Source organism: Buteo buteo, chromosome Z, assembly GCF_964188355.1.
Source record: "Buteo buteo chromosome Z, bButBut1.hap1.1, whole genome shotgun sequence".
Taxonomy (NCBI): Eukaryota; Metazoa; Chordata; class Aves; order Accipitriformes; family Accipitridae; genus Buteo; species Buteo buteo.
In genome coordinates, this window is record NC_134204.1 from 89,127,574 (window position 1) to 89,367,525 (window position 239,952).

General features: G+C 55.8%; 20 protein-coding genes across 40 annotated transcripts; 9 read left to right on the plus strand and 11 right to left on the minus strand.

The window, feature by feature from the left end:
• Positions 1–21,461: 21,461 nt before the first annotated feature.
• On the plus strand, positions 21,462–77,593 carry LOC142027398 (leucine-rich repeat and fibronectin type III domain-containing protein 1-like protein). 2 transcript variants are annotated; one of them, XM_075021521.1, is made up of 4 exons: positions 57,286–57,375; positions 60,610–60,846; positions 65,155–66,549; positions 76,926–77,593. In XM_075021521.1, exons 2-4 carry the CDS (start codon positions 60,809–60,811, stop codon positions 77,434–77,436), a joined length of 1,944 nt encoding a protein of 647 aa, XP_074877622.1. In that variant the 5' UTR covers positions 57,286–57,375; positions 60,610–60,808; the 3' UTR covers positions 77,437–77,593. The 2 variants fall into 2 exon arrangements, with proteins under 2 accessions (XP_074877623.1, XP_074877622.1); XM_075021522.1 differs by lacking the exons at positions 57,286–57,375; positions 60,610–60,846 and adding an exon at positions 21,462–21,601.
• Positions 77,594–81,702: 4,109 nt separating this feature from the next.
• On the minus strand, positions 81,703–90,414 carry LOC142027174 (maestro heat-like repeat-containing protein family member 7). The gene is made up of 20 exons (XM_075020863.1): positions 90,297–90,414; positions 89,634–89,785; positions 89,376–89,501; positions 89,152–89,231; positions 88,915–89,035; positions 88,505–88,594; positions 87,991–88,095; positions 87,576–87,753; positions 87,021–87,109; positions 86,423–86,569; positions 86,074–86,228; positions 85,572–85,719; positions 85,354–85,491; positions 84,736–84,912; positions 84,155–84,310; positions 83,417–83,518; positions 83,069–83,171; positions 82,750–82,809; positions 82,545–82,662; positions 81,703–81,895 (listed from the first exon to the last, which is right to left on the minus strand). The coding sequence occupies exons 1-20, from the start codon at positions 90,412–90,414 to the stop codon at positions 81,703–81,705; spliced, it is 2,556 nt and encodes an 851-aa protein (XP_074876964.1).
• A 4,399-nt stretch (positions 90,415–94,813) lies between these two features.
• PPP1R13L (protein phosphatase 1 regulatory subunit 13 like) lies at positions 94,814–105,013 on the minus strand. 3 transcript variants are annotated; one of them, XM_075019416.1, is made up of 14 exons: positions 104,961–105,013; positions 104,133–104,204; positions 102,505–102,567; positions 102,303–102,421; positions 101,813–102,209; positions 101,254–101,352; positions 100,269–100,366; positions 99,785–100,148; positions 99,083–99,525; positions 98,196–98,333; positions 97,737–97,870; positions 96,936–97,102; positions 95,546–95,745; positions 94,814–95,099 (listed from the first exon to the last, which is right to left on the minus strand). In XM_075019416.1, exons 3-14 carry the CDS (start codon positions 102,557–102,559, stop codon positions 95,061–95,063), a joined length of 2,253 nt encoding a protein of 750 aa, XP_074875517.1. In that variant the 5' UTR covers positions 102,560–102,567; positions 104,133–104,204; positions 104,961–105,013; the 3' UTR covers positions 94,814–95,060. The 3 variants fall into 3 exon arrangements, with proteins under 3 accessions (XP_074875517.1, XP_074875516.1, XP_074875515.1); XM_075019415.1 differs by having other exon boundaries at positions 104,133–104,224; positions 104,961–105,001; XM_075019414.1 differs by lacking the exon at positions 104,961–105,013 and adding an exon at positions 104,750–104,799 and having other exon boundaries at positions 104,133–104,224.
• Positions 105,014–105,146: 133 nt separating this feature from the next.
• POLR1G (RNA polymerase I subunit G) lies at positions 105,147–106,922 on the plus strand. Its single transcript, XM_075020310.1, has 3 exons — positions 105,147–105,181; positions 105,808–105,946; positions 106,384–106,922. The coding sequence occupies exons 1-3, from the start codon at positions 105,175–105,177 to the stop codon at positions 106,832–106,834; spliced, it is 597 nt and encodes a 198-aa protein (XP_074876411.1). The 5' UTR covers positions 105,147–105,174; the 3' UTR covers positions 106,835–106,922.
• On the minus strand, positions 106,887–110,151 carry ERCC1 (ERCC excision repair 1, endonuclease non-catalytic subunit). Its single transcript, XM_075020307.1, has 9 exons — positions 109,955–110,151; positions 109,453–109,767; positions 108,500–108,603; positions 108,328–108,427; positions 107,658–107,734; positions 107,473–107,572; positions 107,311–107,382; positions 107,110–107,178; positions 106,887–107,000 (listed from the first exon to the last, which is right to left on the minus strand). The coding sequence occupies exons 1-9, from the start codon at positions 110,027–110,029 to the stop codon at positions 106,947–106,949; spliced, it is 966 nt and encodes a 321-aa protein (XP_074876408.1). The 5' UTR covers positions 110,030–110,151; the 3' UTR covers positions 106,887–106,946.
• Positions 110,152–110,669: 518 nt separating this feature from the next.
• Positions 110,670–113,221, minus strand: LOC142026873 (uncharacterized). The gene is made up of 4 exons (XM_075020308.1): positions 112,938–113,221; positions 112,257–112,406; positions 111,977–112,146; positions 110,670–111,182 (listed from the first exon to the last, which is right to left on the minus strand). The coding sequence occupies exons 2-4, from the start codon at positions 112,390–112,392 to the stop codon at positions 110,760–110,762; spliced, it is 729 nt and encodes a 242-aa protein (XP_074876409.1). The 5' UTR covers positions 112,393–112,406; positions 112,938–113,221; the 3' UTR covers positions 110,670–110,759.
• A 762-nt stretch (positions 113,222–113,983) lies between these two features.
• On the minus strand, positions 113,984–122,709 carry CLPTM1 (CLPTM1 regulator of GABA type A receptor forward trafficking). Its single transcript, XM_075020413.1, has 14 exons — positions 122,600–122,709; positions 122,391–122,497; positions 119,887–120,010; positions 119,404–119,562; positions 118,788–118,905; positions 118,006–118,091; positions 117,511–117,631; positions 116,973–117,217; positions 116,499–116,592; positions 115,765–115,955; positions 115,586–115,681; positions 115,135–115,270; positions 114,739–114,906; positions 113,984–114,511 (listed from the first exon to the last, which is right to left on the minus strand). Exons 1-14 carry the CDS (start codon positions 122,663–122,665, stop codon positions 114,309–114,311), a joined length of 1,914 nt encoding a protein of 637 aa, XP_074876514.1. The 5' UTR covers positions 122,666–122,709; the 3' UTR covers positions 113,984–114,308.
• Positions 122,710–122,994: 285 nt separating this feature from the next.
• Positions 122,995–131,169, plus strand: RELB (RELB proto-oncogene, NF-kB subunit). Of its 3 annotated transcripts, none has more exons than XM_075019386.1 (11): positions 122,995–123,063; positions 123,678–123,731; positions 124,387–124,871; positions 125,637–125,794; positions 126,031–126,122; positions 126,231–126,362; positions 126,766–126,870; positions 127,345–127,560; positions 128,149–128,217; positions 128,356–128,433; positions 128,767–129,395. In XM_075019386.1, exons 1-11 carry the CDS (start codon positions 123,048–123,050, stop codon positions 129,048–129,050), a joined length of 1,689 nt encoding a protein of 562 aa, XP_074875487.1. In that variant the 5' UTR covers positions 122,995–123,047; the 3' UTR covers positions 129,051–129,395. The 3 variants fall into 3 exon arrangements, with proteins under 3 accessions (XP_074875487.1, XP_074875488.1, XP_074875486.1); XM_075019387.1 differs by lacking the exon at positions 128,767–129,395 and adding an exon at positions 130,976–131,169 and having other exon boundaries at positions 122,997–123,063; XM_075019385.1 differs by having other exon boundaries at positions 122,997–123,063; positions 128,764–129,395.
• On the plus strand, positions 131,007–140,407 carry CLASRP (CLK4 associating serine/arginine rich protein). Of its 2 annotated transcripts, XM_075019384.1 has the most exons (20): positions 131,007–131,169; positions 132,735–132,832; positions 133,354–133,455; positions 134,291–134,370; positions 134,636–134,720; positions 135,118–135,263; positions 135,368–135,464; positions 135,667–135,745; positions 135,947–136,020; positions 136,201–136,242; positions 136,381–136,608; positions 137,329–137,580; positions 138,023–138,202; positions 138,300–138,339; positions 139,366–139,426; positions 139,532–139,590; positions 139,681–139,727; positions 139,838–139,920; positions 140,139–140,163; positions 140,285–140,404. In XM_075019384.1, the coding sequence occupies exons 1-20, from the start codon at positions 131,071–131,073 to the stop codon at positions 140,325–140,327; spliced, it is 1,920 nt and encodes a 639-aa protein (XP_074875485.1). In that variant the 5' UTR covers positions 131,007–131,070; the 3' UTR covers positions 140,328–140,404. The 2 variants fall into 2 exon arrangements, with proteins under 2 accessions (XP_074875485.1, XP_074875484.1); XM_075019383.1 differs by lacking the exons at positions 131,007–131,169; positions 132,735–132,832; positions 133,354–133,455 and having other exon boundaries at positions 133,533–134,370; positions 140,285–140,407.
• Positions 140,408–140,464: 57 nt separating this feature from the next.
• On the minus strand, positions 140,465–141,407 carry GEMIN7 (gem nuclear organelle associated protein 7). Its single transcript, XM_075019388.1, has 2 exons — positions 141,324–141,407; positions 140,465–140,859 (listed from the first exon to the last, which is right to left on the minus strand). The coding sequence occupies exons 1-2, from the start codon at positions 141,403–141,405 to the stop codon at positions 140,504–140,506; spliced, it is 438 nt and encodes a 145-aa protein (XP_074875489.1). The 5' UTR covers positions 141,406–141,407; the 3' UTR covers positions 140,465–140,503.
• A 343-nt stretch (positions 141,408–141,750) lies between these two features.
• Positions 141,751–165,921, plus strand: PPP1R37 (protein phosphatase 1 regulatory subunit 37). Of its 10 annotated transcripts, XM_075021708.1 has the most exons (16): positions 141,988–142,210; positions 145,983–146,106; positions 146,578–146,815; positions 148,795–149,526; positions 150,262–150,359; positions 151,292–151,337; positions 154,389–154,489; positions 157,196–157,315; positions 158,793–158,943; positions 159,750–159,905; positions 161,335–161,447; positions 161,761–161,902; positions 162,376–162,542; positions 163,105–164,041; positions 164,465–164,553; positions 164,639–165,921. In XM_075021708.1, exons 5-15 carry the CDS (start codon positions 150,288–150,290, stop codon positions 164,545–164,547), a joined length of 2,088 nt encoding a protein of 695 aa, XP_074877809.1. In that variant the 5' UTR covers positions 141,988–142,210; positions 145,983–146,106; positions 146,578–146,815; positions 148,795–149,526; positions 150,262–150,287; the 3' UTR covers positions 164,548–164,553; positions 164,639–165,921. The 10 variants fall into 10 exon arrangements, with proteins under 10 accessions (XP_074877805.1, XP_074877809.1, XP_074877806.1 ...); XM_075021705.1 differs by having other exon boundaries at positions 148,795–150,359; XM_075021710.1 differs by lacking the exon at positions 148,795–149,526.
• Positions 165,922–167,127: 1,206 nt separating this feature from the next.
• NKPD1 (NTPase KAP family P-loop domain containing 1) lies at positions 167,128–171,307 on the minus strand. Its single transcript, XM_075020864.1, has 4 exons — positions 171,284–171,307; positions 170,205–170,349; positions 169,268–169,399; positions 167,128–168,767 (listed from the first exon to the last, which is right to left on the minus strand). Exons 1-4 carry the CDS (start codon positions 171,305–171,307, stop codon positions 167,128–167,130), a joined length of 1,941 nt encoding a protein of 646 aa, XP_074876965.1.
• Positions 171,308–178,680: 7,373 nt separating this feature from the next.
• BLOC1S3 (biogenesis of lysosomal organelles complex 1 subunit 3) lies at positions 178,681–180,196 on the plus strand. Its single transcript, XM_075019577.1, has 2 exons — positions 178,681–178,790; positions 179,055–180,196. The coding sequence occupies exon 2, from the start codon at positions 179,058–179,060 to the stop codon at positions 179,571–179,573; it is 516 nt and encodes a 171-aa protein (XP_074875678.1). The 5' UTR covers positions 178,681–178,790; positions 179,055–179,057; the 3' UTR covers positions 179,574–180,196.
• A 278-nt stretch (positions 180,197–180,474) lies between these two features.
• Positions 180,475–183,920, minus strand: CCDC61 (coiled-coil domain containing 61). Its single transcript, XM_075021523.1, is given in 15 exon segments — positions 180,475–180,733; positions 180,824–180,890; positions 181,024–181,087; positions 181,198–181,276; positions 181,392–181,456; positions 181,573–181,651; positions 181,743–181,882; positions 181,981–182,063; positions 182,155–182,326; positions 182,422–182,574; positions 182,679–182,836; positions 182,927–183,009; positions 183,096–183,247; positions 183,854–183,896; positions 183,899–183,920. Coding segments are annotated over 15 exon segments (1,458 nt in total). The 3' UTR covers positions 180,475–180,635.
• A 4,077-nt stretch (positions 183,921–187,997) lies between these two features.
• On the plus strand, positions 187,998–190,442 carry IRF2BP1 (interferon regulatory factor 2 binding protein 1). The gene is made up of 2 exons (XM_075021524.1): positions 187,998–188,061; positions 188,491–190,442. The coding sequence occupies exon 2, from the start codon at positions 188,587–188,589 to the stop codon at positions 189,727–189,729; it is 1,143 nt and encodes a 380-aa protein (XP_074877625.1). The 5' UTR covers positions 187,998–188,061; positions 188,491–188,586; the 3' UTR covers positions 189,730–190,442.
• A 365-nt stretch (positions 190,443–190,807) lies between these two features.
• Positions 190,808–202,520, plus strand: SYMPK (symplekin scaffold protein). 3 transcript variants are annotated; one of them, XM_075021517.1, is made up of 27 exons: positions 190,808–190,875; positions 192,633–192,743; positions 193,171–193,236; positions 193,324–193,377; positions 193,491–193,564; positions 193,833–193,959; positions 194,045–194,294; positions 194,405–194,575; positions 194,954–195,193; positions 196,366–196,520; positions 196,617–196,767; positions 197,497–197,710; positions 197,813–197,963; positions 198,050–198,285; positions 198,487–198,568; positions 198,665–198,778; positions 198,856–199,003; positions 199,072–199,232; positions 199,323–199,431; positions 199,500–199,600; positions 199,694–199,784; positions 200,376–200,477; positions 200,568–200,755; positions 201,369–201,545; positions 201,776–201,862; positions 201,974–202,207; positions 202,292–202,520. In XM_075021517.1, exons 2-27 carry the CDS (start codon positions 192,642–192,644, stop codon positions 202,451–202,453), a joined length of 3,747 nt encoding a protein of 1,248 aa, XP_074877618.1. In that variant the 5' UTR covers positions 190,808–190,875; positions 192,633–192,641; the 3' UTR covers positions 202,454–202,520. The 3 variants fall into 3 exon arrangements, with proteins under 3 accessions (XP_074877618.1, XP_074877619.1, XP_074877621.1); XM_075021518.1 differs by lacking the exons at positions 190,808–190,875; positions 192,633–192,743; positions 193,171–193,236; positions 193,324–193,377; positions 193,491–193,564 and having other exon boundaries at positions 193,836–193,959; positions 194,045–194,062; positions 194,142–194,294; XM_075021520.1 differs by lacking the exons at positions 190,808–190,875; positions 192,633–192,743; positions 193,171–193,236; positions 193,324–193,377; positions 193,491–193,564 and having other exon boundaries at positions 193,852–193,959; positions 194,142–194,294.
• A 298-nt stretch (positions 202,521–202,818) lies between these two features.
• Positions 202,819–207,288, plus strand: DMWD (DM1 locus, WD repeat containing). The gene is made up of 4 exons (XM_075020525.1): positions 202,819–203,202; positions 203,879–204,061; positions 205,137–206,309; positions 206,936–207,288. The coding sequence occupies exons 1-4, from the start codon at positions 202,837–202,839 to the stop codon at positions 206,981–206,983; spliced, it is 1,770 nt and encodes a 589-aa protein (XP_074876626.1). The 5' UTR covers positions 202,819–202,836; the 3' UTR covers positions 206,984–207,288.
• A 594-nt stretch (positions 207,289–207,882) lies between these two features.
• Positions 207,883–217,395, minus strand: DMPK (DM1 protein kinase). 2 transcript variants are annotated; one of them, XM_075020318.1, is made up of 15 exons: positions 217,188–217,393; positions 215,880–215,971; positions 215,725–215,808; positions 215,260–215,355; positions 214,573–214,721; positions 213,773–213,866; positions 213,155–213,355; positions 212,277–212,591; positions 211,610–211,695; positions 210,782–211,403; positions 210,274–210,470; positions 209,710–209,807; positions 209,130–209,185; positions 208,963–209,043; positions 207,883–208,472 (listed from the first exon to the last, which is right to left on the minus strand). In XM_075020318.1, the coding sequence occupies exons 1-15, from the start codon at positions 217,378–217,380 to the stop codon at positions 208,386–208,388; spliced, it is 2,451 nt and encodes an 816-aa protein (XP_074876419.1). In that variant the 5' UTR covers positions 217,381–217,393; the 3' UTR covers positions 207,883–208,385. The 2 variants fall into 2 exon arrangements, with proteins under 2 accessions (XP_074876419.1, XP_074876420.1); XM_075020319.1 differs by lacking the exon at positions 208,963–209,043 and having other exon boundaries at positions 217,188–217,395.
• Positions 217,396–218,595: 1,200 nt separating this feature from the next.
• On the minus strand, positions 218,596–223,698 carry CAPNS1 (calpain small subunit 1). The gene is made up of 10 exons (XM_075020020.1): positions 223,409–223,698; positions 222,992–223,025; positions 222,756–222,845; positions 221,890–221,947; positions 221,450–221,514; positions 221,286–221,354; positions 220,719–220,797; positions 219,929–220,045; positions 219,603–219,661; positions 218,596–218,790 (listed from the first exon to the last, which is right to left on the minus strand). The coding sequence occupies exons 1-10, from the start codon at positions 223,582–223,584 to the stop codon at positions 218,764–218,766; spliced, it is 774 nt and encodes a 257-aa protein (XP_074876121.1). The 5' UTR covers positions 223,585–223,698; the 3' UTR covers positions 218,596–218,763.
• CLIP3 (CAP-Gly domain containing linker protein 3) lies at positions 223,580–235,936 on the minus strand. Of its 3 annotated transcripts, XM_075020017.1 has the most exons (15): positions 235,884–235,936; positions 234,941–235,082; positions 234,231–234,370; positions 233,767–233,860; positions 232,965–233,126; positions 232,065–232,183; positions 230,487–230,723; positions 229,611–229,746; positions 228,960–229,082; positions 228,282–228,410; positions 227,567–227,690; positions 227,283–227,347; positions 226,586–226,658; positions 224,422–224,707; positions 223,580–223,717 (listed from the first exon to the last, which is right to left on the minus strand). In XM_075020017.1, the coding sequence occupies exons 1-15, from the start codon at positions 235,926–235,928 to the stop codon at positions 223,673–223,675; spliced, it is 1,920 nt and encodes a 639-aa protein (XP_074876118.1). In that variant the 5' UTR covers positions 235,929–235,936; the 3' UTR covers positions 223,580–223,672. The 3 variants fall into 3 exon arrangements, with proteins under 3 accessions (XP_074876118.1, XP_074876119.1, XP_074876120.1); XM_075020018.1 differs by lacking the exon at positions 229,611–229,746; XM_075020019.1 differs by lacking the exons at positions 223,580–223,717; positions 224,422–224,707 and adding an exon at positions 225,448–226,481.
• Positions 235,937–239,952: the final 4,016 nt, after the last annotated feature.

Here is a 239,952-nt window from a genome sequence, read left to right on the forward strand (position 1 = left end):
CTTAGCCTGCCACAGTGGATTAAGATAACTGCCCGAGCTCCTGGCACGTCTAAAAGATGCTCTCAGTTATCCCACTTCCCACACATTTCAGTTGGTGAGGACCACACGTCAAGGGAGATTGAGAAGTGACGTGACCACATCTCCCTGCAGGAATAAGGAGGTCATCTGGCTTTGGCAGTGAACATGTGTATTTGCTGCTCAGCAGAGGATGCTTCTGCAGCTGTGCTAAGCCTGAAGTTTGACAAAAGTGTGCCAGCTCTAGCGATGCTTCCTCTACTCCCCCATAACATCTGGTCCTGAGAAGATCAGTACTTTTAGGGCTGAAAACCCACAGCTTGCAAAAGGCACGGGTCAAACCATTTCTCTTGGGATAAGCCTGCTGACCCTTTTTTTAGGTAGATTTACTGCATTATCAGAGCTCCAGGAATTTTTTTTTTCAATCATTTTTTAGGTTCTCCTCTACAACACACCTCTGCGTAAGCGAAACCAGCACCAAGGCAGAGCATCCCACTTTTGGCACATGGAGAAAAGGGTTGAAGAGGCAGAATAAAGCCGCGTCTATATACCAGGCTTACAAAAAGCCTTTTGCACTTGGACACAAAGAATGTCACCTGCACCATTTATCACTCAGACAACCCAGAGACGACTTGATTACAGTGCGTCATATCTTAAAGAGGAGAAAATACCAGGTATTAAAGGATCTTTAAAACCAGAGGAAGGAGCTGTATTGCAAATCAATGGCTAGAAACTGCAGTCGGCAATTCAGATTAGTACCAAAGCTCATGCTCTTAACTATAAGTAGGATTGAGCTTTGAAGAAAACTACCGTGGGAGGTAGAGGATTTGCCACTTGTGTCTTGATACCAAGACTAGATATTTCTGGAAGAGAAGCTGTACTCCAGTTTATTTTTTGAAGAGGCACCTAGCTGTCATTTAACAATCAAGGGAACAGAAACTGTGACCTAGCAGCCTCTCCTTAACATGCTGACGGTTGGTACTGGATCCAGTAAAAATTTAAGTGGGCTTAGACAAAACGTAAACCCCTGTTTTTAAAGAGCAAGTATGCTATGAAAAGCCATTTAATAAGAACAGTTATATCAGATACCATTCAAATGCAAAGAAATACCGCATAACATGAAGCAAAGCCCTTACCCAGAAGTGTAGTTCAGGTGGGAACTCACTCTGCACACAACACAAATGATGAACATTTTTCTTACCTTCAAAAAAAATGGAGTTCTGACTGAAAACCAGGCACGACAATCTGAAAGGCTGACCAAGGGTAGTAACACAGTATTACCTACTCTTAAATCCCAAAGGAAAATTTCGCTCATGAAGTTAGTGATAAGTAAGCTAGGAGGGAGAACTCTTCATTTTTGCAGTTGTTAATATGGCAGGTACATCATTTGGGTTTAATTATCCTTAGGAAAAGTTAAATCAGCTTATAAGTGCGACCACATGGTCTTTCCTTGTCCTTTAAGTACACTTAATTAAATCCCATTGAAGTTATCAACAAACAATCACTTTTTAACACAAACTTGGAAACGGACATGAACTCACATTCAGCCTTCAACTGAAGACCCAGCAGCCAATTTCCATTTACACCATGAATATTTTGCAGATGCTTAGGTACAGCACAGCATGCAGAACAAAACACGTGCAAAGTCCTCTGTAACTAATGGTTCAGGCTTGAAGTATATCCTTAAGACACTTCTCTTTATCATATGATGGTGCCTGTTGCCTATAACAGTCTCTATTAAGCTATTTAAGCAATAAGCCACCATAACCTGACATGGTAAGAGCTTTTGAATAAGAAATTAATATCCATATCCATGTTTTACCCCTGAATTGGAAATTTATTTCCTTTTACTACCACGACAACCAGAAAACAATTTATTTAGGAGTATAAAAATATGGATTTTCAGCTCCGTATTTGCTGTTTGCAAATATCCTGGACTTAATTCAACTACGTGTAGATGTTCTTCCTGGGAAAAAAGACTGAAGCAAAACAGTTATTTAATACAGACCGTAATTTTATTTCTCAGTCTGTAAAATTGCTTATTTCCCAGGTAGCAGATAGACCAAAGGTTTTTTTATGCCATAAACAGGCTAAAATTGTTCAGGATGACTTTTCTGGTCATTGTTTGCACAGGAATCCAAACTATATTACGATGCTACAATACCAAATATTAAACAGATGAAAGATCAGAAGTCAAATATTTTGATGAAAACCAGCTAAGGGCAAGAAGACAGTAGGATACAAAAAGCCCACTGAGCTTTCATCTATCATTTAAGCCATCATTTATTTGCAGAAAACTATTTTATCCTACAGCGCTGAAGCTCTCTTCGAAATCTCTCATTTTGATCAAGTTTTGCAGCCTTTTTTCCATTCAAAAACTATTACCGGTTGCAGTGTCTTCTACAGACACGGCCATCACCAATGCCACGTAGCAGCACCGCGGGCGGCTAACCTGCCACATCTACAATCATTTCCTAGAGTCAATGAAAATTGACACTTGGCCCTAAATTCTTGCTATTTCCACTTGGCATGAATATTTATGGCACAGCTGATTTTTTGGCTTGTGGGGAATCTCAACTCTGGTAATTATGCCAGAGATTCTATATGTGATGAAAAGTTAAATCAGATTTCCTGCTAGTTCATTTGATGTTTTTACTTTTTAAAAATGTGCTTTGATAAGAAAACATATTCATTAAACTCCTGTCACATGGGGAAAAGTCGTAATTATTCACAGCTACCATGTGCTGTTCAACCCCAAACCCTTTGCAAAGGATCTCTAAGCCTTTAAAATAATTTGTAATGCAGTGGAGCATGGAAAAGGCATAGAGTCCAGCATACAAAGTTAAGCTGAGTAATAATATAAAGGAAATACAGTGGAGGTAAGAATTAGTTTAGGCAGTGAAAATGTCAGGAAGGTGGAAAATCTTCAGAAAAGTTCAATAGGTTCCCTTGCAAAATAATAGATCCTGCTATCCAAGCAATCTAACCCTTTTGTTAGTGTTTTGGAAGAATATTCAACAAAAAAAAGTCAGTATCACTATTTAATGAGGAAGAGCCCTAAGCTTTTAAATATTGACAGTACAAGTTCAGAAATGAAATTAAAAATGTATTTTGCAAAAGGCAGAAGGGGGAGGAGGGGGGGAAAAGAGAGATAAATAGTTCAAAGGCCCTTCTACTTGCAAATTCAGCAACAGCCCAATTCACTTTAAGTAAAGAACATCATACAAATTCCTCACCGACTTCACTCATATACCTTTTCTGTTTTAATTTGGATTTGGAGGATGAGGATGAAAGCAGAGGACCATGAGAAGGTCTTTCAATACTGACCACTACCAGAGAGACCATCAACCCAACATGTACAAACATATGACTTCAAGCCCTATTATAAAGTTTAAGTAAGTGAATTAGGTAAAAATTGTTAGCTGTTAAAAGTAGGGCATGTCATCCCTCAAGTCTTGACGTGGAAGCACCTGGGTTTGTTGGGTATTTGTTTTCAAAAGCAAGTTTGGTATTATATGCAGGACCTTGGCCAAACCTGATGACTGTCCTACCTGTCTCCCACAGCAAGCTGTTCAATCCCTCTGTATGAAAAGTTAATTAGAATAATCAAGTTGGTTATATCAAGAAAACACAATATGGAAACCCCTTCCCAAATAGCACTTTTAATCCTAGTTGTAAATCTAACTTTACTTAAACCCTAGGATGGGCACACTATCCAGCTACCAGAAATAAAGCAAGACAGCTACATAAGTCATGCTTGGTTGATGTAGCTATCTAATTAACCTAAGTGATAAGCAATTGCTGTGTTATTACTGTGAAGCTGCCTCTTTGAAATGTCTCTTTTTTTAAAAACAAAGAAATAAGATTTTTTTTTGTATTTTCAGTTCCTACTGAAACTAAATTGCTTTTAGGTTTATGTAATGCAAACAAAAGGGGCTTTGCCCTGCAGTGGTGCGCTGGGAGGATGCACTAAGTGGGCATTTTCTGTGCATGTGAGAAAGTGGATTAATTTACAAAAAAACGCACTTCTTGACACCCCATGACCCCACCCCCCACCCCCACTGCAGTTCAGTTCAGGACAGGGCATTCTGACAGTTCATAGGATGCTTCTCCATATGCAAGTGGCGCTCAGCAAAAAAAACCACCAAAACCCAGCAATGTACTGAAATGAAAAGATATTCTGTGAAAGCAGGTGGGTGTAGCAGGGATGAGGTTTAGGATGCTTAACATTGTTTTTATGGAAAACCTAGTTTTTACAGAAACAGTGCAAAACAACAACAACAAAAAATAATTTTTCTGATTATTGACAGGAGTTTTACATAAGTTTGACTACTTCATTCCTTTGGGCTGTACTGTCAAGCAGGATTAAGATCCAGGCTGTCAGTACAGTCTCTTCCCAAACTAGACTAGACCATCTAGTCTTTGTAAGACACAGAGGAAAGAAAAAAAACCTAGGAAAATACAGATTCTGCTCACACACACTCATGCCAGCGTCTCAAAGCTGCTCAGAAGCCAACACCACATTTTTTGAGCAAGCAACTCGCAGGAGACAGGATATGCACTTGCTATGCCTGCCCTAGTTTTCATTCCCTTTACGTTCCGCTGCTGCGAACAACGTGAAAAGGTTTTTGGCATCGACGTGTTCTCCATAAACCAGCAAGCAGAGTCCCTTACTCCACCCTCTCGAGGCAGAGCATCTCTCCCCCTTGGCAAGAGCGGCATTAAAACTTCCATCAGCAGCGAAAACTAGATGCAAGGGGTTATTGCCCATGCTCTCCCAGCAAGAGCTACCTTCCTCCTCCTCACTGTAGTTATCTTGGATGAGTTATCAAGCAATAAGATGGAAACACTAAGTAAAACCCTTACAAGGAGCCAGATTTTTGGAAATAGATGATAGAGTAAGTATTCAGAAAAGGGTTGTAAGCGCTGTCAAAATAATGTATGTCAAGAAATACAGCCTGGTCTAGAATATGTATTGCTCCTGTAAGGTTGTTTGTGGTTTGTTTGTTTGTTTGTTTTTAAAAAAAAGCCTTTCTTTTAATTGATATTTGGAAGAAAAATGTTTTGTAGTTTACAGAACTTACCTCTCCTTATTAAAAAAAAAAAAAGTGCAGCAGAAGGGTGTTAAAAATAGAATAACCTTCAGCATCAGAGTGAACGCCTCCTGCATACAAATCGAGTCAGAGGAGACAGATTTTAAAGAAATGGTTTGTGTATACTTCATTTATCAGGAATCTCTTCCTAAAGCTATGGCCTATGCAAGCGCCATAAATTTTCTTTTAGACTCATTTCCTTTAGAGGGAAACTTCACGTTTACCATCTTAAAAATGAAAAACAAACCTCACACACTACTCATTATTTCTTTTAATCATCCTGGTTCTATGCAGACCATAATTAATCCAGGAAAACAAAAGGCTTACTGTTGTATCGCATCACGCAGCAAACCTGCTAACTCAGCAAAAGTATTTATTATTTCCCATGTAATGCATAAAAACCATGATTCAAACCAGGGAGAACTTCAGTGTTCTGGGTCTTGTTATAGGTTCATTGTACTTTTAATTTTAAGCAAATTTTATTTTAAACCTTAGATTTCAGTGGGATGCTGGTTTGAGCTTTGTATGCAGATACACCCAATTCAAAGTTATCTGTAATTAAATTTCTATCCTGCAATTGCACAGGACACCAAGAGAATATATGCCAGCTTCCCCAAAAATGGTGTAAAAATTAAAAGCCAGGAAAAGGGCAGTAAATAGATTTCTTTCCATCCTGACCTCAATATTGGATATATTATTTTTCCACTTATTTGATTGATGGCTTTTACATACTACTTCCAAACTGCATATATGCACATTGTTCACTGACTTTAAATGACGATCCCTGCCACAGAATTAATGCAAACAGCTGCAGCTCTGCAGGTTTTCATGGTCTAAATTTCAAGGACCAACATTACGAACACTGCTCTGGTCATGTGGATGTTTTTATTGTTTTCTGAACTGCTTGAATAAAAGTACATTCCTCCTGCATTTTCAGGTTCAAAGGTTAACATCTGATACTGAGGTTGAAGCATTCTCTCTTTTGTGTACTCAGGGAAAGAAATACATTATTTTTTCATTGCTGCAGAAGGCACCTCCCCCGCCCCAGGTTTTCTCCTTCATTAACATCAAAGAAAGGACCTGGTAGCCCGGATATAATCCAGCCATAGGACTGACATATCAATGAGATATTCTGCAGTCCAGGAAAATTTAGTGATGTTGCTCTCTAATTCAAGGAAAAGAAAAAAAAGTATGTGGGGGGGAATTGATATAGATATTCACCCCACTTTTGATGACTCATGATGAGATAAGCTTGGGAAAGCCACCCTGAAGAACACATATCAACAAGCAAGCCCAAAATCCCTGGACTGCTCCATGCTACTTCAATGCTTCCCCAGAGCAGTCCTATAATATTTGATGCCAGGAGGACACCTGAGAACCAAACGTGTTAGCCAAACACCTCAGTCAAAGCAATAAATCTGTGCTCGAGGCCAGTGACCTGCAGAACCTACTCTGCAAGATGGGGAGCACGTGTCAGTCGCTCAAAGCCCAGGGTGAGAGGTCTCCATCACGAGCCACATCTGGACCAACATCCACTATCAAACCCTGTGAATATGTTTCGTGGGCTTTTATGCCTAAGGTGATCCTGCAATAGCAGATGCCACCATTGCCATAACTCAAGAGTTTCTTTATGCACTAATGACATTTTTTGCAGTAGGGTACTCAACTGGATCTTCACCATGAGTTGTTCTCACCATCAAAAGCATTCACCCTTGCAGACTTGAAAAGGAAGCCTCTTCCACAACGTAGTTATGCACCTCTTCCAAAACGGAGCAAGTCTTTCCCTTCTTCCCACACATATAGGAATACTGTAGATCTGTAGTCAAGCCACAGACCATCTAGCTGTCTGGATTCCCTTCTCCTACATGGGTTATTTTGGAGACATTAATTTAATTTTGTCTTCACAAGGGTGGGCAGTACATTCTTCCTTCACAAGGTATACACAAAGCTCCCTGCTTTGCATAAGCTGCTATTACCAACTATTATACAAATTACTTAAGCTGCAGCTATTAGTCTAAAAATACAAGATGATCCTAACTATAATGATAAAAGAGCAAGGAAAATATCTCTAGGGCATCAGACAGTCGCATGAAAGGAAAGCTTTACAACTCTATTTTCCATTGCTCCTTCAACTAATGCTCATAATTAAGTAAAAAGGGGGAAAGTATTTTTGCTCTGCATTTCTCTCTCTCTCTCCCCCATTAAACTATTTCGTTAATCAAGTTGCTTTCAAAGTCAAACTACAACAAACAACCTCCTCTAGGAAATGCGTGACCCATTACTAGTCCTTGAGTTAACTATACTTACACACTAATCAACCGAAAAGCAGCGCATAAAGACTGTTTGAGGTCAAGTTGTGCATACGCTTACGTAAGCCTGGTCCTCCTTCATTTAAGGACCCTGCTGATGAATACTGGTGAAAAAGCAGAGCAAACCCAAATCTAGATGCAATGGGAGCAAGAAGTCTAATTTGGGTTAGTTATACCCTTTTTACATCATTCTGGCAGCATAAAAAGTAGCTAAACCATTGTGCGTTGCTCTTTTTAAACGTGAGAGCAATATAAAGTCATCTTCACATCCAGATAGTTGTGCATCCCTATGGCCACCAGAAACTCAAGAAAAATGCACCATTTCCTCCAGTAAATTACTCCCCTCCCAGTTTCTCAGGACATCCCTCGGGCTTCCCTTCTGCAGCTGATGCAACTGCAACCAGCATTTTATGTGCAAGTTAGGGTTCCCAGTCCTGCTGACTGAATAATCTGCCACAAAAATCTAGTTTTATCAGGAACACAAAACAGTTCCTCTCACTTCCAGGCTGCAGGTGAGTAACTAAACTGAACAGGAACTGAACTATGAATATCTCTATCACTGAAAAAAAACCAAACACACTTTAAGTTCACATTCAAGGGTTTTACACCTTGTTAATATGAATATTCCATGAAATGAATTAATAGAGCTCATGTTGCTGCTGCTGCAGCCAAGTGAGATGTAACCATCATCCTGACTGCGATTGTCCCAAGATGGTCTTGAGAGACTTGAAGACTGGCGTCCGTGACCATCCCCAGCTCACTTCGACCTTAACGTGGCAAATTTTGGTGTTGCTGAGCATCAGTGGGAGGCAAGGGATGGAGGTGGTTTGTCTCCATTTGCTCTTGCTTGAACTCACAAGACTTCAGAAAGCTGTGTTGGCTGCAGGACGGCGTCCGATCCTTCCCTGTCAACAAGCTCTTACTCCCACTCAAGGCTCTATATTTTTATTGAAGAAAGTAACAGTTAATGCTATTATGCCCATTCCCAAGTAGATGGATAACAAGATCACTAATGGGAGAAAAGATTTCCATAAAGCACCGTTGGCACTGCTAGCTTTTCTCCTTATCAACAGTTGTACAGGTTTTTCCTCATTTTCTACCGATCATCACAGTTTCTTTTCAGCTGTAGCCCCAGGAAAACCATTTTCCAAGACCTCCCTTAGACCAGTCACTGCATGGCTTTGGGACCTGCATAATATGAAAACTAATGATTTGCTTTCTCCCCAGCCGCTGGTTTTCTTTGATAGTTTGGATGAAAGAGAGAGTGAAGAGCAGTAAGAGGTGAGGATGCCCAGCACATACTCATGGGAAACCCTAAAGCCTTAAACCTCGCTCTTCCACACCAGAGCAACCACCACCTCCAATTTTCAAAGGAATTCAAGTTTTCTCCCAAATTCACTGGTTTTGGGGGGTTAAGTTCATGTTGGGGAAAAAAACCCCACCTCCAAAGCAAGCCGTTCTGTATTTCATGGAAGGAAGCCCCGGGGGGGTTTTTCACTTCTGTACAGCAAACTGACAGACCATATTATTAAATGATATTGTGTTACAGAATCCTGAAATTTAACTAGTTGAACATTATTTCAACCCCTCCTAAGTATCCACCACTTCCATTCATGTCAAGTTTTGAGCTCTTTCAATAATGAAACTCATTCTTTCAGCACTTGTTAAAATGTGGTACTTGAAGGTGATGATTGAGGCAGCAAGAAAAGTGGGCAAGAGACAACATACAACTAAGTGACAAAAATAAAAATAAAATAAAAGGGAAGCATCCAGGTAAGGAAGTTAGTGGAACTACAGATTTAGTAGAAAAGAAAAAACAAGTAATTTTAACAAATGGCCCCACAATTTCACTCAACAGGACTTGCCAGTAAGGAAAACAAACTGATCTTTGAAATAATAACAAAAAACCCAACCTGAAGCTGTAGTCCAGCACCTTTTCTGAGCACAAGCCAGTTGGTTATCTTTATGTCTAGGTTCTCTTCTAGCCCCCATCACTGATTAAGACAAAAATTGCAAGCCTACCTCTCCCAAGCTTTTCAATATCACACAGAATTTTTCACTTCAGGATTTTATTTCTTTTGTCCAGGAACAGTCCCCATCTCCTGATCATGGGAAATTACATCCAGAAATATTCAGCTGCTAGCTGGAGTATGTCTGTCCATTCTGCAGTCCTAAAGCGAGTTCTGTCCTGTTGGAAAATAATAACCAGGACTGAATTAGCAATTCCTCCAATTATTCTGGCATACGACTCTTAAGAATGTGAACAGTAGCACAATGCATGCAGCAGTTAATACCTTAAATGCTTACTTGATTGGAATCGCTGGCACAAGCAGTGTTTGCAATTACTTTCCCTGAGTGTTACTTAAATACTGAAGCCACAATATGCCACCACCAGGCCCCCAACCTTGCTTTCTGAAAGAAAAATTAAAACAGCTTCCATTGAGAGGGAAGATTATCACTTCAAAATCCCATTTAAAGACAATTTCGCCTGCTCTAGGGTTGACGCATGAGCCTGTAAATCCTTTCTGACCGCTTCAGGGCAGCATTAGAGAAAAATTCCAATGCACAACTGAATTTATTTTGAGCAGCACATCTGATAATCAAGACAAACTCCATGATATGGCAAATAAAAACCATGAGACTCAGTAAAAATGGCACTGCCCATGCAGGAGCCCATGCTATTTCTTCCACCAGCTTTAAAGCAGTGACTCAGATCAGTGGGGGAATAGGGTGCTTGTATCTTGACCAATGTTGTCTGCAATAGGACACACTGCAGAGGTGACAGAGGCAGGCAACCCCAGTGTATTACTAAAATCCCTGTTTATTCGTACACATACAGCAGAGCCTGATGCTTCAAGACTTGGCCTCAACCACCTGCATTGCAGTCTCTAGGGAGAAGCATTAGATGAGTTTCCACTTCTCAGATATTTCATTGCAGCAGAACAGAACTCCCAAACATCATGTTTGCTGCTTCCCCTGCTCCCTTTGAAATAAAAATCTTGCTGCCAGCCATGATGAACTAACTTCTACCGGCTCCTCCGAGACCACCACAGCATGGAGTGATGTCAGGCTTTTTCACGGCTTACCATGTTGAGCACCTGTCCAAAGTCACCTCCAACACATGTTCAGGTTTGGAGAAGGATGTAATGGTGTTAGAAAATCTAAATATTAATGTTAGGGACATAAACATTGCTAGTAAACATACTACTGTCTTTCTTCATTACAGCCTGGGGAAAATAAACCTGTTAATAGTGGTACAGCTCAGGTATTTTGGAGTGTACTCATAGTCAGCAGCAGCCTAGATGAACATTAAGGAACAGCTGTTAGCAAAGAACCACAAACAGCACAATCCTGTGCTGATTCAGTTCCTGTTAAAGAGAATCTTAAGTCACCAGGTATGATTTTATTATGAAGGACAGGTCTTCGACAATTCAGGCGAGTAGTTTGTTGAGTAAACCGGAGCAGGCAGCATGTAGCAGCACAGGCAGCAAATAGCCTTGCAGCTGGCTTTCAAGGGAATTAAAATCTCAACTTGATGGAAAAAGTGCCCAAAACCTTAACTGCTGGCCAGGGTCAACCCACAACTTGTTCTTGCGTTTCAACAACAAAAGGTCAGAGAACTTAGTCCCATTGCATGGAGTAGCATTATTCATCATGTACAGACTTCATTGCTGTATGCTGGGCTATAAGCAATAATACAAGATTAATCTTGATGCTGCCCATGCAGGTGGAAGTGGCAGGGTTGGGCACATTTGGAATTTAATAGGAAAAAGTTCAGTCAACTCTGCTATTGAATTATTTCATGAGTTTAGAAGAGAGTTAACTAGCAAAGTTCCAGCTGTGAAACAAGAAATCCATGTCAATGTGATTGCAGATGTTTGCTTTGTTACCTACATACTACACAGGCATTGGTACATGAGCATGAAGATGTGACAGATCATGTCTGAGCAAATGCATAAGGAAAATGAACTCAGTTTGTGGATAGTAGGCAAAATTTTTAAAAATGGTTTAAGTTGGGGGGTTTCTTTCGTCTCCAGTATTTGGATTTCAAGTGTTTCAAATAGGCTAGACTGGACAGGCCTTGAAGTGCCAATTACTATTTCTGCAATCATGCTGAAACCAAGAACTACAGCAAGATGAAGTGTGGAAAAAGGTACAGGGTATTTACTCTTAAAACAGATACAGGGTATTTACCCCTGTTCCCATGAACAGTGTCTCCTTGGGTGGAGACACATCTTCTCACGGGTAGCTAGAACAAGGCCAGAACACAACTGAAGAGAATATTTCATTAGCAGACTTACCCAGGTCTTCTCCACCTCCAGTATCTGCATTCCTTCTTCTGTTTGTTTTGCTTCTGCAGTATTAAACACGTTGGGTCACACGGTCACGATAAAAAACCAAACACAGTATGCTTAGTTGTGCTTGCACATGCTGCTCAACAAATTAAATTGAGGGAGATTAATTCAACTGAATTCAATAACGCTAACAAAGGAAGTCAGGCACTTTCTGCTCCTCCTGTCTTCATGGCATATTTTCCATTATCTTGGTGCTGGTTACATGGTAAAAGCCCTTGTAATCAAGCGATATGGGCAAAGAAACCAGACCTTACAAATGAGTTCTGATATGGAGACATCATAGACTGAATGCTCAGTCCATTGCTCTAAGTGGTACTCATCTACCTCAGATATCACTCAGATGAGTATAAGAGACCTAATCTGATTTCTGGAACAAAACCAAAGTGTAATCTTTCCCCAGCAGGTCTTTCCCCCGCTGTCTCAGCAATACACAAAATGCCACGGTGAAGAGGAAACACCCAAGACCTAGTAAAAAAAAAAAAACCAAAAAAAAAACCTGCAGCACTGCTGGCACACAGTTCAAATGCTTCCAGGTGAAAGAAAGAACTGAGCACCCCAGCAAGACAACTTGAAGGTAAAAGCAGTGGGTCTTCTCAATAGACCACACTGTCACTAATAGCTCTACATAAATCCCTGGCAAACCAACCCAAGTCTCATCTAACTCACATTAGACTGTTTTTAAAGCCTCAGGTCCATACTAGACCCTATTTACTACATCACTACCAGCAACAGCTTCTTTAGAAGAGACACAGACAAAGAGGATCACGCACGCATATAGCGATTTCACCAATTTGGTCTTCATATGCCATTGCTTTCCCTTCTGGCGACTACTGCAGTTCCCTACGAAGAAACACGGCAGAGAAGAAATACAGCTCAAAGGTTGGATATAGAAGCAATCCTCCATTAACATCTGAGCATCCCCAGGAAGAAGCAGCCTCAATGCAACGAAAGAGTGGTGGCAGATGAGATCAATGGACTTCATGTACCTACCTTCTCTCCTTTCAATAAAAAAAAAAAAAAAAGAAAAAGAAAAAAGGATCATTCAGAGGTTGACATGGTAACCAACTGCAATGTGGTACGCCTATGGCACTTCACAAAGGGACAGCCGCTATTGAGGCAAAGATACGCTGAAGTCCGCAATGCAGCCTCCGTGCTCCGAGCAGAGTCTGTGTGCAGCAGGATGGCATTAACTTGTAATGTCTTGAAAGTTGAAAATTTTTTTAATTTTTTTTTTTTTTAAGTCTAAGAAGAATTCAGGTAGTTTTCTTGCAATAACCTTATACTGCAAAATATCAAAAAATGCCATAGAAAATACCTCGTTCAAATCAAAAGAATGAAAGATATATAACAAACCTCACTATGAGAGAAACTAAGAAGAAAAATAAAGACAAAGAATAATTAAAAAAAGAGCACCTAATAGCGTGAAACAGGTTGGAGAGAGTGCTAGCAGCAAGGCTAGCAGGGGATCTAAAGTGGTTGGACTGCCTTAGCAACCTTGCGTTATCACTCTTACATACTCCCATCTGGCAGAGCCAGGGGCCAGTTCTCAGATGCAAGAGCTGCCTCCCAAGAGGTGTTTGTGTCTACCTAGCCGCATCCCTAACTTGGAGCAAACATCTCTACTCTTTTTAGCCATTTCATTTACTGAGGAGGCCTCTGACAGCGATGCCAACAAGCAGAGGAGTCTTGTGGAAGAAAATACTGCTGTGCAACCTGAGGAGCTAGCACCATTTCAGGAAGGTGTTGCTTCAGCAGCTCGTTGGGACCTTCAGAATTGACTGGAAACTCAAAGCAGTCATCAGGTTGGGTCTGGAGACCAGTCCATATCAAAAGTCAGTTCCAGCAGGAATGACTCATTGTAGAGGAAAAGAAGAGGCTCAAGAGGTGGTGAACAAGGGAAGGCGTTCTCTGGTAACATTTACTTCTCAGTGTGGATAATCCTGACCTCAGATTTGGCAGCAAATCTTCATTAGCTCATTGCAAAATAACCCAAGATCCTCCACAGAAGGCACAATGTCATCTTTTATGATGGTTTCAATGGTCACCTGGTTATTTCTTCCAATGTACAAAGAACCTTTTCCGATGTCTTCTTGGAAAACAGGAATGAAGAAAAACCACTGGCTACAGAAGATACTCCTCTAGACCAACAGAGCAATTGAATTATTCGACTGAGCTGAAAACAGTCAACATTTCTAAAAGCAAAGACGTGCCCTCACTTAAAAGAAAAACTTTGCATGGAAGTGATATCTTGAACCAGCCCCACACCAACCCCTGCCTCCTCCTAGGAAGAAATAAAACATCAGGGCCATCAGAAAAGTCCTCTCACCTGAAAGAAGAGAGGCTTTACTGAGGCCAGGAGACATGGATGTGATTAGAAAGGAGACACTCGTGGGGACCAAAAGGTTATTTCTTGACCTCCTTATATTCATAAAGAGCCACCAAAGGAAAAAGAGGGGTATGGAATGCTTGGCAATCCATTTGTGCAACATCATTCTGTCTTGGTAATATAGCATAAAGATCACAGGACTCAAGGTAAGAAAGGATTAACCAGAAACAAAGGGAATTGAGATAAGGGGCAGATGACAAGATTAGGACGTGGGCAGGTGCTTTAGAAAATCCCTCAGACTCTGGCATGCAAGCCTGTAACATTTAAAGGCTGCTGGAGCCTAAGCAGAGAACGGTGCTCTGATCTGCGATGATTCATAGCGTGCAGGAACACAGATATGGTATCCAGACATCTCTAGAAGGAGGTGTCACAATGCATTTCCAAAAAGCCACTCTCAGTCTGTTATTAGCTCAAGGAGACAGCCCTGAAGGCATGGCAACAAGTGCTGAAATACAGTATTTCACTGAAAAGACTCGCTAACTCTTCTTTGCTGAGCTTCAAAGAGTTACCAGACAATTGGTTATCACAATGACAGTTCATGCTTGATGGAGAGTGGGTGCCGAGGGGCTGAGTTAAACCTGTTATTCAGACCTGGCTGTTCAGTCTAGACAGGCATCAGAAGAAGTGATGAGGTGCCGATGGTCCTTCCTCAACTCGGCTGTGAAAGCACACATCCCCTTACACAGCAGGGGAAGGTGTATTGCCCCTAAAACTGGCCATGTAAGTCCCTTTTTGCTTTATTTTTATGGATGCAGAACAGAGTTTAAACCAGCTCACGTTCAGCCTTGAGGATTAAAGGCACGAAGTTACTTCCACTGCTGTGCTTCAGAGTTGTGCCTCTGAGGGTCGGATGCCATTGGGTATTGAAATGAGATATCTGAAAAATGGAAGCCACTTACACCCACTCAAAAGCCTTGGGGGAAAAAAACCCAACAAACCAACCCAACCTCCTCCCCCCCCCCCCCAAAAAAAAAAACCAAAAAACACCAAACCAAGAAAAACCCTGTTGTTTTTATTGCAGGTATTCTGGACTCTTTTGTAGCGAGAACGCTGATGTGCTTTTACCTCCCCAGGTCTCTACAGCAGGGTGTCTATTTTGTTTCGAGTGTTACAGCAAGAATACCTTGCTAGTTGTTCCTCCATTAAAGGATTGTTTATTAAACCAAAGGGCCTAATTTGCAGTTTTCCACAGGCAAGAACCAAGCTGACAAGTATTTAAGGTTTATGTTGGATACCTTTCCTGTGCTGATGCCAATGGAATATTTTGGACTGAATAAGGCATTTGAAAACTCTGTGCTGCCTTCCCCCTGTGCAGCAAAAAAACCCACCTTCTCCGCAGACGACAAGCCCCAAATCCATTAATATATAGGAGTCGCAATTGCAATTCTGCAGTCTCTGCTCTCCTCCAGAAAGCCAGATGCCAATAACCGCTTCTAATTTTGAAGTCATCAGTGATGCAAATAAATTCAGATTGCAGCTCTAAGAAACACGGTTATTCCCAATTTTCAAATGCCTCCAGCCTACAGACATTAACAGATACGTATTTTCTTGATCTTATTCTAGGACAACATACAACTGTAGAGGGGAAATAGCTGGCAGCAGTCCCATCAGACAGCAGCTGTAAAGCCAAATCCTGACTACACCAGCTCCAAAACAGGTCAGCTGGGCTGAAATAACCATGGATAGGCAATAAAAGGGGCAAAGCCTGACTCCGAAAGCAACCTGAGCACCTCAAAGCTACGGTTTACCTTTGCTACCTTCAGCTTCAAAGACAATCTGCTGCTGCAAAAAGCTGGTTCAGATTCAACAGAGGGGCTGGCTGTATATTTTATAGAAAAGGTCAGCAGCAGCAGCTAAGAGGGGTTGCTCCTCAGCCTGCAGTAATCAAAGATTTCTAAAAATAAAATAAAATTTAAAAAAAAAACAAAACAAAACAACAAAAAAACCCAACCATAACCAGGAGCTATAAACCGTACTTGGATAGCGATTTGTCTGTGCAATTCATAAGTTGTATTTTTACATCCGTGCTCCATTGTGTCTAGGAGTTGCTTCTGTTTTCTTCCCTTGGCATTTTTCCTACCTGGAGGCTTATCACACAGATGTTTGTGCTGCCTGCTGCCAAGGCCCTGGATTTGACACGCGCTCGCTTTCATCTCCAAATTCATGTGGTTACACCATGGCCAAACAGCAATTGCTGCTGAAGTTCCTAGTGAGCGATTGGCAGGCTAGTAAAAGCAGTTGCAAGCACCTCATGGTAATAACATAACACCTTCCCATATTATTCCAGGAATCAGATTAGCGGATGCCCTTTCTTGCCGTGCAATGCCATATACACTGCCCTAGAAATATCCTCATTCAGAGATTAGTTCTTTGAATCAAGAGAGCCCAAGACCCTGAACGGGGCGGAAACTTGCTGCGCACACTAAAGAAGCCAAAACCCAAATTGCTCTGATAAACCTTGTTCACCAAGGCATTCATAAAACATAGAGGTGGGTAGTTATGTCATTTATTTATACAATTGCATTATAGACGATTTATTACTGATACTCTACCTCTCGTCTAGCACAGATTCCTGATGGATAGAATCCATTCATCATAGCATCAGCCTAGAGCTGAGTATGAAGATCATCAGGGTCCTGCACTCCAGTTTTGGAGGTGAGCTCTACACTAGGACTGCACCAAGCTCTTGGATCCTGCTGGAACCACAGGCACCAGGCTCACGTTGATGTGCTGATCCCATACTCCATGGGACACAGGGGTTGGTCCCACGGCAATTCAGCAACATGTCTCCGCAGCTTTCTGGTCCAGCTTTCATCTGCAGCGTGGGTCCATCATCAGCCTGTACCTCCAATTCAAGCACAGCACCACGGCAGGATGAGCTAAAGACAGCCATGAGCTGCCCCTGGAGAGAGGCTGGTCACCCCCAATTCAGGTACCAAAAGGAAGTGAAACCAGTTGAGGTTTCCATTCCTGCAACCAAGGATATCACAGGCATAGATCTTCCAGATGCCCTTTCAGATCTGCCCCAAGAAGTGGTTGTGTGCTCTCCATATCACAGCATGGGATATATCCTTAGGTTTTCAGAGACTTCTCTGCGCACAGCAATAACACAGGCCTTTCATCTAGTTTTAGCACCTGGAAGCAACATCTAATATGAGCACAAACCTCCTGGGGTTTGCTTGGCAGGAACAGGAAAGAAGTCAAGAGGGTAGAGCTGGTACCCACAGCATTAGGCATCTCGTGATCTTAAAGACAAGGACAAAAGAGAGAAATGCTGATGTAGGAAGACCTCAACATTCTTTTTTTGTTTGTTTGTTTTTTGCTACCACCCATTTCCCAAGGAAGACCAGTGTTCACAAAAGGCAAATCTGGGGCACCAGGAACTCTTATTTGCAGTGAGATATCTGGAATTTTTTTTTATCAAGTCTGCAATAAACCCCCTTGAATATAGGTAAGAGAATGTGACATCAAATGCAAGTGCCAGTGATTAGACTCCTCCAGATAACATTTTCTTGTTATTTTGGGGGTGGAAAATACAATTCCCCCCCCCCATCAGCTTTGGTATTAGCATAAAATGAATTTTCTTCTGGCATGTGACCCCTTCGAATAGCAATGTAGGATCACACCAGCTCATATAGCTACACATGTAACTTTATATACTACAGAATCCTTAATTTTCTTACTTGAAAGTAACTGCTCTTCAGCAACATTTTGTCTCCACGCAGCATTTAATGTTGTCCCTCCCCACTCAGGTCAGAAACACACACAGATGCATGTAGACACATCTACAGGTCAGAAAAGTCTATTCTGATAAAAACAGGGCTCAATTTCTCTCCAAAATACTGTTTCAGTATAAGAACTATGAGAATTAGGAGCTTCTTCTGCAGGGCAGAGAACAGGACCAGAGCTAATCATGGGTACTGCGATGCTGGGAAGCTCAAAACACCTCCCCAGTATCCCCTCTGAGAAGCACCAGTTTGGGCAGTCACCAACTCGTGCTGCTCCTCACCCAACAAGGCACAGAGCGCATGAGCAAGGACTGTCACAGATCAACCATAAACACACTGGCGACCTTCAGCTTCCAGAATAGGTTAGGAAGAAGAGTCATAGAGTCCAAATAAATTTGGCTGCCCCCTAACCCCTTCCAGTTATGCCTTCCATCTTCACTTCCACACTTGCCATCATAATCTAAACAGTCCACTCCACTGAGAAAAAATACCTGGAAGCACTGTCTTAGAGAGAAGGGATTACCAAACTCTACCTGCCTTGTCCCTTCTTTCCTTTCTGCTGCACCTATTGTGGACCCAAAGAGCAGGTCCAAAGGATCAAGACTGGAAACTAGTCCCACTCCCTTCTCTTCCCCACCCCCCAGAGAGATGAATTATTTTTGCTGCTCCTCAACACGTAGCACACTCATTTTCCCCAGCATTTGTATTTGTTATCCCAGCTGACATCATTTAGTTTGTCAGATCCTGCAGAGAGTGATCGAGCCAATGGAAATTGCTCTGGCGTTAATTACATATGAGGTCCTCCACGGCAGTTACTCCTAATGATGAGATGCCCCAACATGGCAGATACACTGCTAATTTAGCAAAACATTTAAAAACTAGAGCAAAGTGCTTAAAAAGGAAGGGCAACTAAGACCCCTGGTTACAGCCAAGCTGTCAGCTGTCGTTGCCCCATACCTGTGGTTAAAGCTGTGTATTAGCAATGAATAAAAATTTCTAGTCACAGATTTGCTGTATTACCACGCACAGCCCTCCTTGAAAAAAATCTGGGGAGAAACTGCCTCACACCTGACATTTGTACTCAACTGAAACCAAGACCAAGCATCCCTGGCCTGAAGTCCCATGGGGTGATCAGGGGCAGAGTCGTGAAAGCCATCTCAGCCTTGGGAGCATGCAATCTCCTCCCCCCAATAAAATTCCCATCCTGGGAGCAAGAAGATGCAGAGAGAAGTGGCTGAAGAGCATCTTTAAAGGATGCCCAGTAAACGATCGCTTTCACAGTAAGTTCACTGCTCTATCATTGATCCTGGCACACAGGGGCAAAATATTCATACCTAGGTGCACTAAAAAAAATCCCCGAGACAGCTGGAGATGAAGCAGTAAAAGGTCTTTGAGTGTTAGAGAGAGATACAGGAAAAGAGAAAGAGAAGACTCCTTACTACTCATTAACACAGGAATAATTCTGCAGAGCAGTGGGCTATTCCCAGAGAAGGCAGAATACAGTCCTAATGCCACAGCTGTTTAAAAAAAAAAAAAATTGACAGGCTGCAAAAGTCTGGTAACCCGGACGTCTCTTACTGGATGGAAAATTTAGCAAGAGACTGGAAACAAAACCCAACAACTTCAACTTCTTCACTCGCCTGCTGCATCCTCACCTGCCTACTGGCAAATTCCTTCCTAAAACTTTGGAATTTATTAGAGAATTGCTAAATAATCCATGAAGTAGCTTAAAACCCACTGTAAAACACTGGATGGAGATGATCAGTGGAAGGTCCCTGCAGGAAGGAGGAGATGGAGGCACAAGCCCCTTCCTGCTTTACATCCTGGAATATTCAAATATGATTTGCAGCCACAACTTAATCAGATACAATAAGTATTCTCCAAACAGAAGAGGACTCAGACCCAGTTTTCTTCCATGCATGCCTGGGGATTTCTCATCTCAGCCCAAAGATGCATTCCCCATGCAGTTATTAACATCATGCATACACAGATTAGAGTCATTAGCATCTCTACGTGGAAAACGTTGACGTGCAAGCACACAGCTACCTCTCATCACGAAGGGGAAGATGCTACTTGCTGTAAATATTATAGCCTGCCCTATTCTGGCCTCCTCAGGAGCATGAATCACATCTCCAGATATTTTTTTATACTTGGTATTATCAAGGCATGAGTCACGGGAGAGTAGCGATATAGCAGCTCTTCTCATTCCCCAAACCTTCCACAGGGCAGGCTGAAATCCGTTTGGATTCCTGTAATGAAGTTATTTAGTAGAGGAGTCTGCTTTGTGGTAAGCCACTATCCATATTAACAGATGAAGTGTTGTCTTAAAACAAAGAAAATCACTCAAGACATGGTCTTTACATCCATTATACTTAAAAATCCCATGGGGTGAAGTAAGGATTTGGAGAGTTCATCATTGCTTTGACTAAAGATTCCTCCAGTGCAACAAGGGGAGGATTTTGCAGGGGTTTTTTTTAGTTGTTGGTTTGGTTTTTTTTTTCCCCTTGCTTCCAGGGAATTCACTACCTACGCCTACATTTTACACCCATGAGAACAGGACCCAGTTTCTCACTACGAGAGGCCACTTCTACAGCAGAGAAAAAGCACAGGGACCCTGTGCACCGGGGGTCTGCTCAGCATCCCACTGCTAACACAGCCAACTGTACAGACAGAGCAACAACATCGCTGCTCCACATTTGTGCTCTTCAAGTTACATAAAATATGACCCAAACCAAAATACTCCACCAAGCCCAGCCTGACTAAATATAAGGTGTGGTCCAAGACCCAAATCAACACAGCCCCTTGAAGCCCCCAAGATGCTCTGCAGCTCTGAACCAGAAGAGAATCATAAAACCATTTGGGTCAGAAAAGACCTTTAAGATCATTGAGTCGAAGCTTTAACCTCACGCACCCAAGTCCACCACGGGATCATGTCCCCAAGCACCACGTCTACCCGTCTTTTAAATCCCTCCAGGGACGGTGACTCCACCACTTCCCTGGCCAGCCTGTCCCAGTGCTCGACAGCCCTTTCCATGAAGGAATATTTCCTAATATCCAACTGAAACCTCCCCAGGTGCAACTTGAGGCTGTTTCCTCTCATCCTATTGCTTCTTACTGGGGGGGGGGGGAAGAAGGAAAAGAAAAAAAAAACCCAGACCCCAAACAACCAACCCCAAGTCCCACTAACCTCACGTAGACATCCCCAGTACCAGATGAAGGCACTTTACCCCGCTTTTACCTTTTATTTCCTTTCTTTTTTTTAATAAAAAATATCTGCACCTGCCAGCGCTTTGTAATTAACAACCAATTAACGGCTGATCCTAATTCCCCAGCTCGCAACCGGTTACCCCTCACTGGGATGCTCCCGGGGGATGCTGCTCCACCCTACCCCGACACCGGACCACCGGGACCGGGATGCTCTTGGCGGGGGGGGACGGGAATACCACGTCTCCCCTCCCCAGTCAGCCGCACCGGGCCTGCGGCCGTAGGGCGGGGCGCGCTTCTTCTTCCTCCTCCTCCTCATCTTCATCCTCCTCCTCCGCTGCGCGGAGCCGGGGCGGGGCGGCCCCTGCGGCAGCGGCTCTGCCCGGCTCCGCCGGTGCGGGTTGCTCCGCCGGGTGAACGGCGGAGCTGGAGGGTAACCGGCCATGGATGGGGGGGACACGACCGGAGCGATGCGGGGTCCGCCGCCCCTCTAGGCTCGCCGGGGGAAGAGGTGAGCTGCGGGGGTGGGAGGGAGGGGGTTTAGGGGTGCTGGGGGGGCGGGGGGGTTGCGGTTGCCCTCCATCCTTTATCCGCCGCCTCACCAGAGCATCGCTGGGGGAGATGGGGTGCTTCTCCCCCCCCGCCCCCCCGAAATGTTCATTCTCCGGACTTTCTGGCTTTTGAGACTCTCGGCATCGTGTAGGGTAGGAATAAATACCCTGGGACCAGCCAGAGCGATGCTTTCATGATTTATTATTATTTTTTTTTATATTTTTTTCTCTCTCCCCCTCCCAGTTCTTGATAAATTGCAGTGTCATTGTCAGATATGCCTTCTGCTGCTGTGCTTGGTTTTAACGCTTCACCCCGAAGAGAGAGGTAGGATCCACCCTTACCGTTGAGAGGCACACGTTGGGTCTGTCAGAATGCAGCTTGAGCCACTGAATTTCAAGCACAAGTGGCTGGAGTGGGTTTTTACAGGGCAGAAGGGTTCCTAGTGGGCAGTTCAGATGGTGGTTACCGATGCTTTCATCTTGCTTTTTGTGCATTTTTGTTCCTTTTCTTCAGTACTTGGATGGCAAGGTACGCCTGTTTGGTTTGCAATCCTATATTTTTGCAGAATCTTGAGTGCAGCGTGTCCTTTACGCGGTGGTACAGCCCGAGGATGGCATGTTGCAGAGGGGTGTAAAAGGCCACGGCAAGCTTGCGATCACAACCGTGTTAACATTGGAGCAAAACAACCCTTTAGGCTCGTTTGCTCTCTGGCGTGGAGTGACTGACACTACAGTTACGGGGAAGCGTGTAGTGTTCGTGTCAGGGGTGATAGCATTGTCATTGAGACCGGCTAAGGTGATTCTCTGCAATCAAAACGGTGAAAAGACTGCATAGACCATGGAGCTGGACTGAGTTTGCTCAAACAGGAGGAAATCTCCTCCGATGGCATGCTGGGGAGCAGAGCAGCATAGGAGCTGGGGTCTCGTTACCCGAAAAATCAGTTTGAGAATGGGGTTGTGTTTTTAGCGAAGGAAGATTTTGTTCTAAAAGAGCCCCAGAATCTCCTATTGTAGCTGAATTTTTTTTTTTTTTTTTGCATTCTGCAGCTGTGAGTGAAAACTCTTGCTATAAAGCAAGTAGGGTATTTAATCTATTTTTAAACCTTAAAAATACCTTCTATAGTCTTAAGAAAAAAAAAAAGCAGCAGTGGACAGTGGTTGTACTTAATGCTCAATTTTTTTATGTGCCTGGATGATCATAATTCACAGGCAACTGGCCATTCCCCACTCAGTCCCCCCCTTTACATAATTTAGGAAGAAATTATATGTTCTTAATCTTCTGTATGATTTTCCAGGTTGGTAACCTGGGCAACTCTGAGATTGCCAGCATCGCCGCAGGCAGTGCAGCATTTTCTCTCTTGCTACCTACTGGCTTGTCTGACGCTGGAGGATTTTTCTCCAGTGCAGTGCTTGCTCACCACGTTTACCGCGAGAGGGCCCATTCTGCGCCTGGTCTTGGTGATGTGCATGTGGGAACGGAGCTGCCTCATGCTGGACCCACACTTTTCCTTGAGGGAGGAATATCTCATCCCCTACTTGAGCTTTGCACTGATCCTCCTAGGGCTGGTAGATCTGTGCTGTTTTCAGAGCTGTCAGGATGTTTTTAGAAGTGGATTGCATTATTGTTATAACCTAATACTTGTAGTGGAGGAAGGAATCGCCGGAAAAAAAATCCCACCCTCCTGTAGTTGGGGTTGTCAATGCTTTTGTTCAAAATGTTCCATGGGAAATAAGTGGTGTGTTTAAGATGCCCCTTGTTGCCATGGGAGGTAACGTCCTACTTGGAGCTGGTGGGTGTGAGCTTAACGGTGAGTTATGGGCATCATTAGGAGGGCATTCCTGCCAGCGGGTTGTCTTGCAGTATTTGCACTTCCAGGTTGCAGGTCAGAGCTGGTGGTTATGCGCGGTGGAGTTCGTTCTTGCTCCAAATGAGGTGTGTAATATGGGTTTGTCGGGGGAAAACCCTTAGGTTAGAAAAAGGATGATTATGCTCATCTCCTCTCCCCTGCTGCCAGAAAACTCCACCAAGCAATTCTTGCATTAAGCTCGTTGCCACTGATGAGGGTGGAGGATTGCTAAAGAGCAATCTAAAGAGAAAGAGATCCACAATCCTGATCTGCAGAGCAAGGGAGAGGTTCCAGCATGTCCTTTGGCATCAGATACTCCTGTAGACCTGACAAAGTGCTTGGATGGCTGCAAGACAAAGGTCTCCAGGGGTGCTGCGCTATGGCTGCCAGGAACTTGGCATGGCAGCTTGTTTGAAGGCTAAATTAGCAAGTTTACAGCCTGAAGCTTCATTGGTGTTGGCTCATGGCAGGCAAGGCAGAAGCAGTGTCTTCAACTCTCTTGTTGGCCTCAAGAGCAAAACTTTCTGCTTGGGTAGAGCAGGTTCTGCTGTTCCTGGTAGTGACATGAATGGGGTGGGTTCATTCTGAGAAACATGCTCCCAAATAAGCACGGACCATTCTCATGTCACAAGTCTCATCAGGTCTTGGCCTTTTTGGTGATGGAAGGTTTTGGTTTCTCTCCAAAACAGGTGTTGGTTTTGGATGTCTGAAATTCAGCTTTGAAGGGGAAGCGATTGTACCCACCCATGTCTCTCCTTTGGAGGGGAGAGTTTGTCTGGAGGGAGCTTTGCTCCAAATCAGCCCTTCTCTACCACTCTGAGAAAAAGGACCTTCATAGCTGAAGTTCCTGGCATGGGGGAAGGGAAGAAATTGCAGACTTCTGTTGTGTTGGTTGTTTGGTTTTGTCCTGCCTCCGTGTCCCCTCCCCCAAAAAAGGGATCTTAATGAAAATTTCCCAGGACTTTTTTTGTCTTTCTTGCAAAAGCTTCTTTTTCATTAGGAGGTTCAAAAACAAGGCAGGGAACTTCAGGCTGTTCTCATCTTTTTCAACCAGCTCTACTCATCTGGTGGTGGGCGTTTGGACTGGGTTTTCCTACAGTCTGTCAATGAAATGCCATGGTGACAACTTCTTGGTCCATCAGTATAATCAGGCTGATCAGGTTACTCCCTCCTTTATAAAAAACCCATATAATTTGCTTGAATTAATTAGGTATTAAATGACTGGATATAGATATCAGTTTTGTTTCCCAGTATTTTCTGCATACCCCAGGTTGGGACATTGCAAGGAGACACTGAACACTCAAATGAGGATGATGCAGGTGGCTTTCCAGGTGGGTCCTTGTTTGGTCAGAGTCTTTGGATGATGTAGAGAATGGATGGACAAAAGCTAAATCCTTCCTACTGCATCTGCAGATACGAGAGCATGTGTGCATGCCTCAACCAATCCCCGGTCCCCACCACAGAAGAGTTTTAGGTCATGACTGAAATGAAGGTGAACCTGGTGTGGGCCAAGTAGGATTTTATTTGCTGCTTCAGCTCCACCTTGTTGCAACTGGATTCCCACTTGTTGCTTCTGCTGTTGCAGTTGACCACTGTCCTGAGAAGGGTTGAGGTGTTAGTTGTCCCTTAGAGGGAATAAAAAAATGAGGCTTCTGGCAGATCATTTCAAGATGAATGCCTCTCCTTGGGGTTCACAGATAGGCCACTCACCAGTCAAAAATTGGGATTTGGGGTTCCCCCCCCACCCCCCAGCAAGTGTTGATTGCCAGCCTGCTTGTAGGCTGCCTAGAGCAGAGGGCATGACTTCACAGCAGACGTTTCTCACTGAAATTCTTTTAGAAAATGGGGGAAAAAAATCGTTGTCATCCACATGAAAGATTTTTCACTAATGTAACAGAGAAAACATTTCTATGGATTGAATAAGGGGAGTTTTGTTGCAGTAGGAAATACTGGCCAAAAGGAAAATTCTTTGTAATCTCAAAAGAGAAGCTGCACTTTTTTTTTTTACTTTAAATTTTTTTGTAACAAAGAGAATCTCCACTTCTCTGATCCAACACTAAGCTCTGTGTCCTTTTCTGGAAGAGCAATTAGTCTGGGAAAACTGGCAACACTTAGCCCCAAAGTGACAGGAGTTCACCACTAAGCAGACTGTCTTTGAAATATGTGCGTATTCTTTTCTAATCAGTAACAATCACACTTCCAGACAGATTTCAAGGATCACTGAACCTCTGCTGAGCCCTGTCATACGCACTGACTGCAATCTGCAAAGACCAAATATCTCCTCCTTTCACTGCTGTTCATGCTTTCGCTTTTCTTATTCAAAGCTGAATTATTAATATTCTTATGGATGCTCTGTGACACCCAACTGGTTTCAGCCAGGCTTTTGTAATGTAAAGTGGGAAGTTTTTGTTAAACTTTAGTCTTGCCTGATGGTCACAGCTTGTTATTGTTTAAGGTGCTTACAATTGTACGCTTCATACGGTATTAAAAAGAAACATTTTGTGGTACCTTTGTATGATTCTTATCTTTAAGTTTAACAAAATAATTGTACGTGACTTCATGACTCTCCTTAGTACTCAAAATCTCAGCAATTTCAGAGCAGCTTGTGGTACTTGTGTACATCATGAGTTTGCTATTTCTTGCTGTGCTGGTCTTTAAACGGTACAAGTAATGTCGACCTCCGCTTGCCTTTGAACTTCATGAGCTGGGAAGTTCTGGAGTTGCGTGGAGGAGTGGAAGGGATGGGAGGTGGGAGGGAGACAGACAGGCAGCTTATAAGAAAAGCTTTTCAATTGCTATACTAAAAGAGTTAACAGCAGCTTGTGCTCATGTCACTGATGGTTTTTTTGGTATCTAATGTGAGGTGGAATCAACTCTTAGATGGATATGCTTTGTATTTTGGAGGTGTATGCGCTTGCCTGTCTTCTGGGATGAATGCTGGGAGCCCCGGCTGTGATGAAAATAATGTGTATTGATTGGAAAATATCTTCCAGGATCCGGTTTAGCAAAGTCAGCAACTTGATTTCAAGCACAGGCAAATCTGCTCACCATGGTGGACAAACAGTAAATGAAATGTGTGTTGGTGCAGAGATGCATGTCTCAGAATGCATCAAGGAGCAATATTTCTCTGGGAATTGGTGGTGTTCTGTTCATAGTGCCTGGAATACATCTTCTGTGTATCACAGTAAAATGGTGATGTAACTTCTGCTTTGACTTTATATATGCAAGGTAGAGCTGGAAGGTGCAGCCTGGCTTTCATATTGGAAGAAGACCTTCCATGTTCATGCTGAAGTCTCTCTATTTGTGTTGCTGGCTTGCTTAGATTATTTTGCCAGATGACCTTTATGTTCAGAAAGGGGGTTTTTTCCTCATTTGACTGTCTCTGAAAACAGTTTGGACTTAGTCTATCGCTTGAGGTCATGACTGAAGCCAGAGAGAAGCATGACTTGGGGGTTGGACTAGATGACCTTTGGAGGTCCCACTCCAACCTAAATTATACTGTGGGTTCATGGGATGTAACAGCTGTTAAAACGGTAGTGTTTTCTCACTGTGCTCTGTGTGAGGCTTTTACATTTCTGCATAATAAATAATGACGGGAAACATTGCTTTTTGCATTGCATTTGCCCATCCATGCTGGTTGCAAGCCAAGTCTGGACAGGAGGTCGTGTAACTACATGACCATATAAACTCAACCTGGTGTGACAAACTGTTGTCCCCAAACATGGCTCTGGCTGAGGCTAGGACTGCCTCAACCACAGCTGGTGGTTCCTGCTGGGAAGCTGGTTCATGTCCTTTAGATGTGGAACATGGGGACCGTGAGCCGAAATCTGTCGGCAAAATACTGTGTGCAGGCATACTTAAAACTATACTTGTTATGAGCATGAACACTGCCCTGAATATTGGTTAGACCTGAAAAAAAGGGTTGAGAAAATTGCATTTAGCACCAGCTGGTAATCTTCTGTAAGCCTTGGATCCACTGCCCTGTTGTGCCTGGAAGTAACAAAGGTTGTTATCCTGGAGAAGACCCTGCAAGGAAAGGTGACTGCCACTTGGCAGGAGGTCTGAGATGGTTGCAAAGCAGTTGAGCATCCTTCGGGAGCTGCAAAGTTCAGTAGCTGAAGGGCAGCAGGCTCCCTCTGCGGTGGGCTCACAGGCATTTCTCTGCTGTGAAAAACAGTGGGGTCGAACAACCACATATTTCCTTTTCTTTGTGGTTTAAAAACACTGATCTATTTAGACTTGTTGCTAGAATTGAACCTATTTCTTTCTACTCCCGCTACTTAACCACCACAAGAGACCTGAGGTACGGAATCGCTCTTTGTTTCCAGCTGGAACGAAGCACGGTTCCTGGCACAAGTTCCCTGGATGACGTTTTCACAAATTTGGAAATAGCCATGCTTGGAGCTGCCGTCTGTCCTGCTCAGCTGCTGCTGAGGCAAAAATATGTGCAAAACCTCTTCTTTTCAGTGTGAAAAGAGCATGGGTTCTCTTCATGCTGAACACGCTGGAAACAGCATGAGCACTTTGAGTGGTTCTTGTTCCCCCGATGGCTTGTCAGGGACATTTTTTTTCTTTTTTATTAGACAAGGGTTCTCAGAGCAATGTAATTTCCATTTTTTTTTTTTCTTTTTTTAATCTGAAAAATGAGATGGGTAGGATGAATGGTGATATGTAGAGCTCCACACTACCCATCAAAGGGATCAGGAGTAATGCTGTCTTGAGGATGGCCATTCCATCCACCAGAGGCTCATTAATTTTGTAGCTTCTAATGATTCATTAAACCAGAGCTTGAATTTAAGAGGAGGTTGTCTGGGGGGGGGGGTTGGGTGATTTGGGGTTTTGGGAGGGTTTGGGGTTTTTTGGTGCTAATAGGAGCTTGCTTGAGGTGTGAAACACCAAGATTCATGCATTCTTCATGCAAAGTGGGTTACAAATGCTTTTAGTCTTCAATATCTGCTGTATAAGATCACTAGGTAACCCAGAAGAGCATAGCTCACTCCTGCCTCCCCATGAAATATGTTTTAAGTGTGTAGAGGATAAGGTGGACACGTTGTTTGGACTTGTCCTTTCAAACTGACCAGGCATGTGGCAGCCTTCAGATGCGAATGGAGCCTCTTAGCACTTACAAAAGAAGCCAGATTATTCAGCTTTTTTTTTTCACAGCCCTTCCTTCTCTCACTGTAATTAGAAGCCATTTCTCTGTCTGAAATTACAGACTCTTAAATTCACCTGAGAGCAGATCCCTTTCGCTGAATTCCCCAGTATTATTTATGCCATCAGCACCAGAGAGAAATCCTAGAATAGTGCTATTGTGTGGCACTCTGGCATTCTTATAGAGCTACTGATTTTGCTGTGATGGCATGTTTTTCTTCTGTTCTTATTTTTCTGTCATGAAATGCAATATGCATAAGCAATGCTAAACCAGGTCATCAGCATTAAATTGTCTGTATTTGTGCCTGCTTAGTGCTGGCTTTCGGTGTTATATTAAGCCCAAAGTGTGTGTTCTTAGTTTCACATGATTGACTTTGTTTTGTTTTTAATCAAAGGTGTGGTCTAGGGTGGCTAAATAATCCTGATTTAAGGTGAATGTCAGGTAGATGCATACAGAGGTTGAATTTGTGGGTGTTTTCTTATCCGGCTGAGCTGCCAGAGTGCCAATGAGCAACTAAATTGTAAGATTTTTATTTTTTTAGGGCCAGTACTTCCTTCTAAAACACATCTCCTTAATCCTTTGAATTCTGTTGAATAGCAGGATGCCCTCAGGCTGGATGTGTATGTACATGGGTTCCCCCTGGTTTTGTATTTCCAAGGGATATTTGCATGAGAATGAGTAACAGCGCAGCATTTTTTGTGTCGGGATTCCTGTGCCAGAATGAATTGGCCTTGTTCATAGAATTAATGCGATGAAAAAGAAGATTTTGGCTGCTTCTGCCTTGCATTGAAGGAAGTCGTTTGACCCTGGTCTTGACCCGTTGTTGGCTGGGATGTGTAGGAGAGGGACCTTTGCCTGCAGCTGCTGTGCAATGCTGGGAAAGCTGTTGCCTTTTCTTGCAACTTCTTTATCTTCTGGCTTTTACTTGCTTTACCTTTTTGAATTCAACCTTCCAAAACTGCCTGTTTTCTTGCTTACAGATGGCCACGAGTGGAGTGCAGCGTAGTGGCACTGTCCTACCGTGCGTAAATATTTGGAGCCGTTCAGGCTGTTCCAAGATACTCATCTTAATGCTTCATCAAACACTCGGGTTACCACAGCACAAGCCTGAGTGTGTGTCTTTAGGTCAAGTTTTGCCCCTGAAATATTTTAGGATGACTGATGTCAGCAGCGTGTGATTCATTGAATTTTGCCTTTTTTTTTTCTGGACATCTGCCTAGGTCAGAGGGTTGCTACGCTGGATGGGTTGCCCCAAAATTACTTGTATTAAGGAAAAAAAGATAAAATGCAAGAAAAAATAGAAGGAAAAGACTTGGCAAGGCTTTGGTTCTCTGTGATGCCACTCTTATTTCAAGGTACCTGAAGAATCTCCTCAACCGGTAGCTTGTAGCACTTGTGGAGGCTTAATTAATTCTCATTTTGAAGCCTTGAATTTGTTTGTTTCCTCCAGTTCTGCTCTTTTTTTAATGAAAATGTTCTTCCTTGAGTCACCGTAACTAAGATCTGAATTGCAAATTATGTTCCATCTGAGAAAAAAGAGGGGGTTCCCCAACCCCCTGACTAATCATACCCAAGCAGTGGAAATCAGTAGTGCTATTAAAGAAGCCAGGATGGGAAAACCAAATGAAACTGGGTGTTTTTCCTGCATTAAGTTAACAGAGAATCGACACTTAGCTTGCTCACTTGCTTTTCTCTGAAATAAAATGCCTCTTCTAGGAATATTTTCATAATAGTGCTGGGCTGTCTGCAGTTTTTGAACTCACTCCTGTTGGCTAATTTCATAATTTTTTCCCCTGAACTTCCAGTTTAGCACCCACAACTTATGAATTAGCAGAGTTATGAGCACTGATGGGGAGTTCTTTGGCAAACTTACAGATTTCAGACAAGTATTTGGCTGAGATGGGCGGAAAAGTGGAGGATGCAGAAAACAGAGGTACTGTGAATTGTTCAAATGGCATTTAGGGGTCCTATTCCTCCTCCTTCACTTAATTAGAAATGAAATCTGCTTTTATGCCACAGATGTTATATATATTACATATATATATATATACACACACACACACACACACACACACACCCCCCACTGAAGTGGTACCTTTCTCTGCCAGTGTTATGTGTTTCTTAGCAAGACACCTTGGTTATTATTTTGAAGCAAAATAAAAATCCCTAAAAATGAGCTAGAGATGACAATGAGTGGCCTTGAGGATGGAGAGAAGAATTCAGAATTGGTGTTTTATTTAGAAGTGGGTGGGAATAGTGGGAGCTGGATGCTCGGCATGGACGAAAAGAGCCTATTGGGAATATCTGCAAGAATCAGTGGCTTGATCTGTTTGAAGTTTTTGGTTTCAAATGTAGATCAGTCCAGTCTGTGAAGAGTGAAAACTACAGTCCTTGTCATGCTTGGGGGTTTTGGTGTTTTTTTAGTGGGGGGAGAGCAGTGGTTTTTTTTGTGGTTTGTTTGTTTTTTTTTTTTTCTTCTTTGAGGATGTGGTTGTGTGTGTGGTGGGTTTTGGAGCTGGTTTTTAGTGGGGTATTTGTGGTTTTGGTTTTTTTTTTTTAGCTATATCTGCAGCTGTCCTACATAAGCTGCTTAACTTTGCAGCTCTGGCAACCAGAGGGTAGGCTGCATCTTTCCCTGGAAGGTCTTGGAAGCTGTCTATGTCCGGGCATGTATCCTTTCTTTTAAGGAGGAATGAGCTAAGATTGACTTTAACAGTTCACACGCTCCCTGAAACTGGTAAAGCCATTCCAGGTATGGTTCCGCTGTGCAATACAGCATGCTGCAAAAACCTCAGATTTATTTCCGAAGCCAGGTTTGGCTGTGTCAGCATGCCACTGGAGGTGAATCAGCCCTGACGGACCCAGAAACAATTAACCTTGGGTGCAGAGCTGTGCTAATGCAGCTGCACTTCAGTGAATTATAGCGTGAGCAGCTCTCTGTCTGAACTAGATACTTTCCCGCTTGCTCAGAGACCCGTTTGGACTTCTGTAATCCTGTGGATGCGGGAGCTGTGCTGATGAAGAAGCATTCCCTGCCTCTGATAATACGAGGTCTTGCAAGAGATCCTATGGGCATGGTGGTGTTGGGTTGGCGGTTGGACTCGATCTTAGAGGTCTTTTCCAAACTTAATGATTCTATTCTATTCTATTACCACTCAGACCTCCCTCCCCCAATTTGCAAGGAACTAATGCTGTTTGGAAAAAGTCTCTGTGTTCTTTGGAAAAAGTCTCTGTGCTCCAGCAAGTGCTGGCTGAAGGGGAATTATTTGGCCTGCTGTTTCCGAGTTGATGGTAGGAGGAGAGGGAAGATTTTTGAAGGCGTTGGTATGATAGTGTCTGAGCAGTGACTATGTGAGGTTGCTGCAGATGGATATATAAGACCTTGCAAACTTGTTTGGGACCTGGGTGGCTTCTACACTTGCCCTGGTGCTAGACAAACACGTCACCTACAGAGTGTCAAAGTGGATCTGCAAAGCTTCATATGTTCACCTGGAGACCTTGGAGCATCCCTGCTTCACTGCCTGGCATGGTTCGTGGGTGTACCAGGGCAAGTGCATGGGCCAAACGAGTGGTGATGCTGGACTGGAAGTGTTTGAAGGTGTATGGGAGTGACTTCCATCACTGCTATGAGGTTAAACGAAGGGAATGATGCTAAATTTGCAGGGAAGGCTCTTGTGGTTGCCTTCTTACTGTTCCATGGAAGCAGAGGGTGGTCTTTAAATTATTTTGCCTGTTTATTCTGCCGTCTATAAAGATGGCTATAGCAAATGAAACACTGTAATGTTTTGTTTTCTCAGCAAAATTAGATACCAAAAGGTAAGCGGCTCTTGGACCATGCACTCAAAGACCCAATTAAACATACAGCTAACAGATTGTATGGCCTGACAGCACACACCATGGGAGGAAACAATAGGCATCAGCAGATGTGGTCAGTTTACAGCTAGATACCCTAAATATTTTCGCACTCTGGAGGAAATCTGGTGATATTTCTTCTGCAGTGTCTGTTTGTTGTTGCTTTTTTGCAGGGGGGTGGTGTGAGGCACGGTCTGAGTCTGGTCTTGCACACAAGGACATGTAGACTTGGACACCAAAAGGACACATATGTTGGTGGCACATGGAGCACACCACTGAGGTGTGCTATATACATATGCAATAAATATGCAAATAACTTGTGTGGGTGTTGTGGAGAAGGGCAGATGGAGATGTGGATAGTTAAAGTGGCTTTTCCTGTGGTTATACAGTATGTAGCTGGAAAATGATTTATTTTATATGAATATATGTTGGCTTGATGAGAGCTGTGGGTCTTGTTGGTGCTTTGTGCTTATTGGATGGATGGTTTTGTCTGTGTTTAGCAGGAAATTTCCTCTGTCCCTGGAGACTGCAAGGACATCTCCCGAGGGAATACACTTGATGGCAGAGTATTCTCAGAAGGAATATACCCCTCCCCTGGAAAGCATGGGGTGTCAATCCTACATAACAGACTTGAGGATAGCAGGGCTTTCTGATGTTTTGCAGGAATGCTTTGAAAAGTATCCGCGTTTGGTAGCGGAAGCACAGAGAAGGAACAGGAGAGGCTTATCTGGACCGGCAGGTTGCAAGCGTGCTGATGTACGTTTCTCCCCCATCTTGCGGCTCTGAGAAATAAATCCAAACACTATTAAGCTGATAACACTAAAGCCCAGAAGTATTAGGACCTGAGGAAGAGGCCAGAGCATTTATCAAAATGCACTTAAATGTTTTCAGCCTCCAGCCTTTCACACCATGGTATTGGAGAGATGCCTGCAGGTAATTCCGCATCTACAGAATTTAGACAGCCCATAGGTGCCATGAGTGATGGGTTAGAGTCTATTAATTACGCAGAAATCAGATTTTTCTCTCTGGGGTTGACTGTCTTCAGGTAAAGCTCATGTAGGAGGAGTTAATTCACAGCTCTTTGGAGTGAACCAGCCGTCTGTGAGCACCAGCAGTGGAGGTGTGGGCTTGGAAATGGCTTCTCTTTGCCTAGTCTGGTGGGCTCAAGGCTTGGGGAAGCCTCTGCATGGTTTGTTGCTTCCTTGGGTTTCCAGTAGCTGTGGGAAAGCTGCTTCAGCTCTCTAGGTTTGCTAATAAGATTTGCCGAAAGCAGGAAAAGTGGAAGATGCTGCGTTGCTTGGCAAAGGCAGTGGTGGGGATCCGTGTCGCGGATGGAGTGACACTCTCACTCATAAGAGAGAAGTAGCAATACCTTTATTGATATGAAACAGTGATTTAACAAAGTTTGACAGTAAATGCAACAGTGGTTTAACAAGATTCAATGGCAAGGTACGCTTGAGTATTTACTGCGTAGAGGACAGGGCCAGACAAAGCTGTCGGGGAGACCCTCCTGTTGAGTTGTGAGGTTCAGAAAGGATCCCCTTGTGTTCCAGACTCCTTCTCAGAGGGGAGTTTAGGTGTGGCTAGATCCTGACTTAGTCAACGGTTTATGCCTAAAGGATTATATGTGCACAATTAATCCTTTTTATATATATCACTTAGTTAGGATTTCAAAGTTCAGCATGCTATTAAACACTTACTGAGAATCTGTTGCGGCAAGGACTTTCTCAACCTTGAGGAGTGACCTTGAGAGGTGTCCCTACTCAAGGGGAGATCCCGGCGTGCAGCCTACTGCCGTGCAGGAGAGCTCAACAGGCCCTGGGCTGTCCACCAGTTATGGAGTAAGATAATTGACTTGTATTTACATATCGACCACAGAAGTTCGTTTCTTCCAAATTTCACCCGAGTAGGATGTTGACCAGCACTGTGGTTAGGTGGGCGCATAGCTCAATTTAGCCCTTGGCTATTGTGCTGTTACTTGTCTCCCCCAAATCCACACAGCCTGATGCGTCTGTTAGGATTGCTACTGGTGGTTGTCATTTAAGCAGGGTTGTGGGAAATACAGGTCAGGCTGGGGAGGCAGGGGGAGCACACTGCCACAGGCTACTGATGCTTAGCAGAAAATCAGGATTAACAATTATACAAGGAGTGTACGGAAAGACTAAAGCAACAAGGCAGTGCTAGGACCAAATAATTTTGATGGGGACCATACTGTGCTGTTGTGCAGCCCTACGAATGCCGCAGAGGAAGCTTTCCATGCACAAGTCTTAACCTGCTGGAAAAGCAGCACAAGTTTTTTTCTTTTTCTTTTTTTTTTTTTTTTTTTTTTTGGCTTAGTACAAGGCTTACCAGCTACAGTCTGGGGAAGATTGCCACTTTGAGAATAAGGTCAGTTCAGGAGGATTCTGGATGTTGAAATGCAGCTAATTCAGTTGGATGCAGCAACCCTGGGGTATCAAGAAGCTTCTGCTCTAGTATGGTAAATCTCAGTGTCACAGTCTTCATTACTTTTTACTCACTGGAATATAATCCTCCCCTAAAACGCTCTGAGAGATAAGATCGTGCCTAGACTTCCAGGTCTGCTTTTACATTTACATTTTCTCTGTGACATACGCTCTATTAGGAGCTATTTGCCTTTGTGTGGGTGCTTTTGGAAAAAAGGCTTTTCTGCATCTCAAAGCATATTTGAATTTAACAAGAGGATGGTAATGCCTTTCCTGATATATGCTGCATCTTTTAAAGTTGCTTTCTTGTGTATATAATAGTCATTATTACTCTATCTCATTTTCTTTCTTTTCAGCTGTTTGCAAAGGTTTTTACAAAAGCTGATTCACCAGTGACTGCCACGTAATACAATAGTTGCTACCTTTTAGATGGTGTTAAAATGAACCTTTAAAATTGTGCCTATAAAACACCAATTTATCAAATCCTCCTGAAAAAGAGACTGTCAAAGCAGGGGTTTTTATATGTTTATTATATTATTATTAAAAGCTTGCAGAATATATGTTTATACTGGATGGTTCTAGCTTGCATCTGCATCCCTCAATGTCTGAGGGAATTTGAGGGATTAAAATGTTTCCTATTTTTTTTCCCTTTTAAAATTTTCACACTTTTTGTTTCCTGCTTTCCAGCATGTTTTCTAATGGCATTTGTGTGGCTAATGCTGCAAAAATTAAGCACTAGGATTCTTCTGTCAAGGTGTTCATTAACCTCTGAAGCAGTATGAATTCTAAGGTGGTGGTGGGGGAAATAAATCACTAGCTGGGACCCAAAAAGACTGTTATTAGTTGCAGAGACTAATGAAGCTTGGCACAAGCTGGATTTGGATTGCAAGCATGCTCCTTTCCCTTCCTCGAAAGGGAGACAAAAAACCACTGATGTCTTCCAGTGGTGCAGCGAAATGTGCTCCCTGCAAGTATTTGAGATATGACTGCAGTAAGTGTAGAGTAAAAGCATGTCTTGGACTCCCTGGAAAAGCAAACGGAAATGGTTGAAGGAGTTAATGGTAATTGTATAGTTGCCTGATACCTGTCAGCTGTGTCAGCTCATCCAGCATGGGACAGTGCAATGCTTGTCAGCTCTCCGAAGAGGATGTTGCCAAAGGACAGGGTAGCTGAGAGGATGACTTTCATCCCCACGATGCAAATCCTTGCCTCGGGGAAGATTTTAAAATAAAGGATGTAGAAGGACTGACGAGTTTCACAAACACTGTGGGGAAGGTGGAGCTGGAACTTGGGCTATGAGAACATCTCAAGGCTAGTAAGGGACTTAGGGACCTGGTGGTTTTCCATGAACCTGGCCAAGAGTTTGGGATGTTGTCCCTTCTGTGGTCTTCTGTTGAGATGCACAGAGCAAGAGGGCAGCTTTTGCCTCTGTAGATGTCCAAGCCAGCTTTCCTGACTGCTGTCCTGCCGGCACGATGGCTCGGTGCCGCACGTAGCTTTGGCAGAAGAGCCATCCAACACCAAGATGCCCAGGTGGCCGAGTCAGGGGATGCGTGGTCTCCGTAGCATGCGGACGTCACCTCTCCTAGCCTTTCTTGCTTCCTGGCTGAATGATGACTTTAGCAAGTGTAGCTGGCTTTAGACATGTCCTGTCTTACTCTTCATGGGATCTCTCTAGGTGTGCACAGTCACTTATCAAAACATGATACAATTTTTCAGAGTGTTCTCCAGTGGTTTGGGAATGACTGAATTATGTCAATCTGCATGCAGGATTATGAATGGAAGTGTTTGGGATTTTAACGGGGTAGGTGGGAATAAAGGTCTTATCTGAGTTAATGCGCCAGGAATTTGGAATATTCGTAGCTTTGACACAAGCGGTGTATGCAAAGCGGAGGCAGGAAGGCAGAGCTGCTTCTCTTGATGCAAACTTATCCTGCTTTACAACGTCAGCTTTCACAGCTAGGCAAATCACAGTGATTCCCATAGAGGTTAGATGTTTTCCTTGGTCATTTTTTTTTTCTCTGTAAGCCAACAGCTTTGTGGCATTAACTAATTGGCTTTAACTTTGAGGGAGTTAAAGCAAAATAAATCCCCAAGTGGATGATTTTGTTCAGAATTAAAATGCATTCATTCGTTGTCTATGAGTGGAGTTGGCTAATCCTGATTTGCAGCTGGGATTAAAAGTGGTCACAAGAGGATTAAGTGCAGTTTAAATAATCTACTAGGAATGTAATTCAGATTAAATAGCTTGTGTTCTTGTAAAGGCAGTGTGGTTTGGATTATGGCACCTCTGTGTGGCGTGCTCTTCCCTTTCCTTTTCCAGAATGAAAAGTAAAACATTGCTGTAAGTCACAAATTGAGCAGTGATTCCCCAGCAGCTTTTTGGGGTTTGTATTTTTTTTTTTTTTACTTTCCTTTTGGATTGTGCTTCGTGATGTGCATTTAATTCATTCCACATTTCCCTACACTGTAAAAATATGAAATTTATAAAGACAATGTTCAACATACTAGATAATCTAAAATCCAGGTTTGGTTGCGGGGGGGATGGACGGGGGGGGCGGGGGGGGACGGGACGGACGGACACGACTAAATAAACCAGAAAAAGAAGGTATTGTTCTGTGTGCTAGAAACTGTATTATTATTCAATAATGGGACATTACTCACCCACACAGATGGTGAAGTAAGATGAGAAAAGCAAGTGTTTTGGGACTGAATGGGGATAGAATTGCCAAAGAAAGATGCCTTCAGTGGATTTGCTGGGAATTCAGACTGAGAGGACCTTCTTAGAAAGAAGACCTTCCTAGAAGGACCATTGTCCTTCTAGCTGGAATGATATCTCCTAGCAGGCTCCAGAATGAATGTCATATGGAAGTATTTGCTTCCATAGGTATGGGCTTTTTTCTTTTCTCTAGTGCAGTGGCTTTTCCCATGCCCCAGAACTCCTCCCCTCCATTTCACATGGAGGGATGCCATGATTGCTGATGCTGACACATACACAGAGAGCCCAAACTTGCCTTGGTGCACATCTAGTATCCTTGGCAGCCTCCTGAATTGTCTTCTGATTCATTTTCTGCTTAAGATGTGCTGGTTTTAAACCAGCTTCAGAGATTTGGGGAGGGGGGCGGAGGGTCTGCAGAACAAGGATAAACCATGATGCGCTACAGTGATGTGTTGAGAGACAGCCAGATGATGCACCAGTTTGTCATCATGTTTATTCAGAGGAAGCTTGCAAGCTTGCCAGATTTATGATGTTTAGCAAAACTGTGCAGTGTCTCCATTTTGAGACAGCCTGTTCAACCCCAGCGGGTAGCACTTGTCACAAGTACATGGGCTTGGAGGAGACCTTGGTTTTACCTTGCCACCCCAGTGCAGGCTTCATTCGGTACCACAAGGGTGATGGTCAAGAACTTAAATGGCTCTCATTCATCATTGTTACAGGCTGTTTGGTAAACTGACATGTCCTTAAATGATAGAGAGAAAGGATTTGGCTTTACCTGATGCACTGTTTTCTCTGCCTGGGAGAACAGAAGAATTTTACTTCAAGGGTTTCGTTAACGTTTCTCAAGGTGATATAATAATTTATGTGAGAGTGGGAGAACTTGCTAAAGGGCTCTTAATGAGGCCTCTCCACTGTAATTTCATAGGACTGCAGCCTGGATAGTGCTTTTCATGTGTTAAAGCAGCACTTGCCATCCCAAATTAGCACCCAGCTGTGAGCTGAGGGGTCATTTTGCACTACAGAAAAATAGCAGAACAGCACCCAGTGCTTTCTGGCAGGGGTTACCTGGGGCATGGGCTCACCTGCTCAGTGTGGGTTCTGTGCCGAGCAGTCAGGTGTGGGTTCGCTATGTTCATTCAGCATATACTGCCCTACAGCTTCATGCCTCTCGCTTCCCATTTCATGAGCATCCTTCAGCTGTAGCACCCTCTGTACGCTCCAGGACTGTTGCTTTGCCCTCTTCATGTGCTTATATCGTCGCCCTCTTCAGCTGCAGTAATTATACACCCCGAATTGCAAATTGTGACCTCCCTGCTTAGTACACATTTTCTTTGTCTTGGTCAAAGGTGTGGCTTGGCTACTTCTCTAAACAGAATGATGAGATAGTGTCTATCTGTCCCACTTTGGCCTTTGAACTACCCTCTGCTTCCAGGATCATTAATCTATTATAGTGTTTAGATAGTTCATCTTGCCCTTGGCAGTATGATATTTAACGTGACACTCTCACAACTGAGGATGTGTAAGCATCGCACAACAGAGGGACGACGATATCTTTGTCACTGCAAGAAAAACATGACTTGCGTGACATTGCAGCGTGTTTGCCATCCAGCTTTGGTTGCATGCTCTGAGTAAAGCCCCACCCAAATGGACCAAAGCTGCACTGGTATCTCTTTCCCAGACAATGTCTGGCTTTTGCATTTTGGAGGCTTGATAGCAATGCGGGTTGCACGTGTAGCAGGCTCTCTGCTTCCAAGCAAACCATCTGAACTTACAGCAGTGTCCATGCAAGAGAGGAGTTTTGTGCAATCTTGAATGACTTCACTTTGGAGATTTTAGCTAGGTCAGCCTTAAACTAGGGTCCACCAGGGATCTCAAGAGTGGACGACTTCTTGTCTTGCTTCTGCTAAGCCTGCAGTTAATTAGATGGTGGTTGCAGTTGCTTTTGCATTTCAGATGAATGCTCCTCCCCAGGCTTTTTAAACATCTGTAGCTTGCAGAGTTGAGCTTAGTTTGTTAGGCCTGAGCTGTCATCTCCTCTCACTTTTAACCACAGGGAGTTGTTTTTATTATTATTGTGCCATGTGCATTTTTTTTGTGAAGGATACTGTTAGAAGATAAATGATGTTTAGGAGATACTTGCTACAATTAAAACTACAGCAATAACCTAGATTTACTGGAGCAATGCAGCCATTTATTAAGTCTAAGTGTGCAGGTCCTTAAATTCATGTTGGGATTTTGTTTGTCTATTGTTCTGTTTGTACTCAGCATAATACCAGGAATGGGTTCTCTGCCAGAAACAATTCAGAAGATAAACTGTTCTATCCATGAAAACTTCAAACAAAGGTTTTTTTTTCCCTTAAGACAGAGTACTTGGTGAAATAGCCCCTGTTTTTCCAAGAGCTGAATTTGAGAGTGTAAAGATGTAATGAAAAGGTCTGATCTTGCTTGATCTTGGAATTACAGCTACTTTATTTTTCCTCATTGAGACACAAGCCTTCAGACTAATTTAGTACAAGTCACTCCCTTAACAAGCTACACTACTATTACTTATTTTGATAGTGCCGCAAGGTTGTGCTTGCATATACACAAAAGGCACAGAAGAGACAGGCATCAAAGATAAAACAAGGCTATTGCAGCACAGAAGATTAACCCAGGCATTCTTCCATCTGAGCAAGGAAGGAGAAATAAATACCTGCACCACATGCAGGACTTGAGCACCTAAGCAGTTGTATAGTTGGAGATCTCTAATTAATCTCAGTGCAAATTTCTACTGGTCGCATCCAGAAAATTTTACCTTGGGGTGTGAGAGAAACGGGGACAGTAAGAGATCCTTAACAAACCTGCTAGCTGTGAAAAACTTGGGTTCCTAATATTAAAAGTTTGGATTCTTATTTCTTTAGCTGTTCCCTAATTTTATCCTTACTTCTCAGGACCATCTAATTTGACAGGCAGATGTTTTCCTCTATGTTTTGAAACCTGGGGGATTATTGCCTACTAAAGTAGAAGACAAGCAAAGAACATGGAATTAGTTGGCTTTGAGAAATGTTTTAGCAGGGCTTCAACAAATAAAGGCTGTAGGTCTAAAGATAGTGCACCAAAGGAGCATTAAGTCTTGAGTGTGCGCAACATTTAGGGGAAGCTTTGTTAGGTGCTGACCATTAATGCTATTTCAGACTTTCTCCACGATCTCTGACTTCTCTGTGTGTGCTTGGGTTGCTGCCTCTCTGAGAGAAGAGTTTTGGAAGGAAATTGTTATTTTGGTTTGAAAGCCCCCTAATTCTGTTGGTTTACTTTAACTGTCTTAAATCTTTTATGGTGCTCACAAAGGATGATGCATTAGTGCAAAGTATTTCTGGATTTGAGTATGACTTTTGGAAAGCAAATCACCTTTAGTGCTACTTAATTCCTCTGTAATCTCATCTCGCTGTGGACCTCAAACCCAGTATATTTTGCTCAAGCTCTTCATGCTTCATTTTAATCCTTCTAACAGAATTGGGGTCCAGGTCCTTTGGATCTACATAGCCATTACGAGCCTAGTGACAGTGCTTATAACCCATGCATCTTGTGAATCCTGCCTAAACAGATACGAGTGGTGGACAGCATAGATCAAATATTAGCAGCAGACACCAGAATAAAACACATCTTTGGAGAATTAGCACAGAGAACATGCAGATGATTTGCCTGTGAGCTGGGAGCCCTAAGGATAAACTCCATTTTGTTGATCAGAGGATAACTCTTTCCCCCTGAATGTGATCTTGGAGATAACCGTCATTTTCTAGGTGACTTGCATTTTTTGTGTCTGCTTAGCTTGTTCACAAGCAGGTTGGGAAATGCTGCACACTGCATTATTTCCTGCTGACTTAATGAGCTGCATCGTTCAAACTGTGAAGCCAAGGTGATTTATTACAAGCTCTGTAGGTTTGAAAATGATCAACAAATATAACATTTGAACTACTGCTGGTAGTAAGGTGAAGTTTCAGTGAGCTCAGCTGGGGTGCTATATGCTCCCCTCTCCAAGAGCTATTGAGATGCAGTGGCATGGTCATGCTCCAGCACTTTCATCCTTGCTGTCGTGGTTTAACCCCAGCCAGCAGCTAAGCACCACTCAGCCGCTCACTTACTCCCCCCCATCCAGTGGGATGGGGGAGAAAATCAGGGAAAAGAAGTAAAACTCGTGGGTTTAGATAAGAACGGTTTAATAGAACTGAAAAGAAGAAACTAATAATGATAATGATAACACTAATAAAATGACAACAGCAATAATAAAAGGATTGGAATGTACAAATGATGCGCAGTGCAATTGCTCACCACCCGCCAATCAACACCCAGTTAGTCCCCAAGTGGCGATTCCCCCCGCCCCCACTCCCCCCAGTTTATACACTAGATGTGGCATCCCATGGTATGGAATACCCTGTTGGCCAGTTTGGGTCAGGTGCCCTGGCTGTGTCCCCTCCCAACTTCTTGTGCCCCTCCAGCTTTCTCGCTGGCTGGGCATGAGAAGCTGAAAAATCCTTGACTTTAGACTAAACACTACTTAGCAACAACTGAAAACATCAGCGGTGTCAACATTCTTCGTATACTGAACTCAAAACATAGCACTGTACCAGCTACTAGGAAGACAGTTAACTCTATCCCAGCTGAAACCAGGACACAACCGAAACAGTCCTGGGATGAAAAGAGGAAATTTCCATTCTAAAAAAACTGCTGACAGCCTCCTGCAATGGTCTAGCATTGGGGATTTTTTGCCCTTTATCTCTTGCTTTGGTTTAGAGTTCTATCAGTAATGCGAGTTCAATTCAAGGTTAATTAGTGTTAAGATGCCACTGCAGGGGATCATTACCATAGATGCATTAAGAGTCACAATTTAGAACTTACTTTTGGCCATATTGCAGCGCCTCGACACTGAACAGCTGGTATATATTTTTTAATTGCAATATAACTTTGACATTTCGCCATTAAGCGGACACAGAAGGAGTTATCATGAGTCAACAGCTGGGTGGCAACACAAACCACCAGCACAGGAAAATGAAGAAATGCTGGGGAATTTTGAAACCTCTTAAAAAACCAAACTTGTCAGTCTCAAAACTCCTGACAAATCTGAACAGAGTGAAATTTCAGCTAAGGCCTTTTTGAAGTCTGATAGACAGTTTAATTGCCTTGATAAGGAAGCCAATAACTGCAGTGGGTTACAACAACTTCCATTATTAGTTTCTTCTTTTCAGTTCTATTAAACCGTTCTTATCTAAACCCACGAGTTTTACTTCTTTTCCCTGATTTTCTCCCCCATCCCACTGGATGGGGGGGAGTGAGTGAGTGGCTGAGTGGTGCTTAGTTGCTGGCTGGGGTTAAACCACGACAGGTTGTCTGGACACCTCTCCAAGAAAACAGAAAGGACCAAGTCATGTATTTTGCCAAACCCTGAACGACCCACAGGAACTGACTCTGCAACCCTTAGGGGTTGGGATGATATTTGCCCATTGCTTCCTGCTTTTGGACAACTTCACCCCACAAAATTTTGTTTATGAATAAATTGTAGATGACTAGAACCAAGATTTCTACCACCTCTGTCCCATAATGATGAAGTATTGGAGTTTATCTTAATATTCCTGGCACAGTTATGTTCTCCTGGAGAACTCTTTATTTCTTTTAGTAGCATAAGACTAATAAAATCACTTAATAAATTGCCAGACTTATATGCAGAATGAGATGAGGCAGTAGGAGAACAATTTCCAGGGTCCGTAAATAAAAGTGTATCTGTCTTGATGTGTTGTAATACAGTAAATGGCTCTGTCTGCTGGTGGTAAGGTGAAGGTTTTGTTGCCTGCCACAAGCACTAAAATCTCATTGCTTGGGATCTCTCTTAGTATTGATTTTAAAAGCAGCACTCAGCAAGCATCAAATTATTAATCCAACCAGTAACTTCACAGTTTATAACTCTTAGGGCTTTTTTTATGTTGCCCTACCAAGACACATGATGTGAAAATAAATAAAGCAAAGGGTGAGTTCTGGTTTTTTGAATAGCTTCAAGGGGAGTGGGAAGGAAAAACTGGAAAGGTGGGAAAGAAATAGGGAAACTGTTGTATGCTGTAAATAGTCTCAAAAATCTGAGTCGCTGTTCCCACCATCAGGTCCAGGTGTGACTACAGCTGCTCACCTGTGCTGAGTGCTTATCACTTAAGGGGAAGGAGCAGGGACAGGCTTGTTTGCATAGAATTGCAGCTAAATGAGGAAATTCCCATCTCGAGGGCCACTGCTTCATTAGAAACCAACTTTGCAGAAATCTCAAGTATGATTTAATTTCTGTTAAATAGGTACAGCATTTTAACTGGGCCAGTACTCCTGGATTTTGGGGATTTTTGGTCCAGATTTGCTATCGAACAGAATGTACTGCTGCTGCACAATACCTGGCGGGATGATGAATTTTGGGCCAGAGATACTCTCGTGTGCGCAAGTTGATGGATTCTTGACAGAAATGTCAGTGTACTGCTTAGTTTGAGCTATAGTCAATCTAATGTGTTTTTGTACAGGCAGGATAAATAGTATAATTCCTGCCAATGGGAATGGGACCTATTAATAGCCTGGCACTTGGAGCTGGTCTATGAGCACTGGGGTGCATGGTGTAGTAGATCTATATTAATTTTATTTCCTTAGCTCTCTCCTTGCGCACCTCGGGTATATTACCTTGTTTTATGCAGTAGATCACAGAATCATAGAATAGTTTGGGTTGGAAGGGACCTTTAAAGGTCATCTAGTCCAATCCCCCTGCAATGAGCAGGGACATCTTCAACTAGATCAGGTTGCCCAGAGCCCTGTCCAACCTGGCCTTGAATGTTTCCAGGGATGGGGCATCTAGAACCTCTCTGAGCAACCTGTTCCAGTCTTTCTTTTACCACCCTCATCGTAAAAAAAACCCTTCTTCCTTGTATCTAGTTGAGATGTTTGAGCCTCTGTTACTCTGTCTACAACTTTTAATTTCTGGAGAAAAACAGTCTCTTAACAATTTTTGGCAGGTTTAGAAGAGGACCTTTAGAAGAGAAGATTATGTTGAGATTGGCTGCCCTTTCTAGGTTGCTGTACCATTTGGTATTCGATCCTTGCAGCTGCTGCCTCTGATGTGATATTGTCACTCCTAATGCTCCTGAAAAAGTGCAATTCTGGAAGAGAACATAACTTAATTTCAGGATGGATGGCCACTTCGTGATGTCCATGATGCTACGTTGTGAATCTGACTGGAGAATCCATTACCTTGAGGACTCCATACTGAAATGAACCATTAATGGAAGTGCAGGAGACTCCCAAAAAGCAGCACAGAGTGGTACAGGTGTGACAATCAACTCGATGGTCACTTTGAAGGAAGAACAGCTTAATCCCCCCTGCTTTTCCATCAGGATAGGGGTCTTTTTATATGTCGTTAAGGCCTTAGAGCTATGTTCTTGTATTTGGTCATCTGCACAAATTAAAATCACAGTAAAATTGCCCTTGAAAAAAAAGGTGGTTGAGCTTCCATTGTTTTTGAACTACCATTTCTTCAGTTTCCAGAGATGGGTGTTTCAGAATTAAGTTCATATGAAAGCAAACAATCTTACTTTAGAGCAAGAAAGCAATTTTTGGAGAACAGGGCATTGACCCAAGTAGCAACTGGAATGGATGAAGTTCTGCAATTAGAAAAGGCAATAGCCACTACAGCCAGTATGAGTAGTCCCCTAGACTAATACTGTGTTAAGGTCATCTACACCTATTTTGTTTGCCATCATGTAATTAGATTTGGTATTTTGTGTTTTAATAATTGTTTTCTGTGCTCTCAGCATTGCTTAGTTTGGCACTGTAGGATTTTGGGAAGTTATTAGTAGGTTTTATGATTCAGAAGATAACTCTAAAACCCCTTCTGTGTTCTCTGCCAGATTTGTTGGGCAAATCTTGTCCAGTGTATGCAGGTCTCCATAGGAAATGCCACTTAGCAGTGAGCAAATGGGCATAGTTGCAAGGGGACTTGGTCAGCAGCAACATAAGGCTGTGTTATATATAGTCCTGTGTGCCTCATCTTGTATACGGATATTGTAATTCTTCAAGGAAAATGGTCCAGGATACTGAGGGTGGATAGAAAAAAGGCTGAGGTCAACTACTGCAACCTGCGGCTGAACTACCAGGAAAAGTTTATGCATCCAATGACTGAAAGGTGGGGTTGATATTGGGACTCTTTCCTATCTTCTGTTTTTACTTGCATTTCTGGGGTTTACATCAAATGGTTTACATGCTTCTCCTGCACACTTGTCAATACCTGGGACCATGTATGTGTTAGATACTGCAAAGAAATTGAATCATGAATAATTCAGTTTCTTATTAATAGCTGACTCCAGTTTGGGATAAGTAATTCACCAGAATGGACTTAATTGTGTAGATTGTTTCAATGAACCACCAGAAAAATGACTACAACAGTCCTGTCTCTGAAGCATCCTGTTAAAAATCTGCAATCCTACAGAATTTGGAGCATCCTACAGAGCATTAATGAAAGAGGAAAAGTTTATGCATGCTTAGCGATTCTGGTCAGATATGGTACCTGCAGGTCACATATTCCCTTGGAGAATAAAGTATATCTACAAGTTTCACACTGACAGTTGTTGCAGAAGTACTGTATCGTTCTTTGGACTTTCATTTCAAAGCAAGATGGATCAAGGAGAAATGAATTAAATGAGAGAAAAAGATAGCGAAGGGTTCATTAGGCTTATTCCCAAATGAGCACCTTGCAATTCACTGCACTCGGCTTTTTTAACTTGCTGCTGCTGCTACTCTTCTGACCCCTTGGGAGTGTGCATTGCTTCAATTCCTGGTTCTTTCTCCAGTTTAATCTCAGCAATTGTGCATTTGTTTGTCACTTGTAATGCATTTTGTATTTCTGCTCTGTAGAGAGGATTAGGAGGGGTTGTAGGAAAGGAAGGTAGCCTCCAAGACCACAGAGCATTTAAGATTAGTTCGGCAGTTGCTTTTTCATAAGCCAAAACTCTTGAGAATATTTAGGAAAATTGCTTAGAAACCTATGAAAAAGCTTAAAGTTTTGAGGTCACCAAGGTAAGGACAGTGTTGGAAATGCTTTAATTTCTAATGTCTGCTAAACTAGAGCAATCTGGAATAGCACAACAAAGTTTTACACAAACACAGTAAAAAGGGGCTGGAGCTTTCTGATTGTTATCTCACAGCAGCGAGCAACTTGGATTTCCATAATGCTTTTCACAAAGTGGAACATCTTGTAGCGCTTTGCAAAGCATTTAATTACTGGTAATGCTGATGCTGCGATTCTCTGGCCTAACATTTAAAGGCAACATCAGAAAAAACAATATTCTTTATGTTTTAAGTAGTAACATTTGGAAATCTTTCAGCTTTCAAGAGCAATCCTCGGCTTCTGGAAGGTCAAAAAATCCCGGAGACAGCCACAGTTAAGTTCAGCCATACCCTTGTATTCCTCAGCTTGCAGAAGCTATTTTAATTAGGGGAGGAAGGTTACGATGAAGTGGGATTTTAATAGCCAGTCTCTGAAGTGCTAAAACATTTCTCCAGGAAAGGGGTTTGTGTTGTGTGGGTTTTTCCCTTTTATGCTTTCCAGTGTGAGGATTAACAAAGTGGTGGTGTAAATATGGCAGTTACTCTGTGCTCCAGAAAAAAGTCTGCAAAGTGTTGTGCTTTAAAGCCTGCTTCCATGGAAAGGAGGAACCTTAATTTGCATTGGAATCATAGAATCGTCAATTGTAGAATAGTTTGGGTTGGAAGGGACCTTTAAAGGTTGTCTATTCCAACCCTCCTGCAATGAGCAGGGACATCTTCAACTAGATCAGGTTGCCCAGAGCCCCAGCCGGAGAGTCATAGAAGGGTTTGGGTTGAAGGGACCTTCAAAGACCATCCAGTCCAACCCCCCTGCCATGGACAGGGACACCTTCAACTAGGTCAGGTTGCTCAGAGCCCTGTCCAACCTGACCTTGAGTGTTCCCAGGGAGGGGGCATTGACCACCGATCTGGGCAACCTGTTCCAGTGTCTCACCACCCTCATTGTAAAAAATTTATTCCTTATATCTAGTCTGAATCTACCCTCTTAATTTAAAACTATTGCCCCTTGTCCTACTGCAACAAGCCCTACTAAAATGTCTGTCCCCATCTTTCTTTGAAGCCCCCTTTAAGTACTGAAAGGCTGCTGTAAGGTCTCCCCAGAGCCTTCTCTTCTCCAGGCTGAACAACCCAAACTCTCCCAGCTTGTCCTCATAGGAGAGGTGCTCCAGTCTTCTGGTCATCTTTGTGGCCCTCCTCTGGAGCCGCTCGAGCAGGTCCATGTCCTTCCTGTAGTGACATCCTGCTCATCTCCACACTGAATATAGTCAAGAGAGGCTGAACATCTCCCTGGAGAAGGCAGAGGGACTGAGCAGAGGGTCTCGCTTGTCTTAATTCAGTTGGTGGAAAGATCTGGTGTGCTGCCGTCAGGTACATGATGGTGTCAAGAGCAGTGCGGAGAGGTTTCCTATGATGGATGAGGATTTGAAGATTAAAACCAATACCTGTCAGGAAAGGTTCAGGCGTAGTTGATCCTTCCCATGCACAAAATGAGACCTTGTCAGTTAAATAAAATATTTATGGGGAAAGGGAGAGAATTTACAAATACCGTGAGAGCCGTACAGCAGCATACTTAACAGCTGAGAGGTATGACATATGTGCTGTGTGTTATATGGAAAGAAAAAACATGTTCCCTAACAAATGCCAGTTCTATGTGTGTGGGAATTGTGCTAAATAGTGATGCCTGTGAAGCTGGACTCCCTTTTGCTTGCCAGATGCTGGATGAAAAATTAGAGCTTTCTGGTGCTCAGTTAGTCTTAGTGTGCTGGAGAATTCTAAATAGTCTTCCATTTTTAATATTAATTCATGTACAGTAGAGTCTTTTGGGAGAATGGGAGTGGTGAGCCCCTTATTTGAGATTTATAGTGGTGCTTGCTCTTGCCCTGAAACACCAGCTCATTTTCCTCTTGAATTAGATACGTTCTTAGTGTTGGAAATCACTTTGTATTATTATTTTTTTAATGTTGTGGGTTTTTTTGGTGGTGTTTCCTATCTGTTCCAATTTAACTGGAATAAGGTGTTTAAAGGAGATTACGTAGATGTACTTATTTATGCACAACATAAACAGCTTGAATGTATAGCTACAGCTAATTTCTAGAACAACCACGTGGGGCATGATATAACCTGGTGATGTTAAGTAAGAGGCACCCTCCACCTCTTTTTCTAGTCACAGGCTTGACCTCAGATGAAGAGAAGAAATATGACGTGTTTAAAAATAAATAAATAAATAAATAAAACCATATTTGGATACAAACATTTCTAAACTCTATTCAGTCAGGCTCACTGAGCACTGATTAAACATTCAGTGGAGATATTCAGCAATACACTTCTCATTTCTAAAAATACTTTGTCTCCAAGCACTGTCATTTAGGGAATTTCTCCAGTGGGGGGAAAAAAAAAACCCAAACTCCTTTTAGCTACACCAGAGCTCTCCAGAAACAGCCACTGTAGATGGTGCGTGATTAATCAACTGCTGGAATCCACACCGTGCTCCTGCTAAGGGTCAAGATCTCTGTGTTAAAGCAAGAGTGTTTCAGTCGGTATTTCTTAGCCCTGTTCTGAAATGGAAGCCTCTTTATTTGTTTATTATTTTTGGGTCATAAAGACAAACTACCTCATCGCGAAGAGGCTGCCATTCTCTGCTGCAGAAATCAAGATAAGCTACAAAACCAGAGTTAATTGGCCCTCGTAAATAGTTTGCCTTTGCTGACAGCTCCTGTGGTGCGTATTATGCGTATCAGCAGCAATAAGACGTTATGTAGTTTTATAATCCAATTCAAAATAGTTTAAAAAACAAACAAACAAAACCACAACCAAAAAATCCCACCAAAACCTAAAATGCAGGCTTTGTTTTCCTTTTTTTTTTTTTTTTTTAAATCCTCTCCTCCTCTGTCATTTTTAATTCTATTAACAAGCAAAACCTGGAGGCTTAGATTGCATGTCAGTGATTTTTTTTTCTTTTTTATTATTATTTTAATTTCCCCCCCCTGGTTTTTTATGTTGTTGGACTCCATTGTCATCTTATCCTATCTGCAGGACGAAAACAAACTTACCATGTGGCAATCTCAACTTTTACATCCATCAGTCTTCACTTCAGTCCTTTTTGGAGGATTACGAGCATTTCACAAATGAGGTGCTCTCTAGGGGCCAAGAGTGAGTCGCTTTTCTAGCCAGTATTGGGTTTTGTCTCCCTTATAGCAGATGCTTATACAATTATAGAGACTTGTTCCCTTTCTGTTGAAGGCTGCAGATCTTGCCAAATGTCTATCCATCTGTCTTGCCAGAGCACTTGAGTCTTCCTGTGTGTAGGAAGACTGCAAAAAACCCACAAAAAAAACAACAAAAAAACCCCACAAAACTCCTAACCCCCCCGAACAACAAAAGAACCCCACCAAACAAAAACCTCTTAAGTCTGCTCTTCAAAGCCAGACTCAGTGTTGTGTCTGAGGGACGCTTAGTGGTCAGGAATTAATTGATACAGAAGTATTGTCTCTTTTGTGGTAGAGGGGTCACTTGCATGACATTCATATTTGAAAAAGGAAAAGAGTAGCCTTTTAAGCATTGCTTGGCAGATTATTTTCTAATTAAATATTTAACATTTATTTCTGAAGGGAATGGTGGTAACTTCTGATGCTCAGTTTGCTAAAAGCTTTGAGGAGCTTGATATTTCTTTTTTTTTTTTTTTTTTGTCCCCCAAATGCTTCTGAATCCTTTATCTACAAAGGTCAAAGAGACACTTAACATGCTAGTTTCTTTTATTTCCCCAGTCTGCTGTATCTTTTGTGTTTTGAATAAAAATGTCAGTCTAGATTAACTTTTGGCATCCTTTTTGTCCTTCAAAGGCAGCGTATCAGCTTTTCAACATGTTCTGGCCAGCAACAAATACAGTTTAAGCTGGAATAAAACTCATGCACACCACCACGTGGTAGTACATTAACAATCTTCTTGAAGAGTTTTGGTTTGTACAGATGTCTGAAGTGTGTGTTAATTGTCTTGATGAATTTTTTGAACTAATATGTCATCTTTGAATATATAACCAGCAAGATCCATTTGGATCAAATTGCTTCTCAGCATATCTTTGCCTTGCTACAAGAATTTTCTATCTGCAGCACAAATATGCTTCTTGAACACCATCCCAGTTATTAAGGCAAATTAAGAATAATGGTAGAGCCTGTTGAGTAAGTTCCATGTGTAGCATGGGCTGATTAATAAGCAGCACACGGGATTATGAACAGTCTCTATAGCTTTACATTAATAAAGGGAAATATTCCATTGCTTCCTTGCACAGTGCAGTTATCTGGTGAGATGCACTTAAATGCAATAATCCTAAAGGCCTTCTTGATATTAGGCTGGTCTGAGGTGAAGGGAAGAGCAGGACTGCTGGGTTGTAGGAGAACCAAAGAAGGTGCATTTTGGTAATGCCAAGGCAATTGCTAGAAGCTATTCACTGACCCTCTGCATTTTGGGGCTGTAAAGCTAAACCATTTGGCAATCAAGGAGAAAATAGATGAGCTGGTAATTATCACAAAGGCTCAGGAATACCTTGCACTTTTTAACGTGTAATTTGGGACCTTTGGGCAAGGCACAGTAAAGTGCCAGCCTTTATAACTGCTGTATATATATGTTTACAGTGGACTTGTTTCTGATTGCTATGCTGACCGAAGTGGCATCCCCTGACAAGTGCGCTCAGCAAGAAGTATTTTCTTACAAACTTCTGATTTTTGGCACCTATGGCTTCCTGATTTTTCTGCATTAATCAGGGAAGGTGGTAGAGAGAGATCCTGCTTCAAGCTAATAGAAGAAATTGCGAGCCAAGAGGAAAGGAACACACAGTAAACTTTGCACAATTGTTCTGAACAACTGCAATTAAAAAAAAAAAAGTCATTAATCTTGATGCCGAGGGGTTTATAAGTCTCTCTGGAAACTGATGCATGCTGGGCAAGAATGCTTGGCTTTGTGATATGGTTTTGTTACTTTGTGCAGCACATGACCGAGACTGGCGTTTTTTTCTTCCTCCCAGCTCTTCTGTGGATTTAAGTCCCAGCAGCAGGGCAGAAGGCAGAGATGATGGGGAAACACTGAAAAAAAGCCCCAAATGTTGAACTTGTGTTGCAAAGCAGAGCCCTATCATGTGTTGATTGCATTTTGTTGGTCGTTCTTCGTCCTGCCTCATTTGCCGTGCTATCTGCAGATGGTGCATTGCCTCGTCATGACGGCAGTAGAGCTTGTGGGGCCCCCCAAATGCATTGGAATTTGGGATGCTGCTTTGATAAAGAAATTACAACGTGCTTGTTCTTAAACAGAAGAGGAAGGTGTCAAGTGGTACAAACCAAATGGTCCTCTGCTTATAGTCAAAATCTTTGTTTATCTCTGGGCTGGTCATGCCTAAGCCCTGTCCCAAAGTGAGGTGTGCATCACATTTCAGAGGAACATGCTTAGCTTTCACCTGATAACCCTTTGCAGCCCAGAATAGTTGTTCTCTTTAGGTGCTACTGCCTTAGAAATACTCAGAGCTGTCAAGAGATAAAGGCAGTTGCATGCTCTTCAGAGATGAAACAGCAATTGAGAGGGAGAGTGAGGAAGTATCACTGCCAGTTTTCAACAAGAGAGACTTCCCAGTGGCTAACAAAATGGCTTTCAGTGATGCATTGCAGAGATCAGCTGATAAAGCACGCTTTACTGCATTACAGAAGAGTCTTTCCATCCCAGTAGACTGATTTGTCTCAAGTATACCTCTGTCAGTGCCAGCAATGAATGAGTTGTTAAAATGCATTCATATTAAACCAATCGGGATGTTCCAATTAATTCCTCAAATACAAATGGGCAGGACTACAGTTTAAGTGTAGAGTACTTTCTTTCCTTTTGAGCAAAGACATTTATTTAAAGTCTTGCTGAAACAGTTTAAAGCAGCCTCCTTGTTATTAGGGACTACATTTTGGGCACCCACAGAGGGGTAACTTGATTTATCTTGCACTGTGTAAAGGTGAAAGGAATTGCATAAAGGGAGGAAAAAAAAATCATGATGTTAAGTTGATCTCAGCTCCCTAGTACAGAGTTAGAAAGGAGGAGAGTGATTAGCTTCATGATGGTTGTGCTGAAATCCATTGCTAAGTGACTAGTCTTCAATGTGCTAACAACTACTAGGAAGAAGGGAAGTTTGAGAAGAATGGAATATTTCTGTAGAAAAAGACATATTTTTCTATGCAACTCACTTTCTTCATATTGAACCAAAGCTGATTTTCATATGAATATTATTCTTTTGTTAACATACTTTCTACAAATACTATCATTTCTTTGTCAAGAGTAATGACATACCTGCCTGCATACATACTGAGCATGCAATTTTATGCTTGTTAGACTTTGAATGGTGGGAACAGTGGTGGCATGGGATTTGTAATGAAATTATTGTCTGCCAGCCTTGTTATAAGTGTCATTAGCTGTCATCAATTGTAAAACATTTTGGGCTAGTTAAAGAGTGGAAACAGTAGAGTTTTAACACTTAGTGTTGAACATCTTCTCATAGCAAATGCCTAATAGTAGTAGGTGGACACTTCATTACTTGTTGTTTCCCTTCATAGAAATCCCACTTTTCCCTCTTTCAGTAATGCAAGAGAGAAGAGCTGAGGCATAATGATTTCTTTTTAAGAAGGCAGCACTGTGACACGTAGTATCACAATCCGACGTTGATTCAACAGTGACTCAAAGCAAAGAATGCTCCAACCTGAGTCATCCACAGCATCTCCTACAGCCGGTCCTTATGTTCATCTCGGTGGGTTCCCGTGCAGGCTTGGCCTGCAGACAGTGCTGTTTGGTTTGAGGTCACAATTCACGTGGGACAGGCACCGTGCTGACATTTTAAGAGGCTGGGAAATGGTCTCTAAGTAGAGGCAGCGGATGGCACTGGGAGAAGTAGATGTTATTCTCTTTCCAGCAGCAATAGCAGTTTGTAGTATCTGTGGTGCGAAACGTGACTGGTGCTTAGGGACGTGGTTTAGTGGTGGAATTGGCAGTGTTAGGTTTATGGTTGGACTCGATGATCTTAAAGGTCTTTTCCAACCTAAATGATTATTCAGGATTTTTAATGCCACTGAAGAAGCCTGCAAGTAAGGTCAATATTTTTTGTGTTCCCTGCTCAGTCTGTCATAGTATGGTTTAGGGCGTCAATCTTCTACAGCTTATTCCATGCAGTTTGCTTAACGTTGCAGCTGAATATATTTCCAAATAATATCAAGTTGCATAATGACTGTGGTCTGGTTAGTGTGAATTAATGGTCCGTAATGATAGCAAGAATGGGAAAGGCTGCAGAATTGGTTTCAGAAAGTAATATTATGTGGGGACAAATTGCTGTAGTGTGTGTGGTAGGTTTTGGTGGTGTTTGTTTAGTTTGCATTTCAATGGTTTGATGTTATTTGCAATATGAATGTTTATACAAGTAGTTAGCAAGTAAAGCCCAACTGCTGGTATTTCATCTGCTTTATCCTAGAGCAGTTTCCTACTGGGGACTGTGCATGTATTGTTGTACAACCGTAGCTGCGCACCCAAGATTTCATTTTACAGCCTTGTAACAGAGACCCAGTGCACAGGCACAGCACTGCCACTTCCAGTCGCGATGCCAAAGCTCTTTCCCATGCAAGAGGTTTTATTAATTCATAAAGTTAGTAAATAATTGTGCAGAACTCTGGATTCTTCTCCGCAGAGAAAACTCTGCAGTTTTCCAGGTACTTCCCAAACATCTGCCTTCCAGTTTTGAACTCAGAAGAATTTTCACAGTTCTGCTAGGAAAGCTCATGTAACAGCCGTGCAATTAGGGGTTGCCATTGCAGGTGGATCCCCAGCTAATAGCAACGGGGATTCTGCTCCTCAAGGCATTGGGAAAGGGCTGCATTGTCCCTTCCTACTGCCTGTTGCCAACAGCAAACACCTCACTCTAAGGTATACAAATACATGTCAAACGTGAGAGTTCATGAATCATCGCTGGAAAGGAATAATAATTGATAGAGGACTTAGTGTGATGAAATCGGTCTTTTAAATAGCTTGCAGAAGGGCTAAGTGCTATCAAAATCCCGCAATTAATGTCAGTCCTTTGAGCATGGTTTGGTGAACAGTAAACGCATTTTTCCATTTGTTTTGCAGAGAAAGTGGGTGAGTTCTTGTGGTTTGAAGAACTGTCTTGTATTCAAAGACTGAGTAATAAATTTCTAATTTGTTTTCCCCTTACTCATGTCTGACATTCGCTTGACCTCCTGCCACCGCTTGTTTCCACTCTTTCATTAAGACTGCTTTAAGAGAGTCTGTGAGTCTTTTTAACAGCATAATAGAGCTGTCTCAATATATTTCCTCCTACAGAATCATAGAACAGTTTGGGTTGGAAGCGACCTTAAAGATCGTCTAGTTCCACCTCCCCTGACATGGGCAGGGACACCTTCCACCAGACCAGGTTGCTCAAAGCCCCATCCAACCTGGCCTTGAACACTTCCATGGATGGGGCATCCACAGCTTCTCTGGGCAACCTGTTCCAGTGTCTCACCACTCTCACCGTGACAAATTTCTTCCTTACATCTGATCTAAATCTACTCTCTTTCAGTTTAAAGCCATTACCCCTTGTCCTATCACTACATGACCTTCTAAAAAGTCCCTCTCGAGCTTTCTCGTAGGCCCCCTTTACGTACTGGAAGGCTGTTATAAGGTGTTCCCGGAGCCTTCTCTTCTCCAGGCTGAACAACCCCAGCTCTTTCAGACCCCAGCCCCAACTGTCTTCATAGGAGAGGTGCTCCAGCCCTCTGATCATGTTCATGGCCCTCCTCTGGACCCACTCGCACAGGTCCACGTCTTTCTTATGCTGGGGGCCCTACAGCTGAACACAGTACTTCAGGTGGGGGTCTCATGAGAGTGGAGTAGAGGGGGAGAATCACCTCCTGCGACTCTTCTTTTGATGCAGCCGAGGATACAGTTGGCTTTCTGGCTTGCGAGCGCACATTGCCAGGTCATGTTGAGCTTCTTGTCAGCCAACACCCCCAAATCCTTCTCAGGGCTGCTCTCAATCCATTCTCTGCCCAGCCTGTATTTGTGCTTGGGATTGCCCTGACCCATGTGCAGGACCTTGCACTTGGCCTTGTTGAACTTCATGAATATTTATGAAAATGTGTAGTGCTTTAATGGCAATACTGTAATTCCTTTGGGGTTGCTATGCAGTGATAAAATGCGATTCCAGCAGTCTTGACCGATAAGTCAAGATCATCCAAGAGGTGCCACGAAACTTAAGTGCTGGGACAATTTCTTCTTGCAGCCAAGACTGGAGTCAGAAGAGCTTTTGCAGTGAGCTGTAGAATACTTGGTTTTAATTCTTCATACAAAATTCTCCCTAGGTTCTTTTGGCATAGACTGGTGCAGGGGGTTGATCCTCCCCAGGTGTGGGACTTTGCACTTCTTCCCCTTGTTGAACTGCATGAGAACTGCCAGCCTATTTCTGCAGCCTGTCAAGATAAACAGCTAGTTGCACTGAATTAGTCAAAAGAAATACCAGAACTTGCTTGTGTTCTGTAATCATTGTTTGGAATGGAGTGGGTAATTTCATAAAGGGAAAAATCATAAATAAATTTGTTAATTCTTTTGGAAACACTACAATAGCTAATATAGTAAACACACAGTGAATTGTCCTTGCTGATAATTGTGTGAGAGCTTTCACTGAAAAAATGCACTAATATCAGACTTTGGTAGTCTGTAGGTATCCCTCTGTGTCAGATCATAGAGTGCAGCACAATTTGCATTGTGTGTGCTGTTTGTAAACCTAAATGTGGAAGGTCACAGGTGTGATCTCAGGGGAGTTTCATGCAGGTTTGGCTGAAGTGGTCATGAGGTGTTGTAAGCCCTTGCAATGGTTTCACACCCCTCTTGAAAGCTGCCTTGTGATGAAAGAAAGTGGCTATCACCTCTATGTTACACCAGTGTAAGTAGAATCATAGAATCATCATAGAATGTTCATAGACCTTGAGTGTTTCCAGGGAGGGGGCATTGACCACCGATCTGGGCAACCTGTTCCAGTGTCTCACCACCCTCATCGTAAAAAATTTATTCCTTATATCTAGTCTGAATCTACCCTCTTAATTTAAAACTATTGCCCCTTGTCCTATCGCAACAAGCCCTACTAAAAAATTTGTCCCCATCTTTCTTCTAAGCCTCCTTTAAGTATTGAAAGACGGCAATGAGGTCTCCCTCGAGCCTTCTCTTCTCCAAGCTGAACAACCCCAACTGTCTCAGCTTGTCCTCACAAGAGAGGTGTTCCAGCCCTCGGATCATCTTCGTGGCCTCCTCTGGACCCGCTCAAGCAGGTCCATGTCTTTCCTGTACCAAGGACCCCAGAGCTGGGATCTCATCAGAGCGGAGTAAAGGGGCAGAATCCCCTCCCTCAACCTGTTGGCCACAAGAAGGAAATGCAAATTCAGTGCTAAGAGTTTTGTCGCAAAGTCCTTTGTCTGAGGGCTGCCACAAAGTTGAGTTTGTTGTATTTCATGCAGCTGCCGTGTGAGCATCGCTTCAGTGGAAGTCAGACAACCCTGTCGCTTGTCTTTTATGCAAAGCAGCGGTATCTGTCTCTGAAGCCTGCAGGGAGATGTGCCGTCTTTCGCAGGTACGTTTATCGGGATGCCGCAGCTCCCAGCACTGCGGCACTTCGGCAGTATGCCATTCGTAATTGACCCCTTTTTGCTATTTTTAGCATCGGTGCCTTAGATCGCTGGCTTCTACACAGAGACTCGTGGAGCTTTGGGCAATCCCTTCTCCCTCAGTGTTAACAGCAATTGCACTAACAAAGCTTCATGTCAAGGGTTTTACATAGGCATGTGTCGGGGTTTAACCCCAGCCAGCAACTAAGCACCCCAGCTGAAACCAGGACAGCATGCAAGACTGCATACCTCTTTTTTTTTTTTTTTTTCTTTTTTTTCTTCTCTTTTTTTTTCTGCCTTTCTTCCTTTTTTCTGCCTTTCTTCCTTTTCTGCCTTCCTTTTTTCTGCCTTCCTTTTTTCTGCCTTCCTTTTTTCTGCCTTCCTTTTTTCTGCCTTTTTTCTTCCTTCCTTTTTTTCTTCCTTCCTTTTCTATTTCCTTCCTTTTTTTCTTCCTTCCTTTTCTATTCACTTCCTTTTTTTCTTCCTTCCTTGTTGTTCAGAAAACTGTTTTAGAAGGCATCACAGTTTGTTGTGATGACAGGAAACTAAACTCACCTTAGAAATTAGGACCATGCCGGAGTGACTGGATTAGGCAAGACTGCAGAATGCGCAGGGATGCTTCATTGCGTATCCAAATACTTGATGTTAAATGAGTGAGGGGCAATTAACCCTACTCCAAATATTAACTGTCCATATCAGAATGAAGTTATACACTATGGAGACTTAAGACCCTTGACTCATCTTCCCATCCTCTTTACCCAGAGAGGGATATTTTATGGCATTTTATGTTACAGTGGTTAAAGTATGTCTAGAAACTATCCACGAAAGGTCTACCCAGGCCCTTCTAATAAGATGATTTTGGTTTAAGCAGCAAAAGTTTCCCTTTTCAGTGTCATAAAGAGCCATTTGTGGTTTTTATTGTCTTGTAAAATATGTCACCAAATTGCTTCAAGACTATCCTAAAATAAAAACTCCAACAATCTCTTTGAGGAGTTGAGAGAGTCTTAAAGCTGGAGCTGTGATTTTCTTTGGAGGTTGGTGCATGGTGTTTTACACAGTCCTCTGCTTCTATCATGCCTCTTTTCCTAAATTTCGAGACACTCAAAGAGCAGTATTTTTGCTTTGATAAAAGGCTTCAACTTTTCCACCTCCTGGTGGGGAAGTTCTGACTTGCCATTTCTGACATGGAGCTACAAACTTTTCATGATTTTGCTGGCATTAATCCACCAGACCCAATGGGGCTAAGGACCTGTTCCATCAGGGATCTAACTTGCCTTTCCTGAGTAAGAAGGTGTGATCTAAACTGTACAGCATTTTTCTACTATGATCATTATGTCCTTCCCTCGGAAGGAATATTTTTGAGCAGTTGTCTTGGTTGTTTAACATTAATTATGCTTGTTTGTTTATCTTAAGAATTGAAAGAATCGATGTCCCAAAAAAATGCATGTTCATCTGAAATTCACTGTCCATCAGAACAACATGCTTTATGTATTTCCAAGAGTTTTGTTGTCAAATAGGGGCTGTTAAGAGTCAGATAATCTCAAACAGTCCTTGCTCTAGTGGGAATGATAGGAAAACTCTCTGTGATTCTCCCAGATTTTCAGCGGTCCCCAGGGAGGTGCTGCTCTTGCTAACAGAGCATCGCCTGCAGCGTGACATTCAGATCAGCCGAAGGTGGAACTGTTTGTCCACCAAATTCCCCAGTACAAGCAGCAGGTGGTGAAGCCAGGGAGATAAAAACCAATACGATTTTATGTGTACTGAAACACTTTGCTAGGTACAATGTGCTAGGACTTGGCGGTGGGATGTGTTGCAATTCATAATAGATCTTCCAATAAAGAATGAATGCTTCTAATTGCTAATATTGGCTGTGTCTGAGTGTAGCCTCTGTGAAAGACATAGAGCGTGGCTAAGAATAGCTCGTTTATCAGTGTGGCCACTCTGAAGTAGCATTACCTCCAGACTCTCTGCACCAGAAGCTGCTCTACCCTTAAATAAAACATCAATACATAATTCACTCCCCGCTTTTCATCAGGTACATCTTCAGGAGACCTTGGACCATTCATCAAAACCCACAGGAGCTATTTCTGTTCCCTAATTTACATTGGTGTCCTGGCTACCTCAACCACAGATTTAATGGCTCCAGTTCAGGATTTTCGGGGGCGGGGTGGGGAAGATCAGCACAGCTCATCATGAGCTCTCTGGCCCTTAGAGAAAGGAAAGAGAGAGACAGAGACAGAGGGAGTGCAGATACTCACACAATAAATCCATAAAGCACTTAACCTTTTGTTGGTAATTCCTTCTATACCTTCCTCAGTATATGGTATGCACTAAAGTTTAGGAAATGGGACAGAAACTAGTTGGGGGGGGGGGAGGCAATGGGATGACAAAACCAACAACAACTACAAAACCACAAAACAAACAAACAGAAAAAATTATTTTCAGGTTCGCTAACACACTTGACGGATGACTGAAGTAGGTAAGGCAAAAATGAATGTGGAGATGAAAGTTATTGCTATGCTTTTACTTCTGGTTTTCTTATTCTGCACCTCTATAGTGGGGATTGGAAAAGTGATTTTTGTGCATTATAAATACACTTCCCCAGTGCCATCCACCTGAGGAGTGGCAGGCAATAACCGTGCACAGGTGGATGTTATTTGTGCCACGTTCTGGTGAAAAAGGAAAACGCAAATGAGTTCACCTGCATAGTTGATGTGTCTGAAGAATAATGCCAGGAAAAAGAATAAATATTCTATATTTTGTTATTTTTAACATTAGATGGTTTGGTTTTCCTTTTATGCTGTGAACTAGATTTAAAAAAAAAATTACAAAAAAAATCCTAGGATTAATATTAATTATGGTATTAATATTAATTATGGTAATTTGGGGTTGGACAAATGCTGGCTACCAGATTTGCAGCTAATCTGCTCTGTGCTCAAGTGTGTCTGGAGATTTACTTCCAGTGGTCTTGGAAAAGAAAAAAAAAAAAAAGAAGGAAAATTAACAAGATACTTCTTAAACACTTACTGGAAGTGTTTCTTGCTCACCTACAGGTAAGGCAAGTAACACTAAATTAAGCACATTATTAATTGTTGGTAAATTAAAAAGACTTTTTTTCCAATGTAGTGGTTAACTCTGGATCAGAAAAGGATAATCATAAAGCTTCCCTCAAGAAAAAGCTTTTGTTTTTTTCTTCTAAGGATGCTGATGGCGAGCCCCTGTCTTGTGCAGCAACCAGGTCGTCACAGCAGTCTGACAGTCAAACAATCTGCGTTTGAAATATGTCAGAGCACAGTCTGCTCATCTCGGCCAGACTCAACAGTGGATAGCCTCTGCTGAAATATCTCCTGTATCAGATTTAATTTTGTTTGTTGGAAAAGCAATGCTTGGGTGGATGAAATGTCTCGGACTGTGTTTCTCTGTGATGAGGGTGCAAGGTATGAAATAGCTATTTCTAATACCTAGTCTCTATTTGCCACGCTCTCTATATCAAAATTTCTGTGCCGTAGGGAGCCAAGGTCTCTCTCGGACAGACCTGAGTATGATCAGAAGCTGATGCAGCTGCAGCTTTTGTATTCAGGGTACTGTGTGAGGCCAGTGCCGAGCAATTAAATGGTGTAGATAAGAGAATAACAGATTTAGCAAGCCTTTAGTGCATGCTCAAAAATAGCAGGAAGACGTTTCTTTGAACAGGCAAAGGCGGAGGTGATGACGGTATTAGACATGGCATACATCTGGGCGTAGAATAGTTGGCAATGATGTTCAACACGTGAGTCAGGAACCCCATTCACTGGAGAATGAACCAAAAAAACAGACGTAGGTACACCCCTTAAACCCCACGGAAAGATGCAGATGAATGCCAAATAGATGCAGCTTAAACAAGTATAGGCTGGAAACCATGTGCTTGAATATATGTTGCTAATAATTCCAGTAAAATGAATAGCTAGGTGCAAGAAAAGGAAACAGATTACACTGAAATAAGTATGCTTTGTGTTGGAGAAAGGTGCCATTCCCCAGTAAAGGCACTTGACAAAGGACCATTTTTTGGAAGATGGAGTTTCTTCCTTAAAGCTGGTTAAACAGTGTCTTTACGCATCATTATTCACACAGTGTGTGTTTTGCAGAGTGTAAGAAATCTCTATACCACGGTATCAATTTAAAGCTGTTGAAAATGTTATATTTACAGCAGAGGCAACCTGAATTCCTTCCAACAGAACAAAGTTAATAGGCCAATAGCTGCGAATTGCTGGAATTAAATATCCCTTCCTTTAAATGCCATTTCGACTACAAATGATAGGTAGTGGTCACCTAGTAATGTTTTGCTGTAGGAAAACAGAAAAAAAACCTGTCTCTGCACATATTTTTAACATGACCCCCCTGTTGCAGGTCCCTCCCAACTGGAAGTATTCTATTCTATAGGTCTTCATTACTTTGCAATTAAATGACTACCTCAACCGATTTTTTTTTTTTTTTTGCATGAACTTTAAGCTGCAACCGTGCAGATGGTAATTGAGGAAATGAGTCAATAAGCAACAGTTCAGAGAAATTTTTTTTCCTGCATGTCCTACATCCGTGGGTAGTCTTATAAGCATGAAATTTATTTCTTTTACTGCCTTCTGTTGAGGTGGTGTGGATTAAACTGTCTTTAAAAATACTACTGTATTACCATGCAGTCAGGTATGTTCCTGATGCAGTTTTTAGGTGATAGTGCCAAACCTGCTTTTACCAAGAATCCAGAGCAACAGCAGTAATTCACTTATATGCAGTTTTTCTTTACAAGTCACCCTTTCTTTGCGATGGTTATATAGTTTGTAAGAGTAGTTGTACTATGTTCATTGTTGGCTTTAAAATCATTCATTTTAGTGCCATGGTTTCACATTAGTAACATTTAATTTTTTTTTTTTTAACAGAATAATGGTTTAAGTGAGGTGGTTTTGTCCTGGTTTCTTACAACCCAGATGGCAGTTAATCCATTAATGTTGCATTAATATTTGCTAATGACAAAACAAGGGAATTACAATATTGCACAGCAGCCTGGTTTTGGATAGTTGTGCATCCATTAATCATTTGTACCTAGCAGAAGTGAAAAGATGGAGCCATTAGAGGCAAGAAGGGTTCAGAGCATAGGACAGAGTGACAGTGGAAATCGGTTTCTTAAAAAAGGAAATACTTGGAAGATAAAGCTTGTAGTGGACTATATTAAATATTATAAAAGCTGTTGAGAAAAAATTAATCAGGAAGCAAGACATTACTAAGAGGATGTTTATTAGAAAAAAATTGTAAGTATAAAGTGAACTTGCTTTGTGCAAACTCTACTGTAGTATTTGTTTTCCTAGCTCTGTTGTTCTTAACAGAAAATGTATCATTTTCTGCATAGAACTGACAGTCTTAAATATAAAAAGCGACATTTGGAATTGGAGTTTGAAACCAGCACTAAAAATCAGACAGGCAGAGGCTACAGTTTGTAGAGCTACAGCTGAAATGTGAAAAACGTGGAGGTTCTCATGGTTATTAGGTCACAGGATAACAGAGGTGGGAAGAAGTCCGAGGGTCTGTAGTCCCATCTCCTGCTGAAAGCAGGGTCAGCTCTGGCATCACGGCTTTGTCCAGTCACCTCATCCCAAAATGGAGGTCCCACAACCTTTCCAGACAAACTGCTTCCAGAAGATTTTTTTTCCTCATCTCCAGCTTCAACCTTAATTGTATTAATTTCTGCCCCTTGTCTTTTGATCTCCCATCATGAACCGCTGTGATGAGCCTGGCTCCATCTTCCTGATAAACTCCTCGGAGGTACAAGAAGGTTCCTACGACAGGGTCCACCAAAGCCTTCTCTTCTCCAGGCTGATTAAGCCCTGTCCTCTCCGCCTCTCATAGTGTCTGTGCTCTAACCATTCAGAGGTTTTGGAGAGGGTTTGGTTGATTGGGTTGTCTCTTTTTTGTTTACTTTTTACAAAATACTTTGCAGTTGCAGAGACTTGGTCAGAATTGCATACGACTAAAGATTAACCTCTAACAAATGAATATGTAGCAATGGTTAAGAGGTTTAGACTGAGTTTCATGCTCTCTGAATTGAAGTAATAATACTGTATAAGCAATGGATTGATTTTAATAACTTTTTTCCCCTCTGTCGAGCTTTAAATTTGATCTAACCAAACTGATTTCCAGACTCTGCAACTGTGATACTGTAATTCTGTATCTCAAAGATCTGTTGCCCTGTAGAGGTGCTCTAGCTCGTGGAAATCATTAAAGTGAAACAAACCAAGCCAACAAAAAACAAATAAACAAACAAAAAAACCCCACTAAACCCACAAACCTACCGTAAGATTCTGCTGACTTAGAGCAAATTGTGTTCTTGTAACCAAAAGCTTTGGTAGTCTCTTTTACAGATAGCTGACTCAGCAGATTATGTTGTCCCCAACTTTGTGCTAAACTGAGGATGATGTCTTGTGTTGCATTGCTTGTGCTCAAAGGCAGGGGTTGATTATTTTTACACTGCATTTACCCACTATATGAAGGAATTGTCACGTGGAACTAACTTTAATCAGCTGTGATCTCTAGTGTGCTAGAACTTAGATGTGAAGTACAACTACATGGGCTCATTTGCAAAACGACCACTGCCCTTCTTTTGGAGTAGGATTCGCCAGCTAGAGTTTGGAATTGGGTTGTACCAGGGCACTCTCACAAAACACATAGTTTGAGTCCTTTACATTGCAGATTGGGAGTTTTCGCCTTTGTTGTTTCTTGAGTCACTACACTTAGCAATTTTCCAGCCAGCTGGAGGTAAAGTAGAAATGAAAATCTACCCTTGGTATAGGAGGCAAGCACTTCAAGTACAATGGGAAATAACCTGGCATACATGAGATTTCACAGAGATAATTTCATTGACCAAACGCATGTGCAATTACGAAATTTATTTTTCTAAAGCTGCTACCTGTGCTGCACAGAAAAAAAAATATATACCTGCTTCTGTGATTGAACACAGCCTTGCTTTTCAGAAGTGCCTTTGAATGTATTTCTCCTTCTTATTCGCTGTAGAAGTTTTAGACCCCTGCCACCTCCTGGGGAAAAAAACCCTTGTCCTTAAAACATGCGTTTCTACAAAAAGCTCACTGCTCGGTACAGGTCAAACTGAGGAGGGGCATAGATGAGCTTGAGGTGTAAGACAAAAAAGTTGTTGGACATCTATAATGGCAAGAAAGTGAGGGGAGCATAATCACAAAGTGAGGAAGTGATATGCAGGTTGAAATGAGGTTCTAGCCCCAGCAAATAGTCAGATGTGTGTAGAGAAAGTTATGTAGATGGTATTTTTAACCTAAAAAATCTTGTATATTTATTTGCTTCCCCCCCACACACATTCCTCTCACCAAGTATCAGCTTCACATCTTGCTTTGTTCCACCTATTAAAGTACAACTGTCAACACTGTTGGTTGGGAAGAGCTGCTAGTAGGTAGATAACCCTGTTAGTGCATCCTGGAGAAGCAGTAGTGATGGACTGTTGCCTCACAGTCAATCTAAGTGTTGCTGTCAGGAAGAAAGTGGAGCCAAACTAGCACAAAACTAGAAGCTCTTAGCTCTAAAAACATCCAAGTTAATATTACCAGTAATTTTATTATTGTCTTGGAAGGTGTTTCCAGTTTGCATGGGCAGACTTGTAATGAAAACTTCAATGTAAACCTATTTCTAATGCCCAATTAAAATACATTTACATGGATTTTTTCTTTTTCCCCCCCCCCCCCCCTCTTTAGGTCTGTTATTTTTCTTACGATGGAAAGGCTGGTTGTCTATCTACTGGTTATTAGCACAGCCGTGAAGGCCATGATGTGTCCCAAAAGATGCATGTGTCAAAACCTGTCTCCATCCTTCACAATTCTCTGTACGAAGACGGGGCTTCTCTTTGTGCCCCCCAGTATTGACAGGAGAACAGCCGAACTAAGGTTAATGGATAACTTTATCACTACACTTAGGAGAAAAGATTTTGCAAACATGACTAATCTAATTCATTTGACACTATCAAGGAATACAATAAGTCAAATCATGCCTTATGCATTTTTTGATCTTAAAGGCCTTCACGCCTTACACTTGGATAGTAATAGACTGACCTACATCAATGAAGATCATTTCAAAGGTTTAATTAACCTTCGACATTTAATACTCAGTAACAATCAATTAAACTATATCTCTCCTGGGTCGTTGGATGACTTTATTGAAACAATTGAAGACCTGGATCTGTCCTACAACAATCTTGTTAACGTTCCTTGGGAAACAATTGCCAAACTTTCTAATGTCAATACAGTCAGTTTGGATCATAATCTCATTGAGTTTGTGCCAGAGGGAATCTTCTCAAACCTTCACAAACTTGCCCGTCTAGACATGACCTCCAACAAGTTGAAAAAGATCCCTCCTGACCCTTTGTTTTCCAGAATACCAGTGTACGCCAAGTCTAAAGGATCTCCGCTCTCATCCCTTGTGCTTAGCTTTGGAGGGAATCCTTTGCACTGCAACTGTGAACTTGTGTGGCTGAGACGTCTCACCAGAGAAGATGATCTAGAAACCTGCGCCTCTCCACCAGAACTGATGGGCAAATACTTTTGGTCTATTAAAGAGGAGGAATTTGTCTGTGAACCCCCAATGATAACGCATCGAACCCCAAAACTAACAGTGACGGAAGGCCAAAGCGTCTCTTTGAAATGCAAAGCTGTTGGCGACCCAGATCCCTACGTTCGCTGGATCTCACCTGATGGGAAGCTGGTCTCTAACACGACTAGGACGATTTCTTATGAGAATGGTACTCTGGATATTTTGGTTACTTCTTTGACTGACAAGGGCACGTTCACCTGCATAGCATCAAATGCTGCGGGAGAGTCGACGGCTCCAGTTGAACTCCTTGTTACCCCATACCCTAACCTTGCTAACAGTACCAACTGCGATAAAGATGCAGAGCCTGGCCCCTCAGATATTCTCATATCTGCCAAGTCCAGCTTTCCAAACGAAACGAAGGCTCAGCAAGAGAAGGTGGTCATGGTTGCTGAGCTGACATCATCTTCTGCTCTTATCCAGTGGCCTTCTCAGCACCACCTCCCTGGGATTCGAATGTACCAGATTCAGTATAACAGTTCTGCTGACGACATACTAGTGTACAGGTAATGCTGCTCACATTCCCATGCTCATACCTCTGTGAAGTAGGCAGTGGAAGTAAGAAAACAGGAGAGCATAGTTTGACATATTCTGTGTAATAAGAGCTATCCTGCAAAGAGTAACTGTAAATGGGGGGATGAGGAGGCAATGGCTGCCTTAGTCTTTGCTCATTAAACTCCTGTTGTTGAGGAGTTACACTATTAAAACTAATAATACATCTGCTTCTGTGCTGCCTCTTGAGGATCTCTAAACTCTTTACAGACATAATTAAGTTTCATAGTCCGGTTTAATGGACCAAGTGATGCTGATGAGCAATATCTTAGTTGTTAACATTTAAGGAAATTGAGAGGGAGATTTTAGTTACCTTTTATGCTGATTAAGTGTAATTATTTTACTTAAAAATATGGGGAAGAGAAAAGAAATCAAGATGCCCAAAGTTGCGAGATGCCCAAAGCAATGTTCTGCCTATATAGCTATGGCCTTACCATGTTAAGCCAAACCTTCAGCCTGTATCAGTTGCTGCGCATTTCCTTTTCTCCACTTTTGTGGTGTCATGTGCATAAAACTCACTGGTATGAATTGGACATCGCATGGAAAGTTTTAGGTTATGTATTTGTGTGGTTTTCACATTTGTCCGCTGGAGTAAAATTTACTTGGGAATAACTATTTAAGTCTCCATGGACAGCATGCAGATTACGTTTATAGCTGTTCCCTCATGCAGGGCTGGTTGACTTTCTGATTATATGCCTTTCTGTTTATAGGCTTTTGTTTGGGATTAACCAGGGGTGGAAGGGATAAGGAGGGGTAGAATGACTTGAAAGTGGGAGCTAGCATTTGATTTGGATTTAGTGTTTCATAATTGTGTGCTTCATAAGGATGATAGCTTCTCTAAACAGAGTGATAATGATTTTTCTAATGAGTGATAATGATTATTTCTAATGTAATGCCACCGGTTGCACTAAAGTTTGGAGTGGAGTAAGTGAAAGGAGAATGATATCTAATAGCTTCAGTAATATACCTGAAAGTCTGGGTTCAAATCTAGTGCTTTGGTAAGCAGTCCCCTAAGGAAAGGAATGCAGGATAGTCATTCTGCTGCGATTCCTATTTCAAATACCTACCATTGCAAGCAAATTATTGTAAAAAAAAAAAAAAAAAGGAACTGTGTATGAAAATGGCATGAAGTCCTTGAAACAGACGTTTCACTTTACAGTCACTTGGGATTTTCAGAAGTCTCGTGTTAAAACGCCCATCCCCAGAGCCTCTTTGAGGAAGGATGCCATCCATCCTCCCGTTGTCACAGCTACGAGCTAGAAAGGAAGCAGGAGGTCTCAGGGTAAGCAAGGGTCTCTTAAGAGGGGGTAGGAGGATGCCTTGTTGGGATCTGACAGGGATGGCGAGGAGCCGGCTGGAAGATGAAGCCTCATTTAATTGTCAGCTGTGACAACGTTTGTGACATTGCTGTTTGAGAGAAGCACAAAGTTGCGAAATGAAGGGAAATGTGAAGCAGAGATGCCTCGATAGCTGTGACTGGGGTTTCTAAAGGGATTTTATTCAGTTCTCCCACTAGAAAGTGAAGTGAAGCAAGCAAAGTGAGAAGCAGCTAGAGCTGGTAGGTGCATCGCAGGCATGGCCAGTAGTTTAAGAGAGGTGTTTAATGGGATTTTTCATCCTTTGCCATAACGGCTGGTCAGCCAATTTGGCAGCCTTCACACAATTGCAGCTATTCATTCTCAGTGAGTTTTAAACTTCCCAAAGTCTCTAAAAATAAATCAGTGACTAGCGTGGTAGCTTGTTAATGAATCTATAGACTTGAATACTGCTGCTGCTGAACGGCCTCGTTCCTAAAGAAGAAATGGGGAAGAATACTATATTTCCATGCCCCTTTCTTAGCCCAGATTCCTGTGAACTGAAACACTCAGGTTGGTAACAAAACCATAAAATACTTGACGCTTCAAATCACAGAGCAGCTATTTCAAATAATACAATGTAATAGACTGTAGCATAATGGGCATCTCAAAGATGAAAATTTGTGCGTTCTCATTCAGTTCCCACAGTGAGTAATCATCAAATATAGATCCTTAAAGGAAGTTTTGTGCTAAAGTGAGAGGAATCATAATTGGGCAGCAATTCTGCATTTGCAGTTATCTGAACAACTGCTACGTCAAGTTATGCTATAGATGTCGGAATTTTTTAAGTTGAGCGTGTTAATGTGCACTGGAGAAACAGGAGCTCCCTGGTTTGTTTGCTGACCCTTTGCATGGTCAAGACGCCTCTCAGACTCCATGTTTCTAGTAAGGTATACAAACATGTCTTTCACGGAGTCAGTCTGTTGATATACGAAGATGTAAATAGATGTGCAGTAGTGTACCCAGCAGTGGCCGTGCTTCAGTGCTGCCAAAGGAGTTTTACAGAAGGTGAAAAGCTTCCTTCTGCCTAGAGGACACTGTGTAATTTATTTCTGGCAGGCGATAGCTTGCTGCCTGGAAAAAGTATTAAGCGGTGCAGGATGCATCAGAAACCTGTCGCTTCTGTCAAGTTGAGCTGTACCATGGGAAAAGCAGTTGCTATGGCAACTTTGCTTTATCTTGCAAATTTAAGTTGCTCCTTTGACTCCTTTATTTTTCCTCATCTTTCCCTTTCCTTCTCCCTCTGGATAGGTAAGTGTGGGTAAGTGTGTGTTAATCTGTGCCCATGCTAGGAGCCTATGGAGGTGAAGGGAGGGAGACGATATTCTTCCTAATTTTACCTTTGGACTGCAATCAAACTATCCGTTGGTGTATGTGAGAATAACGTACATGCCCTGCACATGGTTACACTGCCTGTGTACACTTGCACATAAGTGCACCATAATTGCTCCTTGTTGTTCCCAGTTTGGGAGATTCACAACATATGGCCACACAGCGATTTTCCCAGTGGTGAATGTGGAAAAGAAAATAGGAGTTGTGCTTCTGGCTCTGCCAGTTACTGTTGCCTCAGGTGAGTCACTTAACTCCTCTCTTTCTGTGAAATGGAAACTATCACACTGACCCATCTCCTGGGACAGGGGTTACCAAAATTGAAGGCAGACATTAGCTCTGAAGAAAGAAAATTGCATCAGAGTGAAGCATCTGGCAAGATGAGTAGCAACAATCCACAGTTGGTAAATTAAGGTGCAGGTAGCAATTTGCAGAAAGCATCAGTATTGAAAGTAAGAGCCTTGTTTGGTTTTGGAAGAAAGGTCAGAAACTGTTGTACAGCCATGTATAGAGTGAATCAAGAATTGTAATAGCCACTTTGTGCAGCTTTTCCTTCTCTGAGATATAAACGGATCTGTGTTCTTTAAACAGCTTACAGTCTTGATGCCGATTACAGTTCCTGCGCAATTTGGACTTCACAATGCTATAATTTTAGTTTAACTGTCATTGCTCAAGTGTCCTGCCCAGGTTTCTAGTGCTAGTCTTGGGGAAGAGATATCAGCAGAACTGACCTTTCGATACTAAAATAGTAATGACAAATATTATACAAGCTTTAGAAAGCAATAATTAATCTCGGAGAGAAACCATGCTATTTTATTGCTGCTTTGTCATGATGCGCACACGTGTTTGTGTGTACGTATAGATGAAAATGCTCCTCTTTTGTATGCTGATAGAGTTCATATGTATCTTTATGAAGATGAATCCTTGCGTTAGGTTATGGGATAAAAGGCTCATCTCCACAGGACCCTGGGTGACCTCTCTCTTGTAGCCTTGTTTGCTATGCAAAAGAGAAGTGGGGCAGCAACTGATGCTCAAAATGCCCTGAAGGGAACTGCAGGTGCTCCTATTTTGTCTACCAGTGTTTCCTCAAATGGCCAGCAAATTAAAGATAAAAAAGTGATTTTGTATGTCTGAGCTAGGCTGGCTAAACTTCAATTTTTACCGCAGTTGATATAAGCAGCAGATTACTAATGCTTCATAACAATCTGATTGATGCCCTAGTCAATTAGAAGCTGGATCTCATAACATCAAAGGCAACAGTCTCCTAAGCATTGAATTTAATCTTTAACAGCTAGTGATCATCTAACTTTAATTAGCTGCAACTACATGCTATAAAATAGAAGATGAGTATTTAATAGTGATGCTTCTCTATAGATAATTGAGAGACTATATATTGCATAAAACTGCTGATAATATGTCCTTGTTTTCTCTGTTGAGAGGAAAACTTAGAAATTGAGAGGCAGACCACTTTTAAGATGGAGTACAAAGTACTGTTGTTTAAAGGGCAGAGCTGTCACTCTTGGGGAAAAGGTGATATATTGCCAGATCAATATAGCAATGATTACATCTGTTGCGTGAAAAGCAGTTGGAATCAGCCACGCTACGTCTGCTCAAAAATTCTTAAATTAGTTCAGTGCAGTGCAATGGAAAGCCTCAGGACCATGCTAGATTTCAAAGAGTGAAGTTTGAAAGAGGTTTTATAGCTCCTCATGTCAGGCACATGCCATAAGACTTTGTGTTTCCCTTCTGCATGCCCTTGGCACGCTGAACCCTGCACGTGCACTGCAGGGATGGACTCAGTTTTGCAGGGGGTGCAACATGCCTCTCAACCGGTGGGGCTGCTGCGTGCGCGTGCAGTAACTGTAGTGATTTGGGAGTACGTCAGGATTGCCGTGGTTATCCAGCAAGCCTGCACATCAGCGGTGGCTGTTTGTCAGGAGGAAATCTTGGACCAAATGGTCATGTTTGCATTTCTTCACCTAGCCAGCAGGCATTCCTCAAAAAGGTGGATATAGCGATGGAAGTCCAGAAATATAGGAGCCATCTGACATCTGTAAATATCACGACTTGTCACTCTTTGGCTTTAATTTTGGTATCTTTTTTTCCTTATCTTGCAATGTAGCAGTTGTCATGGCAGTTTTCAGGGTGTTTCTCCTTGGAAACCTCTTCTTTAGGTTTCCCTTTCTGAGGAAAAACCTTACATTCTCATAGTTGACTGCATGCTCAGTTAATCAGGATTACCCTTACAAAGTTGGTTTCCTCAAACCGCAGAGTCACTTCTGCATTTTCATTCCCCTCCTTCCCATGCCCCGTGATCTTTGTTAATGGGGCTGCCCACCTGATTGCTGCTGGAGCTGCATCATGGTTTATCAAAGACCCTGCAGATCCAAATGATGGATGGTAGTTGTTGCATTATGGAGAGATCTTTCAAACGTGAAATATCAATGTCTTGTTTCGCAAACATTTAAGATGCTGTGCTTTTTTTTGAGGTGGAAAACATCCCTGTTTCCTTTCGTACTGTTGATGCAGAAGTATGGGGTTTTTTTAAGAATAGTATGAATAAGAATCAATTGCTGTCATTGCTTCTATCAAAAATTTTGGCATGATTTTTGTGAAAGTTCGATAAATAAGAAACCTGCCATCAATGCTTCATAACTGTCTGTATCTTCTGGTGCACGATCATTTTGTTTCCAGACTGTAGCATGAACCATGTGAAAATAATTCTTTTGAAAAATGCAGCCAGCAGCCTAGGTTCAGTAACGGTCTAGGATTTTATGCTATCTTAGGATGGTGGTTGTTGTTGTTGTTGTTTTTACTTCCACAGATGTCATAGATTGTATTTGGGTCTCAGTGGGTGTTTCTGTGAAAAAAACAGTCTCTATACTGATTGCTTTTTAATCCCTTTAATCAGCTGAGTAAACTGGGTGCTCAGGAGTTTGTTGACAGAATCAGTTCAAAAAGACCTCCTGTCACTGGGGTCCCTCCCACACATCAAATTCCCCATCCCTTCCTTTCATCCCCATCCTTCCCTTCCCAACTGAACAGTTGAAATGGCAGAAAAGAAATTCTGGTTTTCAAACCTTCAAAATGGTTGTGTTGGATTGGGGACTGGCCAAAGTAAAAGTGATTAAGTTGAGGCACTCTGGCCACAGTATTACACTTTCCTATGGGCAGTATCATTGATCAATTAGAGTCCAAACAAAAGACTCCATCTCGATTTTGAGCTGCTCAGTTTATTTTGTTGTTGTTGACAAAGTTGCTAGGAAATATTTCCAATCTCACAAAATGATGTTTTGTCAGAAGTTTTGTGAGCAGGTTTTACGGTTGAGCTTTTACCAAAGGGCTTTACTTGTTACTGGCTGACTACAGATGGCAGGGGAAATGCTGGCACGGATTATGGTTTATAGATGTTAGTGCTCTTAAACCAGTTACGTTAGCACTCTTCATTTAAATCTGACAGTTACTGTTCTGCTATTGATCCATTTGAAAGATGGTGCTTGTGGGCCAACATGGAGAGTCTGTGGTACTAGAGATGTAAGAGAAAAGGTAGTATACTTTCAGCTAAAAAAAAAAAAAAAAAAAAAAAAGATTTGGCGGAATTGTGTTTAAAAACCACAGTTTTGGCAGCTTTTATAGGTAATAGGAAGCGAGCTCCTGATGAAACTCTAATGTAAATGAAGAGGTTTTTTAGAGCAAAAAACTCATGGGTAGTAATTGTGAAACAACATAATAACATCTCTTGAAGAATTAAAAAAAAGACCAAAAAAACCCCCCAAAGAATAGCCAAGTAAAAGGTTTTTGCGTCCCCGGAGATTTGAGAATCTCCTGGCATGCGTGGGTTTGGGGTTTCTGTATCGCTATTGTGAAATGTCTTTCATGCAAACTAATTATTTAAGTAAATGACTTTGATTGCTGCAAGCTCTTAGTTTGAGATGGAACAATTCCACTGAGAGGTTGATAAGCTTTACCCCACTTAGAATCACAATGCCTCTATATCCCAGTCATTTGGGGTATGTTTCGTAACAAACCTACAAACTAGTCAATGGTGCTTAAATTGTTATTGGGTCAAACTGAGTGCTAATGGAGATGTTTGTTCTGAAGATGCCATTCTCTAAACTGTAGTCTGTGGGTTCTGATAGAATGATAAAGCTTTCAGATGATACGCTTGCTCCCAGTATCTACCCACATGCTTTCTGGCCTTTCCTACAAGTCCTCGCCATTCACCACAGCCTGGCGCTAAAGACCTGCCTTTGTTACAACCGCTATACTCAAGCTTGTGCTAATTTGTCAAGCTGATTGAATTTAACTGCTATTTGATCATTTATAGCATTACTGAAATGAAGTAAATATGGTAAAGGGAACACTATACTGCAGAAGTAAATGCTCTGCAGGCTTAAGCGGGAAAACATGCAGAGGTTAACTACTGACATGGCTGTAGGCAGATTGCCTACTCAGTTGTGAGCTGTCCTTACTCATTTGTAGAGGTTACCTTGAAACTTCCTAAATATGCCAAAATAGCTACCTTTCCCAGGAGACGTGTCTGTGAATAACTGCTTAGCCAGTGAAGAAACCTTATCAAGACTACATTGTTCTCCTTATTCATGGAGCTGAAAATAGCCTTGTATTACCAGAAAAGCCAATAGAAACCAAATATATATTTGGTCTTATTGAACATTTGTACAGAAGATTTGCACAGGAGATCAGGAAGACTTAGAACATCCTCTTTTGGGTGACAGCTACTATAAAAGTATTTCAGCAATAGCTGGGCACACTGTAATACAGCATATTCTGTTCATAGCTTTCCATGGAAATTAGTAAAATTTCAATACAGAACTCTTCATTGAATAATCCTGACAATAAGGCACTGCAGAAAGTTGTTTGAAAGAAGAAAAGTGAGCATCAAAGGCTGCTGAATAAGGCAAATAATATGGACGTTAAGCTAGAAAACTGTACTTTGCATAATTTTTGCAGTGACACCTCCCTCTCACAGATGGGCAGACTCCTAAAGACTAGAAAGATGCCTCCTGTGTGGTGTTTCCTTTCCTGTTGCTTAGCTGGTCTTTTTAATGGTGTCTTCTTCTCCAGAGGTTATCTATGACATCCCTCAATTTTTTACATATTGTGGCCTGAGGTTCAGTGACGGTTTTGATGATGACAAGTGATTTTAGACTTTGTGCCATGGTTGGATGTAGTTGCCAGAAGTATTTTTCTGGGAGGCATGACTGATTTCAAAGCCTTTTAGTGTTTGAAGGCAAGCAACTAAATTCTCCATCTTCTCAGTCACATCCCTTTGTATGACAAGCAAGAATCTTCTGCTTAGTTTCAGTGTAACTTGGTGTTTGAACTGAGGGAGGAATGCAGTCCAGTCTGAGCCACGGTGTTCTCTTGTTGTGTCTGGTCACTGTGAAATGTGGCTGAACAGAAGACTGAAAAGTTATTAGATATTTGTCTGGTAATTGGTGATGGTATATGTTTTAGGAAGGTGAATGTCAAGGCAACCAAGTGGTGCTCTGTGAAGCACCAGCCACACCTAAGCATCGAGGGCCACGTTCACGTGGTGAGTGTGGGAGAATCGCCGGCTACAAACTACCAGACATTGTACCTGGAAAAGCAAAGGATCAATGAATTACTTTCCAGAGTCCTAGTCCAGTGAGAAAACATAACCTTGGTGTTTTCTTTGACATGGTATAACGTTAGATAATGACACCACTGAATTAAATTTGTGGAAGACAGGAAAGAGCAAGGAGCACGACGTACTTTGAGGATTTAGTGGTCAGCAGGTATAAGAGATGTATAACTGCAGAGCAGCAATCATGACAAAAGGCTTGTTCCATAAAGTAATGCTTGCAGGGCAGAGAAGGGAGGAGTCTGTTGCTAATGCTTGCAGCTGGGAGACCTCATTCTGCATTGCCTGCACTCTGAATGAGTAACAGCGGCCATGAGGAATTTCAAGGGCTTGTTCCACTGGTCTGAAGCAGTTGCTAGCTTTGCACGTTTCCTCCTACATTAATGTTGGATTAAATATCTCATTATGTACACGCTAGGAGTTGTTTGAGTGTTTCAGTTTGACAAATGAATCTTTGTGTAGTTTCCTCTCAAACCCTGTTTTTTCCTGCAGTAAAAATCTCATTAGCCTTAAAACCTAGCACGTGGTCACATTCTTTGGAGGCTGTGAAGCTGCTGCTATAAATTAAGGCTGGGGCAATGGTTATGAGTTATGGTTTGGGAAATTCAAATCAGACATTTGGGGAAAAATATCTACTAGGAGGGTAGTTTAATGCTGGAGTGATGCCTGGAATGCTCATGGAAGGTTTTCAAGTGTTGGCTAGGCAGAAGTGTGGTTGACCTGATCTACTGTTTGTGATAGTACTGCTCTGCATGGGAAGCTGGGCTAGAGAGCTCTGGGGGTCTCCTCCTTTAATGTTTCTATGAATCTGTGATGGCACATGTACATTGACAAGGGAGTGGTTTTGTTTTTTCATAGTCACAGAAATTTAGTTGTTAAAAATGAAGTGGTAGCAGCCATGTGTTTGGAGAATGGTTTTTCGAAGGTATAGCTCTTCTTTCTTTCCAGTCTAAGCACTGTAGAGTGCTTAGTCCCATGGAAGACTACTTGGAAAAGACTGTATGACAAGCAGTTAGTCTTCTCCACCACCACCACGACCACCACCTTTGTGGCCAGAAGACGGCCATGTGCCCGCCCACTATAAATGCATGTAGTTTCACCAATTCCTCTCCAACAGTGTTACTTTACTCCAGAGAGGAATCTGAGCCAAACATCTGGAGAGCTGGTCTGCAATGAGATACTGTGATTTGTATGCTCATGACTAGGGTCTGTGGGAATTTGTAATATAGCATATACTCTTCTTTGGGGATCCTTCTCATACGTCGATTTAGTACCAGTGCTACTTTGTGGTAAGGGAATATTTGGAATTGACATAGAACAATCTCAGTGGTAGGGTTGCATCAAGGTAAGGAATTCAGTAGATGCTGTTATTGGGCTACAGATGATACCACTTAGTTGCAAGTGCTTACATTTTGCTCTGATTGTTCTTACCGGTCACCTGATTATGAGACACTGAGCATCACAGAGCTGTTAGAAGATGGAAATAAGGTTAATCTGTAGACCACAAGTTTGATTTTCCCTTTTTCCCTCAATGTTCACAATGTGCTTCCTGTGTATATAAAATTACTAAAATACATTTTACAGTGTTTAGTTTTATCCTTTTCTGTCATTTAAGTCCTTAAGTACGTTGCTTCAGTTCCTTTACGTTTTTTTGAAAGGCTGACCATATTCCATTCTGCATAGGGCATGTTATGCCCTATTATGCTGAAACTGTGGAAATTTAACATAATGCAAATCAAAACAATACATCAAGTGTGACTTCTCCTCTAGCCATTGGTGAGCGTGTGCACTCTAGTCCATGTTTGTTTGAAATAGCCAAGGTAAAGATATTGCCATCACTAAAATCTGTATCTTCCACCTCTACTGAGAAACCTAGGGAATGCTAGATTTTTGCTGCTTGGTCCAGTTGCCATGCTCATCTTCTGCTCTGTTAGTTTCTTCACAGCGGCATTGATAGTCAAAAGAGCTCTCCTTAGGCTCGATAAACTTGGATGTTTACTGTACTCATTTTCTCTTCCAGGATGATTCCAGCTGCTAGTAAATCCTTCTTCTTGACTGATCTGGTTGCAGGACGTGAGTACGACCTCTGTGTTCTTGCTGTTTATGATGACGGATTGACATCTTTGACCGCAACCAGAGTGATCGGATGCGTGCAGTTTACAACCCAGGAAGAATACAAACAGTGCCGATCCCTTCACGCGCAGTTTCTTGGAGGAACCATGATCATCATTATTGGGGGTATCATTGTGGCTTCGGTTCTTGTTTTCATCTTCATTCTCCTCATGAAATATAAAGTCTACAACAACCACCACAAAAATAAAACTACTAAAGTTAATAATGTCTGCTCTCAAACCAATGGAAGCCAAAGTGGCTCGATGGCTCGATCCACTTCTAAACTTGCAGAGAGGCGGGAAAGTTTGCACCAAGAATGCTCGGGCTCTTCCATCAAAGGAAAAACTGTTGTAGATTTGGATTGTGAAAAAGTGACTCCAACCAACACAACCTTTTTAACAACTGATCCATTATCTTAATGGCCATTTGATGGAACAGGACACACCAAGGTGGTATTGCTTGAAACATTTTAATGCGAGTGGTTGTATTTTAAGCTTCACTACTATTGTCTATTTTTAAGATCAGATGGTTTAAAAAATATTTTTTTAATCTGTATACAGTTCTTGCATTCTTAACTATTTTGTTTCAATATATTAAATATAAGTGTGTGATTTACAAGATTTTTTTACTGGTTCTTTTATAGCGTACACCTCTGGTATCAAGGCAGCAGCATAGCTAAATTCTACTAGGTTTGACTTTGGTGAAATGCACTATTTTTTCATTTGGTTACCAACCAGCAGCAAAATTGTACTCTCAGGATCCTCAGACTTCCTTTCTCACAGCAGAGTCACTTAGCAGCTTAAACTACTCATCTCTTCAAGGAATGATTTGTTCTAAGAAGTTACTAGTTTCTCAATACTGAGTTATTTTTTGCCATAGGTATGTTGTATATGTGCTGCTCACAAAACAAGTAAAATTAGCAGAGGTTGCCCACAGTAGAAAAAAAAAATAATATATATATACATATACTTTTAAAAAAGGAGACAGAAAATTGAAGTACTTTAAGTACTTTAGCATATTCTCTCAATTATTCAGTGGCACAGAAATACGAACTCATATTGTTTGCTTTGTAACAGCTGTTATCTGTTGAGACTGTGCCTTTGAGAAACCTCCTCTTGTTCTTGGTAGTCAGATTTAGCTTTGTTTGGGCAGGAAGATGACCTGGTTTTGTTCTTTCTAAATTGTAAAACTTCACAAACCAGTTGAAATTAGATGTGTTTCACTGTGCACGTTTTTGCTATGCTGAAAACCATGCCATAGTCTCCCCCTCTGAAAGTGTACTGGTGAAGGTCTTTTTTTTTCTTTTTTGTTGGTAAAGTTGTTGATTGAGGACCCACAGATTAAAGCTTCTGTGTCCTGAGGCACATTGCACTATCTCACTGTGACACTGCATCTTCAGATGGCTTTTATATCAGTCTCTTATTTCTGTAATAATGCATGAAGTGTAATGTAAGTGGCTGATAGATGAATTATGTGAATGTGTCTGGTCAAGTAATTTTAACAAATCATATTGAATAATGAAATGTTCCTTTCGTTTCAAGGGATACTGTCAGATCAAGATGGGCCTGAAGTTTAGGTTTTGAAATAACTTTTACAAAGCCTACGAGGAGCCAGTGACCTCAACTAAACAAAATGTCCCTTCTGCCATCCTCATTGGTTGGTGATTTTTTTTGGCGTTGTTTTGATATTTGGCTTTGAAAGCAAAACAAGAGAAAACATGAATACCTTTTATTTATTAAACCTCAAGAAATGGAATGTGAAAGCAATTGACAGGAGAGGCTTGCAAGCTGAGGGACTGGCTTGTATCTTTTAAGGTGATTGTGTCGCAACTTAGCAATTAACGGAAAGAAAAGTATTTCTCCTAAGATTGTCCCTTTAACAGACTTGAAATATTTCTCCTGTTTGGATATGAAAGAATGGACCAAGAAAAGTTACCTGGCAGACAGCCAAATGCTGTTTAACCACACAGGAATTAAGTACTAAATTTTAATAGTTAGTCTTACAAACTACCAAAGTATGAGGCATTTTTTGATGTTTCTGTGATGCACAGGTTTGCTGAGGCCTGTGTTTTGTTTTGATACTCAAGCATAAATGGAGGAAAAAGTAATTTGAAGGGATTCTCTTATCAGGCATATTTGTGACAGTGAGGTAAGACTATGCAGCTACACTCATGTTAGTTTTCTTAAAAAAAAAAACAAACTATATGTACAACTGTGCAAATGGATGCTTCTTGTTATGTAGATGATGATGACTGTGTCTGTGCTTTCCTGGATTTTCTTCTGGCTTCTGTCTGCCTTCCAGGGCCGCAGACTCATCACTGGCACTCCTGAGGTACAACCACCTGAACCTGCCTATGGTCACTGATTTGAAATGCTCTTGTAATCCCCATCTATCCCAGAGAGCAAATTTAACTCGTCTTTGGCCAGACACAAAATTCAATGCTGGAATTTGAACATGGTTTTCTTAATTACTGCAGCCTGATTGCTATGAGTATCATGAGTGGCTCAACCCACCTGTACATTAAATCTGTTTATTGGTAATATCCTGCCATTTTCTGCCAGTAGCAATTTCTGTCATGCCCTTTTATTTGGTTCCTACTTGTTAAACATGAAAATGCTGCGTGGCTGAGCAGCATCAGGTGGGGTTCAGGGACTGTAGCTGCAAATGCTGTATTTTGACACTTCATAGCATGTATGTACCTAACACAGGTATCACAGCAGCCAAGCCTACCCCTTTTGCTGGCTCTTGGACTGCAGGCAGAGACGGCGTGTTAGTCCATTCTGTAACTGCTGTTCTCTCTTGCTCCCAGGTTTTCCATCTTATCGTTAGAAGAGCGTCAAACCAGTATGAGCTGTGCTAGCATCATCCTTCTCTGCATGCAGTAGCAGGGGCATACTGGATTTAAGTCTTTCTCCCTTGGAAATGGAATTGGGGTTTGGTGTGTTTCTCCAGGTTGTTTTAAGAGGTTGAGGCTATTGGAGAATGACTCTTAACTCCTGACGTCTCTATAATAGAAGCATAAAAATGTGGAAAGCAGCAGGAAGCTGCTTCTGAAGCAATTACTCCTTCAGAAAGATTGTGGAGGGGAAAAAAATGGGGGGATATCATAACCAGTGCTGTAGAGGATAACCTTAGGTGAGCAGGGGGCAACAGCGGAGCAGTAGTTGAGGGGGGGAAAGAATAAAGGCCATGCTCCTTCTCACCCGCCCTCATTCCTGCTGCCTCCCCTCGCTGCTGTCGTTTGGAGCATTGGCCTCTCCCAGTGAATGTGGCTGAAGTTGGGAGGAACATCGCTCTTCCACAGGAGACCGCGGCCTCTGCCCCTCACGACTGCCATCTCTCCCCTCCGCTCCACGAGGAGCCCGGTGCCTCCACCGTGGCTTCGGAGCTTGTCAGGGCAGCAGGGTGGGAAGCGCGGGGGAAATGGCAGCTGATGCCCACCAGGTGCTGCGGTGGCAGAGCAGGAATGCCGCCTCAGCACTCCGGTACCGGCACTGCCGAAGCTGCTACGCACAGGCGTGTTCAGGCCGGCCGCGGCTGCCTGCTGCCCGCGGGGGGATGGCTGTGTGGTACCGCCGGGGTGGAGGAGCCCTGGGCTGGCGTGGCAGGGCTGCACTTCAGCCCCTGTGGGGGTGAAGGGGGGAGGATGGCACCCAGGGCCATACAACGCTGTCCTTGCCATGCTGGGAGCTGTAGTCTCCCAGCATGGCACTTCTGGGCAGCCGTGTTGGCTTGTGGGGCCTAGCCGGGAGCTGTCATCTTCTGGTACAGGCCTGTTGTGCGGCCATGTTGGTCCACAGGACGTGCCAGGAGCTGTAGTCCCAGTGCTGTTGTCTCAGCGTGTCTCTTCCACGGAGGCAGTCCAAGGAACCCCCAGGAAGCCCAAGGGACCCTGGAACAGCCCCTCTCTGCCCGGTCTCTTGCAGCCCGAGAGGCGCCATGGAGCCGCTGTGCGGCGTGAGCACGCTCAGGCACCTTCAGAGCTCTGCTCTGCCTGAGCTGGCCAGCTGTGTGTGTCCGGGCTGCCTGGTGGAGGGCAGACGGGGAGATCTGGGGGCAGGACGGGAAGGAGGTGGATGAGGAGTAGCTGTCTTGGAAATTCAAGATGAGGTGGCTCTCTTTTTGCCATCGGATCCCCTCAAGACTTGTTCGTTTTCCCTTCCGCTCCCCTCAGGCCTAGAGGCCTCCTCATAGCCACGAGTCCCCTCTGAACCCCTCTCTTGTCCTGGCCTTGCCTCAGCCTGACACGGTTGCCCCCTCGGAACCTCTCAGCACCCCAGGGCGCCTTCTGATGTGCTCTAGAAGCCTCAGTGTGCCCCCTGGTCCCCGCAGCAGCCCTCTCTTAGCCTCCTTGCACCCTCCCTTGGAGCCTCAGGAACCGGCCCTTGGCCCTCATGGCACACAAAAGCCCACCGTTGGCCTTCACTGGGGCCAGTGGAGGGCTCTCGGGCACACTCCTCCGTTTGCCCTCTAGCTGTCTCAGGATCGCTCTAGGCCTCTCAGGATCCCTCCTGAGGCCTTCCTTGCCCCCCAGGCCCCTCTGCGGGACCTCTAGCACCCGAAGAAGCCCCACTGGACTGGGGGCCTGGTCCCCTAGGCTCTACAATACACCACTTCAGTCCCCTCGGCACTCCTACATAGGTCTTTGTGATGCCCCAGAGCCTTCTGCTGCTCGTCCAGCCTTCTTAGGAGCCCCCTGGTCTCCAGAGGACCACTTGTGAGGCATTCATGGTGACGGAGGCACTCTGCTTGTCCTCTAGTCCCGCCACAGTTGCCCCCTTATCACGTCTGGACTCTGCTTGGAAACCCTCCGAGTCCATCACGGGGCGGGGAAGTGGTGAAGCAGCAACAGCAGATGCTGGGGCCTCGCTGGGATGCCTGGAGAGCCACAGGATGGCCGGAGCTGGGCGCACCCTTCCTGCGCCCTACCCTCGCTGCGTGACGGAGGGGACTGCAGGCCCCCGCGGCACACCTCTGCTTCTCCTCTTGGGTCTCGGCTGAGCTGTGGGAGGGGAAGCGTGAGGAGGGTTGCTGCAGGGCCATGAGATGGGGCTGCGACCCGAGGCCTTCCCGGGACCGTCGTTCAAAGCAGCATCCCCGCATGCCAGGCTGCTGTGTGTGGGGAAGGACTCTGGGACTGAAGCAAAGGACAACTTCTGGAGGGCTGCTGGCAAGCGTGGGCATCAGGCAGCTCTCCAGGCGATCCCGATCCCTTCGGGGGCTGCCATTTCCCCTTTGCCCTCTGCCTCCCTAAGGAAAAGACTTCCCCAGGGGGCGAACGAACGCGGCTTCTTCTGGAGAGAGGCTTGCCGAGGGGTAAACTTGTAAAACAAGCCTGGGGCCAGGGCGTGCCGAGGGGCGAGCTGTCCTGCGGGCAGCGGGACAGGCCAGGGATGGTGCTGTCTGCTCAGCACGCGACAGCTGAAGGACACTGTGCGTTTGGGCTTGTTGTTCCAGCTTTATTAAAATACAGCCGCTTTCCCGAGGAAAGCTGCACCTCTGCCTGGCTCAGCAGCGCCCACAGCACAGTGCTCGCAGCCTGCGTCCCCGTGTCTGCTGCACCCTTGGAGACTTCAGGATGTGGATGGTCTGACGTGCCAGGGAACAGACGGCGGGTTCTCTGTCTTCTTCCATGGGCTGAAGAGCTGCAACCGAAAGAAACAGAGCCGAGGTGACCCCCCGTGTCTGCAGAGACCCCCAGGCGTCCCCTCCAGACCATGCTCCCTACTCACCCCTGTAGATCTCAGCCAGCTTCTCCTGGCTTTGGTCCCTCAGGGCCCGCGCAGCAAGCCCTAGGCACAGAGCGTCGTCAGACCTCCCGCTCCCCAGCATGCTCCCGGCAGCACAGCCCCAGCCCTGCCACCTGGGCTGCACGCCCTCCTCCCCCTCGCCAGGGCTGAGCCCAGGGAAGACCAGTAGCCGAGGGGGGGGGACTGCGCAAGGCGGCCACCAAGCCCACCTGCGTGGGCAGGGGTGGGAGAGGGAGGCCAAGGCCTCGCGCGGGGCAGCTGGGGCTCTGCCAAAAGAGGGACCCCGGGGGCTGTGGCTCACCGATGAACCTCACGGCCACCTCTCGCAAGGCGGCCTGAGCGTCCCCCAGGTACGGCAGGCTCTGGCTCAAGTATTCTTCCGCCCTGCTCCTGTCCTGTGCCAGCTGGAGAGAGAGAGCAAGAGGGCACAAGGGTACGGGCATGTCACAGAGCCTCCCCAGCTGGCCGGAGCAGTCCCTCCTCCGGGCAGTCCCCCCCCAGGCCATTCCCGTCTCCCAGCCAGGAGCTCTGTGGGAGTGAGTTTGAGAGAGAGCCACAGGCAGAGGGGTCCAAGGGGTGCTGGGACCCCTCCATCCCACTGCAAGACCCAGATGGGCCAGGGTCCCCAGGCCCTGGGGCTTGTCCTCACCAAGCACTCTCCAGTCCTCCATGTCTGCTGTGTCTGCAGCAGCTGTTTGAGCTCCTTCCACTTGAGGAGCTCTGCGGTGGTGATGAGGGCTTCTCCGGAGACCTGCAGAGCAGCAGAAGCTGGGAGATGGCACCACGGTCTGGGGAAGGAGAGCTGGCATCCCCCTCCTCTTGGCTTTGCTCCTGGGGTGATCCTGCCCTTGGGAAGCTGGGACATGCCCTGGCCCAGACATCTGGGGGTGTCTTGGGCAAAGCCCTGGGGGACAGGGATCGAGGCTGAAAACCTTGGCCTCTGACACCTGCAGGGACAGCAGGGAAGCCTGTAGGGACGTGCGTATTCATGCCTCGGGCCACGGGCTGCTGCTGAGCCCTGCCGGAGCAGCTGGGGCAGGTGCTGGAAATGTCCATGCCAGCTTCTCTGCCCCTGCTCACGCTGGTTCTGCAGGGACCCTTCCTAAAGGACAGCCTTAGGAGGAAGGCTGAATGGAGGGAGCGTGGCTGGGAGTGGATCCCACCTCCCCTTCTGCCCGTGCAGCAAGAGGCACTGGGGGATGAGGAGAGCAGCGGTGGAAGCAGTGCAGGGACAGAGGGGAGCCCTGCCCTGCCCTCAGCGACTCGGTCAGTCGGACCCCGAGATGACACAGGCTCCCAGAGTCCGCGTGCCAGCAGCTCTTGGTGCTGATGTCCGGGGAGTCAGCACGCCTCTCCCTGTGTCGCTGGCCAGCTTTGAAATCTCTACCTTGGCCACGCTGTCGGTCTCATCACACATGTGAAGGAAGAGCGGGATAAGGCCCCTTCGCACTTTCTTCTTCATCCTCTTCTTGTCATTCCCCACCACAGTCTCCATCACATCTCGGAAGAGGCTGATGGAGAGCTCTCTCATCTGGCTGGACTCCTGGCAGGGAGAAGGGGAGGGGGACTTGAGAAAGAGCCACTGCCTGCTTACTGTGAGCATTAGGCCGAGGGCAGATGTGTGGGGGGATACTCTGGGGGAGGGCTCTGCACCCAGGAGCTGTGGCAAACTGTGTTCCTGCCTGGCAGTGCAGCTGGGGAGCCCTCGGGGCTCCGAGAGCAGCTCTTGGCCCACAGGTGCTTTGCACAGGGGCCAGGCTGGGCCCCAGCACAGGGGACTCAGGTCGCCCGGGGTCATCAGCCTGTCGGGGGAAGCCGTGCTGGGCTGCAGCACCCAGAAGCCATGCCACAAGAGCCTGAGGGAGAACAAAGTCCCTGCCGTGAGTGCTGCTCGCAGGGCTGGGCTGAAGGGCAGCTGTCATTGCAGGGTGCCCATCTGCAGGGCTCAGGCTCCCACATCAGCCTTACATCATCAAAGAGGGGTAGGAGCTCCTCCGCCAGCTGCAGAGCCATGGCGCTGGCCTCCGTCCTCTTCAGGTGACCCATCACGTTTCTGAAGACCATCAGGACCTTCATCTTGATATCTGTGTTGCCGTTGCGGAACACCTCTGCGATGTGTGGCCGGAGGACCTGTATTTTTCTCGCCTGTATGAGAGACCGAGTTTCCTCTTTGTGAAGCGGTCCGCGACCCCCCTGGCAAAAATGCTCTGGTCGCTGAGCTCCAGCCTCCTGCCTGGCTTCCTGGCAGGTGGTGGCACAGGAGTCTCTGTGGCAGCCGCCTGGTAGGTGGTGGCCGTGGGCACACCGCTGGGGACGCGGGAGAGCAGGGCTAGGTCGGGGAGGGCAGGAAAGCAAAGGCTCCCTGTCCCCTGCTCAGCCACCCCCTTTTGCCACAGGCCCGAAGGGACAGATGGCTTGGTAACCCTCCGTGCCTGGAAAGCTCCCCAGGCAGCCGCCAGGCCCCACCATGGCAGGGAGGGCGTTTGGAGCAGTCGCCCCACCGCCCGACTCCCAGCCAAGGCCAAGCGACGGCCTTACCCGCTGCCCGGCTGCCAACACGGCTCCCCTTTATGACGCCCTGCTCACCGAGTCAGGTCTCTCCGACAGCGTGATGAGGCTTTTGAGCAACAGGGAGACCGTCCACAGGCTTGGATGCCTCTGGTAGCTCTCAGTGTGGGACTCGTCACCAGAATCCTCTGACTGGATCTCGCTGGAGGCCATCAGCTGAAACAACACAGCTGTGAGATACTGGCAGCGCCTGCAGGGCTCGTTGAAGGTGATCAAGACCCTTTCCGGCAACTCACAGCCAAGTGAGGGGTGCAGGCGTCCTCCGTGGCCGAGGTGACCGGGCCGTGCGATTTCATGCCCTGGAGTTTGCCGAGTTGCTCCTTGAAGACCACCTCCAAAGTCCGGGGCGTGGACAACATCATCTCCCACATGGCCATGCCGGTGCTGCAAGCCAGAGCGCTCTGTCAGCAGGGCTGCCTCGGCCACAGCAGCGTGGCCTGGGTCAGCCCCGCGTAAGGCAGACCCTACCCCTCGGCTGGGATGCCCTGGGCCAGCAGCAGAGGGCTGAGGCGGTGTTCCCCGTGGGGCTGGCAGGAGCATGGTGGCAGGGCTCTGGGCTGGCTTGGCCAGCTTTGGCTGCTGCAGGCCTGGCCGACCCACCGGGGCTGGAAGGCGTGGTGGGATGGAGGGCCCTGCTCCCTGGGGTGTCCTGCGGTATTCCTTGGGTGTGGCAGCCAGAGAGTCTCCGGGCCCCTCTCCCCATGGGGAAGAAGCCCTCAGGGCTGTCAGGGCCAGTACCTGTCTGGTGACGGAGAGAACTCCAGCAGGCTGGTGACCACTTGGATGGGGTAGCGGTCGGCCATCAGGAGAAGCAGTGACTCCACGCTCTGCCGGGCTGACTCCGTGTTAATGCAGCCCAGGTTTTTGTGGATGCAGCTCGTGATCTTTGGCACCTGCAGCGGACGCAGATGAGGATGGTGCTGGCACTGGAGTGCAGCCGTTTCCTCCGCTGCCCTTCCCATCCCTCTCTGCTGCCTTCAGGTGGCTTCCGGTGCCCGAGACACCTGGGTTTGGGAGGGAGGGATGGAGGGAGGAACAAGGCCTGACAGGGCTGAAGGGCAGGGCAGTGCAGCCACAGGCCACTTACATCCGCCAGCCAGAAGTCGGGGTCTCTCATGACCTCGTGCAGCACTTTTGCCGCCTCCTTCTCATAGATGCTGGAGTCTCTCATCGCCTCGATGGCCACGAGGACGATGTCTGCCCTCTCAGAAGATTGGAGGTATTTTGCAAAGGCCTGTGGGAGGAAGGAAGGGAGCGAAGACACGTCACACCGAGTGCCCTGAGGGTGCTGCTTCGCTGGGCAAGTGCGAGCAGCCCTGGTGAGAGATGGCCGGCAGTGCTGGCGGCAGTGCCCGCAGGAAAGCTGGCAGCAGGGGCTGCAGTCACTGGGTGGGGGAGGACGAGAAGAGAGGGCCCCCAGGGTGAGGGAGGGAGGGTTGGGCTCCTGGGCATGGTGTGCTGGCCCTCCAGAGAAGCAGGGCTTGCTGGTGACCAGGAGGGCTGGAGCTGCTGCTGGTGGGACACTGGAGTGCAGCCCTCGCATGGTCCCTGCTCGGGGACAGCAGGAGCCCTCTCACCAGGGCCAGTGAGGCCACGCCAGCCCCGCCGATTCTGGATGCCTTTGCTGACACAAGTCCCCGGCTGACGGCAGGGACAAGAGTCCCGGCAAGGGGGAAGCTCCTTACCATGTCTTTCATGGTGGTCAGACGCCGTAAGGAGGAGATCTCGTCCTCCTGATGGAGCCGCGGTGCTTTAGCCTTTAGCATTGACCTGCCTAAACAGCAGGGGGGACACAGAAGAGTCAGTAAGACGCAGCAGCTTTGCCAGCAAGCTTACCGAACGGCCCCGAGAGCTGCTTGCAAGATGGCAGGACAAAAGCGGTCAAGGAGGTTTCTGGAGGGTGTCAGGAGCAGCTTCTTGCTCCAGGCACTGGAGGGGCCAGCCGTGGCGGTGCACAGATGGATCAGCTCTTCACTAACAGGGCAGACGTGGCTTTGGGACATGGTAATCAATGGTGCCTTTGGCTGTGGGGACTGCAAAACAGCGGGGTTCAAGATCCTGAAAGCAGGGAGGAAGGAGAGCAGCAGAGAAGAGGTCCTGGGCTTCAGGAGAGCGCTCAGGCTCTGCAGCAAAATGACAGCTGGGATGCTACGGGGAGCAGTTGTGAGGGGCAAAGGAGGTCAGGAAGAGAAGCAGATGTCTGTGTGCAGAGGGATGAAGCCTACCACAACTCCCCTTACTTTTTTGATTATACATGAATTCATGGAGGAGCGCAATAGCAGTAGCAGCCTCACAGCATATTTGTTTCTCGGAAGAGCGGAAAAGGAGGAGACGTCCCAGCAGCTGTCCCAGGATTGGGATCTGGACGTCTCCATAGCAGACAGGGCCGTACATGTGCTGTCCAAAGCGGTGCCAAGCCTGGGCGAGGGAGGCAGAACAGCAGAAGGGTTGAGGGCAGGCAGGTGGTGGCAAAGCCCTGAACCCAAGAGCGTGCCCAGGGCTGGATCCCTGGTGAGTCAGGGCTTTGCAGGGCCATGCTGGTCACAGCTCCCAAAGCAGCTAGCTGGGCAGCAGCCCCGCGTGGGGAGAGCTGCAGGCTGCTCTGGTGTGCAGGGAGGGGGAGATGGCCTGGCTGGAGGGTGCCTGGCTCCTCACCTTCAGTGTGGAATTCTTGGCCAGCAAAAGGCTCAGACCCTTGATCCTCCCCATGGCCCTCTCCTGCACAGCTTCTCTCTCAGAGCTGGTGAAGTTCAGCAGCATCTGGGAAGAGAGAAGCTGCTGGTGTGCCCTGGGAGCAGACATGGCCTCCAGCAGAAGCAGCACTGCTCAGCTCCCGGGCTGGACTCTCACGGTCCGTCAAGGCTGCCTGGGACCTCGAGCAAAGCCCGTAGCAGGGTTCCTGCCCCTAGGGTCCCTCGCAGGCTTGGGACAAATTCCCCCGGGCCAACCCTGTGGCCGGGCAGGAAGGCAGATGCCACCCTCTGCAGGCACTGTGCTCCAGAAGAGCCTGCTGGGCAGCCCCTGGTTACCACGGGAGGTGGGCAGCCTCCCTGCAGCGTGCTCTCTCTGCGTGGCACTGGGGTGAGGACCGCGCACTCCAGAGTGGACACCCCCTTCCCCCCAGGGTGAGGAACAGCCCCTGTGAAGCCCCCCCTTTCACACGCCAGACCTGAAAGATACTCTGCAGCTGCTCACTGACTCTGGAGGCAGAACAGCTGCGCACCATCGTCTCCAGCATGGTGTCCATGGCTCGCAGGGCCTGCAAGGAGGACAGAGAGTTGTGGCAGTGATTCTGCTGTCCCTCCCACGCCCAGGAGACTGGTCTGAACTCCCAGCACCAAGGGAGGACTCCCGTGGTGCCTCCCGGTGCCCGGGAGAGACCCGGGGGCAGACAGTCTGCTGCGTGCAGAGCAGTCTGTGGCGCTGGACGTGGCCAGGCCCATGGGAAGGGCACAAAGGGATGAGGGTGGGAAAGCCGAGCCCCTGCCCTGCCTTGGATCTCTGGTCGTATCACAGCACGGGGTGGCCAGGGAACAGCCCAGAGGGACTGGGGGCTCCTGGGGCTCACCCAGCCCTTACCTGGCTATAGAGGTAATACTCCAGGTTCCTCATTTCCTCTTCTGGAGGAAGCAGGAAGACACTCGTGAAGCAGGTGTGTAGGAGGATGTTCTCTTTGCCCTCCAGCGCCGTCGGCACTGAGCTGCGAAGAGAGAGAGGGGCCAGTTGGACACTGATGTTGGGAGCAGTGCCTCGAGGCCTCGTGCAGGTGGACACAGACCTCTGGGGCAGGGGTCCCCAGGAGGGACGGGCAGGTACCTCAGTTCGGTGATGGCAAGCATGGCTTGCCGCCGCACTGCGCTGCACACCCGGTCCCTCGGCTCCTCTTCCAGCAGCAGCTGCAGAGCACAACCGGGATGGGACCCGGCAGCTGCCAGCACCCAGTGCCACCAGACCCAAGCCCTGCCCAAGGGCTGTCCTCAGAGGGTGCCGGTGCCGGGGGGCCTTGCCACCTTTCCCAGATCTGCCGGGTGTCCCCTCACCTTGATATTCTCTGCCAGCTCGTATCTGTGGCAGTAGACATCCAGGCGCTCTGACAAGATACAGTGCCTGTTGCTTTGGCACAGGTCGCAAATGTCCCTCAGGAACTTAATCTTCTGGCCCTCCTCCTGGCAGCCGGGGGACAGAGAGACCAAGAGGGAGTGTGAGAGTTGGGGATGCATGGCCAGTGGGACCAGAGCACTGGGGGTGCAGTGCTGCGCAGGAGGCCTGGCAGAAGCAGCTCTGCCCAGCCAGCACACCTCCAGCAACCCGGCAGCAGAGCCCCTGTCAGCCGACGCCAGCACAGCCGTGTTTGAAATGGCCACGGTTACCTTTTCTGGGCTGCTGACAAAGGCCTGGATGAAGTCCACGATCTCCTGTTCCTCTTCGTACGCGGGTAACAGTCCGGTACCTAACAGAGGAGGAGAGCAGGGAGGGCTGTAGAGAGAGTCCGGCGGCGGGAGAGAGCAGAGGAAGGAGCTCAGCCCTCCTCGCAGCCTCGTGCCCGGTCCCCTGGCGCAGTCTTCCCATGTGTGTCAGGGCTGGAGAGCGCAGGGCAGACAGGCTTCTGTGATGCTGGAGCACAGTGCGGCGCAGAAAGCCCCCAGTGCATCGGGCTGAGGAACTGCCTTGCAGATAGGCAGGAAAGGTCCCCATCCCACAGCATCGCTGCCTGCTGCCAGCTCAGCTGCCTCTCTTTGCCCGTGCCCCGGAGCAGGAGCCGGGTCCCCTCTGCTCTCTCCCTCCTTGGGAGAGGCTGTGCTGGGGCCAGCTCCCAGCTGCCTGAGTCATTCAGGCAGCATCCTGCCCACCACCCATGGGACCCACGCTGCCAGCATGCCGGGGAAACGGCGATCCTGGTGTCGAGCAGGGTGCGGTCGCTGGCCCCAGCCCTGCCCAGAGCGTCAGGGCGCCTCACTCACCAGTCAGCAGCGGCTGGACCATGCACACCTCGTAGGGCTCCGGTGGAGACCTGCTCTCCTGGGGAGCCCTGTCCTCCTCCCAGGCCACCCTGGGGCGGCTGGGGGGTCTCTGCGCCATCCTGCGGGATGGAGGGAAGGGGTAGGGCTGGGCAAGGGGGAAGCTTCGGCGAAATGCCTTGGCCTCACCGGGGCTGCCGGGGACGGCGGGGAAAGATGTGGGCTGTGCTCAGGAGCTCCTCACTGGCTCCGTGCTCCTGCCCTGTCCCATCACCGTCCTGCCGGACACTGCGGGCTGGGGGCCGCAGCTGTGCTGATCACATGTGGTGCAGTGCGCTGTCACAAAGGGATGTCGCAAAGGGTGCCACTGTGACCCGCTGCCTAGGCAGGGAGGGGCAGGGCGTCCCCTGGGGGGCCACGGGGTCGGCTCAGCCCTGGGCACCTGGGGGCCCTCGGGGTGCCTCCAGACCCCCTTTGCCCTCACATCCCCTCGGGACCTCCCTGTTGCCCTCCGGTGTGTCCCAGAGCCCCGTGTTCAGACACTCCGGCGTGCCCCCAGGACCCCCCTTTCCTTTTGGTGCAGTGCAGAGCGCCGCCACTTCCCCTCGACGACATAAAGTGCCTAAGATTCACTCAGGCTTAACAGAAATCATAGTTTTTGTCATCTCGACTCTTCTCTTCCTCCCACCAAACAGGAAGAGCTCATGCAGAAAAGAGGAAAAAGAAAATTAGACTTCCTCCACTGAGTTTGCCCTTGTATGAATCGGAAGCTCCCAGAAACGGAGATTCCTGCCTCACCGGTTTCCTTCTCGGTCTGGTCCGTGACCGTGATGGCGAACACCCGCTCACAATTACAGCCTTTCCTGCCCTCCGGAAACCTCTTCCAGCGCTGGTCCACTCAGGACCCCTCCCGTGGCCTTCACTGCACCCCAGACCCCTCTGCGGGACCTCGAGCTGCCCGCGGGGGGATGGCTGTGTGGTACCGCCGGGGTGGAGGAGCCCTGGGCTGGCGTGGCAGGGCTGCACTTCAGCCCCTGTGGGGGTGAAGGGGGGAGGATGGCACCCAGGGCCATACAACGCTGTCCTTGCCATGCTGGGAGCTGTAGTCTCCCAGCATGGCACTTCTGGGCAGCCGTGTTGGCTTGTGGGGCCTAGCCGGGAGCTGTCATCTTCTGGTACAGGCCTGTTGTGCAGCCATGTTGGTCCACAGGACGTGCCAGGAGCTGTAGTCCCAGTGCTGTTGTCTCAGCGTGTCTCTTCCACGGAGGCAGTCCAAGGAACCCCCAGGAAGCCCAAGGGACCCTGGAACAGCCCCTCTCTGCCCGGTCTCTTGCAGCCCGAGAGGCGCCATGGAGCCGCTGTGCGGCGTGAGCACGCTCAGGCACCTTCAGAGCTCTGCTCTGCCTGAGCTGGCCAGCTGTGTGTGTCCGGGCTGCCTGGTGGAGGGCAGACGGGGAGATCTGGGGGCAGGACGGGAAGGAGGTGGATGAGGAGTAGCTGTCTTGGAAATTCAAGATGAGGTGGCTCTCTTTTTGCCATCGGATCCCCTCAAGACTTGTTCGTTTTCCCTTCCGCTCCCCTCAGGCCTAGAGGCCTCCTCATAGCCACGAGGACTTGTGTCAGCAAAGGCATCCAGAATCGGCGGGGCTGGCGTGGCCTCACTGGCCCTGGTGAGAGGGCTCCTGCTGTCCCCGAGCAGGGACCATGCGAGGGCTGCACTCCAGTGTCCCACCAGCAGCAGCAGCTCCAGCCCTCCCAGTCACCAGCAAGCCCTGCTTCTCTGGAGGGCCAGCACACCATGCCCAGGAGCCCAACCCTCCCTCCCTCCCTCTAGAATAGAACAGCAAGAGAGAAGAGAAGAGAAGAGCATGAGATGGGATGGGATGGCATGGAATGGGATGGGATGGGATAGAATAAAAAGAGATGGAATGGAATGGATGGAATGGAATGGAATAGAATGGAATGGAATGGAATGGAATGGAATAGAATAGAATAGAATAGAATGGAATGGCATGACATGACATGGGATGGGATGGCATGGGATGGCATGGGATAGAATAAAAAATGAGATAGAAGAGACTGAGATGAGATGGAACAGAACAGAATAGAATAGCATGGGATGGGATAAAAGATGAGATGGAATGGAATGGAAGTGAAGTAGAATATTTCAATTATCTTCAATAACTGGTGCTGTGAGATGACTGGACAGACCGTGGGGCTACAACCTTCCCCCTCCTTGGGCTGCCTGGGTGGATACTGAGCCTGGCCCCAGTGTGACGTGGTGGAAGCCACAACTGGAAGACCACGATGGCTTGGGGGCTGCAGAAGTGGATGGCCTTTACAAGGAACCCCTGAGATGGCAGTCCATCAGAAGGAAGAGAGGGTAAGGATGGTCCCAAAGGGCAAAGGCAGGTCAGAATCATAAGGAACTAAAGGAGGAACACCCAACTAAGGTGAAATGAGGGAAGAAATCCCAGCTGCTGGCCCAGGCAGATCCAATGACCCTTCCCATGTGGCCAAAATTTTTTGAATGAATAGTAGTAAAAGGCCTCGTATACCATGAGTGGCGACCAATAGATATTCTCTTTACTTATAGCCAGACTAATCTCAGTATCGATGATTAAAGCGAAGGATGATCCTGGCTTCATCCAGAAACCTCGAGAAAGGGTTTATCTAACAAGGAATTGCTGGAAAAAGGCAACAGTTCCCAGTAGCTCAGATAAAGTTAACCCCACCGAATCGAAGAACACGAAGACCCACAGCTGTGCTCAGGCCCTTAAATATATTAGGCATGGATATATTAAAAGTCCAACCCATAAATACTCTTATTTGGTACTTCGATGCCAAACCCTCAGATTCAAAACTTGAGTCTCTACAGACAAAATGCCAACCAAGGGCTCAACCATCTGTATTGGGTTTGTGTGGCAAGGTTTTGGTGGGGGGGGATTACAGGTGTGGCTTCTGTGAGAAGCTGCTGGAAGCTTCCCCGTGTCCGACAGAGCCCATACCAGCCGGCTCTGAGACGGACCTGCTGCCGGCCAAGGCCGAGCCCATCGGCGATAGTGGTAGTGCCTCTGGGATAACACATTTAAGAAGGAAAAAAAGTTGCTGGGACAGACAGAAATGGCAGCCGGAGAGACAGTGAGAAGATGTAAGAGAAACAACCCTGCAGATCCCCAGATCAGTGAAGAAGGAGTGGAGGAGATGCTCCGGGTGCCAGAGCAGAGATTCCCCTGCAGCCCGTGGGGAAGACCATGGTGAGGCAGGCTGTCCCCCTGCAGCCCAGGGAGGTCCACGGTGGAGCAGATCTCCACCTGCGGCCCGTGGAGAGAGGACCCCACACCGGAGCAGGGGGATGCCCGAAGGAGGCCGTGACCCCGTGGGAAGCCCGCGCTGGAGCAGGCTCCTGGCAGGACCTGCGGATCTGTGGACACAGGAGCCCACGGAGCAGGTTTTGTGGCAGGACTTGTGACCCCGTGGGGGACCCACGCTGGAGCAGTGTGCTTCTGAAGGACTGCACGCCGTGGAAGGGACCCACGCTGGAGCAGGTCGTGAAGAACTGCAGCCCGTGGGAAGGACCCACGTTGGAGAAGCTCGTGGAAGACTGTCTCCCGTGGGAGGGACCCCATGCTGGAGCAGGGGAAGAGTGTGAGGAGTCCTGCCCCGAGGAGGATGAAGGGGCAGAGATAATGTGTGATGAACTGACCGTAAACCCCATTCCCCGTCCCCCTGCGCCACTGGGGGGGTAGGTAGAGAATCCGGGAGTGAAGTTGTGCCCGGGAAGAAGGGAGGGGTGGAGGGAAGGTGTTCTGAGATTTGGTTTTATTTCCCATTACCCTGCTCTGGTTGATTGGTAATAAATTGAGTTAATCTTCCCCAAGTTGAGTCTGTTTTGCCCGTGACGGTAATTGGTGAGTGATCTCTCCGGTCCTTATCTTGACCCACCAGCCCTTTGTTATATTTTCTCTCCCCTGTCCAGCTGAGGAGGGGGAGTGATCAAACGGCTTTGGTGGGCACCTGGTGTTCAGCCAGGGTCAACCCACCACACCGTCTTTTCATGACAGGTTGCAGATAAATTACCTAAAACCAGCCAGGATTAAAGAAGGGACATCCCAGACCATGTGGCCTCGTGCTCAGCTATAAAAGCTGGGAGGGGGCAGGAGGAAGGGGGGAGGACGTTCGGAGGGACAGTGGTCACCCTTAGGTGTGACGGAGCACCGCTTCCCTGGGGATGGCTCAGTACCTGCCTGCCCATGGCACCCACCTGTGTCACCCCTCTGGTCCCAAGCGGGGTGTCCCCACCTGTGTCACCCCCTCCCAGTCTGATTCAGGGTGTCCCGACTCATGTCACCCCCTCCTAGTCTGATTCAGGGTGTCCCCACCTGTGTACCCGACTCCAGTCCCAAATAGTGTCCCCATCCATGTCACCCCCCCCAGTCTGACGCAGGGTGTCCCCACCCGTGTCACCCTCAGTCCCCACAGCCCCCACCACCCCCCTGCAATGCAGAGGACGGACCCAACGCAGCCGAAGGCTCTTTACTCCCCAGAAAAGCCAACACCGTGGGGTGACACCCGCTGTCACCAGCCAGGGGGGAATATGTGACACCGGAGGGGGGGAAGGCAGCACCCCGGTGCCTTGCTCGGACAGGGGGGGATGGGATGGGTGGCAGCCAAAGAGGTGCCCGCCAGCAAGGGGGACCCATGCATCCGAGCGGCTGGGGGGGCCAGGGCCGGCTCAGGGCCACCTTGTGTCCTCAGGGCCCCCCCTCAGACCTTCTTCCGCTGCGGCCGCACCCTGGGGAAGAGCTGGGGGAAGGGGAGGGTGTCAGGGGGAAGGTTCCCCCCTGACTCAGCCCCCAGGACCACAAGCCATGGAGGGGCCAGGGAGGCCATGAAATCTGCCCTCAGGGCCATAGGGGGGCTGTGGGGTGGCCGTGGGTGCTGTGGGACCCCCCTGGGGCCATGAGCAATGGGGGACTCCCTGAGGGATGTGGGTGCTGAGGGTCCCAAGGGTGCCCCTTGGGGCCAGTGGTGCTATGGATACCCCCGTGCAGCTATGGGGTGGCCATGGGTGCTGTGGGACCCCCCTGGGGCCATGGGCGATGTGGGACCCCCTAAGGGATGTGGGTGCCGCAGGTCCCCCCTCAGGGCTGTGAGTGCTGTGGGTACCCTCCTGGTGCTATGGGGTGGCTGTGGGTGCTGTGGGGCCCCCCTGGGGCCATGGGTGCTTTGGCATACCCCCCCAGACTCACCCCAAAATAGTTCCGGGGGACGTAGCCCTCGTGGCCATAAAGGGACCCCCACCACCAGTCGAGCTCCTCCTGGGGCTGGCGGCGCAGGACGGTGACGGGCTCGCCCTCGCGGAAGGACAGCTCATCCCCGAATTCGGCGCTGTAGTCCCACAGTGCGTACACCACCCCGCTGTTCAGCACCCCCATGCTCTGCTCCACCTCTGCGGGGACACGGACGTCAGCACCCTGAACCCCCCCCAAACACTCCCCATGGCACTGCACCCCTGGCACCCTGTTGCTCTGAACCCGTGCCCGTCCTGGTATCCCCTCCCAGTATCTGTATCCCTCCCAGTACCCCTTCCCAGTATCCATGCCACCTCATACCTCCTCTCAGTGCCCACTCCCAGTACCTGTATACCCCCAAAACCCTCTCCCAGTATCCATGCCACCCCAGTACACCCTCCCGGTACTGGTATAGCCCCAATACCCCTTCCCAGTACCCACACCAGCCCAGTATCTCCTCCCTGTACCTATATACATGTGATACCCCCTCCCAGTACCCAGACCACCCCAGTACACCCTCCCAGTACTCATATATCCCCAATATTCCCTCCTACTACCCATACCCTCTCAGTACTCCCTCCCAGTACTCATATTCACCTGAAACACCCTGCCACTACCCATATCCCTCCTCCCAGTACCCATACCCCACAATACCTCCCACCCAGTACTCACATACCTCCTCCCAGTACCCATACCCCACAATACCTCCCACCCAGTACTCATATACCTTCTCCCAGTACCCATACCCCCCCAGTACCTGTATACCCCCAATACTTCCTCCCAGTAACCATACTTGCTCAGTAACCCCTCCCAGTACCTGTATACCCCCAATATCCCCTCCCAACACCCATATCCTCTCAGGACCACCTCCCAGTACCCATAACCCGCCCAGTATACCCTCCTAGTACCCATACATGCCTAGTATCCCCTCCCAGTAACCATACCACCTCAGTATACCCTCCCAGTACCCATACCATTCCAGGATCCCCTCCCAGTACTCATACCACCTCAGAATCCCCTCCCAGTACTCATATTCCTTCTCCCAGTACCCATACCACCCCAGTACTCCCTCCCAGTGCCCACACCCCACCAGTAACCATACCTGCTCAGTACCACCTTCTCAGTACCCATACGTGCCCAGTACTCCTTCCCAGTACCCATACCACCCCAGAATCCCCTCCCAGTACTCACATTCCTTCTCCCAGTACCCATACCATCCCAGTACCCCCTCCCAGTACCCACAACCCACCGATAACCATACCTGCCCAGCACCCCCTCCCAGTACCCATACCCCCACCATGTCCCCATATACTCCCAGTTCCCCCAGTGCCCCTCCGCGCCCTGGTACCAGTAAGGTAGTTGTAGCAGTCGGCGTAGCCCTCCCGGTACGGGTCGCACTTCTCCACGGCCAGGCTGCCGTCACTGGTGGTGGTGGCAAAGATGGCGGCTCCGTGGCGCACCAGGGCCACGCACACCCCCGTGTCGTTGCACGAGGCTGCGCAGTGCAGCGGCGTCCTGGCACCGTCGGGATGGGGGGAATTTTTTTTGGGGGGGTGGGCAGAGGATGGGCTCCCCTGCAACCCTCCCCCAGTGTCCTAGGGAGGAGGGACCCCCTTTGCCCATCCCCGTCCCTCAGTTACAGGGGGGTCGGGGTCCCCCGTCCCTCCCCGTCCCCAGTCACCGAGGGCTGTTGGGGGTAACTGGGGTCCCCATCCCTGTCCCTGCTCACCCAGGGTTTTTGGGGGGTTATTGGGGTCCCTGTCTCCCTCTCTCCCTATCCCCAATCACCCCAGGCTCTGGGGGAAAGGGGGGTGAGCAGGGTCCCCATCCCTGTTCCCCATGGCTGTGGGGGTTCTTGGGGTACCTGTCGCCATCTCCTCTGGCTCTGGGGGTCTGGGGGTCCCAGATGTCCCCACCCCTCCATGTCTGTGGGGTCCTCAAGTCCCACCCTCTGCCCCAGCAGCTGTGGCTGGGGGTCCCCCATGTCCCCACCCCGTATCAGCGGGTCCACGTCCCCATCCCACCAGCCGCAGCTGCAGGGTCCCCATCCCCCCATCACCGTGTTGGTGGGTCCCCGCCCCACCAGCCGTGGCTACGGGGTCCCCCGTCCCCCCGCCCCCGTGTCGATAGGTCCCCGTCCCCGTCCCACCAGCCGTGGCTGTCGGGGGAGTTGACGTTGGCCCCGCTGGCGATGAGGAAGTCGACGATGCTGTAGTTGGCGCCGCAGATGGCGTTGTGCAGTGCCGTGATGCCTTCGTCATTGGGCTGGCTGGGGTCGTTCAGCTGGGGACACGTACGCCTGTCCCCATGCCGCTACCCTCTGCCACCCCCGCTGCCATTCCCCGACACCCCCCTGCCACCCCCAGCCCCTGCCATCCCCGAGCACCAAGCACACTACTCTCCCTGCCACCCTGTCCCCCATCACCTCGCCCCCCAGCCCTCGTCCCTGCCACCCTGTCCCCCATCACCTCGCCCCCCAGCCCTCATCCCTGCCACCCTGTCCCCCATCACCTCGCCCCCATCACCTCGCCCCCATCACCTCGCCCCCCATCACCTCGCCCCCCAGCCCTCCTCCCCGCCGCCCTGTCCCCGCGGTCCCCTCTCCCACCTCAGCCACCGCCTGCTGCACCACGTCCAGCTCCCCGGTCAGGGCCGCATCCAGCAACAGCACCAAGGGGTTGAGGCGCACGCGGGCCCCGGGGCGCCTGCGGGGCGAGGAGGGGTCGCGCAGGGCCGAGCGCAGCTCCTGCGGCAGCCGGGGGGTCAGGGGGGGCTGGGGGACAACGACGAGGCACCCGGCGCTGTACGGCACCCGGGGGACCCCGGGGACACCTCCCGGGGCACCCAGTGCTCTTTGGCACCCGGGGGACCTTGGGGACACCTCCAGGGACCCTGGTTGGCACCACAGTGCACCCATGGGGACTGCAGGGCCACGTCTGGTGGCACCAGGCACTGCTTGCCATTTCTGGGGACACTGGGGGAAGCCCTGGGGACAGCAACCACTGCCTGGCACCTCAGGGGGCTCCAAGGGACGCTGGGCATCTTGCGGCACCTTGGGGGGCTGCAAGGGACACCAAGCACCTCGTGGCACCTCCAGAGGGATCCAAGGGACACCAGGCACCTCGTGGCACCTTGGGGGGCTCTAAGGGACAGTGGGCACCTCGTGGCATCTCGGGGGGCTCCAAGGGACAGCGGGCACCTCATGGCACCCCGGGGGGCTCTAAGGGACAGCGGGCACCTCGTGGCACCTCAGGGGGCTCTAAGGGACAGTGGGCATCTTGTGGCACCCCGGGGGGCTCCAAGGGACAGTGGGCACCTCATGGCACCCCGGGGGGCTCCAAGGGACAGCGGGCACCTCGTGGCACCTCGGGGGGCTCTAAGGGACAGTGGGCACCTCGTGGCACCTCAGGGCGCTCTAAAGGACAGTGGGCACCTCGTGGCACCTCGGGGGGCTCCATGGGACACCGTGGCACCCCAGGGACCGCAGATACTTACCGGGGCGGGTGCTGGGCTGCTGGGGGACTGCGGTGGGGGGCTGTGGCGAGGTGGCCGAGCCTCAGGAGCCGCCGGAGCAGGGGGTGGCAGGTCGGACGAGGCACCGGTGTCACCGGGAGCCAAGGGCTCGTCGCGGCGGGGCGGGCGGTGCAGGAGGCGGGTGATGAGCTGCTGGTACTGGCGGGTACGGGTGGGTGGCAGCGCCGGTCCCGGGCTTTGCTCCATGGAACCGCGGCGCTTGAGGGGTCGCGGCATCTCAGCCAGCACCCGTGCCACCTCCTCGAACTCGGGGACCCGCTGGGCCTCGGGGGGCAGCAGGGGCTGCAGCCGCGTGGGGCTGAGCGGCCGCTCCAACCCCTCGGCCTCCCCACCCTGAAGCAGCCGCTCCAGCTCCGGCTCCCCCTCCGGCGGGACGGTCTCGGGGGGCACGGGGCGCCCAGATCCTGCCAGAGCGGGGGCTGGGGTCAGCACCATAACTCCCCACCCTGGGTGGGTCAGCACACCAGAACCCCACGGACCCTCCCCCAAAACTCCCCCATCTCAGCGTGCTGCAGCCCCATTGCCTCGCCCACCCCCCAAAAGTCTGTACCCCTCATGCTGCAGCCCCCTGGTCCCCCCCAAACCCACGTCCTGCTGCGCACAGACCCCCCCAACTAACCCCTATGTCTCCCCACTCCAGACCCCCCCCCACGGGCACCTCACCTTCACCCCCAGTCAGCGCCGGGGGGGCCTGGGGCAGCGCCGGGAGCTGGGGCTGCTTTTGGGGTGCACGTGGACCGGCGGGGGGGACCAGGGGAAGCCCCCGGGGACCGCTGACCCCTTGCTCCCAAAAAGCGTTTTGCAGCTTGAAGATCATGGAAAGGGGCAAAGGTTTGTGGCGGGGGGGTCGCCCGCCCTGGGGGGGCACGGGGATGCGGGAGACGGGCTGCTGGGAGAAGTGCCAGCTGCGGGGCAGGGTGCCGGGTCCCGAGCGCCGAAAGGGTCCGTCCGCCCGCCGCTCGCCCGCCAGCGGGGACACCTTGTAGTTACGGGGTAGCGTGGCACTGTGGCCCCCGTAAGCACCATCCTGGAGGAGGCGGGGGGGAAAGAAGGTGTCGGGGAGGGAGCCAGCCCATCTGCCCATCTACCCCGGCGTCAGGCACCGGGGCTGGGGATGGTGGCCGGACCCCCACACCCGAGTGGTCACCTTGCTCTGCCCGCCAGCCCCATCCAGGCTCGACTCCCTCCAGGGTGCCAGCGACAGCCCCAGGGACGGACGCAGACCCGGCTGCCCCTCGCTGGTGCCTGGGAGGGGGGGCGACAGATCTCAGTGCTGTGCCAGGGTCGGGGGGACAGGGCCCCCGCCCCAGAGGCACCCTGACACTCAGCGCCCAGCACCCCACACTCAGCCTGGCAATTTTGGATGCCGCCTCCCCCAGCAGTCCCAGACCCCCCTCAGCACCCAAACCAACACCCCCAGACCCCCACATGGTGCCCCCCAAGTCTTGGACCCTGCCTCAGCACCCAAACCAACACCCCCAGACCCACACATGATGCCCCCCAAGCCCTGGACCCCCCCTCAGCACCCAAACCAACACGCCCAGACCCCCACATGGTGCCCCCCAAGCCCTGGACCCCCCCCTCAGCACCCAAACCAACACGCCCAGACCCCCACATGGTGCCCCCCAAGCCCTGGACCCCCCCCTCAGCACCCAAACCAACACGCCCAGACCCCCACATGGTGCCCCCCAAGCCCTGGACCCCCCCACAACACCTCCCAAACCAACAGCCCCAGACCCCCACATGGTGCCCCCCAAGCCCTGGACCCTCACCCCAGCACCCAAACCAACAGCCCCAGACCTCCCACATGGTGATGCCCAAGCCCCCAAGCACCCCTGGACCACCCCCCCCAGCCTGCTGTACCCCAGCCAGCAGCTCCAGATCCTCCTGGTCTGTCCCCCCACACAACCTGTCCCTGGACATCCCAGCAGCCCTCCCAGTTGCCTTGTGACTCCCCCCCCATCCCCACTGGAAGCTCTGTCCCGCTCCGGCCCTCAAAATGTCCCCTCCACCCCCAAACCTTCCTTAATACCCCCTAGCCACTTCAGATCACAGCCCTGGCTTCCCCCAGCCCCCCGAGTGCTCCTCAGCCACACCATGTGCAACCTCCCCCCAGCCCTCCCCCAGCTCACGGTCGTAGCCCCCCGAGCTGGGGGGTTTCTTCTCGTAAGCCACGTCCAGGTCAGACTCATTCCAGCTCTTCTGCGGCCGCCGCTTGATCACAAGGTCATCTGGAGGGGGGGGACAGAGAGATGGGGGCTGAGGAGACCCCCCCAACATGGCCCAGACACCCCCCACCCTCCCCTAAAGGTGCTCAAGTTGGGGGATGGATGGGGGCACCTCAGGGTGGGGCAGGAGCACCCAGTGACAGGGTTGGGGGACACCCCAGGATGGATTGGAGACACCCAGGATGGATTGGGGGACACCCAGGGATGGATTGGGGGACACCCAGGGATGAGGACACCCAGGATGGATTGGGGGACACCCAGGGATGGGGACACCCAGGATGGATTGGGGACACCCAGGGATGGGGACACCCCGGGTGTCCCGGAGGCACCCCAGGAGCAGTATCTCACAGCGAGATTTCCCAAGGAGGAACAGGAGCACCCCAAGACGGGGACAGCAGCACCCCCCAGCCCAGGGACTGTCCCCACCGTGTGTGTCCCCCCAAAACCACCGTGGTGGCCTTACCCTGCGCCCGGAAGGTGATGGTGGGGCTGCTGACGGAGGGGTACAGCCCATGCACCTCGTAAGGGGGGGGCGCGGGGGGTCGGGGTGAGGGTGCCCGCTCAGGGAAGAAGACGGGTCCCTCACCAGGTCTGGGGGACCCCCCGAGCCCCAAGAATTCATAGGAACGATGGGCACGAGGGGAGGGGGCTCGACCCCCCGGGCTGGGCAGTGCCAACCCCTCGTAGGGCACCGCCAACACCTTGGGTCGGGGTGAAGGGGCCCGATCCTCCCCCGGGAGGTAATGGAGGGTCCGGGGGGAACCGGGGCGACCCAGTGTGTCCCCCGACATCTCCAGATTCTCCGGTGCCAGGCTTCTCCGGCCAAGGGGCGAGCGGGTTCGGCTGGGGCTGTACGTCTCCTGGGGATGGGGAGGGGTGGAGGAGGCAGACTGGGTATTGGGGTGGAGGGGGGGGGCAATGGGGTGGCCCCCCCCCCAAGTCCCAGATCCTACTTTGGGGGGTCCAGGGCCGTCGCTCCAGAGGGATTCAAGCTGCCGGGAGAGCTCGTCCACTTTGGCCACCGCCGTGTCCAGCTCCACTTGCTTCAAGTCCATGTGCTGCATGGCCAAGGCTGGGGGGGAACACGGGTCAGGCTGCACCCCAAAAGGGTCTGTGTGCATGTCCCCCCTCCTCTCCCCACTGCCCAGCACTCACACTGGAAGGTGAGATCCAGCAGGTCCTGGGCGCTGCGCAGCCGCTCGCTCGCCATCTTGCCACCTTGGGGGGGGGGGGGCAATGGGTGGGCACCCCCCCGTTTCCATGGGGGGGGCAGCCCTCCATCCCCACCCTGTGCCCCCACCCTGTGCCCCAATCCCCTGGGAACGTGGGGAGCGGAGACATGTTGGGACCCGTTCGCCTCTCGGGGATCATCATCATCATCATCATTATAATTACCGGTAATTAATCCATCGCAAAGAACGGGGTGCCGCCCGCAACCCCTCCCACCCTGGGGCAGGGCCCGGGTGGGTGGGTGGGGTGGGGGGTGATGCACCCCTCTGCCAAAGGGGGCTGTGGCGGGACCCCCCCACACCTTTTCATTGGGGTCACCCAGCTTGGGGGACAGGGTGGAGGAAGGTCTGCCCCCCACAGAAAGGGGGGACCCCCCCCACTGTCTGTGCCCCAATGCCAGCATGGGGGGGAGGAGGGGATTTGGGGTGTCAGAGGGGCACCCTGTCCCCCCACCCACACCCCCCCCCCCCAGCGCCACGGCCCCACCCAAGCGGCCCCACCCGGCCCTCGCCCCCGGGGAGACGGGGGACAAGCCCCAGCTCGCCCCGGGTCAGGTGGCGAGACGGGAGGGGAGCTGGGAAAGAACCCAGGCGTCCAGGCACCCATGGGTGCCCCCCCCAAACCCAGCACCCCAAACTGGACCCAGGTGTTGGGGCACCCATGGGTGCCGCCCCCAAACCCAGCACCCCAAACTGGACCCAGGCGTCCGGGCACCCATGGGTGCCCCCCCCCCCAAAGCCAGCACCCCAAATCGGACCCAGGTATCCAGATATCCCCATCCTGAGCACCCCAAGCCAGACCCCTGGTGTCCAGGCACCCAAGGTCGCTCCCCAACCCTCCCAGCACCCCGAATCGGACCCAGGCACCCAAGGGTGCTCCCCACCCCCTCCCAAGCACCCCAAACCGGACCCAGCCATCCCAAGCACCGAAGGGTGCTCCCCCCCATCCCCAAGCACCCCGAATCAGAGCTGGGCACCCCAAATCAGAGCTGCGCACCCAAGGGTGCTCCCCAACCCTCCCCAAGCACCCTGAATTGGACCCAAGGGTGCTCTCCCCCCCCCAAAACAGACTCCGGTGTCCAGGCACCCAAGGGTGCTTCCCCACACATACCCAGCACCCCAAACTTGACCCAGGCATCCAGGGGGGCACCCAAAAGTACTCCCCCTGCCCTACTCAGCACCCCAAACCAGACCCCAGCATCCGGGCACCCAAGGGTGCTGCCCCAGCACCCCGAATCGGACCCAGGCACCCAAGGTCGCTCCCCAACCCTCTCCAAGCATCCCAAATCGGACCCAGGCACCCAAGGGTGCTCTACCGTCTCCCACCCAGCCCCCCAAACTGGACCCAGGCATCCGGGGGGGCACCCAAAGGTGCTCTCCCCCCGCCCCAGCACCCCAAACCGGACCCCAGCATCCAGGCACCCAAGGGTGCTGCCCCAGCACCCCCGAATCGGACCCAGGCACCCCAGGGTGCTCCCCAAGCCCCCCCAGCACCCCAAAACAGACTTAGGGAGCCCAACCCCTCCCTTCCCCAGCCCCACGGGGGGTCAGTACCTGGTGGGGTGCAGCCGGGTGCAGGTCGGGGTGCCGGTGGGTGCCGGTGGCGCGCCCGCGTCCCCGCGGCCTCTACGCCCAATTCCAGAGCGCTGGGTCACGCGGGGGAGGGAGCTGAGCGGGGGGGGGGCCGCACCCTGCGCCCCAGGGTGCTGGGGGGGGGGGCAGATCCCACGGAGGGGGGGGCGGGTCCCACGAGTGGGGGATCCCACGAGAAGGGGGCAGATCCCACGGGAGGGGGGGGCAGAACCCACGGAGGTGGTCCCACGAGCAGGGGGCAGATCCCGCGGTGGGGGGGTTGTCAGATCCTAAGGGGGGGGGGGAATCCCACGGGGCGTGGGGGTGTTAGATCGCACGGGGGGGTTAGATCCCACGGGAGGGGGGTGTTCCAGGAGAAGGGGGCAGATCCCACGGAGGGGGGGGGGTCATATCCCACGGCGGGGGTCAGATCCCACGGGAGGGGTGGTTAGATCCCACAGGGGGTTGTCCCACAAAAAGGGGGCAGATCCCACGGAGGGGGGGGGGTTAGATCCCACGGGGGGGTTAGAACCCAGAGGGGGGTTACGGAAGTGGGTTGGGGGGTGCAGAGCCCCGGGGCTCCCCCCTGCCCCCGGTACCTGCAGCGCCGGCGCCTCCCAGCCCCGCTCCCGCCCCCGCTCCGGCCCGTCCCGGCCGGTCGGGCGGGTCCCGGTGCACACCGGGAGCTGTAGTCCGGGCCTGGCCCCTCCCCACCCCCCACTCCCCCGGTATTCCCGACCCCCGGGAGACCCTGGCCGCCCCCCCGAACCCCCGCAATGTCCCCGCGGGGTCCAGGGGGGGTCTCTGCACCTTTAAAAGCCGCCGCCGGCGGGCCGACTCCAGGCCACGCCCACTAAAGGGCGGGGCGAAGGCGTGGCCCCGCTCTAGAGCCCGCCCCCCTGTTCCCGCCGCCGGACCGCACCAACTGCCCCGCGGGGATGGGGGGGGGAGGAGGGGACTCTCCCGCGGCTGAGCGGGCCACGCCCAGGGGGCAGGGCCTGGGCAACGCCGTGCACGCGGCAGCATGGAGGGTGAGCGCGGCGATCTCGGGGGGCGCATGGGGGGATAAGGGGGCACAGAGGAATAGGGGGGCACACGGGAGGATATGGGGGGTATGGGGGGCACATGGCGGGGCTGGGGGGGGCGTAGGGGAACTGGGGGAGCAGAGGGATATGGGGGCACATGGGGGGATATGGGGGGCTGGGGGAGGGCGTAGGGGAACTGGGTGGGCAGGTGGATATGGAGGGCTTGGGGGCCGTGGGGGAATTGGGGGGACAGGGGGATGTGGGTGGCATATGGGGTCTGGGGGGGGGGGGGGTAGAGGGCACAGGGTGACATGGGGGGATATGGGGGGGGGGGTATGGGGGAACTGGGCGCCCGTGGGGGACAGGGGGGACATAGGGCGGGCAGGGGGATATGGGGGGCTAGAGAGGATGGAGGGACATGGGGGACAAGAGGGGGCTGGGGCACACAGCGGGGGCACTTGGGGTCGGGGGGGCTGGAGTGAACACAGGGGACATAGGGGCTGGGGGGGCACAGGGGGGACAGGAGGGGATTGAGGGGGTATGGGGGGGGCCACAAGGGCAGGAGGGGGGATGTGGGGATCACAGCGTAGGCCCCCCCCCCCCCCCCAAGCCCATGACCTGGCTGTTCCCAGGGCCAGTGCGGTTCCGGTGCCCCCCCGAGTTTGAGGCGGTGTCCCCCTCACCCCCCCTGGGACTGCAAGGACCGACCCTGGGGGGTCCCAGCACTGAAGTGTGGCTCATCCGCGCCCCCGCCGACTTCTGCCCTGAGAGGTCAGCTGGGGGGGGGGGGGGGGGGAGAGAACATGACAATGACATTTGGGGGGGGCACAGGGGGGTGACAGTGACATCCAGGGGGTGACAGGGCTGCTGGCATCAGGGGGGGACATGGGGTGGTGATGACAACTGGGGGTATGATAGGGCTGGTGCCATGGGGGAGGGGTGACTGCCATTGGGAGGGTATGGGGGGATGGTGACAGCTGGGGGGGGGCTCACAGTGCCATTGAGGGGGGCATGGGGGGGGGGCAGGTCTCGTGACATCAGGGTAGGCTCAGGGATCTGGCAGCGCCATGGAGGGGGGTGACAGGGAGGCTCTGGTGCCATCGAGGGGGTCACAAGGCACCATGGAGGGGGGGTGGCAATGCGGGGGGGGAGGGAGGTAACAGTACCAGCAGCTGTGCCCCCCGCCACTCACTGCCCTGTCCCCACAGCCTGGAGGGCTGCACAGTGCCGCTGGACGGCTGTGGGCAGCTCCAGCCCCCCAGGGACAGCAACAGTGACAAGCGGCTCTACAGGCTGCGTGGGGTCGTGGGGGGGGCCAGCAGCACCCTCCTCCTGGCCCCCAACTCCCCCACTGGCCCCCTAACCTGTGCCCCCCCGCTCCGCGGCTGCCTCACCATCACCGAGAGCTTCGGCCCCCCTCCCAGCGTGCCAGTGACCGTCCCGGTGCCCAACCCGCCACCGGCCAAGAGGAAGAAGAAAAAGAAGAAGATGATGAAGGAGATGCTGGAGGCACCCGAGGTGTCCACCCCGGAGAGGGTCGCACCTAGTGAGGAGAGGGATTGCAGGCCGGGACCCCCCCCAGATATCAGGGTGGCCCCTGAAGAGCCAGAGGTGCCCAAAAAGAAGAAAAAGAAGCACAAGCGGGAGCGGCCGGAGTGAACCCCGTGTCGTCATCCCCCGCCCCATCCCTGTCCTCATCATCATCCCCCCTCAGGCCCTGTCACCGATAAATGCCATTTATTATAAAACCAAAGATTTTGGGGGTGGTGGCTCATTTGGGGACCTTGAGGAAGGGCTCGTGCAGGACGTCGAAGAGCCGCTTGGCCTGGAGGAGGAGGCGGGGAACAGACATGGAGACAGGGAGAGTTGTGAGGCAGGCTGGGGGGTGAGGGACCAACGTCCCCCATGTCCCCCCACGTCGCCTCGTCGCTCACCTTCTGGGGTCCGACACCGGGGCAGAGGGACAGATCTTCCCTGGAGGCATCCACCATGGCTGCCAGCGACTGTGGGATGGGGAGGAGGGTGAGGGGCTTGGGGGGCAGGTGAGGGTCTTGGGGGGTGGGCGAGGGTCTCAGGGATGCGTCCCCTGTCCCCAGCGTGCCCCAGGGAGGGTGACATCCCCAGGGGTGACTCACCCCAAAGGTGGTGAGGAGACTCAGCGCATCCGTCTTGTTCACTGACTTGATGCTAGTCAGGCAGTCGGTCATCTGGAGGTGACCGGGGTGGGGGTCAGGGGACCCTCGGAGTCCTGAAGGTCCCCAAATTGCGGTGGGGTGGAGGGAGGGTACGTAGCTCACCCGGGAGAGGAAATCCTGCTCCACACGCTCCTTCAGCAAGTCGGCCGGCTTCTGCTCATAGGCCTTGTAGGTCTCCAGGTACCTCCCGGCCTCCTCGGGGCTGGGGAGGGCACGGGGAGTGGGTGAGGGGGCCACCCACAGGTGACAGTGGGGACCCCCAAGGGTGGCACAGGGACAGTCCTTACCTCCAGGCTAGCAGGAGGGTGCAGTCGGCCAGGATGCAGATCTTCGCCAGCTCCTTCAGCGCCTGGTGTGGGTCCTTCTGCGGGGACAGAGGGGACGGGGGAGGGAGGGGATGGGGACCAGAGGTGACAAGGAGAGTGAGGGGACAGGGATGGGAAGGGACAGAGGGGAGAGGAGAGTGAGAACATGGGGACAGAGGAGCCCAAAGAGTGAGGGGATGGGGACCTGAGGGGATGGAGGTGACCAGGAGAGAGAGGGGACAGGGACAAAGGGGACTGAGGGACAAGGACAGCAAGGGGATGGGGACACAGGGACGAAGAGAGTGAGGGGACGGGGATGGAGGGGACAGGGGGATAAGGAGAGTGAGGGGACAGGAATGGAGGGACAGAGGGATGGGGAGAGCGTAGGGACAGAGGGACTGGGAGAGCAAGGGGACAGGGACAGGGTGACAGAGCGATGGAGAGAGCGAGGGGATGGGGATGGAGGGGACAGAGGGACAGGGAGAGTGAGGGGATGGGGACGGAGGGGACAGAGCGATGGGGAGAGCAAGGGGACGGGAATAGAGGGGACAGAGGGACGGAGGGGACAGAGGGATGGGAAGAGTGAGAGGACAGGGATGGAGGGGACAGAGGGACGAGGACAGTGAGAGGACGGGGACAAGGACCCTCTCACCACGTCGACTTGGAGCAGCAGCAGCTGCAGCCCATAGCTCCTGCCCAGGTGCCGCAAGCGGTCATGGATGTAGCCGGGGTTGAGGTGGTGGTACCGCAGGCTGGGGGGGGACACAAAAGGGACAGGGTGACACCAAGGGGACCCCCGGGGACCCCCAGGAGCCCCCACTCACCTCAGGAAGAGGGCGCAGGTGCTCTGGCCCAGCACATAGTCGGGGACGACATCACCGAACTCCCAAGGGACATTGCGGATGAACTTCAGGACAGGGTTGCCCCGCTGTAGGGAGAGGGCGGTGGGTCAGGGGACCCCAATGGCCAGGGGGGCGGATGGATGGGGCCCTGGTCCCCCTCCGTGTCGTGGGACACCAGGGGACAGGGCCTTTCCCTGTCCTGGGATGCCAGGACAGTCCCCTCCTGTGCCCCAAGGCACATGCTGGTGTGCTGCAGGGGACAGTCCCCCCAGTCCCAAAATATTGGGGGACGGTGCACCCAGAGATGAAAATATCAGGGGATGGTCCCCCCTCAGCCCAAAATATTGGGGGACGGTCCTCCTGGAGCCACCAAAATATCGGGGGATGGCACCCCCAGCCCAAAAACACTGGGGGACAGTCCTCCCTCAGCCCCAAGATATTGGGGGACAGTGCGCCTGAGCCCCAAGATATCAGGAGATGATCCCACTGGAACCCCAAAATATTAGGGGACAATCCCCTCAGCCCCAAAATATCAGGGGACAGTCCCCCCTGGGCCCCAAGATTCCAGGGGACAGTCCCCATGAGCCCTAAAATATCAGAGGACAGTCATCTCAGCCCCAAAATATTGGGGGACAGTGCCCCTCAGCCCCAAGATAACAGAGGATGATCCCACCCAGAGCCCCAAAATATTGCGGGACGGTCCCCCCTGAGCCCAAAGATTCCAGGGAACAGTCCCCACGAGCCCTAAAATATCGGGGGACAGTGCCTCCCAAGCCCTGAAATGTTGGGGAACAGTGCCCTCTGGGCCCCAAAATATCAGGGGACAGTCCCCCCCGATCCCCAAAATATTGGGGGACGACACCAGGGGACGGTCCTCCCCCGAAGCCCGGGATGGCCCCCGGCCCTCCCCCTCCGCTGTCCCCCCCCCACCTCACCTGCCGCGGGCTGACGATGATGCTGCTGCTCTTGGCTCCCGGTTTGAGCACGGACAGGGGGGGCACGTCCCTGGCGCTGCCCCCCCCTCCTCCCGGTACAGCCTCCCCCGGGGGACCACCACCGCCAGGTTCGGGGGGCTGAGGGGGTCGGGGGGGAGCCCCAGCCGTACTAACGGGAACCGGGACCGGTTCGGTGGTTCCGGGAGAGGCCGTGGGGACCGACTGCTGTACCACGTACTCGGCGTAGGAGCTGGGGCCCGGTGGTACCGGGGGGGGGCCGGGAGGGGGCCCGGAGGGTTTGAACAGCGACGGGACCTGATGGGGAGGAGGCGGGGGGGGGGGGGGGAGCAGGTCTGCGTGGGGCCTCCCACACCGACACACACACACGCCCCCTCCACGGAGCCTCCCGTGTGGCTCCCCCCGGGCTCCCCCTCGGCCCCCCCCCGCCGCCGCCGCCGCCGCCTCAGCCTCCCCCGCCTCAGCCTCCCCCAGCCGCCGGTACCGAGGGGTCGGCGGGACCCTCCTGCCGCACCGTGAACCGCCTCCGCTTCCCCGCCGGGACCGCGGCCGCCTCCATGGCGGGGGTCGTAGGCCTGGGCCCGACCGGGAGCGGGGTCAAAGGTCAGGAATCAGCGCGGGGGGCGCCGGGAGGGCTCCGGTGTAGCCGCAGGGGCGGGGCCACGGCGCGGCTGCTGCGCCCGCCCTCCCCCCCCTCCGCGCGGCGATTGGCCGCCGCGCTGTCAATCAAAAGGCAGCGCTCCGTTTTTCCCGTTCGGACTCGCGCATGCGCACTACTGCCCCCGACCTCCCGCCACCACGGTGGTGGGCGGGGCTACGACCCTGAGGCCACGCCCCTGGGTCCGGTGGCGCGGAAGGTTGCGGGGGGAGGGGCGGGGGGTGACAGCCCCAACCCCACGTGTCCGTGTGTCCCTGTGTCCGTGTGTCCCCTTCCCAGGTCGGGGACGTGGGAAGGGGGGACCCCAGGAGCAGGACACGGCGGGGGACGACCCTGGGGGCCACTGAGGAAGGACACATGGGGGTCCCCGAGGGACACGGGGGGGACCCCAGGGGCCACTGGGGAGGGACACAAGGCGGGGGGGACCCCAGTGACCATTGGGGACACAAGGGGGACCCCAGGGGCCACTGGGGAGCGACGTTGGGGGAGGACCCCAAGGGCTATTGGGGGGGGTGGACCCCCGCACCCACCAGAGCCACAGGGGCAGGACACGGTGGGGGGGGGGAACACACTGTGAACACAGGACCAGGACACACTGGGGACACCCCAGCACCTTTATTCTCCCGCACCCCTACAGCCCCCCTGCACCCAACCCCTCTCCAAAAGCAGGGGGCTCCTGGCAGGAATTGGGGGGCACTGGTGGGCCACCGCCCCCCAGAGCGTCGCGCAGGTGAGGCCAGGCGCGGGGATCGCGGGTGGCACGGGCCAGTAACCGAGTGTGCCGGCGCAGGGTGGCAATCTCCCGCTGGGTGCGCCGATTTTGCCGGAGAAGCGCCCCGGTCCGAAGAGCCGCCGCCAGCAGCCCGCCCCAGCGCAAAAACTCCACCGTCACCCCCAGCCGCTGGTTTTGGCAACCCGGGCTCCCTACTGGGGTGGCCGTCGCGGTGGCGTCGTGGCAGGTGCCGGTGGCGTCGTGGTGGGGGATGGTGGGTGACGGGGGCTGGAGTAGGAGAAGCTGAGCTGGCTGCCAGGGCTCTGGGGGGGCTCCCAGGGACTGCGGGGAAAGGGGAGGGGGGGAAGTGAGGCCAGAGCTGGCTGGTGCTGGAGCCACTCGGTGCCTAAACAGCCTGCTACCATAGCAGTGCTGTGTCGGACCCACGCAGTGCTGGAGCAGCCCAGTGCCAAAGTTGCACGGTGCTGAACCGGCCCAGTGCCATAGCAGTGCCATGCCGGAGCCGCACAGTGATGGAGCAGCCCCGTGCAGGCATAACCCAGTGCCAGAGGCGCACGGTGTTGAACTAGCACGGTACCATAACAGTGCCATGCCTGAGCCATATGGTGCCAGAACAGCCCAGTTCCCAAGCAGCCCGGTGCCAGCACAGCCTGGTTCTGGAGCCATGCGGTGTTGAACCAACCTGGTGCCAGAGCCACACAGTTCTGAACCAGCCCAGTGCCATAGCAATGCCGTGCCAGAGCTGTAGAGCACCACAGCAGCCCAGTGCAGGCACAGCACAGTGCTGGAGCCACACAGTGTTGAACCAGCTCCACGCCGGAGCAGCCCAGTGCCGGAGCCACGTGGTTCTGAACCAGCCCAGTGCCATAGCAGTGCCGTGCTGGAGCCACACAGTGCCACAGCAGCCTGGTGCAGGCATAGCCTGGTGCCGGAGCTGCACGGTGCCAGAACCACACAGTGTCGAACCAGCTCTGTGCCAGAGCCACATGGTTCTGAACCAGCCTGGTGCCATAGCAGTGCCATGCTGGTGCCGCACGGTGCCGGAGCTGCATAGTGCTGGTGTAGCACTGTATGAAAGCAGCCCGGTGCCGGATCTGGCATCACAGTGCCATTACCTGCTGGAGGAGGAGGTTGTGGACGAGGTAGACAGGTGCCAGGTGGGCGAAGGGGTGGCTGGGTGCCGGGGCAGTGGCCGGGTGCTGTGGCGGGGACCCTTTGGTGCCGGAGCCCGGCGGTTCTTCCGTATCCGTCTGCTCCCGCCCACTCAGGTGCTCCGAGCTGGTGTCTGCCGGGGTGGGGGTGAGCCCCCACCGCGCCCCGAGCCAGCTCCAGGGACCCCCAGCCCAGGGACAGGGACCCCTAACCCAGGGGACGGGGACAGGATACAGCCCCTACCTGAGAAGCCAGAGTCCTTTTCGACGTCGTTGGCCAGGGGAGCCTGTGCCCCCCAGTCGTCCCCCGTCTTCTTTAGGGGGACCGCAGAGTGGAGGGGCTCGGTGGCCACCCCTGGCACCTCCGGCTCGGCCGGCATCGGGGTGGCCCCTCCTGCGGGGGGACATGGGGACCCTGGGGGGGGGTCCTGGGGGCACATGGTGACTGGGGGGGGCAGTTGGTGGCCCCACGCCGGGGGAGAGTGGCCAGGTGAGAGCAGTGGCTGGGTGCCAGGTGCAGATGGCCGGGTGATAGGGATGGCCGGGTGACAGAGGCAGCAGGGAATGTGACACAGTGCCCCCCCCCCTCCCGCCCAGGGTGGCTCTGGGGGTGGCAAGGGGACTCGGGAATCCCGGCGTCCCCCAGCCCCACGTCCCCTGTGTCCCCCCCATTGTCACAGCTGTGATGGCGACACACTCGGTCACCCCCTGTCCCCCCACCCCTCCTGTCACCCACGCTCACAGCACCACCATGTCCCCTGTACCCCCCCATTGTCACTTGTCCCCCAAAGCCCCCCATGTCCCCCCAAGCCCCCCCATGTCTCCCCAAATGTCCCGTGTCCCCCAAAGCCCCCCATGTCCCCCCAAGCCCCCCCATGTCTCCCCAAATGTCCCGTGTCCCCCAAAGCCCCCCCCACCCCCGTACCTGCCTGGGTCCGAAGTCGGTGCCTGTACCGGGCCGGGATGGGGGGCAGCCGGGCCCGATCCGGGAATGGGCCGCGGGGACCCACAAAGAGCGGGACGGTACCGGTGAGGGGGGGAATCCGGGAACGGGCAGGGGGTTCCGGTACCGGACTCGGGGGCACCGGTGCGGGGCTGGGCCTGGGGGCGGGCCCGGGGGCGGGGCCGGACTCCGGTACCGGCGGGGTCCCGGGCTCGTGTACCGGCGGGCGAGAAGTACGGCAACGGCGCTGCGAGCTGTCCGGGCCCCGCCCCCCCGAGACGGAGAGACGGCGCCGGCAGCCAATGAGCGCGGCCGCCGCTCGGTGACGTCGCCACGGGCGCCACGTGCGGCCGCGGGGCCGGTGCTCCGCCACGTGAGGGGGCGGAGCCGCCGCAGCACGTGGCCGCAGGGAGGAGCCGCTGCCGGAGCCCCGTGACGGGGGCGGGGGGGGGGCAGGGGGAATGGGAAGAACACGTGACAGCGCCCCCCCGCCTCCAGGGCCGGGACCCCCCCCAAGTCCTGCCCCCCCGCCCCCCCCCGGGAAGCACCGCGAGGGATCCCCGGGACCGGGACGCCCCCGGTACACACCGGGATTGCCGGGACACCCCCGCCCCCCCCCAAAACACCAGGAGGGACCCCCGCACCGCCCCGGGGCGGGGACACCACACCCCCCCCCCCAAAAAAAACCCCAGCTGGACCCCCAGGTCCCGCTCCCAGCACCCCAAAGGCTGAGCACAGGGGGAAATGGGTGCCCCCCCCAGTAGAGGTGCACCCCCCAATAGGGGGTTTTGGGGTGTGTGTGTCCCCCCAAGTAGGGGGGTTCAGGGTGTGCCATCCCCCCCCCCCCCAGTAGGGTTTCCCCCCCAATAGAGGGGTTCAGGGTGTCCACCACTCCAAGAGGGATGGGAGTCAGGGTGACCTCACCAAGAGGGGGGTGGGGATGATAGGCCCAAAGGGGGAACCCCTTTAGGGGGAGACCCCCAAATTGGAGCAGGGGGGTGGGGGGGGGCACAGGCGAGTCAGGAGGGTCAGTTTTGGGGTTAAATCAGCTCTTTATGGAAGAGGCAACACCGAACTCCGTGACACTGTCCTACACACCGGCACAATGGGATGGAGCGCACAACGGGACCATGGGGGGATGTGAAACACAGCAGGGGGGCCCCCCCCACACACCCTGGGGGGCCGCACGGCCGCCCCCACCCCCCCCCCACCCCCCAGTCCCAGGGGAGATGGGGGGGGGGGGGGAAGAAAGAAAAAAAAAAACCAAACCACCCGGCACAACCACTCCCCCCCCCCCGTCCGGTGCCCAGCAGGAACGCCAGGTTTGGTAAAAGTCGAGCGACGGGGGGTTGGTTAATCTTTCTTCTTGTCCTCTGGTGGTTTTTCGCCCCCTGGGGGACTTGGGGGGACCCCGATGGGCAGCGTTGTGGGGGGGCTGGCGGGCAGGGGAGGGCGAGAGGAGACCTGGTCCTCCCCACTGACACCGAATTCGTTGACGCGCGTGAGGTCGACACGGTAGATCCAGCGTTGGTAGAGGTAAATGAAAAAGACAACGTCTGTTGGGGTGGGGGGGCAAGAAAGAGAGGGGTTAAGGTGAGGGTGGGGGGGTACAAGTGGACCCCCCCCAACCCAGTAGAAATGGGGGGCAACAGGGTGATATGCAGCAAAAGGGAGGGCACAGGGTCCGGTGTGGACCCACAGGGAGCAGGAGGGACCCCCAGGAAGTGGGACCAGCCCCCGTAGGCACCAGGAGGGACCCCCCCAGCCCCCCCCAAGGCCGTACCGTCCCGCAGGCAGCCTATCCTGTACATCATGGGCATCTTGATGACGAAGGCAAAGAGGTCATCAATGAAGGTGTTGAGGGCTTTGTAGGTCAGCATCCGCCACGGCAGGTGGGCGACTGACTTCAGTTTGTAGTTGATGAAGAGTTGGGGGGTCATGGTGATGAAGCCTGGGCAGGGAAGGGGGCGGGGGGGGTGTCCTTGTTAGTGTAACGAAGCCTGCCAGTACCAGTGAGACAACACACCCTCCCCCAAAACAGGGGAGCACATGCAGAGCGGGAAGGAGTCCCAGAGGAAAAGCTGCACCCCAAGGTGTAATCTGCAACGCCCCCCCGCCCCGCCCTTCATCACGTCAGGGGGCACTTTCGGCATCTCCCGGCGGCGAGCACGGCACTCACCGAAGGTCAGGAGGAAGCCGTAGAGCATGCTCAGCACCCACGAGTACCAGCCCTTGTGCTCCAGGTAGAGCAGGCTGTACACGGCATAACAGCCCAGCAAAGGGAAAAGAATCCATGAGAGGTACCGGAAAGCCATCTGGGGAGGCAGTAACATCAAAAAATCAGCAGGGAACATGCCAGAGTCCCAGCCCGGCACTTCCCCGGTTCCCAAACATCAGACCAAGGAGGGAGGTGGGCAGTGCCGTTAGCTCATTTCACTGCCTGCCCTGCCCCGGGTGAGTGCCAGGGGAATTGGGGAAGACGAAGTGAGGAGAGGTGCGAAGTGAGGAGAGGTGCGTCGAGGCATTCGGCCAAGCCGGTGTTTGGCCAAGCCAGCGTCTGGCTGGAGCCGGGCTCGGCAACATGGTGCCACCCCTGGCACTCACCGCCCCGCCCCCCAGCCCTGACTCACATCATCGTACACCTTCGTGGAAGACTCGATATAGGTCGACTTGTCTTTGAAGGTTACGCGGGGAAACACTCCTGCTACCTTGTTCTCTCGGTCCAGCTGCCAAAGGAGAGCGGAAAGACGTCACCAAGCAGGACCAGGGGCACTGCCAGAACCCCCCCTGTGCCCGTGTTGCTGCTTACCCGGACGTCCATGACCTTTGTGATCTTCCAGAGGTCGATGAGGAGCCCAATGAAGACGCTGACTTGCACCACGAAGTTGGTTTCGTTGTCCAAGATGTAGAGGAGGACGACGAGGGACTGGAAGACACCGAAGAAGACGGAGCGGACGGAGAGCCCCTCCAGAGATTGCCGGCTGTTCCAGAACTGGATGTCTGTCAGGAAGGGGTCCAAGCTGTCACCCCGACAGAGGGGAAGGGGAAGCTGCTGCGCCCAAGGCTCCAGAGAGCTACTGCGGCACACACCCCAGGGGAGGGAGTGAAAGGAGCAGGCGGTGAGATCACCAGAGCCAAGCAGACACCGCAAAGCGCAGTCTGGCATCGGCGCAGGCGGCAGGGACCCAGAAAACCACAAGTTTCCGGCTTTCTGCCTTCAAGTTGGCCCTGCGGCATGGAGGATCGCAACAGAGGGGTGCCGGATGCCTCAACACACACCACAGCAGCCACAGCCTGCCCAGGACGTGGTTGGATTTGGCTACGGCTGCTGAAGACGTCACAGCCGAGGAGCGGAGGGCTCATGGCAGCACGTGGCATTCAGCCAGCTGAGAACGTGCCACAGCACGAGGACGTCTGCTCCGCCACCACCGCGGGGACGAGAAAGGGTTGGAGGCAGGAGCGGGGAGAGGGTTTTAGGTCACACCACAGCCTTTGCATCCTTCCCCTCTATGCAGATCCCCAAGGTCTCTCCGCAGCGCTCACCGTTTTTGAAGGCCAAGAACTCAAAGATGCTGTGCACTATGGAGACGATGATGGTCAGCGCCAGCAGGTAGGGATTCGTCTCCAGGAGAGCAACCTGGAACAGGCATCAAAAACCTCTCTGAGGTTCCTCCTGCCCAACGCCCCAGGAATAGGGAGAATCCAGGAGGATCCAGCCAGTCACGGGGCACTGAGGACGATGAGGGGTTTAACTGCTCTCTATCATCATGGCCTCCATGCTCCCTTCCCCCTACAGAGCCAAGGCAGGTGCCTGTGCACCCCCCCACACTTTGCATCGCAAAGGTAATTAATAAGGAGCGATCACAACAAAGAACAGGCATTGAACACTCTTCCAGCAAAGCTAGGGAAAGACATGAAACAGGGGGAAGGAGCTGCTACAAAAAAGAGGTCTCAATCTATGGGGACAAGCAAGAGAGCTTCAGCCGGGAGGAGGGAGGCCCGCGAGTGGCTCTTAACCTTCACCGAGTCCTGCTCCTCATCCGACTGCTCATAGAGGTCCTCTCCCAGGAAATTCCAGGGGGATTTAGTGCTCTGGGCAGCGTAGAGCTGCCAGCGCCACAGGGAGAGTGGACAGAAGGAAAGGCGGAAGGGCAGGCGCTGCAGGGTCTCATTGATGGGGAAATAGTCCTTCTGCAGGTTCCAGTAGTCATTGAAGTAGAGGATGGGGTAGTAGTCACCGCTGATGGCGTCAAACTTCACATCTGGAGCCGGGGGAAAGAGCAGAGGGAGGGCTGAGCAGGCAAAAGGGAGCCATGAGAGCCATTGTCACCATCATCTCCCTCGGCAGCCACCTGGGAGAGACCAAGAGGCTGCCGAACCCCCAGCCCAGCCCGCTACAAGCTCCTGGAGAGGTGGGGGTCACGCCAATGACAGAAAAACAAGTCCCTGTTCCCCACAGGCACCCAAACACATCCTCTGAGGAGAGGGGACAGCAGGGCCAGCCTTGGAAAGCCACCCTTGGAGCAGAGGAGCCCCGGCACATCCCAGCCCTTACACTGGTCCAGGGGGGGTGGCACACTGCCCTTCACCCAGGGTGTGTGGTCGTCCACCATGTTGATGGTCAAGTTGGGGTGCCAGTGCGAGATGACCTCCACGGGACCGTAGTCTTCTGCCCTCTGCAATGAGAATATCACTGCCTCCGTCACCAGCACGGCGGTTGGCATCCTTCCGTCTTGCCCAGCGTTAGCCCACAGCCACCACCCCCTTTAACAAGGCAACAGAGAGTGGGGAAGCGGGAAGGGCAAGAGCCAACCCTCCCATCCCAGAAATACTACAAGGAAATCATCATCCTCTTCCCACTCTGCAGAACAGGAGGGATGTGCCCCAGGCAGGACAGTGAATCCTCTACAGTGCTTCCCAACAGCTTTGCGACCAGAGGAAAGCATGTGAATATTTAGGAGTTTGGCCAATGAGGCAAAAAAACCCCAAAAACACAAAAAACCAACCCACAAAAAAAAAAAAAAGAAAAAAAAGAGAGCGAGCCAGTTACCTTGATCATTTCAGGGTCTGCCTCCGTCTCACCTGTCAGGAGGTTCTTGGTTTTCTGGAATCGCCGGCGCTTGTATTTGTTGATCACTGGAAGGAAAGAGGAGATGTGAGCGTTTCCAGCTCCACACAAGGTAGGGAAGGAAATCTAAGGAGGCTACGGCCTGCCAGGCCAGGCACAAGCTGGCCAGAGAAGCCCGTTTCCCTCGCATCACCCCCCAGAAGGACTAACTAATCTGGGCTGTCTCACAGATCTTCCAGTTATCAAAGGGAAAGGCTGTAGTTTGGGCGCAACAAACTAGATGAACAGCCAAACCTTTGGGATAATTGCATCGCTGTTGGAGAAAAACACCTGAGATGAAGTGTCCAGATCTTCCTGTCCTGCAGGAAGACCTGAACATGGCAATTCCTTCCTCTTCTCAACGCTGACGTGGCTCCACGCCCGCAACCCCCCCATACAGGTAGGAACCCCCCTCCCACATAATGTGGACAGAAACCAAGAGCTCGCAGGGATTTAAAGAGGTTTTCCCTCCATACATTCACAAAAGACAAATCCCAAGTGTAGAAAATGTTCAGCTCAGGGAGCAGCCAAGCCAGCATGCTGGAGGCCACGAGGAGTTGGATATTTGCCCTAATATTCCCCTTCAGGCACCTGCCTTTGCTGAGCCAAAGCCAGAGCTCAGCATGACTCCTTCGGGCTCCCGTTTTGACACAGGAATTGGGGTGCCCCTTTCCCCAGCACCACCCCGGGGCCGTCGCGCGCTGCCCTCCTGCCCCGGGCCGTACTTCGTGACGTGTGGACCGTGGCGAGGCGCCTGTACAGGTTTTTCTGTCTGGGGTCGGGATGGAAGCCACTCTTCGTGAAGTACACATGGATGTAGATGGAGCCGTTCTGCTGGACGCTCTGAAATCACACCCCGACAAGGCAGTTACGAGTTGGATGCGGTCAGAGCACGGCTGTCATCTCCCAGCTGCCGCCACCACCTCGGTGCCTGTGTTCAACACTGACGCCAACCATCTTCCCGCAGCCATTGACCCCATATGAAACCAAAGTGTGAAGAAGCAGCCCCTCCCCCACAGAGCAGACCTCAGCTGCTATACGGCTCGGGGCAAACCTGAAGCCTTTAACGGCTGGTCACCAAAATGATGGCTTCACGCCCCGTCACCTCTGCAGCACATCTGGAAGAGACACCAGCCCACCCCACAGGGTCTCACCCACCATCTGAAGCGAACGGGGTACGGCTAAAGGTAATGGCAGCGATGTGCTGCGGCAGCCAACGCCGCTCCATGCCTCAGCTCCCGGGATGGCTTTGAGCATGATCCTGGCAATCCCCACCAGTCTCTCAACAATCCCCCTCTACCTGGCCTCAAACCTCCCCAAAAGAGTACTGAGTGCACCCACCTGTGAAATGTCGACTTCCCCATAGTGTTCGTAGCACCCATCAGCGTTCTCCCCGCTGGTCCAGTCCCCGTAGACGAGATCCCGCTTCTGCCAGAACAGCGCCGAGCTGACGTTGAAGTCTGTAAAGTGCTCGTGCTCGGAGATATAAACATAGAGATCCTGCAGAGAGAGGGGGATGTCAGCTGCCAGTGAACAACTCAGCCCGATGCTGAGATATGGGCACCTGAACCACTCCCACTCTGCCATACAGCACCATGCCTTCCCTTCCCAAACCGGCTTGGCACACTGGTGAGCCTGAGAAATAACTCTTGGCTGACACCACAATGCCAGAGCATGGCAGCCACGGGCAGAGCTATAATTTAGCTCCACCGGATTTAAGATCTAACTCAGAGCTAGAGCAGCAGGTCCAGCCACAGAGCCACCGCACGGTGACCGCACTGCCGGTCACCCAGGATGGGACAGCGCAGCTTCTGTGGGCTTTACCATTAAAGTGTCCTTGGGGAAGAGGTTTCGGCTCGGGGCTCGCGGTGTCCCGCCCGCGCTGCTCTGCTCCTGCGGTGCCGGCCCGCGGCGGAACCAGCTGCTGATGGCCCAAATGATGAAGATTCTGCGGGAGGAAGGAGAAGAAGCTGCTCAGGCATTTTAGCAGCCCTCCCCAGCCAAATTGGACACAGCCTGCAAACCCCTCCCCATTCCCTGGGCAAAGAGGAAATTGTTAGCGCTGGACTGACAAGCCTTCAAAACTCGCTGTTCATTCTCACCTATTTCTATCACAGCAGGCATTTGCCCTCAGGCAAGGGGCACCGGCCAGAACTGGTTCTGGGCCAGTTCAGACCCAGCACCAGGCACGGCGGCAGCATACCAAAAGCGAGCAAAGATGCCGGGAGCTTGCCTCAAGGACACAGGGAGAAAGTCGCACTCCGAAGTATCGTGGAGAAGGCTGCTAACAGGCGTGCAAGGCATCCCTGGCACAGGACGAGGACACCAGGGCATCCCCAGATCCTGGCAGACACCCTGAATCATGCATGGAAGGCACTCAGCCCTCCGTAAGCAAATTGACGCCGAACCAAGAGGACACCAAAGCCACGGGACAAAGCTGGCTCCCAAACACAGGTGGCAGAAGCGATAGCGTCACCTAACGAGCAAGGGGCAAACCCCAGCACGCTCCTGGCCACACAGAGACCTTCCAGCAGAACCCCCAGCTCGCTCGCCACCTCCAAACCCATGGCCACGATTGTTCCCGACCTCCAGCGCACAGCTACAATCACTCTCCAAAGTGCCCTGGGCTGCTCCCAGCATAGAGACAAGGATGGGTCCCTTCCCCACATCCTCCGTGAGCCGAGTCAGGCAGCACCGTTTGAGTGTGTTAAAAGAAATCAAGCCTTTTTGCCCCATTTTGGAAGGTTTTTGGCAGCATGCCCCAAGGTACAAGTTTCCAGCTCTGTTTTTCTTTGCGGACAAAGCGTGAGGAGCCTTTCACATGTGCCCCAGGCACCACTAAATCAGACTTCCCCCTCCTGGCCTGTGCACGGAGTGACCGGATAACAAGCTTGGGAATGTCTGGCAGCACCAGCAACCGAACAACAGCTCCTGGGGTCAAGCGATGGCCATGACTGTGCTTCCATGCCGTGGGCAGAAGACTCCGGAGATCCCAAGATAAGTCAGGATTTAGTTCAGCACAACTCTTCATTAGGCTGAGCTGCAGCATTTTGGAAAGCTGGAGAGCCCAAACAAGTCTCCCCACGTGCACTCTTGGCCATGCCGCCGAACGGGAGGGAACTTCTGCAGCCCCATCAGTGGTCATAAATCCGTGGCCCAAGACATCGCCATTTGCTCAGGAAAGGCTTGGGAAGACATTTTTTCTTCCGAAGGTTTTGGGAACCAGACCATCATGCTTTGTCCGTGGCGCATGGACGTCACCCGCTCAGGGTCAGGCAACGACGGGGCTGCCATTCACCTGCGGGTGTGAGTTTTCCCTTGCACCTCCTCTGCCAGCTGACCATGATGACTGAAATATTTCCAAGGGCACGGTTCCCTTGGCAATGAGATGATGAAGTGCTCTTCCCCTCAGCTTTGCCAGCCAGGACACCGGATCCACCAGGGGAGATGGCACTTTGGAAAGGAACAAACCTGCCCTGGGAGGGATGGGAAGGAGGAGACAGACGGAGGAGAAGCGGAGCAGGAAGGCAGCTTATGGATGCGAGGAGGACTCATGGCTTCTAGGAAGGGATTCACAACCCATTCAGCAGCACCGGCCTGAGAGCTGAAACCTGCCGGCTCCAGCATCAGCCTCCTCAGTGCAACACAGGTGAGGCTGGGAACAGTGCGTCCAAATGCACAACAGTGGCTCCAGGCATGCCAGCAGAAACACCCCGACCTCCTTCCCTGTTGGAGAAGGATTGCCTCCTTGCGGAAGCAGGAGTGACCCAGGGCAGGGGCTCGGCACCGTGCCAGGAGTCATCTGTGCCATAGCATGGACTTTGGATCCCCCCTGGCAAGATGCAGGGAATGCCGGCAGCTCCTCAGAGGAGCCCAGAAAGAATCAGCCATCCCTGCCTGGAGCGAGCCAGACCCTGGGGGTTCCAGAGAAAAACCAGGAAGGAACTTAAGAGCCTGGAGGTCTGGAAAAGCCCCATACCAGGGCAGGGGGAACAACAGCCCCAGGAGGGGCAGCCCCATGGACTTCCCTCCTCCTGGTAGGGCCCCCAAGATGTGGGGATGGGCACCACCATCCTCCTGCACCCCAGGGACCCTGCTGTACCCTGAGGGGGGACACAAGCCACCTGGCCACCCCAGGGACCCCACTGTCCCCTGGGGTGGGGGGGACGGGACACGAGCCACCTGCCCGCCCCAGGACCTCACCGCACCCCCGAGAGGTTTTGGGGCTCCGGTGCCACAGCGGGCCGGGCCACAGCCCCGGTAGCACGGCGGGCCGGTGGCCGGTGCCGCGGAGGGAGACGGCTCGGTAGCACTGGGGGGGGGCTCACCTGAAAAGAACACCTTTGATGACCTGCCAAGCGTTGGGGGCCGGCTGCTGTCGCTGCGTCTCGGCCGCCGCCGCCTCACCGCCGCCGGCGCTCCCGTTACTGGTTACCTACGGGGAGAAATGGGACGCAACGTACCGTCAACCCAACGGGACGTTCTCCTCTACCCCCTTCTCCGGTCCCAGCTTCCCCGGTCACCGACCCGCCCGTACCTGCCCCGGGCCCGGCGCGGGCCCCGCCGCTGCCGCCGCCGCTACCTCCGTCCCCGGCGCCGCCATCTTCCTGCGCCGCCACTTCCGCCGCTCTCGCGAGACCTGTAGAGCCGGGCACGTGACGGCGAAGGGGCGGAGCCGAGGGTGGGGGGGCGGAGCCGGGAAACCACCCCTACACCAGGCTCCATACCCCGCCCCCGACACGCGGCCCCGCCCCCTACTCCAGCCCCCTCTTCCGCCATGTGAACGTCACCGCCGGCGGCCAATAGCGGTATCGTTCGCCCGGGGTTTCCCGGCCCGCCCCGCGGCGGTGACCTCAGCGGCTTCAGCCAATGGCGGCGCCGCCCGCGTGGGGATTTCCAGCTACGGCGGCCGCGCGGCCTCGGGCTGCGGTGGGGGCGGGCGGGCGGGAGGGGGGCACCGGCGGCGGCCCCGGTCCCGGTGGGATATGGCCCTGCCGCTCGGTGAGAGCTGGGCCCGGCCCTGCCCCGGTACCGGGAGGAGGGGGAGCTGGGGTCTGGCCCGGAGAAGGAGGAGGAAATGGAGGCGGGGGGGGGGGGAGGAACCGGGGCCTGCGCCGGGGAGGAGGGGGGCAACCGGGATCTCGGGGTGGGGGGGGGGAGATCGGGGCCTACCTGGGGGAAAGGGGCTAAGGTATCGGGGTCTGCGGCGGGAGGGTCCTGGTCCCTTCTGGGGGGAGTGAGCCGGGGGACCACCGATCCCTGTCCCGCGGGGGGGTGGGTGTCTTGGGGACCCCCCGGTTCCTGCCCTGGGGGGGTTGGAGAGGGGCAGGTACTTGTTGGGAGGGGGGCTTCTTGGGGATCCCCTGACAGCTCCTTCGGGGGGGTGTCATGGTCCTGGGGACCCCCTGATCCTGGCTGGGGGGGGCAGATCCCTGCTTTGGGTGGATCCTAGTCCTGGGGATCCCCTCGTTTTTGTCGAGGGGGGCGGGCACGATCCCGGGGATCCCCCAATCCCTTTTCTGGGGGAGCCTTGATCACTGGGAGGGGGGCAGCAACCCTGTGCTTCCCCCACCAAGTCTTGCTGTGTGGAGTGACGGTCGCGTGTCCCCCCCCAGGAACTGCCCTGCAGGATCCCAGCCTGGCTATGGCACACACTGCACCCGTGACCGGTAAGACACCCCCCCCATCCTGTATCCCCTTGTCCCTTCCCGGTCACAGACCCTGGGGCTGGGACCCTAGAACCAGAGGTGACCCCAGTTTGGCCCTGGCAGGCTGGAGGGGGTCTCCTCAAGGCCCCCCAAGGGTCAGGGAGGTGCTGGAGGGAGACTCACAGTGGGGGGGTTTGCCTTTGCAGATGATTTAGGTGAGTGGACCCAGGGGTACGCGGGCAGCAGGTAAGTTTTGCCACACGTTTTCGGGGCGCTTCGGCCAGAGCAGGATCCTGGAGCCTCAGGTGATGGAGCCAGCGATGGGCGTCCCCTCGCTCTGCGTGCCTGGATGGGCCAAATCCATCCTCTCTGGGGCCGTGAGTGGGATTTGGGGTGCAGAGCTGTGTGCCATGAAGCAGTGAACCCCACCACAGGGACACCATGGGGTTCAGGGATGGGGATAGGGCATCTTATCCCCCCCCGACAGCTGCTACATTCTCTGCCCTGAGCACAAAGGAGGCATTTTTGGGTGGAAACAAGGCAGGATCTGGCCATTCCTGTCCCCTGCTCTGGCTCAGGGCAAACGCAGGGGGGCACAGCAAGCCCAGAGGGTCTCACCAGGGTCTTGGGGTCCTCCCTGTCTCACGGCTGCCCTAACGCCTTCCTCATCCCACAGAGATCATCGAAGAAGTCATGAAGGAGGACGGTTTCCAGCTGGATCCGGCCCCCGTCTTGCCAAAAGTGTTGCCCAAAGGCTCGGCCAAGCTGGTGGCCCGTGGCTCCAACCCTGTAGTGGCCACCCGGCCGCTGCACCCAGCTGAGTCCTGCCCGCTGGCAGCCGGCTTGGCACCCTATGGTGCCCCGGTGCTGCCGGCCGACATGCGGTCCCCGCAGCTCGCCCAAAGCCTCAGCACCCTCTCGCTATCACCCAAGCTGGTGCCGCGGGGAACAACGAGCATCGGTGGGCGGCACCGATGGTCTCCAGCTGCCGGACATGGCAAAGAGCAGCTGGAAGAGCTGCTGGAGCCACCCAAATTGGTGATCACAGAGCAGCCCAAGCAGCGGGGCATGCGCTTTCGCTACGAGTGCGAGGGCCGCTCGGCCGGCAGCATCCTTGGTGAGAGCAGCACGGACGCCAGCAAGACCCTGCCAGCCATCGAGGTGAGCGCGCCGCGTGGCCGATGCCCGGCTCGGAGGCAGGCCAGGGTGGGAGGGCTGAGGTTTGGGGGTGGTAGAAGGGTGCTGGGGGACTGACAGAGCCCTGTGAGTGCCAGGGGGAAGCAGGAGGCCATGGGTTTTGGGGTACTTCGTGCCCATCCTTGAGCATAGGGGCCTGCCATGTTGGGAGGACCAGGATTGGGACTGGGAATGGGACTGGGACTAGAGTGGACTGGGATTGACCAGCGCTGGACTTGGAACTGAGCTTGGCACTGAGACGGGACTGGGACTGGGAACTGGATGGGGACTGGAATTGGGACTGCCACTGGAACTAGACTGAGATTGGGACTGGGACCAGTAGTGGGATTGGGACTGAGAGTGAAACTGAGATGGGACTGGGATTGGGACTGGGAACTGGAAGGGTATAGGGATTGGGACCGGGAACTGGATGGGGACAGGGACAGCGACTGGAACTGGAACTGGGACTAGAATTGGGACTGGGACTGGACTGGGACAGGGACCAAAATTGGGACTACAATTGGACTAGTGTCTCCCCAGGGTGGTGGGTGCCAGCTGGGTGCTGGAAGGTGCCTGATCCCCGTGGGGTGATGCCAGGGCCCCATGGTGGTGGGGGGGGGGTGGTCAGACTCCAGTGGGTGCTGGAGCCCCTGCTGGGATGCTTTCCCCCCTGCTGTGTCTTTGGGCAGGGGGTGTCCCCCCCCGGTGTCAATGTACCCGGGGTCACGCTGAGAGCTCGTGTGTTCCCAGCTGGTGAACTGCCACACAATCCCTGAGGTGAAGGTGACAGCGTGCTTGGTGTGGAAGGACTGGCCCTACCGCGTCCACCCCCACGGCCTGGTGGGCAAGGACTGCAGCAACGGGCTCTGCGAGGTCGTCCTCAAGCCCCAGACCAACCCCAAGCACAGGTACGCAATGTCAGGATGAGTCCTGCCGCCAGCAGAGAGCTGCGCCAGGCCGGGGCAGGGACCTCGGACCGAGACAATGGCATCGGCTTATGCTGAAGTCAGCGCTGGCAGGACGAAGGCTGTTTTTTAAGGGGGTTCCGGGGTCAGTGGGAGGCTGGGAGGGGCAGGACACCTGGGTTCCCTGGGGTTTTGGATGGGGGGAGCCGCCTTCCCAGCATGTCTCTGCTCCCCGGCAGCTTTAGCAACCTGGGCATCCAGTGCGTGAAGAAGAAGGAAATCGAGGCGGCAATAGAGAAGAAGCTGCAGTTGGGCATTGACCCCTTCAAAGGTTGGCGGGGGGGGGATCAAGTGGAGCCATTCCTGGGGACTGAGATGCTATTGCTGTGGGGGATCTGGATCCTGGGGGGACCACTGACCATCCTCTCCTCTTCCCCAGCCGGTTCCCTGAAGAACCATCAGGAGGTGGACATGAACGTGGTGAGGATCTGCTTCCAAGCCTCCTACAAGGACAGCTCTGGGCAGACACGGCACCTCAGCCCAGTGCTCTCAGAGCCCATCTTTGACAAGAGTACGTCGTGGTGGGGAGCACTTCATATCCCTCCCCTCCCACCCTCCCCACCCTCTGAACAATCCCTGTTCCAGCATCTGGTTCTGGGATGGGGCAGATGATGAGATCGCACCAACCGGTTCCTCACTGGGGCCCAGCTCAGACCGCAGGGTTTGGCTAGGGTTGGTCCCACGTGGCCGGTGGGGATTTGTCCTCCCATGCCTGGGGTGGGATGGTCACCTGCATCCCACAGAGCTAGAACTCTGTGTGAGGGCTGGTCGGAAAGAGATGATGCCAATGGGAATGTTCTCAGTGCCTGAGCCTGGTCCTGGTGTTCTGTCCCAGTCCAATGCCCGGTGCAATACCTGGGCGGTTTGGGAGCCACCTTGCCGGCTCACAGCCTGAGCTGTGATGCTGTCCACAGAGTCCACCAACACCTCGGAGCTGCGGATCTGCCGGATGAACAAGGAGAGCGGTCCTTGCACGGGTGGCGAGGAGCTCTACCTGCTCTGCGACAAAGTCCAGAAAGGTACCGGGGGTGAGCGGGGAGCCCTCTGACCCTGAGGGCATCTTTGGGGGCCAAATTATCCCCCAAAAGAAGCCAGGATGGGGGCAAAGGAGGGTGATGAATGCCAGAGCAGCTGGAAACTTTTGGGTGTGGGTCCAAATGGGATTGGGAGCTGGGAGATACCGCCTCCCCTGGGCTTCTAAATGCTCCTTGGGTGCTGGAGGGGGGACCAAGGGAGTCCTGCAACCCCCCAGCCCCTCTGCTGTAGGGGAAGGGTCCCTGGGCTGGAGGGGGAGGACCCCCAAATCACGATGGGAGGGATCTTGGGTGGTTTTTGGAAGTGTAGAGGGCAGGAAGGGGGGACCGGGGTGCAGGAGAGGGGACCTCAGGGTGCTGGAGGGGGGACCCCAAGTGTTGATAGGTGCCTTTGAGGGCTGGAGAGGGGACCCGCCACTGCCTCACTGACCGGTGTGTGTACCCCACAAATCCTTACAGAGGACATCGCGGTGGTTTTCCGGAAGGAGACGTGGGAGGCGCGGGCGGACTTCTCGCAGGCCGACGTGCACCGCCAGGTCGCCATCGTCTTCAAGACACCGCCCTACCAGCATCTGGAGCTGGCCGAGCCCGTGGAGGTAGAGGTCTTCCTGCAACGGCTCACCGACAGCGTCTGCAGCGAGTCCTTCCGCTTCACCTACCTGCCCAAGGACCATGGTACCTGCACGGCCACACACCCTGGGAGGGGGACAACAGGATCCCCTGGGGTTGGGATGTGGCTCCAGGATGGGGACAGCCCCCCTGGGATGGGGATGGGCCACTCAAGAGTGGGGTGAGGGACACTAGGGACACCCTACATATGATGATGATGGTGATGAAAGCCCACAGGACTGGGGACAGGTCCCCAAGGTGGGAAAAAGGCTTGAAGGATGGGGACACGGAGTGGGGACAGTACCCTTGGGGTTGGGATGTGGCCCCCTGGGATGGGGATGGGCCACTCAAGAGTGGGGTGAGGGGGACTGGGGACACCCTGCCGAGATGTCAGTGATACCCCATGGGATTGGGGACAGGTCCCCAGGATGGGGACAAGGCTTAAAGGATGGGGACACAGAGTGGGGACAGGATCCCCGGGATGGGGACAGCCCCCCTGGGACAGGGACAAAGTTTGCGGGATGCGGACGGGTCTCTCCAGGCTGGGGACAGGCTCCCAGCGTGGGGACAAAGCTAATGGGGTGAGACCTAGGGCCAAGGGCTGGCGGGACACCCTGGCACTCACGGCCCCCCCACCATGTCCCTTCCCCGCAGATGCCTACGGGGTGAACGTGAAGCGGAAGCGGGGGATGCCTGACGTCCTGGAGGAGCTCTCGGGCACAGGTGGGTGCTGGCAGGGACCCCCCGTGAAGGGGTGAAGCCTTCATGGGGGGGTCACCCCAATATCGGGGACACACCCCCCCTCCCCTTTCCCATGCTGTGATGCTCCCCTCACCCCGTGTCCCCTCCCCGGCCCCGCAGATCCGTACGGGATCGAAGCCAAGAGGAGGAAGAAGCCACCAGGATACATGGATCACTTTGCGCCCTTGCCGGTGGCAGGTGGGTCCCCGGGGAGGGGGACACGGTGGCACCTGTAGCCTGACCTGGGGTCAGAAGAGCGCCCTCCCCACAAGGGTGGGAGACATCTCCAGGTCACCTCTGGGGCTGGGAGAGGCCCCTGGGGACTCCCAGGGTCACCCCCAGACACAGGAGGTGTCCCCAAAACTCTCACAGCCCCGGGGTCACCTCCAGGCTTGGGAGCAGCCCTGGGGGGACCCCCACAACCCTGAAAGTGTTCCCCCCCCCGACCCTGGTGTCACCCCAGGAGGGTGCTGGGGGGTCAGGAGGACCCCCCCAGAGCCCCCCTAAACCCTCTTCCCCCCCCCTCAGAAGACACCTTCGCCCTCTTCGCCGCCGAGCCGGAACCCTTCGACGCCCTGGCCCAGCTCTACGTCCCTTTCGCCCCCCCGGCCATCCGTGAGGGGTTGCCCCCCCCTTACCCCCCCACGGACTTCCCAGCCTGTCTGGGCCCTGAACTGCTGGCTGAACCCTACGGTTCCCCACCCCGTGCCCCCCCCTTCCCCCCCACCGACCCCCACCCCACCGCCAGCCTGGTGGGCACCCATATGTTCCCCGGGCACTACAAAGAGGCCGACCTGCGCCTTGGGGACGTCTGAGTGCCCCCCCCCGACCCCCCCCACTTCTTCCCCAATACAGACTTGGGGCACCCCAATAAATCCTCCCCAGCTTTGGGGGGGGGGTCTTCCTTGTTCCCAACCCCCCCTGCCCCGGGCCGGCTGGCCCCGCCGGGGCGGCACAGAGTCTCCCCCCCACGCCCCCCCGGAAGGACACCCCTCCCCCCAGTTCAAGCCACTTTGCACTATATTTATAGGGGGGGGGGGGACCCTCTGGTGGCCCCAGGGGGGTGGCATGGGGTGGTCCCCAGAGAGCGGGGGGGGCGATATGTGCCACCACCCCAGTCCCGCGGGTCCCTCGTCCCTGTGTGCTGGGGTTGGGGTGGCGAATAAAGCCATGGACTCCATTGCTGGCCTCATCCTGCCCTGGAGGGGGGGAATTGGGGAGCGGGGGGGAAGGGGATACTGGGAGAACTGGTTCCTAGTGGAAGTCCCCGCTGGGAAACCCCAGCCACACCCCAGTGCTGGGATGGATCCGGCAGTGGGACGGGCTGGCACTGGGACCAGTATAGCCCAGGGACTGGGATCAGCACTGCAACCAGTATAGCCCAGGAACTGGGACCAGCACCTGGACCAGTATAGTCCAGGGACTGGGATCAGCACCACGACCAGTATAGCCTGGGGACTGGGAGCTGCACCAGGACCAGCCTGGCCCAGTATCCCCCTGGGAACTGAGACCAGCACTGGGACCAGTGTCACCTGGGAATTGGGACCAGCATCAGGACAAGTATAGCTGGGGACTGGGACCAGCACCAGGACCAGTATAGCCTGGGAACTGGGAGCTGCACCAGGACCACCCTGGCCCAGCATCCCCCTGGGACCTGGGACCAGCACTGGGACCAGTATCGCCTGGGAATTGGGAGCAGCACCAGGACCAGTATAGCCTGGGACTGGGACCAGCACTGTGACTAGCCTGGCCCAGTATCACCTGGGAACTGGGACCAGCACCAGGACCAGTATAGCCTGGGACTGGGACCAGCACTGGGACCAGTCTGCCCAGTATCACCTGGGAACTGGGACCAGCACAAGGACCAGTATCGCCTGGGAACTGGGACCAGCCTGGCCCAGTATATCGCAAGGACTGGGACCAGCCGGGCCCAGTATAGCTTGGGAAATGGGACCAGCACCAGGACCAGTCTAGCCCAGTATCCCGTTGGGACTGGGACGACCACCGGCTCTGCTGCCCCGCTCCAGGCCCCGCCCCTCGGGGGGCGGTGCCCGCGAAGACCACGCCCCTCTACCATTGACCCCGCCCTCCTAACGTCATCCGTTTGGCCCAAGCCGCACCTGCCCTGCCCCCCTCTCTGGTCCCTCCCCCGCGCCTTCACTTCCGCTTCCGGGTCCCTCCATGGCCGCGGGCCCGGCGGTGAGTGATAAATGGCGGCGGGGCTGCCTCTACCCCCCCCCCCCCTCCAATCCACCGGTGGGTGTCGTTCCCCCCCCCCCACACACACCGGGGTAGCTCCCGGTAGGGACATCCGCGCCGGGCCTTATCAGAGGCCGCTACCTGGGGCCTTCCTTTCCTTCCGCGCCCCCCCCCCCCCCCCCCCCCCAGAGAGGTGCCTGTTGTTCCCCCCCCCGCCCCGGAGGTGTCCGTGTCCCTCCCAGCCCCGGAGGGGGTGCCCGGTGTGTCCCCGCCCACCTCCCCTAGAGCTACCTGGTGTCCTTATTCCCCCCCCGGGCTCCCCCTTTTCCCCCGTCTCTGTGCCTCCCTGCCCCCCCCCGCCCGTTGCCCTCTCCCCCTTATTCTCCCCCCCCCCTCCCCCCGGGGGGTGCCCGGTGCCCCCTTCCCCATCACCTGTGGGTGCTCCCATGTCCCTGCCAGGTGTCCCTTACCCACCACGTCTGTGTCGTCGTCGTCCCCCCAAAGTCTCTCCACGTCCCCTAACGCAGCCCTCCACCCTCAGGTGGGGAACAGATCCTCTTCCTCCTCTTCCTGCTCGGTGCCCAGTGGGAGCCCCCCCCCACCCCCCAGGCTCGGTGACATCTAGGGGACGCCAGGATGTGGCACGAAGCCCGCAAGCACGAGCGCAAGCTGCGAGGGATGATGGTGGACTACAAGAAGCGTGCGGAACGCCGTAGGGAATACTACGAAAAGATCGTGAGTGGCCGCGACTTCATCCCCTCCTTGGGGACAGCAGTGGCCTTCCACCATCCCTGGATGGGCCCTGATTTGGGGCACGCCTGGGGTGTTTGGGAACTACCTGGGTGCTTCGCGGCTTGTTTTTGGGGTGGAAGAGGGATGGATGAAGGAGCTGCGGCACTTGCTGCCGCCTGCCTTCCCTTGGAGACCCCACTGGGGATGTCCCTGGGTGGGCACCCTAAATCCACACAAGCAAAACTGCCTCCCTTTCAGGTCCCCTTTTTCCCCAAGGCTCAGGGCTTCCGCTCCTCCTTTTCTCTGAGAGTTCCACTTCCCCTTTTCCCCAAGACTCCCACTGTCCCCTTCTCCCCAGGGTTTGGGGCTCCTGCTCCCCCTTTTTTCTGAGGCTTGGGGCTCCCACTCCCCCTTTTTGCCAGGGCTCAGGGCTCCTGCTCCCCACTTTTTTCCAAGGCTGTCACTCCCCCTTTTGCCTGAGACTCCCACTCCCCTTGTCGTGGTTTAACCCCAGTCAGCAACTAAGCACCACGCAGCTGGTCACTCACTCCCCCCTCCCCCCGCCAGTGGGATGGGGGAGAAAACTGGGAAAAGAAGTAAAACTCATGAGTTGAGATAAGAACTGTTTATTAGAACAGAAAATAATAAACTAATAATGATAACAATAACAGTAATAAAATGACAATAGTAATAATAAAAGGATTCGAATATACAAGTGGTGCACAATGCAGTTGCTCACCACCTGCTGATTGATGCCCAGTTAGTCTCCAAGAGGTGATTCCCCACACCCCCCAGTTTCTATACTACATGTGACATCCCATGGTATGGAACACGCCGTTGGCCACTTTGGATCAGCTGCCCTGGCTGTGTCCTGTGCCAACTCCTTGTGCCCCTCCAGCTTTCTCGCTGGCTGGGCATGAGAGGCTGAAAAATCCTTGACTTTAAAATAAACATTACTTAGCAGCAACTGAAAACATCAGTGTTATCAGCATTCTTCTCATACCTAACTCAAAAACATAGCACTGTACCAGCTAGTAGGAAGACAAATAACTCCATTCCAGCTGAAACCAGGACACTCCCTTTTCCCCAGAGCTCAGGGCTCCTGCTTCCCCTTTTTTTCCAAGGCTCAGGGCTCTCCCTTTTCCCTGAGGTTCCCACTCCCCCTTTTCCCGGGGCTCAGGGCTCCTGCTCCCCCTTTTTTTCCAAGGCTCAGGGCTTCTGCTTCCTCTTCCCTGAGACTCCTACTCCCTCTTTCCCCCAGAGCTCGGGGCTCCTGCTCCCCTTTTTTCCAAGGCTCAGGGCTCCCCCTTTTCCCTGAGGCTCTGGGCTCCTGCTCCCCCTTTTCCCCAGGGCTCAGGGCTCCCACTCCCCTTTTTCCTCAAAGCTTGGGACTCCTGGTCCCCCTTTTCCCCAAGGCTCGGGCTCCCCCTTTTCTCCAGCACTGGAGGCTTGGGGCTCCCTCTTTTCCCTGAGCCTCAGGTCTCCTGCTTCCTTTTTTCTTAGCCCTTGGCGTTTTTATTCTTTTTTTTTTCTTTTTTTCTAACTTTGGGGGTGTCTGCTTCTCCTAGAAAAAGGACCCGGCCCAGTTTCTCCAGGTTCATGGCCGGGCCTGCAAGGTCCACCTAGACTCAGCCGTCGCACTGGCTGCTGAAAGCCCCGTCAACATGTGAGTAGCCCCGCGCAGGGCCAAAGGCATCTCCCGCTGCTCCCTAAGCAGCTCTGGGGGGTTCAGGGGGAGTGGTTGGTGCCTCGCCAAAGCCTGGGGGGACTCTCGTGCAGCTGCAGTGTCTTTGAGAAGTGCCAAGCCCATTGGCGAGGGTTCAGGGGTGTGTTGCGGGGCTTCTTGCCCAGCTGGCGGCATGTGCCCGGCTGTTCGTCTCCTTGTAGCACAGCCCTGGGACTGGCCAGGTCCCTCCCACCCTGGGAAGTGAAATCTAGGCTGGTTCCTACTTGTCAAAACCAAGTAAAAAGGACTCGGCTCCTCCACCAGAGCTTCTAGGAGTCGCTGCTGCAGCAAACGAGTTGGTTCTCCCCTCCCCGCTCGGGAGTGACTAATGCAGGAGAGCTGAGCGCGCCTGTCGGTGCTTGACAGGGCGGGGGTTGTGTGGGTTTGGGGGGGCCCAGCTCCTGCTAGGGGGCTTTCTGGCTGTCCGCCAGCTCTGAACGACATCTCTCTTCCCCTCACAGGATGCCCTGGCAGGGGGACACGAACAACATGATCGACCGCTTCGATGTGCGGGCGCACCTGGATTATATTCCCATGTACACCCCACCCCTGCTGAACCCCATGTAAGCCGTGGGGTGCCAGGGCACCCCGCTTCGACAGGAGCTGCTGGGTCCGGATCAGGCCTTCTCGGGGTCTGTTTTTGAGTGGTTGCCTGAGTTTTTGGAGCCAGCGTCACCTGCGAGCCTGGCTGGGGTCGCTGCAGGGCAGGCAGGGCTGCTTTTTAGATTTTGGGTACTGGGACCAGTGTGGAGATCCCAGTATCAGGAGGATAAACTGGAACGAGTGCAGAGGGATGGGGAGGACTAGAGCACAGGGCGAAGGAGAACCCCACAGCAGCTTTTCCATACCTAAAACATTAGAGAGGAGGGAGCTCAGCTCTTTGCAGAAGTTTGCAGTAAAAGGGCATGATGAAAAGGCCAAAATTAGAGCGGAGGAGTTAAGTACCAGCACAACCCCCAGAGGCTGGGAGGGTTCTCTCTCGAGAGAGAGGGGTGCTGCTCAGCTGGAGCCAGCTGCTGTAGTCGGCCCTGCTTTGAGCAAGGACAGGGCAGAAGGCAAATATCCCCCCAGGCCTGAGTCTGTGAAGAGCAGCCACGTTCCTTTCCTGCCCCTGCTTGCTGCTGCTCTGGCACCTCCTTACCCTCTCTGGCCTCGGCACGAGCTCTGGAGAGGAGTTTGGCCCCTTTGTTGGGTTTTCAAGGGAATTCCAGACCAGCACGTGATCCTTTGCCTGCCAGCCCCAGCCCTGATCTCTCCACGAAGCAGGGGATCTGATCACGCTAAGCCAAGCAGAAAGGGGTCGTGGTTTTTCCGGGGTCCAAAATCCCTTGGGGAGAGGGGAACCTCCATCTCCCCAGAGGCTTGTGAGCACCAAAAGCTGCATCTGCTCCTTTCCAGCTCCCCTGAGCAGGAGTCTGATGAGAGAAAGTGTAACTACGAGCGGTACCGAGGCCTGGTGCAGAACGACTTTGCCGGCAGTAAGTGTCTGGTGCAGGCGGGAGGGTCAGGGCCACGTGAGACAGAGTGAGCCCCCGCGATTTGGGGGAAATCCTGGCTCATCCAGGGCATGGCTTGACATAGCACCAGCCGAAGGGTGAGGGGAGGGTTTTGTTCCCGCTCCGGGGGTGGCAAGGCGCTGGGAGAGCTGCGTCCCCTCTAACGAGCTGCAGTTAATCAGCTCTCTGAGGTGTTCTCTCTCAAGTGGGCGTAAAGCAGGCTGGTAACTTCTCTGTGTGGTTGCAGTCTCGGAGGAGCAGTGCCTCTACCAGATCTACATCGACGAGCTCTATGGGGGACTCCAAAAGCCAAATGAAGATGAGAAAAAGAAGTGAGTGTGAGAAGAGGTGACAAAGGATGGTTGTCATGTGCCTGTCCTCGGGAACTGTGCTGGGAGCGCGGCTTCACAGCCTCAGAAACACCCGCTCTTCAACCAGTCCCAGTTTTCCCTCTACTGGGGTGGGACTGAGCAGCCACCAGCTACACCATCCACCCTTGGCTGCTTTTGGTGATGCTCTGAAGTTTTCCCCTGTGTCTGCATGCTGAAATGTCCGTCCTGTCCCTGTTGCTGCAGCCATGAGGCTGTCCTGGGGCCGAGCAGAGCAGTGGTGGCTCAGGAGGGAGGCAGAGGAAGGGCTGGTTTCCTTCCATGGAAACTTTCTGTCTCGATGCTGCCTTGTGTGGCCTGGCACAGAGGTGTGCAGGGGCTTAGGCGTGTCTATGCCCAGGCTGGCGGAGAAAAAGGCTTCCATCGGCTACACATATGAGGACAGCACCGTGGCTGAGCTTGAGAACTCCTTGGAGAAGCGAGGGGATGAGGAAGACTCTGAGGAAGACAGCAACACAGATGAAGATGAAGTCATCCCCGATATCGGTAATGGCCCTCCCTTATTGGGCTGCTTCACCCCGGTTTGGTAGATGTGCTGAGCACTGCCTTGCCTCTTGGGGTGCGCTGAGCTGCCTGCGCTCTGCCCGTAGATGTGGAAGTGGACGTGGATGAGCTGAACCAGGAGCAGGTGGCCGACCTGAACAAGCAGGCGACCACGTATGGCATGGCAGACGGGGACTTTGTCAGGTATGGCTGGCGGCTGGGACGGACAGGGAAAGCACTGGGAACCCAGTGGAGCCTCACCAGGGCCTCCCCTTCTCACCGGAGGCTGAATCCTTTGCGGACGTGCCTGTCTCTAGGATGGGGGGCCCCCAAAAAGTCTCCCCTGAGAACGGTGGTGGCCAGTGGCCTCTTACTGAGGGTTTCTCTTTTTTGGGGGGGGGAAAAGGATGTTGCGGAAGGACAAAGAAGAGGCAGAAGCTATTAAAAATGCTAAAGCCCTGGAAGAAGAAAAGGCGATGTACTCGGTAAGGGGAGCTCCGGCAAGCTCTGCCCTGTCCCGCTGCAAGCCTTAGCTGGCCATGAGCCTCCCGGGGCAGCAGACTGGGTCCTGTGGGTGCCTGTCCCCGCTCATGGAATCATCTCTGCCTCCCAAGGGGGGCCCACAAACTCCCGGGACAGCTTCCCCCAGGTTTGGTGCCATCTCTTAGCTCAGGCTGCTCTCCTAGGGCCGTCGTTCTCGCCGCCAAAGGAGGGAGTTCAGGGAGAAACGCTTGAAAGGGAGGAAGATCAGCCCGCCCAGGTGAGTTTCCTGGCCCGGCAGCCGAGACCGGGGCTCCCGGAGCTCCGCCACAGCCCTGGTCTGTTCATATCCATCCCAGGCATCGTCCTTGCCCATGCCAGCTTGCGTGGGGTCCCAGCGGCTCTGGCCTCTGGTGATGTCCCACTGGTACCTCCTTTCTAACGCCCTCTCCTTTCGCAGCTATGCACGGAGAGACAGTCCCACCTACGATCCCTACAAACGGTGAGTGGCCACAGTCCTGGGACGAGCAGGTTCTCCAGGCTGGGAACATCCCCTTCCTGCAGGGAACCTGGCACCCGCTGGCTTTTGGGAGAGAGTTTTTCGGCAACTGAAGCTGCATTCCTCCTCGCCACCTCACAGCTCCCCCTCGGAGTCCACCTCCGAGTCCCGCTCCCGTTCCCGCACCCCATCTCCCGGCCATGAGGAAAAGATCACCTTCATCACCAGCTTTGGCGGCAGTGACGAGGAAGCGGCAGCGGCATCCGCGCAAGCCGGTGGCATCTCCGGAAAAGCCACCACGCTTGGGAAACAGCGTTCCGCCCCGGGGCAGCCAGGCAGCACTGCGGCAGGTCATAGCACCTCGTCCCGGTCGGTAACTCTCCCATCCGGCTCGCTTTCCCAACCCTTACCCGCAGAGGCGCGGTGGCAGTGGGCCAGGCGAGCTTGCCGGCCCCTCACAGGCACAGAGCCAGGCTGGCCCAGCATGGAGACACCGGCAAGGGATGCTCCCGACGCTGTGGCGTGGCTGCTGGCGCTGCTCAAGGAGCGGAGGGGGGAACACAGTGGGAGAGAGCGGGTGGGTTCTCTGTCACGTAACCACGCAGGCCGTGTGCCTGCCCTGGTTCTGCTGCGGTGCCAGGGCAGGGCTTGCCAGCTTCAAAAGGATCTTCATGGCATCTCCAGGTCTTCCTGGAGATGGCTGGGCTTGGAGGGGGGGGCTGGAATTTGAGTGAGCCAAGCCACCTCCTGCTGTAAAAGAAAGAATGTCTGCCAGCTCCTGGAGAGCTCAGGGAGGGAATTAGGGTGGCCATAGCAGATCCTTTCCCAGCACAGCTGGAGGTCCAGGGGGCTTGGAGCTCCTTGGCAGAGGGCTGAGCAGTTCCGGGGCTGTTCCCTGCTGTGCCTGGACGCTTAACGCCAGCGTGGGGTGGGGGAGAGGCGCCTGCTCACGGCTCAACCCATGGGCTGTCTGCTGGGTCCGGCTGTACCCGTGACATGCAGCACCGCCTGGTGCTGGGAGCAATGAAGGTCCCCACTCCTCCTCACTCGTCCCAGGCACCAACACCTTGTCCCATGTGTCCCTTCTAGGAGACGCTCTTCGTCCTCTTCCACCTCCCCATCCTCCTCCTCATCCTCCAGCTCCCGCTCCAGCTCCCGCTCACACCGAGGCGGCGGCTACCACCGCTCTAGCCGCTACTGCCGCTCCCACAGCCGCCGGTACTCACGCTCCCGCAGCCGCAGCCGTCGCTACTCAGGAGGGGGCTCGCGGGACAGCCGGCGCCGCTCCAGATCCTATTCCCCTGACCGGGGGTATCGGTACAGCTCCCGCCGCCGCTCCAGGTGAGCTCTGCCCTCGGCTGTCCCAGTTCCTGCCTGTTTCGCCCTAGTTCTTTACTGGGCTCCTCTGTGGCGAGTTTCGCCAGTGGCTTCGTCGTCCTCCCGCTCAGCCACAGGTGGTATCATCCCCCTCGGCCGCCCCTTTGGGGTGAACAAGCCCACACATCTTGGCCTTTCCCTTCCACTCGGTGCTCCAGCCCCTGCCAGACGGGTCCCAGTTTGTTACTGGGAGTCCCACATGGGTCCCTGTATCCAAAAAAGATCTCGCCAGCATTGAATAAAGGAGAATATGTTCCGTCTCTCACCCTGCTAGTGGGTGGCTTCACCGTGAGCTCCCCCAGCACCATCTCCACTCACTGTTGGGTTGCGGGGGGGGGGGGGGCTGTCCCAGTCACACTTAGGGTGCCCCCCCCAACACCCTTCCACCTTGATTCCCTGCCTGCAGGAGCCGTTCCAGGTCCGGAGAGCGCTACCGGCGAGGCGGCAGGTCCAGCCGACACTGGAGCAGCAGCCGGAGCAGCCGAAGTCCCAGCGATTCGCGGAGCTACAGCAAATCAATGTCTCCGGTGCGAGAGAAACCACCAAGGCCCGCAGCGTCGCCCGCCGTGGGGGAGAAACTGAAAAAGTGAGGAAGGGGAAGGGTCGGGGTTGGGGGCACCCAGTGTGTTGAGGAGCCCCTGCATTGATCCTCACGCTCTTGGTTTTTTTTCTCCTGCTTTTAGGGCTGACACTGCTGCTGGTAAAGAGACAGGAGCTGCCAAAGTCAGTAAGAATTTAACCTCACCTGTTTAATTGGCATCACTGCAGAGCAGGCTAAGGGACACAGTGGTGGACGGGCTGGTGGAGGTGCCGGGGCTTGGCGCCGGTTGCCCCCGTGACCCGTTGCGTGTCCGCCCCGCTCCTTGACAGGGTGCCGGTCCCGCTCCCTCCTTGGAGCTTGGGGGGGGCGGCCGCCAGACGGGAGCGGGGCCACAGGCCGCTCGGGGCAGTCCCAGCTCTGGGTGGTGGAGAGGTGGGGTGAGGAATAGGGACCCCCGGAATCTGGCTGGGTGCCGTCTGTGCCAAAGCTGGGGGACGCCTGCCCTGCTTTGCTGGGTCCCGGTTGTCACCGGTGGCTGCCCTTGCACCCAGGGGCTGTCCCTGTGCCTGGTGGGTCCTCAGACTGCTCCATGGAGGTGGTGGCAGGGGGCTGGGGGAGCCCCTTGCCCCGCTCGCAGCGGGTGTTGGCCAGACCGCCGATGGGATGCAGGGCATGGCTGTCCTCTCTGGCTCCGTGAGCCGCCCCTCTGTGCCCTCGGGCTGTCCCAGGCCATCCTCTGTCCCCAGGCCACCCTGTCCCTGGGGACCCCGGGTGCTTTCGGGCTGTGCCCGTGCGTCCCCCGGGGTGCCCATGCCACCTCCCGGGGCTGCAGGCGCTCTGGCAGGGAGCAGCTTGTTATCCAAGGCCACCCTCAACAGCCACCATTTGTCCCCCACAGCACCCATGGGTGTCCCCGCTGCTCGGGGACAGGGTGCAGGCAGCGGCAAAGCCCCCGGCAACGTGGGCAGGGATGCCCAGACCCTGTAGAGGGGCTTGGGGCCCAGGGAGGGTGTTTCTCAGAGTTGTCACTGTGTCAAGGCAGGTGGTGGTGCTGGGATCAGGCCAGGCTGGCACTCAAAGCCAGTGTCTGCCATGGGGTGGGGGGCAGCCTGGGGGGGGGTGTTCCCCAGGTCTGGCCAGCGTGGCTTGCACCGTGTCCTCGTCCCCATCCCCCCCACCCTTCACATGCCATTTTGGTTTGTTTGCAGCCCAAACTGACGCCACAGGAGAAGCTGAAGCTGCGCATGCAGAAGGCGCTGAACCGGCAGTGTAAGCAGCACCTGTGGCCCCCCCCCACTTCCACCGTACCCTAACACCCCCCGCCTCTGGACCCTCTCTCAGCCCCCGCTCTTTGGGTTTGTTTTTTTTTAATAGTTAAAGCCGATAAAAAGGCAGCGCAGGAAAAAATGCTGCAACAGGAGCACGAGAGACAGGTAGGGGAGTGGGGTGAGGCTGGAGGGGAGGCCAGGCTGCCAACGTGGGGGGGGCTGGAGCTGGTTAACGGGAACGCTCTTCTCTTCCAGGAGCGGGAGGACGAGCTGCGTGCCATGGCCCGGAAAATCCGCATGAAGTAAATCTCTCCCATCCCTTCACTGGGTGCATTCTGTGGGTCCAGGCTGCAACGTGACTCCCCCCCCGCTGCTGGCTGCTCCCCCCCAACCTCATTTTATTTTTCGGCAGGGAGAGAGAGCGCCGGGAGAAGGAGCGGGAGGAATGGGAGAGGCAGTACAGCCGGCAGAGCCGGTCTCCGTCCCCGCGCTATGGTGAGTGCCGGCTGACTGGGAGCCTGGTGCCAGTGTGAGGGGGGGGTGAAGGGGTTCAGTGGAACCCCATAAAACAACAGGGAGCAAATTCTATCCCCCCCCTCCCCCCCCTCGCATCTGGCCTTTGTGGAGTGGGAAAGAAAAGCTGTTGTATTCTGGGGAAAAAAACGCATGGAAAAGGGGCTGCGTCAACTGAGTGTGTCCCCTCTGCCTTGCAGGTCGGGAATACAGCTCCTCCCGGAGGTACATCCCCTTCTCCCACCCCACAGGTGTGGGGGGGGTCCCGGTGCTCAGGGATCCCCAGGGACAGCCCCCCCCCCCCATTCTCACCCACCCCTCTTTCCCCCCCCCACCTCATCCACAGGCGGTCCCGGTCCCGGTCCCGGAGCCCTCACTACCGACACTGACGGGGAAACGGCGCCGGTTTCGCCAACAGCAAATAAAAGATGGAAAACCCAAATCCTCCCTTGTCACCTTGTTTTTTTTTTTTCCCCCACCCCTGTTGCCCCAGAGGAATTGTAATTACAGTCAGAAAAAAAGGGGGTTTTGTTGGAAAAAGGGGATTTTTGTTTTAATTAACGGGTCACTCGAGGGGGAAGGTGTAGGCGAGGACGTCGGTGTAACGCAGCAGCGCGGCCGCCTGCACCCCCAGGGGGGTCCGTAGGGCATCCACCTGGAATGCCACAGCGTCCACATCGGCGGCGCCGAAAACGGCATCCACCTGGACCCCCGCCCGGAGGTAAAATCGGGTGGGACGGCCCCGGGCGGCCCCCAGCGCCCGTAGGTAACGTTGCCGGAGGTTTGCCTGCACGCCCTGCACCATTATCTGCTCCCCGAGGAGCGCTTGGAATCGGGGTGAAGTGGGGTTGAAACCTCGGCTGGAACCTTCGGGACCCCGCGGCAGGCGTAGGACCCCCACCGGCACCAGCATGGTGGCTCCTGGGGGGGGTGGGAGAAACATGTGGGGGGTGTCACCCTAGACCCCCACTGTGCTCCCACCCCCGCCGTGTTCTTCTTCCCCAGAGGACCCACCCATGTCCCCTGTGTGTGTCCCTGCACCCCTGTGACACCTACAGCCCCGCCCCCCCCAAAATCCCCCCCCCCCCAAAAAAAACACAAGCCCCCCCCGCCCCCAACGCTTCCTGGTCCCCAAACATCCACCCCGCACCCCTCTGTGCCCCCCCCAGGGCCTCTAAAAGACAGATTTCCCCCCCAGGCCCCCGTGTGCTTCCCCCACCCCCCCGCCAGCTCCCTGCCCCCCCCCCCCCCCCCGCAGACACTCCCCCCGCCCCCAGGGCCCTAGTGCCGCTTGTGCGCATACACCCAGCCCCTAACCGTCCCCCCAGCCTCCCCTGGACCCCCAAAGCCCCTTACGGACACCACCCCCACCCCCTCCCACGTACGGGGCACCGGACGCTCGGGGCGGGAGTCACGCGGGGGGGGGGGGGGGGGGGAGAGAGAGAGAGATGGCGCTTGTCCGCGCATGCGTGCCGCCACCGGAAGTGCGCCACAACTTGCGCGGGCTGCTTTGTCGCCGCCGCAGATTCGCGTTACCGGGGCGGGGGGCGACGACGACACCTACCTCAGCCCACACACACACGGGTTTCGGGTCGTACCCGCGCATCTTTCTTCCCTCTCCCGCCTCCTCTTCCTCTCGCCCCCCCCCCCCCCCCCCCCCCCCGAGCGTGGCGAAAGTGCGGCGGCGAATCCAACGCTGCTCCCGCCGCCGGCCCCTCACGATTCGTTTCCGCAGATTCGCCACCGCCGTCCGAGCTGCTCCCGGAGCCGGACCGGCCCTGAACCCAGCGGTGGGGCCTTATACCCTCCCCGTTCCCCCCCCCCCCGCCTCTTCCTCGTCCACCTCCATTTCCCTTCCCCGCTTCTCCTTCCTCCCTTCCCCGCCGCTGTGGCGAAAGTGCGGCGGCGGAGGCGCAGGCCGCTGCGGTGCTGGCGGGTGGCGGCGGCGGCTCCGCTCCGCTCCGCGGTGGCCGTTCCCGTTCTCCCCTTCCCTTCTCGCCGCGTAGCGGCTCCTCAGCTCCGGGCGATGCCCCCGGGGCTGCGGTGAGGAGGGAGAACTCCGCCATGGAGGTGCCGGGACAGGGTAGCGGACCGCTGACCGTCCTCCCCGAACCCGGTAACGAAACCCCGCCGCCCGTTGAGGTTTCCCCCTCTGGGGCGGCTCAGGGAAACGAAGACGGGCGGTTGCGGCCTGGTGCTAAGCGGGTAACATTTCCCTCCGACGAGGATATCGTCTCCGGGGCGGTGGAGCCCAAGGACCCCTGGAGACACGGTAACCGGGGGCTGGGGGTGGGGGTGGGGATACCGGTTTTGGATACCGGGTTTGGCTCCTCGAGTTGGGGGGGTCCGGGGTTGGGACCGGGCCGGTGCTGAGCAGACTGGAGCAGAGGTCCCCGCTGTGGGCCTGGGGGAGAGACACCCCCACACCAGCCGAAGGCACCCAGGGTTGGGTGCCCAAACACAGCCTTTGGGAACTGCCAAAACCACCGGTCAGGCGGTTCACGCCAAAACCACGAGCCCGGTAAAGCCACGGAGGCGAATCGGTGCAGCAGCCCTCGTCGGCTTCAGCCTGGAGGGCATCTCCCGGTTTTGTCGCCCTGAGCTGGCGTGGCGGAAACAGCGATGCTGGTTGGCTTCTGCTGGTGCAGTGGGAGAGCCCTGCTTGGCGCCCGGCTTTCTGGCGGGGGTTTGTGGCACCCACTGCCATTGAGGAGGGTGATGGTCCTGCGTGGAGAAACCAGCAGCTCTTCCCCAAAGCATTACCAAAGCTTCGGCTGTACAAGGGAGGAGAAAGGAGACAAGCTGGAGCTCCATCCCTCCAAGGTCCTAGCGGTTTCGGTAAGATTTCCAGATGCTGACATCCACCCCAGTCCCTCCAGCAATGCGGGGAGCTCAGCACTGCAAGCAGAGGGCTGTCGTGTTCCAAGGAAATGTCCCCGGATGAGAGGCATGGCCAGAACAGAGGGTCCAGCGAAACACCAGCACCCATTCTCCTGGCATTCCTGGATCCGCTGCCAGTGGGTGCCAAACCCATTGAGGACTCCGCTCACAGCCCCTGTGCTGGCCTGGGTGAGGGGGTTTGGAGCAGGATGCCTCCAGGGCTCCCAACAATTGCATGATCTGGCTGGCTGCCAATTTCGGGACATCCTTTATACTGTACCGAAACACAGGAACCAGCTGGTAAAGGACGTTGCGCTACAGTACGAGCACAGCTATCCCAAAAGCTCTTCGCGGGCCGCTGCACCGCAAGCTGCATTTCTCTGTCCCAGACTGAACCGCTGCAGCACCTGCCACCAAAAATCATTGGTAATTGGCAGCCACACCTCCTTTTTGGGAACAAAACAGCCCCTTATTTTCATTTTTACTGCATCGTGAGCCAGAAATTGGGGTTTTCCCCAAGTTTTTTCTAGTCTCTTTTCACCTCTTTGGGTGATGAGACCCGTTCCAGTTTCACCATGCAGATGTCAGACGTGACCTAGAAGGTGCTAGACCTTGCTATGTATCACCAATTAATTCTGGTTTCATTGCTCCGTGATAGCTGGCTCATCCCAAGGCAATGACTGGTAGCCAGATGCCTCCATGAAATATCTCCAGCAGTGGAGAAAAAATGCTCACTAACATGTTCTTGTTGTTTATATATCCTGCCAGCTCTGTTAATATGAAATTTCCACTGCTCTGATACTGCTCTGGATGAAGACATGACGTTTGCCTGGTAAAGCAAACCTGGGGCTCGTCCCCCAAGCCCTTCTCTGCTGCTCCAGAAAACCGAACGTGGTTCAGCACTCTCAGACAAGCTGCTCTCCCCGGAGGGAGCCCGGGGGGGACATATTCCTCCTCCGAGTTTGCCTTTCCCGAGGCTCTGGGCGTGCTGGCTTGGAGCTAGAGGCTTTCCCCAAAGGCATCACGCCCTTCAGGTGTTGGGGACCTTTTCTTTCAAACTATTTAACCTCAGACTTCAGCCCCTGAAGACGCCTGGTGTGAAGGCCCAGAAAGCAAATTTTCCCTCTCTAATTAGAGAGGAATCCCATACGTTGCTGATAGTTGTGGCACTGTGGAAGCTGGCATCATTCAGAGCAGAGCTGGCATCTGGCACCTGCCTTTCCCTTGACTTCAGGAGCACATTGCCTGTGACGCGACTTTTATTCTTCCTCTCACGTGTGCATAACAACTATTTTTATTCGGGGCTTTATTTATCTCCCATTTATCATTCATTGGGTAAAATTACTCCGGTGGACGCGCCTCTGCTCGTTTAACTTCCTTCTGGCTACTTGAATCCAAGGTCTCCTTCCCAGCTGGTACCGGCAGGGCCGGTTTTGCCAGGCAGCACGCGGCGTGGGGCTTGACGACGCCACTCGTGCGTCGGTTTGGATCCTCCTCTCAGGTGCACTTGCCACCCCGAAGTGCTCGAGGGCTTGAAACAGGAAGGTAAAGAAGGCGTATGGTTTATTGCAAAGCTTTGCGCTACACAAGGCAAAGGAGGAGGCGTGTTTAGAGCATCATTAGCATTGTTTAACGGGCAGTGGGTCCGTGTGCTCCCGGTTTGTCACCCCACAAGGCATACACTTGGTTATTTTTAAAACTGATGATATCCCAATGTCATCAGTTCCCTCGCCTTTCACAGAAACACCCTGCTTGTACACCAGGAGGCAGTTGGTAGCTTTATACCATTACGTTTCTTACTGAATCAAGTACTGTTGTGGTTGGTTTTTTTTTTTAATATTTCTCTTTTTTTAGCTTTTTTTTTTCCCTTTGGGACTGTTGCACCTTTAAAGCATCCTGATCCGGCAGAGCTACCTGAGCTCCTAGATAAATGGCCTCCCTACAGACCCGTGTCGGGTTCCATTCGTCAGCCTTCCTTTCTGTGAAACCTTGCCCATTAGCATTAATTATTTCTGCCTTTAATTCTTTATTGCCAGGCTGCAGTACCGGCCTCTCTGCCGCCTCACCCACATCCGTGTCAGGTTAAATTACAACGCTTTCTGCTCTGACCTTCCTCTTTGCTCCTTCCCTTTGGCGGACATGTGGCCGGCGGGTCTCTGCCGGCCTCATACCTCTGCCAACGGAGACGCTGTGCCGGCTTGAACCCAGAAGACCTGAAAGCTCATCCTGTTTTTTCCCACCTTGTTCTCCAACAATTCCTGTCTTGATTTAAGCCCATGCAGGTCCAAGGGGTCGGCTAGGATGGGATATGTGCCAGATATACCTGGAGAGGGGAGGTTGTAGGGCCAGACGCTGCTGCCATCTGTCTCCCTCAGCTTGCCAGGCTTCCCTGCTGCACCGGTGCCCCGCGGGCGCTTGGTTTGTGGGTGCCATGTTATTCGTTGGGAAATGAGCCAGAGCACAAGATGAGGGGGAAAAAGTGCCCCTTTGTTTCCTTTACCCGCTTCCTACAGCTTCGCCAACTGCTTTGTTAGAAATCTCAGGACCCCTGCACTCAGGGAGAGGAGCCAGAGGCTTCCCCTGCCGCCAGGTTGCGTCTCCTTCTATCTCCAATGGAAAGCACAGGAGGGGAAAGACGGCTTCATCTGATTCCCCAGGATACAGCCAGGAAACCACAGCAGCGTCGTGAAGGAGTGGGTGTGGAAACCCAGGTTTGAAAAAAAAAACAAACCCAGAGGCGTCGTGTGGGTGAAGTCCTGCCATCCCAAGTGTTCAAGGTCTTGGCGTGTTCGGTTTGGACCGGCATCGATGCTGAGCATCGTGGCAGTGAGGAAGCCTGGGTCGCTGCAGGCGTCAGGGTGTCTGCCAATGCAGGAGAGACCCCGGGGAGAGCTGGCTCATGTCTCTGCCCGTGGCCATCAGGTGGAGAAGCTCCATAACCCACCTAGCTGGCAGGTGCTGTTCCCCGAAAATGCAGGATCCGGTGCCCTTTGCTGGAGGAAGAGCAAATCCGGGTGTCGGGGTGACTCTGGCACTGCCTTCCTCTCCCTGCATCGGGTGCCACCAGACCGAGAGCGAAGGAGCCGCTTGATTGCCAGCAAACTCCTCTGCTGGGTTTGGGTTTTTTTTATACTTCCCTAGAGAGGAAAATAATTTTCTTGCAGCTGCTGTTCCCTTGTGTGGGAAGATGGGACGTGAAGCCTCTCCTGGGAGAAGAAGCAGCAGCAGTATGCTCCTGAGCAGAGGCAAAGAGTTAAGAGATCTCATTTGGTGACCTTGGGGATGGAGGTAAATAGTTTGATTTAGATCAAATTAAAGTCACTGCCTTTTCCTGGCCTGATTGGATTTTGGGACGTACTCCTTGAGCAGCTCCCTGCTGCCTACATTGGCTTCCGCCTCCTTTTCCTTACACTCTGCCCCCTGGGACATGGGCTTGAAGCAAGCGCAGGGAGCAAAACTAAGCAAAATGCAGCATGAACCTGTGAAAAATCAGCTTTTCTCTTCCATGACGCAGAGGCTGAGAAGACCAGCTGGCTGCAGCCCGCGGCTAATGCTGCCTGTTAATAAATAACGACCTGTTTGCTTTGGTGTCATGTTGTTTCGGGCTTGGGCATGGTACAGAGGAGCCGGTGAAGCAAAACCCGCCGTGGGCAGAGCAGTTAGGGGGCACTGAAACAATGTTTTTCGCAGGAAGAAGCGTTATTTGCATTTTAAACTTTATCCATGACCCTTTCTGGGCTTTTTTTCTGAATTTTCCAGGCTTTCTGCTGGTGTCTCGTCAGCTGAGCGGCTGTGATTTGTGTTTTCCAGTGCCCATGTCGCCGCTGGAGCAGGTCCCGGTGAAGCCAGCAGCCGCTCTGCCAGGAGCTGTGGGCTAAAATTAGTAGAAAATTAGTGGATGAAACACATTGAGCTACACAGGAGTTTGGGAAATACCCTCGATATTGCTCTTTGGATCTTAATCCTCCAAGCAATAATAAAGAGATTAATCGATAAGGTAGTTAACTCTGATTGAGGATATTAGCACAGGGTTTTAAAATGGCAGAGGGAGTCGGGATGTGAGTGGGGTCAAAGCCGGTCATCACTTGGGTGATAAATCTGAGTTCTTCATTAGGGAAATACGTTGAAGTCTTGTACAGCCACTGTTCTTCTGGGGGGACCTGAAGCACCATGAGATGAGTTCTGGTTTCCATCTCATTTTGTCCTTTAACATGATTATTTTGGGGGTAGACTTTAAGGAAGGAGAGATCCAAGACATGGTCAAGGATGTTCCGAATGGAAACCTGCACTGTCTCCTGCCTGTTATTTCTAAAACCAAATCTTTGAAGCTACGGGTAATTCCACCCAAACCAGGAGTGAGCTGCGCTTTGCTCACTCAAGTCACCTGCCCAACCATGTGTAAATATGTATTTTCTCAAATTTGTTTGCCAAACAGCTCTGCTTTGTTTTACGGATGGCATCAGAGGCATAAAGCCCTTCTACCAGCTCCGGAGCTGCTGAAGACCACGTGCTATGGGATCGGCTTCAGCCCTTGTGTAACTGCCCTGCTCTGTCAAAAAAAAAGGCTTTTCCGAGAAATTTCAAGGGTTTTTTGAAGGTGGATATTACAGACATGGCAAATATTTGCTGGTGAGCCGCAAGACGGAGCTCAAACAGGAAATGTTAATATTGACTTGCAGGCTTCGTTACCACAAACAGGTGGGAGGGCAGCCCTTTGTGAAGGGGGAGAAGAGAAACAAGGAGGGATGGCACGCTCTAAAAAATAGCGTGAAGATCTTTTTTAATTACAACCCCTGATTTCTAGTGAGGAAATTCACTCAGACGGTCTCGGTCCTGATCCTAAGGATGCATCGTTCGGGCAAAAGTAAGAACGTTTTTAGTGGATCTGAGTTTCAGAAGAGTGAGGTGGCCTCAGAGCAAAGCCTGAGCCTTGCAGGAAGAAGAACCGCTGCTCGGTGTTGGCATTTAGCCTCCTTAAATCTTTGCAAGAGCAAAACCAAGATCAAATCCCAACTGCTCCTACCAGCAGCCCCACCAAGATGATCCGGAGCGTGATCTCATGCCAGAAATGCCACAGGGATTGCTGGTTACGGGACGTACCCCATACGGTTAGGCAAGTGGTTGCGGCTCCGGGGGGGTAAACCCCAGGTGTTTTCCAGCTCCCAACAGATGCAGGAACTCTGGATGCTTCCCCAGAAGTTGGGAACGGACTCGGCACTGGTGGTGAAGCCCGAAGGAGACTTGGGAGTAGCAGGCGAAAGGTTCCCACCAGTGATCTGGATGTGCTTGTGAGCATTTAACCACATGGATGAAACCATCCCAGGATGTTCTTGGGGAACAGGGAGTTGCTCCGATCCTCCTGGACCACGGCACCAGCATGGCTCTCAGCATAGGGCACAGCGAGCTTCTTGGTGTGCATCTCCATGTGAAGGACGTTGGAAGCAGCTCAAGAAGATCACGACACCTGTTAACTTCTTCCTGCTCGGCGAGCACCACGAGGTGGGAATGGAGATGTGCCGAGACCTGTGCAGAGGGAAACAGAAGCAAATCTCCATCCTACAGCAATGAGGGTTGTTAAAATTTAGGACTTCCACCCAGGAGAAACAGAAGCAAATCTCCATCCTACAGCAATGAGGGTTGTTAAAATTTAGGACTTCCACCCAGGAGAGGGCAGACCAAAGCCAGGAACTAATGAAAAACAGATTAGCAAAGCATGTTTGAGTTCCGATCTCAGGACAAATCCTTCAGCCAGGACATTTTGGAGCCAGGTTCGCAGACTCTTGGATTGCCCCATGTCCTTGTGTTCCCAGGATGCTCGTCCGCCTTAGGACAGCAGCAACTCCTTTACTCTTCTCACTTTTCCAAAATCATGCTTGGTTTTTTTTTTGAGGAAAGCATTCCTGTGGCAGATGGAATCAGAAACGTCACAGTGCGCTGCTCATCCCCTCACTAACCTGAATATTTCTCTTTTTTTAGACACGGGGCTCGCTTGCCCTCAGTGGATTTTCCTCCATGGCACCTTCTTCAGCTCCTGGGGAATTGGCAACCTGACACATCCACGTGTCACTTCAGAGGAGCAAATGTTTTCTGTCTTTTGGGGTGTGAAAGCCGTTCTTAGGTCTCACCTAGTTAAGCACTCACTTGGGGTGTATTTAAACCTTTGCTGCTTTTCTTGGCTGGGTGTTAGCTGTCCCTGCAAACCTCGCCACGGTGGCCTGGGAAGCGTCGTAGGGCTAAACTGCCAAAACCATGGGGTTTGGGTGGTGCAGCTGAGCTGGGGCACAGTGTTCCCTCTGCCATGTGTTGCTCGGACCCCATCCCACTGCAGAGAAGCCCGATGGGTTTGTATTGAACAGAAAGAAGATTAAAATAGCCCTTTATTTTTTTGTTTGTTTGTTTTGCAGCTGGTAGAGCATTTAGGTTTTTATTGAGCTCTCTGGGTGTCGTAATCCTCGGGCATGGGAGCCAGAGGGGGGGGGGTTGCTTCGAGCTCTGCCAGATGAAGTTCCTGGGGAATCTGGTTTCACCAGATCATCTTCTGACTGGGGCTGGCTTTAGTGTTTGTTTGGGCTGATTGCTGAAACGAAATCACGCCAAAAGCGGAGGTGGGCATCGCCTCACGTGGCTAATGATTCCGCGGCCGCCCGCGTCGCCTTCCCCGGCATCTGGAGCAGCAGCATTACCCATGATTCAGGGAAGGCAGAAGCGGTGAGTAAATGCCACTTGGCTGCTTGGAGCCGAGCTCAGCGGCGGTGATGGCAGGAAAGTGTCCCTCCCGCGGCTTCCAAACAAGGAGCCGAGTTTCGAGGATGTATTTAGTAGAAGGTGACAACTCTGGGAGCTTTTAGCCGATGTCTCGTTGACTCAGGCTGATCCACGCCCCCCAACTGAGTCCTTCACACACTGCTCCAGCTGTCTCCGGAAGCCGATTAGGGAAAATCTGGAGTTATACTTGGGGGTGGATGTGCCTTGTCTGGCTCCGTGCCCACATGGCGATCGCAAAGCGATTGAGCAAAAACCCAGAAGTTGAGCGAAACTAAGAGCAATAGGAATGTATTTGGCAGCGCTATTTATTAAGCACCACAGCAACCTGCTGAGGTGAGGGGGGGGTTGTGGTTTGTCATCCCGTGACTCTTTTTAAAAGCTTTTTCTGCTCCAGGAATTGTGGCTGGAGGAGGCCGGAGGTGCTGACTGCGCTTCTCTGGCCCCTTTTTCTGCCCAAGCAGGAGAGGGCTTGCTCCCATAGACATGTTCGAGCAAGCCCTGCTCAGGTTTTGCTTCGCTCCATCGCCTTTGAACATCCTTAATCCTTGTAATCTCCTTGCCAGGCTCTTCTGCCGGGTGTAAATCCTGGTGGATAGTGGCGTCCAATGGGGGAATGTGGATGTGTCAGTTCCTGCAAATACAACCGTAGCTTTTAATTCTTACCCTGTAACTTTTCAGCCCAGAACGTGACTGTCGATGAAATCATGACCGCCTACAAGCAAGCCTGCCAGAAGCTGAACTGCAAGCAAATACCCAAACTACTGAAACAGATACAGGTAGAGCTGGTGCAGGTGTTGTCCCAGCACCAAATGATCAAATACAACCCTTTATTCCATGACTTGCTATAGATTTTTACAGTTGCTGGTGCATCAGGCAGGAACGAAGATTCCTGTTTAAATAGCATGAGCAGGTTTCTGGACAGATGAAACTTGCTGCCGAGCGCAAAAGCGAAGGAGTTTGCTAGGAAAATATTATGTGTAATTTAACGTGCTGCCAGACCCTGTTTTTCCTTGCTGAAGCTGCATCTGCTCTGCAGGGGGTAGCTCCAGCCTTGCTGGAGGTGGGCTTTAATGTCCCCGCTGCCCCCCCTGCTTCTCGTCCCACCTTCGAGCCAGGGGACGAGACTTGAACGGGCTTGTTTGCAAAGCGGTTTATACCTCAGATGTTGTTTTAAATGGAAATCTGCACATGTGGTCAGGGGAGGGAAGCCCGTGGGGAGACCACGATGAGGGCTGTGGTTTTCCCTGCTGACGTGGGGCGAATAAAAGTCCCATTTAAATCCTCAGACCTGAGAGCAGCATGCTGGAGCATGATGTTTAAAGCTGTTCCCTTGACCTGGGAGGGAAGATTTTTGCTTTTTCACGCACTGTGCCTTCCCCGCGCAGCTCCAGTGCCTCCGTCTGCAGAGACAGACCCTCATCTTCATCAGCCACTCTTCCTCGTAGAGCTCCAAGATCTTGTCCCGGGGAGGGTCACCAGGTTTCCCCATGACTTGCATGGATCCAGCCTGCAAAGCGCCGTAGGTGGCAGCTTTGATTTCGAGTGAATGTCGGGCTGAGAGTTCCCATACCCTCTCTTTGTTTGGGAGAGGATTTGCCCAATTTGTCATATTAACTTTGTTATTCTAATGCGTTAATTCCCCTCACCTTCCCCCCCTTGCCTTCCTCCTCCTCCTCCTGAGTATGAAATGCTGCTTTTTGTTTTGCAGGAGTTTAAAGATCTGGCTCCCAGGATAGACTGCTTAGATCTGAAAGGTACGCCCCTTTTCCATCACCAGGGGATTTTATTTTTCTTCTGGGCAATCCTGGTGTTTCACTCCATTAGTACGGCTCTTGCTGCAGTCATGGTCCCACCTGGCGCTCTTGCAGGCTAGAGCAGGAGAGAGCCTTAAGCCCAGCACAAGCAGAAAACTAAGTACCGGAGGTGTTTCTGTACAAGGGGTATTAATGTCGTGGTCAAGGAGCACCAAAAAAGCAACAGAATAGTTTCAACAGCCCCTCGAACAGCGGACTGTCCCTCACCATCTCCAAGCACTGTCCGCATACCCCCCAGCCCAAAACGGCTGGTTTGGGGCATGAGTTAGAGCTGAGCCAAAGCAGGTTTGCCAGAATATTTTTCCAACGGATGTCTCAAAAGTCCTTGCGCAATGGGAAAGTTGGAAAGGCGTTCCAGTTAATTCTTCTTACTGCAAACATCTTTTTGAACAATGGCTTTTGTGGAGTATCTCCCATAGCTCCAGGAAGGAGAGGAAGAAGGTCACCTTTGCTTCCCTGCAAGGTCTCTGCTAGGCAAATATTTTACAAGGGGGGGTTCTTCCCACAGCAGCTCGCTGCCTCTTGCCTTCTTCTGGTCTCCTTCCCTTCCTAAAGAGCCTCTTCTCCCCCTCTGCGCTGGGGCATACCTCCCAAAACCAACCTGGGAGACTGGCAGCAAGAACAGTCACATAGCACGGGTGCTCCCACAACACAGCTGGGGAAAAGATGGAATGGTCAACGTTGGCCGGAGCGTTCTTCCTTTGTGGAGCGATGGTGTTGGTGGTGTTCCTCTAAACCCTGGGTTGTCCTGGCAGCGTCTGCCTCTTGCTGAGGTCCTGCCCAGGCTGTCCCAGTTTCCCAATGAAACTCATTGGGTGCGTGAGTGGATGTTGTTTGCTCTGGCAAGATCCAGCTTGGCTCTAGGGACAAAAGCCATCTGCAGGGGCTGCAGCCTTGGGGTTTAATCCGTAGCATTTGGTGCCTTTTGTCACTTATTCGGTTTTGTGGGGGGGAAATCTGAAGGCTGGGGAACCACAAGGAAATAAGCTCGCTGCACGGAGAGCCGGGGTGTCTGTGTCCTGAGCTGATTCGCCTGGAGGAGGACAGACGTGCTGCTGGAGGAGTAACAATGCAAGCTTGCCCAAATGTCCCCCAAAAATAAATCTTTTACAGGCCCCATTGGACTCGGGCCATCATTTGGACTCAGTTTTGTCAGACAGGGCTTTTTTCTTGACTTCTTGCAAATCCTGCAGTCAGCTGGCTGGGCAACTGGAGCTTGTGTCCCCCCTTCCCCTAGAAATGGAGGGTTCTCAGAAGACCCCAAGCAATGCAGAAGCCTGGCTGCTGCTTGCTTTATGCCGTTATATGTGATATAATGCTCGCACGGCCCAGACTTAGCCATCAGCGATGGGTTCGTAGTCCCCCTCCACAGCACTTGCTTTGCTTGACCGTTTCCCACCTGGCGTTCAGCCGCCTGCGCTGTGTCCCCCATCGCGATAGTTATTACGACAGAAACAAAGCTCTGGGTTTATCTTAAGCTGCTTTTTCACTCGAGCTGGTGTCAGACATTGCCTCTTCCCGCTTTGAGACATCAGAGGGAGCCGATGAGGGATCACTGCTCGCCCTGGTCTCGTTGAGTGAATTCCCAGCTCCGCAGGGTGAGATCAGCCCGTGGCTTCGCTCCGGTGTGGAACAGGCGATCTATTTGCAAAGCACAGGCCGGTTCCCCCTTGCTGTCGCCTTCGTTGATGAGGCTAATACCAGCTGGTGGGTCACAGGTTGGTGGGGCTGCCAGAGACCGCAGTGGGCAACCATTTGCTGCTGCATTTTGGGCTTTCGATGTTTTGGAGGGGATCGATGGGTTTGCAGGCAGTGGTGCACGAGACCTGGCTGCCATTGCATTGTTCTTCGTACAGGGAGGGGACAGGATCAACCAGCGTTTAGAAGAAAGGCAGAGCTTCCACCTCCATGTGGAATGTCCTCCCCTACCCAAATTTGGTTTGCCTGGCAAAATCACCTGCTGGCAATTGACACGGTGTCTAAAAGCAGCCAGCACTGATGCTTATTGGGGTAAAACTTCCTCCTTTTTCAACCAGAAGTAGCTTGTGCAGTGCTATGGGGAGAATCACAGCCCCATAAGCCAGTGGGGAAGAGCTGTCATGGCTTGTCTGTGGGCTGGCCAACCCCTCGGGCCTCAGAGACTTGCTGCTGTGCAGGGCTGGCAAGGATGATCCAAGGAAATAAGGAAAAAAAAATAAGTAAATAAAAAGCCCAAAGTCTTGGGAAATGTTCTCGAAGCAGCTTGTGCCAGCACTTCCCTAAATTGAAATGTGAATAATTTAATTTGTCGGAGGCAGCAAAACAGCATGTGTATTTACGATGCGCATGCAGGGATTTAATTTCGACCCTGTGGTGCTTTTATGTAGCAAAAGGAGCAATCAGCCAGCCATTAATTTGTCAGCGGTGATGCTCATAATGTCATTCCAAGATGAACTGAAGCTGGTGAGGGGCTGGCTTGTTGGGAGGACAGCTCTTTGCCCAGTGAGGAGACAGAAATCCCAGCTTTCAGTGACTTTTAGGTGGTGAAAGCATTGCCGCTGTGGCTGGTCTGTGTTGGGGGAGCAACCACGCTGGTTTTTAGGTGGATTCCACAAATCCTCCAAGATCGCTGCGTGTAATCGAGCGAGAGACATCCTTTCCGAAGTCTGCCTGTCGATCCCTCTCCCAGCTTGTGGCACTGGTGGCGAGCCCCAGCGTGGCTTTTGGGGCTCCCTGCGATGACTGATCCCTGTCTATTAATGAGAAATACTCATCTGAGGTGATGTTTTCCACTGCTGGGCCAGACACACATGAATAAATCAACATGAATGCCCAATATTGGATTTGAATTGCCCTTCAGGCAGGTTGTTCGAAAGATGGGCTGCCTCTGAACGGGGGAGAAAGTCACCTTTCCACGTGTTCTCTGTCCTGCGGTTTGGGGCTCTCAAGCTCACAGCTGTACGCGTTACATGCTGAAGCACCCAAATTCACCTTATTTTGCTCTTTCCCCAGGGGAGAAGCTGGATTACAAAGCCTGCGAGGCGCTGGAAGAAATTTTCAAGCGGGTCCAGTTCAAAATTGTCGATTTGGAGCAAACGAGCTTGGATGAAGATGTAAGTGGTCATGACCTCTCCTGGCTTCTTGTTCCTGTTTCACAGCTAATGCAAACCTCACGGGTTTTGTGGTCAGTCCTTAACTCCTGGGCACTGACTTATTTTTGGGGGGCTGTATTGTGTTGCCATACCCATTCCCTTCATACCCACGCTCTTATCTAGGTCTGCTAAATAAGCAGACGTAAATTGCGTCTGCAGCATTTGCTGCTCGAAAAGGAAGAAGTTGACTGCTCACTCTGAAGCCCAGGTGGCCACGAAGCTCTGAGGCATTTTTGAATACATATTATAAAAGCTGTTCTGAAAACTGAGGGAATTGTGGGTAGCTCTCAGACGACTTTTCGGGGCTGAGGACGAAGTTCAGGCTCCCTTCTGCACATCCCGTCCTGACTTGCCTTCTTCCTCCCTCGCAATGCCTGGGGCCCTGAGTTCAGGTCCCAGCGGGTAAGCGGAGGAGGTTAAAAATTAAGGAAGTGGTTAAAAATTACTTTAGCCAGCTCCAATTCTGAGTTCCCCTTGCCTGGGAGCATCCTCTTTCAGTCCTCGCCCCTTCAAGGGTCTTGTTTTTCCCACATCGTCCATCCCTATCCCGAACCCAGCTTCAGACGTATCTTGTCCCTTTGCTTGGAAGTCCGTGATGCTTTTTTCCCCCATTTTCCCTGCTCGAGCAGCGCTTTGGGAAGGCTCAGCAGTCACAAGCTTCTCGGGGCCACTTCCCACATCAGATACGAAGAGGGGAGAAAAAAACGTGACTTGGATGGTAGCTCCTGATCAGACCCTGTGACGGCACTGGCTCTGAGCCATGACAGTTTCTTACTGACCCTGTCCCATCCCGGGGCCATGCCGATGCAACCAGCCAGGATCCCACCTGACTCGGGCACTGGGGGCACAATCCTGTTGGACTGCCAGGGGGGCCACAGCCCCAGAACAGGGCTATTCGGGGGATGGATGAGTCCCCTGACAGCACCGCAACCTGGCACGGGACGTGGGGCCATAGAGCAGGGACGTGCTGGCTCAGCTCATGACATCTTTGGCCATAAAATGATCCCGTGCTTCGTTCCACTCGTTATCTTGCAGGAGGAACAGTTATACATTAATAATTAAACGTATCCCGTGGCTTCAGAGCTGGACGGTGCGGGCAGAGGGATTGCAGACCTCGGCACTTTACACCTTTCTCTTCCTGTTGCAGTAGAGCAAGACCAGTTGCAGTAGAGCAAGACCATCTGCTGGGCCCTAGGTGTCCAACATGTCTCCCTGTCTGCTGCCGGGGGTGAAAAACAGCCGTGGAGAGTTAACGCCAGCTCCCCGCAGCCCTGAGACCTCCCACTCCTGTCCCTGTCCCTCCGATTCATTCAGCATCAACAGCCTTTTTCTCCCGGGTGCGTCACGCCAGGGGCTTAGTCACCCAGATTCTTCTCCTTCTCATTTCCTGCCAATAAGCATCCGCTTTCCAGCAGAAAGTCCTGTTGTTCCCCGAAGACCTGTTCCTTCTCTTGGTTGCCTTCATGCTGGTGTTTCCCAGTCCTCCAGGTCTCTCCGCATATTTTTTTTCTGGAAGCCTTGCAGCACTTTTGTGGCTCTTCTCTGCCCGCTCCAGCATATCTTTCAGCTAATTTTCTCTGAAGAGACTCATTATGTAATTAAGCAAATTGTTCCGCTTCTGCCGTAGGAGCTTTAGACGTTTCACAGGCACGAGTCCTGCTCTGCTAATCCCTTTCACTCCTAACCCTGCTATAAGTCTTGGGTTTTACACTTTTTTTTTTTTTAATTAGCCCGATTGGATTATTGAGTGGTTTCTTCGCTGGGAAAGTGTCACCGCTGCATGCGGAGCTGGATAACCCAGCAGGGAGCAGACAGGCACGAAGCCAATAGCCCAGCCTCAGCTCAGGTTCAATATCCAGGAAAAAAACCCAAATCAAATCATTTTCCCGTGCCCTCAGAAGCGTCGTTCAAGTGCCTGTGTGTCCCTGGTGCCGTAACCTGCTCCCGCCGAGTTTGCTTTCTCTCCTGGTTCCAAGAGGGGCAGGGGAGGGGTTGAATCCCTCCACAAGATGCCTGTGTTGGGCTCGCTAGTGGAAATCTTTGCCCGCAGGCTTTACCTTGGGGAGGCAGCTCTGCTGGCACAGCCTATGGGAGGGAACGGCTGCACCGGAGCCGTCATCCCATCCCAGGCTTTGCTGGGTCCCCATCTGCCCCGGTGACAGTTCCTGAGCACATGCCTGGTGGTAGGGACATGGGGAATATGGCAAGATGCCTTTTTTTGCCGGGGGGGGCACAGAAAATCTGCAGCGAATCCCTCAAAGAGGCTGGAGAGACCCGGGGAGGACCTGGCTGTGCCGTGGCCGGGGGAGCACCCCGGGCTGCTGCAGGGCTGGCACAGGGACGTGCAAAGTGCCACGGTGCCAGCAGGCACGGGGACAGGTGGAATCGTCACCTGAGGTGCGATTTGTTTGTGCTTGAGGTAGAAGGAAGAGGTTTTGTTGCCTGGGCTGCCTTGGCGGGGGTCGTGGACCTTGTCTGCAAGAATTTAAGGACCACCAGGGCGGTGACGAGACATCGTGCGAGAGGCATCTGGAGGAGCCAGCTTCTGCCCAAGCCACTTGCATCCTAGCACAGCAAAACCTCTTTTTTTTTTTTTTGACTCTCAAACCCCGCTCAGCCTCTGCCTGCCTGCTTAATGTAGCTTTTCCATCTGCCTTTGTTTTGCAGGGCGCCTCGGCGTTATTTGATATGATTGAATATTATGAGTCGGCAACGCACCTCAACATCTCCTTTAATAAACACATCGGCACCCGAGGCTGGCAGGCAGCTGCCCACATGATGAGGAAGGTTTGTGCTCCCTCGTGAATATTTTTGGCACCTGCTTTTAAGTCTCTGCAGCCACACAGGTGGTCTCGGGTGAGTCTTTCAAAAGACTCCCAAGGCCAGAGGTGTGGTTTTGTGCTCACCTGTCCAGAAAACCACCTGGTTCAGAAAATCCTGGTTATCCGATGCTCAGAGGCAAGGAAAAAAAAAAAATCACCCTTCCCACCTGTTTAATGTCTCGATGAGCACCCGGAGCATAGAAAATAGAAATGTAGATCCCAACAAAAAAAGAAGAGCAGTCTGTTATTAGTGGTGTGCTTGCAAGGTCAGCCTCTCAAGCTGGGTATTCATTATCTTTACAGCAGGATGACTAGCGCCGGGGTTTGGCTTTTGCAGGGCTAATTAACCTCATTGTTCGGCGCTTGAGTTCGCTCTGAAAGCCGAGTGCAGAGGAGGCAGCATCTCGTGCTCCCCACTTGGGGCGCGGCACAAAACCACCCTCAATCCGCAATTACCTCTCGACCTGCTAATTTTAATTGCGGCGCTGCCGATGTTTCACCCAACACTGCTGGTGTGTTGCACAGCTCCGGTTGGAAAGCCAGGGTCCCGGTAGCATTCCCTGCCCCATGCAAGTGTCTTTGCGCTGGGGCTGATATCGGGAACTGGAGCTTGCGTGGTGCAGGCAATGCCCACACCATGTTTTGGAGAAACCAAATGTCACCCCACGGTGCTGGCCAACCCCATAATGATGCTTTAAAACCAGCTGCATGTACACGGGTGTGGTGAAGGAGCTAGAGATATTTTTTGGGACGTCAGGGCTCTTAGTTTCTGGGTAGGCGAAGGAGAATCTGGAGGTGTGAAAGGGCTTACATTAGCACCCAGAATGGTAAATCAGCCCAAACAGAGGCCATTGGCATGCCGTACATCTCAAGTGGGAATAGATGGCACGTGCGAAGACAGAGAAGGATTTTAGGGCTTGGAGGCAAACCCCAGACAAGGGACACGTGTCTCGATGCCTTCCCAGACCCGGGATCCAGAGAGCTCAGGGCAGCACATCCTCGGATGTGTAAGGCCAAGGAAAGCTTTTCTTTTGAGAATGTGATGCTGCTGTAGTCACCTGAAGCGCATCCTCCCCAGTGCTGTAGCTCAAGGATGACAGCAGACTCAGTGCAGAAGCAATTCTCCAGGAGATAAGGTGTTTATCTGGAATTGTGTGGTTCGAGCGTGAAGCTTGGTGTGGGCTGTCCTGGCACACGGGATTATCTTGAGTGGTTCCTCCTGGCTCTTTGCCTCTTATCTGAAGCCTGTGGGGTGACCAGAATGATGATTCGGATGGGCATAAGTCATCCCAGGAGCTCTTACCTAAGCGTTAGTAGACAGGATGGGACTTGGCCTGTAAAAGAGCTTGGCCTTAAACCCGACCTAGAAAAACAGCCAAAAAACCACAGCGGCTGAGACTGCATGGGGCCAAGCACTGATCCCTCTCATGTCTTCCTCCCAGACAAACTGCCTCCAGTACCTGGACGCCCGAAACACACCCTTGCTGGACCACTCGGCACCCTTCGTGGCACGTGCCCTCCGCATCAGCAGCAGCTTGATCATCCTGCACCTGGAGAACGCCAGCCTTTCGGGACGCCCACTCATGCTGCTAGGTGAGTCACTGGAGAACGGACACCGAGCTCAGGCATCTGCAGCACCCACCTGTATCCCAAAACATGGTGAGATGACGGCTGCATGGGACAGAGCGGTGCCAATGCTGGGCTTGCCCTCCTGATGATGCGCAGCGAGGTCTCGGGGTGGTCACTGCTGGCGTGCCCTTGCCGATGCATGGCAGATCTCCGTGCGTCTGCCCCAGGTGGGAGATCTGGTGTTTCTGTGCCAGCCCAACCTGCGGGCAGTGGGTGTAAGACAGTTCTGGGTGGCCCCTGTCGTTAAGCTAATGAATTAGTGATAAATCATAGCCCGGCTGGAGCTAATGGCGGTGTTGTGATAACAGCAATGAGCTAAGGGTTCAGGCAGGGGAGTGTTTCTGGGGTTTAATTGTTTATTTGGTTGGCTTAGTTGGAAACAGGGGATGTGGTGGCGAGGGCACATGGCCTGCCTGAATTGATACCTGTTCCGACTAGGAAAGCGCAGCCCCTTTGTGCTGGCACGAGCTGCCGCCACTTCCCTCTGCGGGTGGGAGGGCATAAAGGGGCTTGCGTGGGATCCTGCTGCTGGCCATACACCTCAGAAATCTGACTGAGGCTTTCAGCCCATGTCCCGACAGCAACCGTGGCGGGTGCTGATGTAGCCATGAGCTTGTGCCGGAGGCCGTGCGTTTTGTGGCAGAGCTTTGGGCTCGGATGGGCGCAAGCGCTCGTAATGGTGTAGCCAGGATGTTCCCGAGCCTGCACCTCTTCTCCGAGCTGTCCCGGCATGGGTTGCGGGTTGAGGTGCCAGTTTTCCGCCTTTTCAGCCACGGCTTTGAAGATGAACATGAACCTGCGGGAGCTGTACCTGGCCGATAATAAGCTGAACGGGCTGCAGGATTCGGCTCAGCTCGGCAACCTGCTGAAGTTCAACAGCTGCATACAGATACTTGACCTGCGGAACAACCACATCCTGGACTCGGGTGAGGGCCCCTCGCTGCTCCTTCGGGCAGAACCCCAATTTCCTGGAGTTTTGACCCAGGTTTAAGGTGGTGAGGAACTTGGCTGCAGGGCACAGAGCTCAAGGGGCTGCCAGCGCTGCCCCCAAGCTGAGCCAAAGCAGTAGAAGCGCACAGAGCAACTTCAGCATGTCAGAAGGATTTCAGCAAGGTAAACCTCTCAGGTTTTTAAAGCTGAGATCCTTAGGGAAACTTTGTTTGCTTCCCGGGCCAGGCTGCGAGGTGCATGGCAGCTCCTGAGCATAGGGAGAGATGGGGATGCCTCATGCCTCAGTCACGTCTTTTGGCTCCCTCCATCTCTTGCTGCCATCTGTTTTTTCTCCTCCTTGCTCCCTGGAGCCAAACTGAGCGGCCAAATCAACCCACGAATTGCGAAATAATCCCAACCCAGACTTCAGTCCCGGCTGGTTCTGGTCGGTGATGCTGATTACTCGGCCAAGCGCTGCGGTTTGGTGGAGGAGCCACGCTTGCTCCACACGAGCTGTGGTGGCTGCCTTTGGGTTGGATATGAAGATAGCCGAGCATGACCAAGTCGGATGTCACCGGTGCTGTTGTGGCCACTTGTGCTCCCGGATGGGTCCCACCCTAAGGTGCAAATATTAATTTGCTGCCTTCCAGGTCAGCTGCCACGTCCCTTGCATCTTTGGGTGCTTAATAATGAGTGGCGCTGGGGCTCTTCGTGTTGGAAGTCGCTTGCTGGGCATTGCTGTGGGTTTCCACAGCATCGCAGCCTTTTGGGTGCTGTGTGTTTATCAAATACATATGTTTGCAGCGATTTAAAATGGTGCCTGCCCTCAGCTTGGGCAGGATCGGGCCAGGAAGGTGTACAGAGCGGTGGAGGATCCATCTCTGCAAACAGCTCCATAACGCCGTATCTGGCGAAGAAGGGAGACGGTGACCCAAAAGAAGGAGCACCTACCCTACCCACCACCCTCTGCCTGTGAGCAGGTGCCATCCTGTGTCCTCCCCTGTGGGCAGGCCGAGGAGCAGGCGGCAGGGGGTCACCCTGAGCTCCTGATGTCCCCACGCCTCTGATTCCCTCCCCAGGGTTTACGTACCCTGCTGCTCCAGAGGCATAGCGCTAATTAATTTTATACACCAAGAGGTTTAATTGCCTGTTTGCACACAGGGGAGCGAGGCGTTTCGTCTGCAGCCGAGGTCAAATCAAGCAGCTGGGGGAAGGGGTTTGGAGGGAGGACAGTGTTCGGAGATGCTGCCAGTGCTGGAGCTTGGCGTAACGATGCCGTGGTTTTTCTCCGTCGCTGTCTGTCCTGCCCAGGATCGGGCAGCGCCTGAGCAGAGGGATGGATCGGAGGAAGCAAGTAAAGTGCTGTTAGAGCCGGCAGGATCCGTGCCGGCAGGGGAGGGCTGACCCCCCCGGCTATTTTTCCAGGCTTGGCGTACATCTGTGAAGGTCTGAAGGAGCAGCGGAAAGGGCTGGTCACTCTGGTTTTGTGGAACAACCAACTGACTCACACTGGCATGGCCTATCTGGGGATGACGCTGGTGAGTAGATCTTGTTACCTACCTGGGGGTGATGGCTTACCGTTGGGCGCTCGGCTTTGGTCCCAGAGAGACATCTCTCCCATGACCATCGGGCTTGGATCTGGGCAGTGGTAGGAGCGCACCGGCACGATTTGCTCCCGGTGCTGCGTTGGAGGAGAACCTGTCCCTTGTCCTCCCTCCTCTACTGCTGCTCGGGCATCCCCAGGCTCGGCAGTGTGGTTAGAGGAACAGCCATGAATTAAACCCACTCGGGTTTGAGACGGACCCGCTGTCCCGTCTGCCTCAAGCTGTTTTTTCCCCTGGGTATCCACAGCCTCACACACAGAGCCTGGAGACCTTGAACTTGGGCCACAATCCCATTGGGAATGAAGGTGTCCGCAACCTGAAGAATGGGCTGATCGGGAACCGCTCTGTCCTTCGCCTGGGCTTGGCGTCCACCAAACTGACTTGCGAAGGTGAGCAGAGGCTGGCGCTCGCCAGCTTTGCTGACTGCGGCCCCAGTTCACCTGGCACCTCACCTGCCGAAAGCTCTTTAGGCTCTGCAGAGCTTCCCTTGCTCTTAGAGCAGCATGTGGGGTCCGCTCTGGTCCTTGAGAAGGTACCTTGGTCCAGCTCAGCTCAGCCCCGCGGCTGCATGGGGTCTTGGCACGGGGCACAGCACGGCTCTAACCAAAATGCCACAGTCAGCCTGTCCAGGGCCACCTCATTCCATGGGGCTCGGTGCCTCTGGCATCTTCTACACCCCATGGAAACCTTTTTGCTCAGCACACAGGGTGCCTGAGAGCTGGCACCCAACTCCTGCTGACATCCCCCATCCCTCCCAAAATACTGAGCTCCGCTAGATGCAACCCCAAGGAGCACCGTCAGGGGACCGGTGGTTTCACAGCTTATTCATCGCCATCACCGGCGGCTCTCCTGTCCTTCGCAGGTGCTGTGGCGGTGGCGGAATTCATCGCGGAGAGCCCACGGCTCCTTCGCCTGGACCTGCGAGAAAATGAGATCAAGACGGGTGGCCTCATGGCATTGTCACTGGCTCTGAAGGTCAACCACTCGCTGCTGCGCCTTGACTTGGACAGGGAGCCCAAGAAGGAGTCGGTAGGTAATGCACCCACTCACCTGCCCCCCCTTTTGCCTTTTGGGGGGTCTCGTTGAGCCCCCCTCTGGCAGGAAAACACCGTCCTCAAGGGTGACACCTCCGGGCTTCCGCTCAGCTCTGCCGCTTTCCTGGTTTTCAGCTGAACTTAATTCCTGCCCAGCCTATAGGCAAAGGTTGGCCCGTAGGATAACGGCTGCTTCCCAGCCAGCAGCCCTGAGGGTGTGCTGAACATGCCCTGACACCGCAGCTTGGGTCAGGGAGGAAAATTTCTGGAGGTCTCTGGGCCAGCCAGCACCCATCGCTCAGGGTCCTGCTCCGTTGAGTGTTGACCATCCCCCAGGATGGGAATCCCATGATCCTGGTGGTGATTGCTTTGAGAAGAAGCTCTCGGGGAACTCATTTCTCAGGCAATTTAATTGTTTCCTGGGGAAATATTAAGGGTGGAGTTAAAAACCATGGTGTTACAGTGTGCCTGGCTGGAAAATAAATGTGGAGGTGATTGTTCCCAGATGGCTGATTTCCAAACATTCCAAATGACCAATGGTTTCTCTTTCCTCGCAGGTCAAAAGTTTCATCGAAACCCAGAAGGCTCTCCTGGCCGAGATCCAGAATGGCTGCAAGCGCAACTTCATCCTGGCCAAAGAGAAGGAGGAGAAGGAACAGAAGCTGCAGCAGTCGGCCTCGATGCCGGAGATCACCGTGACGGAGCCTCTGGAGGAGGATCCAGTAGAGGACAGCCGAGACGGCAGTGCTACCTCTGCTCCGGAAGAGGGGGAAGAAGCCAGGGAGACCCCAACGGCCTCAGAGAATGGGGACACGGAACCAGCGGAGGATGGCGATGGCGGAAACAACATGACGGACTCTGATTCAGACACGGATGAGGAGACGGATGTTGGGTTAGAGATAAAGGACTTGAGCAAAACGCTGCTGAAAAGCCCCGACTCCACTGACGGTGCTTCCACACCCCAGCCACTGCTGTCCCTGGAGAAGCCAAGGGATCGGCCGCCCCCCCTGCACATCGCCAAGGAATCACAGCGCGATGCCGGCGTGGGGAGTCCTGCCATCTCTCCGGCCTCCACACCCTCCCAAGGAAATGAGAGAAGGATTTCGGTTTCCAGTCCCGGGCGAGGCCATAAAATCTTCGTGGTGACGCGAGTGGAGAGCCTGCCGGAGCGAGCCACCAATGCTGCGCGCCCAAGGGAGGACACCGCTGCCATCACAAAATCCGTTGAGTCCCAGAACCCGGCTCTGGCCACAAAACCTGAACTCCCGGCGCCCCAGGCGAACGGAACAGTTCCTGAAGCCGCTGCCGGCTTGGCAACGCCACCAGCAGTGCCGAGCATCGGTTCTGACCCCAAGCAGGGTGACCCTGCGGTCTGCGAGAGCTCAGCCCATGACACTCCCCTCCCCAATGGGCTGAAGATGGATTTTGCACGAGCACTGCCGGAGGCATCCTCAGATGGCGATGGCAAAATGGGGAGCTGCGCCGCCGAGCACGGTAAGAGCTCCAAAACCCGAACTCCCCCTCAATCCCGGGAGCCTCCCTCCAGCTGCGCTCTCCCAAAATCGAGTGTGGTGGAGCCCGGGAGGAGTGCAGAGCCATTCCCCATGCCAGCGTCTTCCTGGGACTTAAATCCCCTTCTTCTTTCCTGATGGGATGCCTGCGGGTGTGGTAATTTGTGGTTGGGGGAGGCTTTTCCCGAGGAACTTTTAACCCAAAGCGAATCTCGTTAAGCTTCGTTCTTTGAGGCGCTCCTTAATTAGGCTCCTGAATGAGGTGAAGTTAACGAGCCCTGCGGGAAGCTCATTGAGCCTCTTCTTTAGCAGTCGGGCTAACCACTAATGCAGTTTTTGGGGAGGGGGGGGATGGGAAACCGGGAAGGCGAGCAGGGGAAGGAAATGGTGAGCCGTTTGCTTGCAGAGCTGAGCTGCTCCAAGAACGAGCAGGAGCTGGAGGAACTGCTCCTCGAGGCCAGCCAGGACGCAGGGCAGGAGCCCCTGTGACCCCAGGTGAGCGGGGACAAGGGTTGGGGACAGCCCTGGGAGCATTCCAGAGGTCCGGGGACCCCATCGTCTCTCTCTCTCTCTCTTGCAGGTCCTTGGGGCCGCTCGGCGTCGAGGGGAGGCTCTGGTGTAGCTTTATTCTCTTCCCACTCCACACAACGATTTAAGAAACCAACCTCGGACTTCAGAACAAAGGGTTATATTCAAATATTTTTTTTCCCCAAAACAGTTTCCTGCTCCCGGACTCTCTTCCCCAGGCGCCCGATTCGCCTCCCCTGAGCGGAGGGACCCTGCCGTGTCCCCAGGGCGATGGAGGGAAGGGAAGGAGAGCAGAGAAAAATGACCCAGACGGGGACGTCGCCGTTCCCAGCTGTCCCTGCCCTCGCTGGACACTACCTGACGCCTTCGCCTTTTCTTTTTCTATCTTTCTCCGAGGAGGAGATCCCATGCTGGGGCGAAGGCAGCACGGCATCGGTCCCACCGGGAAATTCAAACCACACACTACAGGGACCGAGACACTGGCGGCACGTGCCGGGAGGAGGATGGAGGGTTGCGCCGTCACCCATGGAGAATGTCTCTCACTAAAGATACCCAGGACAGGCTGTGTCTGCAGCCGCAATGGTTATTTATTTTAAGTTCCTTTTTTTGTTTGTTTGTTTGTTTGTTCTCAGTATATATTTATCATCAGCTGCAAAATTACTGGGTGGGGATTTAGAGGATGGTGTTAGAATTAATTAATTCCTTCTGGGCTAACCTGCAACTGAACTCCTGCTCCGGGGCTGCCAGAAAAAAAAAAAATAATACAACCAGAAACACAAAAAAAAGCAGCATCGGTGGACTCCCCCCCCCCGCCATGCAAACCCCAGCCCTGGGGTCTGTCGCTTCCCAAGGGGCCAGGGCTGGGAGAGGAGCAGCCTGGGGGCTGCCAGGACACAAGCCCCTTCCTTGCAGCCGGCCGTGCCGGCACGGCGTCTTCCCGGCAAAGTGGGGAACACTCCCCCCCCCCTTTTTTTTTTGAGGTGGGGGGAATCTAAGGGTGGAAACCTGACACGACGACAGGAGCTGGTCCTTTGGCATCCTCTTCGCTCCCGCTTCCCACCCTGGGGATCCCCCCTGGGAAAAAAAAACGGCTGGCGTGGGGTGGGTGACTGCCGGCAGTGACACTTGGGGGGGGCCCTGTCCCAAAAAAAAACCCACCTCCCTGTGCTCCCCAGGGCTGGCCGAACCCCTCCGGGCCCGGCAGGCAGTTTTCTCAGGGAGGGTGTGAATTTGGGAGGGGGCAGGGGGGGTGTCCTGCCCAGCATCACCGCTGAGGAAAGGGGGGAAGAGGATGCGTTGCTTTTCTTTCTTAAGTGCAATAAATCTATCAGGGAGCTGCGGGGGCGGCCGGGGGGGGGGGACTGGGATGAGGGGGGGGCTGCTGCGGCACTGACACTACGGCCAGGGGCCGGGCGGCCATCGATCTGCTGGTGTTTGTCATTTCTTTCTGTTGTGTATTTTTGTTAACACTGTTTTCTATTAAATGAGATCTGCATTCGTCACCGACTCCCCCCCTACTACTCACCCCCGTGTCTTTTGATGCCTTATGGGCAGCGTTTGGGTCATCCCACCTCAAAAATCAACTTTTGGGGGCCTTTATGAAGTAAATTCAGTGATTAAACCACCCCACCCCACCCCCCCAAAAAAAAAACCCAATGAGGATTTCCAGAGTGGGTGGGAGATGCCAGCAGGCCACTCTTCTGTGATTAATTAATGCTGACGATGTGCCGTTTGCCCCCACACACACACACACCATCAGCATCCCTCCCACCAGTGATTTGGGCTGATTTCCCCCCCAAATTAGCACCCCCGTATTGCTTTGTCCAGCCTCCTGGCCCCCCAAGACCCTCCCTAAGGAGGACGCAGGACCCCAAAAAAGCATATTTAAGCCAAGATGTGGAGTGGGAGGTTTAACTGGTTTATTATGGGATGAGCCCAGCGGTCCTGGGGAGCTTCACCGGGCGTTCCCAGGGGATGCGGCTCAGGGATGTCCCCACTTTGGGGCCACCCTGATACGCCAATGGCTACTTCTTGGGGGTGTCCCCCATATCCCCCCTCCAGGGACCCACTCACTGGGGGATGGTCCCCAAAGGGGGGGGGGGGGTGGCAGTGGGTGCTGGGGTCCCAGGCATGGGGGGGTCGGGTCCCAGGGGGGTGAAGGTCACCCAGATGCCAGGGGTTCCTGGGATGGCAGGGACCACCACCCCGCACCGCCAGGAACCCCCTGGGTCATCTCAGGTCTCCCCTAGTCCCCTCCAGTCTCTCCCAGTGCTCCCCAGTCTCTCCCAGTCACCCCAGTTCCATCCTCTGGTGGCATTTTCACCCCCTGCAAGTGTCTTTTCGTGGAGGGGGGGGTGGGACAGGAACTGTCCCCATCCTCGTCCCCAAACAGGTCCCACAATATGCTGGGGAGGACAACAAGTCACGGGCACCCTCAGGCCACTGGCCGCGGGGACACCCCAGTGTCACTGATGTCCAAGCCTATTTTGGGGACCCCACAGCCGGAGGCATCACCCGGAGACCCGATGCCGGTGCCACCCATCACTCGGGGTGGGGACACTGGATGCCACGAGACACCGGGGCGGCGGCGGCTTTCTGCAAGCGGTTGAGGCCGCGTAGGAGCCCCATCTTGTGCCGGATGGAGTGGTCCAAGTTGACGGTGACACCGAGGAAGGCACGGGCATCACGGGCGGTGAAGGGGAAGTCACAGGCAAGGAAGGTCTGGAAAAGCTCAGGGTCCTCATCCAGGCTGAGGACGTTGTGCAACTGCTGCCGCAGGGCGCTCAGTTCCCCCACGTTCTCCTGGAAGATGCTCCACAAGGATTGCGTGCCGAAATCTGGCGCCGGTTGGCTCTGCCAAGCATCTTCCAGGCACTGCAGTGCCCAGCTCAGTCGGCACGGCCACTGGTCGGCCAACACTACCCAAGCGGCGGCAGCGCGGGGTGAGGGGGTGTCGGGGGTGCCGGCGCGGTGCAGGAGGAGCCGTAGGGTGATGGGGATGGTGTTGACGATGCGGCGGACGTGGGCGCCGTTGGTGGGGAGGTAACGGGCGAGAGCATCGGCGCTGTCATGGAGGCAGCGGAAAGCCTCGTGGATGCAGCGGACGGCTTCGTCATCTGCTTCCCGCCGGCTGGGAACCACCGGGATGCCCTGGCACTTGGCTCGGCGGCGTTCCACATTGCTGGTGATGATGCGGTACATGAGGTCCTCCCGCGTTTGGACGGCGGCTTCCAGGCATTGCAGGCGGGAGCGGGCACCCATCTCAGGGATGGAGAAGGGCAACGTCACCGTCCGGTTGAGGTAGAGGTAACCGTTGTCGGCAAGACCCTTCATGCAGCTGGTCTGCTCCAGGCAGGGGACGATGACGCTGGGGTCCACGGCCAAGATGAAGATGAAGGGGGTGTTGGCATCGGAGAGCAAGGTGTTCATGGCGTTGAGGACACCAGCCACCTTCTCTGGGTAGCAGATGTCCAGGCTGGTGATCTCCAGCACCACACGGAGCCGTCGGCGTTCAAAGATCTCCATGAAAGCCAAGAAGTCAACCAGCACCTCCACCTCGTTGCGCACCTTGCTCATGAAGCCCAGCTGACTGGTGAACCTCTCACTGTTGGTCAACCGCTCAATCTTCTGCTTCTCGCTAACCAGCAGGTTCTTCAGGACAGACAAAGCTCCCAAAACCAAACTGGAACCTGAGAGCGAGGTGACGGCGCTGCCCACCACCTTCAAGGCGTGGTGGTCCTTGATGCCGGGTACCAAGAGGGCTACCAGGAGGATGCTGAGGCCAGCAGCCAGGACGAAGAGCATCCCCCAAAGCTTGAGGCAGGTGCCCTTCTTGAGGACCCACTCCTTCTGGCTGAAGCCGGAGGCGAAGCGGGGTCGGGTGCCCATAACATGGTAGACACTGAGGGGCAGAGCTCCAAAATGGTGGCGGATGCTGTCGCAGAGGGTGGTGACCAAACCGGCCCAGAGTTTGTCGCAGCCGGCGTACTGCCAGGCGCTGAAGCGGATGAAGATGAACTCGATGTTCTTCCTCCTCAGGTGGCCCTCGGTGATGATGGGCTTGTAGAAGGCCAAATACCAGAGGACCAGGAGCAACCCCCAACCCTCAGGGCTACGTGGCTTCTGGTGGCTCCGGTGCAGCTCGGCCTCTTCCCGCTGTGCCATCTCCTCCCGCATGAAGCCTGAGGAGGGGGGGGACGGGGATGGGGGTGAGGGACCAGGGGGTGAAGGTGCCCCCAGATTTTTTGGGGGGGAGCAAACGGGGGAACCCAATGGTGGGGGAGAAATGGGATGGGGTAGGATGGGTGCTGGTGCAACGGGGACCCCAAATGTAAGGAGACATGGGATGGGTGCTCATGCAAGAGGGACTTCAAACTCAGGGGAGAAACTGGGATGGGGATGGGATGGGATGGGATGTGATGAGATGCAGTGGGATGGGGTGGGATGGGTGAGGAATCCCTGGGATGGGATGGGGTGGGGGGGTGCTGGTGCAATGGGGGACCCCAAATCCATAGAAGAAAATGGGGTGGTGGGACAAGCAACAGGGACCCCAAATCCAGGGTGCAAACGGGCAGAATGCTGGTACCATGGGGACGCCCAGCACCCGGCTGGGGGTGTCTGGGAGGGTCCAGGGGGATGAGGGGGGGTGTGACCCATGATGTCCCCGTGTCCCCACACCCACCGGTGACCTTGTGCAGCAGGGAGTCGAGGCGGTGGCCACAGGGGGCGTAGAAGCCCACGGTGACGGGGGTGGCTGTGTGGCACAGCGTCTTGGAGAGGCAGCGGCAGTAGATGTCATCCTCCGTCAGCGCCTCTGGGGACCGGGAAAGGGACAGTTGGGGTGACCTTGTGTCCCCCCTCCCTCCCCCCGCCAGTGTCTGCAGGCGCCAGGGAGCCCAACCCACCCACCCCCCCCCATGGGGACACGAGTACTGCAGTAATGCAGACCCCAAATCGGAGGGGGGGGAGCCCAGTTGGCAGAGGTTGTAATTAAGGGTGGGGATAATCAATGCCAGGGGATGTAATGCTGATGGGTGCTAGGATCCTGGGACGGGATGGAATGGGGATGGGGTGGGACGGGATGGGATGGGGTTGGATTGGGTGGCATGGAATGGAGTGGGATGGGATGGGATTGATTTGGCATGGGATGGGGATGGGACAGGATGGGGCAGGACAGGATGGGGATGGGGTGGGATGGGATAAGATGGGGTGGGGTGGGATGGGGTTGGATTGGGTGGCATGGAATGGGATGGGGATGGGATGGGTTTGGGATGGGGTGGGACAGGATGGGGCAGAACAGGATGGGGTAGGATGGGATGCAGATGGGATGGGAATGGGATTGATTTGGGGTGGGACAGGACAGGATGGCAATGGGGTGGGATGGAATGAGTTTGGAATGGGGTAGGATGGGATTGATTCAGGATGGGACGGGATGGGGATGGGATGGGATGGGACAGGATGGGACGGGACGGGACATGACGGGATGGGATGGGATGGGATGGGATGGGATGGGATGGGATGGGATGGGATGGGATGGGATGGGATGGTCAGGCAGGACAGGAGGGCCTGGTCCCCCCCAGCTATCCCCATCCCCACAGGTGCCTCCCATACCCCCGTACCTTGGTGCTCCCCGGCCTCCACCTCCACGAAGGCGCCGTCGCGGCAGGTGCAGGTGTCCCCCCCCGGCCCCAGGCAGGCCAGCCGCTCCTCGTGGCACCCCGGGGGTCCCGCCAGGGCCCCCCCACACGCCAGCGAGCAGGCACCCTGCCGGACGGAGGGACAAGTGACACCCGCTGCTGCACACCCCGCGGACGTGGGGACACCCCGCGGACGTGGGGACACAGGAACGTGGGATCAGAGCCACCTCATGGTCTTGGGGTGGTTTTGGGGATGACCCCATCCTTGTCTCCAAGGGCCTCAGGGAGCCCACGTCCCCTCCCCGGGTGCCTCTGTGGGGACAATGCGGGGGGACCTGGGTGACGGGGGCGGGGTCTGGGAGGGGTGTGAGGACAGACTGGGACAGACTGGAGTGGGATGATGGGGACTAACCAGGGCACACTGTCCTGCTGGATGCTGGGGGCCAGGCTGCAGCTGGTGCTGGGGACACTGGGGGGCAGGAGCCAGCCTGGACTGGGAGCACTGGGGCCCATAGGGCAGGCTGGACTGGGGACTCTGGAAGAGTCTGTACGAGGGGCACAGGGTCAGCCTTTACTGGGGACACTGGTGACCATGGGACAGCCTTTACTGGGGACACTGGTGACCATGGGACAGCCTAGACTGAAGACACTGGGACAGCCCATACTGGGGACACCAGTGACCATAGCCGAGGCTGTACTGGGGACAGAGGGACAGCCTATGCAGGGGACACTGGTCACTATAGCCCAGCCTATACTGGGGATACTGGTGACCTTAGCTCAGCCTGTACTGGGGACGCTGGCCACCATAGCCCACCCTGTACTGAGGACACTGGTCACCATAGCCCAGCCTATACAGGAGACACCAGTGACCCTAGCCCACCCTGTACTGGTGATACTGGTGACCATGGGACAGCCTATACTGGGGACACTGGTGGCTGGGCTAGGATCACTGGCTGAGCCCCCACACCCTCTCCACCCCCCAGCACCCCCCCCCAAGCCACCCTATGGCCACCCCCCCCCCCCCGGGGCCTCATCCTGCCCCGTCCCCATCCCCGTCCTACCCCAGACAACACCTCCGGCTCCATCCCCGTCTGCCTCCGGCCACATCGGTCCCTGGCACCGGCTCACCACCGGATTTATACGGAGAGGGGATCAGGATCCGGCCCTGCCACTGCTCGGTTGGGGAGGAAATAATTAGGTGTGGATCAGGCAGAAATTCCGGCTGTGCCGGCGGGAGCTTCTCCTGAGTCAGGGCCCAGCAACGCCCGGTTGGATCCAGCCCCATGGAGGGATTGGGGTGTGGGTTGGGATGGGACGATCCTGCTGGAGACTGGAGGGGGGGGAAGGAGATGGCCAGGGAAGGGGATGAGGGGGGCAGAGGGGATATGGGGATGCAGGGATGGGGGGACATGGGGGGGTGCAGGGGATGGGGCACATCAGGGATGGGGGGGGGTATGAGGGGTGCGGGGACATGGGGGACATCAGGGATGCAGGGGACAGGGGGGCACAGGGAATATGGGGGGACATCAGGGATGCAGGGGATATGCGAGGATGCAGGGACATGGGGGGACATTTGGGATGCCGAGGATGGGAAGACATGGGGGATGTAGGGGGGATGCAGGGGATGGGGGGGACATTTGGGTGGCAGGGGACAGGGGGACATGGGGGGTGAAAGGGCGATGGGGGTGCGGGGACATGGGGACACCCCATCAGGCAGAGTCAGGAGCCAGCGGCTGGGACAGCCGCTGCCCATGACACGGCCACGCCACCATCGCCGTGACATCGCCACTTCCTGTGGCTGGTGGCTCCTGCCAGAGGAACCTGCTGGCCCGGGCACAGATGGCATCTGCCGGCCACCAGCACTGGTGACACTGGCCGCCCACCAGAATGGGTGACGCTGGCCGGCCACCCACCCCGCCACCAAAAGTGGGATTTTCCACCCCAAAACCAGTTCTGCCCACACACCCCCACCCACCCAGGGGACATGGGGGGCATGGAAGATGGGGTGGGGGCGACGACAGGGTTGCAGGGACGTGGGGACAAGGAGGGGACACAGGGGACACGGACATGGGAGACAGAGATGCGGGGTCAAGGAGAGGACGTGAGGACACGGCTGGCAGGTGGGTGCCCATGGGGACATGGGGACACGGAGTTGGGGTGTCTGGTGGGTCCCCATGGGGACACGGGTGGTGGGTGGGTCCCCGTGGGGACAAGGGTAATGGGGCCACCCTCTATGCACGTGCCACCGTGGAGAACTGAAAGTGAGAGTGGGAGAGGACAGAGCTCACAAGGGACGGACTGCGCCCGCCCGTGGGATCACCAGCGATCACCAGCACCCAGGGACCCCCCCAGCCAGGGACCACCAGCAGCCAGGGACCCCCCCCAACCAGGGACCCCCAGACCAGCAGCCACCATGGGCCCCCAGCCTCCCATCATCAACCCGGTGAGCAGGGCACTATGGGGTCTATAGGGCCCAGGTGGGGCAGGGGGGAAGGTGGTATATGGGTCCAGAGAAGCTATATGGGGCCAGGGAGACCCTATGGTGCCAGAGGATCCTATGGGACCAAGGGGGATCCTATGGGGTTGGGGGGACCCCAAGGGTATTCTATGGGGACAGGAGGGGGCTGGGGAGGGGGCCCTATGGGGGGACCCTATGGGGTTGGGGGGATCCTATGGGGTCAGGGGAGACCCTATGGGGCCAGGGGAGACCCTATGGGGGGACCCTATGGGGTCGGGGGGATCCTATGGGGCCGGGGGAGACCCTATGGGGGGACACTATGGGGTTGGGAGGATCCTATGGGACCAAGGAAGACCACTGGGGGGAGCCTATGGGGCCGGGGGGATCCTATAGGGCTGGGGGGACCCTATGGGACCCGGGGTATTCTACGGGGCCAGGGGAGACCCTATGGGTGTGGGGGTGACCGTATGAGCCTGAGGGGTCTATATGGGACTAAGGGGGGGGGGGGGGGTGTATATAGAATGGTGTGCTGTATGGGGCTGGGGGGCCATCAGGGTGGGGGGGGCCAGCAGTGACATCTGGCCTTGGTGTTGTGTCGTCCCCCCTGGGGGTCAACATGTCCCCCTCGTCCCTGTCCCCATCCAGAGCGTCCCCTTCCTGGGGTACATTTTCGGGGGGCTGAGTGGGGGAAGGATGGTGATAATCCAGGGGCGAGTCCAGCCCCAGGTAAACAGGTGGGTACCCCCCCCAGTATCTCCCAGTACCCCCCCAGTATCACCCAGTGCCCCACCCCAGCAGCCACTACCCCAAAGCTGGCTGGGTGCCATGGGGAAGGGCAAAGGTTGGGTGCAAGGGAGCATGGAAGGGGGAGGGTGCCCCCAAACTGGGGGGCTGGGACCCAAATCGGGGGGGAGGGAGTGGGGGGGTGGGGGGTACCCCCAAACTGGGAGGGTGAGTCCTAAACTGGGAGGGTGCCCACTAAACTGGGGGTGTCACCAAGCTGGGGGGTATGCAGGAGGGTGCCTCCCAACCCATGGGGGGGCCCCCCACTCATGGGGTTGTTTATTGGGGTGCCCCCCCACCTAAGGGGGGGGGGTGCCGGGTGCCCCCACCCACGGTGCCGGTGTGGCAGGTTCACGGTGGCCCTGCGGTGCGCGGGGGACGACGTCGCCCTCCAGCTGACATGCAGTTTCTTGGGGGGGCCGATGCTGGCCTGCACCGCACGGCGGGGGGGGCTGTGGGTGTCCGACGAACGCTGCACCGTCCCCCGCCTCTCCCCCGGGGGGGTCCTCGAGCTCATCATCAGCACCCAGGAGCACGGCTACCAGGTGGGACCCCTGGCCGTGGGTGCTCAGACCCCCCCCACCCATGGGTGCTCAGACCCCCAGGTCCTCAGCTATGGGTGCTCAGACCCTCAGCTATGGGTGCTCAGACCCCCCCCACCTATGGGTGCTCAGACCCCCAGGTCCTCAGCTATGGGTGCTCAGACCCTCAGCTATGGGTGCTCAGACCCCCCCCACCTATGGGTGCTCAGACCCCCAGGTCCCCAGCTATGGGTGCTCAGACCCCCCCACCTATGGCTGCTCGACCCCCAGCTATGGGTGCTCGACCCCCAGCTATGGGTGCTCAGACTCCCACCTGTGGGTGCTCAGACTCCCACCTATGGGTGCTCAGACCCCCCCACCTATGGCTGCTCAGACCCCCCCCCCCCACCTGTGGGTGCTCAGACCTCCAAATGCCCAGCTATGGCTGCTCGATCCCCAGCTATGGGTGCTCAGACCCCCACCTATGGGTGCTCAGACCCCCCCATCCCCCACTATGGGTGCTCAGACCTCCAGACCCCCAGCTATGGGTGCTCAGACCCCCACCTATGGGTGCTCAGACCTCCATATGCCCTGCTATGGGTGCTCAGACCTCCAGACCCCCACCTATGGGTGCTCAGACCCCCCTATTCCCCGCTATGGGTGCTCAGACCTCCAGACCCCCAGCTATGGGTGCTCAGACCCCCGTATCCCCCGCTATGGGTGCTCAGACCCCCCTATCCCCTGCTATGGGTGCTCAGACCTCCAGACCCCCAGCTATGGGTGCTCAGACCCCCAGACACCCATGGAGGGCATAGCCCTGCTCCTGGGTGCGTCCCCTTGCCACCCCCCCACCCCGATGTCCCTCTGTCCCCGCAGGTGGCAGTGAACGGACAGCACGCCCTGGAGTTCCTGCACCGCCTGCCCCTCGCCAGCGTCCAGGCCCTCGAGGTCACTGGTGATGTCACTCTCACCTGCATCACCTTCACCGGCTCCGTGAGTACCCCCAGACCCCCCCCCGGATGGGGACATCCAGGGGGTTGGGGACATCCAGAGGTTGGGGACATCTGGGGGCATCGGGGACCCCAGGAGTTTGGGGACATCCAGGGGGTTGGGGACATCCAGAGGTTGGGGACATCTGGGGGCATCGGGGACCCCAGGAGTTTGGGGACATCCAGGGGGTTGGGGACATCCAGAGGTTGGGGACATCTGGGGGCATCGGGGACCCCAGGAGTTTGGGGACATCCAGGGGGTTGGGGACATCTGGGGGGATCGGGGATTCCAGGAGGTGGGGGACATCTGGGAGGGGGACAGATCTAAGGGGGTTGGGGACATCTAGGGAGTTGGGGACACCTGGGGCCATCGGGGACCCCAGGAGGTTGGGGACATCCATGGGGTTGGGGACACCCATGGCCAATCAGAGATATCCGTGTCAAGAGGGAAGTCTCGGGGAGGTTGGGGACCCTGGGGGGGTGGGACACACAGAGACCTCCTTTGGGGTGTCTGAGGGGGCTGGGGACACCCAGGGCTTGGGGACATCCGTGGGGTCACGGACCTCTGGGGGACTTGGGGACCCCGGGAGATTGGGGACATCCAGGGGGGATTGGGGACACCCGCGGGGTGAGGGGACATGCAGGGGTGGGGGTCAGCAGTGGGTGATGTCCCCGTGCCGTGGTGGCCCCGTCCCCAACTCCGTGTCCCTCTGCTCCCCCAGAACGCGGCTGCAGGTACCGGGGTGCCGGCGCTGCCCACTCCAGTGACACCCGTGAGTGAGGGGGTGTCGGGGAGGTGGGGGTCAGGGTGCTGGGGCACCCTGGGGTCAGTCCATGTGGGGTGACAAGGGTGGGGGGGCCCACGAGGGTCTATGGGGAGGTGGGTGTTTGGGTGCACGGCTGTGTGTGAGCACCCATGGGTGCGTGCATGGGTGCCTGCGAGCACCCACGGGTGGGTGCACAGGGGTGTGTGAGCACCCACGGGTGGTGTACAGGCACTTGTGAGCACCCACGGGGGGGTGCATGGGTACGCAGGCGCCTGTGAGCACCCACGGGGGGGTGCACAGGGCTATGCGAGCACCCTGACTCTCCCACCAAGCCCGCGGTGCTCAGCACCCAGCAGGGCTCAGTTGGGGGCACCCATGGGTGCCAGGGGTGACCCGGGGGCCACCCCCACTCTCCCCCCCAGCACCCACTCTCCTCTCCCCACAGCCCAACGTGCCGGTGATCGTCAGCAACCCGGTGAGTGCGGGGTGACAGTGGGGTGATGGGGGGTGGCGGTGGGTTCCCGGGGACTGACGAGTGTCCCCGCAGGCGGTCCCCTTCCACATGTTGCTGAGCAAGGGACCCTCGGGCCTGATCCAGCCCATCACTATTGTGGGCACCGTCCTCGCCAATGCCGACAGGTCAGGGTGCTGGGGGGGGGGGCAGGGGGCTGCAGGAGGTCAGGGGGATGGGGGAGGCAGGGTGCTGATGTGGGGGTCAGGGTGCTGTGGGAGGTCAGGGTGCTGATGGGGGGAGTCAGGAGGCTGCTGTGGCAGGGCAGGGGGCTGCAGGAGGTCAGGGAGCTGGGGGGGGTTCAGGGGGCTGCAGGTGGGGGTTCAGGGGGCTGCAGGTGGGGGTTCAGGGTGCTCCAGGAGGTAAGGATGTTGCAGGATTTGGGGTCCATGGGAGTCCAGGGCTGGGTGCTGGACGTTGGGGCGGGGTCCAGGTCTGGATGCTGAGGGGGGATCCAGGGCTGGGTGCTGGGTGGGGTTCAGGGCTGGGTGCCGGATGGGTCCAGGGCTGAGTGCTGGGTGCGTCCAGGGGTGGGTGCTGGATGTTTTGGGGTTCTAGTGCTGGGTGCTGTGGGGGTCCAGGGGTGGGTGGTGGGTACCGGACGGGCGCCCCCGTCCGCAGGTTCCACGCCAACCTGTGGAGCAACGCCTTGGGGAACCTGGTGCTGCACGTCAACCCCCGCCTGCGCGAGGGCGTGCTGGTGCGCAACACCCGCCAGCAAGGGTGCTGGGGGCCCGAGGAGCGGCACACCACCGGCCCCATGCCCTTCCAGCGTGGGCAGCCCTTCCAGGTGAGCCGCCACCTGCGCCTGGCTCTAGGCCTGGCCCCCGCTGTGGTCCCAGTCCTGGTCCTGGTCCTGGGTGTCATCCCAGTCCTGGTCCCGGTCCTAGTCTTGGTTCTGGACCTGGACGTGGTCGTGGTCCCTGTCCCGGTCCCGGTCCTGGTCTTGGACATGGTCCTGGACATAGTCTTGGTCTTGGTCCTGGTCCTGGTCCCGGTCCTGGTTCTGCTCCTGGACTTGGTCTTGGTCTTTGTCCCGGTCCTAGTCCTGGCCTTAGCCCTTGTCCTGGTCCCAGTTCTGGTCCTGTTCCTAGTCCTAGTCCCAGTCCCTGTCCTGGCCCATGACATGGTCCTGGTCCTGGTCCCGGTCCCCATCCCAGTACCAGTCCTGGTCCTGATCCTGCTCCCAGTCCTGGTCCTGATCCCAGCGCTGATCCTGGGACCAGTCCTGCTTCTGGTCCTGATACCGGCCCCAGTCCCAGTCCCAACCCAGCTCCTGCCGGGTGGGTGTCCCCGCGGGTGGGTGCCCCCCGGGGTGTGGGGGTCCCTGTCCCCCATGGTGACATCCCCCACGTCACCCAGCTGGAGATCCGGCCGCTCAGCGAGGCCTTCGCCCTGTGGGTGAACGGGCGCCACGTCTGCGACTACAGCCACCGGCTGCCACCGGCCACCATCGACCGGCTGGAGGTGGCCGGGGACGTCACCCTCGCCTGCATCACGTGCTGAGCCACCCCCCCATCCTGGGGACACCCGCCATCGGGCACCGGGCTCGGGGACGGGGACAAGGATGGGGACGGGGACAAGGACATGGAGGGGATGAGGACATGATGGGGATGAGGACATGGAGGGGATGAGGACATGATGGGGATGAGGACATGATGGGGATGAGGACATGGTGGCTCTGGGCACAGGGATGGGGACAAGGATGGGGAGGGGGACAAGGACAGGAGAGGGGGCAAGGACATGGCAGCTCTGGACACAGGCATAAGGGCAGGGATGGGGACAGCGATGGGGACAAGGGCAGGGTGGGGGACAACAAGGACAGGGATGGGGACAAAGACAGAGGTGGGGACAAGGCCATGGTGGCTCTGGGCACAGGGATAAGGGCGGGGATGGGGACAAGGATGGGATGGGGACAAGGACGTGGTGGCTTTGGGTACAGGGATGGGAACGGGGACAATGATGGGATGGGGACAAGAATAGGGCGGGAGACAGCGATGGGGTGGGGGACAACGACAGGAATGGGGACAAAGACATGGTGGCTCTGGGCACAGGGCTGGGGACAAAGCCAGGGGGTCTCTCCAGGCAGGGGCCACCCCAGGCCTGTGTGTGAGTGTCCCCCCGGCCCCCGCTGTCCCCCCCCATTGCCCTGCAGGACCCCCATTAAACCAGTCACCGGCTCTCCCCGTGTCCCCGTGTCCCTGGGGCAGGGTGGGGACATCGGGGCCTCCCTGGGGGGGACGGGACATGGGGGCTGGGGACAGGGGACACCCAGGGGTGTCGTGTCCGTGTCCGTGTCCGTGTCCGTGTCCGTGCCGCCCCGCCCCAAGAGCCGCAGCGCTCCCCGCGGTCCTCCCGCCGCTAGGGGGCAGAGCGCACCACCCTCTCCCCGCCCCGCGCATGCGCAGTTCCAATCCCGGCAGCGCCCCTGTCGCCATGTCGTGTGAGGGCACTTCCGGGGAAACGGCCGGGCGTCTCACGTGATGTGGCGCTCGCGCGGGCCGCCCGTCATGTGACCTGCGGCGGCGCCGGGAAGGAGGTGGGAGATCTCCTGGGGGTGGTCCCGTGGGGCTGGGCCGGGGGTGGGGGGACACGGTTTGGGGGGCCCGGCGGGGTCCCTGTTGTACCGGGGAGGGGGCGGCTCGGAGCGGGGGGGGGGGGATCTGAGCACAGAGGGGGGGGCAGACACTCTGCAGGACCCCGGGGCCAAGGCCGGAGCCCCGCCCCCCCCCGGTTGGGGTCGCTGGGGGGGTGGTGCTGCCGCCGTGACTCCCCCCTTCCCTCCCCGTGTGTCCTCCCCCAGGCCATGGCCGCCCCCCGCCCCCTCAGGGTGGTGCCGGGCGAAGCCTCCGAAAGTGACTCGGAGCCGGAGCTGCTGGCGGGGGCGGCCGGGGGTGTCCCCGGGGCCGGGCTGAAGGTGCCGGGTGAAGCCTCCGAGACCGAAGAAGAGGAGGAAGAAGAGAAGGAGGAGGAAGAAGGGGGGGGGCAGAGGCCGAAGCTCCCCCCGGTGACGGCAGAGGAGCCGGCGGCGATTTGGGGGGGCGGCCAGGGGGGCCCCTCGCTGCTGCAGCAGCGGCTGTGGGAAGGTTCGGGGCGGTTGCGGGGGGCGGTGGGCAGCGCCTTACGGCAGAGCTACGGCACTGCCGCCCGGCACCTGGGGGGACTGGGGGGCGCCCTGGGTCGGGCGCAGGCAACCGCCGCCGCCGCCGCTCACTGCCTGCGCCTGGCTCGCCGTGACCTGCGTGCCGTGGCCGCCACCGTCGATATCGTCACCGCCTGCCGCCTCCTGCCCGAGATCCGCGGGGAGCTGCCGGCACTCTGACCGGGAGTGGTGGCTTGACAGAACTGCCAGTACCACCAGGATCTGGCACGGCGGTCAGTACTGGCAGCAGCGTCGCTGACTGACATCGTCTGCCTGGTGTCTGCAGGCAGTTGCCAGCAGCAGCAGTGTCCTCGTGACATCACCAACATCCTCATGGCATCACCAGCATTCTCGTGGTGTCACCAAAATCCTCATGGCGTCACCGGCATCTTCATGGCGTCACTGGCATCCATGCGGGATTACCAACGTCCTCATGGCGTCACCGGCACCATGTCCTCTGCAGCAGGGTGGTCACCGCCAGCATCGTCACCTCAGTGTCTTCCCGAGGGTGCGGTCGTGGTGGCTGCGGCACCCCACGCTGTCCCCAAAGACCTCCACACCGGGATGCCATCGTGACTGGTGTAGCCACCGTGGCACCAAATGGTGGCTTTGGCACAGAGACCGCCCACCTGGCCCCCCCCAGGACCTCTGCGCTCTGGAGACGTCATCACTGGTGGCCTCGTGGCCAGCTGCCACCATCACCGAACTGCAGCCCTGGCTCAGCTCCAGCCACTCTTGTCCCCAAATGCCACCATTTTGTGTGACCCGGAACCGAATAAAGCCCTGGTGGTGTCACCGCTGCAGTGAGCTTGGCCAGTGCTGTGGGGACAGCGGTGTCACCGGAGGGGGGACAGGGACACCCTGCAGTGTTCGGCTGTGGCGGGGGGGGACACAGGGTAACGGTGACATGGGTGCTGGTGTCACATCACAGTGGCCTTCGAGCTCAGTGGTGGGACAGGAGTGTGGTGTCCCCAAGCCCTGGCACTGTCCCCTGCCACCCCCTGGTGATGTCCCTGCTGTCCCCAGGAGCAGGACGTGGTGGGGGACACATGACAGCCCCCCCTCAAGAAGCAGGACATGCTGTGGGCCCACACAGGGGTTTATTTGAGGGGAGGACAGGTGCAGATGATGACACTTGCCCCACGCCAGCACTGTCACCCCCTGCGGACATGGGGGGGGGAGTGAAGTTCCCCAGGGGGGTTCTGGGGGTCCCCAGGGGGTAGTCCGGGACTCCTGGGGGGGTCACGTGCGGGTGTCCAAGCTGTCCATGTACTCCTGCAGCGCCTGCAGCCGGGCGTCGATCTCGGCCAGCTCAGCCGAGGGCTTCTCATAGCGGTTCTCTGCAGGGGTGGGCAGAGGAAAATGGGGTAAAAAAAGCCTGAATTGGCAGGGGGAGCACCCCAAAAATGCAGGGGCAGGGGGCAGCTCACCTTTACCGGGGCGCTTGCCAGCAGCGCTGCCCGTGGGTGGTTTGTGGCCAGCAGCCGGGCAAGGGACCTGGGGGTAGAGGGAGGCAGAGGGGTGGCACCAATGTGTGTCTCCCCCGCCACCATGGTCACCCTGCTTTGGGGGTGCAGGGGGGGACCTCAGAAAGAGAGGGGGGGTCCCAGGAGTCTGGGCAGCCACTCACCGTGCCGGGGCCATTAGAGGACGAGGCACTCAGGGGTCTGCGGGTACGGCTCACCCTCCTGCCCCTGCCCAAAGTGGGGGAGGGCGGTTTAAGGGGTGCCTGGGGTGGGGCCCAGGGTGCCTTGGGGAGGCGGGGGAACCCAGGCGTCCTGCCCACCCCCACCCCGGTGCTTACCTTGGGGGCAGGGGCTCGGAGCGCTCATCAGCTTCGCTGCCAGAGCTCACTGCTGAGCGCCGGCTCCGGAAGCTTTCGGCTGCTGGGAGAAACAGAGTGGGTGAGCAAGCTTAGGGAAGAAGGAGCCCCAGCACCCAGTGGGTGCCCCCCCACCCCAGGGTGCCCCCTACCCAGCCCTCGTGTTCTCCACTCACCCGAAGAGCTGCGGCCATGGCTTCTCGCTGGGCTGGTGCTGCCAAAAGCCGCCCCGCGCCGCTGGCTGCACCCAAGGAAGACAGTGGCGAGGGGTGGGGGGACAGAGGGAGGGCCCCCCCCCCAGCCCCCTAGGCAGTGGTGGAGACAGGGGACAGTGACAACCCTGGTGTCACCACTTACTTTTTCAGCTCGGTCTCCTTCTGCCGGCGCTGCCGGGCTCTGACGAAGGCGGTGGGGTCAAAGCGTGCTGGGCGGGGGCCTGGCAGGGAGGGGGTGAATGCTGTTGTGTCCGTCCCATGTGTGTCTCCCCCCTCCACAACACTCCACGTGTGTCCCCAAATGTCCCTTACCTGCAGGCGATGGGGACCGCGCCGGGGGATGGCCCTGGCTACCACTGCGACTCTCTCGAGATGTCGAGCGTGGCGGCCAGGCACGCGATGGGGAACATCGCTCCTGGGAACGAGGGGCTGTGCCGATGGGCGTCTGGCGGCTGCCGAGGAGACCAGTGCCATGAGGTGGGGGGGACAACACATGGGGGGGCACCCCAGGCTCATGGGGGGGCCCCCAGGCACCCCACCCTGGCCTCACCCCCTCTTGCAGGAGGCCAACTCAGCCGTCAGGCTCTTCACACGGAGCTGCAGCCTCCGCTCTGACGCCTTTGCCTCCGCCAGCTGCGAGAAGGGGGAGTGGAAAAATTCACCACGCCGCCAGCGACCCCCCGCCCCAGCGCCATCAGCAGCCCCCCAACCGGCAGCAACCCACCTCGGCGGTCAGTTGCCGGTGTTCATGTTGGTGCCGGGCTTTCTCCCGCAACAACTCATCCTCCAAACGTCTCGCTGCTCGTCGCAGCGCTGTCGTTGTCGCTGTCCCACCGTCCGGCTCTCGCCGTAGTGCTGCTTCCGCTGCCCGTTTCTCCTCCAGCGCCCGCTGCAGCCTGGTGGGAAGTGGCAGGGTGGTGTTTTTTGGGGGGGGTCCCTCCGCTCTGACCGTAACATGGGGGGTTTCCTGAGCTCTTCCCACGTCACTCACTCATCCCGCAGGCGCCGGATCTCGGCGTCTCGGCGATCCTCCCCATGCCGAGCTCGGAGCTGCGCCAGCTCATCCCTCAGCTCCCGCACTAGTTTGCGCAGCGCGGCAGGATCTGGCCTCCCCGCGTAGGGCAGCGGCAGCGGGTAGTGGATTCTGGGGGGGTGGGGGGGGAACCAGACACGCAGTAGGGTGACGGTGATGTCCCCTCTGCCATGTCCCCCCACCTGGTGTGTCGTGTGCCCCCCTCCTCGTGTCACCTGTCGAACTCGACGGAGTAGACGAGGATGAGGTAACGCTTGGCGCTGAGCAGGGAAGCGGCAGAAGCAGGGGGCCGTGTGATTGCCCCCACTTTCCGACTACGTAGGGTTTCCAGGTCAGCGTAGGTAAGCAGCTCAAGGCTGACGGACTCACTGCTCTGCAGAGGGGAAAAGTTTGGGGGGGGAGAGGCTGAACCCCCCCTCGAAACGCCATGGTGATGGCGTGGGGGGAGTGGCACTGATCTCACCTGCATCAGTGCCGACTCCAACATGCTGCAGAAAATCCCAAACTGCTTGAAATTCCCTGTTTTGTGGGTCAGGTCCTCGATGACTGTGAGGAAGAGCAGAGCTTTGGTTGGTCAGCGTTCATGGGGGGGGGTGTCTCCTCAGTCTGTGTGTGTGTCCCCCGAGACTCACAGGCGGCATCGAACTCGCCCCTCCACTGGTCAGCGGTGAGGTGAGCCTCCACCTCCACCTCCAGCGCCGACCGGGCAAGGGTCAGCCGGACGGTGTGCCCGCCATGCCGGAAGGCGCAGTCGGCCTGAAGATACCGTGGCTCTCCCATGGTGCTGGAAAGGAGGGGGGGGAATCTGCAGGGTGGGGGGCACCCTTGGGAGGCAGGGAGGCACCCCCAGGAGATGGGAGGGGGCACGCCTGGGAAAGGGGTCCAGGTTCAAGGGGCTTGGGGACTGGGGGGGAGGGAATTCTAGGGTGGTGGGTGCATGACGGGGAGCGGAATTGCTGGGCGGGGGGGGAAGGCAGATTTTGGGGGGATGCTGATGAGGGGGGCAGGAGGGGAGGTAACCGGAGGGGACCCCAGGGCATTTGGGGAGCAGAGCTTTTTGGGGGCAGGGGGACACCTTGAAGGGGTAGAGGGAGCACAAAGGGATACAGGGGGAGCCCAGGGCTGGGAGGGCTGCTTGGGGAAGGAGGGGGGAGCCCAGGGTTTGGGGAGGGTGCTTTGAGGGGCTCCGGGGGGGGCCGGGGTCTGTTCTGGGGGTGCCGGGGTTGGCCCCGGGCCCGGGGGGCTCTTTAGCGGCAGATACCGGGGGAAGCCCGAGCCTGGGGGGGGTTGCTGGGGGCCAGAGGCCCCCCCCCGGCCGGTCACCGGGCCGAGGAAAGGAGCGGGCCCCGGGGACAGCCCGAGGGACCCGTCCCCGGTCCCGGTCACTCACCGCCCGCCGCGCTCCTTCGTCGCCTCAGCCGCAACCCCGCCCCGCGGCAGCCCTGCTCCCGCCCCATTGGCCAGTCACGCCTGGTTCCGCCGTCTCATTGGCTTCTGCCGCCGCCTGTCACCTGACGCCCCGCCTCCCTGCAGGCGGCCGTTAGCCGCTTCCCGCACCCTCTTGCTGCCCCCCAGCCTCCTGCTCCTATTGGCTACCAGGCGGAGCCCTCCTCCCATCTCCGCTGCATCATTGGATACTGTGGCTGTCAGTCATTTCTCCCCAGGAAGGGGAGGAGCGACCTGTGCCTGTGGCGCCCCCTGCTGGGAAGGAGCGGCGAGTTCGACGCAGGCGCCAGGGAGGCCCCGCTCCCTTTCATTGATCGCGGCGTGGCCCCGCCCCTTCGCCATTGATAACTGCGACGTTCCGCTCCATTCATGCCCGCGGCGAGCACGGAAGGGGGGGGACTGGGGGCGGGGTGGGGGGACGTGGAAGAGGGGGGACCCCTGGGGCTGGGGCATGAGGAGGGGTCGGGGGGGAGGGAGGACGCGACGGTGGGGGCGGGGCACAGACAAGGGTGAGGCAACTGAACCTCAAATCAGTTTTATTAATGGGGGGGAAGAACCCCCAAACTGGGCAAACATGTACAGAAAGAAGGGGAGGGGCGGGGCGGGGAGTCCCCAATATCCCCAACGCTCGTCCGGTGCCCCCCGTCCATGTCATGGGGTGCTGCCCTGCCCCCCAAGGGTGTGTCACCCCCCCCCATGGTCCATCAGATACCTGGGTGATGCCACCCCTGGGGTGACACTGGGGCCACCCAAGGGTGCTGGAGCGATGCCACCATTCCTGGGGTGACACCTTGGGTGCCAAAACCATGGCTGTTGGCCACCCAAGAGACTTTCAGAGATGCCACCATGCCCATGGCACACCCAAGGATGCCAAAACCATGGCTGTTGGCCACCCAAGGGACCTTCGGAGATGCCACCATGGTCATGGGACACCCCAGCCACTGGGTGACCAGCCCTAGCCCACTTTGGGCAGGTTGGTGGTCCTCACACCCTGCTTGTAGGTGACATGTTGGCTGATGAGATACTGGGCAGCTTGGGTGGCAGTGGGGGGACCTGTGATTGTGACTTTGTGGTTGAGTGTGCCAGGGATGGAGTCACCCTTCTTGGACATCTGGATCCGGGTGCCTGTCAGTTCCTGGTACTCCACCAAGGTCTTCCCCCCCTTGCCCAGGATGGCACCCACCAGGTTCTCTGCCACCATGATCTCCACTAGCTCCTTGGTGCCCTCAATCAGCTTCTCAGGTGCCAAAAACAAGCTGGTGGCCACTAAGAGAATGGTGGCAGTGGCCACCGGGGCCAAGTAACCATTGGTGGTGGGCAACGAACCCAAGGCAAAGGTGGGCACCACCAGGCTGGCAACTGCATCGTTCGCATAGGAAGCCAAGAGTTTGGTGGCTGCTGCCAGATTCACACCAGTGACCCCCACTGCTGAACCCAAGCCCAGCCCCACTGCTGGGTTGTAACCTGTCCTGGTTTCAGCTGGGATAGAGTTAACTGTCTTCCTAGTAGCTGGTGCAGTGCTATGTTTTGTGTTCAGTATGTGAAGAATGTTGATAACACACTGATGTTTTCAGTGGTTGCTCAGTAGTGTTTAGACTATAGTCAAGGATTTTTCAGCTTCTCATGCCCAGCCAGGGCACCTGACCCAAACTGGCCAACGGTGTATTCCATACCCTGTGACGTCCCATCTAGTTTAGGAACTGGGAAGGGGGGGGCAGGGTTGCGCTGCTCGGGGACTGGCTGGGTGTCGGTCAGCAGGTGGTGAGCAATTGCCCTGCGCATCATTTGTACATTTCAATCCTTTTATTACTACTGTTGTCATTTTGTTAGTGTTATCATTATCATTATTAATTTCTTCTTTTCTGTTCTATTAAACCGTTCTTATCTCAACGCAGGAGTTTTACTTCTTTTCCTGATTTTCTCCCCCATCCCACTGGGTGGGGGGGGAGTGAGTGAGCGGCTGCGTGGTGCTTAGTTGCTGGCTGGGGTTAAACCACGACATAACCATAACTGGCCAAGGTGTTCCAGGTGGTGCTGATGGCCAGATGTGGCCAAAACAGGTTTTACCTGCTGCTGGTAAAACCGGGAGCGCTGGTGAAGGCACCCAAAGTGCCAGGAGCACCTGAGATGGCAGCAGTTGAGTGCAAGGTGTCTGTGGAGCTGGAGTAGGGCGAACCGGTGGGATTGGAGTTTGCCACTGGCCTGGTGATGTTGGCATAGCTGACGCTGAGACAACTGTTGTTCTGTGGATCCTCCTGGATCTTGCAGATGATGACATGGATGGTGACATGGAGCTGGGTGGATTTGCCGTTGACCATCACCACCCACTCCTGGAGCTTGAGACCCTCTGGCTTCTGGCTGAGCTGCACCTAATGTTAAAGAATTTACAAACGTGGGTTTCTCTAGGTTTGCTTTATTCACAACTCAGAGTTGGGTCACCACTGCAGTGAATGGCAACCCTCCAAAAGTTTTCAAATCTTTTATACCCTTCTGCCACCCATTGCCCAATCCAAAGTCTCTGTAATTTTCCAGTCGATTCTCTGTTCTTATATCGATATCATCTATCATCTTATCTCATCCATTCTCCATTCTCATGTCTTAGTTCCTCTGGGATTGGTGGTCACGGGCAGAAAGTCTCCAGTCACCATCATCACTTATCTTCTTACACTTCAGAGGTATCTATGGGTCTCCAGGAAAACTGCTTAGGTTATGTTATTAATTTATCTTATTCTAAAGTTAATCACTTACTCTCATGTCTTAGGTCTAAGATGTATGATCCTTTCTCTGTTGATTCAGCTTGACTGGATTCTAAGCCAGCCATGAAGCGAGAGTCTTATAAACAATTAAGCAACTCATAGATATTGTTTTATATGCACCTGCATTCTATTAATCTTCTCTAAACCAATTTCTAATCATTAGTTATATGTCTAATATGAATAGTCTTATGCAACAAAACAAATAGTCTTAAAACAATGAGTCTTAAGACCTAGTTCCTTTTACACCCAAGCCCCCAATTTCTCCATGACAGCCTTTGCTGTCACCCCCCCCCTTTGCTGATGATGAGCCTCGCCATGCTGTTGGGCACGATTGGCTTGGCCTGGGGGGGGGGTAAGTGGAGGGTGGGGAGTAGGGGGGGTTGGGGGACATGGGGGGCTGAGGGCTATGGGGGGCTGGGGAGGGGGACGGGGGTTCCTGGCGGGACGCGGCCGCACTGGTTCAGCACCACGGACAGCGGCGGCGGCGGCGGGGGGGGTCGGGGTCGGGGTGACTGGTGAGGGGGCGGAGCCACGGAGGGGCGGGGTACCCCGATGCCCCGCCCTCCCCGGTGCTGACTACAGTGCCATGGCAACGGCTCCGTCACCTGGGTACCACCTCCGTTGCCACGGCAACGACCTCAATAACGAGGGCGGGGCCAATCCCACGAGGGTGGGGCCATCCTCGCCCCCTATACCCCCAGCCTTCCCAGCCTCTATAGGCTCCCCCCGCCATCCCCGGTACCGGCCCCCGAGTCCCGGGGATGGCGGGAGGGTCCCGGGGGTCTTCACCGCCGGTCTGGGAGCCCTTGGTACTGGAGGCCTCCTGGGGGGTCCCGCTTAAGGAAGTCGGGGGGGCGGGGGTCCATGGGGCACCAGCAGCGGCTGGGCGGGGCGAGGACGGAAAAGGGGCGGAGCCAGAGAGGGATGGGACCGCCCCCGCCCGACAGCGCGAGGGGGACGTGGCCTAAGGAGGGGGAGCGCTCCTCTTCGCTGGGCTTCGGGAGGGGGGCGGGGCTTTGCCCAGGGAGGTGTCCGGTGGGCGGGGTCTGTGTCAAAGGGGCGGGGCCGGAGGGGATTCAGGATCCCTCGCGCGGGCGCTGCCGCTCACGTGGGCTCTGCCCCTGATACACGCGGCCGGCGGCCACGCCCACGGCCGGCGGCCACGCCTCCTACACCGTCCAGCGGCCACGCCCTCCTCCCCGCCCCTCGCTCTCAGCCCCGTGCGCATGCGTGCCCTCTCTCCCCCACCCCCGCGTCGGCGCAGGCTCGCTCCCCGCGCCTTGCGCAGGCGCACTAGCCGCCCGCCGTCCCGCGCAGGCGCAGTGGCCACTGCCCCCCCCCCGGTTCCTCCCGCCGTCCCGCCGCGGTCCGGCGGCCCCTTTAAGGCGCGAGTCCGGTATGTAACGGGGGGGGGCTGTCAGGGGTCTGGGGGGGCTCTGAGGCGACCTTCTGGAGGGACCCTGTGAGGGCGTTGTGCTAAGGGGGGAGCCTGGGAGGGGGGACGACTCTGAGGGGACATTCGGGGGGGCTGAGCTGAGGGGGGACCCTGCGAGGGGTCTTTTCGGGGGACGGACGGACTTTGAGGGGGTGTTCTGGGGGGGCTGAGCTGAGGTGGGACCCTCTAAAGGGACTCTGAGGGGTCTTTGCTGGGGGGGGGACTCTGAGGGGACCTTCTGGGGGACCCTGGGTGGGGGGGACGACGGGACTTTGAGGGGGGCTGAGCTGAGGGGGGACCCTGCGAGGGGGCTCTGAGGGGTCTTTGCTGGGGGGAGGGGACTCTGAGAGGGGACCCACCGAGGGGCCCCTCTGAGGGGTCTCTGCACAGAGGGCCCCACCCAGGGGTCGCCCCCGAGGAGCACCTGCTGAGAGAGAGCCCTACGAGAGGGGGCTGCACCGAGGAAAGGCTCCCGGCGGCCCCGCCATGTCGTGGCGGCGGCAGTGGTGTTACCTGTGTGACCTACCCAAAATGCCCTGGGCCGTGGTGTGGGACTTCAGTGAGGCCGTTTGCCGCGGCTGCGTCAACTTCGAAGGCGCCAACCGTATCGAACCGTTGTTGGAAGCCGCCCGTCGCCTCCGGCACAGGCACGCTGAAAGCCGGCACCGTGACGCCGTGCCGATATCACGCCTGGCCGAGGGGCTAAATTGCCCCGAAGAAACGACGGCCGAGCGCCGCGGGCCATCGGTGCCGGTGCCGTGCCGCCCACGCGATGTCGAGTGTTTGGCGGAGTTGAGCGAAGCCATGCGCAGTCGCGCTGAGGACTGGCAGGGAAAGCCACCGGCGGTGCGGGAACGCTTGGCTGCCCTCGCCGGCTGTGCTCCCTTCAACGTCCGCTTCCGTAAGGACCACGCATTGGTGGGACGAGTCTTCGCCTTTGATGCCGCGCCCCGGCCCGGCTTCGAGTTCGAGTTGAAGCTCTTTGCCGAATATCCCTGCGGTTCCGGCAGCGTCTATGCCGGTGTGCTGGGCCTGGCAAAGCAGATGTTCCAGGATTGCCTCCGGGCACCTGGGAAAGCCATTTCCTCTGGCTACAAGTACCTGGAATATGAGAAGCGGCAGGGCAGTGGAGATTGGCGTCTTCTGGCTGAACTCTTCACTGAAGCTGTCCGCTTCTTCCGCCACCCGCCAGCACCTGAAGCCTTGCCACAGCAGTATCCGCTGCCTCCGCCGATGCCACTGCCGCGTCGACGTCGCAAAGCTTCGCCAGAACCAGATGAACCGCCACTGCACCGGCAGCACCCGCCGGGTGAAACTTCACCCGATGAACCACCTGGCGTTCGTCGCCCGGCGGAGGATTTGACGTCACCAACGTTGTGTTGCGGTTTGTGCCAGCAACGGTTGGAGGACACCCATTTTGTGCAGTGCCCCTCGGTGCCAGCGCATCGGTTCTGTTTCCCCTGTGCCCGTCGTGCCATCCGGGCACGGGGTGCTGGTGGGGAGGTGCACTGTCCCAGCGGGGGCCGATGTCCCCTGGCTGGATCTGGCCTCCCCTGGGCCTTCATGCAGGGTGAGATCGCTGCCATTTTGGCCGGGGACGTCCGTGTCAAGAGGGAGAGGGACCCCTGAGGGACCCCCCACCCCCCTGATGGATTCCTGACCCCACCAAGTGACCCCTGATCCCGCTAAGGGACCTAGGACCCCCCTGACAGACCCCCAACCCTACTGAGGGACCCAGGACCCCCAAAGGGACCCCCAACCCTCCCAGGGGACCCCTAACCCTGCTGAGGGACATGGGACGCCCCCCAGGGGACCTCTGACACTGTGGAGGGTCTCCCACGTCCCCCAAGGGAACCCCAACCCTGCTGAGGGACCCTTGACCCCGCTGACAGACCCAGGACCCCCCAAGGGACCCCAGACCCCCTGAAAGGACCCCAGACCGCCCCCAAAGGACACTCAGTCCCTCTGAGGGACCCCCAACCTTGCTGAGGGACTCCTGACCCTGCTGAGGGTCCTGGGATCCCCCCCAGGGGACCCCCAACTCTGTTGAGGGACCTTCGGCCCCACCGAGGGGCCTGGGACCCCCCGAGGGACCCCTGACCCCACCAAGGGACCCGGGACCCCCCCAAGGGACACTCAGCCCCTCCTGAGGGACCCCTGATCCTGCTGAGGGACCCAGGACCCCCTAAGGGACCCCCAACGCTGTTGAGAGTCTCCTGCCCTCCCCAAAGGACCCCCAACCCTGCTGAGGGACCCAGGAACCCCACCCAAGGGGGCCCCCCCCTCTCGGCACCGTGCCTCGGTTTCCCCCCAGGCATTGTTTTGGGAGGCCCTACCATAACCCGCCCCCCCCCCCCCCCGAGTAGGGGTTGACAAGTGCCTGTCCCGTGGGGGGAGGGTCCCCGAAGCTCTGTTGGGGTTTTTTGGGGCGTTGGGGGGGCGGCTTTTTGGTCAATAAAGCGACGTTTGTTTTGGGGGGGGTTTGGTTAAGCCGCGACTTTGCTGGGGGGAGGGGGCGGGGTGGGGAGGGGGCGGGGCTTGCGGGGCCGGGGCGGGGCAAGTACGCGCCCCCCAAGTCACGGGCTCGCGCGCCACCTGGGCGCGCCCTTCCCCCCCCCCCGCCTTTCTTTCGCGAGGAGGTGGAGCCTGGGGAGGAAGGGGGCGTGGCCGAGCCGGCGTTTCCCGGCGGGAACCTCCAGCCGCGCTGGCGTCACAGCCGGGGCGGGGCTGCGCGGGCGCAGGGAGGCGCGGAGGCCGCCGAGCGCGCGGGCGGTGGTGAGGGGGATGGGGGGTTCGGTAGGGGCTTGGGGGGGGTCTGGGGGGCTCTGTAGGGGTCTGCGGGGCTCTGTAGGGGTCTGGGGGATCCATAGGGGCTCGGGGCGGGCGGGGCCCAGGGCTGTGGGGCTCTATAGGGGGTGGAGGCCTTGTGGGGCTTGGAGGGGGGGTATAGACCCCTATAGGGGAGTGTGTGTGGGGGGCGGAGTTCTATAGGGCACTGGGGAATGTGTGGGGGCGGGGTGCTCTGGGAGGGAGGGGGACGGGGGGGCAGGGGGCTATAGGCGCCTATAAGGGTGTGGGGGGGTGTGGGAGGGCGCTCTGTAAGGGCCTGGGCGGTGTGTGGGCCCTATAGGGTGTATATGGGCACGGGTTGTGAAGATGAGGTGCTATAGGGAGGTGGGGACACTGTAGGGGTGGGGGCTATAGGGCCCTGGGCAGCATGTGGGGGTGGGAAGAGTTGTGGGGGAAATGGGGCTCTATAGGACTTGGGAGGATGTATGGAGGGAGGGCTTTCTATAGGGTCCTGTGCTGGGGTGGGGGGAGCTCTGTAGGGACTGGGACTGCGTGGGAATGGGGTTCTATAGGGTGTGTGTGATGGCAGGCGCTGCATAGGGGCGTGGGTTAGCACTGATTGGGGGGGGACGTACGGGACATGACCGGGGGGGTATAGGACACCCTGGGGCTGTATAGGGCACTCCAGGGGCAGCTGGAGTATCCCAGGGGCCATATAGGGGGTCCCAAGGACTGTATGGCTCAGCTCTGGGCCGCATAGAATACCCTGGGGCCGTATAGGGCACTGCAGAAGCTGTATGGGGCGTCTCAACCATATAGAGCATCCTAGCCCTATAGGGTATCCCAGGTGCTGTACAGGGTGTCTCTGGGCTGTATGGAGCATCTCTGGGCTGTATAGAGCATCTGGGCTCTCTGCAGGGTATTTCAGGGCCCGTATGGGGTGTCTCTGGGCCATATAGAGCATCCAGGGGCCATATAAGATATTCCAGGGTCTATACAGGCTGTGTATGGACTGTATAGAGCATCCTGAGGCTGTATAGGGTATCCCAGGGGCTGTACAGGGTGTCTCTGGGCCATATAGAGCATCCAGGGGCTGTATAGGGCATCCTAGGAGGTATACAGAGCCCCTCTGGGCTGTGTGGAGCATCTTGGGATTGTATAGGGCATCACAGGGGCTGTATAGGGTGTTTCTGGGCCATATAGAGCATCCGGGGGCCATATAGGGTACCCCAGGATCTGTATGGGGCGTCTCTGCGCCGTATAGAGCATCTGGAGGCCTTATAGGGTATCCGAGGGGCTGTATGGGGTGTCTCTGGGCCATATAGAGCATTCTGGAGCTGTATAGGGTATCCCAGGGGCTGCATGGGGTGTCTTTGGGCCATATAGAGCATCCTGGAGCTGTATAGGGTATCCCAAGGGCTGCGTGGGGTGTCTTTGGACTGTATGGTCATAGCACGGGCTGTGTGGAGTGTCTCTGGGCCATATAGAGTATCTGGGGGCTGTATAGGGTACCCGAGGGGCTGTATGGGGTGTCCCTGGGCCATATAGAGCATCCTTGGTCAGTATAGGGTACCCCAAGGACTGTCTCTGGGCCCTATAGAGCACTGGGCGGGGGGGGGTGTCATATGGGGGGGTATTTGGGACAACCCATATGGGGCACCTGGGAGCTGTGTAGGAGCACCCTGGGGCCCCTGTAGTGCCCAGTGGGGCCCTATAGGGTGTGATGCGGTTGTACCCCCCAGGACAGAGCCATGGCGGGGCCAGCTGAAGGCCCCAGCCCCCGCATGAGCGTGGCCTCCCAGTTCTTCAGCGAGGAAGAGTGCGGTAGCGATGGCATGAGCACTTCCGAGCGGGTGGGGCCTGGATTCACTGGTGGGGGGGCTGGGATCTGCTGGGGGGGGTCTCTGGGATCGGGGAAGGGGGGGAGATCTGGGATCCACGGGGGGCTGTCCCTGGGATCAGGGAAAGCGGGGAGATCTGGGATCTGCTGGGGGGGGTCCCTGGGACTGGGGAGGCACCAGGATCCCTGGGATCCAGTGAGATGGAGGGGTAAAGATCCTGGGATCCTGTGGGGCGGAGCAGCAAGATCCCTGGGGTATGGGGCAGGGGGAGGACAGGGTCCCAGGGATCCAGTGGCAGGGGGATCTTGGGGATGGGGGTACGGACAGGGTGTCCGGGATCTAGGGAAGCATGAGTGAATCCCCTATGGGGGGGGAGGGAGGGGACACGACACACCTCCTCCCCAGTGTCTGCCCCCCAGGACTGAGTTGGTCTCTGCAGGTGGTGGATCTGCTCAATCAGGCGGCTTTGATCACCAATGATTCCAAGATCAACATCCTCAAGCAGGTGAGCTGGTGGCCGCATCCTGCACCTGCTGGCTGGGTGTTCCCCCTGCCATGTCCCCACATCCCTACTGTGACCCTCTGTCCCCAGGTGCAGGAGCTGATCATCAACAAGGACCCAACACTGCTGGACAATTTCTTGGATGTGAGTGGCGATGGATCCAGTGGGTGGCCTGGGACAGATCCAGAGGGGTGCAGGATGGATCCAGCCCAGTGCTGAGCCCCCCCCCCCTCACTGTGTCATGTCACCCCCCGCAGGAGATCATCGCTTTCCAGGCTGACAAGTCCATCGAGGTGCGGAAGTTCGTGGTGGGTTTCATCGAGGAGGCCTGGTAAGGGGGGGGTCAGCACCCACTTTTGGGGGGGGGGGGTTGTCACCCTGCAGGGGCAGTGGGTGTGTGGTGCTGAGCACCTGCTCTCAGGCCCTGGGGACACCCAGCACCATCCCCTGGGGACAGATGGGCCCCATCACGGCTTTTGGGGATGCAGGCAGGAGAAGACATGGGTGCTGAGGACCCAACTTCTCCTGGGGTGCCATCTTGTGGGTGGAGGAGCACCCATTTGTGTGTCCCCCCACCCATTTGTGTGTCCCCCCGCCAGCAAACGGGACATTGAGCTGCTGCTGAAGCTCATCGCCAACCTCAACATGCTGCTCAAGGATGAGAATGTCAACGTGGTGAAGAAGGCAATCCTCACCATGACCCAACTTTACAAGGTGGCTTTGCAGGTGAGAGACTCCTTGGGTGCTGGGAAGTGGCACCCATGGGTGCTGGGGGATCCACCGGTGAGATTTAATCCCTCCCTGCCTACAGTGGATGGTGAAATCGAAGGTGATTAGCGAGTTACAGGAAGCTTGCTGGGAGATGATGGCGGCCATGGCCAGCGACATCATCCTCCTCCTCGACTCAGATAACGACGGCATCCGCACCCATGCCATCAAGTTCGTGGAGGGACTCATCATCACCCTGTCACCCCGCATGGCCGACTCTGACGTCCCCAAACGTCACGAGAACGACATCAGCCTCGAGCGCATCCCCAAAGACCACCCTTATATCAAATACAGTGAGGCTGGTGGGCACAGGGTGGTGGGATCCCTTCCGAGAGGCGGAGGGGGATGGGGACGACATGGGGATGGTGACACCCAGCTGAGTGTCCCCTCTCTGTCCCCGCAGACGTGCTGTGGGAGGAAGGCAAAGCTGCCCTGGAGCAGCTCCTCAAGTTCATGGTGCATCCAGCAATCTCCAGCATCAACCTGACAGCTGCGCTGGGTTCCCTGGCCACCATCGCCCGCCAGCGCCCCATGTTCATGGCTGAGGTCATCCAAGCCTACGAGACCCTTCACGGTAAATGTCACCTTGCCGGGTGTCACTGTTGCCCATGGAAACGGAGAGTTTTCAGGTGCCGTCTGGTCCCTGCAGCGCTCACGGGATGTGATGGGGTGGGGGAGTCCTGGATCTTCAAGGTCCCCACAGCCACCTCCGGTGGGGCTGGGGACACGAATGTCCTCAGTCCCGGTTCCTGAGCACCCACTTTCTATCCCGACGGAGGACCCAGGTTCACCCACACCCTCTTGAAGGCAGCAGACCCTGATGCCACCCAAACCACAGTGTCCCACGTCCCTGTGGACCTGGGTGTCCCATGTCCCCAACACCACCCCAACCACCGTGTCCCATGTCCCCAGGTGTCCCTAACACAGTGTTGTTCCCCCCCAAACTTTGCAGCCAACCTGCCCCCCACCCTGGCCAAGTCACAGGTGAGCAGCGTCCGTAAGAACCTGAAGCTGCACCTACTCAGCGTCCTGCGGCACCCGTCCTCGGGGGACTTCCAGCCCCAGATCACCACCCTCCTCGTCGACCTGGGCACCCAACAGGCTGAGATCGCCCGTAGCATGCCCAGCCCCCGCGACGCCCGCAAACGAACCCGCGATGAGCCCGACACCACCCTTAAGAAGATGAAGATCGGTGAGAGCCGGGCTCTTGGTTTTGTCCCTTCCTTCATAGCACTGCCCAGCCTTGGGGGCCCTTCCACCACCCTCTGGGGCATTAAATGCCCCTCAGGGTCCTCTCAGTGCCCTTCAGGGTCCTTCCAGTCCTTCCTGGAGTCTTCCCAGTCCTCTCCTGGTGACACTGGGGGTGAGTGGTGGCACAGCACACCCTCAGGGTCTTCCCAGACCCCCAAGGTCCTCCCAGTGCACCCAGGGTTCTCCCAGTCCTTGCTGGGGACTGACAGGGGCACTAGGTACCCTTGGAGTTCTCCCAGTGCCCTCCTGGGAACAGGCGGTGGCATTAAATGCCCCCTAGTTCTTCCCAGTGCCCCTCAGGGTCCTCCCAGTGCCTTTGTGGGGACACTGGGGACGGGTGGTGGCATTAAATGCCTCTCAGGGTCCTTCCAGTCTTTCCTGCGGTCCTCCCAGTCCTCTCCGGGTCACACTGGGGGTGAGTGGTAGCACAGCACACTCTCAAAAGGGTCCTCCCAGTCCCTCCTGAGGTCCTCCCAGTGCCCTCCTGGGTCAGGGTGGTGGCATTGCAACCCTGCAAGGTCCTCCCAGTGCCACCCAGGGTCCTCCCAGTCCTTGCTGGGGACAGACAGTGGTACTAGGTACCCTTGGAGTCGTCCCAGTGCCACCCAGGGTCCTCCCAGTGCCCTCCCGGGGACAGGCGGTGGCATTAGATGCCCCCCAGGTCCTCCCAGTGCCCATCAGGGTCCTCCCAGTGCCCTCCTGGGGACACTGGGGACAGGTGGTGGCATTACAATCCCCTCAAGGTCCTCCCAGTGCCCTCCTGGGGACAGGCGGTGGCATTAAATGCTCCTCAGGTACTCCTGGTGCCATCCGGGGTCTTCCCAGTGCCCCTCAGGGTCTTCCTAGTCCCTTCCTGGTCACACTGCGGGTGGGCAGTAACTTTAAAAGCCCCTAAGGTCCTCCCAGTGCCCCTCAGGATCCTCCCAGTGCTCTGGGGATGTGCGATGGCATTAAACACCCCTGAAGTCCTCCCAGTCCTCTCCCAGGGTCTTCCCAGTGCTCTCCCGGGGACCATCGGTGGCACGACAGCCCCCCACTCCCCGAGTCCTCCCACTCCCTCTCTGGGGTCCTCCCTTCCCAGTGGTAACCAATCAAACCCCCCCATCCTGGCAGAACCCCCCCTGGGTGAGGATGATGAGGACAAAGACCTGGAGCCGACGACGGTGACGGCACCCAAAGCGACCGGCCAGACCAACGTCCCCTCGGACACAGACATCACCGCTGAGTTCTTGCAGCCACTCCTCACCCCGGAAAACGTCGCCAACCTGGTCAGGGAACGCGACGCTGATGGAGGAAGGGGGGGATTTTGGCGCTTTGAGGTGTGTGTGGCGGCTCTAACCGAGTGTCCTCCCCATTTTTCACAGGTGCTGATCAGCATGGTGTACCTCCCTGAGGCCATGCCTGCGTCCTTCCAGGCCACCTACACCCCTGTGGAGTCGGCCGGCACCGAGGCGCAGATCAAACACCTCTCCCGGCTCATGGCCACCCAGATGACGGCGGCAGGACTTGGCCCTGGTGAGCAGGGACCGGCGGTCGGGTGCACATGTCCCTTTTTGGTTTTTTCCTCCCGTGGCACAGCAACTTTTTGGGGTGCTCACCCACCCGCCCTTCCCCATTGGTCATGGATGAGTGGAATGCACCTCGCTTGAAAGAGAGATTTATTGAGGTACAGGAAGAATTTGAGGGAGTTGGGTGGAATTTAACAACATTTAATGGAGATTTGGCAAGGTTTGATGGCGAGGTTTGGCTTATTACTGCACGGAAGAAACGTGCTAGAAAACTTAGAGTCAGGTCAGAATTAAGTAGTTGGTTGCTAGTCAGCAGTATACAAAAGAAAGGTTTATTGAGGTACAATAAGAATTTGAGAGAATTGGGTGGAATTTTAACGATGGTTAAAGGTGGTTTGGCAAGGCTCATTACGTTTGATGATGAGGTTCTCCCTATTTACCGCATGGAAGAAACATGCAACGGAAAACTGAGTTAAGACTCGAGTTACAATTAAGTAGTTGGCTGCTGGTTAGTAGTATAGACAAGTTAATCTTCAGTTTAGCTCCAGTATCTTGTTATTTATTTTGGTTATCTTGCATTTTTGGGTTTCCTAACCACCGTTTGAAATATTTTTTGACACCTCTGACATGCGAGCTGGGAGTTTTCCAGCTCACAAGTTCACCCCAAGACCGGCAAGTTGTTTCTTAACCCGAACTGAGGTACAGCGAGGAGTCAATATCCCTCGCACAATTTCAGGTGTGGAGCAGACGAAACACCTGAAGGAGGAACCAAAGGAGGAGAAGGCGGCCAAGCCGGAGAGCGTGGTGATCAAGCGGCGGCTGTCAGCACTGGCCCAGGGCCAGGCCATCTCCGTGTTGGGTGCCCAAGGTTCGGCCGCCAACCTGCTAGAGGAGGAAGCCCCCCAAACCAAACGTCGCCCTGAGCCCATCATCCCAGCCACACAGCCCCGGTGAGGACCCCCCCTCCTGATTCGCCACCCCCACAGGGGAGCACCCATGGGTGCTGACGGACCCTTTCTCCCCCACCTCCCCAACCCTTTTCCTCCTCCAAGGCTGGCGGGCGCTGGTGGCCGTAAGAAGGTTTTCCGTCTGGCTGACGTCCTCAAGCCGCTGAGCGACGCGCAGATGGAGAAGCTGAAGCTGAGCGCTGTCAAACGCATCCTGCGTGCCGAGCGTGCCGTCGCTTGCAGCGGGGCCGCCCAGGTATGCCCGACATCCGCCCCCCAGCTTTGGGGTGATATCCCCCCCTTCCCAAAACCTCACCCAGACCCTCTTGCTTCCGTCGGCAGGCTCGCGTGAAGATCTTGGCCTCGCTGGTGACACAGTTCGAGGTGCCACTGAAGAGTGAGGTGCTGGCCTTCGTCCTCGATGACATCCGTGGCCGCTTGGACCTGGCTTTCGCCTGGCTTTTCCAGGAGTACAACGCCTACCTGAGCCGATACCCCACCGGCAGCCTGGAGCGCTATGATGAGTGTCTCATTGGGCTCCTCGCCGGTCTCCAGGAGAAGCCTGACCAAAAGGACGGGTAGGAATGGTGCCGCCAGGGACGGGACGGTGCCACCAGCTGCTTCACCAGGCTCCAGAGAGCCAGCACAGCAAGAGCTGCAGCTCTTGGGCCACAAACATCCCTCCAGATGGTCCGTGGGGTTGCCCACCTGTGTCCCTCATCCCGGTGGCGTCCCCCTCCGGTGACATCCCCACCCTGATGATGTCTGTTTCCCGGCAGGATTTTCACCAAAGTGGTGCTGGAGGCGCCGCTGATCACCGAGAGTGCGCTGGAAGTCATCCGCAAGTACTGCGAGGATGAGGTGGGGACCCGCAGGGTTGGGAACACATGAGGATTGGGGACACGGGGACAAGCCCCAATGTCCCTCACCGTCATCATTCCCCCCCGACCCTGGCAGAGCCGGACCTACCTAGGCATGTCCACGCTGCGTGACCTCATCTTCAAGCGGCCATCGAGGCAATTCCAGTACCTCCATGTCCTGCTGGACCTCAGCTCCCATGAGAAGGACAAGGTACGGGCATGGGGCTTGGTGCCCCAAGGGACACCCCTGTCCCAGTGCCAGTGACACGTGGCCACCCCCCCCCGTAGGTACGCCAGCAGGCCCTCCTCTTCATCAAGCGCATGTACGAGAAGGACCAGTTGCGGGAGTACGTGGAGAAGTTTGCCCTCAACTACCTGCAGCTCTTGGTGCACCCCAACCCACCCTCCGTCCTCTTCGGGGCTGACAAAGACACGGGTGAGTTTTGGGGAGGAGGGTGGCACCCACCAGTCCCCAGGGCTCCAGTGACATCGTGTGTGACACAGAGGTGGCGGCACCCTGGACGGAGGAGACCATCAAGCAATGCCTCTACCTCTACCTGGCGTTGCTGCCCCACAACCACAAGCTCATCCATGAGCTGGCTTCTGTCTACACTGAGGCCATCGCCGACATCAAGCGCACTGTCCTGCGGGTCATCGAGCAGCCGGTGAGGCTCGTGGTGGACAGGGGTGACATTGAGGGGACACGGGACAGTGGACGCGGTGGCCCGGTGATGCCAGTGGTGGCTCTCCCGTAGATCCGTGGGATGGGGATGAATTCGCCTGAGCTACTGCTGCTGGTGGAGAACTGTCCCAAGGGAGCCGAGACGCTGGTGACGCGCTGCCTGCACAGCCTGACGGACAAAGGTAGGGGATGGAGGGGACGCGGTGGGGTGGCATGTGCCTGGTGGTGACGTGCCACCTCCTCCTGGCAGTGCCTCCCTCACCCGAGCTGGTGAAGAGGGTCCGCGACCTCTATCACAAGCGGCTGCCGGATGTGAGGTTCCTCATCCCCGTCCTCAACGGGCTGGAGAAGGTCAGAGTGTCCCCTCCTCCCCTGGTGTCCCCTGGTGTCCCCTCCCCTTCTGTCACCTCCCCTGACATCCCCCTGCTGCTGTTTTGGGTGCAGAAAGAGGTGATCCAGGCGCTGCCCAAACTCATCAAGCTCAACCCCATCGTGGTCAAGGAGGTCTTCAACCGTCTACTGGGGACACAGCACGGTAGGAGATGAGGACAGCCCCGGGACATGTGGCAGCCCTGGGGTGGGACACGGAGCTCGGCAACTCCCTGGAGACAGTGCCAGTGCCTGCTGTGGGGACGTGGGACCTTGCTGGGGTGGGACATGAGACGTCCCCATGGTGGAACACCATGGGGTATCCCTGGGAGCAGTCCCAGTGTTCACTGTGGGGACATGGGACCTCGCTGGGGGCAGTGCCAGTGCCCACTGTGGGCACATGGGACCTCCCTGGGGTGGGACACAGGAGAGGGGCATCCCTGGGGACAGTCCCAGTGCTTGCCGTGGGGACATGGGACCTTCTGGAGGTGGGACATGGGACCTCCCTGGGGTGGAACACCATGGGACAGCCATGGGGGCAATCCCAGTGCCCTCTCTGGGGATACGGGCCCATGCTGGGGTGGGACGATGGAACATGGCATCTCCCTGGGAAGAGCTGCAGGAGCACAAGGTGACCCCAGGGACAAGCCCTCACCTCTGGGGCCACCACGGGACGGGCCACCAGCCCTGCCACCTGAACCCCATCCCCACCCCGACTGCTGGAGGACCAAGGCCACCCGGTATTGTCCCCTTGCAGGTGACGGTGCCTCAGCCGTGTCCCCGCTGAACCCGGGAGAGCTGCTCATCGCTCTGCACAACATCGACTCCTCCAAGTGCGACATGAAGTCCATCATCAAGGGTACAACGCAGACAGGGACAAAGAGGGGGGGTTGGGGTCACGGCAAAGGGGCTATGACACTTTTTTTTTTTTTGTTCCTTTTTGGTGCAGCCACCAACCTGTGCTTTGCTGAGCGAAACGTGTACACCTCGGAGGTGCTGGCAGTGGTGATGCAGCAGCTGATGGAGCAGAACCCATTGCCTATGTTGTTGATGCGAACCGTCATCCAGGCCCTCACCATGTACCCCCGCCTGGGCGGCTTCGTCATGAACATCCTCTCCCGGCTCATCATGAAGCAGGTCTGTCCGGTTGTCTGTCTGTCCGGGTGTTGCCACCTAGAGGGGGGGTGGTGGTCCTGGGGTTGGGTTGCTGGGGATGAGGGATTGTTCTGATTCTGGGGGTGGGAGGTTGGGTGGTTGGTTATGGAGGGGGGAGTGGGTTTGCTTACGCTGTCCGTCTGTCCTGTCCTGTTGTTCTGGGTGTCTGTCCTGGCCAGCCATTCTGGGTGTCTCAGAGTGGGTGTCTGTCCCTCTGGGTGTCTGTCCTCTCTTGCTGTCCTTGGGTGTCCATCTGTCCTGTCCTGCTATCCCTGGGTGTCTGTCCGTCCTGCCCCTGAGTGTCTCAGAGTGGGTGTCTGTCCCTCTGGGTGTCCGTCTGCCCTGTCCTGCCATCCCTGGGTGCCTTGGAGTGGGTGTCTGTCCCTCTGGGGTTCTGTCAGTCGTGTTCCTCTGTCCCTCGGTGTCTGTCCCTCCTGTCCCTCCCTCCCTTGGCGTCCCCATGTCTGTCTGTCCCCATGCCCACTGTCCCCCCTGCCCACAGACAGCCACTCCTCCCCCTGCTCCCTCTGCCTCCCAAGGCTGAGGGGACCCCCCCCAGGCCTCCCCTAACCCCCCCATGTGTTCCCCCCCCTAGGTGTGGAAGTACCCCAAAGTCTGGGAAGGTTTCATCAAGTGCTGCCAGCGCACGAAGCCCCAGTCCTTCCAGGTGGTGCTGCAGCTGCCCCCCCCCCAGTTGGCCGCCATCTTCGACAAGTGCCCCGAACTGCGCGAGCCCCTCCTCAGCCACGTCCGGGCCCTCACCCCCCACCAGGTGACACCCCCACCCCACGGTGGGGGGGGGAGGATATGACACCCCCCAGCAGGCACGGGGGGGGGGGGTTGGTGTAACCCCCTCCAGTGAGGAGGACCCCCACCCATGCATGCTTGGTGTGACTCCCAGCATACCTGGGGGGGGGTTGGCATGACTCCCAGCATGCAGAGGGCTAGGGAGTGTGCCTGTGTGTGTCCCCCCACCCTGACCCTGTGCCCCCCCTCCCACAGCAAGCCCACATCCCGCTCTCCACTATGGCCATCCTGGAGGCCTCCACCCGCCATGAGCCTGACGCCCGGGAGGGGCCGCCCGGAGAGGTGGGGGCGCAGATGGGTTGTGGGGGGGAGTCAGGATGCCCCCAGTCCACCCCCAGCTGGCCTCGGCCCCCCCCTCACCCTCTCTATCTGCCCCCCCACCCCGACACCCAGGAGAAGCCCCCGAAGCGGCCAAGCGAGGAAGAGGCGAAGGGAAAGGCCCTGCCCTCAGCCACGGGGGGGGGTCCCACCGCAGGGGCACCCCCATCCGAGGCACCCTCCGACCTGGGGGGGGCCGACCTTGAGCCCCCCTCCATCTTCATCAGCGTTACCGAGGATGAGGAGAGCTCGGGGGAGGCTGCATCCCCCCCTGATGCCACCCTTGACACCCCAACGGCCCCCCCCAAGGTATGCAGCCCCTCCCCAGCACCCTGTGTGCCCCTCTTGGGATGGGGGGCATCTCTAACACCCCCCCCCCCTTTTTCTATCCAGGACCCGCCCACCAGCACGGACCCCCCCCCAGCAGTGCCACCCCCAGTTGAGGCAGCCCCCAGCAGCCCCCCCTCCTCGGAACCACCACCCCCGGGCACCCAGAGCCCCGAGGTGCCCCCCGGGGGGGCCCCGGATCCTCCCTCTGGCCCGACAGAGGGCTGAGGTGGGGGGGGTGGCAGTGGGTGCTACCCCTCCAACCCCTGGGGTGCTGTGCTTAATAAAGGCGTAGGAAGAACCTGGGGCTGTGTCTGCTTGTGGGGGGGCACCCTGGACCTACCCCCCCAGGGAGGGGTCACCCCCTCCCCCAGCACCCTGAGGCTCTCGGGGGGAGCGGTCCCAGGCTATGGGTGGGCGTGGCCTGAGCGGCTAGGGGCGGGGCATGAGTGGTGTCTGAGCGCTGGGGGCGGGGCCGGGGCGGAGCCTGGTCCCCATGGGGTGGTGCCGAGGGGGTGTGGCCACGCGTGACTCAGCGCGTTGCCATGGCAGCGGCGGCAGCGGGCGGGCGGGGTACTTCCGGCAGGCGGTGACGCCCTTCCGGCGGGAAGATGGCGGCGGCGGCCCCGGGGAGGGGCGAGGGCCCCGCGGTGCTCCCGGCTCAGCCCCTGGAGCTCAAGAGCCAGTTCCGCACCCGCGAAGGCTCCTACCGGCTGCTGGGCCCCGAGTCCCGGCCCCGCGCCGGCCCCGCCGCCGCCCCCGGGCCTTCCCCGCCCGCCGCCGGACCGGGCCCCGCCGCCGCCGCCGCCCCGGGCCCGGCCGCGCTGCCGCCGGTGCGATTGTCCATGGTGCGGTTGGCTCTGCCCCCTGCTGAGGAACCGGGGGGCCCGGCGGAGCGCAGCCGGGTTTGCTTCAACTTGGGCCGAGAGCTTTATTTCTACGGCGGGGCCGGCTCCGGTGGTCGCGGCAGCCGTCGGGTAACGGGGGAACCGGGGCCTTGGAGTGGGGGGGGACACCGGGGAGCCGGACCTGGGGGTTGAGGGGGCCGGTCGCTAACGGGGGTGCTGGGGACAGCGAGGCTGTCGGAGTGGTGGTGGGTGCCCGTGGGTGATGGTGATAGCGGGGCCGTTAAAGGGGACAACATGGGGCCGGTACCGGGGCTTGGGTCTAGCAACCGGGGATGGGGACATCGGGGCCGGTAACGGTGATCCCAGACCCTCCCAGGAGCCACCTGCTAACGGGGACGGTGACACCAGGGCCGGGGACGGTGACCGCAGGGCCCCCAGGAGCCACCCGCTAACAGGGACAGTGACACTGGGGCCGGTAACGGTGACCCCAGACCTCCCAGGAGCCACCTGCTAACAGGGACGGTGACACCGGGGCTGGTAATGGTGACCACAGAACCCCTAGGAGCTGCCTGCTAATGGGGATGGTGACACTGGGGCTGGTAATGGTGACCCAGGATGCACAGGGACGTTGGTGACACTGGAGCCCAGCCCAGGGGGTTGGTTGGCCCAGGCCAGGCAGTGGCGTGACAGTGACAAGGACCCCCCAGAAGCAGTAGGGTGGGCACGGGGGGGGGGGGTGTCCCCCTCAGTGACACGTCCCCCCACGGCGACATTCCCCCATGGTGACGTCCCCGTCCCCCCGCAGTCGCTGGACCTGCACAAGCCCATCGACAAACGCATTTACAAGGGGACGCAGCCGACCTGCCATGACTTCAACCAGTTCACCGCCGCTGCTGACACCATCGCTCTCCTGGTGGGCTTCTCAGCCGGGCAGGTCCAGTACCTCGACCTCGTTAAGAAGGACACCAGCAAGCTCTTTAACGAGGAGGTGAGCCCCACCCACGTTGGGGAGATGGGGCACAAAGGGAGCCCACCCCACCCCCGCCCCTCAGGAGCTGCCACCACGCCAATGGTTGGGCATGGGGAGATGCCAGAAGGGCCGAGGTTTCTTCCCGCCAAGAGACGGCAGCTTTACCGGGGTGGCGATCGTTAGGGGCCGGCTTCATTAGGGGTCCACGATGGTTGCGCTGCCAGCAAGAGTTGGGGGCTGCACTGTGACACCTATTTGGGTCTCCAAATACACCAATTTGGGTCCCCAAACGCACTGGTTTGGGTTTTGCCCTCGGCAGTGCCCCAGGGTTGTGCCACAGCCCTCGCTCATGTCCCCAGATGTGCTGCAGCACTCACTTGTGTCCCCAAATGCACTCACTCATGTCCCTAAACATGCTGGTTTTGGTTTGTCCTCAGTGACACCCTAGGCCTGCGCCGTGACGTGGATTTGGGTCCCCAAATCTACTGATTCGGGTCCCTAAATGCCCCTTTTTTGGCTTTTTCCCTCAGTGACACCCCAGGGTTGTACCACAGCACTCAGTTGTGTTCCCAAACGTGCCTGTTTGTGTCCCCAAATGTGCCACTTTGGGCTTTGCCCTCAGTGACATCCCGGGGCTGCACCATGATGTGGATTTGGGTCCCCAAATGTGCCACTTCATGTCCCCAAATGCCATTTCCCCTTTGCCCTCAGCAAGACGCCAGCGCTGCCCTGAGATACAGATTCAGGTCCCCAAATGCCCCTTTTTTTGGTTTTGCCCTGAGTGACACCCCAGGGTTGTGCCTCAGCCCTCAGTTGTGTCCCCAAACATGCCGCTTTGGGCTTTGCCCTCAGTGATGCCCCAGGGCTGCACTGTGACATTGATTTGGGTCCACAGATGCCTCTTTTTTGGCTTTGCTCTCAGTGACACCCCAGGGTTGTGCCATGGCACTCACTTGTGTCCCCAGACGTGCCAGTTTGGGCTCTGCCCTCAGCAACACCCCGGGGGTGCACTGTGCTGCCGATCTGTCCCCAGACGTGCCCGGGGGCCCAATCCCACCACCCTGACCCCCCCCTTTTTCCCCCTGCCCCACAGCGCCTGATCGACAAGACGAAGGTGACCTTCGTCAAATGGCTGCCAGAGACGGAGCGGCTCTTCCTGGCTTCCCACGCCAGCGGCCACCTGTACCTGTATGACGCCGAACAGCCCTGCGGGGCCTCGGCCCCCCAGTACAACCTCCTGACGCAAGGCGAGGGCTTCAGTGTCTTTGCCTGTAAGAGCAAGACCCCCCGAAACCCCCTCCTCAAATGGGTGGTGGGCGAGGGGGCTCTTAACGAATTTGCCTTCTCGCCGGACGGGCGCTCGCTGGCCTGCGTCAGCCAGGACGGCTGCCTGCGTGTCTTCCACTTCGACTCCATGCTGCTGCAGGGAATGATGAAGAGTTATTTCGGGGGGTTGCTCTGCGTCTGTTGGAGCCCCGACGGGCGTTACGTGGTGACAGGGGGTGAGGACGACCTGGTGACCGTCTGGTCCTTCGCCGAGGGGCGGGTGGTGGCTCGAGGTCACGGTCACAAGTCTTGGGTCAACGCCGTGGCCTTCGATCCCTTCACTGAGGCAGCCCAGACCCCCCAGCCCCCTGAGCTAAGTGGGGGTGAGGAGGAGGTCGAGCCCCCCGATCCCCTTGTCCGCCGCTCCCCTGCTGTCACCTACCGCTTTGGCTCGGCTGGCCAGGACACCCAGTTCTGCCTGTGGGACCTGACCGAGGACGTCCTCTACCCTCGGCCTCCCCTCTCCCGCGCCCGTACCCTCACTGGATCGGGGGACACCAGCATTCCCATGCCAGGGCTACCCCGCTCACTCTCCCGCTCCAACAGCCTCCCGCAGCCGGCAGGGACGGGCTCGGCCCGCGGCCCCCCGCCTGACGTCCCCCCAGCCCTCAGCGTTGGTCGCTTCGCCACCTTGACATTGCAGGAACGTAAGGGACCCTCGGGCGCCGAAAAAGAGCACAAACGTTACCACAGTTTGGGTAACATCAGCCGGAGCGGGGAGAAACCTCCCAGTGGTGCCGGATCCCGGGGACGGCTAGATACAGCCAAGGTGCTGGGGACGGCGCTGTGCCCCCGGATTCACGAGGTGCCACTGCTGGAACCCCTCGTCTGCAAGAAGATCGCCCATGAACGGTTGACGGTGCTGCTCTTCTTGGAGGATTGTATCGTCACCGCTTGCCAGGAGGGACTCATTTGCACCTGGGCCCGGCCTGGAAAGGCTGTGAGTGTGCTGGGGGGCAGAGGCAGAGGGGGGGGTTGGGGGAGGCTGAGCGGGACTCAAGGGGTCCCATCAGCAGCCTGTTGAGGCAAAGGGGGGTTTTGGGGGGCTGGGGGGGGACGACTTGAAGGGTCCCATCAGCAACCTGGGAGGTCCTGTCAGCAGCCTAAGGGGGCAGAGAGGGGTTTTGGGGGGGTGGGGGACTTGAGGGGTCCTGTCAGCAGCCTGGGCGGTCCCACCAGCAGCCTGAGGGGTGAAAAGGGGGTTTGGGGGGCACTGAGGAGGACTCAAGGGGTCCTGTTGGCAGCCTGAGGGGACAGAGTGGGGTTTAGGGGGGGCTAGGGAGGACTCAGGAGGTCCCATCAGTAGCATGAGGAGTCAAAGAGGAGTTTTTTGGGGGGCTGGTGGTGTCCTGCTGGCAGCCTGGGGGGGTGCTGGGTGGCTGCTGGGTGGTCACTGGGGTCCCTTTGCTTGCAGGTACCCTGCTCTGTCCCCTCCACCCCCCCCCCAGGGTGTCACCCGCCTCCATGGGGGCTTCGTCCCCGCACAGTGCCACATCACAGGGCAGGGGGGTGTCCCAGTGTCCCTGTGCCCCCACCCCCAGTGACTGCTGTCCCCTTCCCTCGCAGGGACTGTCCTCGCAGAACGGCGGCTCCCCCAGCGGCACCGTGGTATAGCCGTCACCCGGTGCTGTCACCCGGTGCTGTCACCGTCACCCGACAGCGTCACCGTCACCCGTACGTACCCCCACGGGTGCCACCGCCCCGCTCGAGGACACCGCTCCGTCCCCATACTACTGAGCCCCCCCCCGGGTGGGTGGGCAGGCGCCCCGTTGTCCCCACGGCCACCCACCATCGTCCCCCGGCGGGGTGGTGGTGCCATGCCGGCGGGGCGCCCTGTGCCTTCGTCACTTTATGTCCCCGCCGCGCTGCGGGTCCACCGGGCTCTGCCCCTTATTTATACTAAAGAGACTTTTTTCGCACTTGGGGTGGCCCTGACGTGTCTAGGGATGGGTTGGGGACACTGGGGATGGAGATGAGGGGTGCCGCACAGGGACGGGTGGGGGACATGCTGGGTGCCAGGTGGGGACGCAGGGACGGACTGGGGATGTGCCGGCACTGGGGATATGATGGGTGACAACTGGGAACATGTTGGGTGAGATGGGGACACATGGATGGACTGGGGACACGATGGGTGACGTGTGGTGGGACAGGGACCGACTGGGGACATGATGGGTGATGTGGTGGGACAGGGATGGACTGGGGACATGATGGGAGGCACATGGGGACAGACTGGGGACACGATGGGTGACGTGTGGTGGGACAGGGACCGACTGGGGACATGTTGGGTGATGTGGTGAGACACGGATGGACTGGGGACATGATGGGAGGCACATGGGGACAGACTGGGGACATGATGGGTGGCACAGGGTGACATGGGGACGGCTTGGGGACACAGCGCTGCTGTCCCCACATCCCCATGCCTGGGGGGCGGGGGGGGCAGGACATGATTGCCTCCCCTCCGGGGCCATCTTGGGGTCCCCACATGTGTGTGTGTCCCCCAGGGCAGAGGCCGGTTGCAGAAACACAACTTTATTCTCATATTCTCCCTGGGGGGGGCCAACAAACGGGGGGGGCCAAAATAACCAAGGGGGGGGAATGGGGAGGGGTATAAATAACTGGGGGCTTAGTGCAAATGTGGGGTGTCCCTACAAATAAATTACTAGCGGGGGGCGGTGGGGGTGCCCCAGGGAGGCCCCCCAGGGTGGCACGAGGGGGGGGTGCCCCCCACCCACCTTGGGGGGGGGGGGGGTCGGGTCCCGCTGCCCCTCGTTGCCAGTCATGGGGGCAACAGTGTGACCCCCTCCCTAGGGTGGGGGAGGCCCGGATTCTTGGGGTCCCCCCTGTGCCTAGTGGTTAGGGGGGGGCTATGTACAGAGGGGGTTGTTGGGGGGAGGTCCTTGTGTGTGTCCCCCCCTGCTGTGGGGAAGGAGGGGGGGGGTCATGTGCAAGAAGAGGGGGTGCTGATGAGCCCGGGTGCCTGGGTCCCCCCACCCTTGCTGGATGCCTGGGTCCCCTCTCAGGGGGGCGTCCCGGGGGGGGCAGCAGGGCGCAGGCCGGCAGCACAGAGCAGCAGGCAGTCCTTGGTGGCACTGGGGTGGGGAACCTGGGGACAGGGAGGGGGTCAGGGCGTGTGGTAGTGGCCCTGTCACACCCCCTCCCCCACCCCGCCCCAGGTCCCCTCTGGCTGGTGCACGTACACCCCCACACCCCCACTGGGGACCCCCTGATTTGGGGGGTGGCCCTGGGGGTGGGGGTGCAGGGACGGGGCGGGGGGGGTTTGTGGCCTTGGGTGAAAAATGGCGGTGAGCAGGGTGACACAGCCTGGGGGGGGGGGGGTGACAGTGTCAAAAGTGGCACTTCCCGGGGGGGGGGGGTGGCAGTGTGGCGGAGGTGACAGCCTGGGGAGGGGGTGGCACTGCCCAGCAGTGGCCTGGGTGGGGGGGGTGGCTGTAGTGGTCCCCTCCTGGGGCTGGTGGCCACGCCCGGGGGGGGGGGTGTCCCAGCCTGGAGGGGGTGGCCATGCCCGGGGGTGGGGGGTAGCAGTGTTGGGGTGTGACAGTGATGGTGACAGCAGCCCGCGCAGCCCCACGTACCCGGGCCCAGAGCAGGAGGTGCCGGGATAGGGGCACCCCCAAGGGGGAGCGGAAAAGCCGGGGGGGGCCCCCGCTGCCGGGCTGCGGAGAGAGCAGAGAGCGTCAGCAGCCCCCAAAACTCCCCCCCCCCCCAAAACCGTGACACCACCAACCCCCCCAAGTCTTACGTCCACCGAGGGCTCCACGGGGGGGGCCGTGATCGTGGGGGGCTGCCCTGTGACTCCTGCAAGGGAAATGGGGGGGGGCAGGCAGAATCAGGTCCTGATCCCCCCCAAAATACCCTTTTTGGGGTGTCTCCCCCATTTTGAGGAGAGGGTGAGGCCCTGATCCCACCTTTTTGGGACACCCCCTCCATTTCAGCAAGGGGACAAGGTCCTGAGTCCCCTCCCAATACCCTTTTTTGGGTTCCCCCCATTTTGGGGAGCAGATGAAGTCCTGCCGGCCCCCCAATACTCTTTGCCCCCCCCCCCATTGTGGGGAGGGCATGAGGCCCCGATCCTCGCCCCACCCCCCCCATCCTGTGAAGGGTTTCAGGGCTACCCAAGGGATTTGGGGGGGACTTGAGTGATTTGGGTGGGGGTCAAGCTCTGCCAAGGGACTTTGGGAGGGGTCGGGGGGGAGGTAAGTGATTTGGGGGGTGCGTCTGAGGGGTGTTGGGTGTACCCAAGACATTTAAAGGGGGCTAGAGAGTGTCCCTGAGGGAATATCGGGGGGGGGGGGGTGGGGGAGGTTGGGGGCGGGCCTTGCCTTCCTGCGGGGGGGGCCCTGGCCCCGCGGGGGGTCTCTGCAGCCGCTGCAGCTTTGCTTCCAGTTCCAGGTTGCGGCTCTCGGCCTCCTGCAGGCGCCTGGAAAGGGGGGTGTCAGGTGGGGACATGTAGGGACACCCCCAGACGCCCCCCAGGACCTCCCCCTCGCCGGTCCCCCATGTCCCTGCCCTATAGCACAGCGTCACCCCTGTCGTACCCGGGGTCCCTCGTGTTACACCCCCCCTCCCCCCGGTACTGGCTGTCACCTAGGTGTGTGTGTGTGTCCCCGGTACCTGGTGTCACCCCCCCCGGTACTGGCTGTCACCCAGGTGTCACCCCCCCCCCCGGTATCCGGTGTCACACCCCGGTACTGGCTGTCACCCAGGTGTCACCCCCCCCCCCGGTATCCGGTGTCACCCCCCGGTACTGGCTGTCACCCAGGTGTCACCCCCCCCCCGGTATCCGGTGTCACCCCCTGGTACTGGCTGTCACCCAGGTGTTACCCCCCCCCCGCTCCCGGGACCCGGTGTCACCCCTCCCCGGTCCCGCTGTGTCCCCCCCGTACCGGGCCAGCCCCTGTCCCGCCGCCCGCAGCAGCCCCAGCTCCCGCTCCAGCGCCGCCCGCCCGCGCCGCTCCGCCGCCAGCGCCGCCCGCAGCTCCGCCTCCTCCGCCACCGGCCCCGCCTCCGTCGCTACCGGCCCCGCCTCCTCCAGCACCGGCCCCGCCTTCTCGGGGAGCTCCGTGGCCGCCGCCGACGGCGCCTGCGGGAACCGCGTCGGCGTGGGGACCCCCGGGGTACCGGGACCACCTCCCCAGACACTCACCTTCCCCGGGACCCCCCGCCCCGGGACACCGGGACCCCCCCCGGGGCACTAGGACCCCCTCCCCGGACACTCACCTCCCCCGGGACACCCCCCGGGGCAGTGGGACCCCCCTCCGCGGACACTGGCCTCCCCTGGGACCCTCCCCCGGGGCACCGACGCCTTCCTTCCAGCACCAGGACCCCCTCCCGGAACACACACACCACACCACCCCCCGGATACCGACACCCTCCCCCCCCCCCGCCACATACCGGCTCCTCGGTGGGTGCCCGGGGGGGGTCCGTGCCCGGGGGGGCTGCACAGCCAGGGGGTGGCGTCCGCGGGGGGGCCCCCGTGTCTGGGTGGGGGCCCTGGGATGGAGGGGGGCTCGTGGATGGGGGGGGCCCTTTGGGGGGGGGGGCACCCATGGGTGGGGGGGGCTCCGTGGGTGGGGGGTGGGGGTTTTGTGGAGGAGCCCCCGTGGGGGAGGGGGGCTCTTTTTGGGGGGGTGCTCCCATGGGTTGGGGTGCCTCTGAAGGTATGTGGGGCTCTTTTGGGGGAGGAGGGTCTGTGGGTTCGGGGGTGCCCAGGGGCGGGGAAGCCTCTTTTTGAGGGGGGGACCCCACGGGGGAGGGGGGGCCCTGGGACAGAGGGTTCCCTGTGGCTGGGGGGGGGGCTGTTGTTGGGGGGCATCCAATGGCTGGGGGCGTCCCTACGGCCGGGGGGGTCCCCATGGGTGGCGGGGTCCCCATAGGTGGGGGGGTCCCCATAGGTAGGGGGGTCCCCGTCTCCGGGGGGGTCCCCCAGTCCCCCTCCAGCTCCATGGCCACGTCCTGGTCCCACTCGTCATCTTCCTCTTCATCCTCGTCCTCGACCTCCTCCTCCTCCTCCTCCCTAGGGCGGGGAGACACACACACACAAATGGGGGGGGGCCACCTGGGGCCCCTCTGCAGGGACCCTCACCAGGGGACACCCAGGGGTTCTCCCAGCCCCACCCCCCCATTTCGCCAGTGGCCCCAGTTCCCCCCCCCCCTTTTGTATTCCCCCGCACACACACCGTTACCCCCAGCCCCCCCCCCCGTCTCCCTCCCCGTGCTCACTCGGGGTGTCCTCGGGTGTATGAGTACCCCACAAACGGGAGGTGCAGTCCCAGTTCGGGGGGGTCCCACGGTTCCCCCAGGGGTTCCTGTCGGGGGGGACGGGTGTTAGACATGGGGGGGAGAGCACCCGGGGGGGGTCCCAGTAGGGGCCAGTGGGGGTCCCTGGGGTGATTGGGGGGGTCCCAAGTGAGGCCAATGGCGGCGGTCCGGGGTGGGGGGGTCCCATGGGGCGGGATGAGGTTGTCATGGAGGGGGGGGCGGAGAGGGTCTCGTGGGTGGGGGGGTCCCAAGGAGGGGTTCCCATGGGGGGTGGGGGGGTGGTCAAGTGGTCCCGGGGGGGGTCCCATGGGGGCGTGTCCTGGGCGGGGTTCAACGGACGGCGGGGTCCCTGGGTGCACGGGTCCCATGGGGGGGGGGGGTCCCGGGATGGGGTCCTGGGATGGAGGGGGGGAGGGTGTCCATGACGGGGAGTCCCGGGGGGGTGTCCCGGTGCGGGCAGGTCCCAATGGGGGGTGTCCTGGGGGGAGGAGTGTGTCCCCGTGCGGGCGGGTCCCATGAGGGGTGTCCCGGGGGGGATCCCGGTGCAGAGTTCCATGGGGGGGGGTGGCGGGGGGGGCGGTCCCGGTGCGGGCGGATGCCATGAAAGGGGGGGGGGGGGCGTCTGCACCGTCTGGCTGAGGCAGTCGTCGAGCACGTCGAAGTTGGAGGTGTCGGCGGCGCCGGCGGCAGCGGGGGCGAAGGGGGGGGCGGCGTGGCGGAGCGCGGACCAGCGCAGCCCCGCGAACAGCGGCAGCCGCCGGAAGTCGCGCGCCCCGCCCCGCCCCAGGCGCGCCTCCCGCGCGCACAGCAGGCCCCGCACCAGCTCCCGCGCCGCCGCCGGCACCCGCGGGCACGCCCCCGCCGCCGGGGCCACGCCCCCTTCGCCCGCGGCCGCGCCCCCTCCCGCCGCCGGGGGCGGGTCGTCCGGCAGGTGCAGGTGGTCCTGGGGGCGGGGCCGGCGTCAGCTCCGCCCCCATACCCCCCAGCAACCTCCCAGTGGCTTCCCACTAACCTCCCAGCAACCCCCCAGCAACCTCCCAGTAGCTTCCCACTAACCTCCCACTAACCTCCCAGCAACCCCCCAGCAACCTCCCAGTGGCTTCCCACTAACCTCCCAGTAACCTCCCAGCAACCTCCCAGTGGCTTCCCACTAACCTCCCAGTAACCTCCCAGCAACCTCCCAGTGGCTTCCCACTAACCTCCCACTAACCTCCCAGTAACCTCCCAGCAACCCGCCAGTAGCCTCCCAAGTAGCATCACAGTAACCTCCCAGTAATGTCCCAGTGCCTCCCAGTAACGCCCAGTGCCTCGAGTAACATCCCAGTAACCTCCAGTAACCTCCCAGTAACCCCAGTAACCTCTCAGTAACATCCAGTAACCCCCAGTAACCTCCCAGTAATGTCCCAGTGCTTCCCAGCCCCCTCCCAGTGCCCCCCAGCTCCCTCCCAGTGCCCACCACCACCTGCGAGTTCCCTCCCACTGCCCCAGTCCCGTCCCCCCCCACACCTGGAAGTGGAGGATCTTGGAGTAGGTCTCGGGCAGGGACTCAGCAAAGAAGGGCGGCTGCCCGAAGAACATCTCGTAGGCCAGTACTCCCAGTGCCCACCAGTCACACTCCGGGCCGTAGGAGCGGGTGGGGTCCTCCACTGCCAGCAGTATCTCGGGGGACAAGTAGTCGGGGGTCCCCACGGCCACCGAGGAGCGCACCTGGGGTGGGGGGACACGGGGACGGAGCAGGGGGCGTTGGATGGTGTGGGGTGTTGGGACATGGGGACACGGGGGCGGGGGACACAGGGACATGGGAGATGGGGGAGATGGGATATGGGGACACACGGAGATTGGAATCAGGGACATAACAGGGATGGGGGAGGTGGGACATGGGGACATGAGGGCTGGGGACATGGGGACACAGGACATGGGGACATGGGGACACGGGACATGGGGACGGGGGGGTGTTGGACAGGGGACGGAAGGATAGGGGAGGTGGGACATGGGGACATTGGAACTGGGGACACGGGGACATGGGGATGGGGGATTCTCTGGGTCCTCATAGCAGGGTTGAGCTCCAGGTCACCCCCCTGCCCCCATGTCCCCCTGCCCCCATGTCCCCATGTCCCTACTCACGGTGCCGTCAGGTCCCAGCTTGAGGCAGGAGCCGAAGTCCCCGAGCCGGACGTGGCCCCAGCGGTCCAGGAGGATGTTGTCGGGTTTGATGTCCCTTGGGGGGGGACAGGTGGCCTCTGTCACCCCGTGTCTCCCCCCCCGCCACCACCACCATGGCCCCCAGTGCCCCAGTCCTCCCCATGTCCCACATGTTGCTTGTGTGCCCCCCCGTCCCTCCATGTCCCCTTTTGTCCCTTCGTGTCCCCACTTGCCCCCACGTCCTCGTGTGCCCCCATGTCCTCCCTGTGTCCCCATGCTCCTCCTTTGTCCCCTCATGTCCCTCAGGTCCTCACCCATGTGCCCATATGTCCCCCCCAGCTCCTCCTTTTGTCCCCAATTGCCCCCACATCCCCCTACCCTGGTGTCTTCACCCCCTGTGCCGTGTCCCCACCACGTGTCCCCGACACTGTGCCATGTGTCCCCAGCCCCGTGCTATGTCCCCCCGTGTCCCCCCTGTTTCTCCCCAGCCCCATTCTATGTCCCCCCGTGTCCCCCCTGTTTCTCCCCAGCCCCGTGCTATGTCCCCCCGTGTCCCCCCTGTTTCTCCCCAGCCCCGTGCTATGTCCCCCCGTGTCCCCCCTGTTTCTCCCCAGACCTATGCCATGTCCCCCACATCCCCTCCATGTCCCCCCAGCCCCATGCCACATCCCCCCATGTGTCCCCCCATGTGTCCCCAGCCCCATGCCATGTCTCCTGGTGTGTCCCCCATGCCCCCTCAGCCCCATGCCATGTCCCCCCCGTGTCCCCAGCCCCGTGCCCACCGGTGGACGTAGCCCAGGCGGTGGATGGAGTCAATGGCCATCACCAGCTCGGCCAGGTAGAAGCGCGCCATGGCAAGGGGCAGCCGGTCCCCAAATTTGCTGAGCAGGGTCAGGAGGTCCCCCCCCACGTAGTACTCCATGACCAGGTACTGCAGGGGGGGGACACGACAGGTGGGGCATGGACACATGGGCACGGCACAGGGACACGGGGATGGGGACGTGAGGATGGCACGGGGACACGGGGATGTCATAGGGATGATGTGGGGATGGGGACACAGGAGTGGCATGGGGACATGGGGATGTGGGGATGGAGACACAGAGATGGTGTGGGGACACGGGGACAGCACAGGGACATGGGGATGGCACAGGGACACGGGCATGGCACAGGGATGACGTGGGGAGAGGGACACAGGGATGGCACAGGGACACGGGGACGTGGGAATGAGGACACAGGGAGTGGCCCAGGAACAGAAGGATGGGATGGGGACAGGAGACACAACCATGGTGTGGGGACACAGCGGTGGTGCAGGGATGGGGCCATGGGGGTGGCATGGGGACACGGGGCCATGGGGGCTCCCTAGGGGCACCCAGGAGTGCTGGGGACTGTTCTCTGGGGACCACCAGGGCAGGGGGGATGGGGTGGTGTCCCCATGGGGGGGATGTCCCCATGGGGGGATGTCCCCTCACCAGGCACTGGGGGTCCTGGAAGGCGAAGTGGAGGCGGGTGATCCAGCGCTGGTCCCCCCGCGCCAGCACCTCCCTCTCCTCCCGGAAACAGGACACCTGGGGACACGGACACAGGTGGAATCGCAGTCATGTCCCCCCCCCAGGGGTCACCCCCGGTGTCACCCCCAGACACCGAGGTCACCTGCAAGGTCACACACACACACCCCCCATCTCAACCCCAGGCACTGGGGGGTCAGGGTCAGCCCTAGGGACCCTGTGTCACCCCTGTCCCTGAGTCACCCACCCCAGTGCCACCCCTGTCCCCATCATTCCACGTCCCCTCTGGGTCCCCAGGACTCCCTTGTCCCCCTCCCTCTGTGTCCCCATTCCACACCCCCCCCATGTCCCTGTGCCTCCCCCCACATCCCCCATGTCCCCCCTGCCACCCCTGTGTGTCCTTCCGTGTCCCCCCCCATGTCCCCTCACCTCTCCGCGCCGCAGCATGTCCCACTTGTTCATGATCTTCATGGCGTAGATCTGCCCCGACTCCTTCATCCGCACCACAGCCACCTGCGGGACCACCCGTGGTGTCACCCGTGGTGTCACCCATGTCACCCCCCCTCTTCGCCCCCCCCCCTTACCTCGCTGAAGGCCCCACGCCCGATCACCTTCAAGATCTCAAAGTCGCTTCGTTGCAACTGCAGCTCCTGCACCTGGGCGGCCACCGGCTCCGCTGGGGGGGGGCACCCATGGGTGGGGGTGATGTCAGCACCCGTGGGAGGCCAATTACCCCGGGGGGGTGGATTTGGGGGAGAAGCTCAGGTTTGGGGGTGCAATGGGGGAGCACAACCCCAATACAAGCCAGTGGAGAATCCACTGCAGGGGGAGCTGGGACATTGGGGGGGTTCATGGGGCTTGGGGGGGTGTGCCCGGGGGGGGCGGTGCTTGGGGTTTTGTGGGTGTCGCTGGATTGGGGGTGGGGCTGGCTCTTTTGGGGAGGGGCTCTCAGGTTTTTGGACGGCCTGTGGTCATGGGAGGGGGGGCTGATGGGATTTGGGGGCACCCTGGCGGAGGGGGGAGTCCCTGGGGGGGGGAGTCGGGAGGGGAGTTAAGGAAGGGGGGGGTCTGGAGTTTGGGGGTCCCAGGGAAGTTGGGGAGGCACTGGGGTGGGGAAGCCAGTGGGGGAGGTGACAGTCCCGGGGAGGGGGGTGGCAGTCCCGGGGGGAGGGGCGGCAGTCCGGGGGAGGGAGGGTGACAGTTTCGGGGGGGTGGCTGTCCAGGGGGGTGTGACAGTCCCGGGGGGGGTGGTGACACCCTCGGTGCCCCGGGGCGGGGGGGTGGCCGCGCACCCTCAGCCCATTTATGGCCGCGCAGCGATCGGCGTCCGCGGGGGGGGGCCGGGCCCGACGTGCCCAGAAAAGGAGCGGCGCCATCGCCCCCCCCCCCAGGGGACCCAGGCGTCCGGGACCCGCCCCCCCCCCCCGGTACCGGATCACCACCACCCCCCCACCCCCCCCCGGTCCCCCCGTCTCCCGTTGCCGGACCTCCACCGGTACCGGACCGCCCGCCCCCCCCCTCGCTTCCCCCCCCCGCTCCGGTCCTGCTCCCGTACCCGCCCCGTACCGGAGTGCCCGGTCCCAGCCGTGTCCCCCCCTGTCCCGGACCCCGGACCCCCCCAGTCATGGACTCCCCGGTCCCGTAACCCCCCCGGTCCCGTGCTTCCCGGTCCCATACTCCCTGGTCCCGTACCGCCCCAGTCCCGTACCCCCCAATCTCGTACGCCCCCCCAGTCCCGCACCGGAGCGCCCGGTCCCGTACTGCCCGGTGCCGTACCCCCCCGGTCCCGTACGCCCCCCCCCGCTCCGTACCCCCCTAGTCCCGTAACCCCGATCCCACACTCCCCCCCGGTCCCGTGTCCCCCCCCCCATCCCCGTTCCCTCCCCTCTCACCCCAGCTCAGAAAATCCCGGACGTGTCTCTCGCTCTCGCTCCCGTTCCCGTCGTTCCCGGTGTCCCGGTACCGGTGCCGGAGCCCCCCCGCCAGTCCCACCAGCAGATCCAGTAGCGTCTCCAGCCCCAGTAACCCCCCCCGCCCCAGCGCCAGCGCCCGCAGCCGCTCCCGCCGCCCCGGGGGCGCCGCCATCGCCTCGGGCCCGTCCGCCCACCGGGAGGGGCGGGGGGGGGGGGGCGGTCACGGCCGGAGGAGCACCTACGGGGACGGGCGGTAAGCGGGAGCGTACCGGAGGGGGCTCACCCCCCGCCCCGGGGCCCCTTGAGCTAAAGGCGGGATATCCGCCCCCCCCAATCCCGGGCACCGGGACACCCCCCCCCCGGACACCTCGTTACCGACCCCCGGGGCACGAGGACGCAGGTCCCGGAGGACACCGACACCCCCCCCCCGGGGCACCGGGAGCCCCCTCGGAGGACACCGACACCTCCCGGGGCACCGACCCCCCCCCCCCGGGCACCGGGAACCCGCCCCGACACCTCGTTACCGACCCCCGGGGACACCACTCCCCCCCTGCCCCCCAGCCCCAATGGCCCTGTATGTCCTATACACCTATACCCCCCCCATCCTATACCTCCCAGCCCCATAGAGCCCCTCTATAGCCCCCGTACACTCCTATAGGTTCTCTATCCCCCCGCCCCATAGCTCCATGATCCCTAATGGCTCCTACAGCACCTATAGGCCCTATAGCACCCACACAGCTATGGCACACCATACTCCTTATAGCCCCCTATAGCACCCATACCTCCTGTGGCTTCCGAGCCCTACAGCTCCTACCCTTATAGGCCCTATAGCACCATACCCCTATACACCCTATAGCACCCATACATTCTATGGCTCTCCATACCACCCCTACCCCTACATCCCCTATAGCACCCATACCTGCTATACCTTCCTGTCCTTACAGCTCCCTGGAACAGCCACATCCCTATAGCACCCACACCTCCTATAGCTCCCCATAGCTCCCATACCCATATGACCTCTGTAGCATCTGTGTCCCCTATAGCTCCCTATAGCACCCGTACCCCCTGTAGTCCCCCAATGCCCATACCCCCTATAGCCCCCCATAGCACCGATACCCCTGTAACCCCTGTAGCACCTGTACCCCCTATGGCTCCCTATAGCAGTCATACCTCCTATAGCCCCTGTAGCACCCGTATCCCCTATAGCACCCTACAGCACTCCCTATAGCCCCTGGAGCACCCACACCTCTTACAGCACCCATACCCCCATAGCTCCTGTAGCACCTGTACCCCCTACAGCCCCACCATAGCACCCATACCCCCTATAGCACCCCCCCCTATAGCTCTATTCCTCCCCCTCCCCCCAAAAAAAAACAAAGGAGCTGGGTGGGACTGGGTGATCTTTACTGGGGAGGGGCCTGGGCCCCCCATGGCACAGTCGGCGGGGGGGGGGAGGTTAGCAGCAGGGTGCGGGATGTGTGTGTGAATGTGGGGGTGCAGATGTGGGGGGGTGCGGGGGGGGGGGGCCGGGTGCCCCCCCTCAAGCGCAGGTGCCTCAGGAGTACATGGTGAGCTGCAGCCACTGCGGAGAGAAAGTGCCAGGTCACTGGGGGCTATAGGAGCCCTACAGGGGCAGTAGGGGGCCATAGGGGGCCATAAAGTCTACAGGGAGCCATACGGGTCCTATAAGGGCTATAGGGGCTGTAGGGGCCTTATAGGGGCTATAGGGGCCCTACAGCAGCTATAGAGGGCCCAGAAGGGTTGGGGGCCACCCCAGGGGGATTTAGGGTATCCCTATAGGGATCAGGACCCCCCCAAAGGAGTCCCCTATAGAACTGGGGTCACCCTAAAGGGACTGTCCCCCCCCTAGGAATCAGGACCACCCTATATGGATTTGAGGGGGCTCTATAGGGATTGGAGGGGGGGTGTGGGCAGGGGCATTGATGCTCTATAGGGACCTTGGGTGCTCTATAGGGAGCTGGGGTGCTCTATGGGGAGTTGGGGATCCCCTATAGGGAGCACAGGCTTCCTATGGGGATTTGGAGAGTCTTACAGGGACTGGGGGGGGGTGTGTGCCCTAAAAGTCCCTATAGGGGTTGGGGGGTTACCTATAGATGTTGGGGGGTGACTTCCTGGGGATGTGCGGGGGGCTCTGTGAGGATTTGGGGGTGCTCTATAGGGACCGGGGTGCCCCATTAAAAAATTGTGGTGCTCTATAAGGATTTTGGGTGCTCTATACTGATATAGGGCCTGGCTGGGCAGACCCAGGGCAGTTTTGGGGGACCACCTCCTTCCACCCCCTCCTGTGGAACACCCCCCAGTCTGGGGACACCCCAAAAAAGGGACCAACACGACCCCAAAAATCATCCCATGGGGGGGCACCCCCAAACCCACCTCCTGGAGGCTGACACGGATCTGCCCGCTCCCATCTCGGTCCAGTGACTTGAAAGCACCTGGAGGTGGGGGGGGCAAAACCAGAGGGGTGGGCCCCAAAAACCAGGATCATCATCCTGCCCCCCCCTTGCAAGGGGATCCCCCCCCCAACACCCCAATAACCCCTGGAGGTCCCCAATAACTCTGGGTGTGCCCCCAGCCCTGGGCATTGCTCAGTCCTGTGGTGCTCCCCCCCAGCTCCTGGGATCCCCCCTCCTTGGGGTTCCCCCTTCCCATGGCCAACACGCCCCCACCCCCTCCAAAATTTGGGGGGGGCCCCCCCTTACGGAACATGGCGTCGAGGCGCACAAGGCAGCTGATGAAGTTGTCGAAATCGAGGTTCCCCCCCTCATCACCGTAGCGACGGCCCAGGACACCCCAAAGTGGTGGGGGCAGCCGGAAGCCTGGGGGAAATTACACATATGAACTTTGACCCCCTCAAACTGCCTTTAACCCCCTCTCAATATCCCCTGCCCCACAAAATACCCCACAGCTCCCCCAAAATGTCCCCAAGCCCCAAAATGACCCATTGCCCCCCCTCAAGATGCCACCCCTCCCAAAAACACTGCCCCCCCAAATACTCCAGATGCCCCCCCCAATTGCTCCAACCCCCCCAAATACCCTGGACCCCCCCCAAAATTCTCACAACCCCTCCAAATACCCCTGACCCCCCCAAATACTCTCAATTCCCCCCCAATACCATGAACCCCTGAATACCCCTGACCTTCCCAATACCCTCAACCCCTCCCCAAATTCTGAGCCCTGCCCCCCCAAATGCTCCTACCCCCCCAAATACTGTGGACCCCCCCAAATTTCCTGACCCCCCACCAAATATCCCCAACACCCCCAAATACCCCTGGCACCCCCAATTCCTCCAACCCCCCAATACCCTCACCCTCCCCAAATCTCCTGGACCCCCAAATCCCCCCCCAAACACCCTGAGCCTCCCAAATGCCCCCCATGATCTCCCCAAACCACCCCACAGCTCCCCAAATCCCCCCCAACGACCTCCCCTCATCACCTCCAACCCCTTCCAGCCCCCCAATTTCCCCCCCAAATTCTACTGCACCCCCAAACCTGCGGCCTCGAAGGCCCCCGGCAGCTCCTGCACCCCGATAGTCCCCGAGCGGTCTGTGTCGAACTGCTTGTAGATGCACTGGGGGGGGGGAGCATGGGGGGGTTGGGTGGGCCCCCTGTACCCCAATATCCACCCCCACAATTCCTTCCCTGCCCCAGGATTGGGGGCAGCCCCATTGCCTCCATACTGTGTCCCCCCCAGTTTTGGTGTCCTCCAGGGGTCCTTGTGACCCCCCTCATTCCAAACTTGTGGGGCTTCAATGCCCCCCCCCAGAATTGGGGATCCCCCAATACTCTCCCCAGGATTTGGGGGTCCCTACAGAGATGGGGGGACCCCATTTTCCCCAATACCCCCCTCCCAAAATTTTGGGGTCCCAGGAGGGCCCTTTTTCTGCTGCCCCCAATTTAGGCGTCCCACTTAGCGGGGGGATCCCCATTACCCCTATATAACTCTCCAACATTTTGGGGTCTTCAGGAAGATCCCCTGTAGCCCCTCCCTCGCATTTTGGAGGAAAGATTTGGGGTTCCTTGTGGTCTCCTGGATTTTGGGGTGCCCCCCCTCCCCACCTGCCACTTCTTGATGTTGTTCCACAGGTACTTGAACTCCTCAAAGCCAAGTTTCCCCGTCGTGTCGCTCTGGGGGGGGTGTCAAGGAGATTTGCAGGGGCAATGGGGACCCCCCCTCCCTGAACCCCAAAAATACCCCCCCTCTTCCCACCCCCAAAGGATACGTCCATCACGGCCACCATGCTGCGGCAGGTGTCGAGGCCAAAGCCATCTGTCTTCAGGTCGGGATCTGGGTGGGGGGGGCAGTGGGCAGATGATTTTTGGGGGGGTGCCCCAGCCGTTGTGGGGGGAAAGGATCGGGGCACCCCAGGGAGGGGGGGGGAGTCGGTCCCGGGGGGGGGTCCGGGTACCTGCGGGCCCGGCGGCGGCGTGGAGCGACTGCGGGACCCGCCTCCTTCCCCAAAATTTTAACCAAAACTGGAACGTTTTGGAGGTTTTTCCCTGGCCATGTGGGGATTCTTTTGTGGCTGCTATAGGGTTGTGCCCCCCACTTGCCAGCCCAGGTGATTTATGGGCAGCGGGTCCCAGGACACCCCAGACGTGTTGCCCCCCCCTCATTGTGTTGCCCCCACCCCCCCACCCCCGTTTTTGGGTGGACACTTACGGCGGGTGACGACTTTGTTGAGGATGTTCATGAGCTCAGTGGGACTCACCTCCATGTCCTGTGGAGACAGGCGTGGGGAAGGTGCCACGGGGTCCCCCCCAACCCTGACCCCCACCCTGGGGTGCCCTGACCCTGCCCCCTACCCTGGGGATCGGAGAAACCCCCTCACTGATAGTGGGGTGCTTGGGGGATCCCATGGGATCCAGTGACCCACTGGGGATTGGGGGCTGGAGGGGTGCAGGAGAGGCTGGGGGGGGGCAGATCCCAGGGGATTGGCGGGGGGGGCAGGGGATCCGGCTGGGGGATTCTGGGGCAGCACCCATGGGATGCAGGAAGTGCTGAGCTGGGAAGGACCCGAAGATCTGGGGGGATCCTCTGGGCTGGGGGAGGCCAGGGGATGATCGGGGGGTGCGGGGGTCTTGGGATCCTGGGGATCTGGGAGGGGGATCCAGCAAGGATCCCTGGGGAGGGGGGGGGGAGTCGGGGGGATCAAGGCGGGGTGTCTGGGGGATCCAGTAGGATCTGGGGATCCCTGGGGATTGGGGGATGCAGGGGGGATCGGGGGAGTCTGGCGGGGGGGAGCAGAATCTGGGAGATCCAGTGGGGTTTGGGGATCCCAGAGGGATCCTGAGGGGATCCGGGGAGGGGCAGGGATCTGGGGATCCAGGGAGGGGAGTATCCTGGAGAATCTGGGAGATCCATGGAGATCCGAGGGGCCCAGTAGGGAATCCCTGAGGGGAGAGGGGTCCCTGGGGGGGTTGGGGAATCCTGGAGGGCTCTGTGGGGGGTCCCAGGGGGGGTCGGGGGGGTCTTGGCGGGGGGGGCGGTATCCTGGGAAGATCCTGGGGGATCCGGCGGTCACTCACATCCCCGGCGAGCTGGGCAAAGAGCCGCCGGAACTGCCGCACCTCCTCGCTCTCGTTGGCATCCACCGTGGAGATGTGGGTGCGGGGGGGCTGGGGGGCACGGGGGAGGGTGTCAAAGGTGACCTCCCAAACCCAGGCAGGGAGGACACCCCATCGTGAGGATGGGGGTCACCAGGGTAGGGGGACCCCAAAATCTTGGGGGGGAGGGGGCTGTCCTCAGGTCGGAGGTCACTTACTGGGGGCTCAGGGTTATACTGGGCAGCCGCTTCGCTGGGGGGTGGGTGGGGAGGTCAGAGCACCCCAGGGTGCCCCGGCCCCCCCAGGTCACCCCCACCCCTGGGTGACACCCCCCCCAGGGTCACCCCAATCCCACCTCCTGTCCCCACCCCGTCCCCAAAAACGCACGTCCCCAGTGTCCCCCCGTGTCCCCCCCAACACCACATCCCCAGTGTCCCTGTGTTCCCCAACATGTGTCCCCTCCAACCCCGCGTCCCCCCAACCCCTCATCCCCTGTGTCCCCCGTGTCCCCCCTAACCCCGTGTCCCCAATGTCTCCCCGTGTCCCCCCCCAACTCCATGTCTTCGATGTCATCCCCCCCCAATGCCCCCCCATCCCACATCCCCCCCCCGCCCCGATCCCCGAGGTCCCCTCACCTGATGGCACTGATGACACCCCCCAGGACCCCCATGGCCCCCCCGGCACCGCCACCACGCCCCCCTGCACCGCCACCGCTCAGCAGCCCCCCCAGCACCGAGCCAATGCCCGCGGGGAGACCCCCTCCACCCCCTCCACCTCCACCCCCCCCAAGCAACCCCTTCACCAGGAACATGGTCCCTGCAAAGGGGGGCACTAGGAGCACTGGGGGGTTACTGGGAGCACTGGGGGGCTGTTGGGAGTGCTGGGGGAGAACTGGGGGGTTACTGGGAGCGCTGGGGGGGGGCACTGGAGGTTACTGGGAGAGACTGGAAGAAAAGAAGAGAGCAGCGTTAGGTCGACGCCCTACGGCACCATGGGCTCCTCCAGATCCCATAGCCCCGCCCGGGCCCCAAGACCCCCCTCATCCCCCTCGGGCCCTATAGACACCCCTGGAACCTACAGACCCCCATTTTCTCTAGGCCCCCCCTGGACCCATAAGACACCCCCCCCACCACGGGTGCCTGAAGGATCCTATAGACCCTATAGAGCCCCCCCCAAGCTCTACAGATAACACCCACCACCCCCCTCCAGCACTACAGAGAACCCCTGGTTCTATAGGCACCCCCGGCCCCTATAGACACCTGGGGTCCTACAGACATCCCCCCCCCGGTCCCTATAGACACCTGGGGTCCTACAGACACCCCCCCCGGGCCCCTGTAGATCCCCCCAGCCCTATGGGTCTTCCCCGGGCCCCATAGATCCTCCCGGGCCCTGCAGACCCCCCCCCCCAGCCTCACAGATCCCCCCTGGGCCCTATGGATCCCCCCCCCCAGCCCCACAGATATCCCCCCACCCCGGGATGGGGGGGACCCAGCCCCTCCCGCCTGCGGGTGCGGATTTCCGGGAACCGGGCGGGGCCGGAGCTGAGTCACGGAGTCGTTGTGGGGAGAAAGGATCCGGGGGGACCCCGGGGAGGGGGGGGAAGTCGGTCCCGAGGGGGTCCCGGGGCGGGGGGGGGTGGTCCCGGTACCTGCGGGCCCGGCGGCGGCGCGGAGCGACTGCGGGACCCGCCCGGGAACTCGGGCGTCCGCGAGCGCTGAGGGGCGGGGCCGAGCGCTGAGAAAGCTTGGCCGGCGCGGAGGAGGCGTGGCCGAGCGGGCTCGAGCGGCGCGGCGCCCCGGAAGGAAGCGGGGGGGGGGGACCAAAAGCCCGGGGCGGAGCCAGGCAGCCGGTGTGGGCGTGCTCGGGGAAGGAGGCACCGCCCTTCTGGTCGCGCGTCTGACGCCACCGCGGCGCGCCGGAACAAGATGGCGGCGCTGGAGCGGGGAAGGGGGGTCACTCGCCCAGTCCGTGTCTTCCCCCCCATCTCCCCCCAGCCGTGGAGTCCCCCTGTCCCAGTGACCTCACAGGGGCCCCACGCCCCACCATGTACCCCCCCAGTTTTGGGGTCCCCTTTTCCCCCCAGCTTTAGGGTCGCCCCCCCAGCTTTGGGGCCTCTCCCCCACATCTGGGGTGCCCCCATAGCCCCCCCAAGTTCCCCCCCAGCTTTGGGGCTTTCCCCCATCCCCCGAGTCCTTCCCCAGCTTTGGGGTCCCCCCACAACGCCCTGAGCCCCCTCCAGGTTTGGGGTGCCCCCCTCCCCTGTATCCCTCCCCAGTTCTGGGGTCTCTCCCCTAGATTTGGGGTCCCCCCACAGCTTTGGGGCCCTCCCCCATCCCCTGAGCCCGCCCCCAGCTTTGGGGTCCCCCCATGTCCCCCTCCAGCTCTCAGGTCCCCCCACGCCCTCCCCTCCCTTACCCCCCCCTATCTTTGGAGTCCTTCCACACACACACCCGAGCCCCCCCCCCCCCCCCCCCAGCTTTGGGGTCCCCCCCGGAGCCGTGGGACGTACAAAGGTGTTTATTGGTGGCACAAGCGGGTCCGGGGGGACCATGCGGCAGCGGGGGGGACGGGCCACAGGGGGGGACAGGACATTAAAGCCACTCACACGATCGCAGGGGGAGGGGATGTTATTGCTACTGCAGAGGGGGTGGGGGGGCCCGGACACCTGGGTCCCTTCTTCTGGGGGGGTGGTGGGGGGGGTCCTCAACCCCACTAGCAGCCGCTGGAGTATCCACCAAACCAGTTTTCCATAAAACACCCCCCCCCCCGGACGTAATCAGTAGTTTCCAGAGTTAATGGCTCAAGAACAGGTTTGGGGAGGGTCCCTGGCATAAACCACTCTTCTCCCAATTGTAGTCAGCAGGTTCCAGTGTGAACGACCCAAAAAGCAGGGGGGGGCAGGTTGGCATTGGCTCACTCCTCACAAGGGTAATTGGTGGGTTCCAGAGTGAACTGCCTGGAGGAACCAGGCTTAGGGGGGCCCAGAAATATTCTGGGAGGGATCCTAGCATCAATTCCCTGTAACTAATCAGTAGGTTCCAGAATGAGCAGCCCAATATGGGGGGGAGGGGGCAGAGCGGCTTGTGGGGGGGGCTGGCAGCAACACCCCATCACTGTAATCAGTAGGTTCCAGGGTGAACAGCCACAAAAGAGGGCTGGGGGGGCAGGGCACAAAGGCGGTTGGGGGCAGGGGGCTGGCATCAACTCATCCCATCACTGTAATCAGTAGGTTCCAGAGAGAGCAGCCCAAGGGGCGGGGGGGGCTGGCACCAGCTAATCCCCATCACTGTTATCAGTATGTTCCATGGTGAACAGCCCAAAATGAGGGGGGGGTGTGGGGGGGGTGGTGTTGGCACCAGCAAATCCCCATCACTGTTATCAGTAGGTTCGAGGGTGAACAGCCCAAAACGGGGATCAGGGGAGGGGCTGGCTGGCCTCAACTCACCCCCCCTGCCACCCTGACACTGTAATAAGTAGGTTCCAGAGTGAACAGCCTGGCACAAAGGGAGTCAGGGTTTGGGGCAGGGGGGGAAGGGGTGTCACATCATGTCTCCCCCCCCGGGGGGGGGGGGGGGGAGGGGACCAAGGCACTGGGTGGGGGAGGGGTGGCGGGGGGGTGGGAGGGGCCCAGCGAGGCGAGGGGGGGCGCGGGGTTAGGACTGCATCTCAGCCCGCAGCATCCAGGGGAACCAGCAGCAGAAGAGTAACCTGGGGATAGAGGGGTCACCGTGGGGCAGGGCGGGGGATGGGACACACCCACCCGGGGGTGTCCTCATGTCCCCCCACCCCCCCAGTGTCGTGTCCCCCCCCACCTGGAGAAGGAGCTCTCTGAGGTGATGTCCTTCGGGGTCCGCACCGCCGGGAAGTTGCGCTTGGGCTGTGACACTGCGGGGGCATCCGGGGGGACACGGGGCGGGGGGACACACGGGAGAGACACACAGACACACACACACACACACACACACACGGTCACAGCCCCCCCACCCCCCCCCCGCCGGCCATAGCCGGGGTGGGGAAATGGGGGCGGGGTCCGGCCAGCCAATCAGCGGGAGGCTTCACCCTCCAGCTGGCCAATGGGTGGGTGGGGAAAGCTTGGCCAATCATCAGACACCTGGGGGGGGGGGGGCTGTCTCGCTAGCCAGTTAGCAGCGGCGTGGGCTGCCTGCTGGCCAATCGGCTGCTCTGCACCCTGCTACCCAATCAACGGCAAAACCCTCTGCCCCACCAGCTAATCCGAAGTGAGCGCTCCTCCTGCTGGCCAATCAGCAACGATCCATCCCACCCTGGCCAATCAGCAGTCCCCCATGCTACCCAACAGCCAATCAGAAGCAGCCCACCCTACCAACCAGCCAATCAGCAGTGCCCCACCCACCAGCCCATCATGAGGGCCCACCAACCAATCCTGAGGGCCGCACCCCACCCATCGACCAATCAGCAGCGCCCCACCCCACCCATCAACCAATCAGCAGTGCCCCACCCCCTTCCCCCCACCAGCCAATCAGCACGCACCGGTGACCTGCTGCACCTTCTTTTCTGGGGCACCATCCGCCGGCTCCTCCCTGGGACCCCCGACCCTGGGGGCGGGGCGGGAAATGTCACGGGGGGGGGGTGGGGGGGACAACACGGGACAGACCTGACCCCCCCCTTCCCCCCCCATGCCCCTCGTTGTCCCCCACTGCCCCCCAACCCCCCCCACCCCCCAATATCCCCCAAAGCCCCCCTGTGTCCCCCCAATGTCCCCCCCAGGCAATGTGTGTCCCCCCCCAATGTTGTGTGTGTGTGTCCCCCATTACCTCTGCACACGGGAGGGGGGGGCGAAGACGCCGTGTTTGGGGGGGCAGGAGAAGTACCGCACCCCGAAAACGGAGCCGTCGTGTTTCCCCCCGGCTGAGTCCAGCTCCACCCCAAACCAGTACCCTGGGGGGGGGGGGGGGGGGCAAGTTAGGGGGGGTTCTAGGGGGGGGGAGTGTCCCAGGGTGAGGGGTCTTATGAGGGGGTTCTCATGGGGGGGTCCCAGGTTGGGGGGGGCTCCCTGGGAGGTCCTGGGGTACGGGGGATCCCATGGGGGGGGGCATCCCAGGGGGTCAGTCCCAGGGGGTGTCCCGGGGGGGGTCCCAGGGGTGTTGTGAATGGGTGGGCGGTCCAATGGGGTGGTCCCAAGGAGATGGGGTCCCAGCGTGGGAGGGGGTCCCAGGGGGGTCCCATTCTGGGGGGGTCCCACAGGGTCCATCCCATGAGGGGGTCCCAGAAGGGGTCCCAGGTTGGGGGGGGGGGGGGTGTCCCATGCGGGGAGGGGTCCAAAGGGGGTCTCGGGGGGGGGAGGGGGCACACAAGGGTGAGTTCCCATGGGGGTGTCCCGGGAGGGGGTCCCAGGGTGCGGGGAGGGGGATGTCCCACGGAGGGAGCCCAGGGAGGTCGGTCCTGGGGGGTCTCACAGGGTCAGTCCTACGGAGGGGGTCTGGGGCGGGGTCCCAGGTTGGGGGGGTCCCGGAGGGGGGTCCCTCTCACCGGGGGCGAAGTCAGTGCGCCCGTAGAACCGGGCCCGCCCCGGGCGCTGTCCGGCCACCAGCACCGCGTCCCCCGGGGCCACGCGGCGCCCCTCCCGGTCCAGCCACGCCCCGCCACGCTTCCGGCTGGCTGCGGGGGGGGGGCGGGATCAGACCGGCCACACCCACCGCACGGCCACACCCCTCGGCCCTCTCAGTGCAGCCACGCCCCTCCTTCCAGGTGTGGCTGAGGGGTGGGGTCACACACACCAGGCTCCCTGCCTAGCCCCACCCACTCACAGCCACACCCCCACCTGACCCCACCTCCCGATGAGCCTGCCAGGGGCAGAGTCGGGTGGGACACGCCCCCTCCCAGGCCCCACCCTGCCCAGCTCCACCCCCCCATGCACCCCACCCTGGCAGGCCCCGCCCCCCAGCTGTGACCCGGGTGTGGCAGCACAGGGGGTGGGGCTAAAGCAGAGCACTCCCCTCTGCCTGAACTCCACCCCCTTCTGTGGGTGGGCGGGGTTTCACAGACCCTACCCCCAGCCAGCCAATCCTGAGGCTCCTTGCTCTCTTCCAGTGAGCACGCAGGGGGGCGGAGCCAAGGGGAAGCACAGAGTAAAGGGATGGGGCGGGGACGGACAGGACCCAGGGGTGCGGGGCGTGGCAGGGTGTGGTAGGGTGGGGCAGGGCGTACCTCTCTTGTCCTTCCGGGCCTTGGGGGGGGCTCGGGCTGGGGGTCCAGGGGGGCTGCGGGGGGGGGAGGCCACTGGGGGCTGCTCCTCCGCCTTGGAGATCTTGGAGACAGAGGCAAAGACACCTGCGGGTGGGGGCATCAGACCAGTATGGACCAGTACACACACCAGTGCGGACCAGTACACAATAGTGTGGACCAGTAGCGACCAGTACGCACCAGTACAGACCAGTACGCACCAGTACACACACACCAGTGTGGACCAGTACACACACCAGTACGGACCAGTACAGACACCAGTACGGACCAGTACACACACCAGTGTTGGCCAGTACACACCAGTGTGTGTTATTACCATGCAGTATACCAGTACCATCCATCCAGGCAGACTTGTATGCACCAGTACAGACCAGCGTAACCCACTATAACCCACTACATCCCAGGGACACAGAAGCCTAATTGACACCACCCCCCCCCACCCCCCCCCAAAAAAAGGGTCCCAGCCAGCCAAGCCCCCCTCCCCTGCCAGGGGATTCCCCCCCACGATGTCCCACCATCCATCCCCAGAGGGACCAGGACATCTGGGGGTGTCCTCAAAGGACCCAGGCATCTGGGTCCTGCACCCCCGCCCCTGGGGTCCCTGGGGGTCCCTACCCTGTTTGGGGGGGCAGATGAAGTAGCGGACCCCCCCCACGCTGCCGTCATTCTTGCCCTCGGGCTCATCCAGCTCCACTCCGGCCCACTGCCCGCTGGCAAATGCCGTGGTGCCGCAGAAACGCAGGGTCCCCACCTTGGGGTGGGACACGACATGGCAACCCTGGGTGACCCCTGCACCCCCCACATCCTCCCCTGCACCCCCAAAATCTTCATGATCCCCCTTCCAATATGGAGGGTGCAGCAGATGGCTGCGCTGGGGCTGGGTGCTGCCAGGTCCCTGCACCCCTGGGGGTCCCAGCACCTGTATGTACCCCAGGAACATCTCTGTGCACCCCAAAACCTTCTATGCACCCCAAAACCCCATTATTCACCCCAAAACCCACTTCTGATCCCAAATACTTCCCATGCCATGCCTGCATCCCCACGCAGAACATCCTGCGGTTGCACGGGTCCTGTCTGCGCCCCCCCCTTGGGTGCTGCTGCACCCCTGCACCCCTGGGACCCCCCCAAAACCATCTGTGCAACCTAAACCCCCTCTATCTGCTGCAAAACCCCATCATGCACCCCAACCCCCTCCTTTCACCCCCAGTTCCCCCCACGCCATACCTGCATTCCCACACAAAGCATCCTGCCATTCCATGGGTGCTGCCTGCACCCCGCTTGGGTGCTGCTGCGCCCCAGCACCCCTGGGACCCCCCCAGTCCCCTCCAAATCTGTGCACCCTGAAACCCCATCTATTCACCCCAAAACCCACTCTGGAGCCCAGTTTCCCCTACGCCACGCCTGCACCCCCACGCAGAGCATCCTGCCGCTGCGCTCGGGTGCCGCCCCCCCCCGCCCCGTCCCTCCATCCCCCAGTTGCGTCCCCCCCACCTTTCCGCCGTCGACGCGGACGCGGTCACCCAGCTGGAGGCCGAGGCAGAGCAGCATGAGGTTCCCGGGCAGGTTGTCGTAGTTGGGCAGGGTGACGCGGGGGAGGCTGCAGCTCAGGGGGACGGCGTCCAGCAGCAGCTGCCGCAGCTCCCGCGCCGCCAGCGCCGCCTCCGCCTTGTCCAGCGCCATGTCCGTAGGGTCCGGCACCACCTCGGCCGCCACCTGACCCTTGCTGTTCTGTGGGTGGGTGGGGGAGGTGAGTCAAAAAAAGGGTGGGGGTCTGCTTGAGGGTAACTGGTGGGAGAAGGCACCCATGTGGCACCCTGACACCCCTGGGTGCCATCACAGCCCCCTGAAACCCCCAATAATGTGATGCCCACAGTAATGCTGGTACCCGCATGCCCCCCCTGTACCCCTCTGTACCCCCAAGAGCTCTGACACCCCAATAGCCCTCAGGCCCCCCGATACCCCCCAGCCCCCCTAATCCCTCCCAATCCCCCTCAATATCCCCAATACCCCATGCCCCAAATACCCCAAATATTCCTAATACCTCCCAAAACTCCAATCTGTCCCAATACTCCCCAGCACCCCCAATCCCTCCCAAGAACTCCAATACCCCTCGGTACCTCCAATATCCCAGCCTCTCCCAATTCCTCCCAATCACCCCCAATCCCCCCCAACCCCTCTCAGCCCCTTCCAACAGCCCCAATACCCCCCAGTACCCCCCAATTCCCCAGGGCCTCTGATATGCCAGTACGCCCAATACCCCCAAAAGCCCCCATACCCCCCCAATCCCCCTAATTCCCCCAACACCCCTCCATACCCCACTCCCTCCAAATCCCCCCTGCCCCCAATAGCCTGAATATTCCTAATACCCCCAAAAACCCAAATAGCCCTCCAATACCCCAATCCCTCCCAATGCTCCTAATACCCCTCAGAAGCCCCAGGATCCCAGTACCCCCCAATATCCCAAATACCCCCCCAGTAATGCCAAAATGCTGCAATACCCCCAGTATAGCAATCCCTCCCAATCCCCCCCAGTCCCTCCACCCCTCTTAATACCCCCCTGTACCCCAATCCCTCCCAATCCCCCCAATACACCTCAATACCCCATTACACCCCCAATACTGCAATCCCTCCCAATACACCCCAACAATCCCCAGTACCCCAATCCCCCCAACACCCCTCAATACCCCCCAGTACCCCAATCCCTCCTAATCCTCCCAATAACTCAATATGCCCCAACACTCCTCAATCCCCCAATCCCTCCCAATCCCCCAGTACCCCATTACACCCCCAATACTCCAACTCCTCCCAATCCCCCCAGTACGCCAATACTCCAATCCCTCCCAATCCCTCCAGTACCCCAATCCCCCCCAACACTCCTCAACACCCCCAACATCCCAATCCCCACCCTCAGCATCCCCCACCCCCATCCCAATCTCCCCCCCACTACCCCAATCCCTCCCAATCCCCCACAACATCTCAATACACCATTACGCCCCCAAAACCCCAACCCCTCCCCGTCACCCCAATCCTCCCCAATCCCCCTGATGCTCCCCCCAACCCCCGCAGTACCCGGAGGGCAGGATCGGCCCCGTGCTCCAGCAGGCAACGCACAGCCCCCAGGCAGAGGTTGGAGGCAGCGATGTGCAGTGCCGTCCCGTGGCTGAAGTCGCTGCAGGTCGAGTGCAGCACTGTGGGGGGAAACTGAGGCACGGCCCACCCCGGAGAGAGAGGAGGGGCGGCTGCGGGGGGAACCCGGGCTCCCAGCCCCAAGGACACCGGCACCCTGTCCTACGGGACTGCAGTGTCCCAACACCCACTGGGGACTCTGGTGTCCTGGCCCTGGGGACTCCCATGTCCTGCAGCCCAGAGGACCCCAGTGTTCTTCCCTCCCGCGACCCCAATGTCCTGCCCATGAGGACCCAAATGTTCTGTGCCCCTGGAACCCCAATGTCCTGCTCCCCTAGGGACCCCGATGTCCTTCCCCCAAGGGACCCCAGTGTCCTTTCCCCAGGGGATCCCGATGCCCTGCCCCCTGGGGATCCCAGTGTCTTTCCCCTCCGGGACCCCAATGCTCTTTTCTCCAGGGACCCCAGCGTCCTTATCCCCTGGGACCCCAGTGTCCTGCTCCCAAGGGACCCCAGTGTCTTGTCCCGAGGGACCCCAGTGTCCTGCTCCCCTGGGAATGCCAATGTCCTTTCCCCAGGGGACGTCAGTGTCCTTATCCCCTGGGACCCCAATCTCCTGCCCCCCAAGGGACCCCAGCGTCCTGCCCCTGAGGACCCCAACATCCTGCACCCCTGGGACCCCCATGTCCTTCCCCTGGAACGCTGGTGTCCTTTCCCCAGTGTCCCCAATGTCCTGCTCCCCTGGGACCCCAGTGTCCTTCCCCTAGGGGACCCCAATGCTCTTCCCTCCAGGGACCCCCAGTGTCCTGCCCCCAAGGGACCCTGTTGTGGGGGGACCCCTCACCTCGGGGGGCTGCCGCCCGCAGGAGGGTGCGGATGAGCTCAGGGACGTCGAAGTAGGCGGCGTAGTGGAGGGCGTTCATGTGGGTCCAGCGGCTCCGCAGTGTCACGTCCCCCCCCAGCGCCAGCAGCCGTGTGGACAGACGCACGGCCGCCGCCGGGTCCCCTGGGAGTCGGCAACACCCGGCATGGGGACGGGCACGTCACCCGGGGGGCACCCGCTGTGGGGCTGGGGCTGGGGGGGATGGTGCTGCCCTAGGGGGGAGGGGAGGGCACTGGGGGTAGTGGGGAGTGCAGGCATGGGGTCATACGGACAGTGGGACTGGGGATGTTAGGGATGTGGGGACACTGGGGACATGGGGACACTGGGACTGGGGATGCTGGGGACATTGTGGACATGAAAATACTGCCACTGGAGACACTAAGGACATGGGGACACTGGGACTGGGGATGCTGGGGACATGGGGACACTGCCACTGTGGGGACAGTGGGGACATAGGGATGGTGGGACTGGGGATACTGGGGACATGGGGACACTGCCACTGTGGGGACACTGGGGACATAGGGATGGTGGGACTGGGGATACTGGGGACATGGGGAGACTGGGACTGGGGTTACTGGGGACATGGGGATGCTGGGGACATGGGGACAGTGGGACTGGGGATGCTGGTGACATACGGACACTGCCACTGTGGGGACACTGGGACTGGGAAAGTTGGGAATATGGGGACACTGCCACTGTGGGGACACCAGGACTGGGAGATACTGGGGACATGGGGGATGTGGGGACCCCCCGTCCCACCCACCCACGCCGTGGGCGCCGGCCTTGCAGGCGTAGTGCAGCAGCGTCATGTCTGTCAGTCCGTCCCGGTCATTCACGTGGCATCCGCGGCGCAGGATCTGCCCAGTCACACCAGTTACACACCAGTTCCTCCCAGTTCCCTCCCAGTCACCCCCCCGGGCTCCCAGTCACCCCCCACTAACTCTCCTGGGGCACTCAGTCATGTCCTCAGTGCTCCCAGTTACCTCCTACTACCCTCCCGCTGGCTCCCAGCTCCTTCTCATTTCCCCTCCCAGTGCTCCCAGTTATCTCCTAGCATCCTCCCTAGAGCTCCCAGTTCCCCTCCCAGTGCTCCCAGTTAACCCCCCCCCCATCATGGCACCTCATAGCTTTCCCCCTGCCCCCACGGCTCCCCCAGCATCCTGCCCCCACCATGACACCCGGACCCCCCAGCCCCCCTCCCCAGCGCCCTGACCCACTCCCCCCCACCTCATTGCCGATGAGATCGACGCTGTGCTGCACTTGGGGCACCCACTGGCGCAGGATGGCGAAGAGCTGGGGCACGGTGGTGCGAGGGTCCAGCAGGATCTCCCGGCACGCCGCATCGTTCGGGTCGAAGAAGGTGAAGGCTGGGGGGGTGGACACAAGGAGGTGGGGGACAAAAGGAGGGTGTGTGTGTGAAGGGGCACCCCGTGGTGCGCAAATCGCATATCAGCCATTGGAGAATCCCCACTTGGGGCCCCAGTGCCCACCCCATGGGGGTCGCCTGCCATGGGGGGAGTCTCTGTGACAAAGGGGGGGAGGGGTGACTCTGTCCCCATGGGGGGGGTGTCACTGTCCACAAAGGAGGGGGGCACCAAGCAATGCACAACCCCATAGCAGGCATCGGAGAACCCCCAAATTCCCACTTGGGACCCTCCCCCATGCATGCCTTTTTTTGGAGGGTGGGGAGTCCCTGTCCCCATGGGGTCCCCTATTCCCTCGGGAGGGTCCCTGTCCCCCCAGGGTGGGGGGGGGGAGTGTCAAGTCCCCCCCATTGCTCAACCCAATATCAGCCATCAGAGAATCCCCACTTGGGTCCCCTCCCAGCGCCACCCCCCTCCCCCAGTTGTTTTTTTTTTTGGAGGTGTCCCTACGGGGTCCCCTGGGGACACCTGTGATGAGCTGGGGGGGGTCTCAGGGTGTGTGTGGGGTCTCACCATAGTCCTTGGGCAGGGGGGCGGGGGCAGCGGGGTGCACCATCGGCTTCTTGCGTCGCTCCACCAGGGGGCTGGGGGGGTCGGGGGTCGGTGCCCCCCCCGCTGGGGGCTCCCCCCCACGCTCCTTCGTCATGGCAACAGCCTGAGGGGGGAGGGGGGTGATGGGAGGGGGGGCAGCACGGGGGGTTGGTGGCTTTTGCGGGTGTTAACATCCCCTCCCTTCTCCTGGCATGGGGGGGGAAGGGGGTACAGAAGGTGGGGGGAATGGCCAGGCCCACCGGGGGGGGTACTGGGATGGGATACTGGGATGGGGATACTGGGATGAGGATGGGATGCTGGGATGGGATACTAGGATGGGGATGGGATACTGGGGTGGGGATATTGGGATGAGGATCGGAACGCTGGGATGGAGATGGGATACAGGGAAGGGGATACTGGGATGGGGATGGGATACTGGGTTGGAGATACTGGGATGGGGATGGGATACAGGGATGGGACACGGAGATGGGTACACAGGGATGGGAACACTGGGATGGAGATGGGATACAGGGATGGGGATACCGGGATGGGGATGGGATACGGGGATGGGGATACAGGGAAGGGGATACTGGGATGGGGATACGGGAATGGGGATGGGATACGGGGATGGGGATACGGGGATACAGGGATGAGGATACGGGGATGGGGATGGGATACTGGAATGGGGGTACTGGATGGGGATACTGGGATGCGGGTGGCGACCGGGCCCGAGGCACCAAGATGGGGCGGGGGCACCGGGCGGGGGGGGCCGCGCTGGGCCCAGGCCGGGGCGCGGTGATGCGCCGGGACCGGGACCGGGACCGGGACCGGGGCCGGGCTGGAGGTACCGGGATGGGGTGGGGTGGGCTGGGGCAGGGGTCCCGGCCCCCCCCCCGGTTCCCCCCGGCCCCCCCTCGCCCGGTACCTGCTGGGGACGCGGCCGGCGGGCTGGGCTGGGCGCAGCGCGCATGCGCGACCCGCTCGGAGGGGCGGGGGGGCTGGGAGGGGGCCTGCGGGGCGGGGCCTGAAGGGGCGGGGCGGGGCTGGGGGCGGCCAATGGCGGCGCCAGGGGGACTGCCGGCGGCTGCAGGGGGCGGGGCGCGGGGGAGGGCGTGGGGCCGGTGTGCGCGGTGGAGGCGGTGCCGGTTGGGGCGGGAGGGGCCTTCGGGGCCGTCGGGGGCAGGCGCCGTCCGCGCCCACTACACCGTGTCCTGGGGCGCCTCGTCTGCGCGCTCTTTGAACACCCCCGGGGGTGGTGACTCAACCGCTTCCCTGGGCAGCCTGTTCCAGCGGCTGACAACCCTCTCAGCGAAGACATTTTTCCTAGTATCCAACCTAAGCCTCCCTTGCCGCAACTTGAGGCCGTTTCCTCTCGTCCTACCTCCAGCCGCCTGACAGCAGAGACCAGCACCCACCTCACTACACCCCCCCTTCAGGTAGTTGTAGAGAGCAATAAGGTCTCCCCTCAGCCTCCTTTTCTCTAAACTAAACAGCCCCAGCTCCCTCAGCCGCTCCCCATAAGCCTTGTGCTCCAGGCCCCTCACCAGCTCGGTTGCCCTTCTCTGGACATGCTCCAGCACCTCAGTGCCTTTCCTGTGGTGAGGGGCCCAAAACTGAACACAGGACTCGAGGTGCGGCCTCGCCAGTGCCCAGTACAGGGGAACAACCACCTCCCTGCTCCTGCCGGCCACACCATTTCTGATACAGGCCAGGATGCCCTTGGCCTTCCTGGCCACCTGGGCACACTGCTGGCTCATATTCAGCCGGCTGCCAACCAGCACCCCCAGGTCCTTTTCCACCAGGCAGCTTTCCAGCCACTCCTCCCCAAGCCTGTAGCGCTGCCTGGGGTTGTTCTGACCCAAGTGCAGGACCTGGCACTTGGCCTTGTTGAACTTTATACAATTGGCCTCAGCCCATCGATCCAGCCTGTCCAGATCTCTCTGTAGACCCTTCCCACCCTCAAGGAGATCGACCCTGCCTCGCAACTTGGTGTCGTCTGCAAACTTGCTGAGGGTGCACTCGATCCCCTCATCCAAAACATCGATAAAGATATTAAACAGAACGGGGCCCAACACCGAGCCCTGGGGAACACCGCTTGTGACCCGCCGCCAACTGGATTTCACCCCATTCACCAAAACCCTCTGGGCTCGACCATCCAGCCAGTTTGTCACCCAGTGAAGAGTACACGTGTCCAAGCCATGAGATGCCAGCTTCTCAAGGAGTATGCCATGAGAGACAGTATCAAAGGCCTTGCTGAAGTCAAGGTAGGTAACATCCACAGCCTTTCCCTCATCCACTAGGCGGGTCACCTGGTCATAGAAGGAGATCAGGTTGGTCAAGCAGAACCTGCCTTTCGTAAACCCACGCTGACCAGGCCCGATCCCCTGCTTGTCCTGGACTTGCCATGTGAGCACTCTCAAGACAAACCGTTCCATAATCTTCCCCGGTACCGAGGTCAGGCTGACAGGCCCGTAGTTCCCCGGATCCTCCCTCCGACCCTTCTCGTAAATGGGAGTCACATTGGCAAGCTTCCAGTCCTCTGGGACCTCCCCTGTTGACCAGGATCACCGACAGATGATGGAGAGCAGCTTGGGAAGCACCTCCGCCAGTTCCCTCAGTACTCTTGGATGGATTCCATCTGGTCCCATAGATTCGTGAGTGTCCAGATGGCGTAGTAGGTCACTAACTATTTCCTCCTGGATTAAGGGGGGGTATATTCTGCTTTTCATCCTCACCTTCCAGCTCAGGAGGCAGAGTACCCTGAGGATAACTGGTCTCCCTATTAAAGACTGAGGCAAAGGCGGCATTAGGTACCTCAGCCTTTTCCCCATCTCTGGTGGCAACGTTCCCTTCTGTATCCATTGAAGGATAGCTATTCTCCTTGGGATTCTTTTTACTGTTAACATATTTGTAAAAACATTTTTTGTTGTGTCTTACAACAGTGGCCAGGTTTAGTTCTAGCTGAGCTTTTGCCTTTCTAATTTCCTCTCTGCATGACCTAACAAGATCCCTGTACTCCTCCCAAGTTGCCCACCCTTTCTTCCAGAGATGATAAACTCCCCTTTTTTTCCTGACTCCTAGCAAAAGCTCCCCGTTCAGCCAGACCGGTCGTTTTCCTCAGTGGTTCAACTTGGCGGCACATGGGAATAGCCTGGTCCTGAGCCGTTAAGATTTCCTTCTTAAAGAACATCCGTCCCTCCTGGACCCCTTTGCCCTTCAGGACCGTCTCCCAAGGGACTCTCTCAACCAGTGCCTCAAAGAGGCCAAAGTTTGCCCTCTGGAAGTCCATAGCAGTGTTTTTGCTAACCCCCTTCCTTGCCTCACCAAGAATTGAGAATTCTATCATTTCACGGTCGCTAAGCCCAAGACGGCCTCCGACCATCACACCTCCCACCAGTCCTTTCCTGTTCGTAAACAACAGATCTAGCAAGGCTCCTCCCCTGGTTGGCTCACCCACCAGCTGTGTCAGGAAGTTATCTTCCACACACTCCAGGATCCTCCTAGGTTGTTTACTCTCTGCTGTGTTGTATTTCCACCACATGTCTGGAAAGTTGAAGTCCCCCATGAGAACAAGGGCACACGATTCTGAGACTACTGCCAGTTGCTTGTAGAACGATTCATCCGTCTCTTCAACTTGGTCGGGCGGTCTATAACAGACTCCCACCATGATATCTGCCTTATCTGCCTTCCCTCTCATCCTCACCCATAAGCACTCCACCCTGTCATCACAATCATGTAGCTCTGTACAGTCCAAACCCTCCCTAACATAGAGAGCCACCCCACCACCTCTTCTACCTTGCCTAGCCCTTCTGAAGAGCTTGTAGCCATCCGTCGCAGCACTCCGGTCACGGGAGTCATCCCACCGTGTTTCCGTGATGGCGACTAAGTCATATCTATCCTGCTGCATGATGGCTTCCAGCTCCTCCTGTTTATTGCCCACGCTGCGTGCGTTGGCATAGATGCATTCGAGCTGGCCTATTGAATCCACCGCTAACATCGGCACGCTGCCCCCAGGCTCATCTCTGGTGCACCTAATTTTATCCCTTACCCCCTTCAAACCTAGTTTAAAGCCCTCTCTATGAGCCCCGCCATCTCACGAGCGAGGATTCTTTTACCCCTTTGAGATAGCTGGATACCATCTGTTGCTAGCAAGCCCCGTGCCATGTAAACCTCCCTGTGATGAAATAAACCCAAAATTCCACCGATGGCACCAGCCTCTGAGCCATGTATTAACCAGGTGTGTTTTCCTGTTCCTTTCAGTGTATTTCCCTGCCACTGAAAGGATTGAGGAAAACACTACCTGTGCTCCCGATCCTTCCACTAATCACCCCAGTGCTGTGAAGTCCCTTTTGATTGCCTTTGGATTTCTCCCTGCAGTCTCATCGCTGCCAACCTGCACAACCAGCAATGGGTAATAATCAGAGGTCCGAACCAGACCCAGGAGTTCCCTGGTAATGTCTTTCAACCGGGCCCCAGGGAGGCAGCAGACTTCCCTGTGGGATGGGTCAGGACTGCATATTGGGCCCTCTATTTCCCCCTCAGAAGGGAGTCGCCTACGACAATTACCCTCCTTTTTCTTTTTTCAGAGGCTGTGAGAATGCGTGGGGCTGCCCAACTGAGCCTAGGCACCTCCCTGGACAGGGCTTCACCTACACCCTGATCTTCATTGACCCGGTCCTCAAGTTCCAGAGCCACACTCCTGTTGCGCAGGGGCAACTGGGAAGGTGAGGGAGACCGGGAGGGGACTCGCCTGCCTCCCCGAGCAGGGACCTGTATCCATTCCCCTCCATCTCTTAGGTCCCCTCCTGCCTGGTGGCAAGGGGGCAGGGAAATCCCCGCTTCTCGCGGAGCCTCCATCTGCTGCCTCTGCCTCAGGGATGGTAGGGTGTGGGTCCACCAACCTATCTCCCCCTCACGCTCCTTGGTACTCCTCAACCTTTCCACTTCCTCCTTCAGCTCTGCCACCAGGCTGAGCAGATCACCTACCTGGTCAC

Excerpts from the sequence above, each read along its gene's own strand:
- LOC142027398 (XM_075021521.1), top strand. The coding sequence starts at position 60,809 with ATGTCTCGGACTGTGTTTCTCTGTGATGAGGGTGCAAG. Across the intron at positions 60,847-65,154 it reads CTCTGTGATGAGGGTGCAAG|GTCTGTTATTTTTCTTACGA; the intron begins GTATGAAATAGC and ends CCCCCTCTTTAG. Across the intron at positions 66,550-76,925 it reads GACGACATACTAGTGTACAG|GATGATTCCAGCTGCTAGTA; the intron begins GTAATGCTGCTC and ends TTTCTCTTCCAG.
- LOC142027174 (XM_075020863.1), bottom strand. The coding sequence starts at position 90,414 with ATGGCGCAGAGACCCCCCAGCCGCCCCAGGGTGGCCTGGGAGGAGGAC. Across the intron at positions 89,786-90,296 it reads GGTCCAGCCGCTGCTGACTG|GTACCGGACTGTTACCCGCG; the intron begins GTGAGTGAGGCG and ends CTCCTCTGTTAG. Across the intron at positions 88,096-88,504 it reads AGCTGCAGAGTATCTTTCAG|ATGCTGCTGAACTTCACCAG; the intron begins GTCTGGCGTGTG and ends CTCTCTTCCCAG.
- PPP1R13L (XM_075019416.1), bottom strand. The coding sequence starts at position 102,559 with ATGGCGAGCGAGCGGCTGCGCAGCGCCCAGGACCTGCTGGATCTCACC. Across the intron at positions 101,353-101,812 it reads CATCACCTTCCGGGCGCAGG|ATGACCTTGTGATCAAGCGG; the intron begins GTAAGGCCACCA and ends CCCCCCCTCCAG. Across the intron at positions 100,367-101,253 it reads CAGCTCGGGGGGCTACGACC|GCACCAGCGAGGGGCAGCCG; the intron begins GTGAGCTGGGGG and ends CCCCCCTCCCAG.
- POLR1G (XM_075020310.1), top strand. Across the intron at positions 105,947-106,383 it reads GCCGACTTCTGCCCTGAGAG|CCTGGAGGGCTGCACAGTGC; the intron begins GTCAGCTGGGGG and ends CTGTCCCCACAG.
- ERCC1 (XM_075020307.1), bottom strand. The coding sequence starts at position 110,029 with ATGGAGGCGGCCGCGGTCCCGGCGGGGAAGCGGAGGCGGTTCACGGTG. Across the intron at positions 108,428-108,499 it reads ACCTGCGCCCTCTTCCTGAG|CCTGCGGTACCACCACCTCA; the intron begins GTGAGTGGGGGC and ends GTCCCCCCCCAG. Across the intron at positions 107,001-107,109 it reads CCGGTGTCGGACCCCAGAAG|GCCAAGCGGCTCTTCGACGT; the intron begins GTGAGCGACGAG and ends CTCCTCCTCCAG.
- LOC142026873 (XM_075020308.1), bottom strand. The coding sequence starts at position 112,392 with ATGCCGGCCGAGCCGGAGGTGCCAGGGGTGGCCACCGAGCCCCTCCAC. Across the intron at positions 112,147-112,256 it reads AAAGGACTCTGGCTTCTCAG|ACACCAGCTCGGAGCACCTG; the intron begins GTAGGGGCTGTA and ends CCACCCCGGCAG. Across the intron at positions 111,183-111,976 it reads ACAACCTCCTCCTCCAGCAG|TCCCTGGGAGCCCCCCCAGA; the intron begins GTAATGGCACTG and ends CTTTCCCCGCAG.
- CLPTM1 (XM_075020413.1), bottom strand. The coding sequence starts at position 122,665 with ATGGCGGCGCCGGGGACGGAGGTAGCGGCGGCGGCAGCGGCGGGGCCC. Across the intron at positions 117,632-118,005 it reads CAGACCCTGAAATGATCAAG|AGGGCAGAAGACTACGGTCC; the intron begins GTAACTGGCTCG and ends TTCTCATTGCAG. Across the intron at positions 114,907-115,134 it reads CGGCTTCCTCCTGACCTTCG|GCTTCATCACCATGACCCCC; the intron begins GTGAGTGCCGTG and ends TTCCCTGCCCAG.
- RELB (XM_075019385.1), top strand. Across the intron at positions 124,872-125,636 it reads AGACCCTGCCAGCCATCGAG|CTGGTGAACTGCCACACAAT; the intron begins GTGAGCGCGCCG and ends GTGTGTTCCCAG. Across the intron at positions 128,434-128,763 it reads TGCGCCCTTGCCGGTGGCAG|AAGACACCTTCGCCCTCTTC; the intron begins GTGGGTCCCCGG and ends CCCCCCCCTCAG.
- CLASRP (XM_075019383.1), top strand. The coding sequence starts at position 133,686 with ATGGGGAGGACTAGAGCACAGGGCGAAGGAGAACCCCACAGCAGCTTT. Across the intron at positions 136,021-136,200 it reads AGGAAGATCAGCCCGCCCAG|CTATGCACGGAGAGACAGTC; the intron begins GTGAGTTTCCTG and ends CTCCTTTCGCAG. Across the intron at positions 139,591-139,680 it reads AACAGGAGCACGAGAGACAG|GAGCGGGAGGACGAGCTGCG; the intron begins GTAGGGGAGTGG and ends CTTCTCTTCCAG.
- GEMIN7 (XM_075019388.1), bottom strand. The coding sequence starts at position 141,405 with ATGCGCGGACAAGCGCCATCTCTCTCTCTCTCCCCCCCCCCCCCCCCC. Across the intron at positions 140,860-141,323 it reads CCCCGAGCGTCCGGTGCCCC|GAGCCACCATGCTGGTGCCG; the intron begins GTACGTGGGAGG and ends CACCCCCCCCAG.
- PPP1R37 (XM_075021704.1), top strand. The coding sequence starts at position 142,003 with ATGGAGGTGCCGGGACAGGGTAGCGGACCGCTGACCGTCCTCCCCGAA. Across the intron at positions 150,360-151,291 it reads AACTACTGAAACAGATACAG|GAGTTTAAAGATCTGGCTCC; the intron begins GTAGAGCTGGTG and ends TTTGTTTTGCAG. Across the intron at positions 161,448-161,760 it reads CCTATCTGGGGATGACGCTG|CCTCACACACAGAGCCTGGA; the intron begins GTGAGTAGATCT and ends GGGTATCCACAG.
- NKPD1 (XM_075020864.1), bottom strand. The coding sequence starts at position 171,307 with ATGGAGCCGGAGGTGTTGTCTGGG. Across the intron at positions 169,400-170,204 it reads GGAGGCCGGGGAGCACCAAG|AGGCGCTGACGGAGGATGAC; the intron begins GTACGGGGGTAT and ends CCCGGTCCCCAG. Across the intron at positions 168,768-169,267 it reads CCTGCTGCACAAGGTCACCG|GCTTCATGCGGGAGGAGATG; the intron begins GTGGGTGTGGGG and ends CCCCCTCCTCAG.
- BLOC1S3 (XM_075019577.1), top strand. The coding sequence starts at position 179,058 with ATGGCCGCCCCCCGCCCCCTCAGGGTGGTGCCGGGCGAAGCCTCCGAA.
- IRF2BP1 (XM_075021524.1), top strand. The coding sequence starts at position 188,587 with ATGTCGTGGCGGCGGCAGTGGTGTTACCTGTGTGACCTACCCAAAATG.
- SYMPK (XM_075021517.1), top strand. The coding sequence starts at position 192,642 with ATGGCGGGGCCAGCTGAAGGCCCCAGCCCCCGCATGAGCGTGGCCTCC. Across the intron at positions 196,521-196,616 it reads CGGAAAACGTCGCCAACCTG|GTGCTGATCAGCATGGTGTA; the intron begins GTCAGGGAACGC and ends CATTTTTCACAG. Across the intron at positions 199,233-199,322 it reads TGCGGGTCATCGAGCAGCCG|ATCCGTGGGATGGGGATGAA; the intron begins GTGAGGCTCGTG and ends GCTCTCCCGTAG.
- DMWD (XM_075020525.1), top strand. The coding sequence starts at position 202,837 with ATGGCGGCGGCGGCCCCGGGGAGGGGCGAGGGCCCCGCGGTGCTCCCG. Across the intron at positions 203,203-203,878 it reads GTGGTCGCGGCAGCCGTCGG|TCGCTGGACCTGCACAAGCC; the intron begins GTAACGGGGGAA and ends GTCCCCCCGCAG. Across the intron at positions 204,062-205,136 it reads GCAAGCTCTTTAACGAGGAG|CGCCTGATCGACAAGACGAA; the intron begins GTGAGCCCCACC and ends CCTGCCCCACAG.
- DMPK (XM_075020318.1), bottom strand. The coding sequence starts at position 217,380 with ATGGCGGCGCCCCCGGGGCGGCGGGAGCGGCTGCGGGCGCTGGCGCTG. Across the intron at positions 211,404-211,609 it reads TACACCCGAGGACACCCCGA|GGAGGAGGAGGAGGAGGAGG; the intron begins GTGAGCACGGGG and ends TCCCCGCCCTAG. Across the intron at positions 209,044-209,129 it reads CCGTGGAGCCCTCGGTGGAC|CCCGGCAGCGGGGGCCCCCC; the intron begins GTAAGACTTGGG and ends CTCTCTCCGCAG.
- CAPNS1 (XM_075020020.1), bottom strand. The coding sequence starts at position 223,584 with ATGTTCCTGGTGAAGGGGTTGCTTGGGGGGGGTGGAGGTGGAGGGGGT. Across the intron at positions 223,026-223,408 it reads GGTGTCATCAGTGCCATCAG|CGAAGCGGCTGCCCAGTATA; the intron begins GTGAGGGGACCT and ends CCCACCCCCCAG. Across the intron at positions 222,846-222,991 it reads AGTATAACCCTGAGCCCCCA|CCCCCCCGCACCCACATCTC; the intron begins GTAAGTGACCTC and ends CGTGCCCCCCAG.
- CLIP3 (XM_075020017.1), bottom strand. The coding sequence starts at position 235,928 with ATGCGCGCTGCGCCCAGCCCAGCCCGCCGGCCGCGTCCCCAGCAG. Across the intron at positions 227,691-228,281 it reads GCGCACTGACTTCGCCCCCG|GGTACTGGTTTGGGGTGGAG; the intron begins GTGAGAGGGACC and ends CCCCCCCCCCAG. Across the intron at positions 227,348-227,566 it reads CCCCCCTCCCGTGTGCAGAG|GGTCGGGGGTCCCAGGGAGG; the intron begins GTAATGGGGGAC and ends CCCCGCCCCCAG.